The 238,555-nt window shown below is 39.7% G+C and overlaps 8 protein-coding genes across 31 annotated transcripts; 4 read left to right on the plus strand and 4 right to left on the minus strand.

The window, feature by feature from the left end:
- Nucleotides 1-87,472: 87,472 nt before the first annotated feature.
- On the minus strand, nucleotides 87,473-107,200 carry igsf5b (immunoglobulin superfamily, member 5b). 8 transcript variants are annotated; one of them, XM_037776348.1, is made up of 11 exons: nucleotides 107,095-107,200; nucleotides 105,014-105,109; nucleotides 103,376-103,693; nucleotides 97,468-97,595; nucleotides 96,400-96,565; nucleotides 94,179-94,310; nucleotides 91,307-91,331; nucleotides 90,544-90,632; nucleotides 89,301-89,365; nucleotides 87,699-87,852; nucleotides 87,473-87,668 (listed from the first exon to the last, which is right to left on the minus strand). In XM_037776348.1, exons 2-10 carry the CDS (start codon nucleotides 105,060-105,062, stop codon nucleotides 87,739-87,741), a joined length of 1,086 nt encoding a protein of 361 aa, XP_037632276.1. In that variant the 5' UTR covers nucleotides 105,063-105,109; nucleotides 107,095-107,200; the 3' UTR covers nucleotides 87,473-87,668; nucleotides 87,699-87,738. The 8 variants fall into 8 exon arrangements, with proteins under 8 accessions (XP_037632276.1, XP_037632277.1, XP_037632274.1 ...); XM_037776349.1 differs by having other exon boundaries at nucleotides 87,473-87,852; nucleotides 90,559-90,632; XM_037776346.1 differs by having other exon boundaries at nucleotides 87,473-87,852.
- Nucleotides 107,201-109,232: 2,032 nt separating this feature from the next.
- sh3bgr (SH3 domain binding glutamate-rich protein) lies at nucleotides 109,233-124,607 on the minus strand. Of its 12 annotated transcripts, none has more exons than XM_037776354.1 (10): nucleotides 124,426-124,607; nucleotides 122,690-122,875; nucleotides 121,579-121,659; nucleotides 120,458-120,547; nucleotides 118,228-118,434; nucleotides 117,628-117,660; nucleotides 114,861-114,887; nucleotides 111,937-111,969; nucleotides 110,814-110,875; nucleotides 109,233-109,914 (listed from the first exon to the last, which is right to left on the minus strand). In XM_037776354.1, the coding sequence occupies exons 1-9, from the start codon at nucleotides 124,468-124,470 to the stop codon at nucleotides 110,858-110,860; spliced, it is 720 nt and encodes a 239-aa protein (XP_037632282.1). In that variant the 5' UTR covers nucleotides 124,471-124,607; the 3' UTR covers nucleotides 109,233-109,914; nucleotides 110,814-110,857. The 12 variants fall into 12 exon arrangements, 9 of the variants coding, with proteins under 9 accessions (XP_037632282.1, XP_037632283.1, XP_037632285.1 ...); XM_037776355.1 differs by lacking the exon at nucleotides 111,937-111,969 and adding an exon at nucleotides 113,014-113,040 and having other exon boundaries at nucleotides 124,426-124,606; XM_037776357.1 differs by lacking the exons at nucleotides 111,937-111,969; nucleotides 114,861-114,887 and adding an exon at nucleotides 113,014-113,040 and having other exon boundaries at nucleotides 124,426-124,605.
- A 1,778-nt stretch (nucleotides 124,608-126,385) lies between these two features.
- Nucleotides 126,386-132,886, plus strand: LOC119492032 (lebercilin-like protein). 2 transcript variants are annotated; one of them, XM_037776344.1, is made up of 10 exons: nucleotides 126,391-126,532; nucleotides 127,317-127,562; nucleotides 127,668-127,924; nucleotides 129,107-129,349; nucleotides 129,545-129,682; nucleotides 130,138-130,207; nucleotides 130,289-130,416; nucleotides 130,615-130,758; nucleotides 132,175-132,274; nucleotides 132,499-132,886. In XM_037776344.1, exons 2-10 carry the CDS (start codon nucleotides 127,334-127,336, stop codon nucleotides 132,843-132,845), a joined length of 1,656 nt encoding a protein of 551 aa, XP_037632272.1. In that variant the 5' UTR covers nucleotides 126,391-126,532; nucleotides 127,317-127,333; the 3' UTR covers nucleotides 132,846-132,886. The 2 variants fall into 2 exon arrangements, with proteins under 2 accessions (XP_037632273.1, XP_037632272.1); XM_037776345.1 differs by lacking the exon at nucleotides 129,545-129,682 and having other exon boundaries at nucleotides 126,386-126,531; nucleotides 127,316-127,562.
- A 356-nt stretch (nucleotides 132,887-133,242) lies between these two features.
- get1 (guided entry of tail-anchored proteins factor 1) lies at nucleotides 133,243-138,233 on the minus strand. Of its 2 annotated transcripts, none has more exons than XM_037776365.1 (5): nucleotides 138,079-138,233; nucleotides 136,797-136,962; nucleotides 134,660-134,727; nucleotides 133,813-133,927; nucleotides 133,243-133,598 (listed from the first exon to the last, which is right to left on the minus strand). In XM_037776365.1, the coding sequence occupies exons 1-5, from the start codon at nucleotides 138,166-138,168 to the stop codon at nucleotides 133,525-133,527; spliced, it is 513 nt and encodes a 170-aa protein (XP_037632293.1). In that variant the 5' UTR covers nucleotides 138,169-138,233; the 3' UTR covers nucleotides 133,243-133,524. The 2 variants fall into 2 exon arrangements, with proteins under 2 accessions (XP_037632293.1, XP_037632295.1); XM_037776367.1 differs by lacking the exon at nucleotides 138,079-138,233 and adding an exon at nucleotides 137,732-137,862.
- A 2,446-nt stretch (nucleotides 138,234-140,679) lies between these two features.
- On the plus strand, nucleotides 140,680-145,512 carry LOC119492037 (glutamic acid-rich protein-like). 2 transcript variants are annotated; one of them, XM_037776369.1, is made up of 6 exons: nucleotides 140,680-140,930; nucleotides 141,938-141,976; nucleotides 144,029-144,109; nucleotides 144,213-144,242; nucleotides 144,373-144,537; nucleotides 144,651-145,512. In XM_037776369.1, the coding sequence occupies exons 1-6, from the start codon at nucleotides 140,910-140,912 to the stop codon at nucleotides 144,732-144,734; spliced, it is 420 nt and encodes a 139-aa protein (XP_037632297.1). In that variant the 5' UTR covers nucleotides 140,680-140,909; the 3' UTR covers nucleotides 144,735-145,512. The 2 variants fall into 2 exon arrangements, with proteins under 2 accessions (XP_037632297.1, XP_037632296.1); XM_037776368.1 differs by having other exon boundaries at nucleotides 140,696-140,930; nucleotides 144,370-144,537.
- Nucleotides 145,513-149,377: 3,865 nt separating this feature from the next.
- brwd1 (bromodomain and WD repeat domain containing 1) lies at nucleotides 149,378-177,991 on the plus strand. The gene is made up of 44 exons (XM_037775189.1): nucleotides 149,378-149,835; nucleotides 149,942-150,000; nucleotides 150,103-150,132; nucleotides 150,327-150,386; nucleotides 152,593-152,743; nucleotides 152,981-153,079; nucleotides 154,311-154,471; nucleotides 154,880-155,101; nucleotides 155,993-156,093; nucleotides 158,583-158,653; nucleotides 158,795-158,895; nucleotides 159,049-159,089; nucleotides 159,204-159,305; nucleotides 161,155-161,308; nucleotides 161,403-161,537; nucleotides 162,780-162,908; nucleotides 163,192-163,340; nucleotides 163,460-163,536; nucleotides 163,761-163,991; nucleotides 164,137-164,320; nucleotides 164,925-165,015; nucleotides 165,230-165,340; nucleotides 165,465-165,535; nucleotides 165,822-166,062; nucleotides 166,246-166,362; nucleotides 167,353-167,460; nucleotides 167,753-167,877; nucleotides 168,296-168,378; nucleotides 168,669-168,780; nucleotides 169,702-169,763; nucleotides 169,890-170,045; nucleotides 170,669-170,789; nucleotides 170,965-171,090; nucleotides 171,222-171,288; nucleotides 171,962-172,012; nucleotides 172,235-172,360; nucleotides 172,478-172,630; nucleotides 172,836-172,996; nucleotides 173,151-173,323; nucleotides 174,132-174,257; nucleotides 174,397-174,567; nucleotides 174,665-174,991; nucleotides 175,167-175,322; nucleotides 175,427-177,991. Exons 1-44 carry the CDS (start codon nucleotides 149,799-149,801, stop codon nucleotides 176,842-176,844), a joined length of 6,747 nt encoding a protein of 2,248 aa, XP_037631117.1. The 5' UTR covers nucleotides 149,378-149,798; the 3' UTR covers nucleotides 176,845-177,991.
- A 1,282-nt stretch (nucleotides 177,992-179,273) lies between these two features.
- LOC119491838 (mitochondrial intermediate peptidase-like) lies at nucleotides 179,274-213,489 on the plus strand. 3 transcript variants are annotated; one of them, XM_037776077.1, is made up of 20 exons: nucleotides 179,274-179,547; nucleotides 179,641-179,894; nucleotides 180,447-180,620; nucleotides 181,425-181,513; nucleotides 181,706-181,792; nucleotides 181,925-181,988; nucleotides 182,079-182,261; nucleotides 182,799-182,955; nucleotides 183,119-183,167; nucleotides 184,239-184,299; nucleotides 184,811-184,863; nucleotides 187,929-188,082; nucleotides 188,268-188,345; nucleotides 189,068-189,275; nucleotides 190,221-190,330; nucleotides 190,582-190,656; nucleotides 191,897-192,013; nucleotides 196,970-197,091; nucleotides 198,718-198,791; nucleotides 212,819-213,489. In XM_037776077.1, the coding sequence occupies exons 2-20, from the start codon at nucleotides 179,745-179,747 to the stop codon at nucleotides 212,917-212,919; spliced, it is 2,106 nt and encodes a 701-aa protein (XP_037632005.1). In that variant the 5' UTR covers nucleotides 179,274-179,547; nucleotides 179,641-179,744; the 3' UTR covers nucleotides 212,920-213,489. The 3 variants fall into 3 exon arrangements, with proteins under 3 accessions (XP_037632005.1, XP_037632006.1, XP_037632004.1); XM_037776078.1 differs by having other exon boundaries at nucleotides 179,685-179,894; XM_037776076.1 differs by having other exon boundaries at nucleotides 179,274-179,894.
- A 1,213-nt stretch (nucleotides 213,490-214,702) lies between these two features.
- tnfrsf19 (tumor necrosis factor receptor superfamily, member 19) lies at nucleotides 214,703-237,511 on the minus strand. The gene is made up of 10 exons (XM_037776198.1): nucleotides 237,312-237,511; nucleotides 236,229-236,320; nucleotides 235,091-235,204; nucleotides 228,661-228,839; nucleotides 227,984-228,069; nucleotides 220,629-220,793; nucleotides 217,169-217,297; nucleotides 216,912-217,014; nucleotides 215,895-216,166; nucleotides 214,703-215,425 (listed from the first exon to the last, which is right to left on the minus strand). The coding sequence occupies exons 2-10, from the start codon at nucleotides 236,292-236,294 to the stop codon at nucleotides 215,421-215,423; spliced, it is 1,119 nt and encodes a 372-aa protein (XP_037632126.1). The 5' UTR covers nucleotides 236,295-236,320; nucleotides 237,312-237,511; the 3' UTR covers nucleotides 214,703-215,420.
- Between the last annotated feature and the right edge of the window lie 1,044 nt (nucleotides 237,512-238,555).

The raw sequence follows: 238,555 nt of genomic DNA on the forward strand, positions 1-238,555 counted from the left end.
CTTTTCTACCTTGACTGATTATTTTATCTGTCTCTCACAAGTCCTCCAACGCTATGGAAAGGCGATACTACTCTTAACAAAAGAGTATCTGTCATATGGAGATTAAATAAATCTACCTCTATTTACATATACTTTACATTTCCCCCAAGACAAGCTTAGCTTGGAATGCTGTTAATACATTTTAACAATAGTTTCTGTTTATAAAAGCAGACTTGGCTTTAAAGTGGATTCAGCAATAAGCTTTTAAGATTACTTATTTGAAGGTATAATCTTATTTCTTTCAGTGTCAAGTGATTGACAGTAAGTAGAGGAAATGGAATACTTTCATTTTATCAACGTACTATACAAACTGAGCTCAAGCGCACAAATATGTTATTATTATTATTATTATAACACAAACGTGATGTTCACTGAGCAGGATTATCCATGTATATAAGTTGCTTTCATGCATAAATGAATCGCTGCAGATGGAAAGTTAGTGAGAGAAACAGCTGCGTCCACACACTGGTAGGAAGCATATAACGGTGAAGAACAACCTTGGCGTGGAAACAAACATGAACTACCACCCAACATTAAAACAGGTTTGTATTGATGCAGCTGGTTTTGATCAACAGATGGCGCTGTGCAGTCACTGAATTGAGTCCATTTACTGCTTTACAGGGAGTGAGCTGCAGGACTTTTGAGCAGTGGAAAGAGATGGTTCAGCACCAAAAACTATTTGTGACAACCTGGAGAGAGACATCAAGGGCAACCCAGCAGTCTGCTCCGGTGTGTGTGTGTGTGTGTCTGCCATTTGCAGCAGCACACCAGCCTGAACACTGTGAATTATTCATGCCAGCGCTGACACGGGAACCTAGATCAGGTTTACACTGTCACACTGATCCCCACAGTGCCCAGGAATTCGGACGAGACAGCAGAGACAGGGGAAAGATTGCATGTACACAGTCACATATGCATAGAAATACACATGTACCATAATAATCTTTAGGGAAATCAATGCCGCTGATGTAGAATTAAGTATTTCTGTTGCTTAGCAGAAATTGAAAAACATAATCCGTTGTTTTTTCTAGATGGTGATCTGCTGCATGTTTGAATACTGAGCCTGCCGATGCACCAGGAAAACTTCCTGCAGTTACTATAAATGATTCTATAAAAATGGTTACACTAGAGATAAAAATTCACTGTGGGTGAATTACAATAATTGCAGTTTCTGTTTTTATCTGTGCACTCCCCTCACTGGTGTGAGGTAGTATAATGAAGATGGATGGCCCTCCTACACACTGAGAAGAAGACTTTATGACTGTGCAGTTGCCCTCGTACATTAGGAGGAAGCAGGAGTGAGTGTTAGTGTGTGACTCGCTTACTGGCTGCAGGCCATTATCACACCTCCCACCGTGCTCAGCAGAGAGAAACTCTGAGATAAGAAAATGGGAAAAGGAGGTTTCAAATTTAATAAGTTGTAGAACCTTTTTTTGCATGATGTACCCCCACAGCTCTGCCAGATGAACTCAAGTGCCCCTTCATCGACACCACCCATCATGTTCAGAATTTGAGTAATTTTGAGGTGGATGTCATAACACTATTGATTATATAAAAGTCGATTTTCTTATAAACCATTATAAGATAAGATAATTCTTTATTAGTCCCACAGCCGGTAAATTTGCTGTGTTACAGCAGCAAAGGGGACAGTGCAAACAACAAGAGGCATCAGTAAAAAAAAAACAAAAAAAAAAACAGAACAAGATATAATAAATAGTAAGTAAACAATAAAGATATAATAATAAGTAAAATATTACTTATTATTTGTATTATATAAAATACAAATATAGTTGGAAAAATATACCTCTTGGAATGGCAGAAGCTGGACATTTATGTGTTGATTTTAGCTAGTGTTAACTATTTCAACTGTTTGCCTATTGATTTTAGCCAACAATTTCAACCGTTTATCCATTACTTTTAACTAGTTAACTAGCTATGGACGTGTCTAGAAGGTAACCCCAAAGTTGTGAGAACGTCCAAAACTCTCGCGAGACTCAAAGTCAGGTCAATGCATTTGCCCTAATGATCTCGCGAGAGTTTCACAAAGTCGGGGTTACATTCTAGTCAACCGTTTTACTTAGATAGATATTTATATATATCATATATTTTTTGTTTTATATCTATGTTTGCTGTAACCAGGTTGATCACATGCCTAGCCAATCAAATCATATTTTTTTTTCTAGTTTAACCATCAGTTTAACGAATGTGATTTGTTTCCTAGAGATATGATAGATAGATAGATAAATAGATAGATAGATAGATAGATAGATAGTTTAATTTATTGATCCCGAGGGAAATTCAAGTTTCCAGCATCACAGTTCCATAGTGCAAAACCTGTTAGTAAAAAGGCAGTAAAAAAGTTAGTAGTGCAAAGTACAAAAAAATATACAAGATATAAAAATACAAGGAGATGAAGAAAACTGTTGAAACTGAATATAGTGCAGGGTAACAGCTGTGATACAGGACTATTAAAAAAGTGAATATAGTGCAGAAGAGACTGTTAAAAATGAGTATAGTGCAGGGTAACTCCAGTAGCTTAGTCTATGCAAGTGCACTGTATGCATTATGACGTCACTAGTATGTTTTGGCCAATCAGAAGTCTGGGATATGACAGTGGGCGGGGTTGACCTTTAAGGTTGCGCGTAATCAAGTTTGTGTGCGCTACATGGTGGCTGTTGTCAAGTGCATATTGTGGAAATATTCAGATATTAATTAACAATGTCAAAGCAAATATCCGTTAAAATATATTTAAAGAAACCACAGGTTGGAGGAGGAAGAAGAAAAAGGAAGAACAAAAGTGAGGATTTGGCTAGTTTAATTGAAGGTGGCAGGTTAATTGCATTAAAATAATCTCCATATTCAACTCCCAGCTGCTACACCTGCACCTTCATCTCCCAACACAAGCCATTCAAGGTAAGATAAAACTATTGTTATGACCGTCTGTGGCTGTTGAATGATAAAGACTGTGGTCATTCATAATGGATATGATGTCAGTGAAGGTGCACTTATTGAATCTTCAGATTGTTGTATTGTTTGTCATTATTGTGTTGGCTTTGCGTTGAGAGAGGTTAAATCTGTTTATAGGAGGATTTGTAAAACTTGGACTGTAAAACTGCTTGATGGCGTCTGTTTATGTCTGGTTGGTTTTCCTTTGGCCTGAGATGGATGGATAGATGGATAGATGTACTTTATTGATACCAAATTGGGAAATGATTGTGTTACAGCAGCTGGTTATCCAGTCAATGCACCGGAACAATAAGTAAAATGTACATATGAACGCTAGAGAAATATATCCATAGAATACACAATATAAAGAATATTAGAATAAACTATAAATATACCTGACTACTACAACAACTAACATAACAAATATAAAATATAAACATACAACAGAATAACTTACTATATGCATTAGCAAAGTGTGCAATAACATACTATATATTGTACACTTTGCTAATGTACAGTAAGTTATTCTATATTTATAATAACCTACTATATACATTAGCGACGTGTGCAATATATAGTATGTTGTATTATAGTAGTGCTTATCACAGTTAGAATTACGCCTGCCAAGTGCATGGTAGAGCCTATTATTCATGATAAGGTAATAATATTGATAAATAAAAAAAACATTTCAAGATTCTTTTATAGTTTTTTGGTAGTACCTTAGTAGATTTGGGATAGCAGGATGATCATGGACTTTGAAAGCCACTCTGTTTATGCCACTGATTTATCAATTTAGCTTATTCAGCTTATTCATTTACCTTTTACTTTTAGCTAACTATTTTCATCTTTTTCTTTTCACTAACCTTTGGAAGTGTTTATCCTTTACTTTTAGCTATCTGCCACTTAGTTTAGACGTTACTTTCAACTATTTCGACCATTTATCTATGAGGCTACTTTAAGCTGTTCCAGCTATTTGTCCACTATTTACTGTAGATTTTTAATGTATTCAAAACAATTAGACAATTCATTATTTTTAGGTTACTATTTAACCATTTATTAAATACTTTTAGTTATCTATTTAACCTTTTGCCCAACATTTTTAACTATGTGTTTAATCATGTCCTTTAGCTTAACTACCTGCAACACCTACTGTAGGTTCTGCTGTTAGCTACAGCTGATTAAATATGTTAATATATTTCTAAATTCAGTAATTTCCATCTTTTAAATTGGTTGAGCTCCTATCTTTCCACCTACCCTGTCAACCAAGTGCCCGGGGAATCAGTTTCTTTTAGCTGTCCGCCGAGGAAACCATGGCGTGATGTGTAATGTCAGTGTGCAGAAGCAGGTTAGGAATAGACCAGCATCCTCCCAACTGGGTTTCATAATGAGGTGCCTGAAGAGTTGGCAGGAGACGGGGGGGGTAATTTAGAGAGCATGAAACGGAAGGACTTTCCCCTTGTGTTCACACAACACTCCTTAATCATTATTTTTCTTCACTGCTCTGTTTTGACCTCCATCTCCCGTCTGTCTCTGTCTCAGATTACTCTATTGATCCAGTAGCCTGTCTGTCCTTGTCCTCAGTGAAGGACTCGAGGAGCACATGTTGTTTCTGACAAGAAAATTGTTTCCCATGAGGTTCTTTCGTCCGATAGAGCAAACTGACCTGACCAGCTAACTGGTTACCACCAAACCAATCTTTCCTACGGATTAAGGCTGTGGACTTGAGGCTATCCTGCGGTATTTGGCGTTTAAATGCTGTTGCAGAACATTCATTTGCGATTGATGGTCAAGAGAACAAAGTCATTAACAAGGAGGACAGCCTACACTACAGCCTTTTTAAACATTTCTATTTTTATTAAAGCTTCCCTTCCAGGTCAGTTAAGATAAAGTTACCAGTTTATCATTCTGTGAGCTCTCTGCTGTCTGTTGTGCTTGTTAGTCCTGCAAAGACGTCTTGATTTACCGTCAAACACAGATAACAAACACCAAAATATGTGATCATCAGTCTGGTTATTTAAAAACATGCTAATTATTCTGAGTGAAAGTGGAGACGAGGGTTTTTACACATCTCTGGTTATTTTAAGATTCATTTAGTCAACTCTGCTATTGAAATGACATCCTGTAGATTCAAATACATTGTGCACAATCACAGTAAGCAAAAGGTAACGTTTCATCATTGAACTGAAGTAATTGTAATGTAAGACATTATAGATTAGATTACATGTTAAATGTTTGGACAATATTGATGTCTGAAGGACAGATGTGCATGAACAGACATGGTCTTTATTTGTCCCATGTTAATGACTACAATTAAATGGTGGAGAGAGAGAGAGGTCGATGTCTAAAGGGGCCGTTAATCATACTTGTAATTGGTCATGGATAATTGGACACGAACCTAGAGTCCTTTGAATGCATTGTATCACAGAAGGATAACCCATTGTAGCGTGCTACATAATAAGGAGTTAGCTTTTGATCTTTAATAAAGCTGTGTGTGGAGCAGGGCACTAATACAACCAGCGTCCGGGGGTTTGAATCTCACTAGAGCCGCTGTATGGATTCACTCCTGCTATTGTAATGTGCTTTAGATAAGCTTCCACCAACTGCTCACATAACTGATCTGATTTGAGCTCAAGCTGTCAACGGAGGGACTTAGAGAGTGGCCTGTGTAGCTGCTGGTATCTCAAAAAGTGACTTTACAGTAGGACTGTAACACTGGCAGACTCAATAAGAGTAAATCTTTCCAAGTATTGCATCGTATTTCATCAGTCAACAATGATGGATTGCGAGAGAGGCGTGTCTGCTCACAGTGTCTTGAATGAGATAACACAGCGTTACTTCAATGTACCGTCCCTTAGGAAAGTTTTCTTAAAGTGGCCATTAAAACGCAGAAGTCATGCAGTACATAATTACATAATATATAGAGAAAAATAAACACAATCCTCCTTGAAATGGCAACTGTTAAAAATAAACCAAAGACTTATCACTGGGATGGTTTCTTTCAGTTAAACCAAAGAGCATGCTAGTACTGCTAGATGGTGCTGTGGTAGCGCTTTCGCCATTTTGGACTGAAAACGCCATTGAATCCATAGCCATGAATGTATAAAGACATGTATATAAATCAGAGGATCATTATTTTTTTTTAGGTGAATCAACTTCCCAGTACAAACACTTAAATAACCCTCATTCAGTAGGCAACATATTTTTGGCGTCATTGGGCAAAAATTCCTTAATAACCTTTCAGCATATTCAAGTGCTCTGAGAGAAAACTAGGCTTCTGTACCTCCTCATGGCTCTGTTTTCAGGCTTTAAAAAATCTAGCCCTTACTTTTGTACGGCACTTTGTAGGTGGCCTTTTTTTTTATCAGGTAGTCGCTTTCAGTCCAAAATTGCGGAGGCGTAGCTCTGCTGCTGGGCGTTGATGTTGCAATGGAACGAACAATTGACTTTCACTTCTTAGCAATATACATTCTTTGGTTAAACCGACACACATAATTAGCAGGAGTGACATAAAGAGGGTTATGCGTCCAATATCTCTCGTAGTACATTGGTCAAATAGCACTGGCCTGTACCTTTTGCAGTTACTCCTAACCTATTGAGGTTAAGGCTGGGCAATATGATGATATGTATCATCAAAACAATATAAAAATGTCTGTCGTATATATTTTTCATATCATTTCTATTGCGATATAGGTTAGGCCTACATTTATTTATTTTTTCTCTATAATTCACCAAAGCTGTGAGAAAATACTCAGTACCTTTCATTTGTCAAGTATTTAATTAATACAGGAATATGCAGAAATAGGCTTTACCATTTGGTTATTTCATACAGACTATTTATTTATTGAATTACCAGAAAACATGCTATATCATGATATACAACAGTATCCAGATATGAAATAACTTATATCAAGATGTAAGATTTTGGGCATATCGCCCAGCCTTAGTTGAGGTACAGTATTACACCCAGATAGTTGTTAACTGTTAATATAATAACTATTAAATTACACCTGTGATAGATAATGTAGTCTTTTTACTGATTTCCAATATAAAAGGAGAATTTTTGTTTCCATAAAAACAGCAGAGAGGGACGTGGCTTTAAAGCAGATTGTCTTGTCATTTCCAGCTATTTATCTAGACAGATGAAATCGTTTCGAGTCCCGCTGTGACTGTGTATATTATTTTCTGACCAATGATGGAGACAAAAAATGGGAGATTATTTGGAGATTATATTCTGAAACAGATTCTGACCTTCAGGTTAATCCACAGTGTCTGACAAATGTCCTCAAAATGCAGCGCTCCTTCAAATATATATTTATATATTCGTGACATTATAATTTCCCCACAAAAATATGAATTCACCTCCAGAGAGATTTGCAAGAAGAAACAGTAGCAGTACCATCTGCAGGACCCAGTTTTGCATCCAGGCTGTATTTTTTGAGAATATATTGGTCCAGTAGTCAGACTCACCAGATGTAGACTGTGGGTATAAACCTGTCTTTGGCTGTGTATTTCACGTGACATTCTCCTCCCCTTCTGCTATCTGCGTTGTTTTGCGAGGGCAGCGCCACTGCATCCTGTGCTTAGCTTCGCCCAAGACGATTGTGATTGGTTTAAAGAAGTACATGTGTGGAGCCAGATCTTTCTTTATGTGGAAATAGGTCGTCTGACTATGTGGGGCTAGGTCCACAGTGACTCAATAGCATCATGCAGTTGAAGTTCCTGCAATTCTTTAGCCTGAGGTGCTCTGTTGGCTTATGATCTGTGCAGGCCATCGGGGTAGTCACGTGGTCCTGGAGCCATCCTGACATGATGACATGGTGTATTATCCTGCTAGAAGGATAAAGACCAAAAAGGGTAGATTTCCCAGTTTTCAGTCACATGGCTTTGGGATCGATTGACCACTGCTTCTTCTTCATTTTCTTTTTGTCAGCTGACGGAGGTAGGGACTAACCAGCTGCTTTAACCCGTCTGCTTTTAGGTAAAAAAGGTTATGCAGTTAGAAATGCCACACTGAGCTGTTGCAGTATGTGGGGCTCCATCCTCCTCCGACCTTTGTCATGCTATTTTACAATATTGCCACAGGTCTTTGGGTCTGTATGAATCTACATGTAAGATGTGAGTGGACCTGACAGGCCTTGAAAATAGCAACATATAAGCATCATTTCAGTATTTAGTTGATAAGATCACTTTATGAGAACCTCAACAAACAAACAAAGTCTGGTCTGATTAATCACCTTTGAGGGTCTTAGCTTTCATTAAATGTACAAGCGCAAGTATCCTGGTTGACATGTAGTGTAGCCTACCATATTATGTCCCTGTTCTGAATCACTGGGCAACCTCAGCGTCTAAAAAATCTAATAATATAATAGCCAGCAGGGGGCGACTCCTCTGGTTGCAAAAAGAAAGTCTGATTGTATAGAAGTCTATGAGAAAATGACCCTACTTCTCTCTTGATTTATTACCTCAGTAAACGTTGTAAACATGAGTTTATGGTCTCAATCGCTAGTTTAAAGTCTTCTTCAATACAGCATGATGTTCATTTAGTACATTATGGTCCCATTTAGAGTCAAATAGACCATAAAGCAGGGGATGCTTTAGGGCGTGGCTACCTTGTGATTGACAGGTCGCTACGACGGCGTTGTCCGGTCTGGGAGTTGTCCGTGTTTTTGTCTTACAAATTTAACCCTTTCACAGTGTGTTTTCAATTTATGAAAGTTAATTGTATCATTTTGGTCATTTTCAGTGTTCGTTTTTACTAAGCTCCACCTTCTAGTGTCACTTCTGGTTGCAAAAAAACAAGACGGCGATGGCCAAAATGCCAAACTCAGGGCTTCAAAACAGCCAATAGGTGATGTCATGGTGACTATGTCCACTTCTTACTGTAATATAAATAATGATTATAATAATTATTATTATTATGATGATGATGATAATAATAATAATATGTTTATTTAGTATAGCACCTTTCATAGAAAACAATTCACAAAGTGCTTTACAAGAATAGAAAATAAATAAAAACAATAAAACCATAAAACAATCAATAAAACAGTTATTAGAAACAAAATTCAAAACTAGACAGCTCAAAGTCACACAAAGGCCAATTTAAATAAGTGAGTCTTTAGGTCTGAATCCAGCTGAGGACCTTTTGTTGAATGTTGTTTCCTGTCTGTATCTCAGCTGTCTCTATCCAATGAAAGAAAACTACAAAAAACAAATAATAATACAAGAGGTTGGGATCGAATATTAATGGAACCTTTTCAGGTCAGGTTCAAGTTTCTAACGTCAGATGTATGCTTTAATTAGCATCATCATCTACATATATGATATCTGAAAGCCTCGTTATCATATAATGCAGTTAAGATAAAAGAAAGGGACAAATCTTAGGTGAAAGATTATAGTGCATCATGAAAAAGTACAGTATGCAGTCCCATGAAAATATACCGTTAACCAGATAGTCGTCTGAAGAGGGATTTGCAGCTGCGAAGGTGACGTCTCATTAGTGAGGGAGAAAACCAGGTAAAAATAGCACCTGGTTTCTGGGGTTGATTCACAATCACAAGGTCAGTGGAGCAGTAGTACTGCTGGGGGGGGTGAGGTTTCTAGGACATTGTTCACATCTGAAGATAAAATGAGAAAATATACTCCATCGCACATAGAGAGAGTGAGATGACAGATAGAAGGAGGCAAAAAGACAAGTGGGATCATTTTGGGCTGCTTGTTCAGACATAAAAGCAGTTTGCTTTATTTTCTTTATAGCTTTTCATTTATTTTTCAAAGGTGATTGGTTTAATAAAGGATTCCTTCGCCCCTCACGTGATCATCCTGCAGCATAAATGATTAAGTTTACACTATTTCAACATCTTCCTTAAGCACTCAGAATGTGACAGGAAGTTAAAAGTGAACTGGATCACTGTTTTTTATCTGAGATGACATCCTCGTCATCCTGCCTGAGCCACAAAATAGTAGAAACCAGTGACTTCTCATCATCGTCATCTTCCTGTCCTGCAGACTCGGAGACTTTATACAGCTCACTCATTACGTGCTGGAGCGGCTACAGCTGCAGCAACTGTCACCCCTGTATCTAGCTACGCTTAAAGCCACGGGTCATTGGTCATCAGCTGCTTCTGAACGTTAGCTACGCCCTCGAGATATCCTTACTGATGAAAATGCCATGAGCCATTTGCAGAATTATTATTGCTCACTACCTAGCTGAGACAATACCGGTAGATGCATCAGCGATTACTGTTGGGCTCATTTCATACGTTTCACCTAGATTATTCTAGCCTAGTAATCCTTCTAAATAAAGTGGTTTAATTGTAATAAATAAATGCTTTGCTATGAACTATACTGTCAAATGTAACTGTGCTACCTGTATTGAGTTAACGCTATGTAGCCCCATACTGTGCAACCATTAGAACTGTAGGTTTTAATGGAAAACAACATCTTATGCACAGATAAAAATAAAACTGGCAGCTGTGATAACAGTAAATAGTGTTGTAGTCATAAAGTATTAATGTAGCAAACACTGATAACAATGTGTATGCCCATTAGCTTTGGCTATTGATCGTACTACAGTCCTAATAATACCACGTGATTCTTATCATATTGTATTATAAAACATGACTAATATACTGTATTGTATATATTGAATCATGTCTCTGTAGACGTCATCACTCTTGACAGGAACAGCTGATAACGGTGCCCTCTGTTGTTCTGCACCGCTCTACTCTCAGTAGAGCAGCTCAAGCGTGACGCTGCTGTCAGTTCACTGACAATAATAATAATAATGAACTATAAAGTTCAGAGTTGATACTCAGCTGTCAGATGACAAAAAACAAATGTGTTAACCCTACCCTACTGTAGATATACTGTAGTATTCACTATATTTATGGAAATTCTTTATTAGGAATAACCTTGAGATGTGCCATTTCGTTTTCAAGGGGGTCCTCAACAACAGTAATACACAATTTAGACAAAACATTTGACAAAATGAAAAAAATATATAATTAGAAGATATAAATGTGACAAAAATCAAATAATAAGACATGCAAAATCTGGGTTTATACTCCAAGCAGAGCATGAAAATGAATCATTCATTTAAAGGACCAGTGTGTAACAGTTAGGGGGATCTATTGGCTGAAATAAAATATAATATTAATAAGTTTGTTTTCTTTAGTGTAGAATAACCTGATAATAAGAATCATTGTGTTTTCGTTACCTTAGAATGAGCCGTTTATATCTACATAGGGCGCGGGTCCTCCTCACGGAGTCTGCCATGTTGCTCCACCATGTTTCAACTGTAGCCCAGAACGGACAAACCAAACTCTGTTTACTTTTCTTGCTTGGGCTGGAGTCGATAACATTCTCATTCACGTCGCCGCCCCTCTCTCTTGCTTCACCACTCACTTCCCACTCTACGTACTGGCTCAGCTCCAGATGGCTCTAGAGAAGGCCATTCGCGTTTTCGTGTTGGCCACCGTAGCAACACGCTTGGCACACGCGCGAGAGTTCCTTTGGTTGCAATCTCCTCACCTAACCGCTAGATCCCGCCAGATCTTAACCACTGGACCTTTAAAGTTTCTAGATAGTAATGTTTATTGATAAATATGAATTTATCACCTGAGACAAAGTGTGGACCTTATGATGTAGAGATATAAGACAGTTCAATCAAATTAAAATGTATTTTAAACCTGGGTCTAATCTTAATAATTGTGGGCATTCTGACAAATGGATTCTTTTTAAATAATTTTTTTTTTACATAAATCATTTCAAACATGTGTCTCAGAGTTCAACCCAGAAACTGATAAGCTATTGTAGCTAACTGCATTGAGATCTACTTCTGGGGCAACTTGCTGTCTTACCAAACCATAGTTATTTAAGAAAACCTCCAGAGTTTCCCACCATGGTTGCATATACTGTAGTGTGATGTGGTACTTTGAAATTAGAACTTTTTGTTGCCCTGTACATAAAACAGAAAGAAGCTACGTAGATCTGCTGTTGCTTTATGAATGGCTTTTGATCTGTGAACTCTGTTAATAGTTATTATTGGAGACAAGGAGAATGGTGTGCTTCATGTGAACACATTAAAACCAGCTCCTCAGTCACCTGTCTGTGTTTCTGACAACAACGATACAAGGTCTAAGTTTTAATCAGCTTCTATAGTGACAGCAGGATTTTTCTTTCTTCTGCACTGTGAGAAGTTGTGATTTACTTCATTAACACTCAACTTCCTATCACCTCACTGCATGAGGTTTAACGGTGGAAAAACGTTATTGTGCAAATGTCACAGAAATCAAGAGGCAAAATACTGAATGTAGTCAACAGAGAGTGGAGAGATTTGCTGTTTGTAGGTGCTGATAAACTCTTTTTGAAAGCTTTTACACTTTGTATGATGAAGTGAAAGTCTTTTGTTTAATTCCAGTGGAAGCATCAGTCATTTGTACGCACAGTAAGCTGTTGTTTTTGACAGAGAAATTCCTCACACTATGCTCGCAGGCACACACACACACTCACACACACACACACACACACACACACACACGCGCTGATTAGATCAAATTCATGTTACAGTTACTGTGTGACAGGCCACTAATGACTAATGTAAATTTAATGAATCAAACCTAGCAGAATCATCTATCTTCCCGTCTGCAGGGACCGTGAGTCTACAGTGTCAAACAAATCAAATAACGCAGGAAGAATGCATGAGATGGGAGGTTTCCATAGATACACTTATACGCATGAAAAGAACCAATATGAGCAGATTTGTTTTTTTATTTTCAAGGAAATATGTTCAAGTGCATGCACGAGTGAATGAAGGCAGCGGCGTCTGAACCATGAAAATGTCAGTTTTCATAAGATCAAAGATGATTAATTATTACCAATAACCTCATAGTGTGAAACTGATTTCTGTAGCTGTCTGGACATAAGCAAAGGAAACAGTATTACCTTCCTTTGCCTTCAAAACAGTAGTGAAGTAGGGCAAAGATAATTTGATGGACTATATATCACTGTCTTCACATTATATGTTGCTTTTACTGACTCTGAGGGGTAAATAAAATGCCCCATCCACCACCTCTGGAAGATTTATTCTGCTGTCTAGAGGACTGATATTCTTCTATGGGCAGAACAGATGGCATGCAATGAATTTTACTATCTCATTCTCAGTGCATGTGGAAATTTTCACCATTATACAGTTTCAGTGCATTTATCTACATATCATTATCCTCAGAATGGTTGTTTTCTGTCCCAAAAATGGTCTACGGTATATTCCTGCTGTGTTTACTCAGACTGTATGAATGAGTGCTGTTCTGTTGTGTCTCAGGCTACATCCACACTAATACAGTTTTGTTTTAAAATGCGTAACTTTTCCTACGTTTAAGCCTAGCGTCCACACTACTCCGACGTTTTAGACCCCTAAAATGGAGACGTTTGAAATCGCTGCTGACGCCGTTTTAGTTTGAAAACTCTGGATTGCGTTTAATGATATGTGTCTAGGATCTGTCACTTCCATGCTTCCCATTCATTGTTTATGTAAGCAGTCGTGCAATGCATTTTGGTAGCGCAGCAATGCATTTCGGAGACAAACCGTCACGTTGGCCGTTCCTCATTTGCACAAAGTTGAGTTCTAAACTACTTTATGCAAATCAGGGGCATCCGTCGCGATTTGCCGCCTCTGGAAACTCATGTTTTTAACTAACTGTTGTCAATCTAAAATAAAGACAAATTCAGCAACTACATGGCTTATTTCTCGCCTAAAATGTTTTCAGAAACTATTTTCGTAATATACAAGAAAAAAGTTTCCAAACGAGCCGCAAAGTTGGTTCCAGTTTGAAAGCTGGGAGCAGAAGCCCATGAGTGAAAGTGTTTGTCCGATCAGGTGCCTAGTGCCCATTGGCAGCCCATAAGCGTCGAATGCTGGGAAGCGACGTGATCCCTCGCGTCCAAAATCGCCTCTGTGGACACACACGCCTTTTCTGGACAGGCAGAAAATAATGACACAGGCACCCACGTCCGCCTCTTGATAGGATCTTATCAGTCACGATGTGTTCTTCCCTGATTCGTCACGCCCCTATCACATGAAACTTTTCTGGAAGAAAACAAACAACATCAGCCATGATTACCGTGTGAATACCAGTGGTTAATTCAACATGGATAATGAATTACAGGCTTTGCTGATCTTGTTGTCTATGCTAGGGGCTGTTGTGCAGTTAAATTCTGCACTTTATAATGTTACTACTGCCTGCAAGTGCCTTAAGTCGCTGTAAAACAAAAACGTATTTAAAGCTGCAACGATTAATCGATTACTTGTCAATTATTAAATTAATCGGCAACTATTTTGATAAACTATTAATCGGTTTGAGTATTTTTTTAAGAAAAATGTCAAGATTCTCTGATTCCAGCTTCTTAAATGTGAATATTTTCTGGTTTCTTTACTCCTCTATGACAGTAAACTGAATTTGAGTACGTCATCTTGGGCTTTGGGAAACACTGATCAACAATTTTCACCATTGTCTTACATTTTATAGACCAAATGATTAATCGAGAAAATAATTGCCAGATTAATTGACGATGAAAACAATCGTTAGTTGCAGCCCTAAACGTATTCGTGTGGATGTAGTCTAAAGCACAAGGCAAGGTGCCTCTGTTGACTTTAAAACTCCCCTCTAAAACTTCAAAATAGCTCAACTCCGTCTGGAGACCCTGGTGCTGTAATCAGTCTCCAATTTCTAGACAAGACAAGTACACCTTCCAGTCATCCTCCAGGGATGACGTGAGCACCCAGAGGTGATGACATAGAGTTCACTGTCACCCTCCCAATCTGCCTCTCTACATCAGCTAGGAGGAGAGGAGAGGAGAGGAGAGAGGCGTGTCGTTGTGCAAGATCAGAAGAAAAATCACCATATGTTAATATTATGATTTAAATTTTATTAACACACACAAACACAAGGAGGAGACTAGCAGAGCCTCGGGAGGACTGGTATTCTCTGTGGGCCCCTCGGATGACTTGGCAGGATGCTTTTTAGTAGTCATCTGGGTGGAAAATAAAACAAGCAGGCAAACAAACAAGCAACAGCAGTGAGTCTTTTATTTCCATGAGTCAATGACCTTCACTGGGAATATAAAGGTCGCTGTGCTGTCGCTTTTTAGGGAGGAAGACTATGGCAACAAACCTGCTTTGTATTGATTTTTTAGCAGGAAGGTCAGACAAAAGCACAATAGTTATTGCAGATTTTATGGAAATTAAGACTATAATGTAATGGATGCACTTTATTTGACTGTTTTGCACAATAGACCCTCTGGCTGTGGATATCAAGGAATCGAGTGAACTTGTCCTGGCCGTTTAATCCTCCCAGGCTTACAAAGCTGATCTGCTGTGAAGATCAATTCCCTGGGGTGCAAAGGCCATCACTGACCTTGATATAAATACAGTCCAGTGACCCACCCCTGTGAAGTGACTTGATCCTGATTGTGACAGTTTAAATTCCTCTATCTTGTAAAGTGTAAAACCCCTTTTTCTAGATAAAGGATATAGTCACGTATATGTTGTTTAACTGCTGGTTCAAAGTTTTCCTGTGTACAAACCTGAAACATCTCTTTGTTATTAGAAAGGTAACCACCGTTGTAATTGTAATGCAAAGTGGAGCTCCTTATTATTCATAGTCTTTTAAGACAATGCATGCGGCATTATTAATAATCTTGGTATCTATCATTAAATAAAACCTGCAGGTATAAATACGATTTTTAAAAGTTCTTGTGCTGCTGTGGAAACAAGACAAGAGTCTACAGCCATGCTAGCGGCTCTGTGCGGATGTACTATGCTTAAGCACAACTTTTTCCAATTAGCACTAAACACATAGTACAGCTGAGGTTGGTGGGAATGTCGTTAGTTTTGCAGGTATCTGATCATAAATTAATGTGTTGGACAAATTTAAATTTTGACCTGATGATGGCGCTACTATAAAAAGTTATGCAGTGTTTCCCATTAATTACCGAGACTCTGGCGGCAGTTTTATTATGAACCGAAAATATTTTGACACCTTGCAGTCTGCCCGGGGGATTCAACTCGGCAGGTCAGGGATGGTGTGGGAGGATCTCCTCGTGGGACCTGTCCCTGGTGCTGGCTCTAGGTCGGTTTGGAAATGCTGGGGTGAAGGTGGCTCTGGTTGTGAGCTTTGCTGCACCCCTCGCCCCGATCTTGCTGCTACCCCGGCTGTGGATTTTGTGCTTGCTGCGCTCTCTCTCCCTGCGAGAAGGGTGGCCTGCTCTTGGCGCGACTGTCGACTGGGGCAGACTGTCCTCAGTTCGTCACGGGTCTGTGGCGATGTCGGCAACCCACCCGACCTGTCTTGAAACACGGACCCCGTCTCGTTTACCATGCATTGTGGGTGTGGCTTCACCCATTCATATCTATACAACCAATGTGTTTATGATTAAATTGTGTACAAAAGTACATAATTGTTTACAAGAGCACCAAGTTCCTCATAGATCTAGCCTTTTAACTTTGCTCTCAAAGTGCACCAGATTGATGCATTTAACTTTAAAATGTACAATTTTTTCTAGAGATCCTAAAGGGTCCAAGGTCCACCCATCACAGTCTCGAAAAATCCTGTTGGAAACACTTTTAAGGAATGACCGAAGTTATTTCAATTCACTCTGTGAGGGAAATAAATGTCTGAACCAAATTTCATGGCATTCCATTCCATAGCTGTCAAGACATTTCACTCGAAATCACAAATGTCAAACTCACGGAGGCGCAAGTAGAAAGGTCAGACATCACTAATGTCATTAGGATTTACCGTCTGGGATTCATGAATGTCTGTACAAACTTTTCTGCCAATTCATCTAGTCTTTTGACCTGCTGGTGATGCCACAGGAGATGAAAAGTCAGGGGATCACCAGAGTTAAACAGATTCATCCTCCGGGGATTGTGTACAAAATTGAATTGCAATCCATCCAATAGTTGTTGAGACATTTCTGTCTGAACCAAAGCGATGGACCGATGGACAGATTGCACCATCCATAAGGCTACGCCGCTAGCAAATGCATCTGCTGTTCAAAATAGTCCATGAAATCAATATCTTGAAGGAAAAATTGTTTCTATATGTGACATAAGATTATGCTATGCTATTCCTTTGAAATTTAAGACTTCACCTTCAGGCTGTAGCACTACAGGGTGTAGCACTACAGGGTGTTTGCCAGTGTTTGTGTGCTTTCTCATTTTCCCTCATGCAGTCTAATGAGGGAGACCACATAATGTGCCTGAGCAGTATACTGAATAATGATGGAGGCTGTCTGCTGTTCTGTGATAAACTTTGAAAGGAGTAAGGCTTATTTGTGACAGCTGCCTTGCAGCCAAAATCTTGGCCATCCAGTTATTTGCAGAGCAGAAGGAAAGCAAAATAAAGTATGGAGCAGAAGTTGGGCAACTAAGACAAGAAACAAAAGCCAGTGCTCCCTCAACTTAGTTTTTTGTTCTTTTTTACTCAAACTTCTATCAACAGTTCAAGAAAGACAAACATTTTAGGGCTGGGACGATACACCTACTGTACCTCCCGATTCGATACTATCACGATACTTGGGTACTTTGATATGTATTGCAATTTTTAAGTATTGCAATTCTACAAGTATTGCGATTTTATATTGTGATTTTTGGTAATTTTTTTAACACTAAACCATGGGGAAAAGTCTAATCACACACTTTCAGGGACTTTTACTTTGGACAATATCTAAATTGATAGAGTAAAGATGTTTGATTTTCAGCATGTCTGTAGTCAGAGATGTCCTGAAGTCATTGTCAGGAATCATTTATTAATTTTTTCCAGCATCCCAAAAATCAAAAAACCTCACAAATTAGTGGTATTTTCTATTTAATTTATAAGGGACATGTAATGTTTTAAATTACTGGTGAATATAATCCAATCAATCTTATTTCCATATATGTATTTTGTATATACAGTTCCCTTTGTTAACACCTTATTTTGAAAACCGGACGTAGTCACACGTGTATACTTCCGCTAACTTCTCCAAATCTGTCGCTAGCTCTCCCGTCAGCTCCGTTCTCTTTATACATCCATGGTCAGCTCCATCGGGGCCGTTTCAATGCATTTAACATAAATGTCAGTATATTGGTGTTCTACAGTTGTAGCGTCGGCTGATTTGACCACGGAGATGAGAGTGACGGCTGGCTTGACCGCACGTTACCGCAATACGATAACGTTTCCTGTCCATGACAGAGTTAGCATGCAGCTTTAGCCGTGATGTCTAGCTCTGCTTTTCCTGGCAATGTGTGAAACCCAAAGTGTTTCCATACTTAACTGTATGTGTAGTGTTTACCACGTTGGTTTTAACATGTGAGAGTGCAGGTCGTATCCACGAGGACCCTCCGCCGTTTTCTGATTGGTCGTTTTATATATACATAAGTAAATAATTTTTTTTCCCACCCCTAAAAAATTGCCTTTTTAAATCAGTCTGTCAACCTATAATCCTTAAATAAAATATACAATATTGATGTAGGTGTATGTTGGGTGGTTGTTTTAAAGTGCCTAAAGCTGAGAACAGCTCAGTGGGGATCAGTCAATCAGTTAGCCCGGCTCTACATGGAGAAGGTCATCAAGCTGAGAAGGGAATAGATTCAGCTGAGCTCATTCTGAGGAGGTTTCTATTTATAGTTTATCATCAAAATATAAGTCCCACTGCTATTCCTGCAGAGTGTATGTTAATGTAATATATTAGACATGCAGCAACAGCCACTCTTGAGATGTAGGTTTTGGTATTGACATAGACTGTACACCAGTTCCACACAGAATCTCTATTTATTCAATGTACATTGATACACACCTTGATAGTACCATGCGGGTAAGAAAAAATGCCTCTGGGTGAGATATTCTGTTCAGGATGGAAAGCTCCAGGCTACGTTTCCTCAAAACAACCTTCACTCAAACATCAGCTTTTGCTCCATCCTCTCATACATATACAGGTGTTTTTGGGGAACGTAGTCCTAAGCAGTACAGAAAGGGATGTTGCAGGTATAACTACTGAGGCAGGGATAAGTACAAAAACATATTCTAACACAAACACCAGCTAGACTTCATGATACATGGGACAGGACAGAAAACTGAATTTCTTCCTAACTGTTTCTGTTACTTATTTATTGATACAGCAGTCAAATAATAAATTATTATAATAATAGGATAATGAAAATTCACAGACATGTCATATGATAAACAGGCTATTGCATTCTCTCCCCCCCAACCCTATCACAACCCCTGGAGTTCCAACAGGTATGAATTTGTTTACATGCAAATGTCACACCATCGCCACTGTGCCGTCGCTTCCACCCGCCGCCTCTACACACAGTGTTAGATCAACGTGGCGCTCACTAGGACTTCTGAACGTGCTTCTTCTTCTGGAACTTCCTGAACTGGGACTGGATGGCGACAGCCGCCTTCTCGGTCTCCGGGTTTTCCATGTCGATGTCAAAGTCCTCTGGGACGTCCGTCTTGGACACATCTGGAAGGGAAAGGAAATGATGCGTGTGACTCACAGCTGTGTACGCAGACTGGTCTGAGTCACATGGCCAAGTCCCCCCTCACTTGGACAGCATTTTCCAATCATAGCTTAGCAACTGTAATAAGGCACAGCAAGCCCGTTAATCTTTCTCCAAATGCTTAAGTGATGTACACTGTGCTCTAGTAAGTAAATATAGAGTTTGGAGGGTGTCTTTTTTTTTTTAGCCTTTACAAAACCAGAAGCAGAGCAGCCAAAGTGCAGGGAATGGATTAATCCGTGTGTTTGTGTGCTCTAACTTATGCCGCAATTAATTATAATTAAGTGTATAAGTGTATTATAAGTGTAATTATAACCTGCATAGAAGCCGGTCCTGGATGCTACTATATCAGAGTTTTATGTTTGCCAAACACTTCTGTTAGTCCTCATTCTAGAAACTTTTTCTCTTGTCACGTTTAAGGCCGTTACACACTGGCAGTGTTTTTTTTTTGCACGTCAATGTATTTTTCAAACTGTTGTTTTTGTCATGAGTACTTTCACCCAGAACGCAAATATTACACGGCAAAAAAGCAACGTAATTTTTCTCGAAACAAGGTCGATTTTCTGAGTCTTTGCAACACGAATAAAGGCATCAATTAATCATGTTGTGCAGAATGGGTTGAGTTGCATCTATATTTATGAAACAACATCACAGAAGCTCCGTAGTCCAAACCAGGATGATAGAACCCTGATTGCACAAACTCACAAGGTCTCATTTCCTGATACTCTCAGAAAACGAATCTATCTCAGCATCAATACTGTCACAGTAAACCACCAGCTCTTTGTTTGTGTTTGGGAAACGGTAACATAATGTAGTGATACTGTAACAGTAACTAACGTTCCTAAACCCCATCCCTCATTATACTGTAATAATGGAGCAGAGCTCCGATGGGGAGCCTGGGTAGTTGTCTTCCTGGTCAAAGGCCAACGCATGAATTGATCTCCAGTTGTTAATCCTCTCTTGAGCTCAGCCAACACTGACCAAGAGGACACGATCATAATCCCAGTATAAACTGATGCAAGCTGGTTTCAGTAAGTATGAAGAAAGAAGATTGTTTTTATCTACTGGTCAATGAAGTCCTAACGAACGTAGTACAGAAGAATATTGAACGTATTGAGGAAATTGATGTTTTACCGCTCTACCTGGATAAACTGTGATCATATCGTGACTTTACCAAACACCAATCACCTGTGGTGTTCCTTATATTAGTCTTTTACTGACTAAAAATGTGTAATCTACTGTTAATTAGATAAGAGCAACAGAGTGGTAGGCTATAATGAAGCAGGGATATTCAGGACTTTGAAAGGCCAGGACAAGCTAACATTTATCCAAGCAGGTTTTAATGTGGCTCGGACGGCTGTCTGCAACAGCTTACCGTATGTCACCAGGAACAATAATCAGGAAATTCGTGTTTCTGTGGCTCAGTGAAAATGTTGAGCTTTTCACTGCTTTTGCAATATACAGGGTGATTGTGACTGACTTGTGTTGTTTATATATACTGTAGCTAATGTAAGATCAGTCCCTGTTGTCTGCACTGACATTAATGATTCTCATACTGAGATGAAACCTAATCATCAGTTAGCTGGTTTTAACCTTAGTAACTAATTGTTTTTCTACAAAGCTCAGCATGCAGCACTCCTGCAAAGGATTGACCTGCTTGAGTTTGATTAGCAGAACCTCTACTGTAGATAAACACACATGACGGACAGTGAGAGATGGGGGAGAGAGGAGCACCGAAGGCAGGAAAGCAGAGAGGCGACTCGTGTATTGACTGTGCAGCTAATCCTTGGGTTCCCTTGGGGCCGAGCTTCAGTACCCCTCTCTTGCTGTTCAAGGAGGAGACGCTAACTGCTGTGTCAAGCCGAGCTTTGAATCCTGCATTAATTGATATTGAATTTTCCGACGCTCTAATGCCTGCTGCTTTCGCCCCGGCAGCATTAGCTATTGAGCTGTACCCTCTGCCGTGTCAACACCAGACATGTTCGTAATCTTTGTAAGACAAGCTGGTGACATTTTTTTTTTTTTTTAAAGATGTCTAGATTGTCAGAGTGGAGGCACACGCAGGATGAGATACGGTGCTGCCTTCATGTGCTGGAAGGAATATTGTAATGACGACATGCAGAGAACATGTGCGGCTTGACAAAGTAATAAACAAACACCCTGTTTACACTTGGCATTAAAATGCATTTTGGGTGATTGGATTGCAAACAAACATACAAAAGTAAATGAATATTAAATCTTAGTTGAATCAACAATACCTAAAATACAGAATATAAAGAGGAAGTTGGGGTCGTGGAAAGAGCTGCGTCACTGTTGGACATTAGCGTATCTGCAGAGTAATAGTTAGAAATGTTATATACGGTCACGCTGTACACTAGTATTATAACAGTAGTCAGCTGATAGCCTCAACATCATCATACAACGGTTAATATGATATCTCACGAAAAGTTATTCCTCATTTTTTGTGCATTTTCCTATGAATGTCAAGCAACATGTGATGCACTTGTCAATTTCCACTCCAGTCTTTTTTAAATTAACTTCCGTCTTCACAGGAAACAAATTGGTTAGTTTTAAGAAACGAAAATACTTAGGTAGGTTTAGGAAAAGATTGTGGTTTGGGTTACAATAAGGACAGAAGTTACGTGACGAATAAATCAACGTTGACTTCTGGTGTCATACGGGGTACGAACACCGGCCTCCTGGGTTTTTTAATCCACCCATCCACCCCGACCTCCTCCCTATGCAGCGTTTGTTGCTCTTTATACTTACTGGGTCAGGATTACGTGGATTACATAGAAATTGGTTTTGTGGGATATATACGAATTATAGTGCATTACTTTTCGTAGGTATAGCGACGAACAGTGAATGAGAATAGCGACTTTAGTGCTCTGCCTGAGCTAATGCTACTGTGTCTTGTGTGCATGTGAGGAGGGAAAAATTAGGTTTCATCAGCGCAAATGAAAAGTGTTTCTTCTCACAACTTTACATTGTTTCTTTTCAAAATAGTTGTAGTTTTTTGACGCAATTATCTTGTTTCAATCTGACAATGCAGCACTAGTAACAACGTTTGAGAGTGATCACTTTAAAGCAGCATTTCCTCTATGTTGTGTAGCAGTACAACTGTCAGCAAATCCAATTTAGTTCAGTTAGGTATCGTGCTGTACATGTTTTTGTAACCACACAAACTAATCAAGTCCACTTTAATATCTCAGAGGAAACAATCTAAAAGAATCATGGCACCATCTTGAAGAAAGGCTTTCGGTCCTGAGGACAGATTTTCATCAATTTTTATAAGACAGGAGGCAGTGGCTGAATGTGACAATGACGGATCTTTCTCCTCAGTTTAAGGATTCATCTCCTCCTCGGCACACACACACACAACGGATTACAAACCTATTACCTCTGGCAGCACTCTCAGTGTCCCTGTCTTCACCTAATGGGAGTGTTATATCTGCTGTCAGAGTGCCAGTCTGTATCATCTTGACTGTGCTTTAAGCGAGGAGCAGAAAGATGTATTTATTTATTTATGGTGTTGCTGTGTGGCAGCTGCTGAAGTAGAGGCCTACATGCTTCTAGGTTTGAGGCTCAATGGATTTACTTTCTTCAGACATGACTTTCCTGCATGTTTTGCCAACTTTATCTGTAGTTCAGATGGTATGGGTTCATAAGTGACATGATAAGACCATCCTTGGTTGGCTGTCTTTCAAAATGTCTTTTAAAAGCTGCTCTGAAGCCCAGTGAAAGCTGGGACGTCTTATTGATTTCACTGCTTAAAACCAGTTGAGCCATGAGAGGGATTTGTGGAAGCGGAGGACGAGAGGCATTAAAGAAGGACTTTTAGACCTTGAGACAAGAGAGACAGATTGTGGAAAGTAAAGTGAGACTCGGTATTAAAATGTTTTACACAGTGTGTGGACATCTGTTTGGGCTTAAGATGCTGCAGTGCTGCAGTGCTGCAGTGCTGCGTGATGTATTTGGCACTAAAATGTTCATAGTTGCTGCTAGGGGTGTGCGATATCACGATATTAGATCGTGAACGATTAAAATGCCATCAGTGTATGACTGTGTGTGTGAATGGGTAAATGTTGATAGGTAGTGTATAGTACTTTGAGTGGTTGGAAGAATAGAGAGGCGCTATACAAATGCAACATTTACCATTTATATATTAGGCTACATTTACTTTGTTTTATGCTGCATTTGTGTTTTAAATTACTCCATCCCAGGGAGGTTTTGAGAAACCCCTTGAGAACTTTTGATTGCCTTATTTCTTTTTTTATTTTGATTCAGGAATCCAGTAACTCAAGAAATAATATTTCAATCTGTTGTTTGGACTCACAGGTTACCAAACTTAAGTATGTTTCTTTCCCACCAGTGTTAAGAAACTTGTTTTTTATTTTATTTTAATTAGGGCTGTCCTCTACCAAAGAAATTCTTAATCGACTAACACTGATACGATTTTGTCAACTAATCGATTAGTTGATTTAATCGACAGATCTGTGAAACAGAGAGAGAAAAACAAAGAATCACACAAAAGCATCACTTTAAATCTTGTGTTAGAGATATGCTCATAAGTTTCTTAGAAATAAGTCACTCATCATGAAAAAGCATAGAAATTGTAATCCAAACAACCAAAACGACTGATTAGTTGACTAATCAACTAAGAGGGAGCAGCCCTAATAGTAATTCCCATTTATCTTGCCATGTTACTTCTGAAAAAGCAACTGAAGCCGTGTTTATCAGGAGTGAGGCAGTGCTGTTACTCCAGTGGTCATAACATGTAAGAATAAGACATCCACCATTCAAAGCTGACCGATCTGGATACAGAGGCATCTTGCACTGTTTTCAAAAGACATGAAGAGGATTTGAGTGTGTGTGTTTTCCGTGCGTGTGCATGGTGTAAAACTGGTTGTATTTATGTGTGTAGGTGTGTAGGAATGTGTTTTTGTGTGTGTTCATATTGTGCCTGCCAGTGTTTGAAAGTCAGTGTGAAAGTGAAAGGAAAATATCAGCGACCCCTCGGGCCCTGAAACACCACAGGGGCAGCAAAGCGTGAGAGAGACCACAGCGATCAATACACAAATACACATGAAGGACTGGTTCTGTATTGATTGCTACTGTGGGCTCTGCTTTTTCACTGTGTGTCAACTTTTATTTTGCTTTGGCGAGGAAGCGTCTGTGTAACCTACTTAGATGTGGCCGCACATTTGAAGAAAAAAAAACAAACGTGGGATGTTCAAAGAGCTACAGAGGAAATGTGTGGTTTCAGCTCTTTCTAGCACTGAATGCCTTCTGAAACAGAGATACAGTGTGCATTTACTAACAATATCTGACAGAATAAGACAAATTCATTACGGCTATATTTGAGTACAGTAAAGCTAATTAAAAAGTATGTAGAAAATGGGTCGTCTTCACTTTTGAGAGCCTGTCGCTAATTATAAAAGGATGACTTTGATCTCTAAGGTGAGCCAATTTGAAATTACTCCTGAGTCTGTTTGAGATGAGGAGGGAGGTGCTGTTGGCGTAGCAGTTTCCACATTATTCTTTAACAATACTCTGCAAGCTCAACATTTACATAAAGAAATGAAATTCATCTGTGAACAAGCAGATGATTAATTCACATATGATAGCAACCTACCAGAGGATTACCCAGTGCTATCCTTCAATGTTCCTGTCAGTGTGATTTTGTTTGTGCAGTTACAGTATCACGTAAAGCTGTAGTAAGTCCATGCTGCCCAGCTGTTGCAGTGACATGGACAGTCTGTGTTGTTGTGCTTGGATTCATAAGGTCAGTGAACATATGGAGCATATGGCCCAAATACACACAGACATCTGGACCCCAACCATGTCCACCAATGTCACAGAAGACGACTTTTTAGGGGCTGAGTAGTAACAAAGTACATGAACACAACCACTGCATGTAAGTACAATGTGCGTTTCTAGAGTATTTTCATTTTGCTCTCAAATAACCGAATACAGCACAAGTAGACAAAGGATCAATCGATTAAAATATTATTATTATTATTATTATTATTATAATTAATTGTGATTATTCGCAAATTAATCGCACATTTTTTGTCTGTTCAAAATGTACCTTAAAAGGAGATTTGTCAAGTATTTAATACTTAATACATCTCCTCCTGTCCTTTTTGAATCAACATAATTGTGTATTTTTACACTGTAGTATTGCTACTTTTACTAAAGTAAAGGATCTGAATGCTGTTTTAATATTTTTTTTATACAATAAATAAATATCAACAACAACACTGAACGTCCACTGACTCTGAATGTCTGCAGAACAGTTTGTATTTTGTGTCTGGAAGTAAACAGCGTGATGCAGCAAAGCGGAAGAAGTTTCAATTGTATCCACTTGATAAACATTCAATCTTGAGCCGTTATCTTTACGATAAACACCTCCATCCTCCAGCTTCTCTGTTAGTGCTGCTACCAGGTAAACAGCCTTTGCTGCATTACTGAGGTGCGTCACAGTTGCATGTACTTGTTGAAAATGAGTTCCAGTGAATATGAATACATCTGTGTGTGTGGCTGTCCTTGAGCCTGTGAGAGGTTGTCTCTAAAGACTGTGTGTGCTGGGGGTATGCAGAGTGGGCGAGAGTCAATAGCAGCGTTACTCCCTCCTCGCCCACTCTAAGAGCTCTCCCTCTCTCCCAATCTCTCTCTCTCTCTGCATTGAGAGGCACACTTCAGACGCGCTGGGAAAGCAGTTTTTCCAGGCCTCAAATTAATTGTCAAGGTCAGACAACAAAGGCGTGCTTTGTGTGTGTATGTGTGTACTGCAGGCTGTGTACTTTCCTTCACTCTTTTTATTAAGTGAATAGAAAGGTGAACCTGAATCCTACAGGCAGGGAAGAATTAGTCTCCTGCAGCTCGGCGTTTCAACTCAGCCAGAGATAAATTGGTGTTGGTGAATAATGTTGCTGAACGGTGACTCTGTTTAAAAGGGCGATTTTTTTTTTTATTGTTTCAAATGCGTGAGCAGCGTGAGACGGCACTGCGAGCCCTTTCTTTCTATATAGAGTTTGCCTTTCATAACAGCCATTTCATTTCATAAATGTAATTTCTATTTATTTATGTATTCATTCATTAATTATTTTTTTTAAACATAAAGATCAATTTCTGTCAAATGTTATCAATTAATTAATGGCTACATTTAGTTTTAATATTGTTTTTACCACATTTAATTAAATATTTATTTATTTATCGACTAATTTATTATTTATTTTTTTTCTATTATTTATTTTTTTAGTTATTTTAGACAAAAAAAGGTTAAAGGTGTAGGATTTAGTGATATCTAGCGGTGTGGTTGCAGAATTGAAACCTCTCCTGTGCGCCAAGCGTGTAGAAGAACTACGATGGCCGACGCGAAAATGTGAATGGCCCTATCTAGAACCAGTTGTTGTAAGAGTAGCGTAGCGCATTTCAAGAATAGCGGAGTCAGTGTGTAGAGTGTGTGTATACGTGGGAAGTGAGTGTTGAAGCAAGCTTAGTTTCAGTTGATTATACACTAAAGAAAACATACTATCGGCGGATGCCTCTCTCATTCAGCAGCCTTGTTATGTCTGTATAACGTTACACTACGTTGTCTGTCATCCCGTCATCTACCGTTTTTTTCTTTCTCACCGCGGACGGACAGCAGCTCCCGCCGCACCTCGGAGTCTCGCCACACATCCACACACACGTATCTCTCTGCTCTCAAAAGAAGGAAGAAGGCGGGGTCATGCATCATCAATACATCATCAAATACACTGTGCATGTGTCGTAATTCTTTAAAAAAATTCTGAATCTAGATCATGATCCGGATCGCCACCAAATCAAATGGATTATTCATTGTGCTACACTCCACCCCTCCAAAAAAATTTATTCAAATCCATCTCGAACTTTTGGAGTAATCCTGCTAACAGACAGACAGACAGACAGACAAACCAACGCCGGTGAAACCTCCTTCAAGGCCTTTGGCATTGGCGGAGGTAATTACAAAACAATCTTTAGATAATCAAACACATGATGCAAAACATTTTAAGTTTTTAGAGGACTCAATTTAATGCTAGCACTACTCTACTGACTAGTTTTCCTCTTTCCATAAGTCAATGAAGTATACATTCATTGAATAAAGCACAGAGCGAACTATTTTATAATGATAAACATTCTACTTGCTTCCATCTCAAACTGTGAAGTGTTGCTGAGTCAGGGCGACACATCAAATCACTGTCATGATTTAGAGGAGGTGAAAGCAGGGAGGATATTAGTTTTCTCGTTGATGCCTTTATTTGCTTCGCTATGATGGATTTAATGACAGAAAGCTCAACAATAAACATGATTTGCAATGCACTCGGTGCATGGAGCTGATCTTTATTTCCCCCTGGACAGAACTGATACAGGCAGTCTATCTCTGCTCAGGGAGGCAATCATCAGAGAGTTGGATTTACACAAGCTGATGGTCATCTCAGTTTTGTCTCCTGGTGTCTGTATTATTTTACGCTGCTGAGTCAGGATGTTAAACCTGAGACTGATCCTCAGCTTTGTCACAAGATTTAGAAGAAAACTGTAAAGTGGTGCAATATATAACCTCTGTGACACACCAACCTATTAGTGAAGTTGACTTGCTATAAGGCATGATGCATGCTAAAAATCCCTACACTGCTTGGTTTGACTTTTTTTGTTTTGAACAGTGAGTAATTACAAATGAACAGTCATGTAAAAGCTCAGAATAAATGACACAGTTTTAGAGTTCATGCCTTTCTTCATCTCTGTCATGTGATGCCCACATGACAGAGAGGAAGAAAACTGATAAAAAATGACAAATGGACTAATTCAAATTCTTATGAAATGTTCTCCATGTCATGTAAACGATGACATGGCACCCTGAACTCTCATCAGATCATGATGAGATCTGACGGAAAGCCCTGAGGTGTGCGTGCGTGGATTGTGTGTCTGTGCATGCGTGTGTGTGTAGACTCTGATGGCAGCTGTCCTTCAGACCCCGTTACTGTCAATCATGTGACATGTGCCTTTTAAAGCTCATCTTACGTACATGGGCCCACATGTACTGTAAACTGTGGCCCACTTTTCCTCCCTCTCATCCTGTCTTCGCTTCAATCATCCTCTGTCTCTCGTCCTGTCTCCTCTTACATACTGTAAGTCGTGCAGTTGTTGGTTTTATTTTGAAAAATGTTTAAAATGCTTCATTTAGGGGCTGTTAAAATGTGTCTTGAACATCAGCCCGTTCGCACAAAAAAGCGCATGAATGCCACGATAATGCGCAAGGCATTCAGCGTGCAAGAAGAATGCCTTTCTTGATTTCTGCGTGTCATTTGTACACCATATATCCTGTACTGACTGCCATGTCAAACCATCTGTGTATAAATGCTATGGTAAGAGTTAGTGACATAGTATAAAAAGGGAGAAAGACCACTTTTGGTGGACGGGTTGGGAGGTTTATGTGTCCGACAATCACCGGACTTTTAACCAGGAGACTGGTGTTCCGAGACCAGTGTTTTGTAAGTTGCGTTAGTGACGATTGTCATGTTTTTTTAGTGACGTTTGTGACGTGTTTTCAGTCGGTGTGTTACATTGTTTCCGTGCGTATTTTACTTAGTTTACGTACTTATTATAAGCCCAACCATGACGTTTTTTGTTGAAAATAGCACCGCTGCTGTAAATAAAAATGAAAGCGTCTTGAAAATGAATGTGATAATGTACCTCATAATAAATTAAACTAATGAAGCATATTCCAGTATTTTGTACCTTGTGCAGCAGATGTTTTGTTGTTGCCAGCAGCTGCTCCAGATCCTTGTCTCTGCAACGCAAAAACAACAAAACAGAAAAAAATTAATAAGATGGACATTTCTTATCACAGTACATTTTTGTTCAAACTGAAATGACTTCAGCAAAATAATAAACAATTTCCTACAATCCTGTCATCATATCCAAATAAACTGAATGCGCACCACTGCTCTGTGCCCTTTACTAATTAAGCCTTGTCCTCATGATTGTTCTGACATCTACTGGGGGCTAAGCTGCCACCTAATCTGCTAGCACGCTCTCTAAAGCCTCCACTCTGGAGTATTTCAGCCAGTGGGGTCCCCTTGTTATGACCACATGAGCCGGGCAGAGGAGACCCTGCAGGCTGAGGCCCCTGTGACAGTGAAAAGACCTACAGACAATATACAGTATAACAATGCCATAGGTGTTGCTGTTTACTACAGTTGGCACCGTGACACTACAGAGGTCAGAAACATATTAACATGAAACAGAGGAAATGACCTAGTTTCCCTACTGTATTTATGTTTTATTGTGCTCATAGGATTAGGGTTGAATATTTAAGAGGATAATGTACAGCAAGCCGGTCATTGTTGTGAAATAAACCCAGACAAGAAGCAGAGGGGTCTTGCATCGCCCTGGGGTTTATTTCATAACAATGACCCGCTAGCTGTACATTATCACGCTTTTTTACACAGCTATTTACTTAAAAAAATAATATTTCGACACAAAAACGGTCTACCAGAGTCCGACATGGGCCCATAGCAACAGTCTGTTATACATAGTAACAGTCTGCTATAAATAAATAACAGACCACAGAACGCCATGATTGACCAATCAGAATAGAGTATTTAACAAAGCAGTGTAATTATACTAACACTGTATAATCAGTATGATTATATAATATATATATTAATATTTGAGAGTTTTTTTTGCCAAACTGTTGTTTGAGAAAAGAATGCAAATATTACACGGCGAAAAAGCGACCTCCTTTTTTTTCCAAATAGGTTGATTTTCCGAGCTTCCGCACCATGAATAAAGGCATCAACTAATCATAAATTTGCGGAACGACATGAGTTGCTCCTGTATTTATGACACAACAACATGGAGGCTCCGTAATCCCAACCAAAACAGCAAAATTATTACTTCTTTCAACCATGACAAAGGCAGCGCAATGCAGACCCACTCCTTCCATTCTTACATTTCACAATAAAAGCCCTAGACATATAATATTCGCAGGTATGTGTTACGTATTTTTGTGTCGTTTATTCGTCACGCCCCCGGTGTGTAAAGCCCTTAAGGGCCATACTGCTGGATGAACTTCAGCTTTAAATAAAGGCTTAAAATTCAACAAGATGAGGATTTTCACAATAAGATAACAGTCATTTAATAAATCCTAAGGCAGTGATACTTTAATGGAGTGTACAATTTTACATGCCTTTTATTTATGAAAATTTTTATGAAACAGTTCACCCAGTAGCATCAATACACTGTATACTACTACAAATATATTTTACACAATGATTTAATATTCATACATTCTGCATGAAGGGTTTCCTTCAAAAACAGCATATAGTCATTTTAAAGAGAAAGCGCAAGAGAGAGAAAACACAACTCATACTAGCCAACTGTGAGAATTCATACTGATCATACAGTGTTAGTTCTTCTTGGCCATATGGACATAATCACATTCACTCTCTCATTTAAATTCACTCCACACTACAAGATAAAGAAGTGTAAAAAATGTGCAGACTGATGGATGCAAATGAGAAAACCATCTAACCAAAAAGAATCAAACGTTTCTACACATCCAGAAGTTTCACCAGGTATTGTACGCTCAACAAATGACTTTCAGATGTGATGTTGCATAACGGAACAAAGCCACGCTGAGTCGATATAACATAATCATCATACTCTTACATACTAATGCAGTAACATTTATCTAAATGTCAATTTCATTATAATGTAGCCATTTATTTCCCACGCTGTAATACTTCTGTATTCCAAACACGCTCCTCATTTTAAACTGCAAATAGGCTCTGATCTCTAGAGAGATAACACCCAGTGTGGCTGTGTTAATGTACCGTATGTCTCCCCCATTTCTTCTCACGTGATGTGTGAGTTTGTCAATTAAAAATAGAGTTAACGCAAGGGAGCTGAAAGAGGCCTCATAATGAGATGTCTACCATCTGACACTGCTGACATGAATGTTAAATTGATGGTGAAAATGAAAGAAATTGGTCATTTATATATGTTTAGAGATTCATTTAAAAGTTGACATAAGAAAAAAAAGGCTACATAGCATGTTGAAATAAAATCCCTCTACTTCTACGCAGAGGTCTGCAGGGTTCAGGCAGCCGACTGCATTAGTGGCGTGAAAAGGGTAAAGCAGATATTGAGTTAGAGAGGAGTACAGGAGTGATGCTTCATCACAATGAGCAGATTAGGAATAGCTATTATTAGAAGCATATTATAGTCCTGCTTTTAACATGTGGTAGATCACAAGAGAGAGGGGATATCACAGGGAATGATAAAGGAGTCAAAAGAAGTATGATAAAGAAAAGGAGCAAGGATGGATGGAGGAAAGGAAGTAAGGAGGAAGGGGATGTGGTGAGAAGTTACATCATAAGCATCTTATTAATCACAGAGTATTAAGGTGGCACTGAGGTGACATGTTCTGCTGAAACGATGCATTTTTGTGGCGTGTTTCATTCGTTTTCAGTTCATGATGCGCTCGGTATTTAGTAGAAAATGATCCATAAGTCTATGAACTTTCTAATACTGAGCTATAAAAACCTTAAAGTCTAGACTTCTTTAAAAGAATAGTTTGACATTTTGGGAATTACACTTTTGCTCCCTTGCTGAAAGTTAAATGAGAAAATCTATACTACTCACTACTAACAGGGAGGTTTCCTGACGTCGCTCGTAAACCCACTTATTAAAATATGAAGCTAAAGCCCACAGACATTTAGCTTAGCTTCACGTAAAGACTGGAAATAGGGATAAACAGCCCTGCTTTATTGTCTATTTGACTCTAAATGGGACCATAATTTACTAAATGAACATCATGCTGTGTTGAAGAAGATTTGAAACTAGCGATTGAGACCATAAACTCATGTTTACAATGTTTACTGAGTCAATAAATCAAGTGAGAAGCATTTTCTTATTGACTTCTATACAATCTGACTTGTTTTTGCAAGCAGAGGAGTCGCCCCCGGCTGGCTATTAGAAAGAATGCAAGTTTCAGGCACTTCTGCATTAGCTTCACTTTTCAGACTCTGTGGTTGCCCACTGATTATGTCACAGTTGTTTAATTCTTACAAAAACGGAACTGTAATAGTGATGTTTTACGTTACGCCACCTCTATGTTAGTCATTTTACGAGTGGGTTATGTGCTGACACCAGCTGCTGACTGTAGCTTCACATTTACCGTACATACTGCAAGTATTCTCATCAAACTCTTGTAGGAGACGGCAAATAAGCTTATTTTCCCAAAATGTTTCAACTTTTCTTGATACTCCTTCTAGTTTTATGATACAGACACTAATTTTTGAGGGGTTTCACTGCACTTCTTTCAAGTAAATAAGATTTTAGGACTCAGTTATAGACATTAAATTGAGGAGATTTGCTGCAGACCGTTCACCCTAGCGTTCAGTGCTAATGCAGCTAAAAACCTGATAGCATCAGATGATCCTCCTCCGTATCAGCCCGGCATTAGCTCTCCCTACTATAATTGATGTCCCTAGGCCGGTGTTTCGGACTGCCTTGGTGGCCCATTTATCTTCACAGCCACAACCAAAGAGCAGGTGGGATTCAGTGGAGAGAGAAGGAGTGCAAAAAGTCCAAACCCCAGCACTCTGTCACTGCCACAAACCTCCCAAAAACATTCAGTATACATTTAAAAGTGGACACCGTGGAGGAAATGCTCCCCTATGCAAACTCCCAGAAACCGTCCAAACCAGATAGTGAGTTCAAATCGATGTTTTTAATAACGTTTTTTGTCATGTTTATGATTTCTGTCTGAAACGATGGTAGAGGAGGTTGAAGGCTTGAGAGTACCCATGTGTGTTTGTGCAGAAAATAAAATCTCTCTGAAATTATTGCAGGAATTACAGTGTCACTCTCCTTATCATCAAGTTGCACAGTTTATTGCCAGCTGGGAGGCAGGTTGTCAGCTTGTGTTTTCGTATACACAGCCTGGGTGGGAGCTGTTGTGATGTGATTTTTTTTTTCCTTCTGTAGTGAAGAAGGAACGGAGGATGAAGAGAGCAGAGCAGGATCAATACCTCCCTCTGCAGTTAACACGTACTTATACAAACATTGGCACCGGGAAGATAAATGACCAGAATCAACTCTCTGACTGCCTGCCCTTGTTTGGAGGAAAAAAGAAAATAGGGTGAGAGTGGGAGAGTTAGGACTGCAGCAGTTAGGCTTCCCGTCTTTGCAGTCAAATACGTTTCTAGAGCCTGAAAGTGACCAAAAAACAAATCATCATACTTTGAAATGCCTTTCAACTTAAATAGAGAGTGTTAAATGAGAAAAAGAAGACTCATCTATCTTCTCATCTAACTCTTGGAACAAAACTGAATATGCATACTTCTTAAAATGTTGACTTATTCCTTTAATAATCTGCTGTTTGGTACATGGCAACACATGAGAATGAGGAGATAAATGCGTAATTATGAATCCTACTGCATTAGTTGTCAAGACTTGCCCTGCGTTGCTGGTCAATATTTACTCATACAATGGTTCATATGATATCTTATGAAATATGATTCCTCCTTTTCCGTGCGTTTTCCTACGAATGTCCTTCAGTGCGTGACACACGAGTCAATTTCTGCTCAGTACATGCAGTCTTTTCTCTTCCCGGTAAACAACTTGGTTAGTTTTAGGCAATAAAACTATTTATTTAGGTTTAGGAAAAGATCGTGCTTAGGGTGAAAATAACTGCGGAAGTGGTGTGACTTAAGTACGGAAGTTATGTGACAAATAAATCAACATTAACTTCTGGTTTCGCACGAGGTACCAACACCAAAAACCTGGGCAAAATTCCAGTGTTTTTTGACCCACCCATCCACCCAAACCTCCCCCTACACGCTAAATTACGAATCCTGCTACAGCGAAGGCATGGCCCGCCTTCTCTGCCTCTGATTGACTAGTTCTCGCTACCTTCGTTGGTTGGATTGGTTAGGTTTAGGCATGAGGAGTGACATTGGTTAGGGTTAGGGTAAGAATATCATGGTAAGCCAATCAGAGGCAGAGTAAGGCGGGTCATGCCTTCGCTATAGTAGGATTTGTAATATCGCTCCCTACACGTTTGTCGCTCTTTATTCTTCCTGGTTCAGGATTACGTGGATTACATATTAATTGATTTTGTGGGATTTATACAAATTGCAGTGCATTACTTTCCGTAGGTATAGCTGTGAACGGTGTATAAGAACAGCCTGTGATGGTTGAGTCAGAGACGGTTGGTTGAGGTTAAGCATTGACCTTGAGTGGTTAGGGTCAGGATAGCCCATTGGAAAGCGAGATAGACAGATAGAATAGAGATAAAATGGGTTTTGTATATTTTCTCTACCAGGGCTGGAATGGGGACCTTCTGTAACGCTTCCTATACTGTTCATATTTTTACTACCTTGATAAAGCTTTGTGCAAAGCATTTTTGTCAAATCTGTGAAAGGAAATTGGTTGTATTTCAATCAAGCATTCCATGTGTATTGATTTTTTATTCCATCTTGAACAAATTTGAAGACAAAGCACTGGGGAGTTGGCACGGTAACAAAACAGAGCAAGGAAATGGTTTCATTTAGGTAACGTGTATCTGGCTGCCTCCTGGGAGATTTAGCTCCAGCTACTTTCACCGCAACCTTTTCACAGCTATTTCCTCGCTCGTTCAAAGGTTTCCCATTTGGTCATGTCAGAAGGGTTTCCATGCTTTAATAGCCGAGGAGTCGAGAAGGAATCGTGTTATGTGTCCTCTTTTCTGAGCTTCTCTTTCTGCATTATTAATCCAATGCTTTCAATGAATTTCAAACAGCGTGCACTGTGCTTTGATGCTGGGGAGAGGGGATGGGTGGTGAGGGGGTTTCAAGCATCCTCAGAGCACAACACACCCGTGACTTTTGGGAAGAAAAAAGTCTAATTTGAGGCATGTCTTTGATGAAATTCTGAATTTAGTTTATAAAAAAAAACGGGAAGTGATATGGGCATGCAACGCTACAGTTTATGTTTACCTGTCGAGCTAATCAAAATGATACGTGTTCTGTCTCTTTTCACTCGTCTGTTAGGAAAAAACCCGAAGTGAAAAGCTTATCAAATTGCTTTGTGGTGTTTCACATTACAGTCACATAGCTGAGCTCTCTTCCGGCCCCCTGCAGCTCCAAACAAATATCAGAGCCAGATAAGCGCACCGTTTAGTTCTTCCCTGTTTCTAATCCCAGTTCAAAGAGAAGAGCTGAGTCTCTCCGTCAGCCTCTTGTAATGGCCATGAAATGAACCGGTTGGAGCTACTCTAGCTGCTCCTTCACGACACGCTAACTTGGCGGCTCCCAGAAACTACTAAAGCACCAGCTGAGTGAGAGAGAGGAAACCAGTCGGCCCACGCATTACTGTATCAGCGCTCTCCGCAAACAAAACAAGCTCATCTGGTTGAGTTACTCATGTATAATGTTGATGTAACATTGCAGCAGTGTTGCAACAAGATTAATATTGTATTAAAGTGACCAGCTGCAAAGGCTATATAGGCTTTTGCATCATTTAAACGTTCCCATAGGCCTATAAGAAGATTCAAAGGCATGAAAAACCAGCTTGGTCAGTATCTTATAGACCAACGTACTTCATATTCTGTTTCTCGTTGTCTGTAACAAACAATATATTTATTCCCAAAAAATCTAAAAATCCAAATCTCTTTATCCTAAAAAATATATTAAAGGTCCTCTATATGACATTCAGAACATTAATATAGCAGCAAACAACTATTTGCTATGTAAAGATATAAAAAAAGCAGCAAATTCTCACATATTAAAAGCACAAACGTTTTGCATGTTGCATGTTTTTGCACGTTTTTTTTACTAAGTTAGGTATAAAAATAGGTCTATAAAAGCAGTGTTTATAAGGTTAAGCGCTTAAGGACCACCTGTCTGCCTTACTGTCTTTCAGTAAGCGTTTAATTAATCGGAAAGTAACACATTGGATATAATGACTGAGTTGACAACGGCTAACGTTATTGATTCGGTCATCGACACTGATGCTGCAGTATACTCTGTTCAGCTTGAGGATTCTGTGGTTAAGACTAATTTGTTCTTATACTGAACATCTCTAGAGCATGCTTGAAATGATTTCATGAAACCGATGGTTGTAAAGTTTGGTTTCTAACATGACAGCTTCATTAGAAACCTTTGAATCTCTCCTCTGAGGTAACAGCAATGTCAATGTGGGCGCTGCTCGGCCATGATAATCACGATGTAACACTCAGAACAGGCTCTGCGGGGTTCAACTTGGCTTAAATACAAGACGTGACTTGAGGTCAGTTTGTTTATGACGAGAGTGCTCAGCTCAGTGCAGAGGTGATGAGAAACTATAACACTCCCGAGGGCAGCGGCGAGAGGAGGAACCATTACGGCTGAGCAGCTCTGGGGCCGAGCCAAATGTAAACTGCAATAACAGCAGCTCGATGAGAGAGATTACTGAGGGGGGAAAGGGGCTATCCTCGCTCTGCAGATAAACGCTCACCTGAAAACAAACACACTGGCGAACAAATCCACGCATCAGGACTTACACAAGTGCACACTGTGAGAAGCAGAAACAAGTAGATGAGAAACCATTCGAGCAGAATAAAAAACAGTAATTACGTGATGTTGACAAGGGAGATGGAGAGCGGAGAGATACATATTGTTCCTCTCATTAATCATTAACAGACTCAGAGGAACACAAGGTCAACAAACAGTGTTTTCATGTGTGTGTTTTTGTGTGCCTTTAGGCGAACTACACACACACACACACACAAACAGCAGAGCTACTGTAGCCGGCAAACTCCATAGTGGCTACATCAGAATTTGTGCCTCCAGGCTTTCAATTAGGTTACTTCAAGGAGAAAAAATAAACACACACATACATGAATACACGAATACAGGCGCACACACACACTCACAATCATAGGGTAAGTGAAGCAGAATAACAGAAGTGCATCGACTGTAAGCACAGTGCAAATCAGAGAAATGTAAATATGTTGTATCTCTGATTGGGCCCATTCGTTGGGGGGATGGAGAGGAGAGAGAGAGAGAGTTGGTTTTCAGAGGGAATCCTTTAAAAACATCCACCTCCTTTCATTTTGCTGAGGGTGAGCCTTTATTTTCCTCTCTTCAAGCCAAACTCGGTTATCTGCCCTGCAGAATAGGATGCTGGAGGCAAGCGTTTTTAGTTTGTCTGGGGTAAATATGAGTGAAGATGACATTTATTAAACTCCCAGTGTTCAGACTATTTCTCTGTCAATGGATGTCAAGAATAATGTGCATTGAAGCCCAAAAATCAAGCCTGTACTCTCATATTTAATCTTCATGTGGTGACGCCTTAATAAAGCAGATCCACATGGACAACGCCGCTCTTTTACTTGAAAAACAGATATATTTTTACGTATTTCTTTTATTTTTTCATATTTTCTATTGCAATTGCTTCTATTTTATATTATGTCTCTTGAATCTTGCACTGTGTTTTATTGTTATGCACCAAATCACCAAGACAAATGTCTTGTATGTGCAAACCATAGACTGTATGTAAGAAGTGGACATAGTCACCGTGACATCACCCAATAGTTTGTGGACTGCCGTTTTAAAACCTTGAATTCAGCATTTTGTCCATCACCATCTTGTTTTTTTGCAACCAGAAGTGACACAAGAGGGTGGAGCTAAGTACAACCGAACGCTGATTAAGACATTTTTAGGCAACCAAAATGTTACTAAATGTAACTTTCATGAACTGAAAACACACTGTGAAAGGATTAAAGTTGTAAGATGAAAACGTGGACAACACCCAGACCGGGACCATAATTTACTAAATGAACATCATGCTGTATTGAAGAAGACTTGAAACTAGCGATTGAGACCATAAACTCATGTTTACAATGTTTACTGAGGTAATAAATCAAGTGAGATTTATTTGAGGTCATTTTCTCATAGACTTCTATACAATCAGACTTCTTTTTACAACCAGAGGAGTCAACGTCGATTTATTTGTCACATAACTTCCGTACTTAACTTACGCCACTTCCATAGTTATTTTAACCCAAACCATGATCTTTTCCTAAACCTAAGCAAGTGGTTTCCTGTGAAGATGGAAGTTTATTTTGAAAGGACTGTATGCATGTAACGAGCGTAAATTGACACGTCATGTGTTACTGGACATTTGAAGGAAAATGCATGGAAAATGAGGAATAACTTTTTGTAAAATATCATACGAACTGTTCTATGAGGATAGATTGAGTAGATTGATACCACCCTCATGTCTATATGATGAATATGAAGCTACAGCTAGCAGCCAGTTAGCTTTGCTTAGGAAACGGGGAAACAGGTAGCCTGGATCTGTTCAAAGATTTTAAAAATATATATATGTGGCTCTTAAAAATCCACCTACCAACACCTCTTAAACTCTCTAATTAACCGTTAATATCTTTATATTTCAATCTGTACAAAAATTTAAGTGAAAAGGGACAAGTTGTGGTATTTCGGGGGTTATGTGCTCGACTATTTATTGGTGTAGAGTGACTTCCTGGAGTCTCCGCTGGTTTCCTGGGAAACTCAAAACTCAGCAAGACATGTCGTTTTTACACTTTGGTTTGAGTTGAGTTTAAACAGTGATATAATGTGTTTCTGATCTTTAGAGGTGCTGGTAGGCAGATTATATTACCCCGTTTCCATAACAGCGACATGTTGGTATCATTCATGACGGTATGTAACTCTGCTGCTGTCTCTGAGGCGACGTTGAGCGTATGGAGGATGCTGCTCTGCTGAAAGCCTGCCCAGTGAAAACACTGTTTCCCTTTTGATCCTCTAACCTCCCTCTCCTCCTGCCTCTTCAGCTCTTCAGAAATCAGCCTGCTCACCCTCACTGTGCAGGCAGCAGTGGGAGTGTGTGTGTGTCTATGCGTGCTCTTTACTACGAGTGTTTTCATGTGTGTGTGTGTGTGTGCTACAGACCACTCATCTGTATGAGCTCCATTGGCAGTTACATAAACCATACTGTCATAAAGGCTACAGGCCATACTGAAACCCTGCCAAATCAGTGCTGGGTCAATAACTCCCTGCTGCAGATTTTTTGGATATTCTTTCCTTTGTTGGGCAGCCAGTACACATCTGTGTAAAAATGAAGTGGGTTCTTACTGTTGCAGTGCAGCACACAGGTCAGTAATTACCATGAAACATAATTACTGACTTTCTCTGGGACATTTTTTCTCTGAAAAGACAGACAGTAGTTTGACCACAGTAATTAGAACACAAAGAAAACCATTTGAAAGGCAAATAGAAGCATGTGTTAAGGTTGAAATGCATCTAAACTCCCAGTCGAGATATGAACCTCGTACTTAAGCCAAAATCCACCTCTGCATTACAATAACCTTCCGCATGTCATGAGGGCGCATTTATGGCTTTTTGCGTGTCATTTGTACGCCACGCAACAAAACTATGGTAACATCGATAGTTAGGTTTAGGCAACAAAACCAATTAGTTTAGGAAAAACGTCATGGTTGAGCTTAGGGTGTTTTCATTTTAGCTACGATTGATCTGTGCCCGAGTACGATTGCCCCCTTTTCGTTCAGTTTTCACATTAGTAAAGTTGTTCCATACCCGAGTACACTTGCATCATCATCCACGTGTATTTGTTTAGGTTGAGATCAGCTGTTCTAGTGGCGTAGCATCGTAAATCGCTTCATTCAAACTTTGCGGAAACAAAATAAAACTCACCAAAACCTTCGTCGTTAGTCTTTCTAACTATCACCAACTCTGGTTCAGTCGAAATAAACCCTTATTTCACAGGGTTTGATATGAAAATATGCCGACTCTACATGTTGTTTCCCCCGCTGTCTCTCTCTCTCTCTGCTAGCTGAGCAGCTGAGCGGCTCTCGTACTTCGGAGGCAGACCATTAAACTAGCTAAATAAAATAAAACATCGCCCGACCCCATCACCTGCTATTGTTTATATTTAAAGGAACCACTCGCATGGCTTCCTGCTTTATCACCCACAGCCGTGCAGTTCAGAGGATGAGATCGGCGCATGCTGCGCGCATATACAGACATTGATATGAAACAGTTTTATATCTATGTATACAGATCTCGACTGCTGACGTTACTCAAGTTAAATAGCAGTCCACATCTGTGTTTTGGTACAGTTGGCTTTCACACCTGATGCGAACCGTACACGAGTACAAACAATCCATGCCCGAGACCACCTTTTCAAGTGGACTCGGGCACGGATCAACGAACTGTGCCCGAGTACAGTACAGAGCCTTCACACTAATCAAACAAACTGGACTTTGGGGACAAGTGTACTCGGATCCGGGCCCGGATTCCTGATGTGAAAGCACCCTTAGAAAATAAATCAAGTAAAATACGTACGGAAACAACGCAACTTAAGTACGGAAAACATGTGACAAACGTCAGTAAAAAAACTTACAAACTTACAAAATAAAACACCGACCTCCTGGTTGAAACCTGGTTGGACCCCAACTCCCGTTCCGCCCGCCATAAGTGGTCTTTCTGGCTTTTCATTCTACGTCACTAGCTCTGATTGTAGCATATTCACGCAAATGCATTTACATTGCAGTCAGTACAGGACTACACGGTGTACAAATGACACACTAAAAAGCAAGAAAGGCATTCTTATTACACACTAAATGCATATCATGTCATTCATACGCCTTTTTGGTGGGAACGGGCTGAATAATGACACCATTCATGTAGTTAGATTTTTCTCATTAAATCATACTGTGGGTTTTACATTTATAATGCCATTTTTCAACACAAGGGCTCCTGTTAATCCCCATGCAGAGCGTAGGTGTGGGAATGACACCGAGACGAAGGTGGGTTGGTATCTTTTACCATCTATAAGTCAAGTGCGGAGATGGTTTTTCTCCTCAGCCGAGCCTTGGGGGACAAGTATAGCGAGTCAGTGGGGGGAGAAGAAGAGTAGCTGATTTGCTTGCCATAAACATCAGCTGTCTGACTGGCGACGCTGCACCTTGGCGCGGTCTTGCCTGGCGAACCACAAGACACACAAACTCAGCTGCACGTTTCCCATTTCCTCTGTGGCAGCCAGGACTCCTGAGGTGAACAGTTGTCAGGCCGTGACGTTGACGATGATACAAACACTTCTGTTTTCATATTAACTGTATTGTTGCGAAGCAGTTGCAGCTCCTCCGCTGTTCTCTTTCTGCAGCCGTTGTCAAGCCACCTCCACACGATGCACACGCCTGTCAGTGTGCGAGACACGCATTCAGTTGTTTTGCTTCCTTTGTATTCCTCTGAGGTTCAGGCTGAAGAGGTAAAATTATGAGTCTAAGCAAAAAGCAGGCCAGCTGTCATGCAACCAAGAAGCCGTCCCCAGAAAAGCTATGATCAAACCGCTCACAAACTTTCTTTTTTTTAAATCTAACATTTTATTTGGGGGGGATTTTTGCAACACAGCAGTAAACTCCCGACTTGCATAATGCGGTCGACACCAAGCCAGGAAGTACTAATGCCTTCATGCCCCAGAAAAGCCCGAAATCACAAAACTACAAACGACCTCCAGAATAAAAATCGTTTGTTTTCATCTTAATACAGCTGGTGCTGTGGTAAAAAATACTTTGATTCACAGCAATTTCCACTGAGAAAAGCACTGAAGGAAGAAGAGAGAGGAGGGGAGGGGAGGGGGAAGAAACACATTACAGCTCCTCTTCAAATTATTTCTTCAAACCCCCGTCTGTTACACAACTTAATGAGCCCTGAAATTGGCGAGATTACATTTTTCTGCATTTCTTTCATTAGTGTGGGTGTCGTCGATCTCTGGGGATTGGTTTCCTCACTTTGGGATTGTAAAGCGTGCCGCCACGGAGCGCGTCGCACTGATGAAAGGAGCAACAAACTAACCAGCAGGCCAGTAAATAGATGAGGGAGTTCCCTGTGATCAGCCGGGGTTTTGGTTCAATCAGCCGGCTGATTTACAGAAGCTGTGCAGTGGGTTAAAGTGCTCCTCTCTGCAACACGTTTAATCATGTGGCGACGGCGAGAATCTGTTTTTCAATTAAATCACAATGAAAACAATCAGTCCAATGAGTTGAGATAGCACTTGTTTTCACAGCAAGTTCTCAATTGGTTCAAGAACATACAGAAATGAGGTGGACTCAACAGACGTCGAGATTGCAATTGATTTAAAGGAATAGTTCGACATTTGGGGAATTATGCTTATTCCCTTTCTTGCTGAGAGTTAGATGAGAGGCAGCCAGTCAACAGCTGTTAGCTTATCTTAGCAAAAACACTGGAAAACGTTATTTTTTTGTGCGTTTTCCACGCACGTCCAGCAACACCTGACAATTTCTGTTCGTTACATGCATACAGTCTTTTCAAAATAAACGTCCTTCTTCACAGGAAACAACTTGGTTGACCAAAATAGTCATAGATTATGTCATTGTGTTACCTATGGATGGAATAATAGTGAAAATAAATGATTCCCCTTTTTGCTGGTTACCCCTTAGTACCCCCTTGGGGTCCCCGGACCCACTTCCAAAACCACTGGTTTAGGCAACAGTATTACTTTGGCCACTTTCACAAGTCATAGTCCATTTGGCTAGTCTGAATCAGAGTGAAATTGATACTTTTGGTTAATTTTCAATTTGGTCTGGTTTGGTTAAACTCAAATTAAAACGGACCAAATAAAAAAATAAAAAAGGAGCCATCTACGATCTATTGTGCACACAAATCCCTCCTCCAGTTAATCTCCAATGACTTTATAAACGTCACTATTTTTGTGGACTTAATTTAGCATATTCTGAATTTTCTCTTCAGCCCAGATGTCAAGCCAACATCAGACTTCTGCAGAAGATCATTTCTCTGTGTTCATCTCAACAATGGCCCGCATAGGCAGCCTGTGTTTTGGTCGGCACCAGACTACGATTACTGCATTTACAACTGCCCAAACGAACCGCACCAGAGTTTGATTAAAATGGACTAAATGTTGGCTTGTGACAGCGTCCTTAGTTAGGTTTAGGAAAAGATCAGCTTGGTTAGGTTTAGTCAACAAAACTACTTTGTTAGGTTTTAGAAAAGAATGTGGTTTGGGTTGAAATAACTACGGAAGTGGCGTTGCTTAAGTACGCAGGTCACGTGACAAATAAGTCAACGTTGACTTCTGGTTTCACAAGGGATACAAACAACGGTCTCCTGGGCAAAAGTCCAGTGTTTTTAGACCCACCCATCCACCCGACCTCCTCCCTATGCGGCGTTTGTTGCTCTTTATACTTCCTGGTTCATGATTATGTGGATTACATATGAATTGATTTTGTGGGATGTAAACGAATTACAGTGCATTACTTTTCGTAGGCTAGGTATAGCTACGAACGGTGTATGAGACCGGCCTGAATTAACATGTTATATCTTGCTTGTCCAATCTGTTTGAAATAGAAGACTTCTTATAGATATTGTCCAGTGAAAACAAATGAAACTACCTCTATCACCTCTAGTTTTTGTACTAGTACAACTACTAAATCTCTCTCTTCCATGTGCTGCTTCAAAAAAACTCAGTGTTGGTTCTTCTTGCTTGTAAAAAATTATATTTTAATCTGGAAAGAGTTGTTGTCAGATGGCGGTTTCCTGTAGCTTCTTGGCTTAACTCTTTTGCGTGGGACACTGAAGCATTTCGCTATTCACAGCAGATGAGAATGAAAAAATCAATATTGTGTATCCAGAAAGCTTCTTAGTTTGTTAATCTATAATAGCTGATTCATAAGCATGGCTGACATAATGCGATGATTGATGTTTTGGCTTCAGCTACTTCATCTGGCTCAGCAATGCTGACTGTTTTGGGCTTGAGAGGCTAAGACCCGGAGAGACTTGCTTGCTTAGAGGAAGGCCAGCTTGTTGGCGGGCGACTCTGTTGCTCCGATCCAGTGCCAAGCGCCCATCAGCTGCGAGGGGGGTCCATGTGACACAGAGAGCACTCGCTGTACGTAACCAGGCGACCCAGATAACGCTCCAGTCTGCTTTTGTGGGCCAAGCAGCAGGAGAGTAGCTTTGCAAATGAACTGGAAAGAGCAAGGTGTTCAATTTAGACCCTAATTATGAGGAATGAGGAATCTGTCCCTGCTTGTGCCGTCCCATCAGAGACTGTCGAGTAGAAACATCTCATTGAACAACTTCCCAGGGAAGAGATAGCCAGGCATTTGATGTGATAATAATGTGAGGAATCTGAATCAACCATAGTATCTATGCCCAGTGGGTTCCCAAACACCACACAATTTGAAGTGTAGAGTGTAGTAATTTCAATTAAATTAGAAAGGTGGAGGAAAATGAAGGGTGAGGAATTGGGGAAATAATTTAATAATAATGTTCATTCGTTTCTGGGGTTATTTTAAGACTTGGCAGCTTGCAGAGTCCAAGAGTTGCATGCCACACTCAATGGACATTAAGAATTTAAAAAAGCAGAAGTAGGCCACAGACAATTCAAGCAGAAGGAACATAAGGCTTCTTCTTCTTTCTGTTCTTCAAGGGTAGGGCAGAGACAAATGAGGTCTTGAAAGCACCAGCTCAGGATCTTGAGCAGAACATCAACGGTTCACTAAAGGCTGCAGGAAACCATCGGACCGACTGCTCCAAATTTCCTCCACCTCTAACTTTTTGGGACTAATAAAGCCAACTAATGAAACCTTCCAACGCGTTTTCCCTTTACACGTCTCCTCTTGTGTATAAATGTGGTTCTGGGGCACCGTCTTATGAAGCAATTCCTCAAAAGCGGCAGTGAATTTCTAATGACATCTGCAGAGGGCATGTGTTGGCTTCCGGCGTGTTTCTGCTCAGATGAGAGTTTGTGACAGAGTCGCTCTGAGGGAAGACGGTGATAAAAAAAGACATGTAGGACATCACATGAGGGTCCTGTAGAATTTATAAAGGAAGAAAGAGTTTCGCTGATTCCATCTGATACTTTACTCTGAGCGATAACATGTTTAATATTAGCTCAACATCTGTCCAAAAACAGTTAAAGTCATAGACTGTACTGTATATAAGAAGTGGATGTAGTCACTGTGACGTCACCCATTGGTTTGTGGACTCGAGCCTCGAGTTCGGTATTTTGGCCGTCACAATTTTGTTTTTTTGCTGGAGCTAAGTACAGCCGGACACTGAATGAGACATTTTTAGACGACCAAAGAGGTTATACTTTCATAACTCAAAACACACTGTGAAAGGGTTAAAGTTATAAGACGAAAACATAGACAACTCCCAGACTGGACAACGCTGTGGTAGCGACCTGTCAATCACAAGGTAGCCACGCCCTAAAGCATACCCTGCTCTATTGTCTATTTGACTCTAAATGGGACCATAATTTACTAAATGAACATCATGCTGTATTGAAGAACACTTTAAACTAGCGATTGAGACCATAAACTCATGTTTACAATGTTTACTGAGGTAATTAATCAAGTGAGAAGTAGGGTCATTTTCTCATAGACTTCTATACAATCAGATTTCTTTTTGCAACCAGAGGAGTCGCCCCCTGCTGGCTATTAGAAAGAATTAAAGTTAAAGGCACTTCTGCATTGGCTTCACTTTTCAGACATGGAGGTTTCCCACTGGTTAAAGTTCATTAAGGACTAGCAATGAACTAATTTTGTTTTTCACCGTTTGTGTCTTAATGTTTATTAGTAGTGGACCCAGAAGAGGTTTTTGTATTTTGTCATCAATATCCAGGAGCATAAACAGGAGCATACGGATCTACTGGGCACTCAGGAGGCAGGTCAGTCCCAAATTAATTTGTTCGCTGCCAGCTCGTGATTTATGTCCGCTTGTCAAGTAAGTCCATGTTTCACTTCTGTGCCAACGGCTACAAATCTCCGTCCACGTTGCCAGTTTGTCTCATCTTTGTTCGTTTGCTCGAACATCCAAAGAGACCCAATCTTAACTTTGAGCAGCAGGTTTTCTTTTCCACATGAGCTTCTTTAGAAATGAGCACAGCAGTCAGGCTCCATTTAGTCCATAATGGGAAGAGCACAGAATGCCATCAATAAAACTACAGTTTTTCACCCTAACCAGTCCAGCACAGTGCTGCAGAAAGCAGATATGCAACTGTCTTGACTTTCTCTATATAAAGAGACACAGCCCAGTACCTACTGAGGGAAAGACTTGTATTAAAATGTAGTTCAGTAAAGTCAGTAAGCTGACAATATTTATGTTAAAACATTTATTAGTATTACAAATTCGGAAAGTGTGCACACAACCTATTTAAAATGGCACAATAGTACAAATCTGTGCACTCCAGCTCCTTCCTCGTGCAGCTTCTTCTACTGCTGTACCATAATAATCACTGACTGAATAAAGATACAGGACATTAAGCAACACAGTCTACCAGGAGGAACGTTCAAAATGATCTGTGTAGTCAAAGGTAATTTGCTGATTTGACACAACAGCCCTGCAGAAGAACAAAGTCAACTGGAGGAGGTGTAAAATGAAGAATATAGAAGCTGTCATTTAACATTACACAGTATGTGTTGCAGCAAAAAAAACAGCCAAGACGTAAAGCTATAACTGGCTTACATGTTAACATGTTGACTAGCTTCAATTTGTTTGATCATAAGCAAACAATTCATCTGGATATGATCATACAGTATATTACAACCCCATAATGGACCTGGATCCTTAAGAGTAAGAAGCTTGTCATTCTTTATAGTAAGAAACAGGCTTTACACCACATTAACAACAAACAAAAAACAGTTTTCTACTTTCATTCTCCTTCTTGAACACACGCAAATCTAAGTATGAACGCTATATTGTGATTTAAAGTTGGATTATATGCACAAAAGTAGTTTCACCCTCATTTAACGTCTTGCTCTTGCATCTTGTGATTACAGTCTAAATATTCACCAAATCACACAAAAATTAGCAAATTTGTCAATTGGTGTTTTACAAGATATGAAAGAAGCTGAAAGATAACTATTAAAAAAAGGAAAAAGCATATACCAGATCGCATCATGATATCTTAAAGGTGCTAAATGTGAGATTGGGAGCATATCTATTGCCTCCACATGGATTTCGACATGGCGAAGGCTGAGTTGGCGACTCACAGCTAACGGTGCTAATAGTGCTAACGACGGCTACAGAACTAACAGTGTTAACCTGAGGGGGAACTGGAGGGTGGGTGCTACGCTTCCGTGACTTATCAGCTGTAACCACCCTGTGAGTGGTGGCCATGAGATAGCCAGTGGGGCACGCTCACATGCACAAACGTGCACTAAAAGCATGCACGGCCAGTCCGGCGTTGTCAACAAAGCACGGAGAAGCTCGGATTACAACACACACACAGGGAGAGAGACTTCATTTTCTTCTCAGGTAGACATTACTCCACTATATCTTTACATAGCAAATAGTTGTTTGCTGCTATATTAATACTTTGGATATCATATAGAGAACCTTTAACCACTACGGTGGCAACATCTAATACCATTTGTAAAATCCTATTTAACCAAAGCTAATAATCTAATTTAGAGCCTGAGGGAGTGGATGGGGAGGGCAAAGTTACACATATTTATTCCTTTTATAATTGAGGTTTCATTGCTCAAGAGCACATTGATTGTGATGACTGAGGGAATAAAACACATTCATGAGATTTTCCATTGGTCCAGATATCTAAACTGGGGACCCTGCAGTCACAAACCTGTTTCTGTAATCTCCTTACTTATTAGATTGGCCTGCAGACCCCTGCAGTCCCTGAAGTGTTATTTTCAGTCTCAAATCAGTTTGAGTGTGATGCTGTAATGATTTTGTGGGAGGTAAATTTGCAGCGTGCAGCAGTAATGTCGCTCTGCTAATTCAGCCCTTCCCCACCCGCGCCACTCGTAAGGTGAATGACTGAAAAATACACACCGGCACGCACACACACGATGCACTGTTGCTGACATTGCTGAAATGCATGATTTTCATGGCTGCGGAGCACGCACGGACCAGACAGATGAAGCCTATTACCATACATTAACACATTTTATGGTTGTCAAACTGTCCATTCACATCCCAATCTGTTGTGTTACAATTTTGATGCGGATGTAGAATATTAATGTTCAACAACAGCGTGCAATGTTTGATCATTTTTCTTTTTTTTCTGTTTTAAATAGTTATAATTTTTGCACACATGTAGTTTAAACTGACAGCAACTCATCCATCAGCCACAGGATGAAAAGAGCTCGGTAAACATCTTCCAAAGCACTTCACTGAAGCAATAGGCTTAATAAAGATGTCAATTTCTTTTATTGATTCACTTTACATTGCAACCCGTGAAACTGAGGAACAGGAGCCCGTCAGCCTTGTGTACACAGCTTGAGAATTTATGGCTGCATAATAACCAGACAACAGCCACACATGCATTACTAAAACAGTTTTCATCCCAGCCATTTAACCACCCAGTGTGTAATAGTTTCACTGTGCGTTCGGCAGCAATCCAAGTGATTTATGGTGCTGCGGTTGAGTAAACTGCCATTCATATCTTCTTCGCTGTTGATAAAGATCGTGTTGGTTGATGGAGTGTTTGTTGATTAGACTCACGAGAGAAACCTGATATCAATCAACATGAAGATAATAAATGCGCTAATAGTATTAGATTGTTGATGTAATTGTTTAATAAAGGAAATAATATAATTATTTTAACCATTTAAAGATAAATAAAAAATAATAAAACACCTCCTTTGGAAAGTGATGGCTATACCAGTGATCTTTAAATGCTTACAAAATTGTGATGTGATGTTGCAACAACACTTTTTAGAAAAAGATGAGAGCTTGACATTATGAGAAAGTACTTTTTAAAGTTTTAATTACTTTCTCTGAATGTTTTTTAAAGGAACAGTGTGTAACATTTTGGGAGGCTCTATTGGCTTGTGAAACTGAATGCAAAACCGTTGTATCACCCGCCGTTGCTCCTAAAGTAGTATTATTATGTTAATGATGGCCTTTGAGCGAAGTGAACGGTGTTAACACGGTTTTGCACTCGGTGGCTCACGTTACCGCAGTCTTGGAAAGGGAGGAGTGAGCGGAGGGGTACTTGGTTGAAATCTGCAACCACACCACTAGATCCTGCACAATCCTACTCTACACTACATCCCTTACTATAACTTAGTGTTCTTCTAAACAAGACCAAGAGTCTACAGGTTAGTTGAATGTTAACATCAACAGGTATTATGTTTACTATGTTCACCATCTTAGTTTAACGTGTTAACATAATAACATTTGCTAACTAGCACTGAACACAAAGTACAGCTGATGCTGGCACTCTAGGAAGGGTTAAGGGAGTCACTAAGGTTATTATAATCATCCTGACGGGGACATGAATGTGTGAACTAGCTGGCGGAAAAGTCAGGAGATCACCAGAGTCAGTAGGATTCATCCTCTGGGCACCATGAATGTCAACAAAGTGTCATGGCAGTCCATCCAGTAGTTGTTGCGATATTTTAGTGGTGGAGCATCCAAACAGATGTAACTGTCCATCACATTAAAACTGCTTTTACAGGACAAACATCTGTAGAGGCAAAATGCCATCAAAATGCTTTCACTGCTAGAGCAGACAGATAACAGCAGCAGTGACAGATTGACAGCAATAAATCACAACTGGGTGAGTATTTATTTCTGCAAGTTTGAGTCCATTTACAAAGCCAAGCCAATTTAACCCCGTGTACCATTAGGATGAAAAACAATCCCTCCAAGTGAGGTCCATCTGCCTGTTGGACAGCTAACAAGAATCTGGCCGACAACATTGGAGGCCGCGACACAGCAGATCTACACAATCCACAAAAGTCCACTAATCCAGCAGTACATGCTCTAAAGCTGCTTAATATTTAATTTGAATGTAGGGACAGACCACTTCCTGTTGTAGGTTTACCAATCTGGAGAGACTAGGACAGATTTATCTTTGGGCTTTTGCAGCGTAAATGCTGATTTCTACCATCAGTATGGCGTACAGTTCAAGGATTGAGCACCTCACGCTACTCGTGGTAAAACCTGCTGATGTTAAATGGAGATGGAGAACAAATGATGATGAAAAGTGTTGAGGATAAAAATAATTCCTCACATCTACCCCAGATAATGACCTCAAATGAAAATGGATGCCATTACTCCCACTGCTTTATTTAACACGATGCATCAAACTGCAGTGGAAAATGCATCCAATTTGTCTGGAGGCATTAAAATGGTGGATTTACTACAAATCCTTATGCAGTTCCTACCTAGTCTCACATAGCCTGACCTCTCTCCACAGCGCTGTTCCAGTGCTAAAGAAAGGTCTGGCTCCACACATTATCATTGTGGTATAAGGTAGGGATGTCACGGTACCAGATATTTAGTAGTCAATACAAATACCTGTGAAATTCCACGATTCTCGATACCCAATTCGATACCATGATAAAAAACAAAACAGTAAATCCCATGTACTTCAACATACACTCCTTTATTACCATTTGCATACTGTTTTTTGCGAATTTATTATTAATCCTGATGATTCGCCTCAAGTTTCTCGCCAAAAACAAAATTTTATAATTTACTTTCGCCCAATACTCATTTTTACTGAATGACTTGAATGTAATAATCATAATGTAGTTCAATGCAACCTCCGTACGTTAGCTGTTAGCTCCGTTATTTAGCCAAGCAGGACTGCGCTGCCCACCGGCTGCTAACAGCTAACGTTACTAGTTCTCCTCCGGACGATTTCAACACAGATTTGTTGTTCACAATGTAGAACTATCAGGGAAATTTGACACGGTACATCACTTTTTCAGAATTTTGGCATCGACTTGGTAGGCTATTTAAGTATCTTGTTGTTTTCTTGGGGGAAAAACGCTCTGGCTTGTTTGTATTTCTTTAAACCAATCACAATCCTCTTGGGCGGTGCTAAGCACAGGATGCCCTGGCAAAATAGATAGCGCTGATAGCGGGAGGGGAGGAAAAAAGCCGGCTTATATAGGCGGCCAATGGCAGGCTTATACCCACAGTCTAGATCCGGTGAGTCTGACTAGTTCCTACCCAAAGCTTAGTGTTGAGTAGCATAAAACAATCAAAGTCGCCCCCTGCTGGCTATTAGAAGGAATGCAAGTTTAAGGCACTACTGGATTGGCGTCACTTTTCAGTGGTTGCCCAATGCTCAAAACATGTGATATGAACATGTGGTAATTATTCAAAGTCTTGTGTGAGGAGAAAATGATTTGGTCAAGAACAACAAAGCTAAAGGATCTACTGTAGACAAGTGCAGGAAGTGAAATTCAAACCTCTCTATTAAACTACCTTATATAGTGCAGTGCAGTACAATAGACTCGCTTTGCTAAGTAAGCAAAGGTCTTAAGAAGCTATTCAGAGTTGCCTGATTTGTGCTGACTGTTAATGTGATGACCTCATCGTTACATCCCCGGTCGGGGTTATTTCAGTCTAAGTACTTAGAGAAATTTCAATCTCTGCTTAAAGTGGATTAACAGCTTTTTCTGTCAAATTTATGTTTCCTGTCCACGGGCTGTTGAGTTTCAAAGTAAGGCAGGGCTAATATTCAGAGTATAGCTTGAATACTGCTGCGTATGATTTCTCTCTGCAGTCCCCGACATAACCGAAGGCTTTTTTAAAAATTGTCCTTAAAAAGTCTCCAAAGAAGCTGGTACTTGTAGTGATGATCTGGCAGCCAATCGAGGCTAAGTTTATGCAAATTTTTTAATCAATCTAATTAGCATTCCCAGCTGGGCAGACCTGTTCAAAAATGTTGCAGGTCATAAAAATTAATGGTGGGGGAAAAAAAAACTCCGATCAGTTCTCAAATGCACACACACATACATCCAACTTTCCTTATACTTGCTTATACACACCCACCACATCTGTGTTGGTGCTTTAAGTTACAGCAGTGCGTAACAACGCTGCTTTGATGTTAATTAGCACAGAGCAGGATAAGGATGGGAGGTGTTTCGAGTTAAGATCAATAAGATCTAAGAATATCTTTGAATTAATTTAGACGTCGTCTTCAAAGTCTGAACTGCCTCTCCTCGCACTCACCAACAATGACGGAGCTGATGTGACAGTGACTGAGAAACTAATTCTTACAGGAAGCTGCAGAAACTAGATTGGTTGCTGTCATATGAGCTTTTTTGGCCTGAAAGACGGCTTAGTTATGAGTCAGTGACTGCAGGAAAATAACAGCCAAGTGCAATTTTGTAGTCCGAAAATACCTGTGAGTCAACATGAGTTCAAGCATCCTTGGAAAATGTTCCATAAAATGTGCAGTAACTCTTGGCAGCGGCTTTTTCAGTGCAAAGTTAACTTTAGAAACTAACTTCTAATGATTTGTGGATGTCTCCTTGTTAACTGGAAAACTGAATCCTGCCATCTTTGCACTCAGTTTTAATGTTTTGGACAAATGACTGAATATTGCTTTGTTGCATAAGGTTGATGTTTCTGTGAGGTTTGCTTTAGGTTTGATTTAAATAGATTTTTTTCTGAGCGCAATGCACCTTTTTAACAGCAGAGATAGCAATAGAAGCAAAGGAGAAATCAATATGGTTTATTATGGCTGCATTACATTCAGGTGGGCCACTTTTGTGGCTGGCTCACTGTTCAGACTCATGCTGCGTTCATGTCACATCGTTTAGACTGTAATTATGAGCATCTGAGTCAGAGAAAACGCTCACATAAGCCTCTGAGCTGGAAATGAGATATCGACAATTTCTAACAGCGACAATATCTCCTACTTGGTGAAAAGAACTACAGGAAGGGTCAACAAACGATTGGCAAAATGGCTGCAGAGCCACCATCGCTGGCGGTTACATTATGTGTAAATAATATTAACACTATTACAGTTTATAAGCTAAATTAAAAGTAGCTATACACAGTTTTTATCTGGTTTCACGTTAAAGGTAGTGGGCAACCTCCAGGTCTGAAAAGTTAAGTCAATGCGGAAGTGCCTTAAACTTGCATTCTTTCTAACAGCCAGCAGGGGGCGACTCCTCTGGTTGCATAAAGAAGTCTGATTGTATAGAAGTCTATGAGAAAATGAGCCTACTTCTCACTTGATTTATTACCTCAGTAAACATTGTAAACATGAGTTTATGGTCTCAATCGCTAGTTTCAAGTCTTCTTCAATACAGCATGATGTTCATTTAGTAAATTATGGTCCCATTTAGAGTAAATAGACCATAAAGCAGGGTATGCTTTAGGATGGGGCTACCTTGCCATTGACAGGTCGCTACCACGGCGATGTTTACCGTGTTCACGAGAAGAGTCCATTTGAACGCCCCCCTCTTGTCGTATTCACAACCTCGTAAGTGGAAAAGTTTCTGAAAGCTCCGACTTCACGAGTTGTGACGTGTTTGTTAACGTTGTCAGAAATGGCGGAGGCCATGGAAGTTAATTTGTCGGTGCATAATAAGTTAATATATTGTAATTTTAGTCGTATATTGTTTTTCTTTGTAATTTTATAATATTTCTGAGGAAAATGTTGATATTCCCAACGGCCTCATCTTGTTCCTCTGTCATTATGCCTTTGCATTTCCTACATTATGTTACCCACTTGCTAGTGTGCTAACTTGTTAGCCTCTCTGGCTTGTAGACGCCGACAGTAACGTTAATATTGCTTAGCAGCGGTGTTCTTACGACTTAACCACTTCAACGCCGAGCATATTGTGTACATGACTTCCCATGTCGTAAACACAAGCTCACGAGTTTCATTTTAAAGCACCAGATGTCAAACTGTCTGCTGTGAAAAGGTCTATTCTGGGAGGGTTTGTAATCTTGGGGAATCAAAAATCAAATATGTGAACGCAACACCACAGAAAAGGAGCAAAGACAAACGGCAAGCTACATATAAGATCTCACAAAGCTGAAGACGGACTGTTGTGATGGTTAGTAATCGTGTCAGTGGCTTAAACTCTACTGAGTATTACAACAGAGTATTAAAGAATCAGCCATTTTCCACCATCTGGAGCACCTGACAGTTTTCAGTCTCTCTTGACCTCTCGTTCATTCCTCCTTGACATGAACACACTGACAGAAGTCAGAAGACTTCGAGACTTTGATTGTTCTGTTCGATTTTTAAAGCTTTGGTTCGAAGGAGCAAAAGGTAAAAATCTAAGATGTAGGGGTAAAACTGTGAAACAGTATTACCTCAGAGTATTGTACTTGTTCTGGGCAGTTTTGTGTAGATAAGAGGGGAGAAAGAGGGAGGTGGAGAGAACAAGGGCAGAGTGTGGTGGGGATGAGGTGGGGGGAGCGCTGCAGTGCTGCTGACCACTGCGAGACTCATCCATCCAGAACATGCTGAGCTGCTCTGCTTCGCTTACTGGCTTCAAGTCAAGTTTGGCGTCCGAAAACTTTGATTGAGAACAACCACAAAACATAAACTAAGCAGAAAAATCGTTTCACATCCCCTCCCTCATCACATTTGCTGTGGGGCCATGTTCTCTTTAAAATTACACCTCTTTTAATCAACAGGAGATGGCAGCTTATCTTTACTCTGAACATTATTACCAAACAAGGGGCTCAGGTGATTTTCGCTGGTGGCGAGGCATTCAATTATTTAAAAGCTGTTATAGCTCCTGTTGTGTGTGTGCACCCTGAATTCATCTTTTATTGAGGCGGCCGGCGAATGACTTGTTATAAACAGCTCGCAGGGAAGTGCGCTGATGTCTGCCACCGATCCATTTGAGGGAATGACAGACTGCACCTCCACCAGACTGCAGGATTGAATTCAAATAACTCTGCCTTCTTAACCTTAAGGCAATTGGACATATTTTATACCTGGGTAACTTTGAGTTTGAAGTGGCCAGGTCTGAGGAGGTTTACTGCTGCTGTCACAAACTCTGTGGAGCTAAATAACATCTTCCAACTTATCCATTGTGCATATATACATTTACACCTGTGTTTTCCCAACTTCAACAAATATGCACAGGGATATACAAACATAAATTTGCATGTAAGCACACACTTTTAAAAAAGTAAATATATACTCACATATATGTGCGCAAACAAGAATACTCCTCACAAGTACAACTGCATTTAACTGCATCCTATATGCAGCAGAATACACTATATGAACTGCTTGTTAATGAAGCGTCAAAGCAGAATTTCAGAGCAGAATTGCAAGACAAATTCATTAGGGCTGCAACTAAGGATTATTTCATTGTTGATTAATGTGTTGATTATTTTCTCGATTAATTGATTAGTTGTTTGGTCTATAAAATGTCGGAAAATGGTGAAAAATGTCGATCAGTGTGCTCCAAAGCCCAAGATGACGTCCTCAAATGTCTTGTTTTGTTCACAACTCAAAGATATTTACAGTTATTATATATATTATTATTATATATTTACAGTTAACTGTCATAGAGGAGTAAAGAAACCAGAAAATATTCACATTTAAGAAGCTGGAATCAGAGAATTTTGATTTTTTTTTTTTCTTAAAAAAATATTCAGATAGTTAAACCGATTAATCGATTAATCATCGCAGCTCTAAAAGTCAGTCATGTTCAATCTCCCCTCTTTTCAAATGTCACAACAATGAGCCGCAGCAGTGAGAAGCACAATTCAGCAAATAGATTAAATTGCGGTAAGTCAGCCTTCCATTTGGTATTATTTTCATTCATACTATAACATTAATAGGGATCGGATGTGGACTGAATTGTGATTCACAACTTGCATTGACTGAACTGGAATGTGACTTCTTCCCACCACTGCTGCTGCTGCTGCTGCGTACAACTGAGAGGTGTTTGCTGAACATCTTTGGCATCCCACAATCTGCTGACGGGTTCAGAATATTTCAAAACACTGACAACTAGATGTCACTTGGGTGCAGATAAGTCTTATGACAGTGTCACTCAACTGACAAGCAAACAAAAATGTAACGAGTATGAGCTCTTTATAAGACATAATCCGCTTTTTGGGTACTCATGTCAATGCTGCATTACTATCATGATATTTAGTAAAATATGCGCTCTACTGACATTTTAAAACATGCATGATATTTCCCAAATTAGTACCCCCCAAAAAAACCTAGTAGTGACATTAGCAAATACCTCCAGGGTATTGAACTTTAGAGCTTCTGCAGAATAAAAACTATCCATTAAAAAGAGCTATTAATATCCTCCTCCCTCCACTTTCTAATGCATGGAGCAGGAACATCTGGGACTGTGGAGTCAGAGGGGAGCGGGCTGTGGGAAAAACCTTACAGCAGTTTTCCATTGCAAGCTGTAGGCTAACCCCCCCTGTGATCTCTGATGCTATCTGTTTATACTGAAAGATAAACCCACTGTAAAATACAGTATAGTTGGTGTGTGCACTACCACAGTGTAGCCTACTATCATCCACTAGAAGGTTCATTGTATCCTCACAAGACTTTACAAAGTAAAAACTGTTAGAAATAGGCTTCTAAACGTGTTCACATTGCGCTCAATTTTCGCCACATAGTTTCGTCAAACCACGCAGAATGAAATCCTGACTGAACGTGAAGTAGGTCTGAACAATCGTAGTGTAAAAATAAACAGTTATCTATTGTAAATCCACTATATAGTCGCTCCAGAGGGAGCAGCCAGCAGTGCTCTTCAGTACTAAGCATAAATACAAACGTGTTTCTAAAATCTATGCCTTATAGATTACCTGGTTATTATAACTAACATACATACTTAAAATCATCCAAGACATTTTTTCATTAGGTACAAAATAGGCTGTTTCATCGTTAACTGTGACCATTACTGTTAACAGTTGGAAATCTGATGCATTATTAAACAAACCATTCTGCAGCGTAACTTCTCAAATCCTGAGTGAGATCGAGTTGAAAACAAAATATCGGGGCTATGATTTCTCTTTAAAGCCACTTTTTTATTTTGACTATGGGCTTCATGTCTTGTAGCTGCTTTAGCAAAAGATCAGCACCGTCTGAAAAACCTTTTATCCATGACTATCTTGACATTGCCCACTGATTTGAGATTAAGGGGGATTTCTGAAGTCTACTAGACTTCCACAGCTTCTGAATTCATCCGTCATTTTACTTTTCATTGCAGATTTCTGTCTGAGAGTTAGTTGTCTTTTGGACGGCAGGTTCAGCACTAGATTTGTCATTTAATTTGCGTTTGGAAAAGTCCCTATACACTGTTAAGAATTCCCCAGTAAAATAACAGTAAAGAACTGGCAGCAGGGTTGCCTTCATGTTACTGTAAAATTAACATTATTATACTGTTGCTGAAAATTACAGCTTTGTACTGTTAATGAAAAATACAGTTTGAACAGTATTTTACAGTTAATTTACTGTTTAAAGATACATTATATCACTGTTTTTCACCTCTCTTTTACATTATCTTACTGATTTGTTTTAATGCACTATTTAGATTGTATTTTTTACATACAACATAATTTTTTGCCTAGATGAATAGACTCAGCAGGTTACAGACATAGGAATAGTCACACTAAATACAATTAAAGGCACTTGTTAGGAAAAAGGCTATAATAGACTTGTTGACACTTTTCCCAAAATGAATGTCTATAGCTGACTACAAGCACAGAATGCAAACCATAACAACATGTGAGTGAAGAACAGAGCTAATTCACTGATTTTACAATCATGTACAATGTACAAGCCTCACATGTACAGATCAGGTCCCAGAATTAAAAAAATACTGCATGAAGCTGTTACTGATGATACTTTAGACAGTTGATCAGCAGTAAAGTGCTGTTTTTTTAAGAATGCATTATAGTTCAGTTAAAGTAATTTAACAGGTTTTCTTTTGTATTAACAGTAAAGCACTGCTTTTTTTAGCAATAACAGGTTATACTGTTGAAATCCTGCTGTAAATTAACAGCAATTGTTTACAGTGTTGGATGAAGCAGCTGTGCAGCATCTGACACTCTTTGTGATGAATCTGCAACACGAAATAAATGTCGGATCAGAAAATCTCATCAGTTAAAAGAGAAATCCGTCGACAACAGCAGCTCAACATGGCTGTGAAATCTCATAAACGCTGTTTCTCTCCGCGCATTATTACGCAAACCGTGCGTAATTGGGTTAAAACACATAAAATAGTCCCTACCTCGCTCATGATGGACGGTAACGTCGAGGTTTTCTCGGCTGCTTCCAGTACAGTGAAGTTTCAGCAACAGTGGTGTTTAAAAGAGTGGCTCGCTGCAGACAGAGAAGCTTTTATAAAGTGTGTTAAGCCCAACTCCTCCGTGTCATCACGTCACCAATAAACCAATAGGAGCGCCAATGGGCAAATGTGTCTCCCAAGTCACCACCCAACTCCTTCAAATATTCATACGCTGCATGTGTAAGCCCTTTTCATAGGAATCAGCCAAACGGAGCTTCTCTCTTCATGTTGATGGACGTAAAATGTGAGCTCTTGGGAGGCACACTGTAAAAAACAAAAGCATTTTTTTGACATTTTTTTTCAAGAAATTTTACATTTTTTGTCTGTATTTCAAAATGACAGAAAGAAAAATGTAAAAATGACATGTTTCATTTGTGATTTATATGTAAATAGTCTTAGATTTACAGTATTTTTTGTAATTACAATCGTAATTATCTGTATTTAAAGGGACTGTTTGTAACTTTTTAAGCGTATAAATCTACCGGGTCGGGACACATGCGCGCTCGCGTGTGGCTGAAGTCTCTGCTCCTCTGCCTGCCTGCCTTCACTATCACAACGCGCACGTTCTCGCTGTTTCGCTCCACCTCTAGACGTGAACGCGCGCTCACTACACCCTGCAGGAGAGTTAGTTTAGCTCTGAGAATATCTAGTGAACGTACAGTGGATGTTTGTGCAGTAATAAATGCTGCAGCTCCTCCAGACCAACAGAGGTTTTCCGTGTCTTGTGAAGTGACGGGGCTCCGCAGCGAGAAACGTTATCGTCTCCGACCAAAACTCCGGTGTCTCCCTCCGGGCGCAGTCGGGAGGCGATAACGTTTCTCTTCCTGCTTCAGCGCCGGCACCGACTCGCTTTTCCTGCTTCGAAAAGCCAACACTAGGATCAGCATTGATTCATGGAGAGACCTTCGTCTGGTCAGCTAACATTACTGCCAAGCAGGTGAAATATAGAGTGATATTGTGGTTTTAGCTGACGTGTGTCGCCTCACTGTGTTGAGCGATGCTCGTTCATGTCTATGTAGAGCGAGCAAGCGCGAGCCCGACGCTGACTTTCGTTGACTTAATGGCCACAGGTGTCACTGTTAACGAGCATTTCTGAAAGTTACAAAAAGTCCCTTTAAGCTTTTCTTGATAATTTTTAAAGATAATTATTCTGTTTTTTAGAGGTTTATGACTCTATTTTAACAATTCATTTATGTTAGAAGAAAAGGATTTCATGGAATTCTAAAAATATTTCTTGTAAAAATACAGATTTTTTTTGCAAAACTTCTGAGTTAATGTAATATTGGGTTCTTGCAACGTAAAATTATATGTTTCATTTGTGATTTATATGTAAATGGTCTTAGATTTACGGTGTATAACTCTATTCTAACAATAAATATATGTTAAAAGTAAAACATTTTTTGTAAAATTACAGTAATAAAGGCTAATTATATAAAGATAATTACTGTTTATTTTTTATTTTTTACAGTTTATGTTAATTAACAGACAGTATTTTTCTGTTTTTTAACAGATATTTTCTGGCGGCCCTGCTGCCGGAAAATTTCCGTTATTTTACACTTTTTTTTTTACAGTGCATTTCATGCACCAGTCATCATGTCATCAATAGAAACTGATGACATGATGTGAGGAGCTGCAGCTCTATCAGCATTTTCAAAACAAACTTAAAACGTCTGTTGAAAGCTGCTCAGCTCTACTCACTGATCTTTATTCCATGGTCTTCATGACTCGCTTTTACTTGACAAGCATACTTTGTGATGTGCTATTGTGTGTAGCTGTGTATTGTGCGTTTTGTATGTTCTTTCTTGTATGACTGTAGTATGTTCCTTTGTTTTGACCTGCACAAGGGACTACAGATGTGAATTAGCTTAAAGCTATAATCTGGTACGGTGCATCAAATGGTGACATTTATGTTTGAAACTGTACATGGTCCCTTTTAAATAAAATAAAATAATAAAATAATAAAACATTGTTATTCCATTAAATGTACCATTGTGACTCCCACCTGAGAGTGTGTGTGTGTGTGTGCACTAGTGCGTGGGTGTGAGCTTCATAACAAAAGCCCTACAGTAAAATTATGTTTTACCTTTGTCTTTCAAAAACAGGGATTTACCCCCCGGTGCTTTACTGTAACATAATGTGCTTCTTTCAATCCACTATAATGTTTATATAATGTCTCTACATTATGTTTTATAGTTATTTTATTTTTTAAGATGTACTCCCCCTGACCATTTATTGTACTGTATAGGATTAATTATATCTAGTAAGGGTTTACTGTGGTGTAATAAGCTAATTAGATTTCCTCCGGTGAATTCACAAACAACAGCATGTTAAATTTATTGCATCAGAGAGGCCGAGCTTTGCGTTTTAATTTTATTAAATTTCTTAGTCGAAAGAAAAAGTGGTTTCCCAGAAGGAATGGTGCCTATTTCCAGCAGGCTTGTTTAATCCTTTTACATCAATCCAAATGCATCCAGCTTTATCCATTCCCCCCTTTTCATTCCCTTCAACATCAATTTCCCAAATTGAGGTAATTAATTATCGTTTGTCCTAAATCCATACATTAATTTGTAAAATTCAATACAGGCGGTGTTTCTCAAATTGAGCTAGCAAGCAGCACCTTCAATCCAAGAATCCAGAGTGACCTCCATCTGGTTCCTGCACATCTAATGGAAATAGTTTCAGACAAAGAGAGGCAGGACCGATATTCACAAAGCACTGATGTGGATGCGACGTGAAGGCTGTTCAGCTTCCTTATGGAGCGTCACTGGAGCACCAGTGAAGTCCCAACGGAGTCTTGATGGATGGGTGTAGAGGAAAGCGATTACAAATGAAGCCTAACATCTCTGCTGCTCTGACCTGACCTGTGTGCCTCTGGGTAACCGTCAATGCGCCTGACAAGCTGGAGCGGAGTTGCACCGAATAATGGCTTTGGGGTCCTCGTTCTGCAAAAATAGTCCTCATATTCCTCTGCTTGAGATAGCTGGAGGGAAGGAAGTTGTGTTGTTTTTGTGGAAGCTTAGGAAGTTAGCGCAGAACAGCACTATATGTGATGCCTGCAGTGTAGCGTTATAGCTGAGCTAATGTTGTCCTTCACAGTGTACGGGACACCTACAGTCCATTAACTGCAGAGAAGTTCGAGACGCTGGTCAGATCAAACGTGAGGAAGTGACTTGAAGTCCTTTAGTGCCTCGATAGTGTGGCTTTGTTATTTTACCAGCATGTGGCTGGTGGCTGGTGCTAATTTCCAACCCTGGTTCAGACATGTGGACAGAGTGGGGAAACCTCTATGAATTAGGAACTTCTATAGTTGAATGATATTGTGCACTGGCTGAGAGAATAGATTAGGTGTGATTAGTCCATCCTGAGGAGAAATCAGTGAGTGGTGAGTATCCTTACCGACACTCATAAAGGTGTAGCTTCAGGATGTACATCAAGTCCCCGTTGAGACAATATGCTTGGCAACATAACACCAAATGTTAAAGTGTCGAACAGCAGCAACTAAAAGGAAAATGATCAGAGTTGAGGAGATGATAAAGAACTGGTTTTGTCCACGGGGTAGACGGCAGTGGAACATTTGTAGAGACAGCTGGTCGTCCCACAGGAGACAGTGAACACCACCTGAAGGCAAGACGTGATGTTGAAGTCAGAGGAACAAAGGATTGCATATTGTGTGTATAGAGGGGGGATGTAAAGGGAAATGTATGCTGGCAGTGTGTGTGTGTGTATCCTACATGGTTAGAATACCTGAATAAAACAGACCCTGATGAGATGACTGTAATGTAAACTAGCAGAGCTCTGGCTCCACGATTGATAACCACGACTCTGCAGTCACTCATGTCAGCTTTGTACAGTATATCATTCATATGACACCTGCATTGATTGTTCAGGGCTCAGTGGATTGTTACATTGCAGTCTCTATAGTGGTAAATGTTGAACTTGTTTATGTACATAATAATGGCAGATGAAGGTTTAGAGTGTTTATGTTGGGATAACATAGTTCTGATATTATTTAAGTTTTCTCCACAGTTGTTGTATAGTGTGAATAGCGACCATGTAGGATTATGTTGTTTACCATTTTCTTGTTATAAAGTGCTAGAATAGACATTTTATTAATCATAGCAGGTTATAGTGCCGTAAGGCAGTTTTTCAGTACGAATGGCCAAAAAAAAGATTTGGATTGTGGTTTTTGGAAGGTGCTGTGATGTCTCTGTTATATAGCGTGTTATAGCCTTATGTATAGTAGGGCTGTCGCAATAACCACAATATTGCAATACCGCACCATTGACATGCCAACCGCAGGGGATGGCAAGGAACTGCCACAACTGCTATATTCACTTTTTTTCTTATTCTTTGCAATGGGAATGCCACATTTTTACACTTTGCTACAAACAGCAGCAGCGTGACGAGGCACTGAGCGTCTATTCCACATGTTTTTTTTTCTGGTTGAATTGAAAAATGTTCAACTTTGGGTAAAACTCTGCACTTGTCACTGTCACTTTTTTACCCAGCCGTCCGATCACAACAGAGATCACATAGACAAGCAGGTCCGTCCTCTCTCCCTACGTGCTTCAGCCTTCCCTTCATCCAGAGCAAGTACTCTTGTGCTGACATTTTTACTCCTGCAAATACTGCGTATCATAGCAACCAGACACAACCAAAGTGTCTCAGCTTACAAAAATGCTGCGCCTCATTGCCCTTCTGTTTTCTGCTTTAAATAATTAACAAGTATTTCATTAGTTTTATAACTGTTATCTTTGTCAGTTAAAAAACAAGAATATACCTAATCATAGCCTAACAATAAAGCTTATTTATATAGAAATAAAATCAGGATAATTTAAGTAATTTGCAAAACAAAAAGCAATAATACTGCATATTGCTCCAATCATTATCACCGCAGGGGAAATTCCTTCACCACGACAGCCCTAGTGTATAGTGATAGTGTGAAAACATTTATTAACGTATTGGAACATCAAGTCGTAGTGGACCAGGCGAGATGTAACTTGGATGGAAATCACCTTCATGTTTCCCTGGCTCCTGTGAGTACGTTGGGTCTTCACAAAAAGGTTTGAAATTAATTGGAACACGAGTCCGAACTCGGATACCTTTCAGACTAAGTGGCCTAGGAATTTTGAGTATCGTAAAACAGCCACTATTACTTTTGTTGAACTCGGTTCCAGTGGATTTCTCCTTTAAGGTGCAGGTTATCTGTATGTGCATTTATCCCCATCAGTGCTTTTACAGTCTTCAAAAAAGACTCAACATGCTGTACGATGCAGACTGTAGTTCTTACTCCTTGTGAAGTTACAACCAAACTGCATCCACGATGCGTAAATACATAGTGACTGAAAGCTGAAGTCGTTTTTAACTTGATTGATTATATCATGTTGCTCACTGCTCCTTTGAACCCTCAGTTAGGTCTTTTCTGCCTGTACCGTATTTATCACATTCCACGGTCATGCCGTTCTGTTGTAATCCATCAGGGTTTTGACTCATGAATTATTCTGACGTAACACCTTTATTCTGCTTTGTTGCGTTGAAGATCCTCCTCCCTCAGAGAGTTGCACAACATCTATTTTTATTATACTCCTCATTGCATGTGTGTGTGTGTGTGTTGTGTATGTAAATGTATGTTAACCAGGCCTTTTGGAGACATTTGCATAGATTTCTCAAAGATTTAAATTATTAAGCTGTTTTGTCTGGAATCTTCTAAAAGTGAGGCCATGCCGTCCGTCATTTTAAATGTCACTATAAAAATATCCCCAAATTGCCAGGTGCCATATGTAATATTATATTGCTTGATATTGCTTCCGCTGTTTATGCTCAACTAACGCCTGGAGCCAAAAGTGCTTCTTTGGCCTGTTATGCTTATTAAAGAAATGGAAAAGGATGGGGGCAGCTATGCTACTTTTAGTGCATAAGGGTGAGGCAGGTTTTTCTATAATTTGGCTTTCATAGAGCATAAAGCCTATCAAAAGTTTTGCACAAGAATTCAAAATAAATTAAATGAACTATGAAGCAAGGAATCTCTGTCTGCATGTATGAGTGTGGGTATGTCATTCGCATGTCTCGAGAACTGTTCATCCAATCTGCGTTCAATATTAATAAATGTTAAACAGCGTTTTGTGCAGCGGCGAGGCTTCAGGGCTCCGCGGACTGAGTCGAGCATGTCATCCGCAGCGGGCCTTTACATGGTTGCTGGATAACTAACGTTACGGATGATGGATACTGGCTGAGCTCTCCTTCACTTCTCTGGAGTCGGCGAGTACAAGTGAATCTATTTCACTGTGTTTCTGACTACGAGCACACCACCAATTTGGCTTTGCTTTATCGACTCTATTTGTCAGCTATAATTTCATTATTTGAATGATAAATAATAATATATTTCCCATTATCGGCCGATAATTTATCAGATCGATATATGTCCTGCATCCCTACTTCAAACTGTACTGAATAAAATGTAACCAGTACAAAAGTGGTGATGTTGATCATTAAGTTCCTGGTATTTTTATGCTTCATAATTATGAAACAATCTAATTTTTTCCATCTAAAAAAATGCAGTAGTGGATAACATTTGATCTGCTCGAAAATAAGCTGTTGGTGTCTGGTTTTGTTTTGTGATCAGTTTTCCATTTTGGCGTAATAACGTGAGAGGAGAGAGTGAGACAGATCCAGAAAGTGTGTGATCTTACAGCCAAAACATGAAAGTTAACAAACAACCTCACTCATCCACATCTCCTCCACAAAGGAGAAACAAAGAGCATTCGGACCGCAGACAGTTTTTCCTTTCATCTCTCCGTCTGTCTGAAGAAGCCAACCTCAGCCCAGCAGGTTGATATACGCAGGAACACAGAGTGACCTCGGTGCCCTTCTTACTGCTGGGCAATGTGGATAAAAATACAAGCCTTCACAGACCCAGCTGAAACTCTATAAGTATGAAGGATATACTGTACATATCCACAATAATACAAAAGTATATATATCACTATCATCATTACTTCTATCATGACCATAATTGTACAAGCTACTGTTTCAAAATGTAAAGTCAATAAGGTAGTGAATACTGTAGCTGAGCGTTTTGGAAAAAATATCTTAAAGAGTGTGTCATTTAGGTTATTTAGCTATCAAACCTGTTAAAGGGCCCGTGTATTTCGGAGGATCTATTAGCAGAAATGGAATATGATATTAATAACTATGTTTTCATTAGTGTATAATCACCTCAAACTAAGAAACGTTGTGTTTTCGTTAGCTTAGAATGAGCCCTTCATATCTACATAGGTAACGGGTCCTCGTCACGGAGTCCACCGTGTTACTCCGCCATGTTTCTACAGTAGCCCAGAACGGACAAACCAATCACTGGCTCTAGAGAGATCCTTTCACATTACCTGAAGGCCACTGTAGTTCTCTGACACACTTGCGAATCTTCGGTAACATGGGCCACAGAGTGCTAAACTGTGGTACCGCCAGCCGCCGTCTGGTTTCCATTGCTCCTAAAGTAGTGTCATTATGGTAAGGATGGCCTCTGAGCAAGGCAAATGGGTTACCATGGGTTTGCTCAGGAGTGTGCGGAGGGGTACTCAGTTGGTTGGTAATACTCCTGCAGTAAATACAACATGGATGCAGCTTGTTATTTAGGCAGTTCCAGAAATGTATTATAATTGCAGTTTTACAACATGAAAAATGTGATTGGCATACAATATCTGACTATTTAATTTATCCTGATGTAGTAAACTCCACACATTGAATACTTGGTGCAGTTAAAAAGGACCTATTATGCTTTAGTGTGTTATATAGTTTTTTTGTGCATGTAAAAGCTCTGCAAAGGGAGTTCCTCTCCCCCACAGAAACACTGCTCCTGAACTGCCTGAGCTCAAACAGAGCGTTTCAGACAGAGGGTGAAAAGAGGTGCAGCAGCACAGCCAGTATAAGAAAAATAAAGCGTTTTTGAACATTAAAGCATGTAAACCTGCTCTAGAAGAAAGCCAAAATACAAGTATGAATCTGAAAATTAGCTTAATAGGTCCTCTTTAAACAGCTGCAAAGTGATTATGTCTTAATTTTTCACAATTTCAAGAATAAGGTTGGCAGTTTTCTGTATTTTTCTTTCTGTCAACAAATCCCACAGCAAGACAGAAACCAACGGTGAATTGATTCTATGAAGTGTTGTTTGTGTAGAAGTACAGCTTATTCCTCAGTGCCATAGAGCTCCATTGTTGTCCAAAAACTAATAAGAAACAGAAACAACCCCTCACTGGGTGACATGTTCTTTCATTACCATGAGTGTGGATAATGTGTTTTATTTTGAATCAATCCACGTACACAGTCCTGCTGCTCCCTAGAGCACCAAATATGTATTAGTCCGCAGTTGAAAATAGTCCCCAACTAATTTACTGCTGGTACTAATTTACTTGGTCTTTATGGGATTTGTTGACAAAAAGAAAAATGTAGAATACCACGTTATCCTTTAAAGCACAACACAAGACAAACCACATATACAGAATTAACTACAATAGTCTGATATGGTCACATATGATCTCAAGCTAGAGGCAGACTGGGATCCTTTCATATAGCTATACTATACGTACATAGACTGTATGTAAGAAGTGGACGTAGTCACCGTGACGTCACCCATTAGATTGTGGACTTGTGGAGTTTGGCATTTTGGTTTCTGGCCATCGTCATCTTGTTTTTTTGCAACTAGAAGTGACACGAGAGGGAGGAGCTAAGTACAACCAAATGCTGAATAAGACATTTTTAGGCGACCAAAAATGTTATAAGTAAATTTCATAACACACTGTGAAAGGGTTAAAGTTGTAAGACAAAAACGCGGACGCCATGGTAGCGACCTGTCAATCGCAAGGTAGCCACGCCCTAAAGCATACCCTGCTATGTGGTTTATTTGACTCTAAATAGGACCATAATTTACTAAATGAACATCATGATGTATTGAAGAAGACTTGAAACTAGCGATTGAGACCATAAACTCATGTTTACAATGTTTACTGAGGTAATAAATCAAGTGAGATGTAGGGTCATTTTCTCATAAACTTCTATACAATCAGACTTCTTTTTGCAACCAGAGGAGTCGAATGTAAGTTTAAGGCACTTCGCTTTACTTTTCAGACCCAGAGGTTGCCCGCTGATACTATAAAATACAGACTGCAGCAACTGGCCTTATAAGAAGTAATTTTTTAAGTCAGTTTTCATTAGATTAATCCAAATTTTATGAAATAGTTGGACTGTTTTGGAACCTGTTTTTATATTGTTCACATACAGCAGGATTCATAGCCCCTTGAACCACAGAGTACAGTAGAAGCACACAGATTTGTCTTGGTGTCACTGGTGCAGACTCTGTGACAGTTTACAGTACACACAGTTTGAACAAAATGAGCTAAATGTGCAGTATAATTCACAGTCACTGTGCACTGCCAGGGACAGATATAGGATACACTTCCAGCCTGCAGCATTATATAGCACTATGTGTTCCTCTCACGCAGTGTACCATGCAATATGATTGTATCTGCAGAGGGAAGTGATTTATCTTTATCATTATGTTATTTCAGACTCCACAGAAGGAAGCTGAGCTGCAATTGCAGACTGCAGTTAACCTGACCCCAGATATGTATCACTAGCACCATGAAGAAGAACATGCCCGTGGCTTTCAATTACACTCCGATACTGTTAGCTTTGACTGGCAACAATAAATAATATCCTTCCACATTAGCTCTATATGTACTGGACGTTCTTTTCCAGGAATTAGCCAGATATGATCCTGGGAGCCTGGTGTGACAAGGATTTAATTTGTGCAGTTAATTAAATGGTGAATAAATAAAATTAATAAATCTGCAAAAAGACATTCAGGACCATCAGACGGTGCTATATCATGTTTATGAAAACATTAAGAAGGAGAAAAGCTAAAAGAAGAGAACAAATGGGGCAAACAAGATCATACTGAATGCAGTGAGATGTAAAGGAAACCAGCTCCCTCCAGGAAAGTCTCAGACGGAGGAGAACAACCGGATCAGAGCTGTCTGGAAGAAGAAGGGTGAGAGGATCAAAGAAGTCCAGGTAGACGAGGACAGCTGGAGATGGAAGATACTACTGAGCTATAGATTATACAAAAAAAAAAGGACAGAAGAAAGTGAATATGAGATCTAGAGGAGTCATGCAGGCTATGAAAAATGTGAGACTTGTGCAAAGGAGCATGCACAGGTCTTGGTCAAACTGAGAATGAAGGAAGGAAAGGGACTTGGACAAGAGAATGAAAGAGGTGTAGAAAGAGAATAGCAAACTGGAGATGATGAGGAAAGTGAAGAGGTGAGCACAGCCTCAGCTGATCATCTTGCTTTGGAGTTATGGTTCTACATATGGACTCAAACAACAACTTCCAATTGCTTCAGAACAAGTATTGACATGAAATAAAAAATATTGTCTTTCGCTGTTGAAAAGCAAAAACTTCTGGAGCTCTTTCTGTTGAAAGATAAAGAGCAACAGTGACTATGTTTACATGTACAAAATATTCCGGCTTTGGCCCTTATTCCGAAGAAGACAATAGTCCTGCTAAGCTGTTTACATGGCTAATGAAAATAAATCTTCCACTAATACTCCAATTTACATTTAGCCGTGCATACTCCGATTAACGTAACCGGTAGAAGACTTGTTCGACCGTGTGAACACAGCCTCGGTGTTGCGATATTTATATATATCTAAAGACCTTTTGATATCCAAAAATGTACTGTAAGTACTGTATGTATGTGTGTTTCTCCTTCCGACCAGAAATGTGGGCTTCTCTTTTGGGCATGCATTTCTGCAAACTGTCAGCTTGGCTGTAAACAGGCAAGAGGCAGTGTGTCGCAAGCTGCCGTGAAAACCCTAATTGAGACGCATATTGTGAATGCGCTGTATACTTGTCCAAAGAATGCTCCTAAAGCCTGAGTAATATCAGCATATCCCACATGTCTTAATCAAAAAAATGCTCCATTTGGAATAAGGCCTAATTCTGAATATCCCCAAAAATATGCTGTTTACATGATCCATATCAAATTCAGAATATGGTCATATTCAAAATGATAGTGGAATATTAGTGTGCACAGTAGTCAGTGGTGGGTGTAGGAGGCTGCTTCTTATGTAGCTCAGGCTGAACAACAGAAGATCATCCTTCCCACAAACACCAGCCCAGCGTCTCTAGGAATCACGGACATTTTGGGCAATTGTGTGCCAACGTTCAGTGCCAATGCTGGAAGTAGTGTGTCGTCCTATATGTAGTCAGGCTGATAGTAAAGGTGTGGAGTTCAGGGTGGTGGATCGGTGGAGACTGGTGTTTGCTTCCCGTCACAGATGTGAGATAAATGTACATGCTTTTATTATTAACGCTAACCACAATCTTACCTTACCTTACCTGAACCATAATGTATTTTCCATCATTTCCTCACCTTATTGATAAGATAAGATAAGATAAGATAAGATAAGATAACCTTTATTAGTCCCACAGTGGGGACATTTGCAATGTTACAGCAGCAAAGGGGACAGTGCAAACAAGAGGCATCAGTAAAGAACGGGACAAGATATAATGAATAGTAAGTAAACAATAAAGATATAATAATAAATAAACAGTAAAAAAGCAAAATATAAAATATGTACAGATATAGTAGTAAAAATATAGTAGTAGACAGACATTATTGCACATGAAATATGAAATGTTGATATTGTACAGGATATAGATATTGTACAGTTGTATACATTGATATTGCACATGAATGAGTGAATGAATGAATTGTCAGTTTTTTGGTGTGTGTGTGTGTAGTCTATTGGGAGCAGTGTTGATTGTAGAGCAAACACATAATCTGGAGTTTTGAAGAATCAACAATAGTTTGTAGAGAATCAAAGTCCAGATCCCACTTCCAGGTTCTGTTTCATTAGCGTTTCCTCCACAACGTATTTTCTCATACAGAGTTTAATTCATCACTTAGAGTAATATAGAGTACCACGTCAGTTTCCTAACTTTCAGTCTGTTAATTTGTGGGCCGGGGGCCAAGTCCCACTACAAAGCTAGCAGATACAGAAGGGAGGCAGTCTCATTCCTCTTGTATCCGGTTGTTCTGTTTGTAAGCTTCGAGCCATTGAATCGCTCACATCACTCAACACGTTTGATTAAAGTACAACCCCACGGCCGGCTCATTCCGATGCAGCTCTTATAATTCTGGTCAGGGATGCTGGGATGTGTGAGTGCAATGTTAAAATTGTGCTGCTTCTGCTGGAATAGCAGCGAGCGATTCGGCTCGTAACTAACATACATATTCCTTAGAATTAATGTACAGAGCAGTCAAGGCATAAGTATGCCCTCGTTATTATTAAATAATGTGTCAAACAGTGCTTCTCCATGTTCTTTTAACTTGAATAACAAATGCTTGCAACATTGGAATTTCAAATGGGCAAATCTGCAATTGTTTTCAATAATTCATCTGGATCAGTATATCGATTCAATGATCATCGATGCAAAGTAAAAACATTGATACATATCGTCCTCTTTAAGATATGCCTTTATTTCTTAACTCATCAAAAACATTTGCACTTAAACATGAGAAGTGTGGCTCTTTATAGTGAACAACAGGAGGTCTATTTTTATTCTTTTTATTAAAACATTAGATTCACATTCATACACCGATTGTGGCGGAGTTGCTATGCGGCGCTGGCCTCCCCAGCGGGAGCAACTTGAAGTTCAATTTCGTGCTCAAGGACACTCTGACATGCAGACAGAAGGTTAACCTTTTCGCCCTTTCAGCTTCCTCCTCTGTACATGCTTTTCTACCTACTGTAGCTCTTATATGTGGCCAACCATCACTGACTATGTGTGTGTGTCCTCACACTCGGTAAACAAACACTGTGTCATAAAGCCCAGGGACATCCTCCTTGTTTTCATGACTGAGGTTGGCAACTTAATCTAATCCTGTGAGCACGGCCACCTCTGGAGAGCCAGAGACAGCCGCGTAATGAAATCTCACACAGGAAAGACCTGACAGCTCCGCCTGCCTGCGATCCTCTTCTTCATGATTTAAAGCCATTCTCTCTCTCCCTCCTTCTTCTTTTGTCTTCCTCTTTATGTCTTTGCTTTATAATCCCCTCCTCTGCGGGGCTCCCAACTGCTGTCACACTCCTCATCACTGTCCCTCCCCGTGATGCTCCGCGTCCCTGCGAAGCGTCGTCTGCTGAGGCCGGGTCCCCGCGTGCGTGCGTACGTGCGTGAAAAGCTGCTCCTCATCAGAGTGTGCCGAGCAATTTTTATAATAAGTGCTAGCTGCTGGGCACTGAAAGCCACAGAGCCAATCAGCCTCTATACACTCAGCTCACTGAAGACCAAGTAGGCTAGAGCTAATGAGATGCATACTGTGGGTTTGTGAGAGCAGAAGGAAAATACAGATACAATAGATCAGTGCTTGAAGGGACCAAAGGTTGTCCTGATACAGTAGATAACAACATTATTTTATTCCTTATTTTCAACATCAGAAAGAAAGTTTGACTATTGAGTTATTTTTTTTACCATTAAATGCGAAAGAAAAGAGCTGGATGAGAAGATTGATACTGCTCTCGCTGCTTCCTCCGTTTTCAGTCTTTATGCTAAGCTGAGCTTCATATTTACCTCCCTGCAAGAAAGCAAATAAAAAAAAGTGTATTTCCCAAAATGTTGAACTATTCCTTAAAAGGTGTAATAGTAAAAATAATGCTGGATTTTATTTAAAGATTCCCTCTCAGTCATCATTTATGACCCACTAGAAGTGTGTGGTGGTGTGTATATCTACAGAGACCCTGCAGCCCTCGGCCTGTATTTTCTCTTTTCTTCTTATTTTACTATGTTCTGGACATTTCTGTGCTTCAGCAATAACATTTTATTTCTCTGATTGACGGCTTTATTCTCACTAACACCGCTCCCTCTCTTCATTCACTGTATATAGCTCGCTCGACCATCGTTGCTCTCTCTCTCTCTCTCCCTCGCTTGTTCGTTAAGCTGAGGAGGCGGGGGCCAACTTTGAATGCCATGTGTTTAGAAACAGACAACTGTTACATAAATATCTTTAAAAGTTGTCCAATATGCTTTTAGAAAAATAGGAAAAAGCACTTTCTGATTATGAAAGTCTATTCTTATCTGACCCTACAACGTGGATGCTCAGCCGAAGTCATGTGAATATAAAAAAAAGATGAATGTGACGATGTGCAAACATGCTGCTCATCTTGTTCCCTCCACACACACACACACACACACACACATACATCCACCTTCCTCACCCTCTACACATGCATTTTCCCGACTGTGCAGCGCTCCAGCTGCCATGCCCGGTGGGGATCTCCAGCAGAGCACAGACAGTTCATTTCATGTCTCAGCTCTGCACACTGCAGTTATTAGTGCCTAATTACTGGGACTGTTGCCAGTCAAAGGAAAGTGATGATAGGCTGTCTTCATGTCAGGCGCCGGTTGAATGTCTGCCTCACTGACAGAGACAGTGAATGAACTGGAACCCACCGACTTGACATCCTGAGAGTGAATTTAGCATTTCTTTGCGTGCCGGTGAGGTCTGGATTCAATTTGTCTTACCTTGTCTGTGCTCCTGATCAATACCAACTGTATTACAAGGGCAGCGGGGCCAAACCAATGTGCACTGTCAGCACCTGCACACAGATGGATCGGTCTGGGAATATTGGCATTACCACTTTTTATTCATATCAGGGAGAACACGTTGATAGTAATTGAATCCATCTTAAACCAATCCTTCTCATCATGTATATCAATAGTAAATTAAGGATATTTGTATTGCCATTTGGTCGCAAAGTCAATGTGAGGATCGCAGGGAGCTTTGTGTGTCATGACAACTGTACTATAGGGAATAAAGAAGCTGTGTGTGAAGGAATATAACATTAAAATACACAAAGCACTGAAGCTCAAAACAATGCAAAAACTCAGCTCCTTAAAGGAAAAGGTCTGTGTGGATTAGTGACTCCGGCAAGTTTATTAAGCTAACAAGACATTATGTGTTAATTAGGGAGCTTTAGATATGCTGGTAGGCTGATTGTGTTTACCTTTGGACGGAGCCAGGCTAGCTGTTTCCCCCTGTTTCCACTCTTTATGCTAAGCTAACCATACCATCTCATGTAGCTTCATAATTAACATACACATATAATGGGTGATATTGATCTTCTCATCTAACTGTCAGCAAGAAATTGAACAAACATATTTCTCAAAATGTCAAACTATTCCTTTAATTACCCGTAACCTTTAATAAAATGTTCTATCATCAATCAATCAAACTTTATTTATATAGCACCTTTCATACAGTTTAGCTCAGTTTAAAGTCACAGATGACTGAGAAGCACGAAAATAAGTGCGGACTGTGAAAACAACAGAAAAGACAAAACAATTCAGCAATTTAACAAGCCTGTCGGAGAACTACGGTGGCCTTCAGTTAACGTAAAAACACGAAAGGCTCTCTCTAGAGCCAGTGTTTGGTTTGCTACTGTAGAAACATGACGGACTCCGTGAAGAGGACCCGCTCCATATGTAGATATGAAGGGCTCATTCTAAGCTAACAAAAACACAACGATTCTTAGTTTCAGGTGATTACACACTAATGAAAACATAGTTATGAATATTGTATTCCATTTCTGCTAATAGATCCCCCGAAATGTTACACACTGTTCCTTTAATATATTAATTAATTTGACTATTTCCATCTATCTTGACCAGAATGCTACTTCACCTGTTTCCGACTGTATCTGCAGCATGTAAATGTGCCACAAATACACAATTAAGAATTATCTAACATATTTCAAACGACCACATAAACCTGTCTATATTTGATATGTGTTGCCGTTCTCAGTTTTGGCTCTTGTCCTGTTTCCATGGCTGTTTAATATATATATTAATATAACAGCAGTGTAGTTTAGTAGTTGGCACAAAGTGAGATGGAAGAAGAGCCTGGAGGCTTTTAGAAGAGACAAGAGAAGCTTGAAGGTTATTGCCGTGTTTACGCCATCATCCTGTACAAAAATTACATAAAAATATCAAAGAGAGATTTGTGTCACAGTATAGAGCTGTAACAATGTCAATTTGTACAAAATACGAAATTATTTGTGGAGCACTTTCATGCCAGGAACGTTTAAATGCCTTTTACATTACCAGGGCCACATTTATGGAGCTGTTAAAAGCAGCTGTTCCATTATGCTAAAGTGTTTTTATCACCTCGTCATGCTGCACACAACACTGCAGCTCTCTAAAACCAAAACAGTACAACCAGAAACAGGCAGACAATCTGTACCGGAATAGTTACATAATACAAACTCAAAGCTGTGACTCTGAAAATGTCAGGTTAAATCAGAAAGTATAGAGACACATCAGAGAGTTTCATTTGGAGGTAAACAAACACTCTGTTTGGTTTAGTGCAGCTTTTATGCTGCTTGAGAGGACAGAGAAAACAGTGTGCTGGTTCAGTGTTCCTTGGATAAAGGGTGATTCTCTGTTGACTTTCATTTCCTCAACAGAAATCAAGCATGCACAAAAATTCCACACTGGAGGAGGTGTGCAATTATGGTGTTTCACACTGTCCTCGGCTCAGCTGGGAAAGACAGAAGCTGTAGATTCTCTCATTAACTCAATAACGACGTATTTTAGCCAAAGAGCAGAGCGCCGTCCTGAAAGAGAGAAGCAGTCAACTCAGCAGCAGCCATGATGAGTCAGTGCTTAATTACTACACAGCCAGAAGACCTCGGTTTCCTCCAACTTCCCAATGACATTATTGGAAACTGGTTCTAAAGATTACTTCAAGCTGTATTTTATGAGACATGAAATTGCTGAACGAAGCAAAAGACCTCTTGAACAGGAGCACAAAAGGCTCTGGCAGAGCGTGAGGGTACATTACCGATGGCCTATCAATAATACCCATTAGTTTGGAAACCTATTAATCATTCCTCATTCACACAACTGCTCCGGAGGAAAGAAGAAGACGGAGACGCACAGAGGGACCAAGATCCATGTCGGATGCAAGAACATGTGGAGACATTTTTAACACTCTTACATATGACAAAGGGGTTCTGTTAAATGGATGTTAACTGGTAGGAAACCATATAAACAACAAGGATTTTATTGGTTTCTTCTGCAGCATAGATACAATTAGTGCAAAGAGATCCAAAACCCAGATCTGCCTCTGTGGTAGGATAGCGTTAATAAGGGAGAAATGTATTTTGGGACAAAATAGTAAAATATATAATATACAAGTACAGATATATCAAAGAGAAGAAGGCATGGCTCTTTAGCAGAATATATTTCTCAGGTCTCTGAACTTTGGATTTTAGATGTTTGAACTAAAATGTCATGAGTGTATCATTTCCCAGAATTTACAGCTAAACTTACCACCGTCCAGGTTGTCAAATGGTCCGTCCCTCATATGGTCCCTTTTTTCACCCAATTCTTTCAGGCGATGTTTGTCCAGGTCTCTGATTTAGCTGCAAATGCACATATTATAGGGAGACGCCACCGCAGTAATGGCCACTTGTTTACTCCCGGTACTTCCCCCTTCTAAGGAATCCATTGGTACCAAACATGTCATACTAGCCTGTCGAGTAGGAGGATAAATAATGCTCCAAAGTTACGCATAAATTTGGTGAGGAAAAACTGTCCTCTGATCTCAAGATATGTGAATGAAAATGGGTTCTATGGGTACCCACGAGTCTCCCCTTTACAGACATGCCCACTTTATGATAATCACATGCAGTTTGGGGCAAGTCATAGTCAAGTCAGCACACTGATACACTGACAGCTGTTGTTGCCTGTTGGGCTGCAGTTTGCCATGTTATGATTGGAGCATATTTTGTATGCTAAATGCAGTACCTGTGAGGGTTTCTGGACAATGTTTGTCATAGTTTTGTGTTGTCAATTAATTTACAATAATAAATATATAAATACATTTGCATAAAGCAAGCATATTTGTCCATTCCCATGTTGATAAGAGTATTAAATACGGGACAAATCTCCCTTTAAGGTACATTTCTCATGACACTCTATGGAGTGTCATGAAGAATAATAACATAATAAATTGTTTTCCTCGTGTAGCTTTATGGTTAAGGAAATAAAGTCTGCATGTAAAGAGGAAAATGACTAAAACTGGTATGCCACATTGAGTACATAAACCTAAAATACAATATCCAATGAGAGCAGTTTATTAACGAAAGAACGGAGTTCGGCCTCCAGCAAACGCTTTCCAGATTTCAGCAAGTTTGTCAAACAAGTGTAAGACGCGTGTCAAAAGCTGTTAGAGTGAAAAATTAGCTGAGTTTAAACAAATAGGGCTGCCGTTTGCAATATTCCACACTGCCATCAGTTATGCGGTGAATACATTTGTCATGTAGCTGCCATTGATTGGTGTGTTTCAGTTAAATAGAGGGAACTGCTCAATTGCCTCCTAATAGCCCAGAGGACATGGTAGTCAATGCACGATTTGATTTAATCATTTAAGAGAAACAAGAATACCACTTTAATGCAGAGAAGAGAGGAGGGAAAGAAAAATGTCTCCTTGATTTCTATAGAAAGAAAAAATATGAGTTTATTCATCAGGCACTGTGGTGCCATTGGTCAGTGTTATTAGATAACAACAAATCCAAAGGTGATTCTTCACGTCTTTGGTATAAAAACAAGATTTGCCTGCTATAAGAAAATGAGAATGTCAGAGGTGAGAATAAAATGGATTAAAAACTATGAACAAATGCAATGCAATTCTATTAAATTGCTTTTCAAATTGCATACACATTTTCAATGCCAAATTCAGTTTTATGGCTTACTATACTATAGGTTCCAGTCCTCACACAGTGGAAAAATGCAAAGCACTACAGGAACTCAACAACTATAAGTCTGTGGGTGTTTAGAAACAGTTTAAATTTATCTGCGGGTTGCGGAAACATTGAATTTTAGGACGTGGTGTCCGGGCAGAGGGCATACAAGGGGATCATCCAGAAATGACAGCTGTGCCATTTGATAAAATGCTGCAGTGGACTAAGCTGTACTAGCATGTTGTGATGAACTGAAAGCCTCTTACACGACCAAACTACATTCTCCACTTGCACTTTTTCACCTGACACAGCAATTCAGGAGCCAGACATACAACAGATTAGAGCAACAAACTTCAGCTCCATCCTCATACTGTAAATATGTAGAAGACAATTGCATGATTTTACTAAATCACTTACAGGAATTATGCTTCATTCACATGGAATCAGGCAGACGTCAGACGGACAACACCGTCTGGACGGGATGTGAAAAACAAACAAGCGGTTTGACGAAATAGCAGGCTGGCAAATATTTAAAAAAAAAAAAAAAACACGCATGACAATATGTTGCTTTGGGGATGTAGGTTGCGAGCGACGCAGCACTGTGCAGCACGCCGTTTTGAGCTAGACTTTTGTCGGATGCTGTTTCTATTTACTCCTGTTGCTCGCTTTGAAAGTTAGCAATAGATGAGAAACGGCTGATTTGTGAAGTTGAAATGAGGAGTTATCTACACGATATCTCCTCCTCCTAAATAAGGATGCAACTGGCTGGAGGCAGATCACCAGGTAGCTGGTTTGTTTACATGACGTAACGCTTGGTGTTAGGACACAGTGTCTCTCTCTGCCATCGTTTTACGAGCGAAGCGGTGAAAGAACATTCAATTCCGATTGTGAAACAAATTTGCTTCTTTGCATTCGCGTTGAGTTTAACTTTGGTGAACTTTCAGTTCGAATACCCCCTCGGCAGGCGATGGACACTCACCTGCTTTGGGGCATGTGTGACCGTGCCTTCAATATTTTAACTTTAGAAAGCAATGACATCCGTTACCGTTGCAGGTGTTCTCTGCCAGCCTCATTTAATTTTACCGTCCTGCTCTCGTCCACTAAAATGATATCCAGTGTGCCTTCAATGAATGATTAAAACCTTTATTGCCCCTAGGGGAATTTGCTTTGCTAGAAAACTTCAACAACTATATATGACAGCACATAATAATTTATAACGAACAGCATGAGCATCATCAAAAGATCATTAAAAAAGCATTATTTGGGACATCAATGAAGGACAAGTTCAAAAAAAGTGCAGAGTTCCCACCATGTGATCAGAGCTTGTTAAGCAGCTGAATGCTGCGTGGTACAAAGGATGGGATGCCTCTTTAGTCCACATCCTGGTCAGACTCTACCTGCGTCCTGAAGATAAAAGTACATATTCAGGCCTTAGAGGGTGCAGTGGATCTGCTATGATCTAATGAGCTAAATTCAGTCTGTCACGGCCACCTGATTCCATGTGAATGCAGCATTATTGCTAAATTCATGGCGTAGAAACACAAACTCACCCTTGAACCTCTTTCCCATACTAAATCCAACACACACAACCTTCTTGCAAGATGCCGTGTTGTTGTTGTCGTGTGCATCTGTGTTACTAATTCTTCGTAAATATGTGATGGCCGCTGATCAGTTACATCCATCATCATGTTGCTCTCAACTGAATATTTGAAGGAAAAATCTGCCTGTACTTCCTATGTGTGTATGTGTGTATGTGTGCGTGTGTGTGTGTGTGTGTGTGTGTGTGTGTGTAAGACACTATTGATTTTTTTCATCCTACTATTTTTAGGTGCAAGGCAGATGAAGTGTGGGCGGCTTTCCTCCATGAGCCTGAGGTGAATTTCTCTCATACGGAGTAGTAAAATATCCTTCATCTTCCTCCACCCTCCCTAAGATCCCGTCAAGCGATCGAAGCTACATCTAACATAAAGATAAAATGAAAGTTGAACGACAGAGATGGGGAGGTAGATAGAGAGAGAGAGAAAGACATGCTGGATGCCTTGAAACAAGGAGGAAGATGGATATCTAATTGGCCTTTGGAAGAAGTTTTTTGAATATTTAAGAAGCTCTTCAATTTATTCTTAATGCTCTGAAGTGGGTTGCAGGCAAGGATCAGTAATAAACTGTTTTTTATCTCTGTATAATTAACCGTATTATCATATTTAGCAGTTTTCATTAGTCAGCTGATTGTGGGAGGGATGCCCTGTATATGGCAGAGAAGACTTGCTGTGGGAATTGCTTCACCAGCCAACTGTACAGGTTGTCAGATTGAGCAACGAGTCAGTGCTGGATTTTACGAGAAGTGCTTTCTATTAAGAGAGAGTTGGTGCGTAAGTCTTTTTGGGTGCCCATTCAGTGACAGCGGGATATCATTTATCAGGACAGCACTATCAGCTAGGGGATGTGGTCTGCAGAAGCGCTGACATGCTGAACTGCTACCGCCTCACTGCCAACGTTGTTGCCACCCGAGCCCGGCCATGACAGATGGGCAGGTCGGGACACCTGAAAAAAAATGTGCCAGAGGAGTTTCAGCAGTCCCTGTCCCTTTGGGAGACACTCGAGGACTCTGTGTCCATTAGGAGTATGAGCTTGATCAGTACTGATCAGGACTGTTATCAGTTCACCTTGCCACCTTGCTAGAATCATCATTTATTTAGCACAACCTCCAACAGTTTAACTATTAGCAGGTATATCAAACTGCAGGTTTGAGATAAGCTAACTGTTACTGCTGTAATCGACTTAACCGAGGGTTAAAATGACAACAAACTAACTTTTAACACAGGTTCTCATTTTACCTGTAGTAAGTAGCCATAGTAAAAGTGCAATAATGCACTCTGAGGTGTGGTAATATCAGGCAGCTACCTCTGGGTCTGAAAAGTGAAGCCAATGCGGAAGTGCCTTAAACTTGCATTATTTCTAACAGCCAGCAGGGGGCGACTCCTCTGGTTGCAAAAAGTAGTCTGATTGTATAGAAGTCTATGAGAAAATGAGCCTACTTCTCACTTGATTTATTACCTCAGTAAACATTGTAAACATGAGTTTATGGTCTCAATCGTTAGTTTCAAGTCTTCTTCAATACAGCATGATGTTCATTTAGTACATTATGGTCCCATTTAGAGTAAATAGACCATAAAGCAGGAGATGCTTTGGGGCGTGGCTACTTTGTGATTGGCAGGTCGCTTCCACGGCGTTGTCCGGTCTGGGAGTTGTCCGTGTTTTCGTCTTACAACTTTAACCCTTTCACAGTGTGATTTCAGTTCATGAAAGTTAATTATAACCTTTTTGGTTGCCTAAAAATGTCTTATTCAGTGATCGGTTGTACTTAACTCTACCCTCTCGTGTCACTTCTGGTTGCAATAAGCCAAGATGATGACGGCCAATATGCTGAACTTGCGGCTTCAAAACCGTAGCTCACAAACCAATGGGTGACGTCACGTTGACTAAGTCCACTTCTTATATACAGCCTATGTTTAATATAGACTTGTCAACAAGTCGAGACTGTCAGCAATAGATCAGAGAAGTACTCAGCATTATTTTACAATTTACATATTCAATAACTTGAGGGCAAACATTTTCATATAGTGACAAACACCAGCAGAGTACGCAGTAGAGCACATACCTCTGCCAATGCTATGAAACTTTTGAGACATGCCAGTTCAACCTGCTCAGGTTTCACCAAATATTCATTTTAAAAATCAATAATAAGTTGTTTAACATTTTAATGGATGTGATGAACCTGAAAAGGGAGTCGAGACCTACCTTTTCAAATTCAAGCCACTTTGAAACATTTTAGGAGAACATCATGGCAACACTAATCATTTCCATATTTGTTCAGTGGCCATTTAGCCAGCAAAATCTGTTGTGGGTCAGCAAACTAAAACATTTTTTGTGGCAAATATGACAGGCTGAATGAGATCGGACATAACACAGTGAGTCACAGTCACAGAGTTGATGGAGAGAGACTGGATGGGATTAGAAATACCTCCGAGGCAGAGGGATCGCTCTACTCAGCCACGCTGCAGACTGCGGCCACCACTGACACCCGCTGCACTGCCCACCAAGACCAGTTAACCTACCACAGGAACCCCAAGCACAAGACAAGAAGGTCTATTATTTTCTATTTTTCTTTTATATACTGACCACTGAATAGCTCTCTGTGCACTCTGGTGATTAGCCTGCAAAATACTTGCTGAGTTGCATTAAACAGCTAATAAAGAGACCCTATGCTAACAAGGTCGTGTCAAGGATTTTCGCCTCAATTGCCGTTAATGGCCCTCGACACATAATACAGTGGCACAGAGTTACTTTTGAAGGCCTTTAATTTAGCAGGAGCCCCGTGGAACGATGCTCTTGAACGCATCAGCTTTCAATAATGAGAGGACGTGTTAAGTTATTCATCAGTGGTGCTCCACCAGCGTTGGCCCTCGAGAGCCCAAACAAAGCACAGACCTCTTAATTTGCCCTGACCAGTGCCAAGAGGGCCCATTTAATTCAAGACAATCAACGCAGTGGCGTTCTGAAGCAGCTGAGCTTTTACGTGTCACTGGGGTCCGATGTGCATGAATACATATTTATAAAGCTGACGATGAAGTGCTCTCTTATGTTTAATTATCCTATTCATGTTGGAGGGGGAACTGTGAAGTCCTTGTGGCCCTGTGTATTCAAAGATCAATGATAAGGGATGATTGTGACTCCACCTTTGTGTTGGCTCACTGGAGGTGATGAGTCTTAAACTAACGAGGTAAGCATTGTTTGTCTTCACCCATCACAAATTTGAGCTTATTTTTGTCACGCACTTATTTAAAGTTCCCCTCCAGACACGTTTTAAAGTATGTAAAAATACTCTGCTATGATTTAATGTTTTTATTTAACCGTGTTGTTACCGCGTTACCACCGCGTTGTTACCACCACCGCCTTGTTACCACCGCCGCCTTGTTACCACCCACCGCCTTGTTACCACCGCCGCCTTGTTACCACCCACCGCCTTGTTACCACCGCGTTACTACCGTTTTTGTAGATAGTGGAATGAAGCTCCAGGGTCCAGTTTACATCCAAAAACTGCACATTCTCATGTTTGCTGTTAAAACTTTCACTATGCTATTGCAAACTCTCGCTCTCTGTTCTGACAAGTCCGCTCTGCACAGGAGGTTTCAGGTTTCTTTGCCGAAGACTGTCTGTTGTGTCAAAGACTGTCTCCATGTCGATATGTGTCAGGATTTGAGTATGAGACAGAGATTGGCTTTTGAATTATGTGACATACCAAATCTACCTCACATGGGGTACGTTTCAATCTCAGATTTCGTGAGTGCACAGACATTTCTCCCTTCAATATAGAGGAATGTGGAAACACAACTCTCATAACAAACTTTGCCCAGATACAAATCAATATAGTCAAGGTCAGGCACTTTAGGGGACATAAACATAAAAAAATAATTTTTTGAATGGAGGGGATCTTTACAGGATTAGTCTGGTGTTATTCTATATCTTTCTTGCTGTCAACAAACCCCATGAAGAGACTAAAGTTAACAATGAATTGATTTTACAAACAAGTATTGTCTGTGCCATGGAGCTCCGTCCAATATACTGTTACACTGGTTGTCATGTTCCTTTATTCCGATGCATATCATCGGTGTATTTATCATACACTGTCCTGCTGCTATAAATACACATGAATGTACCAAATGGGTATCAATCCTCATCTGAAAATAGTCCCCAACAAATGCACTATTTATTCCTGTTTGAGTAATGTTTGCTAACAACTACAGTGCCCATCTGTTTAAGGAAACAACTTATTTGTGAGCCATTTTAAGCGTTTACATCTTCAATAGGAACCAATGGGCTTAGAGCTATGAGCAACAGTCAAGCTAGTGAAGTATAGAGAGACGTTTTGGTCTTTTCATGGCTTTTGTTGACAATAACGAAAATATTGCCGTTAGCCTTATGCTTTAAAATTGCCAGACAAAGAATGAATCACTAAGAGGAGGCAATGCTAAGATATTTGTATGGTTTTAATGTCCTTTCTCTGCTGTCCTCTTCAGCAGTTCAGTGACTGGACCGCTAATGGACCCTAACGAACAGGAAGTGGAAAGCAGAATATAATAAGCCACTGGAGACAACACGCTGTACTCCAGAGGGCCATTAGCCAAAGTTTCCATTTATTTATCCATACACCAAAAAAAGAGCGCAGTGGCTTCTTGCTAATTGCCAACAGAAAACTGTAGAGGAAGCTGGGGAGCTGCAGCCGAGCTGCCGACTCCTCCCGCGTTGTCCCCAATGGTTGTGTTCCACTCTGTAATTTTCTGTGATGCATGCGGGGGGGAAGGAGATACCCGCTGTACTGACAGCTGGTCCCTTGCAGACCGAAGAAGTTTGTGCACGTTGACGTAAGAGTCTGGGAGACAGGGCGGCGCTGCAGACTGAGCATGTGCGGTGTAACTGTAGTGTCACGCGATGACGTGAGGAGGAGATCAGCTTGTGACAGACAGCGACTGAGTGACAGGGACGCCACAAGATGGCTACAGCTATGAATGGTGAAAGTGAGGGAGGTTGTTACGGCCTCACTGTTAGAAAGGCAGACACTGACCGTCCCTCCTGGCTTTCTGAGCTTTAGACGCCTCCAAACGATACGATCGCACCATTTTGTGTAGCGTAACTGACACCCATGGAGCGCCCTTACTAAGTAAGCCCCAGGGAAGGGTAAGGTTAAGCTGGAAAACAAAACACTAAAGCAGGTCATGTAATAGGCCTCTCATTTTGCGCCTGTCTTTGTCCGGCCCACTGGAGGAAAGCTAATTTATTTAATAGCCCGCCGCTTCAATGCCAGGCGTTTGGTGCGAGAAAACAGAAGGCAGCAGCGATGAAAGCGTGGTGGGAGAGAGAGAGGACAAACACTTTCCTCGCGTTCACTGGCGAGATGTGATTTCCAAAGTGAAGATCTGTGTCAGCCATCTGGTGATAGCAGGAAACCATGTCAGCATGCTATTTTCAATAATGCAAGCATGCATGCTGTCACTACATAACTGACAATTCACGGAAAGGTTTCTGTGAAATGCTTTCTATTCGCTCCCTATAAATCTATTTCTCCGTTATTCTTCTCTCGCCGTAAAATGCTGGAAAGCAAAGATAGAACTGGCTTCAACACAATGTCAGAACAAAACAGAGCTTCGCATTTGAAGGGTGCTGTGGTAAATATGCAGTGTTAAATCCCTGTGAACAGCAGTGTGGAGGTTTGTGACGCACTTAAGTGTCTTTTGGCACATCAGGTTTGAGCCTGGTTTGCAGCGTAGCTCTATAGCATCTATTGATCCACCACTTTGGTCCTGAATGAGATATCTCAACAACTATTGGATGGATTGCCATATTTTTTTTTGAGTGAATTGTAGGGCTGCAACTAATGATTATTTTTATTGTTGATTAATCTGTTGATTATTTTCTTGATTAATCGATTAGTTGTTTGGTCTATAAAATGTTAGAAAATGTTTAAAAATGTTGATCAGTGTTCTTCAAAGCCCTAGATGACGTCCTCAAATGTCTTGTTTTGTCCACAACTCAAATATATTCAGTTTACGGTCATTGAGGAGTAAAGAAACCAGAAAAATATTCACATTTAAGACTTAAAGATTTAACATTAATCAATCTAGTGAAATGTTTCAACAAGTATTGGATGAATCTAAATGAAATTTGATTGAAATTTGAGCCGGATGTGAAGCATGAGTTCAGGGGATGGCTGGGGTCATATGCTTTGCGTGTGATGGCAGACAGTGTCAGTGAGGGCTGGGAGGTTAGGAGAAGGAAGACCAATGATTTTAAAAGCATTGTGTGTGATTTGGAGGACTTTGTTACCAGCCACGACAGGAACGCTGATATTATTTTCACCTTATGAGTCTGTGTGTGTCATCGGGGGAAATTGTGGTCCTGGAGACACCTACTGTATCAGGAAGTACCACACAAGAGGTTTTGAGTACTTTGCTAATTGTTTATATGTCTGTCTGTCTGTCCGTGGACAGGTTTTGTCATTACGATAGCCTCGTAACTGTGCAAGATGCAGTCACGATTTGGCGTCAATTTGGTCTCTCGTTTCTGTTAAAAAGATTAAAAATATTGTGTATTAAAAACTGTAGAATTATAATCTATAACAGCAGCAGTGAATATTTTGTTGTGTGGAGATTTATTGACAGTGTATGACTGATCAGAGTTATACAATGAAAGATATACAACTTTACAAATGACTCCACTGCAAATAACTGCATTTGTTTTCAGTAGCATTTGTATTTGCTGAGATTTAGCCACCATGCCATTCTCTTATGGAGTTGGAGTCATATTTAGCTAATCAAGGTTGCCAGCAGAGATACAGTAAATCAAAGCTAAAAGGTCCAATCGGAATGTGCACTGGCTTTCAGTGAAATGAAAGAGAGCATTTCCCATTCAACAAAACCGATTGCGTGATTTGCCATTTCTTTCAAAGCCTATGCAGTTGTGGGAGGTGACAAATGATACAAAAATAGTAAAAGAGTCACAGTATTATCCAGAAAAAACTTGTTTTTTGTCAGAAATTGTGACATTTAACAATGATAATAACCCCATGTTGTGAATAATTTGCATGGGTATTAATAGGAAATTTTAATGCAGCAGTAAATTAAATTCCTGAGATGTTTTTAGGACATATTTTTTCCTGGACACCAGCAATAGGCATGTCATCTTTTTAATGCATGCCAACTCCTTTAACCGCAGCAATGCTGGTGAAACTATAGAGTGTCAGGCAGATTCATATACCTCCATCTCCACCACTCGACTCGCCTCCATCCTTTACTATTATAAAATGCAAATGTTATGTCACCCACTTCACACAGAGATAAATCTGTTATTGCATGCATTACTGCAGAGAGCCTCACCACCACATCGTTCTCATTGCAGCACCAGTCACATAACGTTAATTTACACTCCAGTCTTTCCATTGATACTTTATTTTATAACCGTTTTATGTCCATGACTGGGAGATTAATTGAGTTTGAGATGCTAGCACATATGAAATAGAAAAAGAGGCATACAGTATCTTGGATTATGGCTTTCCTGAAAGCAGGATTAGATTTAAATGATGGAACAGGCGACTCTGATGATGTTCTGTATGACGAAGTATTGTTGGAGGAGAAATTATTTTTTGGATCAAATTATCATCATTTTCTTCCAGTTCAGACACACAGCTACAGGTAACAGGAAAAATAATGTAGTGTCATCTACTTCAGCACACAAGTTGTCAGCAAATACTGAAGGAAGTCACATCAACCTCACCAAGGCACAGTAGCATCAACGGAAACACTAGTAACCACAGACTGTATATAAGAAGTGGACGTAGTCACCGTGACGTCACCCATTGGTTTGAGGACTGCCATTTTGAAGCCTTGAGTTCAGCATTTTTGCCGTTGCCATCTTGGTCTTTGGCCGTCGCCAACTTGTTTTTTTGCAACCAGAAGTGACACGAGAGGAGGGAGCTAAGTATAACCGAGAAATAAGACATTTTTAGGCGACCAAAATGTTATAATAATGTTTCATGAACTGAAAACACTCTGTGAAAGGGTTAAAGTTGTAAGACGAAAACACGGACAACTCCCAGACCGAACAACACCGTGGTAGCGACCTGTCAATCACGAAGTAGCCACGCCCTAAAGCTTGACTCTAAATGAGACCAGAATTTACTAAATGAACATCATGCTGTATTGAAGAAGACTTGAAACTAGCGATTGAGACCATAAACTCATGTTTACAATGTTTACTGAGGTAATAAAACAAGTGAGAAGTAGGGTCATTTTCTCATAGACTTCTATACAATCAGACTTCTTTTTGCAACCAGAGGAGTCGCCCCCTGCTGGCTATTAGTAAGAATGCACGTTTGAGGCACTTCAACATTGGCTTCACTTTTCAGAACCTGAGGTTGAAAGTATATACTGCCGTTTGTATCCTGTTTTGGTCCAAATTAATATGGCCCGCTTAAACTATAGAAATATAAGCCAAGAACATAAAGGAACACAAAAATAGAATTTATTGAAAATTGTTAAAAAATGCGTTTTTGTGTATATAAACAAAAGAGTTGACATTTTACAAAATAATTGTGCTGTACACATTTAGCTAAAGATCAAAGAACATTAGCGTCTAGCTTTACAAAAATTACATTATACCGTACAAACACTGGTGAGTGGCCCACCTGTAAATGCTGTACTGTACACTGTGGTGTACATCATTAATGTCATATGTTTTATATTAAATAATATCATAATACACATGTTTAAACTGTGGTAATCCTCCTGACATTCTTGGAGCTTTCCTCTGGTACACACACCTGGACTGCAGGGCTCTCATTGTGTAGAGAAAGGTTGCTGGAATACACCACATCAGGGACCTGCAGGGGCACAACATCAAATTTAGGTTTTAATGACAAAAATGCACACAGCAGGTAATTATCTGCAGCACTGTAGATTGACAGCAATCACAGAGATTCCTGTCTCTTACATGAGTGCAGTAGTGACACTGTGGAGGATTTTGTGTTTTGTAGTTGACAGTCCAGTGTACAATCACCCGCAGACCAGAAGACAACTATTGCTTTAAAGGCCTCAAAGTGACTGTCTTCAACCTTTGGTATCTCCAAATAAGGTAATCCTATTACCAAACTCATTACTTAGACCGTGAATCAGAACTGATCCTGTGAGCTCACATCACGTCCTGGTCCATTGAGGCGATTTCAAGGTGAGCGACAGAAATAAATAGAAACAGCTGGGCGTCTGACAAAAGTTCAACTCAAAACGGCGTGCCACGTCGAACTGCATCGCTCACGGCCAGGACATTCCAATAAAAGAGGACATGGTTATTAAGCAGTGCTGTTAATGACTTTGCGGAGCACAAGATCTGTAGGATAAACTTCTAATGGGTGAGTACTGGTTTATTATTATGGAGTGGGATCAGGGATTTAAATCTATAGCACTGTAATGGTTACGTCTCATATGTTGGAAAATATGCACCTACTGAAATCTGTGTCTGTGATAGCATTTTGCCTGCTGAGTTCAAGGCAGGCTGTTGAATTAGCGTTGATAAATTTGGCACTTCGTCTACTCTCCGTGGTGCTGATCTAAGGCTAGTTTGCAGTATGTGAGATTCATGGTGATCCTCTCCATGGTGGCATAGCAATTGTCTGATTTGCAATTGTTTGGAGTGGTTGAGCGTGTTTGTGCGCACGAGTGTGTGTTGAGTTTGGGGCGAGGGCCCAAGAAAGAAAATTGCACCGGGGCCAATCACAATTATGTTATACTGCTGGTTACATCAGTCACGTTAGTCACATGTTTTTCAGTGACGCTTGTGACGTGTTTTTCGTACTTGTGTTATGTTGTCTCCATACGTATTGTACTTAGTTTACGTACTTATTTTAAGGCCAAGCATGACGTTTTTCCTAAACCTAACTAAGTGGTTTGTTTTCTAAACCCAAGTGAGTGTTTTTGTTGCCCCCTGCTGGTACTGCACTTCATATGCATGCAGGCAAAACGTGACACACTATCAACTGGTAGGCATTTAGGTCTATTACCCGCTTTGGTGTGATGATGATGATGATGATGGAGCCACTTAAGTTCCCTGTAAGTTAAGTATAGTGCTGATGGCTTTTTGTGGAGCCGTGCCAAAAAGCATGTTATTCCACATTCCTGTCTGACGTCAAGCTGTCTGATGGGAGGCATGCGGAGGTGAAACAGTATAGAGGAGGAAGAAACTCCAGCTGCAGAATGAATGGCTGCATTATTCAGCTCCGGTCGACCTCTCTCTCTCTGTCTCTCTGTCCTCCCACCTTCTCTTTCTCTATCTTACCTTGTGAAAGCCGACAAATTCCTCCTGCCTACGAGTTTCCATGATTAGCTCATTGTAAACTGCATCTGCAGGGTGAAAAACAGCGATTTAGCCTGATCTAACCTCGCAGCCCCTCTGACCAGCTACAGCCCACTTTGGACTTAAAGCTGACCTCAGAAAAATAGTAGAAATTGGGCGATTTAGTGGCTCAGAGGTCTGATATGTGTACCAAGTAAACACAGTATTGTTGTGAGTTTAAACCCATCATTTGTTTCTGTCTGAATTAGAAAAATATGAATATGATTTGTTGATTTTGAAACCTGCATATTATGTGGTTTGTGGCTGCTCAACTGGTCGTTTGCAAGTACCTCACCCAGCTATGGCTTAAAGATTTGACTTGCTCAGTTATCCTTGAAGTACTATGTCACTAATTACTGTGGCAATATACTGTAAGTGATAAAGCAATAAGTAAAATAACCATAACAGTGTTTTTTGTATCCCATTTGCTATAAGTCATGTATACTTTACATTACACGTAACCATTTTGCAAGCCATGTTGCAGGTTTTAAGGAATTTAAATGGATGATTTTTCTACTCTTCCAGACATCCATTGTCTTCCTTTCATTTCTATACAATATGGATATTGATTAGCAGACTCTTGAATCATCTTAACATTGTGTAATCCATCACAGTGGACATCAAGTCTGAGTTACTTTTTGTCAAAGTGACGTTATTGTTGTGGAGAATCCATCTGCAGTAAAACTTCATTACAGAGCAATCATAGCCTAACTTTGACAAAACAATTAAAACAGACTTTATGTAAAATGTGATGAATTACACAATTTGTGCAAGTTTTAAAAGTTGACTGATTGATTTTCATATTGCATGCAAATGAATGAAAACCAATACATTCCTGAAACGGCATGAAAAACATCCAAAAGTCTAAAAATGTGTAGCATGCATTCAAAAACGGTTGGTACAAATGTAAACGTATGTAATTTGTAGTTAAAGCTGAAGTCGGTAACTTTGAGCAAATATAACAAAAAACATTTTTTTTATAAAACTGTCACTATATCCTAATAACTATCGATTAATTGAGAAAATAATCCTTAGTTGCAGCTCCAGTTATCGGTTTGTAAAAATCTGACTTACCTGTGCAGTTAATACAGTTAATGTAAAGCCACAGTTTGTCAACAGTGTTATTGTGATTAAACAGGTGTAGTTGAGGGTTACAAATATCCTGGTGAACTACTCACTCTCTCACCTGTGGGGCCCTCACCAGAGTATCCCATGTTGACCTTCCCACCAGTCGCCTCAGCAACCGAGCTTCTCCCGCTCACCGATTGGTCGAACCTGCGAATGCCCAAATGAACGGTCCAATGGAAAAGATAACCTTTAGCTGAGATACGGTGGAGCCACTTTGTCAGAGGCTATGCTGTTGTGAACAGACAATTTTCTCTCCTCACAAAGCTGCAGTATATCAGCGGCCTCTGCATTGTTTTCATCATAAAGTGCTTTGACAGATAAGAAATGAACATCATCATTTTTCAGCGCATTTTATTAGACTCAACTCTCACTTCAACGTGCTCAATGGGAAAGCTATAAAATGTGTTTCAGCTGCGTGGAAAATGCTGACAAATATATCTGCTTCTTAAACGAGCTAACGACAATTTGAATCTTAATTAAGTTGTTACAGAATGTAATGACTATTTAATGCATCCTTCAATTTTCTTTTATAATGAGGAACAATAAAAGCCCATTCATTCTCAGAAATAAGTACGTATTAACTGTGTTTGCTGAGTCTTCATATTTGCTTATGCAATATATAAATGGAGCTCAATACAGCCAGGACATCTGCTTCTTCACAGATTATTGGCAGATAATTTCTCCTCAAGTCAATTCACTCCACAGTTGATCTTAAAATATTTTTTGTTAGTTTAGAAATTAAAGAAAATCCAATGTTTTCATTGTTTGAAAATAGCCTCATAAAGCAAAAGGTGTCCAGAAAAAGAGCTCTTAAATCTTACCTTATTGCCTCCTGTGGGCTCGGTTCTGAAAGAAAATGAGGCATTAAGTTTACAGAATTATTATGAGCTGTCAGCCGTTAACTTTATTATTCTCACGGCATTGACCACAGAACTATTGTGTTTGCTCGCTGCTTCTACAGCTGTAAATGTTCCGCGGTTTATTAGTTTTGGGTTCTGCACTAATATCATGGCCTGCAGTCAGTTTGCAATTCAACAGTGAAAGCTGGAGCTGAGTGTTAATGAGTTTTGCAACACGGCTTCGTGGTTGTCTTTGCCAAAGGTCCTCCTGGCCACCGAGAAAACACAACAGTATAACAGTGGTGCAGATGGCGCTTGCCTCAGGAGACGTATAAACTGCTCCTTCTGCAGGGAGAGAAATTGCCTTCGTCATTATATTTTAAATCCCTGCTGTCATGCTGGCCAAAGTCTTTGAGGGTGACTATATTAGATCCCTTCTACTTTCCCAATAATTACAAAGCATACATTACTCCCCGTTCAAAGAGGAGCTTAGTGGCTTGGAAGCATGCCATATCCTCTAACATGTGAAACATCCTCAGGAAGTTAATTTAACTCGCTCGGGGATGTTACATTAAAGCTGTAGGTGACGGAGGTATCAGACGTTTCAGGTACAGAATCAGCTGCCGGAGGAGAAAGGTCACACCTGCTTTATGATAATCCCTTAGCTCTAAACCATAGCCGTGATTTGCATTGGTCCAGAATCAGTCACGGGGATTACACTGACTTCTAAATGTGTGATTTAGGGCCACTTTTGTTATCGCGCACAAACAGGCCTCCTCCGCCTCCTTGTGCTATTAGCAAAGCGATCCCCTCGGAGATGGCACTCCAGAAACATCTCTGCAACATCCCTCTTTCCTGGCCTGACTTTTTACAACAGCACACCACTTTACTTGCCAAGGCATCGACCTCTCTGTTTGGAGAGGTGACGACGTAGTGCGGGCACATCACAAATATTCTGGGTCAGGTTATGAGCTCTGAAAGAGTTGCAGTAAAACTGTCTCACTGTGTGGTGGTTTTAAACCCTTATTACTGTAATGGGCTTTGTACTGTAGAATTTCCTGAGCCATGCAATTTGGTACTGCCTTACGGCCTTTACACACCGGGGGCGTGACGAATAAATGACACAAAAATGTGGAATACTTGGCTGCGAATATTTGGCATCAAAACTATTCTTACCGGCAGCGATGCAAATTAACCACAGTTGCAGCAATTTTTCAATAAAAGGTTTGAATAGATTCACGCAGACAGAGGACCAACTACCATTGTTTTTACGTTGTGAAAGTGAAACTTAAAACCAACACGTTAGGCAATAACAAATTTTAAATTACATGAAACGTTACGTTTTGAAAACAAACAAAACAGCTTCTTTAGGTTTAGGCAACAAAACCATTTAGTTAAATTTAGGGAAAAAGATTGTGTTTTGGCTGAAAATAGCTACGTTTCAAAACTGAAAGTGAAACTTAACGCTTGAACACAAAGACAACTTTGCGTTGTTGGTTTCACATGGGACACGAACCCTGGTCTCCTGTGTTTCTTTCACGCCATCTACAGCGCCTCACTTTTGATACTTTCATAATTACTATGGTCGCTACATCGCTGTCGCTTTTTTTTATACCTTCTTTTGGTGATCGACAATGACCACGACCAATACTATTGGATGTAGCAGGGCCCTACTGACCCACATCTATGGGGGTTATAACCACTGATAACACAGATTTAATGGCCTGATAAGTCTAATCTGCTTAGACAAGAGAGTGGTATCGATCTTCTCATCTAACTATCCGCAAAAAAGCAATTAAGTGTGTTTCCCAAATTATGTAACAATTCCTTTAAATCTACAGAAGAAGCTATGTCCAAAAGCTTAACTGTGTTACAGTCAAACATCCTGAGTCATCCGGCAGGGACCAGGTGTGAGTCAGGACCTCATGTTCCCCAAGGTAAAATTCCTGCCAGTGTACCAACAGCTGTAATCCTTTGAGCCAACAGGTTGATAGCCTGGCCAAGGTCGCCACATTCCCAGCAAACAACTGTCAACTCATCTACACGTCTGACAGGGTTTAGATATAAAGCCAGGACCAGGAAATGGGCCGACTATTTATCTAAGGGAGACTCACTATCATTGCTTATTTTTTTAACCTATTTCCTCTATGGCTGGGACAATTCACCTATCTCCCAATTCGATACTATCACGATTGGGTGCCGATTCGATTCCGATTTGACCAAAGAGATGAGAGTGACGGCTGGCTTGACCGCACGTTACCGCAATACGATAACGTTTCTTGCCTATGAAAGAGTTAGCATGCAGCTTTAGCCGTGATGTCTAGCTCTGCTTTTCCTGGCAATGTGTGAAACCCAAAGCGTTTCCATACTTTACTGTATGTGTAGTGTTTACCATGTTGGATTTAATATGTGAGGGTGCAGGTCGTATTCACACGGACCCTCCGCCGTTTTGTAGTTCCTCGCTGCGGCCAGCTGCTTTTAGTTGTGTTTTTTTCCACCCCTAATTTTCTCTGGTGAGATGTCTTGCTCAGGGGCATCTCTGTAGTTTCAAATCTGTTTGATTTGTCCCAGTTTGTCTGGGATTCAAACCTCCAACCCTGCAGTCACACACACTTCGCTAACGTTTGTGCTGTTTCCTGCGGAAGGAACGCTTTGTGCTGACAACTAATGTTCTGCCTTTGTCAGAAAATATATTGCGTGCCCTTGGTGAAGGCCAGTTTGGGGCAATGCCGAGTCACAGCGTGTAACCGCCCATCTTCTTCATTATACTTTAATCACAGTTTCTGTACTGGAAAAGTATGGGGGGGGGGGGGGATTTCACCTAGAGCAATTCAAGTAAGACAAAAGTGCATACTTGCTTGTCTCCTGTGTCGGTACAAGAGGAGGGAGCAGACGCAGAGCAGGAGGAGCAGCAGAAAGACAGAGAGGGAGGCCGTTACTGCCAGAGGGACTGTGCAGTCTCCTTCCTCCTGCACCACCTCTGCAACTGAGCACAGAAGGTCACATCAGTGTTTCGGTAAAGAAATGCTGAAGCAGTGTTGTTACTTTGCAATTCAATTACAGATTTGCAGACATAGTGTAAAGAAAGCTGTGTTCAATCTCCTGTTTTAATTTGCAGTAGTATGCATGAGGGTGTTTGCCGAGGGAGTGGATTTAAATCAAATGTTACAACTGCAAATGGAACATTACTAAGATTATAATGCAGTGTTTGTATTTTGGGCCTTGGAGAGGTTTGTTCTGTGATGCAAACTCATGCAGTGTTGATCTGGCAGCTCTTTTCTTTTCCACTCTCCTCTTCACTATTAATGCTCAGTGATGATTCACAGGCTTCCCAAAAGAGAAAGGGACAGAAAAAGAGGAAAGAACAAAGTGAAACACACAAAGAGAGACAGATTAAAAAAGAGAGAAGGAATGTAGAGACAGAAAGCTAAACTAGGACGGAACAAAGAGAGATTCACTGTGCATATATGTTATTTAAAGAGATAGTTTGGGTGCTTTGAAGTGGGGTTGTATGAGGTACTTATCCATAGTCAGTGCATTATCTACAGTAGATGATGGTTGGCACGCCCCCAGCTTGGAGAAGCAGACAGAAGTTACCGCACAGAACCAAATGTACTGCTGTGGACGGGGCCGGCAGCAAAACGTATTTTAGAAACCTAAAAGAAAGACTCCCCTAAAAAAAAATCAATATCAGTTTAAGTGTACGCTATATTTAGAAAATTTTCTCCGCTTTACCTTGCCGTGAGGCAGCTATACAGTCTATGTTTCCAACAGGGAACTAAAGCTGTTATCTATGCTCTCGCCAAAGCAACCAGACTCCATTGAAAATAACAGTAATTTACCTCGCAGAACACGGGGGTTGCTGGTCTACCACTGCCTCGATCGGTTAGTTTGTATGTGCTATAGAGAGGTGAAGTCCCGCCGCTTCCGATGGACCACCGTGGGACAATGGCGAGAGACAAATATTTTTTTTATCTGTTTGATTTGCGCCATGAATCACACATATGATGTTTGTCAATTTAAAAGATGTTTTGCAAGTCAAGAAAGTTGCAGTTGTAAAACTGTTGAAGTATAAGACTGTGAAAATACGTAAATTAGAAAGACTACACACCCAAAAGTCACGTAAGTGATGCTCTCTCACTAAAGCTACGATGCCTGTGTGTTTCGTACTGGGATGTACTCACACGAGCAACGGATCTTGCTCGTTCTTTCTCTTCCCGGGTGATAAAAAGAGCAGGAGTTGCTGGATAAAACACATCAGGTAAGATAACGTTTTATTTGATCGTGGTTATAGCTAAGTTAGCTAGCTAGCTAGTGTTGGTGACGTATATTGTGCGAGACGAGAGATGTAGTTCACTGAGCGGTTTCACACAAAACTAAATGATATTACAACAAACTCTTTCTTGACTTGCAAAATTATGTTTTAAATTGACAAACAACATATGTGTGATTTATGGCGCAATTTGTGTGATTTTTTGTCTCTAGCCGTCGACTACCGTACATATTTTTTCCGATATAAGGTCCCATGGTGGTCCACCGTAAGTGGCGGGACTTCGCCTCTCTATCTTCGCCTCTCTATTGTGCGACTGTGGTGAATCCGAACTAACCAAAGTCACACAATACCACATACAATCTAACTGATCAAGGCAGCGGTAGAACAGCAACCCCTTTGTTCTGTGAGGTAAAATTACATATTATTTTTTCAATGGAGTCTGGTGGCTTTGTATGAATTTGGCGAGAGCATAGATGGAACAGCTTCAGTTCCCCGTCGTAAAGGGCTGTCTGATGGAAAGGTAAAGCAGTGAAATATAGCGTACATTTAAACTGATATTGATTTTTTTAGGTGAGCCTTTCTTTTAGGTGTCTAAAATACGTTTTGCTGCCGTCCCCATCCACAGCAGTACATTGATTTGGTTCTGTGTCGGTAACTCTTGTCTGTTTCTCCAAACTGGGGGCTGCCGACCGTAATCTACTGTAGGTAATACACTGACTATGGATAAGTACCTCATACAACCCCACTTCAAAACACCCGAACTATCCCTTTAATGTAAAACACGATGGCCGTGTTCTCTTACCGACTGTCAGACGGACGCCGCTCTTCAGCGGTGTGGGGAGGGCAGACACAGAGGCCAGACAATCCACTTGAGAACTCTTCGTTGCCGTAACATTGAGGTTGCTGGTCACAGTGAAGAGGCTCTTACCCGACTCTTCACTGCTGATGTTGTATTCACCCTGGCTCACCTCCATGCCAATCCCCAGAGAGAGAGAGAATTAGTATTATTTATATTCTGCTTACTAAGTGGGACGCTTACAATCAGTTATTCTGTAAATACTCAAAACAGAACTGTATTTAAAGGAACAGTACAAATGTTTGTTTTTTAATTCCTAAGCTTTAAGACAGCTGAGCTCTTTGGAGATGACAGATATGTTTTAAATTTGTTCAGCCAATGCAACGCTCCATTCAGCAACATGATGATCCTTAATCTTTTGCGCTTCTCACCATGACAAACTGACCGTTTCCGAAAGTGTCTGTAAGAGTCTTGAAACTACTTTCTCCCAACAGAAAGCCTAAAAATAATAATTCACCTGCATTTGCACCTTCTCTGCACAGGCACAGCATTAGAGCCTGTGCTGGGTTTTTTTTCAGAGATACTTGAAAATAAAGTGCTTTTGAGTTCAAATGTTCACAAAGAGGTCTGTGAATTTGTGAGAAACAAAAAAGCCCTTTTTGCCTCTTGTAATGCTGTAAATCAAATGCAATAGAGAGCATTACAGCTGATAAAACAGGGTTGTTTCTTTGGTTTTCAGGAGGCCAATCACTTCATTTATTTAGGTTTCTGGACAATATTTGTCATTGTTTTGTGTTGTTAATTGATTTCCAGTAAATATACACATACATTTGCATAAAGCAAGCATATTTGCCCACTCCGATGTTGATAAGAGTATTAAATACTTGACAAATCTCCCTTAAAGGTACATTTTGATCAGATAAAAAATGTGCGATTCATTTGCTATTAATCACGATGAACTATGGACAGTCATGCGATTATTCACGATTAAATATTTTAATTGATCGACAGCCCTAATAAAATCCTTTGCTAAGTTCTCAAAATGACAATAGTGAGGAGGATGTATGTACTTACCTTTTTGTTATTCACCTGCCATTGCAAAGTGGGTTGAGGGAACCATCCGGCTGCTTGACATTCAAACAGGACCAACTGACCCTTAAAAGCCAACTTGTCGTCCCCAACGACTTTCACGCTGCCCTTTTCTGCAACCAGAAGAAAGCCTGTTCACAAACCAGATTTTTTTTTTCATATTTAAGTGCATACATGCATGTATACAGTATGCACTTCTGTTAATGCATGAGGATGTATAGGTTTATGAATACCGACACCGGGAATGAATGTATTAATTTCTTTTGAAATGCACGTTGTTGCATGCACACATCTGTGCGCATCACCTCTCCAGTCGGCCTGTTCACTTACAAAAGACGGATTTCATTCGTCCCGGGTGATTGATCGCGTGTCTCAAAGTCTCAATTGCCTGACGAATGCTTCTCCTCTTTTCCCCTTCATCTCCTTCCCTGCCAGCCAAATAAGCCACTTAAGGCCCTGGGAGATACAGTATCTCATATGTGAAGTCTATTGTCTGGCAGAATGAAAGGCGCTGGATGCAACAGACAATTGAAACGGACAGAAAGATAATTACAGAAGCTTCGCTGCTTTGTCTAAGCGAATGACATGTCTGTGCTGATTTAGGTTCAAATCCTCAGCTGTTTTGTGCACATTATTGGCTGTCCCTTTTCTCCCAGGGGCTTTTATTTGATGCCTGACTTGGTGTCATAAACATCGTACCATCCAATTCTAAAAAAGGGGTGGACTCCGGCTGCTCTTAGAGAATCTCTGCACCGTTGAATAAAGGTTGGCGAGGAACCAGCAGCCTCATTTGCACTGACTGATGAGGGGCTCTGGGCGATCATGGCAGATTGATACATCTGAATAGAGAAAGGAACGACATCAGCACTCTTTCCCAACGCTCCAATTTAAGTGATCCCTGAAATAAGGTTTCATAAGGTTGGTTAATCACTGTAGGGAAACTCTGACGACTTTGAGCTGCTGTGGCGGGCTGTGTGAGGCGGGGAGCCCTCAGATAACTCTAATTCCAGTGATTTTTCAGCAGGGGTCCTCAGAGGGGAAATTGCTGCATTGAGGGCAGCAATTAAAGACTTTTATAGGCAGGATTGGTGTGTATGTGCTAGGGCTGCACAATTATGGTCAAAATGATAATCACGATTATTTTGATCAATATCCAGATCATAATTATTCATTGATTTTAGGGACAAACATATTTTTATTGCACTTTCACATTTAAATAAACAGAGTGCTGCTTTCACTTCCATGTTGTGCTACATTCCTGCTAATATACAACTCTTTGCATCAAAATAAGACTGGTCCTTATTCACAGTGCATCTCCTAGAAGCAAGATGAAATTGTACCAAAAACTTTGGGTTTGGGAGTTGAACTTTAACCCTTTCACACTGTGTTTCAGTTCATCAAAGTTCATTATAACATTCTGGTCTCCTAAAAATGTATTATCCAGCAGTCAGATGTGCTTAGCTCCACCCTCTCCTGTCACCTCTTGTTGCAAAAAAAAACAAGGTGGAGACGGCAAATTCCAATATGGAGACGACCAAGATGGAGACAACCAAGATGGTGACGGCCAAAAACCAAGATGGAGACGACCAAAAACCAAGATGGGGACGGCCAAAAACCAAGATGGAGACAACCAAAAACCAAGATGGTGACGGCCAAAAACCAAGATGGTGACGGACAAAAACCAAGATGGCGACAACCAAAAACCAAGATGGCGACAACCAAAAACCAAGATTGAGACAACCAAAAACCAAGATTGAGACAACCAAAAACCAAGATGGCGACGGCCAAAAACCAAGATGGCGACAACCAAAAACCAAGATGGCGACGGCCAAAAACCAAGATGGCGACAACCAAAAACCAAGATGGAGACAACCAAAAACCAAGATGGTGACGGCCAAAAATCAAGATGGAGACGACCAAAAACCAAGATGGGGACGGCCAAAAACCAAGATGGCGACAACCAAAAACCAAGATGGAGACAACAAAAACCAAGATGGAGACAACCAAAAACCAAGATGGAGACAACAAAAACCAAGATGGAGACAACCAAAAACCAAGATGGTGACGGCCAAAAACCAAGATGGCGACAACCAAAAACCAAGATGATGACAGTCAAAAACCAAGATGGCGACAACCAAAAACCAAGATGGCGACAGCCAAAAACCAAGATGGCGCCAACCAACCCCAAGATGGTGACGGCCAAAAACCAAGATGGAGACAACCAAAAACCAAGATGGAGACAACCAAAAACCAAGATGGTGACGGCCAAAAACCAAGATGGAAACAACCAAAAACCAAGATGGAGACAACCAAAAACCAAGATGGTGACGGCCAAAAACCAAGATGGAGACGACCAAAAACCAAGATGGTGATGGCCAAAAACCAAGATGGCGACGGCCAAAAACCAAGATTGAGACAACCAAAAACCAAGATTGAGACAACCAAAAACCAAGATGGCGACGGCCAAAAACCATGATGGCGACGGCCAAAAACCAACATGGCGCCAACCAACCCCAAGATGGTGACGGCCAAAAACCAAGATGGAGACGGCCAAGATGGAGACGGACAAAAACCAAGATGGAGACAACCAAAAATCAAGATGGAGAAAACCAAAAACCAAGATGGCGACGACCAAAAACCAAGATGGCGACAGCCAAAAACCAAGATGGCGCCAACCAACCCCAAGATGGTGGCGGCCAAAAACCAAGATGGCGACAACCAACTCCAAGATGGAGACAACCAAAAACCAAGATGGAGACAACCAAAAACCAAGATGGAGACAACCAAAAACCAAGATGGAGACGATATTCGATTACTTGTGCAGCCCTAGTATGTGGATGCATTTTGTCTTGCTTGAAAAGTGTATAACACATTCACTGTATGTGTGGGTGTGAATTTATTCCAATGAGGGCATTATGTTCACTTCTCTCTGATTTAAATAGAAGAATTCTCTTTTCTGCAGCTCTAGCCTTCACTGCAGACCCTGTTCATACTCAGCAGCGCATGCAACCATATTGATTTGCTCAAATGAAATGTGTGTGTGTTTGTGTGCGTAAGTAAGAGAAGGAGCAGCGAGAGGAAGCAGGAGTGTGTTGTCATATTTACATCATCTTCATATTGGACAATTAAAGCAGGGAGTGCGGATGATAGCATAGAGAGTCATCCGGCCCGCGGTGGATTTGTGGCTCCGTTCCAACAGTATATTTGAAGCTGCAGTACACAAATCACGAGCAGAGTTGCTGACTGTTAACTGGGCGTGCCAGGATGCACAATTAATTCAAAGTCTGTGTCAGGCCACAGTGATCCTCTGCATCCAGACCGGAGGGCCTGATTCACCATGCACTACTGTTAATGGCCACATATGTCAGTGGGGATTTGCGGCACTGGCAGCGATGGAGGCTCTCTCAGTAATATATTGGAGGCGATGGGTCATTGGTTTTGTTTCCTCTCGCTTTTTTGCAGAGGGGATGTTTCCATGCAGGTTTTTTTTTTTAGCTGAGTTGAGTTTGTACATACTGCAGATGCAAATGAGCTGAATGATAAGGTCAAGAGAAGCACAGGTCCAAGGAAGTCTTGAAGCATATCCGTAATAAGTTGTCATCTAGTTTGAGGCATGATGCCACCTCTGTTTCCAGACTGTTGCCCCTTATTCTGTTTTCTAAAATATACAAATTCTGAATTTCGAAAAATAAATTGATTATACAAGCAGAAGAAGAAGATGTCTGGAAATTTGAGTCTCAAAAAGTATGTCATTTTGAAATGGAAAAAGTGTAGGAACCCCGATAATTAGTTATCTGCTCTAGAGCCATTGACCCATGGTGGTCCATCGGAAGGGGCAGGACTTCACCTCTCTATAGCACATACAAACTAACCGATCGAGGCAGCGGTACACCAGCAACCCCCGTGTTCTGTGAGTCTGGTTGCTTAGGCGAGAGCATAGATAACAGCTTTAGTTCCCTGTTGGAAACATAGCCGCAACAATTCCAGCTTCTTAAATGTGAATATTTTCTGGTTTCTTTACTACAAAACAAGACATTTGAGGACGACATCTTGGGCTTTGGGAAACACTGATCGACATTTTTCACCATTTCCTGACATTTCACAGACCAAACAACTACAATTAATCGAGAAAATAATCAACAGATTAATCAACAATGAAAATAATTGTTAGTTGCGGCCCTAATCTGCTCAAATACAGTCTCTAATTTGTGAAAAGAAATTGCTCTGACTTGCTTGTTTAGAAGTCTCGCTTGTTAAAATGCTGCAGTGCTCTCAGCTTGAGATATCAACACCATCAGAACTGCAGAGAACTACTGATTCTTATCAAGTCCTGACTCTAATGTGCCACCCAGTCCTCACATCGCAGCATACTCCCTTATGCAGGGGACACACTACACGAGAATCAAGCCCATTTTGGGCCCGATTCCCCCTTCCCAACAATTCCCAGCAATTGTTTTGATGATTCTAAAGATTATCTTTCCAGATATTCCTGTGGTGTGAGGTACATTAAGAGGGGTTTTTACATTCCCCGATCTGCTCAGAAGTCCATCCCGGCTGCACCGATTTCAAATCGTAAATATTACATATATTCAATATTTACGATCAGATATCCTGTTGTGTGAGGGGGAAGAACGATTGAGAATTGATTGAGAATCAAACTGACCGAAGAAGAAAGGGCACCACCGCCGTCATGCCGGTCGCGGCTAATGTATGAGGTAATCCAAAACGCGAAGCATACAGTAGTAGTAAGATGTACTGACTCAAAACACTCCAGTGTTTATTTAACGCGTGACTTTTAACATCGCTAATTCTTTCTGCCCATCGCCCACCATGTTAGTTTACATTAAAGTCACGTGTGATTGCAAGAGATTATGCAACACTCCCATTTTTTTTAGTTGTGCCTCTTGTTCATGAATGGAATGTGTTAGTGTGTGGTGTGCTGTTTTGGCCAAATCGTTGCTCACCACACACTATAGGAACAAAACTGTTAAATTTAACATAGCATGTCATTAAGTGTGGAGTCTCACGTTTTCAAAATCTGTTAAAATGTGAAAAATCTTTTAGTGTGGGCCATCCTTTAGACACTAGGAGAGGAGAGGAGAGGAGAGGAGAGAGGAGAGGAGATTGCAGCTGCAGCCTGTAAATCCTTCTCTGCTGCCTGGTCTGACTGGCATGGAGTCCAGCTCTTTCCACCTGGTATTTATATCTGAGGCCCAATCAATTCCTGTCCCAGAAACCACCCACACTGTCATTAACAATGTCACAGAAGCCATCAAACATGCCGGGGCAACTGTCCTCCACCACACAGTCCCAAATGATTTCCACCCCTTGACATACACCGTGACGGATCACTCGGGCGCTTGTTCAGCTGCTTTTACAGAAAACTTTCATTCTTGAATCCTCACGTCAAATAAATTAAAACAAAGGCAGTATGGCTTGAATGCTGAGGCAAAATACAACATTTTTTTGTCTCTGACTCTTTCTGTTCTTCATTTTTTTGTTGAGTAGAGACGACAGTGTGTGGGTGGGCAGAATGAAAGCAGCTACACGACTTTTGCTTAGTCCCTTCATTTACCTCTTTTTTTTTTTTAGATGCTGCTTTTTGCCTTGTCAAGGTTAAATTCAGTGTGTTTCTGCACTCTCTCACGCTGCAATAGTTGCAGTTGAGACTTGCCATCTGCTTCGTTCCCTTCACTGCTTTGCGTTTGTGTGTGCAGACATAAAGTGAGTATCCCTGAGAGGAGCTGGCTGCACAAAAAGCCTTTGAAATTCTTTGCAGCAGGAATAAACAGTTCCTTGCTGCTTTCCTGCTACAGTGAATCAAGGTAACACACACACATAGTACCTCCTGTGAGTCTCTCACACACACAAACACACACATGGACATACAGACCTTGTACAAACAGGCTTGCTGTTTTCTCTTCAATGCTCATGAGGATACAGGTCACTTGTCCCTGGTTGTGCCTCTCTGTGTTCTTCAGGACCAACACCCAGCTGTCTCCCTGTGAGACGGGGCTTGTCTCGGCCGTCACATTAGGGTTGATGGAGGGCAGGACACCAGTCTCCTTGGAGATGGTGACAACCGGTGTACTATTCAGCTGCCATATCATAACGGTCCACTTGGGGTTGGAGGTGCTGCAGGTAAATCGGGCCTCCTCCCCTCGCAGGACGGTTAGTGTTTCAGGTGACAGCTTCATCTGAGCTCCAACTACTAAAAGTCCAAAGAGAGACAAACATTAAACACATCCTAATCCTTCCATGAAAACAAATCACCAGAGCACCACACACTGCTGTTAAAGGAATATGTTGGCATTTTGGGAAATGTGCGTATTCGCGTCCTTGTTGAGAGTTAGATAAACAGATTGATAACCACTCTCATGTCTGTACATTAAATATGTCATCTTATCCTCATACAACGGTTCGTATGATATCTTACGAAAAGTTATTTCTCATTTTTCATGCGTTTTCCTACGAATGTCCAGCAACACATGTTAATATCAGCTTGTGCATACAGTCTATTCAAAGTTAATTTCACAGGAACAACTTGGTTAGATTTAGGATACAAAACTACTTAGTTAGGTTCAACGCCGATAGCCGCTTTGATTGAGTTTGTTGCAAGTTTAAATATCCTCAATCATATGTTATCAGAATTGTTTTTCTCTGCGTGAGAAATAGAGTGGCATGAGAGCATGTGAAAAGTGTTGATTGCATAAAGGTTGGCAGCCCTGGTTAAATCAAAGAATTTTATTTTATGAAAACAAATGACCCCCTCGCAATTTTTCACAGCCCCCTCACTCAGTCACTTCATCCCGGCACCTGGCCTGATTGTCGGACTAAAAAAGGATTCTGTAACTACTCAATATGTCTGTTTCAATGCATATGCTTCCCACCCTCTCCTTATTATTGACAACCCAAATGCACTAACTGTTAGGACCTACTCTTCAGACAAACAACACAGAGACATATCAATGCACACACCCCCAGTTGAATTCCAGCGTATCTTTGTGGCTTTCTATCGCTGACAAATGAAGGAGAAAAGGAATTAATATCAATGTCAAACCGTGAAATATGAAATAAGAGGTTTACACCACAGTACTCGGGGTGATGTATAACTTGTTTATGTGAAGAGCTAACTGCGTTACTTTCCACAGCCAGCATCATAAATTATGCATTTAGGATATTAGGCCTGAGAAATATGTAGGACAGCCTATATGGCTATTTCTTTTCATTGCAATCAGAGAATGGCAGTCTAATGAGCATAATTTGTGCGTGCTCCTATTGGGACCATGAACCGTTGACTCTGAAGTCCCCTGACCACTGGCTACATCTTACTGTTAACTAGGTAGACAGCCATTTTGAAGGAAATGAATTATAAAGTGCAGCTAGATCATTAGGCTCTGTAATTAGATGGTGGGTTTAATCTGCAGGATGCTGCTACACCACGGCACTGAATGAGGCCGATAGCACAAATACATTACTGGTCTCCAATCCAACAAGCTGCTGTTTGTTTTGAGCTGGACTGAACTCTCACCTTGAATCCTGCATGAAAGAAGCAGCAGCAACAGAGAAAAGATGTCCATGTTTAATCAGTTGATCCAGTCAATCCATCGTTCAAGGCTGAATGGACCTGAAACAAAAATAATTGAGGAGCACGGTTGATCATAATCTCAAGTCTTGCTAGCAACGAGGCTCTAGGGATGACTATGTCTTTCTGTTAGTCCACCACTTTGATCCAAAGTAGAATATCTCAACAACTACTGGATGGATTGTCATGAATCCTCAGCTGTGCTTTCTGTTTAGTGCTAATTAGAAAATATTAGCATGCTACACTAAGATGGCGAACATGGTGAACAATAGAGCTGCAACAATTAATAGATTAATTGTCAACTATTAAATTAATTAACAACTATTTTGATAATTGATTAATTGGTTTGGGTATTTTTTTTTAAGAAAAAAGTCAAATTTATTTGATTCCAGCTTCTTAAATGTGAATATTTTCTGGTTTATTTACTCCTCTGTGACAGTAAACTGAATATCTTTGAGTTGTGGACAAAACAAGACGTTTGAGGATGTAATCTTGGGCTCTGGGAAACATTGACCGACATTTTTCACCATTTACTGACATTTTAGAGACCAAAGAACTAATCAATTAATCGAGAAAATAATCGACAGATTAATTAACAATGAAAATAATAGTTAGTTGCTGCCCTAGTAAACACAATACCTGCTAAACATCAGCGTGTTAGCTTTGTCATTGTGAGCACGTTAGCATGTGAATGTTAGACTAGCTCAAAGCACCATCGTGCCTAAGTGTACAGCATCTCAGAGCTGCTAGCATAAAAACATATATAATATATAAAACATATATCCATATCCTACATTTTCTATAAAAGACAACCGGACCTTTCCATTGCAATCTAATCTTTTAAGTTTACCTGGTAATAAAATCACTTGTTGGTAAAGTTTGTTTGTTTTTTTCAAAAGAAAAGAAAAACAGGTCAGAAAAATTAATGAAGCTTTTATTTTGTTAGATTTAAAATATTTGTTATTTAATAATTCGGAGCTTAACTCGTCCTTTCAGGTCATTTCAAACAACATTAAGCTTGATATTTGCTGACTACAAAATGTAGCAATGCGATTCCCCTATCTCCTACTGTATGCATAACACAGTTATGTGTTACATATTGTTTTTTCTGTTTTAAACGCAAAAGGTTAAATAAAAATTATAACTATATAAAAAAAGTAATAGAAATTGAATACATTTTTATATGCAACATGATCATCTGTTTACGACTTTCTTATTTCTATGTCCATTAATAATAATAATAATAAACTTTATTTATAGAGCACTTTTCAAAACAAAGTTACAAAGTGCGTTAGATGGTTGAATCAGGATTAAACATTTCAGGATTGGGCTGATGTGATCTTGTCTTCTTGTTAAAAGCAAAGCAGCTGCATTTTGTTCTAGCTGAAGGCATGAAATAGTTTTTATGGCTTAACTTTAAATACAGTGAATTGTAACCACGATGACATAAAAGCATGAATGACCTTCCCAAGATCAGGTCGAAAGAGAAAAGCTCATTTTTGAGATGCTCCCCGACTGATAAAAACGCGATTGAGGGACTTTTATAACTTGTTTTTCAAATGAAAGGTCACTGTCACTGTCACAGGTTTGACATTTGTAGACAGGGAGCCAAGATATTTTTGTAAAATTGGGATAGACTTTGGAGGACCAAAAAGAACGAGTTGTTTCATTTAGCTGGAGAACATTTTGTGACATCCAGCACTTTATTTCTGACGACCAAGATAATAACAGTTACTCCAGAGTTGGAAGAAACTTTCTGATCACTTTACCATAAAAGGTATTTTACTCAAAGTGGAACAGTTTCAGTTCAATTTAGTTCAGGTCATAGAATGATTACTTGTTAGGGATACTAAGCTACGCAGTAAAGTCACTGAGATCTTGTGTATAAAAAACTTGCAGCACTGCACACCTGCCTCTCAATCATTTCTTTCACACGCAGCAAAAAGCAGCTTCTCCTCAATAAAGTTGAAGCCTAAGTTAAGTGAACAATAAATAACCATAAATACCGCTGTGGTCGTCAGACTCACCTCAGTCTGGTGTCTCTCTGGATCAGCAGCGGTGGACACATGTCAATGATGATGCTCCTTTCTCATGCTGGGTGCTCAACCATGTTACCCAAAACTGTCCCGTTAAATATTACCAAACTCAGAGGGAACTTTGCCCCGTGCTGCACTCAGATGTAAATATAGAGTGACTCAGACTGCAAACAATACCCCATTTGTGAGTTCCCAGGAGGGCCATAAGTAGACCTCCGCCCTCTTCAACACACTGGATGATGTATGATAAGCATGACAGATGTGCAGTATGATTTACAGCAGAAGGATGACATGTTTTTATATCTTTTAGCCACGCTAGCGGTATGGCATTAGATGGCAATGTCAGTCTGTCTGTCGGTTTGTCAACCACTTTGGTCCAGACTGAAATATCTCAACATCCAGAGGATGAATCCTAATGGCATTATTGCCTCTAATGCCACCATGAGTTGACAGTTTTTGTCTTTAAGTGAAATGTCTCAACAATATTTGGACTGCCAAGAAATTCGGTACAGACCTTTATAGTTCCCAGACAATGTATTCATATGACTTTGGTCCCTGACTCTATCGCCACCATGAGGTTGACATTTGTAGTTTTGATTGAAATGTTTCAGCAACTACAGATTACCATACAATTTGGTGTAGACAATATGTTGCCCATGGGATGAACTGTAATTACTGATCTCCTGACTTTTCATCTAGCACCATGGTCAAAATTTCAGTTTGTCCTTTACTTTGGTATATGACCAACGTCCTGCAATAAAGACATTCCCATCAGTCCGCTGGATATACAATGGTATACTGTACTGTATCATATTTGGTTTGTGGTGCTGATGGCATTACCATGGGGATATTTGTAATATTTATTTATTATGTATAATATTCTTTTATGCGTTAAGATTGTTGGCTGTGATCATTTTATGTTTTACCAACTCTTTTAAGTCTCGGTGAGTGTAATTAATGTTTGAGCTCACCAAAGCAAATTCATATTGTATAAGTATTGAATCTTGAATGTGAATCTTAAAGGAACAGTGTGAAACATTTCGGGGGATCTATTAGCAGAAATGGAATATAATATTCATAACTAAGTTTTAGGTGATTATACACTAAAGAAAACAAAGAATTGTTGTGTTTTCGTTAGCTTAGAATGAGCCCTTCATATCTACATAGGGAGCGGGTCCTCTTCACGTAGTCCGCCATGTTGCTCCGCCATGTTTCTACAGTAGCCCAGCCAAACACTGGTTCCAGCGAGAGCCTTTCACGTTTTCACGTTACTTTAAAACCACCATCGTTCTCCAACACGCTTGTGAATCTGCAATAACGTGAGCCACAGAGTGCAAAACTGTGGTACCGTCTGACCTCTGTTGCTCCTAAAGTAGTGTTATCATGGTAGGATGGCAACTGAGCGAGGCGAACGGCGTTACCACGGTATTGCACTTGGCGGCTCACGTTACCGCAGTCTTGGAAAGAGAAGAGTGAGCGGAGGGGTACTCAGTTGGTTGCAATCTGCAACCACACTAGATGTCGCCAAATCCTACACACTGTACCTTTAAGCCTCAGCTACCTTGAGGTTAGTGCTAATTAGTTAATGTTAGCATGTTAACATGCAGAAATAAGATGGTGGACATGGTAAACATTATACCTACTACACATCAGCATGTTAGCATGCTGCCGTTTAGCATGGCTGTAGAGTCTTATTCTTGTTTTAAGAACTTTTGGCTGTTAAGACCTTTCATTGTGTTTTATTCATTTTGGAAATGAGGAACAGTGATTTTGTAAATGCCAGTAAGCTGAATGTCACATTTTATTTCTGTTCAGTGACTCATTTTAAACAAAGAGTAAATTCCTTCTTGGTAACTGTTCGGCAGTGGTTCTGTATAGATGACAGCCTATTGTATACTAAATATGTTAACAACATGAACATGGTTTTGTGAAGTGCTTACAATGCCTTGCCAAAATATATTTCTATGGTAATGCAAGTCCCCCTCCTCCTTTCCCCAGGATCACTTGGGACGAGGCATTTTCTGTGTTTTCCTGTTTGTTCCTGTGCTGCTCACACTGCACAATGGTCCACTGATCTATAAATATGCCAACAAAAGAGTTTAAAATAAAACAAAATAGAACCACTGAAGTTTCTTGTTTTTTACCAGTCTACTTTATTGCATTTTCCATTGCATCCAAGTCGTAGTTTCACTCTTCATTCAACAAAGTGCATTTATTAGACAGCAGTATTGGCAGAAGTAATAGTAGTGGTGGTGGAGTAGTTTGTGCTTTTGCAGTATGTGCGTATTTTTGTCCTCATGGGGCCCTCAGAAGTCTTAGTTTGCATTTATACATTCACTTGATAGAGGGAGTCATCAAGGCAACGACATACTGATAAAAGAGCAGAACACACAAGAGAGTGAGTTAGAGGGTAGGGTGCCAAGGTAATAGTTTTTGAAAAGGTCACTTCCTCTTTGTGTTAGAAAACTAGAATTCCTAAAAGTAAAACATGACAAATATGTTTGAGTTTAACAAAATAACTGTTTTGCATTTTACAAAAGCTACTCATTAAAAACAAACTGACACCACTAGGCTACTCTGCGCATTTTCATTAAAGTCTCTAAACGGCAAAATATAAAAATTAAGTCAACATTGCAGTCAAAAGGGAAGGGGGGGATGGGGGGCAAATGTGGGGTAGGACTTTTCAGTTTGGATGGTGCCTTCGAGCACATGACCGACAGTTTCCAGTGGAGTCCAGTGTGGCCTTGGGGAGGGGTGGAGGGGGTCAAGCGTCAGGGGTCAGGGAGAGACGTAACGGGAGGCTCCTTCAGGCTGAAACACAGGAAACAAAAAAAAAAACGAGGTCACACATTTTTCAGTCGGACAGTATGTGGTGGCGGAGGCAGCCACCACCACCGCTACGCCTGTGCCACCCAGCGTGCCCGCTACTCCGGAGGCACATCTGAAGCTCACTTAGCAGCTTCCTCTAACAAGGCGTGACAGGGGCTCGCAGGGGTTGGGAGGCAGCTACGGGAAGAGAGGGGTGAGCATTCCTTCAAAGCTTGCTCTGTGGCTCTTAATGCAGTGGGTCATAGATGTCTGACATGCAGAGAAGGACTAAAAGACATGCTTTGAAGATCAGGATTATTATTATTATCATCATCACCATCATCACTGCCTCAGAGGAACAAAAAAAAAAGATTGTGGGATGTTTTCGTTATGGCTCCAGATGATCCCCAGGCATACTGTGTGCTCACTGAAGCTGTTTGCAGATGGAGCCAGTAGTGGCAGTCCCTTGTAAATAGGCTGCTGCATTATTTTGTTTCCTCTGACTGAACACCTCAGAGCGCAACAGAAAACAACTCTATGCAAACACCAAGGTGAAGCTAAGGAGAGTACCAGCGTTAGTATGTGAGATTTATGCACTTTATATGTAAAGGCAAGGACATTACATTGCAGTGAATGCTCTAAAGCTGCTTCATAGGTGCAGTATACAACGTAGATAAAGCAGAGGGGTTGATGAATTGTCTGTTATTATTCGGAGCCCTTTGATTTGATAGCAGGGTCAAAGAGGCACACAAAACGAAAACAGTTTAATTAATCTGGTTACATAAACGGCGAATATAAAAGCAACACCAAGGGGACCTATTCATGATGTGGTAATGTTTTACTGCCCTCCAGTGGTATAAAGCAAAAGCACTGAAAGCAGTGGAGAAAGTGTGGTGTATTACCTGGATAGTAGCAAGTCAACATCAGTGACGTCACCTGGCTTTAACTACTCGGCCTCTTCCTCCTGTTAAAAGAAATAATCATGTGTTAACAACAAATACTTATAATGAAAGATGTCAGAATGTGTTAAAATCTGTGTTTTGAGTTGCTTTCTGTGGAATAGTTAAGGGATTATAGCATCTTAAAGGAACAGTGTGTAACATTTTGGGGGATCTAGTAGCAGAAATGGTATATAATATTCATAACTATGTTTTCATTAGTGTATAATCACCTGAAACTAAGAATCATTGTGTTTTCGTTAGCTTAGAATGAGCCCTTCATATCTACACGGGGAGCGGGTCCTCTTGTCCGCCATGTTTCTACAGTAGCCCAGAACGGACAAACCAAACATTGGCTCTAGAGAAAGACTTTCACCCCCTCACTCACATTATCTGAAGGCCACCGTAGTTCTCCGACACGCTTGTGAAACTGCGTTAACGTGAGCTGCAGAGTTAAAAACCGTGGGACCGCCAGCCACCGTCTTACTTCCGTTAACCCTAAAGCAGTGTTATTATGGTAAGGATGGCCTCTGCGTAAGGTAAACAGTGTTACGACAGTTTTGTACTCGGCAGCTCACATTACTGCAGTCTTGGAAAAGGAGGAGTGAGCGGAGGGGTACTCAGTTGGTTGCAATCTGCAACCACACCACTATATGCTACCAAATCCTATACACTGCACCTTTAAGTTTTAGAAAAATCTAATAATTCAGTACAAATGCTGCTTGTTGTTTCAGCCCCTCCGTCTCAGTGACCCGGGTTAGATCCATTGGGCGGGTGAGGCTTTAAGCTTAGTGGATTTAAGAAAAAAGATTACACTTGGATCTGCTTAGTTTGTTGCACAAATAAAAGCAATGATGATTCCTCCGACAGATGGTAAAGCTTTCCTCTCTTTTTTAAAAACAACTGTCTTGTCTCCTAATTCCAATAAAATCAGTGATTACTGGGTCTGAGTTATCAAGATGCTCTATTAGAGAGCGAGATCCATCCTCTCTTAATGAGAGCGAAACAAGATTCTCTGCAGGCATGTCAAGCACAGGCAGCAAGTCAGACGTGACAAAATGGATTTTAGTCGTTGCTGTAATACTACCTGTGTTTCTTCCAAATCTTCTTCTTCTTCTTCTTCCTTTGACACGTTAAAAAAGAAAGAGAAAAGAAGGGGTTGTGTGAGGTCGTGGTCCGGATCACAGGAAGGTGAGAGGGCTTCACGTGTAAGTGTTTGTAGTGAGGGTGGGTTAAAAATGGAGAAGAAGTAACCCGAGAGAGGTGACAGCAGGGACGAGAGGGAACTAATGAAATCCGTATATCCTAAGATGACTTAATGAAACAAGAGCGGTGCTTAAGACGGTGCACCATACAAGATAAGTCATTCTGTGTTTTGTTTAAGTGTAATCACTCAGCTGCAGTGAGAGCTGCTCCTTGTTGGTACAGTTCTCTTGAAGTAAACAACACACTCACCAAGGGACAAAGGGAGTTGACATCATTATCTATAATTAGATTCATCCTCTCGTATGAATTAAGATAGTAAGTACAAACAGATCTGCACGATCTGGAAACAAATTAGGCAGCAGCTCATAATCCAGTGGGTCATCTGATGTAACTCAATATTTCTATGTGTTTTTTTCCTCCTAGTTTTGCACAATAACAAGAAGTGCTCCATCTCATCCATCCTTGTTGGAACTTGTCGCATCCGCTTTGTTTCAAAGTGCTCTCGGCAAAAAGCAACAAAGGGTATGACTTCTTAAAAAAAAAAAGAAATGAAAAAGACAAGTCCCCCTGTCAGGTCAGTGTCCTCTCTCCTTGCAACAAAACCAAACATGTCCAAGTTATGCTCTTGTGCACACACACACAGAGGTGAACAACACAACAAAACTTTCCACCTGTTCTCAAGGCATCAAAACAAAAATAGTGAAGATGTGTTGGCAGACTCAGAGAAAATGTCTGAACAAATGTTCTTGAATGCAACACTGAACTAGCAACAAACATTGTGTGGTCAGGTGCCATCTTTGAAGTAATGCCCATCAGTGAAAATCAATCACATTCCCACAATGTGCACTGGACGGAGACAGTAGAAATGTTTGCATACACCTGTACAAACAGTCTTTGTATGCAATCAGATCGTGCATAAAAATCCCAATATGATTCACACCGTGCAAATCAAATATACCTCTTGTGCTTCAGCCTCTTCTTCCTCCTAAGATGAAAGCATGTGGTGTTTAGTATGTAAATATCACAAAGAAGGAAACGTAGTCTGTAATTCGGTACATGTGGTCCCGGATTTATGTTACCACACTAAATCCACCTAAGGTTTGATTAAAATGTTGTCATATTTATCATGCTGCACACCATCAGGCATCTACATGGAAAAAAATCAACAAGTCCATGCAGCACACAGAGAGAGACAAAAGAAAGACGAAGGACAGTGGAAACCTCTAAAGTCTATACAGCCTAAAAAAAATACAAGACGCCACAAACCACAGAAACTCACTGCCTTGTTTGTCTTGCTCCTGCAAGAGAGGTACGACAACAACAGCAACACCACAATAGATGGAAAGGTAGAGAGGAAAGAAGGCAAAGCAAAGCAGTGAAGCATTCGTGATAGAAGATCAGGCAGAGGCTGGAATGTCTCAAAGAAGCAGAGCTCTTTTCACACAGCACTTAAAACACTTTTTTAAATAAGTCATGGGCCACTTAAGTCATGGGCCAGTTGCATAAACTTAGTTTAAAACTAGTCTTGGCCTTAGACTGGTTTGAGATTGTGTGATTGATTAGACTAGTCTAGTTAAGCCTTTCTGTTGCATAAATATCAAGACTGACTTAATTTGTGATCGGAAAGTTAGCCACCTCTCCCCCTGGCTAAATTACTTTTTTCTCTTCTGTGAAGTGTCTTATTTCACCCATAATGCATTGCACAACAGGCTATCTAAGCAAAGAACGTATATTGATAAGAAGTCAGAAAGTAAAGTTGTTTGTTCCATTACAACATGAGCGCCCAGCAGCAAAGCTACGCTTCCGCCATTTTGGACTGAAATCGAACACCTGACGCCAGTAAAACCAAAGGATCTAAGTCAGTCTTACATTAATCACTCATAGGGAAGCTTTATGCAACATGTAAATTTAAGTGTCTATAGTGAGTCTGGCTTAAAAATATATTTAAGATAAAGACTAAGTCTATTTCTATGCAACTGGCCCCTGAACTGTCAACTGAAGTTAACCCAGACTTAAAAGCAATGCTGTGAGAGAAGTTGCTGAGTTGATCACAAACGGGTCTTAACCAAGAAACTTGCGACCCTTAATGTGCAGTGTGAGAAACAATGTGTGAGCAAGTGCAGAGGTTTGGTTTTAGATGTGGGCGGACACTGTAATAATTGAAAGCTACCCAGATGAGTGGATCAATATTCTCTCATCTGGAAAGTACGAGGACGCTGTTTAGAGAGATTTTTGTGAGTGAATCAAAACGAAACTGTAAGAGTGCGTGGGTCAATAACAAGATTTTTAAAAAGTGAGAGGGATGCGTTACCCCCACCCCCAGTGGAAATGACATGCCTGTGTGTGAGTACATGTTCAGATGTATGTTTGAGCTTATGTGAATGCAAACAGGGATGCAGAAGAGGTTAAGCCCTTGAGAACATATTGTAAATGAATTGCATACTAGAATACAGTATCAAACTACACTTTACATTATTCAGTATATTACATTATTACCTCTCTATTCTTATATTGGCAATGTCCTTATGACAAGCACTGGAGGTCATACTTTAAATCATCACTGCATCACTGTGAGAGAATAGAGACAATGCACACTTGAGGTTGCAAGCAAAACCTCTTGGTATGGCCAACAGTGTTGTCCTTAATCTTCCACTTTATTCTGACTCTTGTCTTCTTCAAAGTCTACTAGTTGAACTAGTGAAAGAGACAATTTGAAGAAATGCTTGAAAGACTGGGAGGTAGCAAGGAAGCAAGAAAGGAATGTAAGGAAAGCAGGTTAAAAAAGAAAATATCACATGAATCTACCTCAAGCTGTCGTAGCTCTTCTTCCTCCTAGAAGTAAATCACAGATAGCAGGTCAGCAGGCTGTGTGGGGAGCAAAAGAGCACCACAGGCATGCGCTATAGAAAAGTCTCCTGATTTAAAATGGAAACTATAAGGGGATGGTTGAGGTTGTCAGGAAGCAGCTACAGAAACTGGGAAGAAATGAGGAACATGATGTTAGCAGAAAAAGAGGGGGGAAATGGAGTAGAGTGATGAAGAAAGAGGTGAAGTGAGCAAATTAAAGAGTATCTAGATGAGTGGGAACAGCAGACCAAGACCCCCCGCTCCACCCCGACCCAACCAGAGCAGCCTTCCCTGATCGCTGCACCATCAAACCCACACTGCTGACGACTATACGGAGGAGCCGCAGAAAGAGACGATCACCGACGCACAGTTACCTCTGACTGCAAATCCTCTTCCTCCTGGAGGGAGCAAACCAAGAGATGACAAAAGGGCAGAGGAGGGGTCAAATGCCGTACGGTGCGTGCACGAGGAACAAGACTGGTGTGAAGACCAGTAGCAGGACCTCTGAAACTGATGCATCTAAGTGAAGTGAGGCGATTTCAATGGACTGGAACATGAACTGAGGAAACATGCCAATTCTTACATGCAGCTACCTGAAGTAGAAGGTGGAAACTGTGTGAAAAGAACTCAATAAACTCCACATTACCAGGGTATATAAATGTGTAACGGTAAAAGCTAGGTGCCAAACCCTTCAGGTAAAAGTGGAATATAGCATTTCTAAAATGCGTATATTGCATAATAGTAAGAAAATCACTGCCAAAATGTCCCTGTTTATATATTTTTCTCGGTGGTGAAGAGGCTGTTAGATTTGTCTGATGATCATGACATGCATTCCCACCACAAGAGTCTGCAAACAGGGGCAGAACGGACGATATTTACACGCTACAAAATGGGGAAAAAAAGAGGTTTCAAGCATTCAAATGCTTTTGACCAGTCAAAGGGATGCACAAATAAAAAAAATCATCCACTTCCCTTGAACAGAGAGTGGGAGAGGTTACACTAAAACCTGAGTGTTGTAGACTGTTTCAATGGAATTGCGTTGCTATGCAACAGCTTGGGTCCATGTTTACTTCCTGTTAGCTTATGTCATTCACATGGTGCCTTCAAATGAAACTCGTGAGCTTGTGCTTACAACATGGGAAGTTGTGTACACGATATGCTTGGCGTTCAAGTGGTTAAGTCGTGAGAACACCGCTGCTAAGCATCGACAATATTAACATTACTGTCGGCGTCTAGAAACCACAGAGGCTAACAATTTAGCAAGCTAGCAAGCGGGTAACATAATGCAGTAAATGCAAAGGAATAATAACAGAGGAAAAAGATGAGGCCGTTGGGAATATTGGCATTTTCCTCAGACCTATTATAAAATTACAAAGAATTATAATATACGACCAAAATTACAATATATTCACTTATTATGTTCCGAAACATGAACTTCCATGGCTCCGCAATTTCTGACAACGTCAACAAACACGTCACAAGTTTTGAACTCTGAGCTTTCAGAAACTTTCCACTTATCAGGTCGTGAATACCACAAGAGGGGGGCGTTCATATGGACTCTTTTCATAAACACGGTAAACACGACCCCATTTGAAGGCACCAATATACACTGCAACAGGAAATAAACTGAGACCCATTTGGAATGTTTGTTTACAACTATGAAATGGTCTATATATCGCAAATACAGTAGACAGTAATTTACAGTCAGAGTGGGTTTGTACCTCTGAATATGGCCAATCATCTTCTGACTGGACATTAGAGGTTAGCATTTGATCAACCGTGACTAACTCACTACATTATTAGGAAAAGAGAATTATATATTTCAACAAATTTCACATGGATATTGATTAAAAACAACATTAGTGTTAGAGTAAATAAGTTATATGTGAAATAATACTACTCATTTAAAAGGGGAAGAGAAACTCTCACTAATAGAAATTCTTCTTGAGGCTCTTAAAGCGGTATAAACGGTGGACAACGGCAAACAGCCTAACTTCTACTTTGCCAGCTAATGAGACTGATATCAAGTCATTAAATGGGGCATTATCAGTGATTATAAGCCTCATAGATGTGGGTCAGTAGGGCCCTGCTACATCCACTAGTAGGTTTTGTCATCTAGTCACATGGTAAATCACCGAAAGAAGGAATAAAAGAAGATGAGTATAGACAGACTAGTATAGACAGCATGAAACTCGATGAGGGCGATGGATGACTTTTGAAACTTAGTTATTTTAAGCCTAAACACAATGTTTCCCCCGAAACTTAACTAAGTGGTTTTGTTGCCTAAACCTAAAGAAGTTGCAATTTTGTTGCCTTAACTTAAAGACATTGTAGTTTTGTTGCCTAAACCTAAAGAAGCATTTTGTTTGTGTTCAAAACTTGACGTTTAATTCAGATTTACGTTAGAACATGTTGCTTTTAAGTTCCGCTTTCAGTTTTACAACGTAGCAGACGTAGTAGGCCCCTACTGACCCACATCTATGATGCTTATAGTGAGCGTTAACGCCCTTTTAATGGCCTGATATCAAACAGCACCTTAAGAAAATGCTTTTTTCTTTTACATTGTTATTAATCCAGATATCAGGTGAGGATTAAAACGAATTAATCTGACAGTTAATCGACACCCTACAAGTGCAGCTCATGTTAGTAATCATTATTTTAGACAACATTTTCAAATCACTGGCAAGCAGACATCAGTGTGTCCGTAAACTTTTGATAAACCTACCTGTTCTTCTTCTTCCTCCTCTGCATGGGCCTGCTAACAGAAGAGATAAGATAGTATTAGAGATATCAGACTGTGCATACAGTACAAATACATAACCTATACTGTATAGTCATACTGAAACACAACAGCACCCACAGATCAGGCTTATTGAACCAGACAAAGTGGGGTGTTTATGGGATTGGATATGCAGTGAAATGCGGGATGGAAGACAAGTGGTCATCAGCAAAAATACACAGACACATTGAGGGAAAAAGAAAAACAGACAAAACCCATAAAAAGTTGCAGAAATACAACAGTGAAGAGGTTAAGTGTCCAATGGTGCTGAATAAACGGTGAACAGGAACAGTGAAGAGGAACGTTGCACATTTTTGGTAAATAAATAACTCTGAAAGAGACTTGACGACGAGGAGATGCAGTACGAGGACGACAGGCACTTCAAAAGGAGGCAAGAGAAGGACATTAAAGGGACAGTGAAGGAAGGAAAACCAGAGCATTCCAGGAATGATGGGAAGGAGGAGAAGACAATCAATTCAAAACATTCAAGGGATGGAGGGAGAGGCAAAACTACAGGAGGTCGGATTGTAGTCGAGTGGCAATTACTGTGTCTCCTGTGACCTCGTCTGTTTCTTCCTCCTCCTCCTCGTCTGCGGGGGCCTCGTCTCCTGCTGTTTCTCCTTCCGTGGCTTCATCATCTGCTACCTCCTCCTCCTCCTCGCCACCCTCACCTTCCTCCTCCTCATCAGCTGCCTGCTCCTCCTCCTCCTCCTCTCCGTGTGCATTCCCGTTGCGCTCCTCCACTGGAACCTCCTTATTGTGAGGTGAAAACAACAACTGGTGATCAAGGAAAACAAATGATGTGATAAAAAAAAAAGAGAATATTAATGGGATAGATGTTCAGGCACTGCTTCAACAGCACAAAGACGGTCAGCTCATCAGTTGGAGAGGTTCAAAAACTTAAATAGGTGTTAGACAATCCTGGGAACAAAGTGGAGGAGGGGTAGAAGTAGTAGCAGTTAAAAGGATGGAGACATGTCAGTACTTCCTTTATGAAAATCAAAAGTTTGGAATGATGCATCATGGATTGAAGACACAGGGGAGAATCAGTCATGTGCCAGATTATTACAGATAAAACAAACACGATATAACATGTTAATTAGAGAGCTTTAGAGGTGCTGGTAGGTCAGGTTTTGTTATCTTTGGACAGAGCCAGACTAGCTGTTTCCACTCATTTTCAGTCTTTGTGCTAAGCTAAACTAACCAGTTGCTGGCTGTAGCTTCTCATTTACCTTACAGACATTAAAGTGGTGCATCATTATTTATTTATTTCATCTCTCAGCGTATGAGTGTATTTCCCAAAACGTTGAGCAGTAAAAGCACGGGGGCAACTGAACTCCAGCTGGAAAGAAAATGAACTCAGTTTGCACTTGCTCATGCAGCACTGCATTGTAGCCTGTGGGCAAAAGACAGATCACAGGTTCGGCTGAGCAGAACTCTTCAGTGGTGTTTTTAGCTAAATTACTTTAAATCCTAAAGTAGAAAATCCATGGATTAAAATCTTGCTTATGAGGAATGTTTGCTTATATCCTGGACTAACCTTACTTCAATATTATTCCATTTTAAAGATGGTTAATGCAGAATTTCCAAACTTTGAATTAGGGCTGTCAATCGATTAAAATATTAATCGCATGATTGTCCATGATTAATTGCAAATTAATCACACATTTTTTATCTGTTGAGTGGACAAATATGCTTGCTTTATACAAATGTATGCATATATTTATTATTGGAAATCAATTGCCAACACAAAACAATGACAAATATTGTCCAGAAACCCTCACAGGTACTGCATTTAGCATAAAACAATATGCTCAAATCATAACATGGCAAACTGCAGCCCAACAGGCAACAACAGCTGTCAGTGTGTCAGTGTGCTGACTTGACTATGACTTGCCCCAAAACTGCATGTGATTATCATAAAGTGGGCATGTCTGTAAAGGAGAGACTCGTGGGTACTCATAGAACCCATTTTCATCCACTTATCTTAAGGTCAGAGGTCAAAGGACCCCTTTGAAAATGTCCTTTTTTTTCCTCGCCAAAATTTTGCGTAAGTTTGGAGCATTATTTAGTCTCCTTTCTAACAAACTGACATTACATAGTTGGTATTAATGGATTCCTTAAGTTTTCTAGTTTCATATGATGCCAGTATTTTCACTCTAGCTTTAAAACTGAGCTCGCTACAACCTAAAAATGGCAAGTTGTGTTTAGGCGTTTTTGTGGTGTTAAAAACGAATTTGCGTCAACGGGTTATTATCACGTTTATTTTGACAGCCCTAATTTAAATGTAGAAAGTGAATGTGTTCTTTGTTATCTTGTAATCTAATCTGCATTGTAGTGAAACTGAGGACCCGCAGGGATTTTCATTTGGGAGGAAAATTGTTAGAAAGTCACTGGAATCAAGAAGTATAAAAGATACAAAATGCTTCTTTAAAAATATGCATTGAACAAAACCACAAAACGTTGAATTTAACAATGCAAATACTCCTCTTTGTAAATAACTAATTGTAGACAGGATTATGGGAACATGATGCTTGGCAGTCCCAACACAGTGTTATTATGATAACTCAGTATATTGTGTTAATGTGAACTGAAACTTCATGCAGAACACAAAGAGATTAGTCAATGTGATGACCGGGACAGAGGGGAGGAGAGGAAATTAAGAGTCGGCTCAAGTCGACAGGTATGGACAGAAGTTACACTGGGTGGAAAGGAAAAGTTAAGACAAGGTTAAAAGAAAACATGAGGGGAAAAATGAAAGTATCGACGGCATTACTATTGAGTCATCAACGTTCCCCTCTGCATTAGTTTCCTCAGCATGGGTCCCGTTCTCAACAATGTGCGCCTTATCGTCCTTTCCTGCTTCCTGTTTCAATGAAATGATCAGATTTAATATAAGCACATCACACAGAATCAGGGCTTGAAATGAACCATTTAGATCACCAGCCAATATGTCCTCTACGTTTTGAAGTTACAACCACTCTGAATATTGTCAAATCAAAATGGTTTTGTTTTGTTTTTTCAAATGGAAACTCACTCAGTCGGAACTGAAATGGTTAGTTCAGATTTGTTTAAGTTAAGTTGAGTTGTATGTATACTCCTGTGTTCTGCGAGGTAAAATGACTGCTTTTGTGAATGTGGTCTGGTCGCTTTGAAGAGAGCGATTTAACGGCGTCAACCTTTCCGACGGGGAACTGAAGCCGTCTCCATCTTCAAAACCACCAGACTCCATTAAAAAAAAAGTAATTTTACCGATCGGTGAGGTAGTTTGTGTTATGGTGTGACTTTTGCACATTTTGACGCTAAAACATACATACTTTGACCAAAATTTGAACGTTCGGATTTTAATACATAAGGAACACCACTGGGCACCACTGGTATTGCTTGAAAATGCTTGTGCAGCATTCTGGATCTGGTTTAAATTAGTTTTGCTGTCTTGTAAGCCCATGTGGGCTGTATGCGAGATGTATGCATGACACAGTAATAAAAATGTCATCTTCATATATTTGTCAGGTGTTCTCTTCAAGTGCTGTGCAGGGCTTTAAAATTGTTTATGATTGCTTGATTAATTCTGATGATTGCACAGCTTTAATGGTTCTAGTGAGATTTTTGCCTACGTTGTTGTATTGTTCTAGTACTTAAAATCCTAAAGGAATATCTTATCTGACTGATGTTATTCACTACAAACAGCTCAAGGATGTGATTTAGTGCAGAAAGTCAAACCATAATGTATTCTACTAAGTTTTAAACATGCTAAAGGACAATATATTTTAGCTCTTTGAATAAACATAAAAACACAATCGATTCACAGTCTGGAATAGGGATGAAAGAAATTAGATTATTTTGTTTAGAAGTTGTTGTTTTTGTCCACAGTAGAAGACAGAAAATAGTTCCAACCTTTGAGCCAGGAGGAGGAGGCAGCCCCAGGAAGGCGTACACCATGTTGTCCTCCTTGGCATCAAAGAATGTTTCGTAGTCCTGCATGAAAACAAAAGAAAAAAACGTTCTCCAACAATTCATCACATCTTCTATTCCTACTGACTCATCATGTGTGGAGCAGGTCTGAACAGTGTAGTAATTGCATATACTGTAAATTCTATGTGTTTTAACCAGAACAGAGGATAATCAATAACAGGTCCTCTGATAATAGCACTTTACTCTTTTCTTTACTGTACACCTGCCCGTATTAAAGTAAAGGGATAGTTTGGGTGTTTTGAAGTGGGGTTGTATGAGGTACTTATCCATAGTCAGTGTATAACCTACAGTAGATAACGGTCGGCAGACAGGACTTAAAGCATTAAAGCAAAGCAATGTGCTGCTGTGAATGGGGCCGGCAGCAAAACGTATTTTAACAACCTAAAAGAAAGACCTACCTAAAAAAAATCAATATCAGTTTAAGTGTACGCTATATTTAGAATATTTTCACCGGTTCATCTTGCCTTCAGACAGCTATACAGTTTATGTTTCCAACGAGGAACTGAAGCCGTTATCTTTGCTCTCGCCAAAGCAACCAGACTCCGTTGAAAAAAAACAGTAATGTTACCTCGCAGGACACGGGAGTTGCTGGTCACCAATCGAGGCAGCGGTAGACCAGCAACCCCCGTGTTCTGCGAGGTAAAATTACAGTTTTTTTTCAATGGAGTCTGGTGGCTTTGGCGAGAGCATGGATGGATACAACGGCTTCAGTTCCCCGTCGGAAAGGGCTGTCTGACAGGAAGATAAAGCGGTGGAAATACTCTGAATATACCATAAATTTAAACTGATTTTTTTAGGTGAGCCTTTCTTTAGGTAACTAAAATACGTTTTGCTGCCGGCCCCGTCCACAGCAGTACATTGCTTTGGTTCCGTGCGGTAACTGCTGTTTCTCCGAACTGGGGGCATGCTGACCGTCATCTACTCTAGGTAATACACTGACTATGGATAGGTACCTCGTACAACCCACTTCAAAACACCTGAACTATCCCTTTAATGACGAGTCTTTGCTGTGAGAATGTTTCTGTGTATGTACCCCACAGTAGCCCTCTTCATTGAAGATCTGAGGGGGCAGGGGGATGCCGTTGGCGGGCTTCTTCTCCTCAGGGACGTTCTTCCTCATCCACATGCGGTTGTCCTCGTTGCAGGCGATGTCCAGCTGAGTGTAGTCCACTTTAAGAGCCTCCAGGAAGCCGACCACATCTTGCTGCTTCTTCTTGATCTGGGAGGCAGAAAAATAAATAACATAAGAAAATCAACACAGGTTGCACAGCGTAATATTTTTAATTTCAAAGATTGAAAATTGCGGTGTTCTTGTGTTTCTCCCAGAATAATAAGTGTCATTTATAATATATAATAACACCGTGGGCTGTGTCACATCCTTTGTCGGTCCCCTGTCCTACCAAATAAACATATAAACCCGATGCTCAAACAATTACAAAATATTAAATTAGTCATTGAAGTCATTTATCAAGCACAAATGCCCGGATATATATCACTGTATATAATATATCACTGCAAATGGAATATCTTTGTGTTTTGGACTGTTGTAGGACTGCAACTAACCATGTTTTCATTGTCGATTAATCTGTTGATTATTTTCTCGATTAATCGATTAGTTGTTTGATCTATAAAATGTCAGGAAATGGAGTAAATGAAGCCCAAATTTTTTGTTTTGTCCACAACTCAAAGATATTCAGTTTACTGTCATAGAGGAGTAAATAAACCAGAAACTATTCACATTTAAGAAGCTGGAATCAGAGAATTTACTTTTTTTTAATCTTAAAAAAATTATTCAAACTGATTAATTGATTATCAAAATAGTTGGTGAATAATTAAATAGTTGACAACTAATCAATTAATCGTTCTCGTAATATTTCAACTTTTTTCTCGTAAACTTCTGAGTTTTTTCTCATAGTATTATGACTTTATTCTCGTAATATTACAACTTTTTTTCTCGTTAAGTTATGACTTCATTCTCGTAATATTACGACTTTTTTCTCGTAAGTTTCTGACTTTATTCTCGTAAACTTCTGAGTTTTTTCTCATAATATTATGACTTTATTCTCATAATATTACAACTTTTTTTCTCGTTAAGTTATGACTTCATTCTTGTAATATTAAGATTTTTTGTCTTGTAAACTTCTGACTTTATTCTCGAAATCTCAGATTTGTTTTCCCTCAATGTGGCCCTAATACTCCATAGTACATTTGCTCTTTGGCCCTCACTGCATCAGACTTATATACTATATACTTAGACTGTAAACTGTGTTACCTTCATCACACACAGCTGTGAGACAACACTGCTAGCCAACTGGGCCACCATGCCACCTCCAGGACTGGCTCAAACTGCTTATTTAGCTTTTACTAAAAGTAGATCTAAGGAGATGAATTCACACCTAACATGCTGTGGTTATCACCCCACCTAGTGTTTAAACACTTATATCTGGTCACAAGTAGTCTGAAAAGTGTTTATTATAGGGGCAAAATCTCCACTAACACCGGGTATGTGGTCTCTATATCGGGGTCTGTGTCATGCAAAGCTTTGTGGAGCTCCTGTTCTAGAAAGATCTGCATCGACTTCTTGTGAGATATAAAGTATTGAAGCACAGCTGCAGCATCAATCTGAGCACACATCAAGTCATAAACATGCCAATATGCGTTACGTATGCGAAATCACAGGCATGCATTTTGTTGTTTAGCGCTGTTGAATCAGAGTTAGTGAAAGTTTAAGGAGTAAACTACTGATAGTAAATGAGTCTGGATGCTTACCGCAGTGGATCCCGATGAGGTGGCAAGATATACTTTGATAACCATTTTTGTTTCAATATATTTAGTGGAGTATAGGCTGTGCAACAAGTAGAGGCTCTTAAAGGAGCAGGCGGCCTCCTCTATTATTAGAGAGACATAGCACTGAGATCACACACACACACACACACACTGCTGCAGGGTCTATTTGTGTCTCCAGGCTCCATTAGTGCAGGATAGGCTGGTTGGCCCTCTAGAGGCGCAGCAACATCACAGACTGATTGGCAACTTCAGCTGTCTGTCGGCTGCAGGGGACAGTGAAGTTCAGCTCCGGCTCTCTGCTGAGTGCATATATGGACAGAAATAGCACTGACCAGCACTATAGGCTGTCAGCCTTTGGTTTCCAAAAGCAACAACTCTACTCGGGCCCGTTTAGGGTCCTTGAATAGCAGACAATTAAAGATCCCATATTATTAAAAAAAAGTGAGATTTTCATGTTTCTTTTTATTATAAAGCAGGTTTAAAGGGACTGTTTGTAAGAATCAGAATTGCTTGTTAACAGCGACACCTGTGGCCGTTAAGTCAACGAAAGTTGGGCTCGCGCTTGCTCGCTCTACATAGCAATGAACGAGCATCGCTCAAAACAGTGAGGCGACACACGTCAGATAAAACCACAATATCACTCTATATTTCACCTGCTTGGCAGTAATGTTAGCTGACCAGACGAAGGTCTCTCCATGAATCAATGCTGATCTTGGTGTTGGCTTTTCCCCCCAACAGCACCCGATCGGAGACGATAAGGTTTCTCGCTGCGGAGCCCCGTCACTTCAGAAGACACAGAAAACCTCTGTTGGTCTGGAGGAGCTGCAGCATTTATTTCTGCACAAACGTCCACTGTACGTTCACTAGGTATTCTCAGAGCTAAACTAACTCTTCTGCAGTGTGCGCGCATGCACGTGAGGTGGAGCGAGCTGAGTGAAGGCAAGCAGGCAGAGGAGCAGAGGAGCAGAGACTCCGGCCCTGGAGACCAAAGCTACGGTCTCCTCCGCGTACTACGACCGCGGCCAACACTGTTTTGCAAGACGGGCTTCACTATACAATTCTGTTGCAATTCCGTCAAAATGCGCTAAAACTGAGTTTTTCAGACAGAGGGTAAATACAGGCATGTTCAGGCTGACAGTATGAGGAAGATAAAGTTTTTTTTTAACATTACAGCATGTAAACATGTCTTAGTGGAAACACAAAATACAAGTATGAATCTGAAAATGGGCATAATATGGGACCTTTAAGGTCTATATATTTTTTATATATATATATACATTGAATATTGCAACTTTTTTATAGACCTTTTTCAAACTTGACAACATAAACATATTAAATGGTTTGAATTTCCAGTTCCAATGTTTGTTGATGCAGTAGCTGACAGGAAATAAACTTGGACCGAAGCTGTTGCCCTATAATATATTTTTTATATAAATATTTTGAATATTGCAACTTTTCTATAGACCTTTCCAAACTTGACAACATAAACATATTAAAAATGGTAAAATAAAAAAATTCCAGTGCCAATGTTTGTCGATGCAGTCTTACAGGAAGTAAACTTGGACGAAGCTGTTGCCCATATATATATATATATATATATTGAATATTGCAACTTTCCTATAGACCTTTTCAAGCTTGACAACATAACAGTTTAAATGGTTTTGTATTTCCAGTTCCAATGTGTGTTGATGCAGTAGCTGACAGGAAGTAAACTTGGACCGAAGCTGTTACCCTAGCAACAGAACGGCAATTAAATAGTCAGTCATGCTTTGGTTAACAAACGCAGACACTCGGGCCGTTTAGGGTCATTATATATATATATATATATATATATATATATTTTTTTTTTTTTTTTTTAATATATTTTTAATATAATTTTATATTGCAACTTTTCTATAAGAAGTGTTTCCCTTTGAGGGTTTTTTGCAGTTGTCCCGCTGGTTACCGTGACAACGTCTTTACAAGAAGGCCCCTAGCAACCAATGGAAGATTAATTTATCGTTATAGCCTCTATCTAGCTAAATATTTACAACCTGTACCTTCAGTAGTGTGAACCAGGAGAGAAAGAGCAAGGTTATTTGCAAGAAAAAGGTATGATGCTCTTATAGTTCCTTACCATAAGTTTATTCAAGTGTGCTATTAGTATACTTCTTCTTAACTTAAAATAAGAGACTTTCAGTTGACTTTTTATGTAGCTACTTATCAGACATATGCCTAACAAAAGTATACAAAAGTATACTTGGCTCATACTTACAAGTATACAGAAATGGTTAAGTATACTTGGTTTATTGGCCTACTTGTACTTAATCTTTTGATTGAGATATACTTATTCATTTATTTTTTTGTTATATTGTATAGTCTTAAATTGTGCAAAATACATAAACATAAACATTAAAGTGTGGCTACATTAATTAAATTGTGAAAGAACAATATTCCTAAAGTTAATAGTGGAGGAGGCTATTTTATTCGCCTCAGATTAGTTTATAGGAACCAAAGAGAAAAGTTTTTGTTATCAAACTAATCAGGGATTATGCATACAGGCATACAGTTTTATTTACCTCAGAAAAGCACTTTATGTTGGTTTATTAACCTCTAAAGCTTTGTATATTGTTTTAACTTGTAACTTATCTCCTCCTTAATTTTTTACTTTGTGTAAGTTCACTGTTTTTCTTAAATTGTTCTTCTTTACTCAGAGAGGAGAAGCCTATTAACCCTGTAAAGCCCAAAGTAATCCTCAACCTATTTACACATTAAACTAAATTCACACAATACTGTCTGGCTATAGCCTATTGGGATCTCTACTTATCATACTAAAGGGACAATAGGACCCACTGACTATGTAAATGTTGTCTTTGTGTAATGTTGCCACTGTAGGCCTTACGGGGACGTGATGTGTGAGAGGCAGCAGAGGCTGATGCAGCAGGCCTTTGCTCTCAAGGAGGGTGATGGTGATGCTTGGAGTTCCACTGACACCTCACCGTGGTCCACTCCCTCCAGTCTGCACCGTGGCTTTAATAGTCCATACTACTCATCTGATTTTGAAGACCAGGCGGACTCACTTACAGTAGTCAAGACATCAGACAAGTCGCGGGGATCAAACACAAGTGGAAGAAAAAAAGGCATTTTATTTAACATGATTTACTATCTGTGTAGTTGGACTTGTGTTGTTTATATGTAAACATATTGGATGCAGTTCACACTTCATGAGTTTTATATTCTTCAAGGGCCCCACAAGCAGAAGACAAACCACACTGCAAACCTCCAAGTCCCGAAGTTGCCTGCGATCAAGCCCCTGCAGGTTTCAAAGCCGGGGATCCAGTCTGCCAACGTGAACTGCGTCAGGGTGCTGAAGAGCCAGGTGTGGGATCTGCAGCAGCAGCTGAGCAAAGCCAGGACTGAGAACAAGCTGCTGAAGACGGTCCAGCATCGCCACACGGTGGCACTGCAGCACTTCCAAGACTCTGAGGGCAGCCTCTCACAGGTTGGTTGGTTTTGTCCCTTTGCTATCACTGCTCAGATTTGAATCATTGCCACAAATGTTGTAAGGGCTTTTAAAGCTAGAGAGAAGATACTGGTATCATATGAAACTAGAAAATCTAAGGAATCCATTTATACCAACCATGGCATACTAGCTTGTCGCAAAGGAGGTTAAATAACGCTCCAAACATACACAATATAAATTTTGGCGAGGAAAAACTGGCACGGCCATTTTCAAAGGGGTCCCTTGACCTCTGACCTCAAGATATGCGAATGAAAATGGGTTCTATTAGTATCCACGAGTCTCCCCTTTACAGACATGCCCACTTTATGATAATCACATGCAGTTTGGGGCAAGTCATAGTCAAGTCAGCACACTGACACACTGACAGCTGTTGTTGCCTGTTGGACTTGAGTTTTCCATGTTATGATTTGATCATATTATTTGTGCTAAATGCAGTACCTGTGAGGGTTTCTGTACAATATTTGTCATTGTTTTGTGCTGTTAATTGATTTCCAACAATAAATATATACATACATTTGCATAAAGCAGCATATTTGCCCACTCACAGGTTGATAAGAGTATAAAATACTCGTCAAATCGCCCTTTAAGGTTCATTTTGAACAAATAAAAAATATGCGATTAACTATGGACAATCATGCAATTAATCGCGATTAAACATTTTAATTGACAGCCCTAGTTAAAATATACCAGAGTGAGCAAAATATACAAAATAGAAAACATATGCAAAATAGTAAATTTAAACATATAGAAGACAGTAAATATGGTTAAAATTGAGGTAAAAAGTAAAGAGTGTAGATAAAGTGGCAACAGTATATAACAGTAAATAAATGGCAGTATTTCTGGTATATATACATAGGTGAATGTACTTGAGAATATTGTCCTTAAAGGGGTTTATTGTTCATTGTTCAAGGCTCTTCCTGTGGGAAGAAACTCTTCCTCAGTCTTTCAGTGTGTGATTTGGGGAGTGGGGGGGATTTTTGCCTTTATTTGACAGTGTAGAGACATAGAGACTGGGTAGGGGGAAAAGAGAGGGGTCCCAAGGCTGGAATTGAACCTGTGACCTAGCGGTGATGTGGCATGCGCTGTAATCAATTGGTTACGAAGGTGCTCCAATAACAGCAATTTTCTAATCATTCCTCTTGATGCCATCCCTATCCCCAGATCATCACCAAGCACAGCAACGAGACCCGAGCCCTGCGGAGGTTGCTCCGTGAGACCCGCGCCTGTCGTGACAATCTGGCGAGCCAGCTACAAACCACAGAAAATAAGTTGTTAAGCACAAAGGCCAGCCTCCGGCGCCTACAGCTACTCAGCCAGAACAAGAGCCTGCTGGAGAGGGAGGAACTCACCGTCAGGCTGACCAGGGCCTCTCCAGAGCTGGAGGACAAGGACAAGAAGATACTGGTATGGACTGGAGGGGAGCAGGAGGGTGGGATGGTGGTGGGTGAGACTGTTCAGAGTAAGTGTGTGGGAGCAGCACCCGTGGTCACAGCCTAAAAATGGAGATTATATTTTACACCACTACACTGTAGATATAAATGGGAACGTGATTTTTTATGATTTCCTTTGTTCGCTTTCCACTGTAACGCTGTATTCTAGGACTTGGAGAAGCATCTTGAGTTGTGCCAAGCCTCATTCAATCGCCAAATAGTCACTGAGCAAAGAAAGATCAAAGAGGCGAGAAAGATATCCTGCTCTCTGCTAGAGCAAATATGTCAGCTAAATGAGGAAATTAAAGTAAGTTGAAAAGAACTGTTTCTTTACAGCATTAGCCATGTCCTAGTCCTTGTTAACATACAGCATTGTTTATTGTGCAAGCTTCTGTCTTGAGGGATGGTAGCACTTCCACAGGGGTTTGTATCCCATAATGACAATGTTTCGCATATCCCATTTGCCGTCAGACTAAGCATTTGTTAGAGAATTTGGTTAAGATGTTTGGATCAATATTTTCCACACACGATTGCCCATTAGTGAACCATACTGAGGGCTTAATACTTGTGTTTGATGGTGTAATGTGCTCTCCAATGACACTGAGAAAAACACAAGTTCTATGCAAGCATTTTCCAGGTGTAGATTTCAAAATATCTTAACATTTAAATGATATTTTAAACTGTCACATGGTTGCATTAGCTGCACATGTAAGAGAGATATCAGACTATGCATACAGTGCATCTTTTGTTTCCCCTTTACAGGATAGAGACAGAGAATTGGAAAAACACAATATTTACTACCACAGATTCCTAAAAGGATCTTCCAAAAAAGGTATACAAATATGACTCTACCTCAGTTTGGCTGTATCTAATTTGTTGTGGGTTTTGTCTGAACGTCTTTTCTGATTTACAGGCAGTGAAAACAAAATGGTTCAAACAGACGCATTTGTCCTTCTCCCCACTGAGGCGGCAAATCTTTTGGAGTTTGGATATACAGAGACTGAGGAGAGGCTGGAAAAGCAGGAGAGCTCCGTGAACTGGGTATGATTCAAATAGTGTGTGGTGTATTTTCAGGGTTTTTTGTACCTGTTTTTCCACTCGTTTGCCTACATTTACCTGAATTTAATTGTTGGAAAAGAACCTTTGCCAACAATTACAGCGTTACAGAAGAAGCGAACAAAGGAAATCATAAAAATCACGTTCCCATTTATTGGTGTAAAATATAATCTCCATTTTTAGGCTGTGACCATGGATGTTGCTCCCGCACACTTATTCCGAACAGTCTCACCCACCATCATCCCACCCTCCTGCTCCCCTCCAGTCCATACCAGTATCCTCTTGTCCTCATCCTCCAGCTCTGCAGAGTCCCTGGTCAGCCTGACGGTGAGTTCCTCCCTCTCCAATTTTTCAGACAAAAAAACATACATGCTTTTGTATCATCAAACCTGGACTACTATATCTCTCTTTTTACCTGTTTAAAATCCCACAGCCAGATTATTACCTGAATCTAGGAGGTCCTGTCATATCACTCCAGTTTTAGCATCACTGCACTGGTTGCCCATTACGTTTAGAATACATTTTAAAACTTTATTTATTACCTACAAGGCCATCCATGGTCTGGCACCAGATTATATCAAAGAATGTTATGCCTCCTTAAGCCTCACTTTTACTAGATGGCCTACACTTAACAATGTTTTCTCTTTTCACTATCGCATCACTTCACATTTCCTCTTTATATTACTATTTTATGGTGTTCTATTTCAACTTTGTTATTGCATATTTAAATGTTGCTTGTTTCCGTATTTTTATATGCACTTCCATATATTTTGCACTTGTATCTGTTTTGAACTCAAGACTTTGTTCTTTTATTGGCATTCTTTCTGCTTTATATGAGATCACTTCTGATATTTGCATCTTATTTGTTTATATACTGTATGTCGTTATTTCCTTTTCTTAAAGGACCACTGTGTAACAATTAGGGGGATCAATTGTCAGAAATGGAATGGAATATTAATAAGTATGTTTTCTTTAGTGTAGTGTGTTTTCGTTAGCTTGGAATGAGCCGTTTATATCTACACAGGGAGCGGGTCCTCTTCACGGAGTCCGCCATGTTGCACAGCTATGTTTCAAATGTAGCCCAGAACAGACAAACTAAACTCTGTTAACGTTTCCTGCGTGGGCCGGAGTCGATAACGTTACTCGCTCGCCTCACCACCGTCGCTTTCTCTCTCTTGCTTTACCACTCATTTCCCACGTACACACACACTCTACGCACTGGCTCTGCTCCAGATGGCTCTAGAGAGGGCTATTCGCGTTTTTGCATCGGCCACTGAAGCTTTCCAACGCGCTTGTCACACGGTGGAAGTTTCAGTTGGTTGCAATCTCCTCACCTCACCGCTAGATACCACTAGATCCTACACACTGGACCTTTAAATTTCACCTGCTTTATATGAGCTTATTTCTCTTATCCACATCTTACTCAATTATATATGAACTTATTTTTTTTTATTTTGCACTTGCACCTCCAACTGTTATGGGCATACATGGTGGGGGCTAAGTAGGTTTCTGATTTTTGTATTCTGTAAATCTTTTTATCTGGAAAGCACTGTGTGCTTAAGCTTGAAAAGTGCTATATAAATAATATTATTTCTGCTGAATGTAGTCGTGACGATAGGACTTTTGAAGACATTTCCTTACTTCTGGAAACTTGATATTTTTTTGTAATTTCTGAATTTGTTTTACTATCCAAATAGTTTAAGATTTTGCTCTCATACTAATAAAGCCTGTATATCATTTCAGTGTTCAGTGGAGTCTTTGGTAATAGAAAATCCAGAGACAGAGGTTTCTGCAAATGTCCCTTTAGAAGAGAATCACCAAGAGGATACTGAGACATGTGCAGGTGAGCAGTTCATTAATGTTACATTTACAGTATAATAACACACTACAAGCAATGCACACATACAGACTTGTTGAAAGACAAAATACCATAATCCACCAACAAATCTCTCACACGAGACAACAAACACCACAACATTAAGAGCAAACTTGAGAATGGGGTCTTATTGTAGTTGAGCTTAACGTGTGTGTAGCGACTACTATCAATTGAAAAATATTTGTTTTTAGATACCAGTGAGCAGAGTAGTTGTTCAGAAGAGAGCCCAGAATATCAAACTGAGGGAGATTGTGAGGAAGTAAAAGAGGCCCCACAGGTGTTAGAAGAAGAGCGGAAAACAGAGGAACAAGATAGCGAGACGTCCTACATTTCAGAAAAGTCTCTGAACCCAACTGAACCCGAGAGAAAAGGATCCAAGCTCCCCAAAATCAGACGCAATTACGCCGTTAAACAAACTATTGAGAACCTGCACAGTGGAAGGCCTGCCTTTAAACAAATTATTGAGAACCTGCACAGTGGAAGGCCTGTCTACACTGAAGAGCCCGATCAAGGTGGAGACCATCAGCAGTTTTTCTGAAATATTTCTCTGAATAAATGATTGTTTGACCAAAAGCTCCACACAGTCCATTGTGATCTATCTACTTTGTTTTAATCTTTTACAATTTGACTTCAAGGAAAACTACTCGGTTTGTTTTTGCTTGTGAATTCCCAATTTATAACATTACAATAATTCTTTATTTGTGCATATAATAAAACAAAGGAGAAGAGATAAATAACATAAATAAATGCACAGGTGGGTTGAAAAAAAAAAACCTGAGGGCTTGTAAAAGGAACCCACCTAACATTGAAATTAAAGACAGCTGTAATACAATTTACAAACAAACATAAATATTTTTTAAAAAGATCTAAAATAATGAAAAGAATACTATTTCCAAACAAGAAATGCTAGAGATAAAAAGACAGGAAGGGATCAATAATTGAAAGCTTTCTTTTGTTTTATTTCTTAAAAAGGCATGTCAACATTTACAACCCATTATGTTTTGAAATAATACAGCCAAAACATCCTCACAATAACTTAAAACAAAATCATAGAAACAAAAAGAACTAAATTAAACATCACCAAAATACTGTGAAACAGCCAACGCCAAAATGCACTGCATTTACATGTTGACCTGAAGCAGCTGACAAAAAAATTACATGAGCTAAATTTTGAGCAATTAGTTCGAGAATCAGCGTATTTAACTCAGCTGCCATCTCTAGCTGACGGCATGGAGACCCAGCGAAACCACTTTGTTGCAAACCACCAGCCAGCATGTGATTCCAACTCCACCTGAAGGGAAAGAACAGCTCTGTCAGTGAATGAATAAAGTAGGGAAAGTACAGCACACTGAAATTTACATATATACAGATCAGCACTGTGTTTGAATCAGTACAAAAAAAAACATCTAAACGAAAGGTTTTATTATCAATGTATTACAAAGAACGATTTCCTATCTGTATTATATAGTTATAGATTTCTGTGTTTATAAATTGTCTTTTATTACCTGCAACTCCTGTTGGGAAGGCCACAAGGCGCTCCACAGGGGCAATCCATTTACTGGGAACCACCGTCACTGGATCAGCGTAATACTTCCATATCAAGGAGATCATCAGAGCAGCCTTACAAATAAAAGAAAACAAATATTAATGCCTAATGGCTATTTTATTAGCTTCTCTTTATGCTAGCAATATCAACCTTTCCATTATATTTCTAAAATTGTCAGAATACTTTACAGTAATGGTGCCTTTAAATGACACTTGTCACTGTCGTGTACATAATATGCTTGGCGTTCAAGTGGTTAAGTTGTGAGATCACTGCTGCTAAGCAACGGCATTATTAACGTTACTGACGGCGTCTAGAAGCCACAGAGGCTAACAATTTAGCAAGTGATGCAGTAAATGAAAAGGCACAATGACAGAGGAAAACGATGAGGCTGTTGGGAATATCAACATTTTCCTCAGACATATAAAATTATGAAGAAAAACAATATACGACTAAAATTACAATATATTAACTTATTATGCTCCAAAAATTAATTTCCATGACCTCCTCCATTTCTGACATAGTCAACAAAACGCGTCACAGCTTGTGAACTCTGAGCTTTCAGAAACTTTCCCCTTAAGAGGTCATGAATACCACAAGAGGGGGGCGTTCATATGGACTCTTCTTATGAACACGGTAAACACAACCCCGTTTGAAGGCACCATAAATAACATTAACTGGAGGTTTTCTATCAAATAGATGGTCCGTGCGTACATGTTTGGTACTAAAGTAGCTCTCTGTGTGTCTCATAGCTGCATTAGAATCTACAACTAAATGCATGTGTGCTCCTACTTGCAGTTTCCACCTACCTGCAGTATATAAAAGACGATGTTCACAACCCATTTCATTTTGGCTTGTTGCGCTGTTCTTGATTTCACTGCAAAAGTGAGGAAATACACAATCGTTAGACTCAATAATACACTGATTTTTGTAGTGATGCAGCCTTTTTTAACACTAACCCAGTCAGTGCCTTTTCGCCTGCTGCTAATCAGATTGAACAACCAGGTCGTTTTACTTCATTGTTTGAATGACTGAAATAAATCAGAGATGTTGGCAGCGATTCAGAGGTCAGAGCACCTATTTTTGTACATTCACAATGAATGTGATCCACCCAGTTACAGGGTAGCATGGCAAGTATCACAAGAGTCCGTTCTTTGTAAGGTCTTGTATCATAACAAAACAGTTTCCTGGAGCATAACGACATCCAAAATGACGGATGGAATTACAAACTGACCTGACTGCTAATAAGGCTGTATTTTATTTTTATATGTGTGTGTTAGTTGCAATGTTCTGTACCTAAATTTGAGGAAAAACATTTTTATCTCTTTGTTTAATTCACTGTATTATTTTTAAATTGTCTTTGTGTATTACTGCCATTTCTGCGCAACAGTAACTTCTGTGTTGAGAGAAACTATTTAACATTGACTAACAGATTCTTTATGTAAGTATCCTGATTTAATTGTCTGCCTTTCTATCTCTGTGTTGGCAGAAGTTAATTAACATTGATTAACAAATCTCTGAGTGAAACCTTTGCTGTAGTATGAAGATACCAGTCCTGTGAGAAGTCACACCTTAACTAATTCAATGCTGATAGTTTCGATGTCCTTTCTTCTTCCTGAGAAGATTAGTTCAACCCAGCTCACACCTTTTGTTTAACCTGTTATTTCCAGTAACCTTGTATATAATCCTGGCCAGAAAATCTACAGCTTTGTGGTGAACTTCTGTCTCCACTGCACAGGGAATAAAACTCATTTGAACCAGCTACAGAATTGAACCTGAAAGATTGTTTCCTGTTTAGATTATGTTTGTTTGTCGATGTTATTCATCTTATTGTCCTCTTCCTTGTAAAAGACAATGAAGATATAAGTGGAGAGTTCCCCTTGATGAACACAAGTAGAGTTTGGGAGCCCATAGAAAATGAAAGTGATTGTTGGTATTTATTGAAGTCATATAGAGTACGACATGGGCTGTTTTAGCTTGGTCATGGGAGATTTAACACTGTCAGTGTGCAGTTAAGAGAAAGAAAGTATAAAATCGGAAACATTCTTTGCTCTGCTGTGCATGTGTATCATACTGAAATTCTGATTTAAGCCACTTCCTGTCTGCGCACAAGATAATCCTGAGGCTGAGGGCTGAAGGACAGTAACAGGCAGCAGCTGTTCCCACTGAACACTCAGTATGTGTTATCCAAAACCTCCTGCCACTTGCTGCGGTTGGTGGTTTTAATGTGTGAATCTGCCGTAGCAGACATGCACAGGTGTGGAAGTCACAATGTGTGCCTTTGACAGTAAAAACGACAGTGTATCACCACATATTTCCAAAAGAAAAGAAGCTGTGAACATACAGGGTGGACTAAATAACAGGAATACAAAACATTAGCCCGCAATAAATGCTCACTTTCTAGAGTTTATGCTCAATTATGTTCATATTTTGTAGTGTTGCTGTATGTAGATGTTACGGATGTTGTGAATTCAATGCAGCATAACAACAAAGTTGTAGTGCGTTGTAATTGAAGTAGGGCTGTCCCGAATACCATTTTTTGGGCTTAGAAGCTTGGGTGAGAAATATTTGAAGGTATTCGAAGCTTTGCGGCGCAGCAGGCTGTCATGTTTTTCTGTCGGTCTGTCTCCATCTCTCACGTTTCAGTGCCCGGGACAGTGCCGCTGCCGCAATACCGCACAAACACGCACCTCAACACACAACAAACAGTGATATCCGTCTGCGAATAACTAAGAATAATTATACATCAATAAAACAAACCAAAACTTTAATTTGGAGGTCGATTTCCATGGTAATGGTCGAAGTTTCAAAGCATTCGGGTCAGCCCTAAATTGGAACATCTCAAGGACAGTCTGACACTATTGTATTGGGACTTCATTTTGGGGGCTCCAATCACATTGTGTGTATACTATGTATGTCATGTCATGGTGACTAAATGTCCCTCACCGTGAGTTTTCAGCTTGTCTGTCATCTTGTTGATTTTGCGCTCCAACCTGGCATATCTCGCAAACTCATCCATCATGCTAATGGAGGCCTGCTCCTTCTTCATCTCCTGGACTTCAGACCTCATCTCACTCTCCTGCTCAGCATCTTTCTGCACCATCTTTGAGAGCTTTAAAAGAAGGGGAAAAAAGAAATTTAACTGTAGGCTAATTGTTTATGGATGCAGAGACTCTTAACTTTTCCTGCTAGACAATAAAAAGGTGGTTATTATTATTATCACCTATGAATGCTTTGTGCCTAGAATACAATAGAATAGAGTAGAAAGCTTTATTGTCACTGTATTAAATACAACGAGATTCACAATTGCCACTTCTGGTCAGTGCTTTAAAACAAATACTTGACAAGACTAAACGAGGCAGATAAAACATATAACAGGTAAAACACACACAGTTATAAAGCAAATTAAACAGGTAAAGTAGATGTAATAAATAAAGTGTTACACTAGAAGTATAAAATATAAAAATAGATGTAATGTAAACAGAAGTAATTGCAATTGTAAAATAGGTAGGGTAGATGTAATAAATAAAATATAAACATAAGTGTTACACGAGAAGTATAAAATATAAATATAGATGTACTGTAAACAGAGGCATTTGCACTTGTAAATAGGTAGGGTAGATGTAATAAATAAAATGCAAACAAAGGTAGTTGCACTTGAGGTGTATATTGCATCAAGGATATATTGCACAGACAAATGTCTTTCACAAACAGTGTATTAATATTGCAGATTTATTGTTTATTCAGTGTCCGTATGAGTTTTAAGACTAGCCTACAGATTTTGCAGCTATATTTAGCAATTACACAACTGCAAACCTGCTCTTTACATTTGTACAATGATACAGCACAAAATGTTCCCCCCTTATGTGTACTAACTTTACCAGGATCTCTGCTAAACCCCACCCTCTGACTGTAGCAGAGCAGTTCTTTCAAGCTAGATAGCATGACAAAGAGGGTGGAAAAAGGAGTGGACATGCGTCATACACAACACATGCGCGGTCTGCACTCGCCGCAGCTATATCTCTACTGCGCATGCGTCACACTCAAACTCAAGACACGTGTCTCATCCTCTTTCATTCAGCCTTGCTAAGCATGTAGCTTGAAGCTAAGCTAGTCAACAATAGTCTGCAATAATAGCCTACAATAACACCCATAATATATATATATATAGCTATAGCATGTACCTTCACGGGCACACACCTATATATATTCAAAAAACATTACTTACAAAAGAGGATATAGTCGGCAGGAGTGTTTTCATGAGATTGCACAGAAAAACTGAGCACAGCACAAGAAACCACGCGTAGCCTGACGCCATGTTTGTTCCTCCTTCTTCTTCTGCTCAGTGGTTCAACATCCTCCTTGTTGATGAGAGAGAGCTGCTAGCTTCCAGTGAAGTTACATAATAATTACAGGTTATTCTGGTTTTTGTTTTATAAAACCGCCTCGTCTTTACAACAACAATGAACTAATTTATTTATAATGTCATCTTGGTGTGTGTGCGTCTTTTATAACACGTTTTGCAAGGCGTTTAATCATAAAAAAAACAAGGATATACAGATACAGGTTTATTTATCCCCTCAATGGCATTTCAGTTTCTGCAGTCAGTCCACCGAGACATATACACATTCATACTGCACAATCATCAATGCACTATATTCATTTTTAACAGTCTCTTCTGCACTTTTTAATAGTCGTGTATCACAGCTGTTACGCTGCACTATATTCAGTTTTAACAGTTTTTCTTCATCTCCTTGTCTTTTTATATCTGGTATATTTTTTTTGTAATTTGTACTTTGCACTACTTACTGTTTTACTGCCTTTTTACTAACATGTTTTGCATTATGGAACTGTGATGCTGGAAACTTGAATTTCCCTCGGGATCAATAAAGTTACTATCTATCTATCTATCTATCTATCTATCAATGACAGAGGGAACACAAGTAGGTGGCATATGGGGAGGTGCAAGATCAATAAAATGTACAAGAATAAAAAAATATACCAAAACCTCCTGCCACTTGCTGTGGTTGGTGGTTTTAATGAGTGAATATGCCGTAGCAGACATGCATAGGTGTGGAAGCCACAATGTGTGCCTTTGACAGTAGAAAATGACAGTGAATCACCACATATTTCGAAAAAGAAAAGAAGCTGTGAACATACAGGGTGGACTAAATAACAGGATTACCAATACAAAACAATGGCCCTGCAAAAAATGCTCACTTTCTAGAGTTTGAAATAAAAAGCAATAAATACAAGAATTAAAAACAAGACGAGATAAAAGAATAAAGGAAAAAATAAAGTGTATTGCACATTACAAATTACATTCCACTAATGTACCCTAATTGCAAACACGGACAACCATTATATGGTTAGTGCAAAATAACATAAATATACATATCACACGCTCTTTAGATCTCATGTTAATGCATGTACAGCCTTTCTGTTTTAGCTTATAGGAAGATCTACTAAGATTTAGTGCATGGAGACTTTGGTCACGAGTGGGTATTATGAGTTTTATTTGTCACATAGGTCTAACAATCTGTCAAAATGGAAAAATAAAGGGGGACTTCAACTTTAAGAGGTTTCTTTAATCATGCACATTTTTGTCATAAGTGTGTTGAGTATTCAGCTTCATGCCAAGGGGACAATTTCCCAAAAACAAGTCAACAACAACAAGCACCTCACAACAAGAGTATGCTCAGACGTGCCAACAACATCTCTTCTGATCCCTTACATGTTTTAAATGGGGAATATCAACTTCTGCCCTCCAAGAGGCGATTCAGAGTCCCTACATTTAACCGCATCAGGCTAAAGAACGCTTTTGTCCATCAGTCCATCTTGTTGCTATATAATAATTAATGTGCTGCTAAAGACATGTAAATCCAGAGGACAGATGGTCATTTTGTAATGGCTTATGTATGAATAATTGTGATGTGTTTTTTTTTTTTTGTCTGATGGGTCTTACTTGTCTGTCTGTCTATGGTAACAGTATGTCTGTTGTATGTGTACACTGTTAAGAATTTCCCAGTAAAATAACAGTAAAGAACTGGCAGCAGGGTTGCCTTTATATTACTGAAAAATTAACATTATTATACTGTCGCTGAAAAATGTACAGCTTTGTACTGTTAATGAAAAATACAGTTTGAACTGAAAAAGGCTATACTAGACTTGTTGACACTTTTCCCAAAATGTCTGTCTCTAGCTGGCTACAAGCACAGAATGCAAACCAGAACAACCTGTCAGTGAAGAACATCACAGAGCTTATTCATTGATTTTCCAATCATGTACAATGTACAAGCCTCACATGTGCAGATCAGGTCCCAGAATTAAAAAAAATACAGCTTGAAACTGTTACTGATGATACTTTAGACAGTTGATCAGCAGTAAAGTGTTGTTTTTTAAGAATGCATTATAGTTCAGCTAAAGTAATTTAACAGGTTTTCTTTTGTATGAACAGTAAAGCATTGTTTTTAGCAATAACAGGTTAATACTGTTGAAATCCTGCTGTAAATTAACAGCAATTGTTTACAGTGTACTTTTTCTCAAACTGAGCTGCCTATGGATGCAGAATGAATTTCAGTGCAAACTGACAATAAAGCTGTATCGTATCGTATCTTGATGCCTCATATAACATTTCCTTGCATACACACACACACACACACCCTGGGAACAAGTATGTGATTAAATAAATGAGAGTTAGCTGACTGATTGGCACACAGTCCTGCCCAGACAGGTAAAGATGTTATGGTTCAAAAATGTGCTGCCTGGTCCTCCAAGCCAATCAGTGTGCAGCTCGTGGGCGGGGGATCACTCTCCCTGCTCTGCGAGGGTTTGGTAGGATAAGGGATAAAATATACATAGAGAGGGGGGATCCAATCCGGTTCCAGCTAGTTCTTAGTACTGCTCGGACGTTTAATGTGAAGTTATACAGACGGCTTGTGAAGGTGTAGACTGTAGAGGTGTACCGGCTGGCTGACCCACATATCTCATTTATCTTCCCTCCACGACACTGTGAAAGGCTCTTTATTCTCTTTATTATCTCTGAAAACCTGAGCAACAATGGGAAGGAAAGGAGCAAAAGTAAGTTTAAAATAAAAACACGTGTGCATATATGTGAAATATCTATTTAGTAACATTTGTTTTTATTTTGCTTAAATGTATCTTTTTGTTGCAACTTGCATGCGCTGTAATGTAGCCTTATAATAAAATGTGTCCATGTGCGTAATGTCCGCCTCAGCTCTGTCGTTTTGATAACAGGGAAGTGGCGCCTTTTTACTTAGAGTGCGGTGCAACCATGCTTCTTCTTCATCCCAACAACACGTTTTGCATAGTCTCATCTAATGCAAACTTCTTGTTTTGCCCAACCGTGTGTATCTGGATGGTGGATTTAATAAGAATAATATTAATTTGTCGTCACCGTGTGCTGTGAGATCAGACAAAGGGGTGTAACCACCACCACCGTCGACGAACAGGTTGCCATTTCAAGGAAATATATTGCGTAGTTGCCCATGTTTTATATTCAAGGAGTTATTTGCACTGTCGATTTGTGTGCTTTAATTCTTGTTTTACCTCTGTGTGGCTGTGCGCACTGCAAAAATGGTGCGCGTCAGACCTTGGTGAGGTGTTTTAGTCTTTTTCTTTTTGTGGAGTGTCATGGCAGCTGATAATATCCTCCATAAAGATAAAGACAGCGACACATCTGGTCGTTATGGAACAATTGGAGACATTGCATTGATGTATGTGAAGAAGAAGCGCGTTTGGAGGTGGAGGTTTTGGGGGGTGGCCACCTCTTCCCGCTTCTCTTCCCTATAATAAAGTAGCTCCAGCACCATGCTTACTGCACAAAAACATGTCTGATGCACAGCAGTGCTTGGCGGGAAGATACTAGAACTGGTTAAACCTCTTTTAAGTCAACGTGTTGGACTCCCCTCCCCACTTTAAAGGTTGCATAATGTCTTTGTAACTTCAGAGGAGGGAGAGGTGCCCATCCCCCCTCTACATGCCTTACACACCCACATTAGCTCAGCCGTGAATGGTGGCTCTTCCTAGCTTTTTAATTTATCTCTTTCTCTTTCTTTCTTTCAAAGGAAGCAAAAACCACGGACCCAAGCGAGCCAAGCGCAAAGGTTAGTATTCAAGTATTAACTCACCACAAACTAACCCAGACTGTGTTCTCTGACACTACCAACAACTTGCACCCAAATGAACATTTTGTTCTTCTTTCTGCCAAGACAAAGAAAAAGGTCTTGATCGAGACGGGATGTTTCTTTTTAATAGAATTAATGCAGCCATGTTTTAATCGTGCAAGTGATAAAACTGAGGTTCTAATGATGATAACGTCAATTAGTTGGTTTAAATGTTCATGTTGTGATCTAAACCTGGTTGGTTTTATAGGGTTAGAGGAACTGCACCGCCTCTAGGGGGCGCTGGTTATTATGCAGCCAGTCTCTTATTTGCTGTTTTGCCCCTCTCTTTTTTTTATAATATGTTTATTGGGTTTTCTTATTTTCACAAATGCAACAATAAGAATAAAAAACAACAACAAACAAACAAACACTGGTACAGCTCAGATCAAAAAAATATATATCCTCCTGGGAACTGAGTAAAAAGTGTCATCCAATTTCTTTTTTTTTGTGATTTCCTTCCTTTTTAGGGTTAGAAGTAAATCTTACAATTTAGGCTTTAAAAAAATGAATTTAGAAGATACAAAAAATTAACACATTATGGCTTTAGAGTGATATTAAACCAAGAATACATTCAACTTGATTGATATCACTGGAAAGCCCAGGGTGCCCTCTTTACAATATACCAGGGTTTGATGAAGTAGGTCAAAAAAGTAAAAGGATATGCATGTGGACAAAATGTCCACTACAGAGGACACATGTCAATGGGCTGGGTCTCAGGAGGATACAGGGGGTCATAGGAAATAGTCCATAGTGCAGGGAAGTCACAGGATATGAGTTCATGTTCAGGAGACTCCTTGTAAGATAATGGGTAGATCAGGTCCAATATAATTCAGATAGGGCTGCCAAATATTGTAGAACTGATCTGCTTTGGCATGTAGAATATTTATAAGATATTCCAAAGGGACCATCTCAAATATGACTTTACGCCAGCCTTGAACAGAGGGTTTCTTATCACTAATCCACTGTAGTAATATATTTTTTCTAGCAGCAAATGTAAGAATGTTACATATCCTTTTGTTGGCTGCAGTAGTTGTATTTGTACTTGGGATTCCTAAAATCAAAGACATTGGATTCATTTCTAAATCCTTATGAAATATCTTTTCCATTTCCCATAATATTTCAGACCAGTACTTCTGTAATTTATGACACAACCAAAGGCAATGGGTTAAGGTACCTAGTTCGGTTTTACATTTGAAACAAATCTTTGCCCCTTTTTAATGAGTGCCCTGATTCTTAAGTTACGTACGTGATGCCCTAAAATCTCACCATTTTCAGTATATGTATGGGTACTGTGTGTTAAGTTAGCATCACATAGGTTTAGTTATTTGTTTAAATAGCTGAGGAAGTCACACTTAAACTGCATTTAGTGTGATTTAGTCAAGTCAATTTTATTTATACAGCCCAATATCATAAATTTGCCTCAATCTATACAAGATTCGACACCCTCTGTCCTTTACAGTATAACAGTCTCATTGGACGAGGAAAAATGACACCAAAAAACTTTTAACAAGGAAAAAAAACAAACACCATTTTGCTACAAATCACACATTAAGCCCCCAAGATGAAAGTATAAGGTACAGTTATGCAGCATTACTTGTCAATGGTGATGATATCTCAGCATAAGAAATCTGAGTTTACTATTGAGTTCCCTGTTGAGTACCTATTATGTAGAGATATGTGAATGACTGCACACAGAAGCAGTTAAACTGTTACAAATAATACAATTTTGATGTACATAAAATGTACCAGTATTTAAATTTTCATTCTGATAAGGACACAACATTTTGAATTTGAAGGAGTTGGAAGAATTATTTAACAAAACTAATAAATAAATGGTTTTATTTATTTATTTTCCCCCATATTCGCAGTCATAGCACCCTCCAAACATTTGTCTCATCATAAATTTTTATGGAGGAAAATGTTTTGTGGACTTGTGATTCTGTATCATGTGTATCAATACTTTAAAATGACTGAACTAACATCTCATTATAGGTTGCAAAGGTGGTGGAGAAGGTGGAGAAGATGGAGAAGGGCCCAGAGAAACAAAGGAGAATTTCTGAGCGGTTGAAAAAGGTAAGTTGTGCATAGACCATGACGTTTAAATAAAAAAATGGTGCATATCGTACTATTACTATGCTTGTTTAACACATAATTGTATGTTGTGTCTGTGTTACAGCAGGCACAGCCAGAACCACAGGTGAAGACGGTAAGTGGAGAAATCTAGTGTGATCAGTGAAATAGAGCACTGAATCCATTCAAAATGCACTGTTTTATTTCTCCGTTGTGAGCATTTGACTGTGCATTTCAAGCTGCTTGTTTTGTTTTTGATATAGAAGGAACCTGCCAAGGCCAAAAAGCCAGCCAAAGCCGCAGCAAAGGCCAAGCCAGTGGCAAAGAAAGTTGTAGAAGAAGAGGAGGAGGAGGAGGAGGAAGAAGAAGAAGAACCCGCGGTTGAGAAAGAAGAGGCTCCTGCAGAAAACGGAGATGGCAAAGCTGAAGAGGTATATTACAAGCTGGCCTCTTCATGACTCTTGCCATGTGAAATTTGCACTGTAATATACAATATTCAAAGAGAACCAAACTGATAAAGCATGTTTTCTCTGTCCTTCATCAGGCTGCAGCAGCAGATGAGGAGGAGGAGGAGGCGGAGGAGGCAGAAGACAAGGCTGAGGAGGAAGATGATAAAACAGCAGAGTAGTAGTGACACCTCTAGACTCATGTGCCAGGGCTCCCTGTACCTCGTTTCTTGTACAATGCAGAGAATATTTTTATCTACTATTTTCATAAGACAGTAATGTTTTTAGGCAGACGTGCATTTTTAAAAAACAATACTACAATCTCCATTCAGTTTCATGGCCTCTCGGTCAGGTTGTGTTGGTTTGTTTTTCTGTCTTGTCTCTTTGGCTTCTTATTTTGCCTTTTAGGTTGTAGTTTTCTGCATGACATGAAGTCGTGCCTATATCAGGAATTTGATGTTCAACTCCGGGAGAGTTTACCCGAGACATTCCCGAGGCGTCTTGAGGGACTTTGTAACCTGTACTGTTTTGGAATTTAATACATCGTAATACTATGTGTTTGATAGGGAATAGGATGATTGAAAGTTGTGATCTATGCTAAAGAAAAGTCTCGTTCACAACATTCACTTTAATCATGTTCACTAGTACTGGACTTGTGTTTTTTATGCTGTCATTTGATGGTACATTTCAGGATGGTTAGTCTAATCCATACTCAGCTGTGCTCAAAACAATGCATTACAGAGCTAATCATACTGGTTTATCCTTTTAGGATTACTGTATTTTCACCTCAGTCTACAAAATGTATATGCCACATATTTGTGGATATATCCATTGCGGTTTGGGGATTTCTCTTCCAATGTACAGTTTCCTCCGTTTTTTATAAAAAGGAAAAATAAAATAAAAATGTTTTCTTTGTTATGAATGGTATAAAATGCCAAATAAAGTGGGAATTCCTCTAAAGTGTCTTTTTCGTTTCAATTATTTACGTGATCGAGTTAAAAGTATTGGTTTCAGATTTTTTTTTTTTATTAACTGAAATTAATTGTTATAGTTATTTCAACCACTTCAGTGAGAAGTAGCTAATAATGGGCAGAACTGCACCGTCTCAGGTTCAATTCCTCTCCCCCAATTTTGAGTCTGTCTCTACACTGTCAAATAACAGCAAAAAAAAGGAAATACTTATGTCTGGAACTAAGTTTAATTTCAATTTCAAACCCATTTTCCAGTATAAATTATAATAGGATTAGTGGAGACTTTTGGATATTAGGTTTATATATGTGAATTCAAAAAATCTTGGACATAAACCTAAAATAGGTGGACTGATTTGCTAAATGCTCAATCTGTACTTAGTTGCATCATACAGTACACATTCATATAAATACAGTTACTGATCCACAATTGACCTCACTGTGGAGCCACGGACTTTATTCAAATCAGTATATTTATGGAAATGTAAATTATTATGAGAAACTGGAGAAATCCAGGTGAGCTGTCTTTTCAGGAATGGTTCACAGAAGTGGCATCATACGTCATAAATTGGGAGACTATTAGGAATACATTTTTAATCTGGACAGATGTTGAATTAAAGCACATACCATCACACAATGATCGCACATACACACTATGTTTCTGAGAATTAATTGGTTGCTTGTCAATTAGATTAGATCATGGCGCAGATTAATGTAAGAATATATATTTGATTTGTTTCTTTTGTTTTTTGTTTTGATTTTGTAGATATTTTATATTTATATCATTATTTTGCATATAGGGGAAATTTGATTTCCTGACCAAAATGTGACAAAGTAAAAAATCAATAAAATACGAATTACAAAAAAATCAATAAAATACTAATTACAAAAAAATAAAAAATAATACAGTGTTACTGGTGAGTAAAGTAGTAATGTTCAAAATTCAAAATAATGGCTGTTTAACTTCATTGTTTACAAATGTAGCACAGGGCTTTACTAGTTGGGTTAAAAACAAGGTGTTACATTCACAGTCATGCAGTTATACCAGACAATATACAAAATACTGAATGTTGGTAAAAATCTTATTTTTAGCTTTATATTTAACAATACTTGCTCTGGTTGTTTCATTTTCATCATTTTGATATAGGAATGATAACTATACTTGCCATGTAAACTAATATTACGCTGACAGGTGAGTGATAGATAATACCAATGCTTACCCTGTGTGTGTGTGTGTGTGTATATACAGTATATATATATATGTAGAGAATTCTATGTCTTTTTTAATTCTGCACGCCACCAACAGCTCTACTCTGCACATTTATAGACTGGTTTTTACTGTATTATACCAATAATGTAAAGCATTATTTTGCACTTTAGTCTATTTTTAAAAAACCTCTCTACCTTAGTTCTCATCCCACATCATATTCCATATTTGACATTTCTTAATCCCCTGGTCTCTACTGTATATCTCCTATATTTTATTATTCAGCACTATATCACTTTTTGCACTATATTCACATTTTTAATAGTCCTGTATCTCAGTTGTTACCCTGCACTATATTCAGTTTTAACAGTTTTTCTTCATCTCCTTTTAATTTTATATCTGGTATATTTTTATCTATCTATCTATCTATCTATCTATCTATCTATCTGTTAGGGATCTAAGTCTGATTCAAGATTCAAGATTCAAGATGTTTATTGTCATGCCGGTTATACAAGTACAATCATGTGAAATGCTTTTTGCTGAAAAGCTCCATTAAAAATAATAAGTTATATTACAATTATAAAAGGAAATACTTTGTACAAGGCATATTAAGAACATATACATATCAGGAAGTATAAATGTACATATATAAGAAATACTTTGTACAAGGCATATTAAGAACATATACAGTATATACAGTATAAGATATATGATTTAAGTACTTTTTGTGTGAGGTGTTGTATGAATTATCTATCGATGTTTAGTTCTTGTGGCCACTGTGTGTTGGTGTATTGTTGGTTTTGTCTGTGTTTAAATGCATAATAAAAAATATTGTTGAAAAAAAGAAATTGATAAAGCAAATTTATCAATCAAGAGATTGGTAAAGCAAATTGGCAACAATTACTTATGACGTCATGCGCAGAACTCACAACCTTGGTTAGAAAAAAAGGGGGCGGCCGTTAGATCACTGCGCCGTGTGTAATTAATTTTATTATTTTTATTTAAATGTTTTTATTTTTACTCGTGGATTTGGAAATTGTGTCAACACTTGACTTCCATAAAATAATGCAAATGTTGACTTAGACTAAGCTACTTTTTAAATTCTGCACACCACCAACAGCTCTACTCTGCACATTTATAGACTGTTTTTTACTGTATTATACCATTACCAACATGTTTTGCACTATGGAACTGTGACGCTGGAAAATTTAATTTCATTCGGGATCAATAAAGTTACTATCTATCTATCTATATATCTATCTATCTCTGTGTTAGGGATCTAAGTCTGATGTTTAGTTTGTGTGGCCACTGTGTGTTGGTGTATTGTTGTATTTTGTCTGTGTTTGTTGTTTAAATGCATAATAAAAAATATTGTTGAAAAAAGAAATTGATAAAGCAAATTTATTATTTACTTAATCTATGTTAATACACAACATTTTGTAGACATTTTAAGTTTACCTATATGTTGTATTAATAATCTGAATCTGCAAAGTAACTACTTAGGCTATCTGTGGAGTAGAAGTATAAAGTAGCATAAAATGGTATTCAAGTAAAGTACAAGTACCTCAAAATTGTACTTAAGTGTACAGTTACACTCAACCACTGCCAAAAAAACTAGGACTTGGGCACTATAAACTCACCTCTTTGTACTACAAATAAATAAAGTCACTCATGATATTACTGTGTACAATTTTACAAAATTGATAAAGATTGGTAAAGCAAATAATTGGCAACCATTACTGATGACGTCATGCGCAGAACTCACGACCTTGGTTCGAAAAAAAAAAAAAGGGGGCGGCCGTTAGATCACTGCGCCGTGTGTAAATTAATTTTATTATTTTTATTTAAATGTTTTTTATTTTTAATCGCGACTTTGGAAATCGTGTCAAAACTCGACTTCCATAAAATAATGCAAATGTTGCTAACCAACAGGCTAACGTACACTCTCATATTAGTAATATTATGCAATATGATGCATACTCTTACGTTAAGTAATATTATTGTGTCTTTCCCCCCCTTGAAGACTGGATTGATGATTTTACAAAATTGATAAAGCATATTTGAGCAAATACCAATGGAATATCTAGCATGTAGATTTAAATGTAAAATGGGTGATTTCTTCGACATCCTATTTCAAATATGCTGGTAAAAGACTTACAAATATTGTACTAAAGGGTCTGATAGATTGCAATATTGAAAATTCGCAAAGTGATATTTTTGGGACATAAGGCGAGATATTGTCGATTTACTATTATTATTATTATTTATTATCGAGTTACTCACTTATTTATTTTGTTTTTTTATTTCTCTTAAAATGTTATTGTTGCATCACTGTCTATTGTAATCAACTGTAACTGAGTGCTTCCTTATCCTTATAAATATACATACATTGATACTATGATATTTTCTACTACATATTTATGTGATTGTACTATTTATCATCTAAGTCTGATGTTTAGTTCTTGTGGCCACTGTGTGTTGGTGTATTGTTGGTTTTGTCTGTGTTTTAAATACATAATAAAAAAGAAATTGATAAAGCAGATTTACCAATCAAGAGATTAAAGTAAAACAAATAATTGGCAACCATTACTGATGACGTCATGCGCAGAACTCACGACCTTGGTTCGAAAAAAAAACAAGGGGGCGGCCGTTAGATCACTGCGCCTTGTGTAAATTAATTTTATTATTTTTATTTAAATGTTTTTTATTTTTACTCGCGACTTTGGAAATCGTGTCAACACTCGACTTCCATAAAATAATATCAACGTTGTTAACCAAACAGGGCTTAAACGTACCAACTCTTTTGTTGTCGCTCCTCCCCCACCCCGACCCCCTTGTTCCTGTGTTCCTCCGCTGTGGGCGGAAGTAAGTCGTATCGCTTGTGCTAGCTAGGGCCTCATCCTTCCAATGGCGACTGCAAACAGGCTGAATAGAAAGCGGGAGCAGCAACCGTGGAGGGGGTCAAGAAGAGAGCTGTGTAACTGAAATTAAATAAATATATCCGGTAGCCATAAAGTTAGCCTAACATTTTCTTTTCAACCTCTTCCAAAAATCACAAGGCTGATTATTCAATGGCCAAAAATCGGAACATTTCGCTCCTTGAGTCGGGTAAGAAGCCGCAGAAAGTAATCCCTAACTGATCATTTAAACTACTAACTGATAATCCCAACTGCTGTTTTTCTAACGGTCACTAACTGTCCAAATTTGTTTTCAGAGCTCTATTACTTGATCTCTCGTTTCCTAACAACGGGTCCATGTCGGAGAGCGGCTGAGGTGAGAGCTGCTTTTTTTACACTAGTAATGTATTTAAAACAATAGCTAGTTTATAATAGAGTTAATAGTCTAATCTGAATTACCTCTTTTAATCCACTGCAGGTCCTGGCGAGCGAACTAGAGGAATATCAGGTGTGTATATCTGCTGCTAACTGTTGTTAACGGCTGCTAACTGTTGTTAACGGCTGCTAACCGTCGAGTCTGGGGCTTCAAACTTGTGTCAGTTACTCGACTTTTTTTAATGACATCACACGTTTGACATCAGCCGGCTTTATTTACTATTTTAATGTGGTGTTTTCTTACCAAGCTGTTGTTTTTTTTAACAGCTTTTACCTGGGAGATTGGACTGGCTTGGCAACGAGCACCCGAGAACATATGAAGACGTGGTGAGATTTAATATTATGTTATTATTAAGGGTTGTTTTTGTCTTGTGTGACACTGATGGGACTCTGTGTGCATGCTTCTTGTTTACGCTCTTTGTTCTTGTTTCCTGCTGGATATAATGTTGGATTCTCTTAAATTAGGGTTATTTACGATGTCTTAAATCGTTCCCCGCTGATTTAATTTGTCAAGATTGAACTGGTCGCTCAGATAAACTAGTATTTTTGGATAGAGAGGGGGTTTAATATTATTTACTGGACTGACTCTGTTGTACTGCAGAAAAGGGTGGGTTAGTTCGGCTTCTTTGCTTACGTCGAGACGTTCTCTCCGCTCGGCCAATCAGAAGCCGAGATGCACTGTCGCTGCGTTACTTAGCATGTGACCTGCGCTGTGATTGGTCCATAAAAAAAAAATGAAGAGACATATTTGCATAATAAGCCACGCCTCTCAGAAAAAGGAGTTGAGAAGCACACATGAAACTAACCCTCTGTCAGACATTTATTCTTACAAAACTGTTGAGGGCAGTTTCTGGAATGTTACATACAACTAAAGACCTCACTATGTCATTAATATACGTACCTATATGCATAAGTGTCAAATGAAGAGATATGCAACATAAATGTGGTGTTTTTTTGGTTACAAGTTTTCAAATGAAGTTTTTTTGGCATTGTTGTCTTACTAAAACATCTGCATTAGGGCAACTAACAGCTATTTTAATTTTTGATAAATCTGTTGATTATTTATAAAAATATCAGAAAGCAGTGAAATATGTCGATCACAAGTTCTGACAGCCCAAGGTGACATCAATCAAATTGCTTATCTTGTTTGAATTTACAAGAGAGCAGCAAATCCTTACAAGTCTCCTTATGGATTATCAAAATTGTTGTTTGATTGACCAATTGTTTCAGCAGTGATCTCATGTCACTACTCTGTCTTTGTTGTCTGGAATATTGCTTACAACTAAAGACCTCACTATGTCATAAATATAGTTACCTATATACATAAGTCTCAAATGAAGAACAATGCAACATAAATGTCGTGTTTTTTGGTTACAAGTTTTCAAATGAAGCAGACTTTACCAGACTGACCAGACTAGTCTCCTACATTACATAAAATCCTACAAAAACCCAAATATATTAGGACAACTGACAACTATTTTTAGCAATTCCTTGCATTTAAGAAGGTTATTTGGCATTGTTGTTGTCTTACAAAAACATCTGCATTAGGGCAACTAAGGTGTCATCTTCAATCAAATTGCTTTCCATATCTTGTTTGAATTTACAAGAGAGCAGCAAATCCTTACATTTACGAAGGCAGTTTGGTATTTTAGTCTCCTTATGGGTTATCAAAATTGTTGATGATCGACCAATTGTTTCAGTAGTGATCTCATATCACTACTCTGTCTTTGTTGTCTAGAATATTACTTACAGCTAAAGCCCACACGATGTCATAAATATAGTTACCTATATATATGTCTCAAATCAAGAAATATGCAACATAAATGTTGTGTTTTTTTGGATACTAGTTTTCATATGAAGCAAACTTTACCAGACTGACCAGACCAGAATCTTACATTACATAAAATCTTACAAAAAAACATCTGCATTAGGGCAACTAACTATTTTAATTTTTTATAAATCTGTTGATTATTTCAAAGAAAATATCAGAAAGTAGTGAAATATGTCGATCACAAGTTCTGACAGCCCACGGTGACATTTTCAATCAAATTGCTTATGTTTGAATTGATAAGAGATCAGCAAATCCTTGAATTTAAGAAGGTTGTTTGGTGTTTTAGTCTCCTAATCGAATATCAAAATTGTTGTTGGCGGAGCAGCGAGGCACAGCGTAGCAAGCTGACATGTTCTTCTGTCTGTCTGTCTCCATCTCCTGTGCTGCTGCTGCACTACTGTACACACACGCACCTCTACACACAACAAACAGCAGTATCTGTCTGAGAATAACTAATAAGAATTCATGTTGAATATGAATAATGAATAATGTTGTGGGATTATTTCTTATTTCATGTGCTATTTGGGGATTTATATTTTATTATAACATACTTATATATGTATATCAAAAAAATACTTTCAAAACAAAGCATTCGAATAGTGATTTGAAAGTTGAATACCATGGCAACGGTCAAAGCTTCGAAGCATTCGGATCAGCCCGAGTCATATCACAATTCTGTTTACTCTTTGTTTGCCCTGACAGGTTGCAGCCAACAGACATATTGCACCAGACCATTTGCTACAGATATGTAAGCAGATTGGACCAATTCTTGACAAAGAAGTGCCATCATGTGTCCCAGGTGTATACTCTCTCCTGGGGTCTGGAAAGCAGTCAATGCTAAGGACCGCAAAAGGTACACTATCTTCAAGGCACCTCTAAGTATTTTTTGCGGGCCAAATTTATAATGAGCTCCATACTCTCTATGTATTGGGAATTCTACATGCCTCTGATAAATATTGAGTTTTACATAATATAAAGATTTGAACAGTTTTTTTGGTTTGTGCAGTCGCCAGAACTGATACTATCCTCTTCCCACGTGCAGCTGGTAATCAGCTGAATCATTCTGTGAACTATTGGTTTTGTTTTTCAGACTGCGACAGTGTGCGGTTCAATGCTTCATCATATGCAGCCCTTCACCGGGGCAGACCACCAGAGAGGCCTTTCAACTGCAAGAAACCTCCACACCTAGGTAAGTCTGGCCTCACTCAATATTCCTCTGGTGTGTGTGTTTTTAAAAAACTGAAATGGACAAATGGATATGCTGAGAATGTACTAGGCATGGAATGGCTTGGCAGTGTTTTTTCAACTAACCCTGCAAGTTATGTGTTTGCTGACAAGTCATGTGCACATTAAAAAGTGTGAAGAATTAAAATCCTCATTCAATCCTATAGGACTGATGTTATACATTGTACACACGGTGTAAATCACTGTGTATTTCTTTTCCCTGACTGTCCGAATTTTAGTAGAAGGCATTTTGTCAGGCTATTGTTGTCAAATAACAGTTTGGTGCGCTGCCATGTCTTAGCCAGATTGGTCGCCTTGATGCAGTCTGTCACATCGCAGTGCTAGTTGTTATTAACGTGTCAGTTATATTGATCATAAGCCATCATTTCATCAAGACGTTTGCAAGGAATTATTAGTCTTTTTTCAATGCTTCACCCACTTGATTCTTCAGGATTTCCAGCGATTCCTGTTTGTTGAGGCATTTATCTCCTACACACTGCTGCAAAGATTCTTGTTCCGCCTGTTTTCTATTTAAAATCAGTCTTTCCTCAGGGAAAATAACACACATGCTGGCCTTTTGGATTTTTTCTTTATCTAAAGAAAGGCCTTTGAAGTTGCTCAACTGTTGATTAAGCCACCTTTCAGAAGACATGCATTACAAAAAGGCCTCATGAAATGCTTAAAACAACTTTATTTTGAAGCAGTGAGAACTTAAAGCAGATGAAAACATTATGGATGGTCTTGTTTCTCTGATATTTTTTCGTTTCCCATAGCAACAGATACAAACCAGATGCGTCAGACTTCAGAGCAGCAGTGATATTGTATTGTATTGTTTAGAGATGGGGATGGCAGTTTTGTTTCATGCTGTTGGTGTTTAAATCAAATTTATGTAACTGACACAATACGTGTAAAAAGAGAGATAAAGCAGGTTAGTGTGAGGGACAAACTAAACTTAAAACCTGCTCTATGTATCAGCACAGGGTTTATTGGAAGAAGATGCACTTACTGTACATGCTTGGTTAAGCCCAAGAATAACCGCTTCTTTTATTTACATATATTTAATTTCATCCCGTGATGATAATGCCCCGCAACTCCTGATCACATTAGAGTGAATGTATCCCACGCCCACCTTATTTGTGTTGCAGTCCTGTAATTTCACCACTATATTCTGATCATTGGTGCCTTGTCATCAACAGTGAAGGTCCATCGAGGGAGAGAGCTGACGGGAGCGCAGCGCTTCAGCTCCATCAATCCCGTCAGCAACTATGAGCACATGCGGCTGCATAGGCGGATCCTCGGGCATCTGTCTGCAGTGTACTGTATCGCATTTGATCGCACGGGTCTCAGAATCTTCACAGTAAGATGGAACTTGTCAACATATCCCCCTACTCAAAAATAAACCCCTACTTAGTGTGCAGTGATGACAGTTTAGCTTTTGCTCTTCTGGAACACTGATTAGCACAGTGGGAAACACACAATTTGTAATAATGCACATTTATTAATTTAATACTCAGCTGACTATGACTGTACATACTTGATGTTGTTATGATCAGATCCAAGTTGCCTATGTCAAGTGCTAATCCTCTAATGTATAGACCTAGGGCAACAGCTTTGGGCCAGGTTTACTTCCTGTCAGCTACTGCATTAACAAACCTTGCAACAGGAAATACAAAGGCGCCTATTTAGTATGCTTATGTTGTCAAGTTTGAAAATGTCTATGCTGAAGTAGAATATTAAAGTAGATGTTTGTATTTTTCTTCGTCAGGGCTCAGATGACTGTTTGGTGAAGATTTGGTCTTCGTTTGATGGAAGGCTTCATTCTACGTTGCGAGGACACTCTGCAGAGATCACAGACTTGGCGGTTAATTACGAGAACACACTTATTGCCGCGGGAAGCTGTGACAAGACCATCCGTGTGTGGTGCCTTCGTACCTGTGCCCCTGTGGCTGTGCTTCAGGGTCACAGTGGATCCATTACCTCCCTACAGGTAAGAACTGGCATTTTAAGAATGGGGCTGCCCTGTGTTTTTAATTAGAAGAGGTTCCTTTTTCTATACAAATGTAATTTGTCATTAATTGAATGAGATTAGAATCACCCCCTTACTGTGGGCATGCTAAATTGTCTGATGACCTCAGCAAAAATCAAGCAATTGTAGATGTATTACTGCTATCAAAGCAAAGGAGTAAGATTCATGAATACCTTTTTATATTTGGAGTATTTGCAGCCATACCAGCTCTCATAATTCCACTGTGATATATATTTTTATTGTACTGAACCTCATTATGCAATACTTAAATATTTCTGGGATGTAGATCTCACAAGGTATCGTATGCTCACATTGAAGTCTGCAAAGTTTTACTGCGATGTTAACGCAAAGTGGTGTCCGTTTCCATCAACTACTGCCCTGTAAATATTTTTAAAAGGGCCAAAATATTGTATAATTAAGAGTGTCCATAATTTTGGTAAATTGTGCATCTCTCCCTGTTTCCACTTTCACACAGAATTTGTAGTTTTTAATTAATTAATTTTATATACCGCACCATTCTTTTGTAATTAGATTAAAGTTTTGGTGGTAGTATATGTTGTTGCTGCATTGACACTGCCTGAAGTAAAACAAGAAGAGGAGATGGTAGCAGGTCTGGCAAAGTATTGTTTTATACTAAAAATATTTTCCATCGGCCTTTTATTGCATCCTCTCTTTATCGCTATGACAACTTATGTGTAAAAACATTTTTGCAATATGCACATGATGCTGGGTGGATGGAAACATACTTACTGTTACCTCTGTTGTCTCTGCTCTGGTCTGGTTGTCTGTGTCTTGATTGTAATATATTTGAGTAATTCAGATGGCTGATCTGTGAATGTTTTGTGTTTTCAGTTCTCGCCATTTGCCAAGGGCTCAAAACGTTACATGCTGTCCACTGGAACTGATGCTACTGTCTGCTTCTGGCAGTGGGACGTCAACAACATCAACTTTAGGTGAGTGCTGCTGTTTTAAATGTGTTTTAAATGGTGACATTCACAGATATTCAGTTCTAGTACTTAAACAAATAAATACCAGAAATAATTAGCAGTGTCACGACTTCGATTCTAAATCGGAAATCGATCAAAATTGGCTTCCGATCTCGATCATCGAAATCAAAAGCAGGATCGATGATTTTTTTTTTTTCTCTGCCAACGCCTGCCTTCGGCAAAAATACAGCTGTATTCAAGAAATGTAACAGCCTACTCACTCAAAAATCACTATTTCCAACATAAGCCACCATATTCTGAACAGACACATTACATTACAAACACTAACAAAAGTAACATTTGCAAACTGGAACTACTCAGTCCAGCACTCGGGACTAGACATGCATGATGGGAAATGTGGGCCTTTCCTGTTGCTACGGTACTCGGGGTACTTCCTGCATGCCTGTGGCATTTTACACTGCATGAATAAGCCTAGCGGCTAGCGGACTTTGGTTAGTTAGTTAGTTATTTTTCCTTTCTCATCATAGCTCTCTTAGGACCAAGTACCAAGCTCTCCTTGTCAAACCTTGGTTTAACATTAAGTTACTGCATCTTCCTACAGAACAACGCCACAGTTGAATTTCAGCCTATATATATTTTAAAGAAGAATTTGAAAGTGTAAATGACAGTTGTCAGGGCATAAAACCAATGATCTGCTGATCTTTACGAATCAAGACTCCATAGTCTAATGGTGCCATGTTTAAATCGAAAATCACATCGAATCGTGACACCCCTAGAAATAATACTATTTATATGTGTTTATGTGTATGTTTCTCACGTGTTTCATGTGGTCAGTTAGGAGGAAATGTCATTTTGAAAAGCTCTTTTAAAGGAGCAAAGATTGTATTTGTATCGGTGTGTAATGGATTAAAGGAAATGTTGACATCTCTGTTTGTCAACATCAAACAGGTTTGCTAATTAGCAAAGTGTTTAACATGGTGAACTGTAGGCTGTTATGTAAATGGTAGCTGGATGTGGCAGTTCTTTTCATGGAAATCAGCAACAGGCCTACAGCAAACCCTGGAAAGCGAATCAAACTGGGTTGACAGACTTTTTCTGTCCCATCACTGGCTTCTATATCGTTATATAGCCCCTTTATAAAGTGCTACAGGGAAGAAGTTGTTTTTTTTAGGCCAACTCTGAAGTTAGCATTGCCCTGGTTCCCTCGACAGAAAGCCAATGGGATTTTTCCGTTGGGTTTTGGATTATTGCAGAAAATAAACTCTGTGGCAAACAAACATTTATGATACTTTTACGTTTTGTTCAGCAAGAAAATCTTCACAAATGAACACCAGTTTTATGATTTTTGAAGTGTGAATGCAATCGGCAGAAAAGCTAACGTTAGGCTATAAACAAACTACACCACAGTCGCATGAACGCGAGTATACACAACGAGGCTGTGAAGGCGGACGAGTTGGCATGATGACGTTTAGAAGTCTAATTTAGCTACTTGTTAGCAACCGCCTTTAAGACTTATAAAAGCTTCAAAATTCACGAGTGGGGTATTTACTGATGTATCTTAGATTGTAGAACAAAACTTTAAAATCTCTTCAGCTTGTGTTAACCAAAGACCTTATTTCACATATCTAACCAAAAACCCATTTAAAAAAAGCATTGACTTTCAGACGAGGGAACCGGAAGTGCTAAAATGTTAACTCATTTTCGGGTTTTAGGACTCATTCCTGCACCACTCTTTATAGCTGCATCCAAAGAGCCTGCTTTACTTTGACTTGCAAGCATCTAGATGTATAGAAACCAACCAGGAAAAAGTATAAAACAAGTATGTTGATGAGTCTCATCTGACAAAGGAATGTTAGACCGGCATCTTACCTGACTGTCACATCTGTCATCCTAAAGTTAAAATGCCGGTTAGATTAGATGAAACTTTAATTGACTTTTTTGTTGAAGGATGGGCCAACGAGTACACACTAGATACTGTATAAAGGTCAGGATTGGTGCTACTCTATATGAATTAAACTGATGGTTGTCAATGGGCATGTATAGTAGGACTGCCCCCTATTAGTCGACTAATCAGTCGTTTTGGTTTTAGTTGACTAAGATTTCTTCAGTTGATTAGTAGTTTTTTATGCTTTTTCATGCTGAATGACTTATTTCTAAGAAACTTATGTTCACATCTCTGTAAACACAAGATTTAAAGGGGTGCTATTGTGTGATTCTTTGTGGAGAAACTACAGATCTTTCTATTAAGTTAACTAATCGATAAGTCGACAAAATCATTAGTATTATAAGAATAAGAATTTCTTTGGTCGAGGACAGGCAAATGATGTGGTCAAACGGTCAAGACAATTCTTTAAATCCTTTCATAGGCCCCCCGGAACCAAATATTATGGGTTTCTGACTATATATTTCACTATGTATTTTAGTTTGTCAGTAAAATATAGTAATTTGTTCTGTTCTGTATAAAATCTGTAACATTTTCTCTTCTATCTTTCAAGTGATCGGCCACACAAATTTACGGAGCGGCCGAGGCCAGGAGTTCAGACCGTGTGTTCCTCATTCAGTCCAGGTAATGCGTTATTTTAGGTGTTTTGTTCAGTGTTGATACTGTTTGTGTTGAACAAACCTGTATGTATGCTACTTTGTGTTTAAGCATCTAGCTAGCATAAAATTATTACAGACATAAAACTTCTGATTCTTTTTTTGACAGGTGGGATGTTCTTAGCAACAGGAAGTACTGATGATGTCATCAGGATATATTACTTGGGAGGCGGGAGTCCAGAAAAGGTATCGGAGCTCCATGAGCACACGGTGAGAACCCCCTCAAAAGCCAAACTCTGATGTGAAGCATGTTGCATATACAGAGAACATATTGACATAAAGCTGCATTATCTTGTTCAACATATTAAACATTCAACAATTACATACTAATGATTACTCTTCATATTTCTGTTCTCTGTTCAGGACAAAGTTGATAGCATCCAATTTTGCCACTCAGGTGAAAGGTATAGTAGAATCATTGTACTTACTCGCTATTGCTTTCATAGTAGCTAATACTGAATTAAATATAATGGAGTATACAGTGATGGTGCAAGGTGTTTGTTGCTGTCCTTTCTCAGGTTTGTGAGTGGAAGTCGAGATGGAACAGCACGGATCTGGAAGCTCCACCTGCGGCAGCAGTGGAGGTGCATCCTGCTCAACATGTCTGCCACTATTCCAGGGTAAGGAGCACTTTGCTGCTGTGGATTCTTTGAGTAGATTCCTCTGATGTGTTGTCAGTATTTGTGTCTCTCTCAAGAGGAATTAGTGAGACAAGGATGTACACTGTATAAGTAACATAATATGCATGAACAAGATTCTCATTTGCTGTAAAAAGTATCTGGAAGATTTGCCCAATTAAGCGCAATCATTTGCTCCACTGGCCACAAACGTCGACCTGGACTCAAAGATTAACTGATTAGATTTTGTTGGTCAAAGGTCACTGTGACCTCACATCCGTCCCATTCTTGTGAAAGCGATATTTGAATTGTATTACATCTGGCACAAACATCCACTTGGACTCAAGGATGAACTGATTAGAATTTGGTGGTCAAAGGTCCCTGTGACCTCACAAATCACATTTTTGGCCACAACTCAAGAATTCATATGCTAATTATGATCAATCAGTCAATTTCACATAAATGTTTAGTGATGACATTTTGGACAGACACAGATGTAACTTTAGGTTAGGACTGGTTGGCGGAGACATTCAATCACGAGGCGGTAATTCCAGTTTGTTCAGTAACTGATTCCAGATTGTAAACGTTGTAGCATGGTCTTCTCACCTGTTTGTAAAGCAGTTGTTAACAGATTGTGAAGACATCTCTCAGCTAAGGACTGAAAAATGTTGGATTTTTACCTGCAACATCATTATTTCTGGATGAGGAATTATGATTGCTGAAAACCTTTTGTAAAATGCTACATTTCTCTACCAATTTTGCTGTGACTTTTACAAATACATTAATCACCCATTGAAATTGACTTTTAAATCTATGATTAGAATTAAGTACCCTGGCTTTATATTTGTTTATTCTGACAAGATGTGTCGACCTCCGTAGACCTTGTTGCTGAATTGTAGGTTAATAATGAGCGGTGTGATCTTTCTGCTAAAACATGAGACTAGCTACAGTACTTTTATTCTGAGGAGGGTGACATTACTGGGGAGTAACAAAAGGAACTCCCTGTTCACCACCAGACAGTCATGTTTTGTGGACAATATCATCTGATTTGGGGTCCTCTACATTGTAGCTTTCTAGCGAAGCATTTTTCTGAACAGTTTGTTCAGGCTCAAACTTGGCATTACTCCAAACATTCAGGCTTTATTCCACTGTCAGTCATACAGAGTCCGTACCTACAGAATGTATATGTGCCAATACAGTACGGCACTGAAAGATAGATATCAGTCTACCCATACTTTCAGCTACCTTCATTGTTGAAAAGCAAGTAGCAAGTAGACAAAATAGTATTTACCACCCACAGCTTGTCTGTTTGCCCTGAGAGGAACTATAAAGGAGCCTCACTGGCAGTTTCTACAATTAGCTCGTCTGCCAAAAGCATTTTCACACATTTAATGACCAAAGTACAATAACGTTTTCTCACCATTCTCAGTAAATGTATTCAATTTGGTACTATGTGTAAAGTTAGCATCACAGAGGTTTAGTTATTTGTTTATATAGTTGAGGAAGTCACACTTAGATCACACTAAATGCACCTAGTCTGTTCAAGTCAAATCAATTTTATTTATATAGCTCAATATCACAAATTTGCCTCAGGGGGCTTTATAATCTGTACAGCATATGACACCCTCTGTCCTTTATGACCCTCTTTTTGAATGAAGGAAAAACTCCCCAAACATACCTTTTAGGGAGAATGAAACAAACACAGAGAGGGTGAGAGAGAAAGAGGCTAAATCTCATTGATCCAGTTCATTTGTGTCCAGTAATTAAACTGTATCACTATTAGATAGTATGTTTTGAGAGGTGCAACATGTAGTGTGTGTATTTTCTAATTTGATGTGTTTTTCTCTCTCAGTGTTGAACCAATGAGTGAAGAGGAAAGCTACTTCAAACCCAAAGTCACCATGGTAGCGTGGGATCGCCATGATAATACAGTCATCACGGCTGTTAACAACCATCTCCTCAAAGTGTGGAACTCCTACACAGGACAGCTGCTACATATCCTTAAAGTAATTGTGCACAATGCTGTGTTTCTCTCACAACCACCTGATTTAACCTCCACAAATAAACCAAGTTTACAACTAACTTGAACGTTGTTTTCAGGGCCATGAGGCTGAGGTGTTTGTCCTGGAGCCGCACCCTTTTGACCCCAGGATCATCCTGTCTGCCGGCCATGACGGGAATGTCTTCATATGGGATCTGCTGCGAGGGACAAACACACAGCACTACTTCAACATGGTACACTTAGCACTATCAGAACATGGCGTTTACATGATGGCAAACACCACAGTTACACAACAAACAATACTCATTTAGAGATACACCATGATACACAACATGATAAGACAGCAATAAGCAACACAGTAGTATTTAGCCCCGTTTCCACCGCAGGAACTTTCCCCCAGAACTAAGAACCTTTTGAGGAACTCATTGCGTTTCGACCGCAGGGACCGGGGTCTAAATTAAGTTCTGGGGACATTTTACCCCCCAAAAAGGCCCTGTTCAGGGGTTAGTCATTTCTAAAATGACTGTAACTTTCGGGGTGGAGTTTGCAGGGATGACAGTCGCTGATTGGTGAAACACACACACAGAGCCGCTGCTTCAGCGGCTTCAACTCGTGTACTGCCTCATTCATAAACAAGGAAGTACTTTATTATCGATTTGGGGCCATTTTAGGACGTTATCAAACATTTCTTTGTTTGATAACATTAAAAGTAATGTTAGGCTCTGCTGTCTGCTTCCCGACTCATCAAAAAAGAAAGATCGAGTGAAAAAGAGAGAGATCGTGCGAGCGAGCTGAGAGGGTGAGCGGTAGAAGATGGAGAGACGTAGTGCAGTGGTGCTGTGAATGAGAGAAAGGATAGTAATTTTCTGTTTTGTTGTTTCACAGCGGTTACGTTCCAAAGCACAAATTAATACCCCTCAAACACTCAACAGGTGATTTACTGTGGAAACAGATGCTCTTAGTTTCAGTGTCCTCCTCTGCATTTCATTCATTACATCCAGTGTGCATCAGTTATTATGTGCAGCAGTAAATATCGCATTTTCCAGATTGTTTTTAGATAAAACATGCAGACACACTGAACTGCAGGGTGCGTTTACTACTGTCTACTACCGTTTACTACCCTCGTCTCATGTCATATTACTTTATCATACGTCAGCGGACTAGTTTGCCTAATCTTCGCAAGTCTTTAGACCGTGGTGGAAACGCAGACAACAGTGGGCTGATGGAAGCTTTTGGTTCCTTGAAAACTTTTGGTGGTAACCCAGCTTTAGTCATCAGTTTACCTCAGTGTCACACAGTGTACCTTGAAGTGTTTTCCATCCTGTAACTGTCTTTCATATCTCCTGCTACTTCATTATTATTTTTTTAAAGTTGAGGTCCTCCAGGATCTCAAAAGAAAAAAAATCATGCAAGAAAGTTTGTCTCCCAAGTTAATGAGTTTCTGTACCTGTGGTGATTTTGTGCTTCTCATCCAGATTGAGGGCCAGGGTCATGGAGCCGTTTTTGACTGCAAATTCACCCCTGATGGCCATCGTTTCGCCTGCACAGACTCCCATGGCCATCTGCTCATCTTTGGCTTTGGCAGTTCCAAGCCGTATGAGAAGGCAAGGATAAATCTCTTTTAAATCTTTACACAAAAATTCATCATTGCAGACTTAATCCACAGTAATGCCATTTTTAAGGATGCTTGTTTTCGCTTGATAAATAGCATTTTCCAGATTAAGAAATCATTATAGCTCTTGAATTTGAACACTTTCAAAGTTTACTGTATAGTATGAAATGTAACATTGGGCGTGTGTCTGAATAATCCAACATCACCTGAATATAACATTAAACGCATAGTGAAGCCATATCTTAAACTTCCTCTTTCTCCTGGTCTCCACACAGCTTCCAGACCAGGTGTTCTTCCACACAGACTACCGACCGCTGATCCGGGACACCAACGGCTTTGTGCTGGATGAACAGACACAGCAGGCGCCCCATCTCATGCCCCCACCCTTCTTGGTGGATGTGGATGGAAACCCCCATCCACCAAGGTAGACATGACCTTCTTGCAGTTATACAGCAGCCGTACAGTCTTCAGTCAGGGTAATCCATCTAAAATGTTTGACTTAAGGCTTTAAACATTTTTAAAATGTCTTTACTTGATTTTCAGGTACCAGCGTCTTGTCCCAGGCCGAGAGAACATCGCTGCTGAACACCTGGTTCCTCAGCTGGGATACGTAGCTACCAGTAAGAATGGAACCAACCACACACAGGCCTTAATTTGACAATAATTAGCTAGTTTACACAGGAAAATGTACTTTTTGATTTATAAATCACATATCCATTTTCACTGCTTTGTCAGACAACTAGATTTAAGAACATCTGAACGATACCTTAAGTGTTTGACCAGTGTGGACATCTGCTACCATCCCACTCATCCTCTTGGTCTCCCTGTTTGATGACATCTTCAGGTGATGGCGAGGTTGTGGAGCAGGTGATCAGCCAGCAGACTTCAGAGCATGATGAGGTTGCGATAAGACGCAGCAGCCTTTTGGACGAGGCCATCCGTAATCTCCAGCAGCAGCAAGACCGGCAGGGCCAGCCTGGGACAGAGGCAGGGCCGGGGGCTGGAGCAGGTCCAGAAGGGATAGCTGAGGCACAGGGCCCAGCCTTGGCACCAGCACCAAGCACACCCCGCAGAGGTATCAATACACCACCAGTGATTTAGTGTTTTTCTTTAGCTGGCACATTGATCCAGTGAGCTGCTGGAGGCTAGCTGTGTGATTTTCGAAAGCAGCACATTCATTTACTGAAGGGTAATATTTGTTCTTTTGTCTTTCATTACAGTGTCTGTGAATGATCGAGCAGACGTGCAGTCCCCCCCTAATGTGGGTCTGCGCCGCAGCGGACAGGTGGAGGGTGTCCGGCAGATGCACCAGAATGCTCCTCGCAGCCAGATGGCCACAGAGAGAGACCTGCAGGCCTGGAGACGCAGGGTGGTGGTGCCCGAGGTGACACCCAGTGGCTACAGGTACCTGAGATAGCAATGTTAGCTTTACCATCCACAGCTGAAGACATGGGATGCGTGTGACTGGAAATGTCTGTATTCTTTGTGGTGTTTTATATTAGATCATGTTTCTAAGTGAAAATTTTAGATCACATCAATATGTAAATAATACCTTCAACATTTTACGAATTCATGTAAAAAAAAAAGCTTATATCTAAACGAGCACATCAAATGGTTTACATACTTTTTTTTTACTTTTTATTTATTGACTTAATTAAATCATACATGAATATTATTCTCCGAGAACTGAATTGTTTCATCATACAAAATCAACATGCCATAAGTTAATCATATATCCAAAAGCAATATTTTTTTGTGAGGGGAATGAGAAAAAAAAGAAGAAAAGGACAAATAGATAAATAATAAAATAAAAAGTAAAATAAAAGCAAGGAGAACCAACCAAACAAATTGACAAAATAATAATAATATTTATAATAAAAATAATAGCAAGTAAGTGAGTAGAAAATAAATTGAAATTCGTTATAATAATCATTATCATAAAAAAAAGGAAATGCATAGAATTCAAATAAGATAACTGCTAACAAACATCATGGAAATTGTTTTTCAGGGAGCAGGAGGACATTCGAGCAGCCAGAGGGGATGAGGAGGTGGTTCTGTACAATGCAAAGAAGAGACGCATTATCTACAGCAGCTGTCGAGTAGGTTTCTTTTTCCTTTGCTTCAACGTAGGAAGTCTTAAATGGCAATTTGAGTATCTTCACTATGCCCTTTGTAGGATTGTTTATTTATTTATGTATAATCAAAGGTTGAAATAACTGCCAGCATTGTTCTGTTTTTTTTTTTTCTCCGTTCACAACTATTTCTGTACAAATCTTTGCACTGGTGTTGAGTCAGCCCCATCTGTCCCCTCAGGATGATTCAGATGATGATCCTCCCACTGCGAAGCGAACACACGGCCGCAGTGACACGCTGGAATTCATGGATTTGTCATGTGAGGAGGGAGAGGAGACTGCAAGCTCAGAGGTACACACCGAGGCATCACATTCTCCGCTCTCCTATGACTTTGGTAAAAGTGTCACTTGGAAGCACCTGTGGTCTATTTTTGGGGATTTTAAGCCATATCCTGTTTTTATTTTAATCTGTTCAGGACAATGAATTGGATGGCAGTGAAATGGATTCCTCCAATGATGAGGAAGAGTGGAATAGTGACAGCTCAAGGTATAAAGTTTTATAGACAAAGGTCACTGTACTATTGAGGAGTCATCCTTAGATTTTGTTTGAACTTGTTTAGTGTACCAGATAAAAGGGTTTTCCTGAATCAGAAAATGTATGATATAGACAGAAAAGTATTGACATTCATGTTAAATCTTTGTGTTACTCCTTTGTGTTGCAATCCCCACCCATCTGGTACCCCAAGCAGGTTAAAACAAATATTTTAACTAAGTTATTTGTAATGTTCATATGTAACTTAAAATTGTAATCATAACTGCTTTTGATTGGACAGCCACACGTCTAGCGAGTACTCGGACTGGACGGCAGACGCTGGTATCAACCTGCAGCCCTCCACCCCCTTGTCGTCACGGAAACGAGTGCAGCGCAGAATCAGCAGCTCTGAAGAGGAGGAGGAAGAGAATGAGAATGAGAATGAGGAAGAGGAGGAGAAGCAGCAGCAGAGTGAAGAGGAGGAAAAAGCTGGCAAGAAAAGCAAAGAGAAGTCCAGGAAAGCAAAGAACAAGACACCCAGGGTGAGTTCTTAAACAGTGTCTTACCTAATCCTGATGTGTCGCTGGCTGAATCCTAACTGGTTAAGCATTGCCCAGATTCTGCTTCTGTCAGGGAGGAAATATAAAGATGAATTTTGTTTCAAATATGATAAAACAGGTTCATATTTACTCGCTTAATGTTTTGCATCTTGGTGCTCCAATCAGCGTCCAAAGGTCAGACCATCCATCAACAGAGAAGTGTCCAATGAGTTCAGACCCTCACCATGGATCACTGATGTCATTCCCAGGATAGCTCCTTATGTTCCCCAAATGGGCGATGAGGTATGTACATTAGACATTAAAGGGTAACTTCAGTATTTTTCAACCTGGACCCTATTTTCCCACGTTTTTATATGTAACTGACTAATGGGGACAACAGTTTCTGAAATTGGTCCAGTATTATAGATGGCAGCTGCTCAACGGCTGCAATATGGTGCTATTGGGGCAAGCTACTAAATGTGCTTGTTTTTGCCATGACAGGCTCTGATTGTTATTATAAGTGTCTGATATTATGGAAAGAGTCTCACTCAAGGAGAAGTCTCATTCTGGAGTCTGGTGAGGTGATGTGTTGCTGGAAGACAATGGTGGAATAGTGGAATACATCCATGGTGGAAATGCGAGTTTGTTGTATTGGAGTACAGAAAGTGTAGCTTATTGTTATCTAAAACAGTGGTTCCCAAACTTTTTCCCATCAAGGACCCCTAAACTGACACAAATTAGACCATGGATGCCCATTTGATAAGATTTTGTCCCAGGGTCTCCCATCTGATAGGATCTTTGCTTTTATGGCCCAGACACACCAACCTGACATCAAAGAACTAGCGGCGACGAAGGCCACCAGTTGTGTCCCCTCATGTTGCCTTTGTCTTGGCCAAAAAGTTGCACACGAACACACCGCAAAGACTACAGCCAATGGTCAACTACCACGTACGTTTAGCCCCTGCGCAAGATGAAATAACTCTCTACACCAGCAGGTGGGAGTAGTCTGTATTTGTCATTAAAAAAGGGAAACCAGAAGACCGAGGACTGCTGATATACTAGCCGTTGTTATGATACGTTCATGAAACAAAGCAGCATTTGCCAACCATTAGCTTCATTCCAGATGGGCATGTCGCTGTTAAAATATGTTCTGTGTTTTTCGCTTTGACATTACTTGTTGGCTTGTTTCCTGACTTTCTTTTGGTGGTTTAACAGGGCGTCACGATCGCCATCCTGTTTCTCATCATGTAGAAAAGTTACTGTCTAAACTCTGAATCTCTTGGTGTCTGTCAGGTGATCTACTTTCGGCAGGGACACGAGGCCTACGTTGAGGCAGTGAACCGGACTGAACTGTACCCCATCAACTTAGACAAACAGCCCTGGAAGAAAATGGAGCTACGGGTAAGACAAATACAAAGATAATAAAATGTTCTTGGTAGAAGAGTTTGGAAAGAGACAGAATTCGGAAGAACAAAATTTACAAAATCTTCACCGACATCATGAAAAACACTGAGAATCAAAGGGATTTACATCATCAGAAGAAATCTTGGATACAAAATTCCTGTTTGTTTTTGTGCAATTACAATGTAGGCACTATTTCCCCTCCCCAAACTGAACCCATTATTTTGAGTTTGTTTTTCAAATGTGTTAATCAAATGCAGATTAAATGCAAATGCTGCTGTATATTTTCTAGGACCAAGAGTTTGTGAAGATAACTGGGATCAAATATGAAGTCTGCCCTCCAACACTTTGCTGTCTGAAGCTGACTCTTATTGACAATGGCACTGGCAAAATATCAGACAAGTCATTTTCTGTCAAGTAAGCAGCTCAGTTTCATTCACCGTTTCCCTATTAAGAAACACATTACATATTGTTGCATTTCTTATTCCAATTACCTTTTTAAACTGCATGTATATATGGAGGTTATGATTCCAAAATGTAGTATAGTGAATGTCTATATTTCGGTGTTGTGTCTGTGTTATGATTAGGATAATAAGGTCTCTGCTTACAACATTTTGAGGATAAAAATCTGTTTTTGGCTTTGACATACTGGCTGAATTTCTGGTACTGTACTGTTTATTTTATGAAATCAGTATAATTTTATGAAATCAGTATAATTCAGCATCGGTTTCACAAAGACAAAGTCTTGAATATTTGTTAATTTTAGTGATTCTCAAAATAAATTGAGAACCTCTGGTTTACTCCCCCATTAAAGTGATGCTGATTTCCCCTACAGGTATCACGACATGCCAGATGTGATCGATTTCCTCGTGTTGAGGCAAAGTTATGACGAGGCGCTCCGCAGAAACTGGCAACCAAGTAAGTTTGTGCACCTTGTTAGAGATGTTAAATCTTAGCTCTGAGGTCAAATAGGCATTTATCACTATCAAAAGAAATTGTTTCCCCAGTAGTGAATTAAATAACTTTGTCAGCATTTCAAACTATCTTTGGGAAGCACTATTCCACTGTGAGGATTCTGCTTAATTTCTGCGCTGATACATGTACACATAAATCCTGTTTCAAGTGATTCATCACTGCAGCCTCTTACACTAAATAGATGCTTTTGATTTTTCCTCCTCCTAAACTGGTTAACATCTTCTCCTGTGCAGACGACCGGTTCCGCTCAGTGATAGACGAAGCCTGGTGGTTTGGGACCATCGTCTGTCAGGAGCCCTACCAGCCTGAATACCCCGACAGCCTCTTCCAGTGCTTCAAAGTCAGGTGGGTACACGCATGTTGTCATGAGAGGGTCGCTGGAGATATGGTGGTTGTGGTGCCAGCATCAATACCAAATATCAGCTAGTTTCTAGGACATACTGCTTTTGAAAATACTGTCACTATGTTGAATCAAAGCTTGGACACTGTATGCCTCGCCAGACAGCAGTGAGGGAAATTTATGGCTGACACTTTTGGATTGTCTGCCTCTACAATAAATACAGTGGATTTCTTTCCCAAAACTGTATTTGATGTTAGATGTTGCATCTTTATTTTTTTAGTATATTTAGATGTACTTTTACAGTCAACAGTAGGTCTAATTGGTCAGTCTAGGACTAGTCTGTCTGCCCCCTCGTGGTTACTAAGAGGCATGACAGTGTTGTGTCTATAACACTGTGTGTTTTTGAAATGACGGTAACAGATGTGTTAGAGCAACCTACGATTATTTATTTTAATTGTCAATTAATCTGTTGATTATTTTCTCGATTAATAGATTAGTTGTTTTGTCTATAAAATGTCAGACAATGGTGAAAAATGTTGATCAGTGTTTCCTAAAGGCCAAGATGACGCCCTCAAATGTCTTGTTTTGTCCACAACTCAATGATATTCAGTTTACTGTCATAGAGGAGTAAAGAAACCAGAAAATAATCAAATTAAAGAAGCTGGAATCAGAGAATCTTGACATTTTTCTTAAAAAAATACTCAAACCGATTAATCGATTATCAAAATACAGTAGTTGGCGAATAATTTAATAGTTGACAACTAATCAATTAATCGTTGCAGCTTTATTATGTATTAGTAGTTGAAACAAAACAAAAAACATATTTAAATGTCCATTTCCTATTAATCTGAACTAAAACAAAAAAAATGCAGCACTCAGTGTTGTTGCAAGTGTGATAGTTTACTTTGGTTTTGTGTTTTCACCAGATGGGACAACGGGGAAACAGAGAAACTGAGTCCTTGGGATGTGGAACCTATTCCAGATGATGGTAATTAAGACTTTTTACTTACTTATTGCTGTCACTTCCACACAAACACTGTACTGGTGTCTGTCCACAAAGCAGGGTTAATGGGGTTTCAGTGCATATTGAACACGTCTTGTCTGTGCTGTGCAGCCCAGCAGCCAGAGACGGAAGGATGTGGTATCCCCGTGACTGCTGATGAGATGAGTGCGCTGATGTACAAGCCTCTACCTGAGGAATGGGGGGAGAGGAGCAGGGACATCGAGTGTGAACGCATCGCCGCCGGCATCGAACAGCTCATCACAGTCGGTGTGTATGCATAAACAGTAGGACTGCATGATTATGGCCAAAATGCAAATTATTTTGAATAATATTGAGGTCACAATTATATATCACTATTATTCATTGATTTTAGGGACAAAATATTTGTATTGCACTTTCACATTTAACTAAACGGAGCACTGCTCTCACTTACAAGTTGTGCTACATTCCTGCTAATGTACAACTCTGTGCATCAAAATAAGACTCAAATTACAGTTCCTCTTCAACTGAATTCAGTGCATTTCCTTTTGCCAGTCCGTTCTCTAAAACAAGTAATATATACAGTATGTTACTCTTCTACTCTTTCAGGAAAAGTTTTTCACGGGCTGCCGCTCTATGGTGTGCAAGCGCAGCGGTATGAAAGCTCCCCAAAAGTAAAGCCAAAACATCTTGATCGCCCCCTGGTGGCTGGCGGTTAGTTTAGGAAGCACTTGATTTGATATGCAGACTGCGATTAATATTTGATTAATTTTGCAACCCTAATAAACAGGCTCTCTGTTTTTTGCTCTCAATCACACACTCCCTCTTTCACATGTCTGGTCCCAATTCACTCACATCAGGGTATCTATGGGTCCCTTTAACTAACCCACCTTCCACTGTTTCTGCTACAGAGATTACAGCTCCCTTCTCTGGTCCTGTGGACTTAGTCCAGTATCCCACCTACTGCACTGTGATTGCCTATCCCACTGACCTGGGCACCATCAGACTGCGACTCATGAACAGATTCTACAGGTGAGTCTTTCCTCCTTCCACCTATCTGATAATACAAGCAGGTCAAACCAAAGGCATGGAAGTATTTGCACTCTGTCTGTCCTTGAAATGTTTTCAGGTGTTGAAAATCAAATAATTAATATTATTTACTGTTTGTGAAGTCGCTGTGTATTTACTCACCTCTGGTGATCCACAGGCACCTCTCAGCATTAATTTGGGACGCCAGGTATATTGCACATAACGCCCGCACTTTCAACGAGCCAAGAAGCAAGATTGCCCACTCTGCAAAGATCATCTCAAATGTCCTCCAGAAGTTTGTCAAGTATGTTTTACTTATTCTTCTTGACTGGTGTTTTTGCTAAAGATAATCTAGATTAGATCATGTGATGATACCCAATTTTTTGGCACAGTATATCAAACAAATAAATTGACACATTTTTCCTTCTTTCCCAGTAATCCCAACTGCACAGATATCATGGAGATTTACAATGCTGTTGAGGAAATGGATGATGATGATGAGGTAAGTCTGGCTGAATTACAACAGCTTTCGTCATTAGTGTTACATTTGATATATCATGCACTGCTGTCAATTAATATAAATTAGTTTGACTAGAAAATATGTAGGGATGCATGATATATATCGGGCCTGATAAATTATCGGCTAATAATACAAAGCCAAATTACTTTCATTGATTAAACAAGTGTAGCATCCACACACTCCGATACAGGTATAGGTGGCAATATGCACCTCTAAAGTTGGCCTGCAATCCGCCAATAAACACAGAGGAGAAGAAGAAGAACAAGCTCAGCATGCTGACTAGAGAGCCAAACATGTTGTCACCGGTGTGGATGTTTTTCACAGTTTCAGAGGAAGACGACACGATTGCAATTTGCAATACAAGTTTTTTTTATGTACTTTACTACTTTATAAAAAACAAAAGTGTGAAATTATTGGTTATCTTATCGGCTGAAAAAACTCCAGGTTGTGCATCCCTACAAATATATACAAATAGGATGTATAATAAGGAAAGGGGATAAGATAAAGGAAACCTAAGTTGCCCATAAACAGTTACAATTGATTGTTAAGAAGTTTGTTTTCCCTTCTTAGTAATTTATCTATGGTCACCTTTTCCTTTGAAGAAGTAATTGTCATCTGGTTAATAACCAAATCCAAATTTGATTACTGCCTACAGGAAGAGGATACAGAATTACCAGGAACATCCTCTGGACACAGACTGCGTCAGGTAAATAGATGCATTAGAATAGATAACTTGCAAAAACAAGACAACCCAAATAAAGAATGACCAAACATCGGTTGTTTCAACTGTGTATTAGATCATCAGTCTGAAACATATGATTATTTTGGTAGAATTTGGTAGCAGATTGAGTGTTAATGATTCAATAGCAGCAGATGGCATGCGTTACACGTCATAACGATTTCCTCTCTCTCTCCTCGATATTCGCAGCGCTCTGTAGAGGTGGTGCCTGACAGAGACGCCTGGAAGGAGCAGTGCAAGTCTCTGCTCACCTACATATTTGAGTGTGAGGACTCCGAACCCTTCAGACAGCCTGTGGATCCTCAGAACTATCCAGTAAGTTAACACAACAAACCAAGGGCAGGCGGTCAACAAAATAACATCAGCAGGTTATGGTTTGTTTTTGAGTGTTTTTGATGAAGTCTAAATCCTGTTTTGTGTGCTTATTATCAGGACTACCATAACATCATTGATACACCAATGGACCTTGAAACAGTGAAAAGGACCCTGTTCGAAGACCGCTATGAAAACCCTGTAGAGCTTTGCAAAGACACCCGGCTAATATTTGCTAACGCTAAAGCCTACACACCCAATAAACGCTCCAAGGTAAGCAGGGGTAATTCAAGCTTGTGAAAGAAATGTCAGGATAACGGTTCTCCAGTGCAAGACATAATCAATAAATGTAATGGTTGTAGTTCTTCTAATGAAATCATCTTTGGGTACATATTTTGGAATGACGTTTTAAGTCATTTAACATACATTTTGACTTCTGTCTGAGCTTATCTGACTCACCTTTTCTGTTCTCTTCTAGATTTACAGTATGACCTTGCGGATCTCTGCCTTCTTTGAGGAGCAAATCCGAACAATCACATCTGAGTACAAAACTGCCATCAAGAGCAGCGATAGGCTCCGTCGCAGTCAGAGGTTCCGCAAGAAAATGCAGCAGCAGGATCAGTCCAACGCCACAACCAGGTCTGTTTGAGTTGTGCACAATTTGAGAACAAATGCTTAACAATAATGTGATGGGAAAAAATTAAGGTGCAAGTAGTCAGAGCAGGCAACAACATATATGGTTTCCTGTTCATATCCATGTCTGATGAAAAGTTGCATTGTTCTTTTTCTCAAGTCAAAAGAGACCTGCTCAAAAAACTCAGGAAAAAGTAGAGCCGACGTCAATGACCAAATCTACCTCAGCCAAAGTGTCTGTTCCTGAGAGACCCAGGAGGAGTCGAAGAAGGGGCTCAGGTCACAACTCCTCGGACGACGACTCCGGCTCCAAAGCTGCTTCATCAACACCAGGTACAAAAGAAAGTTTTCCTCTTAGTAGGTTCTTTAACAGTAGTCTCATCGTGGCTTTTTTTTTTTAACAATGTGTTAGCTTCTCCAAGTTAGATGTTGTTCAGTAAGAACATTTTAGAGAATTGTTTCTCAAAGTGCAATAACTTGTGAAGTTTGATACTGTAGCAAGTGAAGTTGTTTGACTTGTCACTGAATTGTGTTGTGATAAATAGAGCCTGTGGTGTCATTGTGTTGTCATTCTCTGTTCTGGCCCCACAGCGGTGGAATGAACTACTCACTGAAGTCAGGACAGCACAGTCACTACATTTTTCATCAATTGCAATGTAGTAAAAAATGTTTTCCCTGTTGCCATAAAATATCTTAAACAGTAAGGACAGCTACTTTTTTAAAGCCAGCTTGCTACCTCAGCACACAACATTTTATATTGATTTATTTCACCTTAATTCAGTCTTCACCATTGAGTACCTAGTGCTCATTTTAATGTAGCTTCTATTGTGTATTGTGTTTTTATGTGTCCTGTTTGGATGTCATATGTTTTGTTTTAATATACCCTCTTTAATAGCAGATTTGACTCATGCAAACCAAAGACAAATTTCTGCCGTTTGCACACAAAAATAAGCAATAAAGTATTTTCCATTCTATAGTTCTCTAACACGCTTTCAGCAGTTTATTTGGGAGGGTCGCGTTTACAATTCTCTGGCTCTGGTTGCTTTTGAGTTTGAAATCACTTACTGTAAGTCGCTTAGGACAAAGGTGCCTGTCAAATTAATGTAATGTATAAAATGTAATTTATTTATTTTTATTTCAGAGTCTGACAGTGAGAGCGAGCTGAGTGAGTCTGAGGAGGAGAAACGTCCTGGTTCCTCAAGGCGCCATAAACTCAGACAGAAAGCAAGAGTTACAAGAAACAACCGTGCCAAGCGAAGGAAAAAAGGTCAGGAGTCAAGTATTCATGTTAAAATCTAGTTTTCAATCACGCCTCATTAAACTCAGGGGTTGTCATCAGGATCAGAGAAAAAAGCACAATGATTTTAGTGTGACATTCTTAAATTGTGTATTGTTATTGTTGCCAGTTGCAGAGAGCGATAGTGAAGAAGAGGAGGAGGAGGACAGTGAAGGTGAAGACGGAGAGGATGGAGAGATGTCCTCTCAGTCTTCACGTCGTCGTTACCCCAGCAGGAGTAAGAACAGCAGGAGCACACGGCTGACCAGAAACAGTGCTGGTGCAGACAGGAAGCGCACAGGTAAACATTACAACAACCGTCTTTAGCCTCGCTCTCGCCGAACCACAAAACCCTTCAGCTAATATGTTAAACATCCCTCTGCATGGCATGTTTTCAGAGGGCCGAGCAGAGATGAACGGTCACAGCAACAGGTCGTCTCGCAGGGAGAGACGTCCCCACCGGGACTCTAACAGAGCCACATCTCAGGGCTCTGACAGGAACGAGGAAGTCACGGTTCGCAGGTCACTCAAGAGAAAGACGGCGAGGGCAGCTGTTAATAAGATGAAACTTCTCGAAGCGTTAGATGAGGAATATGAGGAGGAAGAGGAAGAGGAGGAGCAGCCGAGAAGGAGCAGCAGCCGCCTTTCCTACACAGTCAGGACCAGCAAACGCACCGCAGTGATCCAGAGCAGCTCAGATTCTGATGAAAAGCCATCAAGACGGGGTAGGCAGATGCTGTTCTTAGTACTTTTATCATACAATACTAGATTGTAATCATTACATGCTCTTAGATCTTGTAAACAGTCCTTTAAATACATGTAAAACATGTTTGTATTTTTACATTTTAGGCAGCTTACGGGATAGATTTTGCTGAATTCTACCCTTCTTTCTCTTTCTAGCCTCTCGTAAAGCAAAGAAATCAGGTGATGAATCCAAGGACGAGGAGGATGGCAATGACAGTGATGCTTCATCCTCCTCCCAGAATCAGCAGAATGGAGACACGAGGTCCAACAAACAGGGGACATCAAGACAAGCTGTTAAGACTAAGGGAAATGGTGAGAAATGTCGTCATCGGTCATTATTAGTTTTGGATTTCTTGCTTTGAATTGTGACGAAAGTTTCTCTAATCGGTTCAACTTTTTTCTCCTTTCCTCTGCAGATACTTTGACCCACTTGAACGGACACAGTGCAAAACATCACAAGTCTGACAGCAACTCTGAGCAAGAGGATGCCGCAGAGGAGAGTTCTGGAGAAGATGAAATTTCTTCATCTCAGAAACCCTCTAGAAGCACAGCAACCAGGAAAAAGAGGATTACAAGTGAGGAGGATGAAGAGGAGGAGGAGGAGGACACACCACGCAGGACCACACGACACAAACTTCCTGTCAGCTCAGATGAAGAGGACAAAGACCACAGATCTCAGAAACACCCACACCAAAATGGAAGAAATGTGGAGGAAGCAATCCACAAGGACTCCAAGAAAAAGTGTAAAGTTTCACCGTCAAAAAGCCAAGACAAACAAAAATCTGCCTCAACTAATAAACTGGATGGTGCTGAATCAGAGGAACTCAGTGATTCCCCAAAGAGATCCAGCCTACGCAAGAAAAGACTGAAAAAAGATGAAGAACGCAAAGTAGAAAGCAATCACTCCAGTGAGGAATCTGAGGTTGAAACCAAGTCAAAGAGGCCAACAAGAAACAAATCTAAACGGCCTCTTGGCGACACCTCCGCTTCAGAGAGCTCTGAGCAGGAATACAAACCCAAGAGGAAGTCGAGGAGGAAACGCTCCACTGGCTCATCAGACGAAGAGTCGGATAATTCAGACAACACATCAAAAAGACGGCTAAGTCTCCGAGCCCTACCAAAAAAGAAATACATCAGTGACAACTCCCTCTCCGAGGAAGACTCTGTGTCTGCGAGCCAGCGTAAACAGGGAAACGGTAACAAAACAGCCACAGCGTCGAGGGAAGACAGGTATAATAAGAGAGAGGGTAACAGAACCTCTCCCAATGAAGCCAGGAATCAGATGTCTTCCAGCAGAAAACGCATTTACACCTCAGACTCTGAAGATGCAGAGAAGGACGGAGAGAAGGAGTCCAAGAACAATAAAAACAGCAAGTCAAGCTCCTCAAAGCGCCCCAGAAGGGAATCCAAACAAGAGGAAAGTAACCACAACGAGGAAGACACCTCTTCCCAGGCTGATTCCAGCGAAGAGGCGGAGGAGGAAGATGCCGGTCGTTCAAGGAGCAAGAAGAAGGAAGCGAGGCGGCCAAAACACAAACGAAAGGAGAGCCACAGCAACAGCAATCACAGTTCTGACGCAGAAAGCAAGCAGCCGTCTTCAGCCTCTGAAAACTCGTTTGCCAGCTCAGGGTCCCGCAGCAGTCCAAAGAGGAAAAGTCACAAACGGGCTGAGGTTGGTGTAAGGACTGCCAGCCGCCAGCTAAGGCAGCGCCGCCAACGCTCCTCCTCAGAGGAGGAGAACAGCGAGGGGTCGGGCAGCAAACTGCAGCGAAAGACGCGCGTGAACACCCGTAACCGGGGGAAGCGGACAGTGAATTATCACGACAGCGAGTAAAGGACGTACAACTGTAGAGGAAGGACGGACATTAACTGGAGACCTGTAAAGACACTTGACGGCCACGTTATGGTAGTAGCACTGGAGTCCTCGAGAGAAAATGCTGTGAATCTGTTTCATTCAGGGATATTTATATTTTCTATGAAAAACATGTTTATAGATGTTATACAAATTCAAGCATTTGAACTGCTGGTTTTCACAAGGATAAAGAGCAAATCACCACCTCCCATACTGCTTGTTGTGATTGGGCCAGCAGAGTAACCATTCTGGGGAATCTTGTCAGCTTGGGTGCTATCTAATATACCTCTGTTTAATGGCTTGCACTAAGATACACTGTAATGAGGTATTTCATACACTAGTTTTGCATTAGAAACTCAGGGGTCAAATAAGTTTACTGTAGTCTCAGACATGCAGTTGTTTTTTGAGCTAAGGTAAGGACAAGAAACAATTCCAGGTCGGCAGATGTCCAAGCACACTCACTGGGACAAAACAAATCCATGTTCAGACTTTTGACTACAGCACTCCTTTGTAAATCCACACACTTAATGCTTGACTGTATTATGAGTTGATATGAGCCAAATGAACGAATATGAGTTCTTTCCCCCATACCATTTCATTTCTTTTTTATTAGTTTTGTGTTGTATTCTAGTGAATAGATGTAAATATGTGATTGAGAATGACATCGTCTGAGAGGTTTGTCAATCAGTCAGTAGCAAAACGTTTATTTAAATTTGAGCTTTTTTATTTTTCTTTCTTTCTTTCTTTCTTTTTTTTTTACATTTAACTACATTGTCTTGCCATATGTCACAAATTGGTACCCTTTTGCCAAGTACGAGTAACCAAAAGTACTTACTGCAAAATACTGTGATTTTCTCATATTGGGAAGACCTTTTTATTGTTGTCCTGTGTTCTCCTTTCAGTATTAAATTCTTTTTCAGAGTTGACTTAAAACATTTTGCCAGTCACATGGTTTAGTTTTGTTTATGGGGAGGTTTCTAAATACAGTCGCTTTATGACATTTTGCTTAATGTTTTTCGTACTACACCTTTAATAAATCGATTTCACAGGAAAACTATTAACGCAATGTGGTTGTGGAGTGCAATGAATGAGTTATTCCTCATATTAATAAAGACATCATTTCAAGGTGTATTCTGTGTTTGACTTAAATCTTATCCGTTGACATCATGATTCTACAGTAGTTAGATTGCATCTGTCTTGCTCAGTTTATCCTTTGCAGGTATAAACAACAGACAGTAAGAAATGCAATTATAGATATGCATTATTTGTGAAAGGGGCTTTATTCTGGCTCTGACATTATAATCTAAGCTCAGGACAAAGAGATTATATTTCTGCCTCCAAGGAATTTATGTCAAAATTCAAAGGAATAGTTCACTATTTTGGGAAATATGCTTAAAGGAAGTAAGCTAGTTCCAAATATGTTCATCAAATCATTTATATTACATTTACTACTGTATTTTCAAGTCTATATTTTAAGACTTAAATTTATCTAGATGGTAATAATTGGATTGAATATAGAGACAATCAGGGTGCATGTAGTTTTGGTACTGAATGTTTCCATTAAATGTTTTGAGTCGATCCCGCAGGACAAAATAATTGATTTCTTGATAAATCATTTATCAGCTTCCAGATGAAATAACAACTAAAACCGATTACACTTTGCTTCCTTTGTTGTCTTTATTTAAGTGTAAAATGATATTGCACAGTGAGAATGAATGAATGAATGAAATTCCACCTGAAAATATCAGATTATTGTCAGTTTTTACATACATATAATTATATATTATATAATAATTATTATAATATAATTTAAAATGAAAGAGACTTAGACATGATATCAGATATTTTATTAACAGACTGACTATTCCTAGATAACAGCTTTATAGATGATAAGTAGCTTTTGCATTCACTTTTGAAACAACTTAAGGAGAGTTTATTGTTTTCCCATTTGCATTTATGAATATGATATTTATCCAGAATAATAATTATGTTTACCATATCCAACACATTCTTTGAGACACCATCCAAATAAGGCAAGGCAAGGCAAGTTTATTTATATAGCACATTTCATGCACAAAGGCAATTCAAAGTGCCTTCACGTTTATAAAAGCAAGATAAAAGAGCACAAATTGCATCAAATAAAAGAATATAAAAGTATAAGTTAAAAGAAAAAAATTAAAAGGATAATAAAAAACAATCAAAAGACAGTAAAGTGAATATAAATCAAAACATGAAATAAATCAAATGAAGGATTGCCAGTTGCGATATTTAAGCAGCTGTAAAGATCCTGCCAAAACTGATAAAAAAATGTGACTGAAAAAGAGTGTTTGTTTTTTTGGTGCACGACATTTGACCTGCTTTTATTATGAAGGGGCTTCAAAAACAAGTACCATCCGACGCTTCTCCGTGACGTCATCACGTAACGTTAGCTTGCCGCACTTTCGACACATGTGACTTCTACAGTTTTTAGTTATTGTTATTTAGCGATATTAGATTAGAAAATGCAGCACCTTTCCGAATAATATACATCGTTTCGTTATCATCTATTTGGCATGAAGATATTTTATTAAATAGGTATTTAAATAAGTTATTTTTTAACGAAACTACCGCGTGCTACAGTCATTTAGATATACTTAGATAGCCAGTGAGCTAACATGTGAGCAGTTGTTTGTGTTGGCTTGACAGGTACGCACTTAACACATGACAACTAAACAGTTAGCGTTTCATATTCCCTGATGCTAAAGGTTTAGAGTATATTAACGTTGTTTTGATTTCCAGCTTTTGCAAACATTGAAGCTAAGGTTTAGCATGTCCTCTGTCAGCCTCTGAGCACCACCAGCTTCACCACACATCATCAGAGAGGACAGCAGATTAACTACAACATGTCTGGGTGTACAAGGTTACTTTACTTTGTGAAGCACAGAAGTTTATGGACGCATGTTGTTAGAAATGTGACAACATGGTCTCCAGTTGGAGCTGCTTTCAACACCAAACCTCACAGGAGACCTGTGAACCTGCTGGAGAAAAACCTGGTCTGTATTTTATTGTCTTAAAATGTGTCAACTCTGCTACATGAATTATCAAAGAGCTCGTTATCCTTAGAACATTTTAAAAGGAAATCATCATCACATTTAATTAATGATGTGTAATTATCTTTTGATATGTTTAGATATATTTTATTTTCTTCTGTACTGTTTTTTTATTATGTATTTCATTGTTTTTATTTGATTGTTTTCCATTGTTTGGTTTGGTTTTTCTGCACATTTTGTGTATTTTTTTGTTGTTTAACTTTTGTTGTATTTTTAAAATTATGTTAGTTTAGATCTTCCTTTTTGGTTATTGTTTTTTTTTTTCTCCTGGGGAGCCTGTGGCATTTGACCTCTCCTTACACATTTCTTGTTTTCTTTTCATTGACTGGATTTTGTGCAGTTTTATATATGTGCAAATAAATAAAATGAATGCATGCATGTTTCTCAATGAAATAATGTAAATAGAGATTGCATCAGTTGGTGGTAAAAAAATGTCATGACATTCCCAGTCTGTCTGTATATGTGTCTGAATGTTTGTTTGACCTCTGTTTGCAGGGTTTGTTTGGAGTGCCAGAGCTCAGCTGTCCTGCAGGCTTCCAGGCAGCCACAGAAACAGCTCTGAAGAACACACAGCATCTGGTGGACAAAGTGTGTTCTTGTCCTCCAGGGGTTGAGACAGTCGAGTCTTTTGACCAGCTCTCAGATGGGTTGTGTAAAGTGGCTGATCTGGTGAGTTCAGCACCCTCCAAATGTGCTAAAACGTTGCATTATAAACTGGCCTCTGCGTTTCTTACCTTAGCATTTAACACTTCTGAAACTTCTGTTGTCAGGTCCAGTTTCGTCCAACTCAGAACCAGCTCCAAAATTAGGCATCTCGTATCATCTTCTGATCTAGAAAGAATCATATCATCCAGGCTGGACTTACCCCTAACTAGGCATTTCTCAGGCTACCATTTCCTGCGAGAAATAGGCATTACAGTAACAGAATATTGATTCATATTTGATCAGCTCTGCCTAGTTAGACCGTTTGATCGGAGTTCCCGAGTGATTGACAGCTGCCTCCGTTGAATGAACAGCCAATAGGAACGCTCTCTCTCTGAAATGACCTGTGATTGGCCAAAGTCTCCTGTCATGGCTAGATTGACTCATGAGCCATGAGGAGGTGCAGAAGTCTAGTTCTCTCTCAGAGCGCTTGAATTACAATATGCTGAAAGGTTATTATGGAAATTTTGCCCAATGATGCCAAAAATATTCTACCTACTGCAGGTTTAATTTTGTTTAACATGTTTTTAAATTGGGTTTAATCTTGTTTCTATTTTAATGTTATTCTATTTCCACGTATATGCACATATGCTTATATGTGTAGGTATATATTTCTGTCTGTGTGACGCACTCCGGTGCAAAATTGTTTGCTTTTTAAAGTGCTATATACAGGCATATGAGATAAACTTGAAACTGTGCTGCTACCTACGACTCATGTATTGTGCATTGAGTTGAGTTGTAAGCCAACTGTCATTTTTCTTCCTATTGCAGGCAGACTTTGTTAAAGTAGCACATCCAGATCCAGCGTTTCGCGAGGCTGCAGAGAAGACCTGCATAGAGATTGGCACGGTTGTGGAGAAGTAAGAGGCATCTTTACGAAAATCTTTCAAAGCTGCACACTGCAAATAAACACCACAGCACATTTAGCTTATGATCAAAAAGAAAACTTGTGCAGTAATAATAAACAGTAATAATGCTGGTCATTAAAATATTTTTTTCTGCAAGCTTCAGTGGAGACAGATTTTGAGTTGCACTGTGGTTGTGTGTTTCAGGCTGAACACCAACGTTGAGCTATGCAAGAGCCTAAAAACATTGCTGGACAACCCAAACATTGTGGCTCAGCTGGACCCTGATTCAAGGTAATTTTACTGTCATCTTATTTAGTATATGGATATAGGATTTATTGTGTATCTTTTCCCATAATTATATCAATATATAATGATAATCTGTCCAATGATGGTAAGTTATTGATGTATTTCTGCCTTTTCTAGACGAGTGGCAGAGTTGTTCATGTTCGACTTTGAGATCAGTGGAATTCATCTGGATGACAAACTGGTGAGATAAAGACAAGTTATCAATAATACATAAACCTCTCCCCTGTACAGTGTAACAGATTTACTGAACTTGCTGCTCTTCTCTCTGCAGAGGAAAGAGGCAGTCGCACTTCACGTGAAGCTGTTGGATCTAAACAACGAGTTTCTGGTCGGCTCTCACCTGCCAAACAGAATTGCCAGGTCTGCGATTCCTGAGCATCTACACCTGCACTTTGCAGCTGAAGGAAGCTTCATCCAAGTCGGGGGATTACATGCAGATTCCTCCGATGACTTGGTATGTTCTTTATTTGGTCTATCACTGGAACATTTCTCCTTCTTGCTCAGCAGGTGGCGCCATTACCATATGTCAGATTATGGGACTGGATGTAAGGGCAGGTTTAAAATGATAGTAGCCTATTCTGTCCTGATGAGTCATACAATTCTCTTCCAAAATGCTAAGAGAAGTTTTGTGTGCATTTTTATTAATTAAATATTGGCTCCAGCCTCGAGTCAGCATTTGCTGAGCAGGGTGCCGTTCTGGTAGCTATAAAAGTATTCTCTCTCAAAGTTAATAACTTTAATTTTAATGTTTTTAATATTTCTGACACTTTAAGATCTTTATGTTATACACAGTTACAAGAACTTTATTTAATGCCAATGTTTCTCCTGAGGGAGGCTAAAAGCACCATCCAGACAGACGGTATATTGTGACACCCATAAACTCTTAATTAGCAGATTGTATTTTTCTTCTTCTACACTTTTGTGGATATGTTGCTTTTTCAAATATGATGTTGTATCATGAATTTTGCTCCGTCCTATCTTTCACTTGTAGGTGCGAGAAATTGCGTACAGGATTTACCTTTATCCAAATGCAGATTTGATGGAGTGTCTGGAAGAGCTGCTGAAATGCAGATACAAACTGGCCAAACTGGTGGGCTACGAGTCCTACGGACACAGAGCCCTGAAGGGAACCATGGCCAAAACACCAGGTTAATAAGAAGTCTCTTTGCTTCAGCATCAATACAGTTATCAATAGTCAGTTCTGTAACTGTATGGTTGTAATTGATGTTTCAGTATTTGCTATAGGATAATTGGTTACTAGTCTCAGATTGTTTCGCATGCTGCATACTTAATTTTTGTTACCCTTTGCAGAGACGGTGATGAGCTTTCTTCAGTTGTTAACAGACAAGCTGTCAGACAGGTACAGTCTACTCTTAAAATGTTCTGTTAAAGATGTGAAAAAATATTAAGCATCCAATGTTCTCTTAGATCAGTAGTTCTCAAACTGTGGGGTGCAGAGGCATGACAGGTGGGGCGTGCGTGACCGGGGGAAAATGTGATGCGCAATTAATGTTTTGACGTCAAATTGGCTCTTTATACATCAGACAGGTAGTCTGTAGGTTTACAGAATGGACAGATATTTAACAGGCACAAAAAGAAAAACAGACGATGCTTTGGAGACGAACAAGACAACGTGCTCATCTGACGGTAATCAAAAGAAAATATGACAAAGTAGGGCTGCACCGAGTAGTTTGAAGCTTCATTCATAAATTTGACTTTCTAATTGTTATTAAACTTACAGAAACATTAGCCTACCTTCCACCTTCACTTCCCTCCTCTCTCTCAAACACACACACACACACTGTGGGTATGTTACTTTAGTTAAGTGCTTATACTCCAGTTTGTTTGCATTTGGTAGCTGGAAATTTGTAAAGTCAGAGCCACCTTGTTGGGACACTTGAAGAACTTTGGTGCTCATTTAGAGATCAACCTTTTAATGTGTAGCTACTTTGGGTCAGGGGTTGAATTTCATGTCATATTGACCATACAACTGTCCTATGTTTGTCACTTTCCTGTGTTCCTGCAAAAAAACACCTGCAATATAACACTTTTGGATACTGATCACAAGTGTTCAGAAACGGTCTCATCCCATGCACTGACTGACTCCCTTTTGGTTATTCCTTTCATTGCTGATCCACCCACTCCATTGTTTGTCTTGTGTTAATCTTAGTTGAATGAATTGTTTCCTTGTGTGGACTCTCTCCTCGTCACATTCCCTGAGTCACCTTTTAACATCTGGATTCCTCAAACAGCCCAAAAATATACAAGTCAGGTGCAGCTGAGTCTTTAAATGACTTACAGGTATGAATGTGAGCCTGTCAAGGCTCTGGCCCCTTGACCCTGAGTAAAGATGGGTGGGTTCAGACTGGAACGAATGCCTCAAGTCAATTAGCTCATAACTTGTTTTTCTTTTTCTTTTTTTATCTCACAGAACCGCCAAAGACTTTAAGATGATGAAGAACATGAAGGAAAGACTCAACCCTCGTAATTCTGTGAGTGATTTCTTTATTTTTTTTGGTTCACAGTAGGGCTTTCACAATATCAGATTGTCACGACATGATTATCGTGGCCAAAAGAATTCACAATATCGATATTATTGCGATATCTATAGAAGATTTGAAAGAAATAACAATCAAAGTCATCTTTAACTGTGTTTATTGTGGATTTAGTCTCTTTTTTTTGGAAAGTTAATTACACTCAAAATGAGTGAACCGAGGTAGAGATTTAAGAGGCTTGTTTGTTTACACAATATTATCAAATGTGTATTATTAACATTGTATCAATATTTAATTTTTAAATATCACAGTTATCGTCAATACCGGTATATCGCGACACTCCTAGTTAACAACACATTCTTTACAGGTTTAAAGTGATGTTTGTTTTTTACATTAATTACTTTCATTCCATTTTAGATTCACTATAATTCAGTTTTGTTTATTTTTTTAGTGTCATTTGTTTGATATCACAAGTAAATAAAATACTCCTGGTGTTGTTGTTTTATAGGAGCTCATGCCGTGGGATCATCCGTACCTCAGTGGCGTCTTGCGTGCTGAAAGGTGAGTCGTTGATATCTCCTCATTTTTCCAGCCCGCTGTCATTTGATAAAGTCATCTTGATCAGTATCTTTGTTTTGGTTTTTAGATGTTTGTAATTTCATATTCCAGCGAGGTAGAAGTTGTTATTGGGTCTCCGCTCATCCTCAGGTGTCAGATGTTATAAAAGGTGTTAAGGGAGAAGCATGGGAGTTGTCTTAGTGTTCTAACCAACTCCTTTCTAATCCAGGACAATACGATCTGGTGTAATCTTCTACTTCAGTCTGTTGGTTTCATTTTTTAGTGTTTGTAGCTGTGGCAGGTTTATGTTTAGGCTCTGAATCCCAGTATTTGTTTTAGGCCCAGCATTACTTGTTGCTCCGTACAGCATTGCCATTTACTTCCAGTGCATTTTGCAGCTCCTTAAACATTTAACACAACATTATTGTGGTCAAGTTGTTACTCCTAAACATGAGGACTACACATTTTTTTCTCGTCTCTTGCTCTAGGGCTGCAACTAACGATTCATTTGATGTTGTTTCTTGATTAATCAATTAGTTGTTTGGTCTATAAAATGTCAGAAAATGGTGAAAAATGTCGATCAGTGTTTCCCAAAGCCCAAGATGACGTCCTCAAACATCTTGTTTTGTCCACAACTCAAAGATATTAATTTTACTGTCATAGAGGAGTAAAGAAACCAGAAAATATTCACATTTAAGAAGCTGGAATCAGAGAATATTTACTTTTTTGTCTTAAAAAATAACTCAAACCGATTAATCGATTATCAAAATAGTTGCCGATTAATTCAATAGTTGACAACTAATCAATTAATCATTGCAGCTTTATCTTGCTCTTTGCCTAATTTGACCTTGACAAACTATGCGGCATATGATTAGCGATGAGATTTCACTTTTTAACCCTATCAATTTGAAGAATCTTTTTCAATGTAGTAGTCACAGTAGTAATTGGTGAATAAAAATAGCATGTATTTTTCCCCTTAAAACCTGTATTTATGTGTCATTATCATATATTAATGTGACAAACTTTGGCAAAAATGCATCCTAGAGATGTATTTTGCAACCCAAACATTCACAGTTTCCAGCTTCCCCAAATGAATTTTATAACTCTGTAAATGGAAGATCTTTTGGTGTTGGACTGAAAGAATGGAAGACATCTGGAAATTGAATACAAAATTGTTAGTCACCGCCGCCCTTAACCAACAGCTGCTTCTATGTTGTAATAGTTGTTTTGATCTTGTTACTTGTTTTAATGCCTTTTATTAGATAGATCCAGCAGAGAGATAGCAGGAGATGAGGGAAGGGAGAGATGGGAAACAACATGCATCAGAGATCCTGTTACTGAAACTAGTTTCTCATTTCAAACTCCTTTTAAACGGTGATCATCTTTGGCAATCAGCAACTCAATCTTAAAAATTCAAGCTGCCATATTCATACGATTAGCTGTTATTAGTCCCATTGAGTGTCTTCAACATTTGACAGATATCTCCGTTCTTAATGAACTGCACTTTTCCCTCCCAGCGCTCACCAGAGTCTAATAAATAACATGACGGGCCAAACGTTCCAGAGAAGTTTTAAATAAAAATCTTTATTGCAGATATTATGAATCCCTCATGTGTCCTTTTGGATTTAAGCGGCCAGCAGATCGTGTGCGTAAACCATGTGTTGTTGGTGATTGTTCCCAGAGTCGATCTGCTGGCTTGACTTCCTCTCTGTCAGGCGGCCACACATTTCTAGTCTTCTCCTGTTTGTGGCTTTGGGCTCTGCTAGTTGGCAGGACATTTCTGAAGAGATTGAGGATGATTTCATTATAAAGCGGTTTCCTCTCTGAGCTGCTTCTGTTTTCTGCTACACACGCACGCACGCACGCACGCACGCACGCACGCACGCACGCACGCACGCACGCACGCACGCACGCACGCACACACACACACACACACACACAGACCCAACAGCTGTTAATCTCTCACAAAAAAATTCTATGTTGTGCTTTTTCTCTCTCCATCACTCACTCTTCTCGTTATCTCTGCTTATCCATCAGTAACCATTTGACCTGGAAAATGTTCAAGTCGTATAGAAATGAGGCACAGATTGTGTGTGTGTGGTAAACAGAGTTGTGCTCAGCAGCAGCAGCAGTCTGCTTTTCATCACTGATAATACACTAGATGTGGTGTTCAAGCTAAGCAAGTGCTTTGGTTTGGTGGTCTCTATCTAAAGTGCCTCATAGCAGCATGAATGCATCCATTTTAAGCATGGGTGCCCCCCCGCCCCCCCATGCCCTCCCCCTCGCCCTGAGCTAGGCCAGTCTTGTGGCTTTGTACCTCCAGTTGATATCACACATGTGTAATGGTCAGGGGAGTTTTAGCCAGACTGCAAGGAGACAAACATAGAAATGGTGCCACTGCCCCACCATCCTGAGATGTTCTGGGATTCAACATCTATGATGGATGGCTCCCAGCTAAAGACCCTGCAGCTGGTACCCTGGCGCTGGCGAAGTTGCAACAGGCAGAAATGCCTTGCAGGAACGCAAACCTGTCTCTAAGCTGGAAAAAATATAAATAAAATTATAAAATAAAAAAATAAAAAAATAAAAAATTATCATAAATTAAAAAAGTTTAAATTGATAATAATAAATAAATAAATAAATAAATAAAATTATAAAATAAACAAAAAAAATAGAATAAATTCAAATAATTTAAATTGATAATAATAAATAAATAAATAAATAAATACATGAATACATAAATAAATTAATAAATAAATTAATAAAATAAATTCACACACCAGATTCACAACATCTACTTATATCCCTGTGGTCCCGCCCCTACTTTAATTCACCCGCACAGGACAAATACAGAGTACATACTGTGTGTTTCAGTCACGTTTACAAAAGAGTAAATAAATAGAGTATGAAAATAAATATGTAATATGAATACAATAAAATAAAATGAATTAAATTAAGGCTGCAACAAAACAATTCAGGAGACAATATTTTCCAGACACTGTAATAATCTTCAGTCATATAAGACTTTTTAATAATAGAATCCTTTTGTTCTGTTTTGTTCATGGCAGGTACAACATAGAGCCCAGTCTGTACAGTCCGTATTTTTCTCTTGGTGCCTGTATGGAGGGTTTGAATAACCTCTTCACTCAGCTGTACGGTGTGTCCCTCATGTCCGAACACCCCAATGCTGGAGAGGTCTGGAGCGAGGACGTCCGCAAACTGGTAAATCTAACTAATAGTGCAAAAGGGATCAATGCCTTTTTGTATAATAATGTTGTTGTTTGAAGTCTGTTTTATGTCCCACATTAAACCAAATACAGTTTTCTACCATGTAAAGGTCTTTATTTCAAAGATCAAAGTTTTAAATACTGTGTTTACTGTGTCTTTATGTCTGTGTGTGTTCCCAGGCTGTGGTACATGAGACAGAGGGATTATTGGGATATATCTACTGTGACTTTTTCCACCGGCAGGATAAACCTCATCAGGTGTGCATACACACATCTACATAGTCTTTACAGGTTCATGTTAGTTTCTCCTCTGAAAATAGGGCTCTCCATATTTTAAAGTATCAGTGTGTGTAACATTTCGGGGGATCTATTAGCAGAAATGGAATATAATATTGATAACTATGTTTTCTTGAGTGTATGAACACCTGAAACGTTGTTGTGTTTTTGTTACCTTAGAATGAGCCGTTAATATCTAAACACGGAGCGGGTCCTCTTCATGGAGCCAACTCCCGTGATTCTACAGTAGCCCAGAACGGACAAACCAAACACTGGCTCTAAATAGGGCCTTTGTAGGGATGCACCGATACCGATACTGGACTGGATATCGGGGACAATGGGGCCGATCTATTCAATCAAATTCTATGTTTATATACTATGTACTATGTACATTATATACTGGAATTTAACTTCCTGTTTATGTTTTGTCCAATTTGTTGCTCATTCTAAACTAACGAAAACACGATTCTTAGTTTAATTTGATTATACCCAAACATAACACTGCAATGCCAATATCTGGTGTAATACAATATGCTGTGAAATAATCATCATTAGATGCCAGAAAATAAAAGGCACATTTAGAATCAGTGACATGCTCTTATGTTATTTTCTTAATTAAATCAGTGATTAGATATGCATCTACATTATCAATCTCACCTTCCCTGCCCACCACCACCCCCACCACCTCCTCTTCCTCCTCCCAGGACTGTCACTTCACCATCCGCGGTGGCCGCTTGTGCCAGGAAACGGGTGAGTACCAACTTCCAGTTGTGGTGTTGATGCTGAGTCTGCCCCACCCGACCAAGAGCGCCCCCACCCTGCTCACCCCGGGCATGATGGAGAACCTCTTCCACGAGATGGGACACGCCATGCACTCCATGCTGGGACGCACTCGCTACCAACATGTGACAGGTGAGGTGTTACGTCTACATAGAAACCACAAATAACCAAGTCAGACATGATGGAGGATTGTACACGTGTCATTCAGTAGGTGTTGTTCAAACAGAGGGTTTAGCAAATGTTTGACATTTTATGAGCTCTGTATCTTAAGATGATGGCTATGCAGTTCTCAAATGTCAAAAGCTAGACTTATATAGTTAGATATGGAGCTATAGGTTTTTCATTACAGTGTGGCGAATTGAAAATAGAGGTTAAATCCGATAATGTGAGCCCTGAGGAGAGCTTTAGATTATCCCTGGCTACCGAAGCTGTCATTCAATACTGTTTCACTTGTCAGGTAAAGCTGATGGATATCTTCTCCAGTAATTCAAGATCAAAAGTATTTATTTGACACTAATAACAGTATCTATTAACTCAACTTGAGGCTGTTTCCCTGGACTGGTAGACACCATGTTTACAGCTGTTAAGACATGCTACTTTAATTACATTTGTGTCTAAAAGCTCACAACAGTTGCATTACCTGTAACTTAATGCTATCTTTTTTTACTTCTCTTAATGTCTCTTTATATCAGATGTTGTGTTTGATATTCCATTTAAACCTCTGTGGATGGTTTAAATGACGTAGAGTACTGAGTAGGGCTGCAACTAACGATTATTTTCATTCTCGATTAATCTGCCGATTATTCTTTCGATTAATCGATTAGTCGTTTCGTATAAAATGTCAGAAAATAGTGAGGTCCATGGTCTTAAAATGTCTTGTTTTGTCGGTCCAAAACCCCAAGATATTCAGCTTAATGTGATATAAAACAGAGATAAGGAAGAAATCTGAGCTTAAAGCTGAAAACAGCATTTTCTGCCATTCAACGTTGATACGATTATCAAAATAATTTGCGATTATTGTTCAGTTCTGGTCCTTTGTTGTGTTCTTATATTTATGCTCTGACATCTGTCCTCTAGGAACCAGATGTGCGACTGACTTTGCTGAAGTCCCGTCCATCCTCATGGAGTACTTTGCCACCGATTATAGAGTCATCAGCCAGTTTGCACGCCATTATGAAACTGGACAGGTACGCCCAAACCCTCAGAATAAAGACCAATGTGAAGCACTATTAAACGTTACTCAATGGTTGTAGAGAGATATTTCCCAATACATCATAATTATAGTAATTGACATTTTAGCTTTGATGTTGTGAACTAAGATTGAGTCACATCGGTTGTTATCATGCCGACCTTTAAACTTGACTGAAACGGTTGGACTTGGATGATATGATGATGTCTTACTGTCTGGTTTCTTCTGTCTGTGTCATTGTCTACTCAGCGTCTGCCTGAGACTATGGTGGCTCGCCTGTGTGAGTCGAAGAAGGTGTGCGGAGCCGCAGACACCCAGCTGCAGGTACAATGTCCCAACCTCACACACATCAATTACCATTATATCTAAAAGTATGTTCCACTTTTACAAGAACACACAACTGCAGAAAGACGGTTTGTTGTGTGATGAACAATCCTTCAAGTACAAAAGCCTCCAGTCCTTTAATGTGACTTTATATTTATTGACTTGATTAAACCATACATGGACTTTCTTCTCCAAGATACAAAATCATTGCATTATATGATATCAATGAATAAGACAAAGAAAATGCAGTAACATAATAATCATATGTAAATCCAAAAGCAATATTCTTATGAGGGAAAAAAATACATAAATAAAATAATTTAAAAAAAAGAAGAAAAAAAAAAAGATAAAGGCAATTTATTATTATTATTATTATTATTATTATTTTGTCATCTGTTTGTTTGTTTGTTTCTCCTTGCTTTTATCATAAACATTTAACAGCATCTTGTGGTTGAGGCTTGTTTTCTCGACGAGGTGTTCATGAAACCGATACTGAGTGTGTCAGATACTGTAGGTTAAATTACTAGACCATATTACCTTTTTTTTCCTCTTTGTTGAAGGCTGCTGATTTTGGTCTTTTCTGTCTTTTAGCTGGTTTTAACAAACAGGGATTACATAGTCATGAACTGCTTTAAAGGGTCAGTGTGGAATATATATTATTCATAACTGTATTTTCATTAGTGTATAAATCACCTGAAACTAAGAATTGTTGTGTTTTTGTTAGCTTAGAATGAGCCCTTCATATCTACATAGGGAGCGGGTCCTCTTCACGCAGTCCACCATGTTGCTCCGCCATGTTTCTACAGTAGCCCAGAACGAACAAACCAAACACTGGATCTAGAAAGAGCCTTTCACGTTTTTATGTTTCCTGAAGGCCACCGTAGTTCTCCAGAGTGCAAAAACCGTGACTTCCGTTGCTCCTAAAGTAGAGTTATTATAGTAAGGATGGCCTCTGAGCGAGGCGAACGGCGTTACCACGGTTTTGCACTTGGCGGGGACGGCAGTCTTGGAAAGGGAGGAGTGAGCGGAGGAGTACTCGGTTGGTTGCAATCTGCAACCACACCACTAAATGCTGCCAAATCCTACACACTGTACCTTTTAAATGTATTATTGATGGCCAATATAGAATTTGTTTGCCCCTATTCCTATGGAGAATTCTGCCACTGCAGAGCAGTACACTGCAGTGCACACTATTTATTTCTATTTTAATAATAATATGAAATCTTTTTTTCCTGGGCAGATTTTCTATGCTGTCTTGGACCAGATCTACCACGGCCAACCTCAGAACCGCTCCACCACAGAAATCCTGAAGGAAATGCAGCAGAAATTCTACGGCTTGCCTTATACGGACAATACGGTACACCCTCAGCTGTCTTTGTGCTATTTAGCAAACTATCTTTGACTTCTTTCGAGTATCCTATCTCTTTAATACTGAGTCTTTAGATCCATTACAGTCTGTGAGGTTTGATAATTTGGGGAAAGTTCTGAGCTTGATTCCCTAAAGAGACTCTCCTCTCACCGCTCAGTTGATCACAGAAACAACACAAACGTGACTGAGTCCTTTTAGCTTCCTACTCCTTCTCCTTCCTCTCCTGGTTTTATATCTTTTACCCAGGCGCAGCAGCGTTTAAGGGATTAAAGCCTTTTTGAAGCCCTGCTAAAATAACAAAGCGGAGGTATACTTTGAATGAGCCCTCCCCGGGGGAAATATTTGAAACTCTTCCTCCCGGTCCTTTAATGAAAAAAGCTCTCTATTTCCCTCACTTTTGCAGCTGTGCGCGAGTGGGTGAGGCCAGGAGGGAGAGGGGAATCAAACACGGTCATAATTTAGCCCGGAATGGCCTTCATTGAGCATTTACTCTGGGCTATAATTATGTGGGGTGCCATCAGGCATAGAGATTACAGAACTGCTGTATTTTCTCCCAAACGTCAGTGTCCAGGCCAGCGTTTACTCCTCAAAGGAGTCCTCCCACTCTTCTGCTTTGTAGCTCCGTCTCCAGAGACGGTGGTTTATGTCATATAGTTTCCCACTGTCGCAGTCGTTCCTCTTCAACTTTTCAAACCTCACTGAAAGCTCTAACAGACACTTCGCCTCCGTACGCACAGCTAACCGCAGCAGGATCGTTTTCCTCATTTGAACTCAGAAACTGAGTGATTGCAGCGCTTTAAGTTTCATGAATTGGCTCATCTTTGGATCAGAGCAAAGCAAGTGAAAACAGATTTGTTTAGATCCTTCAATGACGGACTCTCCTTGAACTTGTTTCTTTTTTAAAATTCGCCCTCCGTGTCTCTCTCCTTTTGCCTGTCCTCATGGAAACACGGCTCAGGAAAAGTTTCCACAGCAAAGCGAACATTTGAGTGGCTAATAGGTTAGGGAGAGCCGCAGATTATAAACATTAGGGTGATGCTGACATGTGTATAGTTTATGAAGCAGGGCTATCATTTCCCGCTGTGTGCAGAGAGAGAGAGAGGATCAGCTGTGAGTAACACAGACCACATGCTCACCCTTGAGCCGAAGATAATATTTGGAATCAAATGGCAGAAAGCAAGATGTTCTGCTCGCTGTGTTGACATTTCTTAAATCTGCAATTCTTGGCTTGAATGCTTCAGGGCCAAGCGGTCACTCCTCTTTTTATGGAGCAGTGTTTCTAATGCTCGCTAAAGCACATATAATCCACTCTCTCCTGTAAAAATGTGGAAATGCACCACACAAGTTTAGAAAGAACAAAAAGTGTCTTTTATCTCCCGTACAAGAGGAACAAGAGTAAAAAAGCCTGTGCTGACTTTGTCTCCTTTTGTAAGTGAGGATCAAAGGGATATCTCGCTTACATGTCGTCCGCTCTCACAAGACTTGACATTAATCATTTGATGTGAGGCAAAGGAAACAAAGAGGAGCTTGGAAGTCTGAATCATTTTCGTGGCACGTTTTGACAAAAGTGTTTAGAGCGTGTTGTCACACCAAACAGCTCTTCAACAGCTGCTTATTTGTTTCCAGAATCTGAGCTTGAACTTGAACAACAAAAAAGCACAAAACAGCTTTTTTTTCAAATATATGAATTTAGTTTTTATGCATCAGAAGAATTTATGAACAGAGTTTTTGTGTCAGTGTGAAACAGCTAAAACAGACTTCTAACCTAACATGACCGAAGGCACTGTATCACCGCTGCGTTCAGCTGACAAAGCAAACTCATTCAACTTGAGCTTGCCCATGGCTTTCCGAGCCAGAACTCCTCTCAGGAGTGCTATTTACTCTTATTAAAGTCACCGCGGCCCAGAGGAGTCTCGTCAAGTCAACACTTTGGAGCTTAAGCATTTTTAACGCTGTTGGATCGCCTGGACCACATCAGACCACAGAGCTCTTTCCCAACACGGTGAGCAGCCCCCAGTTTAAGCTCTCAAACAGCTGTTTTTAACGTTTATTACACTTTGAAGTCCAGTAACACAGTGGATCTCAACCTTATTTTTGTGTCAAGGACCCCTAAAGTGATACTCATTAAGTCATAAACCCCCATTTCTTTCGCTTCGGGATCGTAATAATCACTCTTTAAGTCTCTTACTCACATTGGGCTCACCTCTATAGTGAATTAAATAGTGAGAATAAACTATTCCCCATTTTTGGGGACCCCCTGGAACTCCCTCAAGGACCCCTGGGGGTCCCCGGACCCCTGGTTGAGAACCACTGCAGTAACATGGTTTTGAAGATATTTATTCATCATGAAAGTAGGTGGTGTAGTGGAGGGTATACTCAGGTGCACGGGGTTTACCAACCTCTTTTTCTGGCAGTTTACTTTATACCCACTAATCAGCCAAAAAGGAATATATAGAAGAGTAAACCCACTTCCTCCTCGGAAACTTACTACCTACCCTACCTGCCCATCTACCCAGTAGTACACCCACCTCATTAACGACCACTACAGCACTGATGAAAGTGTAATATACTGTGTTTTTTTAAGGTGTTTTTGGCAGGTGGTGATGGTGGTTTTTAGATTAGTTGTCCACTTTGTGGTATTTTAATTTAGACAGTGTTTCATTACAAGGACTTTAAACTGCTTTATAAACATAACAAGGCAAATAAATCTTTCTTAGAATTATAGCATAATAATCCATTTTTAACTCCTTGCTATACCTTCTACCTCTGACGTATGTTATATAATAAAGTATAGATGCAGAGGTGACAAGGTGATTTATGATTTCAGATATGACTTCACAGTACTAACCTGTCTATTAGGGCTGGGTGATATGGCCAAAATCTTCCATCAAAATATAGGTAATTTAATTTCTCTAATGATATATATCACAATATAGCATGTTTTCTGGTAATTCAATAAAGAAATTGTCTATTTTAAATAATCACATACTCCTTTGTCAGTTAAATACTTTTTAAGTATTAAATACTTATTTAAAAAAAAAAATTAAGTATTGAGTATTTTCTCATTTTAAGAACTTGAGTGCAAAATGAACATTAGTTTTAAGAGAAATTATAGTGAAAAAAATGTATAAATATAGGCCTAGCCTATAACACGATAGAAACAATATCAAAAATATATATAACAATTGACATTTTTATATTGTTTTGACAATGTATATCGTCATATTGCCCAGCCCTACTGTCAGTATAATCCCAAACTGATGAAACAGACTTTTGATATATTTATAATGAATTAATAGCATTTCTTACAAAGTATACAATGCCTTATAAAGAGAATTAGATCTCAATGAGACTTGTCAGATTAAAGCTGCTATAGTCAGTATTTTTATATTATTATATTATATTATTTATATTAATAATAGATTACATGTGTAAATTGAAAGGAGTCTGTTCCCTTTAGCTCTTTAGAGCTTTTTAGCTTCTTTTAATTCATTGTTTTGGTTTTATGGCCCACAACTTTCTACTGTTACAGAGCCAGATATTTCCCTCTGGAGATTAGTTAAAGGATATATGTAAAGGTGATAATATGTGAATGTTTTGTTTACTAAATGGCCAAAAAATCTGTTTAAATTCAGGATTGCAGGAAATACAGTATACTGCTTTATAAGGCGTTTTCATCATTAAAAGGTTTAGTTTTGGGGCTGCAGTGATTAAAGGACCAGTGTGTAGGATTTGGCGGCATCTAGCGGAGAGGTAGCAGATTGAAACCAACTGAGATTCTCCCGTGTGCTAAGCGTGTAGGAGAACTATGCTGGCCGAGGCGAAAACGCTAATGGCCCGTGTCGTGTGTAGATATAAACAACTCATTCTAAGCTTACGAAAACACGATTCTTATTATCAGGTGATTATACACTAAAGAAAACATACTTATTAATATTATATTCCATTTTTGCCGATAGATCCCCCTAAATGCTACACACTGGTCCTTTTAAAGCCACTTTAATTACCAAAGAAAATGAATGTACCAGGATGTTCTCTGGCAGGTAGATCATTTGTGTACAAACATAAGTTGTCTACATCCTTTCAGATATTTATTTCACTTCCAGTTTGTGTATAAATCATAAAGTTGTTTAAATTGGAGGTGGAGGGAGGCGTCTGCAGTCTGTTATGGTTTGTTAACTGTGGCAGCTGCTGTCTTTTCTAAATGGCTGAATGTTTGAGTGTTTGCCAGCTGAATTCCCCCCAGAGTCCCCGTTTGGAAAGATCATAAAAGGGCTTGTCTTTATAGATATGGAGAGGGGCCGCCTCAGGCTACAGCAGGGAGAACAGAAGAGAGGAGAGGGGGCTTTCTACCATTTAGGAATTTCCATGTAATGTCCCTTTTAAAGAAAGAGATGGCAGGTTGTGATTTAGTGTTATGTTATAGAGGTAAAGGTGTATTTATTCCACACATGTAATGACATCAATAAAGAGAATAGAGGGAGCTTAAAAGATGAAAAAGTGTTTGACGTATGTGTCAGCAGATATTTAATAGTTTAGGATTTATTTTTCATTAATATCCACAGTTTAGTTGCTGTGCCAAAACTAAAACTAAAGGTGGACTTTCACAATTTTGAGACTTTTAGTTTAGTTTAGTATAGAGATGTTTTTTTTTTTTTTTATCCCTAGTTGAAGTTTAATTGTTTAACATCTTCAGCCTCACTTTTTACTGGAATAGTTCGCTGCGGTCATGAAACAGCTTCCCTCAACAGGTTTTTACGAGCAGAAACATTTAAGCCTTTTAAGGCTGTGATGTCCTCCTCCGCCACGCTGCTCCCTCACTGTATCCAACAAACTCATTTAACTTTGTCAAGATGCCCCGTCTTTTCACTCAGGTGAAGGTGATAATGTGGCTTCATTTTTTATTTTTTTTAATTTTTTTTATTTCCTCTATTTCCTCCACAGGCGTGGCAGCTGAGATTCAGCCACCTGATTGGCTACGGGGCCAAGTACTACTCCTACCTCATGTCCCGCGCCGTAGCCTCGATGGTGTGGAAACAGTGCTTCATTCAGGATCCATTAAACAGGTGAGACAGCTGCTCAAGTTTGAAATATCACACTGAGCACGCAGAAATTTGAGGCAAAATGTTCAACTTACTTTCGCATTTTCTCGCAAAACTTGTTCATTTAGGGAAAGACTGCGATACCAGTACCCGAAGTGATACCGATACCGATACCAATAGAGTACTTAATTTGATACCTTTTTTTTTTTTCTACGTCATTCGATACCCATCATGTGAATGGAAGGACTCAGTTGTGTAAAATGCCACCAGGCGTGTAGTATAGCCATGTTTTCAAATGTTTTGGTGGCATCTCGGCACGCTGAGCTATTGCTCGACTTCACCACACTACAGACTTTATGGGTTGTAGCTTCTGCCGTAGTGGACCAATCACATGTTGCCTTAAATCAAATAACGCGGATTGGCTGCAAGCAAAACTATACAAATCGTAATTTTTTCTCGATCTGGGTAAAAAAAAAGGATCGATTGCAGGTATAGTTTGACTGGAGAAGTTTTGATACTACTTGGTACTGGGTTATTTCGGTCGATACCTTAAAGGTATGGAGTACCAATACCCAGCCCTAGATATGGGGCACTGAATTTGATGAATTTATTGTTTATCAAACCAAAAATCAGACAACTAGCTAACGCACCCTGCAGCCCCTCGGCCTCACTTTGCTGAAAGGAGAGCGGACGGCAGCTCCGGAGGCGGCGGGCAGTGAGGCGGAGGAACCATGGGGGGTGCGCTAGCTAGCTAATTCTTGTCTCATCTGTGGTCTGATAACAGTAAATTCATCAAATACATTGCCGTTATCACTATATTCCAAGCTACTACTAGCTGTCACAGGGACTCTAAATGGAAAAGTTTTGCGAGAGAACGCAAAAGTTTCTCGGGAGAAATCTCGAAGCTGCTGATTTAGCATTGATGATTTTTAGATGAAGCGTTATGGAATTGATTTTTAATAATTTGCCATATTTGAATTGATTTGATTTTCATCACAGTGATGGTCTTCAGTTTCCACAGACGTATGTTTTAATTAACCGACAGTCTTCACTTTATTTTTAGTCACTCGTAACCTTTGGTTCTAGTAAGAGAGGCACGCAAATGATTTAAAAGCACAGCTTGAACCTGTTTTACATTTAGAGCGTTTAGACCGATGCCTCCTGACAGGCCACCTTCCCCTGTATACTGTTAAAGTCTCGGCCGCCTGATATTGAACATGACATTAATATGAAACTCACGCCGACTTGTCAGATGTCTTCTGTAGTTCACAGACACTCACCAGCATCCAGAGCCTCCCTGATCACAAGTGTTTGCCTCTGGACAAAGTGTGAAAGCTTTGTTTTGAAAAAAGAGGCCTCTTCCATATCTCCATCTCCATCGCCCTGCAGCGCTTTCAACCTGCCTCTCGTCTTTTTCTTTTTGCTTTCTCTCTGTCTTCCTGTCTTCCCTCGCCCTCTGAGATTGTTTTAGTTCCACCTGCAGTTGTCAGATCTCTGTTTCCTGTCACCTGTGTGTTGTGAACAGGCAGCTTAGGAGACTTGGCCCTGGGCTCCGTGTGACAGTGGTGGAGGGGTTTTACAGGGGAGCATACAGGTGTCTGTAACCTGATCTCTTTTCTCTTCTGTGTTTGTCTTTGCTCTCTTTCTCAGGGACATGGGTGAGCGTTACCGTCGGGAGATGCTGGCCCATGGAGGAGCCAAGGAGCCCATGCTGATGGTTGAAGGTAACTTACCATATCCACCCGTTTTTTCCCCCAAAATGCTGACAGAGTCTTTTCATATTCACCCATAACATTCAACGAAGAGCTTTATTTTATTACCAGTTCATCTGAACATGCTTGGGTTGCATCAGACTTAGGAATTGCACTTCTAGGCCTCAGTTCTCCTCTATTTTTGGGCTCTCAGCTGACCTTTTGACCCCACGGCCTTCAGGCAACAGTCATGCCATCTTGTACAGGACATTCCCCAGAGCAGATTTAGCTGTTTTGTACCATAGTTCATCTCCAGGTTTCCTTCAGTTTAGGAATGAAGTGTCAGTCCATTAGCTTCCAGTAGCACCAGTAAAATAGGTTTTGCATAATTACTGTAACGTAATACTGTTGAATTTGTTTTGACAGCCTGAAGGGTCAACTGCTCTTGAAAGTTGTTTTTTTTCAGCAGTCTCCCCTCATGTCAGGCAGAAAAACGTCCTTGAAAAAACATACTAATTACTAGTTACAATGTGTGTCAGCGGGAAAGTGGGCTACCTCCTGGTCTGAAAGCCAATGAGGAAGTGTCTTAAACTTGCATTCTTTCTAATAGCCAGCAGGGGGCGACTCCTCTATTTGCAAAAAAAGCCTTTTTTTGGTGTACTAGTACTTTGATTTGTTACCGCTTTTGCACATTTGAGAAGGTTTCTTTTTTCAACACTGGCCAGTGAACAATAATCTAGATTACAGAGGAAGAAGAAATAAAGAAATTGCATGATAAATACATGAAAACGGTAAACATTGTTGTATATTACAAATACCATAAGACAACTCTGAACCCAATTTCTCCCAAGGAAAGATCATGAATCAATAGCAATGTGCCAAATAGGTGTCCATTACAGTCCTTTAACCTCCTCTAAGTCCCCTGAGTGGAAATTTAGATCGAGTTTGTCATCAGACAGAAGCAGCTGTGAGTCCATTAGTCAGGTGTTAGTTTTTTCAGGTGTCTGCAGCTGCTGCTGTTGTGGTTTGGCTTGCTGTGGTTTGGCTTGCTCTGGTAAATTGGTGCCGTTGTGGGAGCTCAATCACAATTTAACACACCTCCCAAAGTTTCTTATCTTTGTTTACAAGAGCAACCAAAGAGACACAGCTAGTCCTACTGTGTTATAAACTGTTGAGTACACTATTCATGCTAGTCCAACCCTTTTCTGAGGTCAGTTATTTGATCTGCTTTAAAAAACAAAAACTTTACTTAAAGACATTATGCTGCTTTTTTTTTTTTTAGCACAGACAAAATAGTGAAGGCAGGAAAGACGGACATGGATGATTATAGGTTTGAGCCCTCAAAACTGCTGATTCTGCAGGACTGAAATCAGTCTGGTACGTTCCACTTTGTGTTTAACCAACATTTTTCAGCCATGCTAGCAGCGTGGCTCTAGCAGAGATGGCAGTGTCGGTCAGTTGGTCCTCCACTTTGGTCCAGACTGAAATACCTCAACAAATATATTGGATGGATCGCAATGAAATTGAATATGTCCTCCCTGAATTTTAATAACTTCGGTGATCCTCTGACTTTTCAACTAGTGACATCATCAGGTTGACTTTGTTCAATAATTTGATTTATGATCAAATACCTGCAGAACTAATGACATTCCCATCAGCCTCAGCTGTACTTTGTTAGCATGCTAACACACTAAACTAAGATGGTAAACAATATACCTGCAAAACCAATTATTCCCAAAGACTGGGTCACAGGAGATTTCATTAGGGTCGCCAAAAACATTTGCAGAATTTCTTCCATAGTCCATATCTGCAGTACTCCTTTGAGCCACGTGAGGGAGCCTGAATGTTCGTATTGTTCTGATAATTGTAGCCTAATTATGACATTGAATCTAATATGAAAGGCTAGTGTACATTTGGTAGGTTTTACTGAGGAGAGGGAAAAAAACAAAGCCTGTTAACTCCACCTAAACGCATTTAATTGGTCTCCTTTATAGAGTATTTAACTAGGGATGCACCGACTTATCGGACGAACATCAATATTGGATGATATTCATCCAATAATTTTGCATTTCACTGCGCATTTGCATTTCACTGCGCATCCTGCATGAGTACGTAACAAATAAAACTCTTGAATCTTGAATCTATTCGCCTTGTTGACTGCCATCGGCCTATCGGTAAATATGGCAGATGGCAGTGGCAGATGTTTATCTGTTGCATTGCATCAATGTTGCACCGGCTAAATATTGAGTTGGTTATAAAGTTTTTTAAAAAAAATCTTTTTCATGTGAAAGAAGGTTATATTAACAGTTGTTTCATACATTTGTATGACTGAATTTGTTCTCATTCAAAGACAGTGTAATGAAATGCTTAATGACTTTGAAACAGCTCTGTTTTTTTTAATAATGAAGACGTCTTTATCGGTATCATCACAGAATTTCACAATCAGTTTATCCCTATATTTAACATGTGTATATGTTTTCAGTAACACACATAAAACAAAGTTGTAATTTGTCAAACGTATATCTCTTCGAAATGGCTGCTTCACCTATTTAAGATAATATAAGATGATGTGGAAATGGCGGTAAAAATGGTCAGGAACATTCATTTACGCACAAATTTGCTCTTCTAACGATTTATAGATAAAAACATTGTGTTATAATTGTCATTATGAGCATGTTAGCATTCAGCTCAAAGCACTGCTGTGTCTAAGTGCACCTTCACAGAGCTGCTAGCATGGCTTTAAACTCTTGTTTGACTTTCTGTTTGTAACCATCAAACTGTAGTTAATCAGGTTATATCATTTTAGTAGAAGCTGTAGTTTATCTTCATATAGGCATGACAGGCATAACAAACTACTTCCTCCTGTTGCCCTCCTCCCTTCATCCTCCCATCACTTCCTCCTCCCCTCCTTGAGCAGCCACTGTGGCGTGTCTGGACAGGACAACAGAGGAGAAGGTGAGGAGAGGGATTAGTAATATCAGGTGACATTTGGGAGTGTACTGTAAATCTCTCCCTCAGGGTCACCTCCTCCCTCCTCCATCAGATTGTCCCTCTGACAGCTCCAGCCAGGGCTGCGCCCAGACCTCTGAAATTACAACCACCGACAGATCAGATCCTTGTTATTAGATCTACTGGCCAATTAACTGTTGTTGAACTGACAATATTTGCTTTTATGGCTCCCTTTGAAGTGAATGCTACTCTAATTATAGGCCAAGTGTGCAGAATAGTTATCAGGGTCATAGTGATCCCTGTGGCTGTCTTTCCCAGCCATAAGTCATTGTGCAAGGCTGTAAAAATGTCCGCTTGAGGGATAATACGTAGCCAAAATAGTTTTATAACAGAAAATGTAGATCAAATTAAAAGAGCCTTGAAATGGTTAGATGTTCGTTCCAGTTTCACATTTTTTCACATCTTTTTGGTCCACTCTGTGCCCCTGCGTTTATGATAATCATCTTACACCCGTTTCTTTCTTCTGTTTTATTTTATCATAATAAAATCTATCCGTGTCTGGAGAAACGCTCAAACTAAGATAAAAAGCTGCCACATTTTTAGTGAGACTCATCCAGACGCCTCCCCATTTTGATGGCTACATATGTCCTCATAATTTACTTTAACATCATGAAAGTCAGAGTTATAAAAGTACATCAGTGCATGTGCTGAAACATTTAGCTTTTCACCACTATTCGCTGTGGGGTTGAGCGGTTCACGGCAACCATCTTGAATTCCTATCGGGGAATGGAAAAGGATTTTATAAGAAGGGGTCTTTTATATCAAAAGCAGTATTTAGAGCAGAAGACTAGAGGAACGGACACAGAATCCAGATCCAACCCGTCACACAAAATCCTTTCAAACAAAGACCCTTGTAAACGGAGGTGTGTAACATTTCCCTGCTATCCCCTTCGGCAAGGTGGTAGAGGGGGCACAAGGGCACCGAGGGAACCGGAGCAGGCCCAGCAAGGCTAATCAGAGGCCAGTCTTTATCTGCAGGGCTCCCTCCCCGCCACTGGATGTTTCCCAGGAAAGACGGTGTTGAAATGTAAACCGGGGCATTAAATCCAGACTAGCAGCAGGAGCAGCAACAGGACTGAAATGAGTCAGAGAAAAAGTGAGAGTAAGAGGGAAGAGAAAGGGAAGGAGAGAGTGAAAGGTGATCGACTGACTGAACTGAACCTCGGCTCCCGCCACAGAGAAGGCTTTCATGGCCCAGACTGTTCCCATAGCCCCGACCGCCGAGCACAGAAAATGGATCTACTACGGCTCGGTAGCCGAGTCCTTTGTCTGGAGGCAGCGTGGCTGAATAGATTTTATGACTGCTCGCATAGTCGCTAATAAACCCCAAGAGCACGGTGGTCTGCACAGTCCCACAGCATTTTTTGTGACAGTGATGTATAGTTCAGTTTGAACCGGAGGAGAGGAACTTCACAGCTAAGATGTAAACATAATTTATAGCCCTTACTTAAAAACAGACATGATTTGTGGTGAAAATTATCTTCAGTGCTCCACACAGTGCAGGTACCGAGGGAAGTGTCTCATCCTTGATTTACTGATGGTAGTTTGCCTTTTGATGACCACAGCGCTGTGAGAAAAAAGTCATTAAAAAGTCCTGAAAAGTTTGAATTTATGAATTTGTGTTCGTCTTGGGGCAGTTTTCAAAAGGAAATTCTTTAAAAAGAGACTACAGCCGTGCTAGCAGCACTGTGAGTTTACTTTGCCACCTGCAGCGCTTTGAGCTAAATGCTAACATGCTCACAATAGGGGTGGGCGATATGGCCAATATCCTCTATCACTGTACATATCATTTTATATCCCAGCAACGGTTTATATCAAAATACAGTAATTGTTCTGTAAATTCAATTAAGAAATTTAAAATAATAACCATACTGTACTTCATCGCATTTGATTATTATTATTTTTTTTTTGGAACTTCCATACAAATAAAAACAGCTGCCTCGCATGAGACACTTGAGTTAATAACAAAAGACTCAAAATGTAAAACCACGGTGGAAACAGTACTGCCAAATCTCTACTGGTGGGCACATTTCTACCATTGCACGGTATATATACCGTCACATCGCTCAACCCTATCTCACAATTACAATGCTAACATGCTGTGCTGATGTTTGCAGGTATATATCATGTTCATTTAGTTTATTATTTAGCATGCATTTGTTAATTAGCACTGAACACAAAGTACAGCTGAGACTGGTGGGAATGTCATCGGTGTTGCAGGTATTTAGCAGTGGGTAACCTCCAGGTCTGAAAAGTGAAGGCCAATATAGAAGTGCCTTAAACTTGCATTCTTTCTAACAGCCAGCAGGGGGCGACTCCTCTGGTTGCAAAAAGAAGTCTGATTGTATAGAAGTCTATGAGAAAATGACTTCTCACTTGATTTATTACCTCAGTAAACATTGTAAAATTACCTATAGGTACAATGTGTTTAATTTTAATGTGTTTTGTAAACTGTTCCAAGTTCTTGCAGCGCAAACACCAAAAGCAGTTTCCCCAAATTTAGTGTTTGCACGCAGGACTTAAACCTTTAGTCACTTGAACGAGTAGAAAGAGCATAAATCTGATTGTGCATTTTAATACAGATTAATTTCATGTTTAAATAATGAAACTTTTCTTACATTAAGAGGTTTTTGTAGGGTTTATCCTCAATAACATTGCAGGTTTTTCTTCTTTTGTGAAGGCATTTACTCAGCAGAGAGCCTCCCCGTGCACTGTTTGTCATCACCCTTGTCTTGCTTGCTTTCTGGGCCTGGTTTAAGTGTTTGTAGAAAAAGCTTCCTGAACTTCAAAGGAATAATTACAGAGGCAGTGAGCCAAAGTTTCGCCTCCAGGTTTGACAGAGGTAACTGCTTTTCACACCTCGACATGTTTTGAATGGTTAAAAGCAGCAGCTGAACGGCTTCTGAAGCAGCCAGAAATGTGTTTTGAAATGTGCGATCATAAACTCTTAAGTGACTAAGAGCTCCGTGCGCTAGTCCGTATACGAGTATAGTTTCATACATATACAGGGAATGTAACACTATAAAGGCTCAAGTTACTGCACGCTCCAGTTCGTTCCCATTTTAAATGTACGTATGTGGCGTACTGCTGCTCCCTCCAACCTTTAATTATCGTATAAAAGCAACCAATTAAATCTTGAAAGAACTGAACACCGCTGAGCCCAAAGGACTGGGATCAATAGCTCTTATAAAACAGCTCTGATTTGTTAAAGACAGTTTCCAATAGTGCTGATTAATGCTCCAAAAGCAGAATACAGGATTTTTAACCTGCATTCTGCTATTGGAGCACTAAAAGTGTGAAAGTGCTTGCTACGCTTACTTTCAGGGAGCCAAGAAAGAAATATATGTTTTTTTGTAGAAAAGCTGCACAACTCTATATCTTTAATGTTCTCACTATGAAAAAAGAAATGGAATAAATTTCTCTTTTTTTTTTTTTTTTTTTAACAGACCGTACATTTTTTAACCAAACAGTGGAGATGGCAAAAGGGAAAATACAAACCATGTACAGTTATTATGCTAGCAATAGTTTAATTTACCAACATACGGTATGTCAATTTGTTACCATGACATTAATAGTATTAATAGTCCTAGTATTATTTCAATGTATTTATTCTAGATTTTTACCATATTTACAATAAACTACTTTGAAACATGTCAGAAATGTTGAAAAATCAGTGAATGTCCATAAGTTTGTTTTTATTTCATTAAAAATTGTAAATTTATTATCTTAGCATCACTACTTTTACCAAACTCAACCGTTTGGTAGAGCATGTATTAGACAGTAAAAAAATCATAATTAAATTATTTTAGCATATACAGTATATAATGGAATGACATTAAATGCACCATATTAACAACAATGAATAATAATTTTTTTTTATTTAGTAGAAAATAGTAAATTTTAATTACATCATTAGTTTTACTACCTTCACCAACTGAACTGTTTTTTTAGAGCATGGTTTTAAAAAATGATTTGCCCCTTTTATTAGACTCCAAGTCACATAATTCTTGTCAGTAAGGCCTCTGAAACGATAATATATCGATAAAATATTCCTGTGAAAATTAGACCAAAGAAAAGCCTCATGTCTGGAGTGAGTTTTTTGTTGCTACCTTCCTGTAAGGAGGGGAACTGAAAGTTCAACCCATATTTCAATAAGATATAGTGACTCAAAATGTGCTCTACCAAACAGTCGAGCAGAACGTTTTTATGGGCTAGAGATTGTTCTTGACTGTTCTTGAAAATGCATATTTGACTAATGATCAATTTTAAAATGAAACCCATATTAAAAATGTCCTCAACCAAAAAATGGGAATATATATAGATGTATCTGTTCTTTGAAGAATTTAGGTCATCAGACACTTTACTCCCATTTTCAGAAAAATTCTTGCTAGGCGGTAACTCAGATGTTTGATAAATTCAACCAGCAGTAACTGCAGGCTGGGCAGCGATTATGAAACATAAGTTCTTGTCCCTAGAGCTGTCATTACCGAGGCTCAGAGCTGTTAGCCTGCCACACAGGTCTTCATTTGACTGATACCCATCGTCCACCACCCTTTAAGTAAATAAATGATTCTGTACATGCTGCTGAGATAAAGCTCTGTTTACTTGTAACAGAGTGCAAAACCGTGGTCCCGCCAGCGACCGTCTGATTTGAAGTAATACAGTATTATAGTAAGGAGGTAAAGAAGAGGGTCTGTGATTTGAACGTTCCCACACCAGCTTGGAAAGATTGGGTAGGGATAGAGAATGAGTAGTGCACTTTACTTCCCCAACAATACTCTTGAAGTACCCTTGAGCAAGGTACTCAACTTCCAATAGCACCAGTGGGGCTGTTCAGTGACCAAATTGCAAAGCAGGGTTTGGCTTAAAATGTGCATTCTTAGTCAGCAGTGTGCAGTCGTTAAGAGAGATCCTCTGTTATTTGAAATACTTTGTTCGTTATGTGTCTTAACACCTGCGCAAACTCTGTTTACCAAGTTGGCCAACACTCCAGGTCCTGAGATGACTGTAACGGCGGGTAGAAGCCGTGTTCCTCAATGAACGTGTCGGTGCCATTATGAGTGGAAATGGAAACTCTTTAATACGAGATGACTCACACGGCAAAGCCTCTGTCCTAAGGCTCTCCTAACAATGGACACAAAGCACAGCCTATGTTTAGTTTGGCTCTGCGTTTCCTCTGTGCCTCGCCAAGAGTGAGTGTATCGGTCTGCCCACTGTAATGTTGTCAACTCGTACAGTATCTGCACTGTGGAGGCACTGCTGTTGTAAACCATAAGTGACTTGGCTCCAGTGAGGTCTGTGGATGATCCAGTGTGTAGGGACACTTTCTGGAAACAAAAAACGCTGTTGAATTATTTCATGTAATTTTTCAAGGCTATGAGCACAGAAAATAAAAAAAGGCCCAGAAACACCAACCCGACATCAAAGAGCTAGCGGCGACAAAGGCCAACCTTTGAGTCATCTCACGTCGCCTTTGTCTTGGCCAAAAAGTTGCACTTTAACACACCGCAAAGACTACAGCTGACGGCCAACTACAACATACGTTCTGCGCCTTTTTTGAGAAGAAATAACTCTCCACAAGAGGCGGCGGTAGTCTGTATTCATCATTTAAAAAAGGAAATCGGAAGGCCGAGGGTGGCGGATATACAAGCCGTTGTTATGATACATGAAACAAAGCAACGTTTGCTGACCATTTTCACACCACTCTCACTCACCTCTTAGCTTCATTCCAGATAGCCATGTGGTTGTGAAAATATCCGTGTATTGGGATGATCGGATGAGAGTCTTCTGTGTTTTTCCTCTTGATTTTACTCATTGGCTTGCTTTCCTCACTTCCGTTTCTCTTCTCGTGCTCTGATTTGTATGAGCGGAAAAGCCAATCAGAGTGATCTCTTTCACCATTGGGCGTTGCCGCTGCCGATTGAACATGCTGGATCGGATGGAAAAACCTCCGACACTGGCAGACAAGAGCCAACGGAGTGGGACACATTGCAAAAACTAGGCTGACAGACGCTCACCAACAGCCCCAAACTGTCGACAGCTGACCGTCGGCTTGGTGTGTCAGGGCTTTCAGGGTGGAGGCAGAAATCTCAAAACCTCGACTAAAAAACAAACTATTTCCACGGATGAATATCGATGAAATTTGGGACCCTTTTTAAAGGATCAGTGTGTAACATTTTGGGGGATCTATTAGCAGAAATGGAATATAATATTCATACCTATGTTTTCATTAGTGTATAATCACCTGAAACTAAGAATCGTTGTGTTTTTGTTAGCTTTGAATGAGCCCTTCATATCTACATAGGGAGATGGTCCTCTTCACAGATTCCACCATGTTGCTCTGCCATGTTTCTACAGTAGCCCAGAATGGACAAACCAAACACTGGCTCTAGTCAGAGCCTTTCATGTTTTTACGTTACCCGAAGGCCACTGTAGTTCTTCGACACGCTTGTGAAACTGTGGTAACTGTGAGCCGCCGTCTGACTTCCATTGCTCCTGAAGTTGTGTTATTATGGTATGGGTGGCCTCTGAGCGAGGTGAAGTTGGTTGTTATTTGCAACCACACCATTAGATGCCAACAACTCCTACACACTGTACCTTTTAAATGCAAATGAAAAATAATGTAATACAGTCCAGAACAAAAAACAATGTTCTAGGTTTTTATTGTTGTAGCAGTTTGAGGGGTTTCTTCACATACCGCTGTGATTCATACTGTAGTTTACCCTCTGCAGCTCCACCATTAACCTCTGCAGTGCATCCATTTTCTTTAGCTTTAGAGCTCAGCTTTTTACAGTGTGCTGCCGGTCTGTTTCGTGTGACTCAGCCCCACCTCCTTGTGTGTATCTATAAAAGCAGCTCCTCAGATCAGATACTCCTCCACAGTGTTGTTATGACTTTGGGGTTATCTGTGCATTCCTCTCAAACTCTCCCAGGGATGTGGGCTGAGAACAGTCTCACTCCTCACTGCTCATTGTTGTACCTCTCTTCATCTACTGCCGGTCGCCGTATGAGACCCAGGTGCTGACACCCCAAGCTGTTGGTGATGAGAAGCCAGCGAGGGCGCCATTATCTACCTGACTAACCTCTTTCATGGTCACGCCTCCCTTTCCATCTCTAACTTTCTCTCTCTCTCTCTTTCTCTCTCCCCTTCCTCCTCCTCCTCTGCCTCTCTCATCACTCTTGTCATGTTAGCTTTGCTTGTTAAACACACTAACCTGTGGCATGCGAGGCTCCAGACATCAGATCCCCCTGTGGACACACAGTCAGGAAATTACATCTATTAGAGAAAGTGCTGGTGATGCCGCAGACAGTGTACGGAGAGTTCAAATTAGTAGCTGAGCCCACAGCTGTCTGCTCACGTGCTGTGAAAATCAACCAAGTAAACAAGTGTTATGTCAGAACATGTGTGAACCTGTGCGCTTGTTGTTTTTGTGCTGCACACTGGCGAAGAGATGACTGGGAAGATGAGTACCATTCAGTCCTTGACGCTTTCCTTTGAGCTTCAAGGGTGCTGTTCTGTAACTGACCTTTTGTGTGGCAACTTAAAAGGATATTCATGCAAGGATTAGTAGAATATCTCCTCGACATGTAATTATTCTCATTATTCTCTTGACCAATCATGACCCTGATCACAAAGCCTTTTGGATTAAAGCTGCACTATCAATATTTCTATGCCCCTCGCAGCGGCAACAGCCCGCCAATATTTTTTTGGGTTGTCCATACATACATACGTACGTATGTTCTTGTGAACGTGATATCTCAGGAACGCCTTGAGAGAATTTCTTCAAATTTGGCACAAACTAGTGCAGTGCACGTTTGGATCAGGCCGATTGCTTGGCTCCCGGTAGCCTCCCGGTACTGCTGCTTGTAGCGTTGTCGGGGGCTCGTGCCCATTTGGAGCGCGTGGCCGTTCAGAGCAGGCTGATTGCCCGGCCCCAAGGAAGTGCTGCGTACAGCGTTGTCAAGACCCCCTCAGTGCTTGTTGACTACAGGGAAATGAAGAAGACTTTGGTTCTAACGTTAGTATATCCAGCATCCAGCAGCAAAAAACTGAAATGCACTCAATGAGCCGACGACATGATCGTCTCCGTCTGCAGAGCTCTGAAGCCACGCCCCCGCTGCTGCACAGAGCGCCGTTCGCTTGTCTATTCAAAGTTTATTAATATTGAATGTGTCGTGTGTCCAAATTGCACCAAATTGGAGAAAGCACTCCATGTGGTCCCCAGTAATTAACCCGCCAAGTGTGAAGTAGATCGGATTAACGGTTCTCGAGATATGCGAAGGACATACGGAACGATAGAGATTCCTCGCTTTATAGTTAGTTTGACTTTGGTAGTCAAAGGTCACTGCGATCTCAGACAACACGTTTTTGTCCATAACTCAAGAATTCATCTGCTAATTACCTGTGTGACAATTTCACACAAATGTCTAACAGGATAAAATGATGAAGTGATGACATTTTGACATCATGATAACTGCAACCTGACTGGTTGGCGGAGGCATACAACCGCAAGGCGGTAATTCTAGTTTTTTATTAGCAAATCAGATAACTGTGTAATATGAAAGAGTCACTCATAATTACAAACCCACAGAGAATTATCACCTGACTTAGCAGTTCCCCTCTTTCTTTCATCTCGCCGTTCTGGTTTTATTGCACGCAACTTTGCTGTTAGCGACAAGCTGGAGAACATAGTGGAGCATTTAATTAGAAAATGAGGAAAGATGGAAAACGATGCCTTGTAATGCATCTGATTCAAATAATGGTGGGTTTAATGACGTTTATGGCACACTTCTTTATGATATACTATACTATGATTTTTTTATGGCATACTATACTATGACATTTTTACAGACAACCCGAAAACGACACCTGCAGCCACGTCTGTCGCCGGCACAAAGACATTATGTTTTCATAAAAACGATATCGCCTTGAGGAAATTTCTTCAGATTTGGCACAAACATCCACTTTTTATATTACCTTTTTTTTCTGACATGACATACTATACTACGACCTTTTTTTCTGACATACATTTTTTCTGGCATGCTATACCATGACGAGGTGCAGTGGTCTCAGCAAAAACATCCTGCAGCCCTCTAATTAGGACTATCGTTTATGGTTTGAAATCATCACTTTCATGTGGCTGCCTTGTTCCCAGAGATCCAGGGGCCTTGCTGTCGTGGTGCATTAGGGACCCCTCTATGCCGGTATCATCTTGTAGCCAAAGGGTAGGGAGCGACCGGTGGGTAAGAGGAGATGATAATCCCTTCTATAGTGCTCTCATGCAAGGCGATTCACCGCAGGTCGGGCCAAACCTGCGTTCAGTTTCTACCCGCTGAGCCAGTTTCAGGATGGCAGCAACGTAGACTCCGCAGTGTGTGTGTGTGTTTGACTGTCCTTATCTCGCTGTGTGTCCATGTGTTTAGGATCGCTTTGTGAAACTCTTTGCGTCTCCATTCATGCATGCCTGTGCAGACATGCTTGTGTTTGAGTGAGTGTGTGTGTGTGTGTGTGTGTGTGTGCGTTGGAGGTGACCCATGCAGGAAAGAGGGGGAGGGGGAGAGCGCCTATTTACATTGGCAGCTACACAAGGGGAAATGAACTGACTTCAAAGCGGGCGTGCAGCTGAATTGTAAAGCAAGCAAGGGAGTCCTCCACGCATGAGCTGGCAGACAGGCTCTCAAAACACAGACAGACATTCCCAGGGCTCGCTCGCTCGCTGGCTGCACAGTCATATTTGCTCTACGCCACTAGTCACAGTCTGGTGTAACGGGAGTGAGAGGGCTCAGTATCGCCCCTATAAGGCACTATAAAGGCTGAAATTGAAGATGTTGAGAACTTTATAGCTGTGTTTTACTACAGTACATGCAGTCTGTTGGATCATCATATCACCATCTGAAGCCTGTTAAAGGTATCCACAAAGCTTGTTTCTCTGAGTTCCTGTGCCTGTTTACACTTCTTCTCAGTATAGGGAGAGTGTGTGAGAAAAAAAACCAAAAAGTACTGCATACTGTCTTTAATGATAGTATATAATATTATACGTTCACTTTGCACTGATTACACATCAGATATCAAGATCCAGATGTTAAAAATAGGGATGTCAAAGTTAAACGCAATAGTCTTCCAGAGGTTGTAGCGGGTTCAGTTTTAAAGCTAGAGTAAAGATGCTGCTATCATATGAAACCAGAAAACCTAAAGAATCATTGGTACCATGTTATAATAGCTTGTCGGGAAGGAGGTTAGATAACGCTCCAAACTTGCACTAAATTAGGCGAGGAAAAACTGTCATGACCATTTTCAAAAGGGTCCCTTGACCTCTGACCTCAAGATATGTGAATAAAAATAGGTTCTATGGGTATCCACGAGTCTCCCCTTTACAGACATGCCCACTTTATGATAATCACATGCAGTTTGGGGCAAGTCATAATCAAGTCAGCACACTGACACACTGACAGCTGTTGTTGCCTGTTGGGCTTCAGTTTGCCATGTTATGATTTGAGCATATATTATTAATGCTAAATGTAGTACCTGTGACGTTTTCTGGACAATATCTGTCATTGTTTTGTGTTAATTGATTTCCAATAATAAATATATACATACATTTGCATAAAGCAAACATATTTGCCCACTCCCATGTTAATAAGAGTATTAAATACTTGACAAATCTCCCATTAAGGTACATTTTGAACAGATGAAAAATGTGTGATTAATTTGCGATTAATCATGGACAATCATGTGATTATACACAAATTGATTGTCAGCCCGAGTTAAAAATAAAACCATCCTTAAAATACATTATACTTGTGATGATGACATTGCCGAACTGGAATTATCTTAGAGTGCTGTGTTTAGTAAAACCGCTGCAGCTTAAATGTTCCAGAAAGCTGACCATTTTCCTGTCCGAATGAGGTGAGATGATGGAAAATAGAAAACCAGTTCTTCCTAGTGCCCAACCAGAGCTTTTCCCTTCCCAGAGACAGATGTGCACTGAACACACACACACACACACACACACACACCCTAAAACCAGCTGCTTTGTGTTTTTGTGTGACAGGGATGCTGCAGAGACAGCCCACCATGGAGGACTTTGTGGAAGCGTTGGTGTCTGAGCTCAACCTGAACTTTGAGACCTTCATCATGGACTCTGAATGCTGAAAGATGCCAACGGCGCCATGGAAACTGACTTGAACCTTTACAAGGCAAAGAGATGATGCACACAGATGCCGGGCTACAAGGTGAAAGATGTGACCGCAGGGTGCACGCTCATTCTTACTAAGCATCTTTTCTTCGTCCGTAAATTAATTGTTAGCATTTTATATATTGCTGGTCTCTCTTAAAGTCACATTGACTGAAAAGTCCTGATAATCATTGAATATTGATTAATGCAGATTATAGTAAACTGTGTCCCATTCACAGACAATTTCCAAATGCTGTGGACACCCTTGTGTTACCATTAATGGTATTTCAACAAACTCAACAGTAACTTGTGCCAGGTCAGATACTGTTTGTTTAATATCATTAAATGATTTTGAGTTTGTACATACGTTTTTTCACCTTTTTGTACTGAACGTAGTTAAAAATGAACAGATAATAATGTACTCTATAATGTAACCTACCACTACAAATTTCACTGTGTTCCTATTTTTGTGATTATCAATTAATCTGTCTTTTATTCTCATTAATCCCACAACAAGTATCCCCTCATTAAATATCCATTTTCAACTCGCATACTAGCAGGATATTGTTTTTTCCTGATCAAATCAGCATGAGGAAGACTACTTAATCTGCTCTTCCTGTCATGTGGTCATTGTTTAGACTTTAAATTTATACCGCTCCATCTGTTTTGTCACGAGGAGGAGTGCTTGGTGCGCTGGAGGTCAGAGAGAGAAATTCAGTACTTTGTGTTATGAATTTTCAGTCAGAAATTGGAAAGTGTTGGTCAATTCTGATCTGGATTGTCGCAGCTGTTGCAACATACTAGACTTACGACTTTTTCATAACTTACAATACTATGACTTTTTTCGAGATACCAACTATGATCTTTTCTCACTTCTTCGACATACTACTATGACTTTTTATGACTTTATTCAACATACTATGCTATGACTTTTTTTTGACAAACTATACTCTGACCTTTTTATGACTTTTTTAGAAATACTGTAATATGACTTTTTTCGACATACTATACTATGACTTTCGAATAATTTTTTGGACATACTCTACTATGGCTATTTCCTGCATACTATACTATGACTTTTTTGGACATACAATACTATAACTTTTTTTTCGACATAGTAAAATATAACTTTTTTTTCCAGATAACATACGATGCCTTTGTACATTGTTTCCACATTCTATACTATGATTTTTTTTTAAATACTATACTATTACATACATTTTTTCGACATACTATACTATGACTTTTTTACGTGAAACTTTTCGACATACTATACTGTGACTTTTTTTTTTTTTCCGACGGATTATATTATGACTTTTTTTTTCGACAGACTATACTATGTTTTTTTTATGTGAACATTTTTGACATACTATACTATGACTTTAATTTTTTCTCGTCGGACTATACTATGACTTATTTTTTTCCCCGACATACTATGACTTTTTTTTTTGACATGCAATACTATGACTTTAAAAAAAAAAAAAATTCTTCATACTATACTCTGACCTTTTTTTGACATCCTATACTGACTTAATTTTTTCAACATATTATACTAAAAAATAGGGGAAAATACCACTATCGGTTTCTGTTTATCGACTAATTGTTTCAGCTCTAGAGCTGTATCATGGGAAGTGTAGGATTCAGCATTTTTTAGGTTTAAACAAACTAGAGACAAAGTCAGGACATGTCACCTTCTGGGGCCCCTCATTGTGAAACGTCTTTCATAATCGGTCTTACAAGAATTCACTAAACTCTTGAGAATTTGTTGGTATGTAAACTTGTTCAAGTGGTTTATTTACTAAAACAATATGTGGAAGTGACCAATCACAACCATCAACACTATAACTGGGAGAAGTAAAGCAATCATATTTTCATGTCTATGTTACAAAAATATTGACCTATTTAATATTTTACAATATCTACAACACATTTATCACTTAAACATAACTTGTTCCATATTATCAAGATTGTCTTCAATGTGCAACATAATCACTTTTGACAATTTTCTTCACAACTCAAACGTGTTACCTTTACACACAAAAGCTTCATAACACCAGCTACTATGTCAGTGGTACAGTTTGTTCTCCTACACATGAATATGCAAGACATTCTCGAGGCCGAGCAGAGGCTCACTTTGCTCCACGGTAATAAGTCAATCCTCCTCGATGTTTGAACTTCATTCGATTGCACCTCCTGAACCAGCAAGTTCACATTCTGCGTGTGTATCTCTATCCTTTTGCCCTCGTGCTTTGCTTTTCCTCAGCAGTGCTTTTGTTTGCATGTATGTACATATTCTGTTTGAACCCTTTGACGAGGGGCTCTGAGGTCAGCGGCAGGCATTTCAAAGAGGCGGTGCGACCACACTTGGCTGCTGCTTGTCTGTACAGGGTGGACTAGTGAGTAATCTGATCCGGAAACTGGCTGTGGCTGTTGAGTCCAGGGTGGTTCAAGGGTGGAACATGAGCAAAATAGATCCATGTCATCCTGGAAAGAGGAACACAGACGCAGTGATTAGTAACGCTTCTACCCAGAGCCAGCCAGGGCCCGAATTAAAACAGGATGGATGCAAAAGTTGTCATATGTCTTATTTCTGTGATCAGCTAGTTTTGAAGTTACAGTGTGACGAAAGAAGTAAAAAGAAAAAGTAGGGTATGTCGAAAAAATAGTCATAGTATAGTATGTCAAACTTTTTTTAAAAAGTCAAAGTATAGTATGTCAAAAAAAAAAAAAAGTCATAGTATAGTATGTCGAAAAAATTATAACAAAAAAGTCATAGTAGTGTGTCAAAAAAATAAAAAAAAGTCATCGTATAGTATGCTGAAAAAAAGTCATAGTATAGTATGTCGTAAAATAAAAAAGCAAACCAGAGATGACTCAGTAGAAAAGTGTGTGCAGTTTTGTATCTAGAAAAATAGAAATCAATCTTTTGCATGAGAGAAATATGTCACCTCACCTTCCTGACTTGATGAGTGCAGTCTGGGAAGAAGTGCATCTGTCACAGCTTCACTGTAGCTCTGTCTGGTCCTCTCCGGTGGATTCTCCCTTGACCTGCACCCTTCCTCTTCATCCCCATCCCCATCATCTTCTTCCACTTCCAGTCTCCCTGCAGGTTCAGCGTTGCACTGAGGCTCTAAACTCCCTCTCACCCCTCCAGCCTCTTTGCAGACCGACTCAGGATGTCCTCCTACGTGAACCGGGGTGCTCTCTTCATCCTGATGTGTATTTCTGGGAAGGGTAATAAAGAGAGTTATGGTTATCATCATGAATCTCTGTTCACAGCCGCACCCAGTGGCGCTACACTTTTATGAAAGATGCCCTCGGTTTGTTCTCGGCGCTTCAAAGAATGTAATTAACCCCATTAAATTATAACTACAGCACCTCAAATAGCAACAGAAATGAGAATGCCGTTACTGTAGGCATAGCAAAGTTCTTTTATTCTCAGTGTATGAAGACAGGTATGCTCCCTACTTTACATGCTTTATTGAACACAGTACAATATTCTACGCAGTTGGGACCAGCTAAGCTACAGTCATCATCTTCTATATGTTGAGCCATATGTCCCCCGTGATTCATTTATCTTGCAAAGGCATGAAATCTTGTTTGTTGGTCGGTTAATGTTGAGTTTGCCTATCAACTAGTTGTAAAAGGTTCAGCTCAGTCAGCAGAGCGTGGTGCAAACATTGCAGGGTTTTTGTAGTAATTTCCCTCCAGGCTGAAAATGGTTGACGGTTGTCAGGCAGTTTAGATAAAGGCGTCACCCAACACTGTGTTATGTTCAGTAGTAATGTAGTGCATGTAATATGGGGTTTATTAACTGCAGCTATTCAGTTGGAGTTAGTGATTATGTTCTTTGTCTTCATCCTATTCTACCACCCACTATTCTTTATAAAGGGAAGAAAAAAATTATTACAACTTTAAAATTTCTGTCACATTTTTGTTTCATCTTCATGAGCATACACATTTTCCTCACCCGTCACTGAGGCTTGTCTGGGACTGGAAGGGACTGTTGTCCAGGCTGCGGCCCAGACTGCAGCTCTCATCACAGCACAGAGATGGGATCAGGTGGACTGGACCTGAACATCGCACACACACATATACAACATCACCTCCTAGTCTAAAGTCACAATGAGGCCACTTTACAGTCTACCACTGAAGTTACAATACAATGCTTTCCTTTAGTCATCAGTTGTTTGATCGGCTACGGCTTTAGTCTGAACCACAACCTACCACAGGTTTGTCCGGGGCCCAGGTGACACTGGCAGCAGGGTCTCTGGGGAAAGTCATGGAGCCAACGTGGGTCCAAGCAGGACAGCTCTGCTCCACTGTAGGGACAATCCTGGGACCTCAGAGAGGCCGCTGAGGAAACATGGTGGAGACCGTCAACCACTGAGGCATACAACAACCCATGTCCCAGTACAGCAGAGATCTTCTACTGGTAACACTTTAATAATAATGTGGTGTCCTCTATGAAAGCTTTACAAATGCTGCATTAATGGTTAAGGAACTGTTTACTAAAGCTTTATAGATCAGTTGCAAGCAGTGTTGGAAGAAGTACTCAGATCCTTTACTTCAGTAATAGTGGAAATACCACCGTCTAAAAATACTCCATTACAAGTAAAAGTCCTGCAGCAAAATATACTTAAAGTACCATAGGTAAAGTTACTCATTATGCAGAATAATATCATTAAGAGAATATTATATTCTGTTTTTATCACTAGCGAGTACATGTAAGAGTATTTTAATGTTATAGTTTGTCAATGTGGAGCCAAGATACTTAGTATACTACGGTGTAGATTAGTAATAATAACTTTATAAAGCACTTTTCAAAAGTTACAAAGTGCTTTACAATAAAAACAATAAAAGTAATTAAGATCCAGAACTTACGATATAAACAAGATAAAATCATTTAAATAGTTACAATATACCACCTGTTCAGAAAAAGCCATGAGATTATAGTGAGTCTTAAGAAGAGATTTAAAAAAAGATACTGAGTTTACCTGATGAAGATGGTTTCCTAATAGTACCACATCATTTCAAGTAAGTATATGTTTTTTTAATGTAAAAAGTAACTAGTAACTATAAGTTTAAATAAATGTAGTGGAGTAAAAAGTGCAATATTTCCTCTGAAATGTAGCAAAATGGAAATACTCAAGTAAAGTATACGTATGTCAAAAGTGTCCTTAAGTATAGTATTTGAGTAGAAGTAGTTACATTCCACCACTGGTTACAAACCATTGAAAAGAACAACTTTTGTGTTGCCAGATTGTGAAAAATCTCCTTGACTGTCTCGACTGGCATTGGACCAAAATGTATTATTAACAACCTTTTACGTGTTTACTAATCGATTACCAGCATTCATAACTGCATTATTATCAAGCAGAAGGGATAAATAAAAAACAGCCAAAGAAGTTTTTCACAACCTGGCAACCCAAAATGTAGCCCTTTATAAAGTATGCCTTATTAGAAGTTGGCACCCTTTTTACTTTTATAGAAGAAATGCTTCACTCTTATTAATAATAACAGAAACCAGTCTGGATTTTTTATGTAATTGCCGCTGTCAGGTGAAATGTGTTGGGAAATGCTTCACAACCCTCAGGTCCATGAGGCCGATTAAAATTCTTTTCTATAATTTGAAAAGCAACTGTGTTAGCGTTTTGCAGCAGCACGGGTGAAGGGTGGGGTGCATGTTTGGACTGAGTGAAAAATATTTAACTCGTGCATTCACCTTACAGCATTACAGTGAGAAAAACACACAACGGGTAACGCCTTGGTAGCTTCTACCACACTCTTTGTTTCAGGCAAAACATGATGTCATTAATTCTTTGCCCCGGGACGTTTCACATACTCAAAACGCTTTTGGCCTCAAGAATGCTGCTCATTATACAAGTTCCCACAAATATGCAACATCAGGGTTTAATAAGGATTAGCACTGGAGATCACAGCTGACAGATGAGCTGGCACTCTGTTTTTGTAGTTCACAAAAGAGCGATGAAATCATGCTCATCTTTATTTACCTTATTAAGGGCTCTATAAGTGCCACTCGTATTTTCACATGCATGTATTTGGCTCTTGCACAACCGTTGATCCCTGCAGTGCACTAAGTAATAAAAAGAACAAAGATTTTGCTTCAAGCTACAACTTCCACACAACTGCCTGCTCGGTACATCTCAAAGCACAGAAGCAAACTTGTTATCACTATGTATATCTATTTTGTTTGGTCTTTTTAAGAGCTGAATACATTTTGGAATAAAGTATGAGCTTTTTCTCCTTTTTAGTAACTCCAAGAACAAATTGTTCTGGAGATTCATTGGCCGTGCATTGAAATGCCAGCAGCACCTGGGGAAGGGGGGTCAAAGTTAAATTTTCGCTGCACAGAACCACATGCAACCCTGGCTCGTGAAAAATGCACTTCCTCCTTAGAGAGCAGCTGCAGTGGTGATGAAAAGTCTTTATAGTGATAAAATTAGGGACGCACCGATATCGGATCGGATGTCAGGCCGATACTGACTTGAAGGGACTGTTTGTAAGAATCAGAAATGCTTGTTAACAGCAACACCTGTGGCCGTTAAATCAACAAAAGTCAGCGTCGGGCTCATGCTTGTGCTCGCTCTACATAGACATGAACGAGCATCGCTCAAAACAGTGAGGCGACACACGTCAGCTAAAACCACAATATCACTCTATATTTCACCTGCTTGGCAGTAATGTTAGCTGACCAGACGAAGGTCTCTCCATGAATCACTGCTGATCCTAGTGTTGGCTTTTCCTGCCTCAGCCTCCCGACCGCGGCCGGAGACAACAGGGGAGACACCGGAGTTTTGGTCGGAGACGATAACGTTACTTGCTACGGAGCCCCGTCACTTCACAAGACACGGGAAACCTCTGTTGGTCTGGAGGAGCTGCAGCATTTATTTCTGCACAAACGTCAGCTGTTCATTTACTAGATATTCTCAGAGCTAAACTAACTCTTCTGCAGTGTGTAGTGTGCGCGCATGCACGTGAGGTGGAGCGAGGCTGTGAGTGAAGGCAAGCAGGCAGTCAGAGTACAGCAGAGACTCCGGCCCTGGAGACCAAAGCTACGGTCTCCCCTGCGTTCTCCGACCGCGGCCAACACTGTTTAGCAAGACGGGCTTCACTAGATATAACTTTGCATTTTTGGTGCTTCCATGTAGTTTGTGTTGGAGTCTGAGTCTGAACAGCGTAGCGACACGCGAGCGCGCATGGGACACCGACCCGGATTGATTTATACGTGTAAGAAGTTACAAACAGTCCCTTTAAGTTAAGAAAGCAATGTTTAATTCCAGCCTGATGTTGCCTTACACATAAAAGAATGATCCTAGTCACTTCCACACAGTGAGGCATACAGCTTATTAATGAAACACTGGTATCGGATCGGTACTCGATATCGGATCGGTACCCAAAGCCCAGTTATCGCTATCAGTATCGGGACTGAAAAAGTCATATCGGTGCATCCATAGATAAAATGTGAACCTAGCTTTAGGCCTCTGCATAAATTTTGTCAAAGCACCACTCATTAATATATTGTTTTAAAGAATCCCCTTAAGCTCCAGCTATTCTTGGCATCTATTAAAACACACCTGTCCTGATATCTGAAACATTTTTTTCACAGATACACTTTTTTGACACAAGAAAACGTGAACAAGCGTGTGCAGACGTTATGACTCACCGCTGGGCTTCTTCTCCAGCAGCTGTCTCTTGCAGTAGATAACACACAGGACCAGTAGGGCCAGCAGCACGGTGGCCAGAGCGCTGCAGATGACTGCGGCCAGGGCCATGTCCCGCGGGCTGGTCACCACCGAGGGCAGCGGCACCAGGTTCACACGCCCGCTGCCTGTGAAGAAGAGAGAGGGAGATGAGTGTGAAATACAGCTGAACAGCAAGGTGTGAAATGGTGACTGATTCTCAGATTGACAACATGATAGCGGACCTATTTCAAGGTGATGAGTGGCATTAATGTGAAACCAGAATGAACACACAACAAATCTCATGAATAGCAGCTATGGGGGAACGCATGACGAGGAGCAGCTACTTCATACTATCCGACACTCCTCAACCAATCAGAGTCGGGTAACGTGAGACAAATTATTCCTTTGAGCCTCGAGCCAGTCATGTCTTTGCTAAAAGTCTAATGAAATACGCAGAGGAGTTCAAAGAGAAAACGCCTGTGGTGGATTCTCCCTTTATCTGCCTCTGTCTCGCTCCCCACAGAAGATGATTTACAGACATTTCTTCCCCTTCCGCCCCCAGGCTCCTTCACATGCTAGTCACACAAATCAAGAGGCAGACAAGCTGGTCAGGCTTTTGAACTAGGTCAGATATTAGTGTGTAGGTGTTTTTTACACTTCTGTGTGTCATTGTGTCTGTGGTGGTGAGTTGTGTGCACATGCACTGATTTCAAGCTGCTGTTAAAAAGTTCCCATTCTGCCCGAGGGGGAAACGTGACGTCAAGGTTTGCCCAACCCTCAGGACCCTTCACACACACTCATAAAAAAGACTTTTGGCTCATTATACAAGTTCCCACAAATACACATCATCAGGGTTTAATACGGCTTAAAGCTAGATATCAACGCAAGACAGATGAACTGGCAGTCTTGTTTTAAAAAACTGGCATCTGCTACATGTAATTATCCTTTCAAGCACTCGTCAGAGATAAAGGCACAAAATGTCATCCGAATGTAAATTAAAGAGTAGCAATATTAAAAACAGCAGAAACTTTCAATCATTCTCAAAATGAATGGCATTTTTAATTTTACAAAAAGGGATGAACACAACTTATTGTAAGTTATTGGCATTTTCTGATATTGTTTAAAGCTGCATTACTTGATTTTGACTTGGGCTGAAGCAGCCAATGTGGTATATACGTATAGTATACTGTACATTTATGGATATAAACAGCTCATTCTAAGGTAACGGAAACACAACGATTCTTATTTTTAAGTGACACGAAAAAATGTACGTATTCCATTTCTGCCAATAGATCCCCCCAAATGTTACACACTGTCCTTTTAAGTTAGTTGTATGAATTTAGATCAAACCAAAGAGGAATGGATGGGAGAATAAGATCGCAATAATCTGGTGATTCATACTCTGAGGGGTAAAAAATACCACTCAAATTAATCCCTCACATTCCAGTCGAGGAGACATCACTCTGAAGGCTCCAAGAAATCTGGGATCTTACCAGGGATAAGCGATTGCAGGTTGAGACTGAACCATGACACAAATCAACGTCCTGGATTCACTTGGACAACTGGGTTATGAAAAATCCTAAACCAGCCGTATCTGCAGCAGCACGTTTACTGTTAATCAAACAGAGGTTGTCTACAAAGAAACAGTAGTCTGTGCATTTTCAGACATGCTGTGCATCAGGGAGCAGTGTGACATCAGCATGTGAGCCGCATGTCCAGCATGACAACCTCAGCTCTGGTTTGTAGCTTTAAGAGGGAGTTGAAGAAGAAAACAGTAGCACACCTGAATTCTCAAGTTGAGTGACATTTCTCTCTGAAACCATGTACATATTAAACAGCTTAACATGATTGTCTCTGATCATTATCAGTAATCAAATATAATTTTCCTGATCAATGTATGTATGATAGGAAGGGTGTGGGTTATTGCAGAGCAAATATTAAAAGTATGCTGTGAAACAAACAGACTAGCTCGGGGAAAAAAGAAATTGTGAGCGATTGTTGATAAATATGGCAAATATAATGAATGACTTTTTGTTTGAGAAAGTCTTTTTCAGTGAGCCCTGCTGTTTGCTTTTCAGTACATTAATCATAAAGGGAACTGGTTTCAACCCTTTCACATCCAAGAGCTCTTTGTTACGCACTGTAAACATTACTTTAGCTTTGGGCAGTTTTTTTATTCAGCCTGATAGGGGATAAGGGTATTTTAACATTCCTCCTCAGGGAAGAAAGAAAAAAACTCAAAGCAGTGCTCCACAACTTCCTTTTACCCCGAGGGCTCAATAATGGAGCATTGATATAAGCACTGAGAAGTACATAATGTCAGAAACATGATTTATTACTTATTAAAAGATATAGCCACAATCTAGATCTTAAAAACTGTTACAGCAGCTAAAATCCATTGACAGACCATTATTTAATGGATAGGGGCCCCTCGGCCTGAGCCTCTGTTTTAAGTTACTGCTAACACTTCTTGTTGGGAAGTCACAAAGAGACGCAAAACTACAAAAAAAGAGACGCAAAACTACCCAAAGCAAAACTACCACAAAGAGATACAAAACGTCTATAAAGAGATTCAAAATGACCAAAGAGAGATGCAAAACTACCACAAAGAGACACAAATCTTCGCCAAAGAGATCAAAAACTACCAAAAAGAGATTCAATACTACCAAAAAGAGATGGAAAAAAATACAAAAAAGAGAAGCAAAACTACCAAAAAAGACACAAAACTACCACAAAGACACACAAAACATCTACAAAGACATCCAAAATGACCAAACAGAGATGCAAAACTATCAAAAAGAGATGCAAAACTACCAAGAGACACAAAATGTCTACAAAGAGATCCAAAATGACCAAACAGAGATGCAAAACTATCAAAAAGAGATGCAAAACTACCAAGAGACACAAAATGTCTACAAAGAGATCCAAAATGACCAAACAGAGATGCAAAACTACAAAAAAAGAGACACTAAACATCTACAAAGAGATCCAAAATGACCAGAGATGCAAAACTACCACAAAGAGATGTAAAACTTTACCAAAAAGAGACACAAAACGACCACGAAGAGACACAAAAGAGGTGCAAAGTATCACCTGTTGAGATATAAATGAACATCACAGTGTAATCAAATGTTCAGTTTGAGACTCATAATGAGTTGTCATAGCTGAGATTATTATAATAACTGTCATATACAAAGACACTGTATTGTATTGGTAATCCATGAATAACATCTGACCATCATGTTAACATTTGGTCTTCACTGTCGAGGTCAAATTCAACTCATCCAAGGTGAGCATCATCTGGCCCACAACACAAAGGCAGCCTGTTATCAGACGCCCTGCAGCTGCAGCAAACACAGATAAACACTGGTCCATTGAAGAGACCTCACCTGCTGATATTATCTCCACACAAACCAGACCAGTAAACCACAGCCTTTCATACACTCCCTGCCTGTTGACTTTATGGGATGCCACATACTCCAAATAAAAGAAGTACTTCTTTACACCTCAGAGGGATCTTTGACTTTTGTCTGTACAAACTCTTTTAAGAGGTTCTTTAGGAGAACACAGCGCCGTTTTATGCAGAACTCTGAATAACAGAAAAGAGGAAATAAAAATGTTTCCGACTGCAGTCCTCTTTGGTGGAAAATATACAGTTTAAGAGCTGTGAAAACACTGTTTTGTATTTTATGTGAAGACATTTATAATGGTTCAAACCCAGAACTTGGATCACTTTGACTCAAGTGTTATATATAAGTTATGGACTATAGTCATCACTATAAATGACTATACATTAAGAAGCCATGATATACTAGACCATTACCCTGGTGAGTAGCTTAAAGTAGCTCCTAAGATTTGGTTGTCCACTTTGCTCTGGCTTTCAGAGATTTGGAAATATAACAGCTTTGCTTGATTTGATGCTATTTCAAACAGAATATGAAATGTACGAGTTTAGTTCAAAGAGTTGTGCAGCTTATCATCTGTTATTCCCTTACATTTTTGATCATGAATTCAGTTTCTTCTACTAGTTAGAGAGCATTCACGTGGATTTCTGTTTTAGATTAGCTTCTCTAGATGCAAATATATTCTGCACAAAAACACTTTTAAAAGGACCTCTTTTTTAAACTTTTACTGCCTTTTACAGTGCATTTCTAGTAGTATTATAAAAGGTGCTATAAATGCGAGATTGGGAGCATTTCTATTGCCTCCCCACGGCTCTCAACATCGCTCACATGCAAGAACATGCACTGAAAACACGTGCGGCCAGCCCGGCGATGTCAACAAAGCAAGAAGAAGCTCAACACACACAGAAGGAGAGTGACTTCATTCTCTGCTCAGGTAGACATTTCTCCTCTTTATCTTTACATAGTTGTTTGTTGCCATATTAATACTTTGGATATCGTACAGAGCACCTTTGAAAGGATGTGCAACAGACAACATATTAAGTCACCATTTTAAAGCGAATCTGGATATGTCTGCTTGAATGATTTATAACGTTCAATAGCCTGACATCCAAAGTGTTTGTGGTAAAACATTTTACAATCATCACTTCTTGTAATGTGACAACACATTACTGTTGTGAGGTTGTGGTTTCATAATTGCATGATAACTTGATTAGGACAGCGGCGAGGATAAACTGATCTGCAATCAGCAGAGATCATCGTTCCAGCTGCAGAGTATGGGAAAACTAAAAGGCTCTGGTTTGAATTGCTTGCAGGCATTTGTAGTTAGGAATGTTTCCCGTACCTTGCCAGCCTGATATGTTTTTGTGCCATCTGTGGTGAGAACTGGTTGCATAAACCTTTGAAGTTAGCAAGCATGCCGCAAGAGCGCATACAGATTATGTCACAAGACAGACCATTGAGGTTATCAGGAGGGACAGAGGTTTATCGGATCATGTTTCATTTGGCTCTTCACAAGCTCTTTTAGTAGCAAGTAAAAAGGATTAATGGCAAATAAAAGAATTTGCCCCGTTTCTTGAAAGTATTTAATTTGAGGAAGAAGGGATATCCTGCCTAAAATATCAAACAACTGATGTTTCTTGGCTGCATTTCACACCCACACCATTGTTTCTCTTTATACTAAACAAAGAAAGATAAAATGTCCATCTGACTTTGTAAATCCAGAAACATTGTGGTAAAAAGGACAAACTAAGCTGCAAAGAACAGGAAGGATTCTTTCTACTTGTGTGCATGTATCTGTCTGCATGCCTGTGTGTGTTAGTCTCTCTGAGGTCTACCGTGACACTGAAAAACTCCAGCAGATGAAACACATTAAACAGGCTGAAGGAATCCATAAAACACAATCTCGTTTTTTTTACTCGGCTCCAAAAAGCCACTGGGGGAAAGGGAGGAGAAGAAAGGAGGGGTGGGGTGTGGGGGTGGTTTAAGATTTACAGTCCCCCCCAGACGGCGACTGCCTCCCCTGCACAGATGCACCGTTGCCCCGGGCCAGTGTGGCCTATAAGAATGATCTGCCCTTCAAGTTTTCACCACCCTCCTCAAGATAACACTGGAGGGAGGGAGCAAGACTTTCAAACATTTGGATATGCTCCACTGAGAGTCCTTGTAGGAGCTAACTACCAGCTATTATCTCAGACACAATGGCCATTTTGTTTCGCAGGCCTGCTCCAGTATCAAAACGGGAAGCTGCACAGATGGACAAATGAACAGACGGAGGGGGGCCAGTTGTCTCAAGGCCGGCGTTCATCACACAACACTGCAACAATATAAAAAAAATCTAGACAGAAAAACCAAACAAATCTTTACATTTGGGGCTTGTCAGCAAACCATCCGATATCCCAGAGCTGTCTCCATTTATTTAACACGGGGGTGCTAACCCTGGCTGGGACTGCGCTGATGCTCGTGCTGCCAAAAAGTCTCCTCAGAAACAGCTGCAGCCTCCTCTACCGACAGGAAGTCACACTCAATTACCAAAGGTATAAGTTCACTCGCCTGTTGGTTTTATGTGGAAACCTGAAATCATAAGGTTGTACTTAACTACTTCTAATGGCCGGAAGACGGACGTTAATTGGATCTGTAGCCTACTGGAATGTGAGTCCTGCTTTGTGAACATACTGTAACACACCTCCTGTCTCCTTTTTGCATAATGGATCTGCACAAAAGGTAATAAATTGTTGCAGCTCCTCTTTGGTCTGTGGGGAAGTATGTTTATATTATTAAGTAGAATAAGGGGAATTATTATGATGACATCCACTATAGCCCCTGACCCTCCTTCCAGTACTGTCTCGCAATCAGCTTTCATCTACCTATTTATTTGTTAGTATTTATTTTATTATAATACTATGCATTTCCTTTTTTTCTGATCATTATCATTATTATTATTATTAACTCAATGAATTTCAATTTATTTTCCACTCACATAATTACTATTATTTTTATTATTATATAACAATTATTATTATTATTATTATTATTATTATTATTATTATTATTATGTCTGTTTTGCTGTTTCTCCCAGCTTTTATATTTATTTTATGTATTTATTCCTTTTATTTTATTTATTTTATTATTCTTTTTTTCTTTCCTCTCACATAAAATATTTCTTTTGGATTTATGATTAGGCTATGGTATGTTCTCTAGCTTATTCAGTGATATTATATGATATGTATGTATATGTATATGTATGATATAAGTGAGTCAATACATAAAGAGACAAGTAAATAAATTGTGCTGCTTGAACCAGTGCACTCCCTGTTGTGTTTACTCTGGTGCTGAAACAAAAACATGTAAACAGTGCAGTCTTTTTTAGTTTTTTCTTTATGCTATTGAGACATGTTTTGTCTAGAAATATCAATGGAGAATTTGTTCAAGGAAGTTTGCTCATTTAATCCAAATTGAGTGCTGAAAATGAGTGACATTCAGAGCTAACATAATCCAGTGTTGGCAAATCCAGCATTATGTTAGTGGTATCCATTTCAGCTTTTCAACTGCTCAGCTTGTAAATCCAAGCATTTATTTGCACATATAGCACATTGCTGCTTTACCCAGAGAGACTTAGTGAATGAACTATAACTCGCTCCACCCTTTAAAGTCTGTAGTTCTGGTTACACTAAAAACCTTGTGCAGGCATGTTGTGTGAGTGCAGGCTTTGTTGTGGCACTGCAGCCCGAGTTTTGGTTCTGGCTAGGAGTTTAATAGTGTTTTGTAGCTGGTAATGTTTGCTTTTAGACTATTGTGTGCCTGTTGTTTCATCTTAAAACATCACCTATTGTGGGCTGGGATGAATAGACTGTATTCATTGGAACATTTAACAAAAGGTCCCACTGATGTTAGGCCAACTGTTAGAAGAGGTAAAAGAAAGGAGAGGTGCTTACAGTGAGGCTCGTATGGAGGCGGAGGGTCTCCACACGGTATACACTCCATGTCCTGGAAACCACTTAATTTTGTCTTCCTGTAATATCTGTTGAAGACACAAAATTACATGTTTTAACATTAAAAAGGTGTCATGAACACAGGAGCAACAAACACAGTTCATAATGTTACATATCAATGTATCCTCATACAACCGTCTGTGTGATATCTAATAAAAAATCATTCCTCATTTTCATGCCTTTTTTCCTACAAATGTCCTGCAACATGTGACATGCTGGCCAATTTCCGCTCTAATCTTTTCAAAATAAACTTCTGTCTTCACATGAAACAACTTGAACAGGATTAGGCAACAAAACTACTTAGTTAGGTTTAGGAAAAGATCGTGGTTTGGGTTAATATAGCTCTGGAAGTTACTTAACAAATAAATCAACGTTGACTTCTGGTTTCACACGTGGTACGAACAAGAGTCTCCTAGGAGAGTCTGGTGTTTTTTGACTGACCCACCCCCATTACTCTTTGCAGGTAAAGCAACGAACGGTGTATGAGAACAGCCTGTACATATTAAAAATACTGGTGTGTTGTAACATGTTTCTCTTCTTTGTGAGACTATCATTGTGAAATTGTGAATCGTTCTTATTAATAACACAACTGTCTGGTGGAGATGTGTGTGTCCTCTCACCCCGGCAGACAGTCTCCACACACAGCGTTGCTGGTGGTGGAACAGTTGCCCTTCTGGAAGCGGTTGATGAGTCCACAGTCCAGGCAGGGCTTGCACTTCTGCAGGCTCCGGTCCTCCTTGAAGCGACTGCTCCGGCAGGGCACGCACCGGGCATCCTCTCCATAACCAAAGCCACATTCCTGGGGGGATTAACGGGAGAAATACACCGGGTAAGAGGTGGGGTCGGTGGTTTGGGGAGATGTGCAGCTGGTGAAAAGAGGGCTTGAATGTGGACTACCGGGGGTCTGGAATTAAAGAATGATCTTGGCTCGCGGGATCAGAGGAGAACAATGGCCTGCCTCTTTTGAGAGTCCATCTTACACTGGCAATAATCTCCCTGACTCTCTCAGTATGAATGAGCGGCCTTCCGCTGCAAGACCCAGAAAGGCCAGGCATTTGAATGATAAAGGCCCTAGGGGACACCCACTGTTGTATTATTGCAAGTTTATTGCTGCGTTTTTGTGTGACTCCCTCTCCAAGCAGACTCTGTGAGTGTCCCGTTGATTGAGAGGCCAGCAAGCAAAGGAAACGCTTCAGGAAGGGGGCAAGGATTACGGAGAGGTATACGGAGAAAATAAGATGAATACTCTTTTTGTCTTCAACAATTGAAAGTGCACTTTAAAAGCACAGCTTCCTACTACCGTGTGACTGATCTAATGCTGAACCACCTTTTGAGGATTTGTTCACCTGAAGCAAAAACTAAGTTATGAAAGATATTTTTTCTTCCACAAATTTACATTACTTACCTTATATTTATTTATGTTTATATTTAAGCCCTATATTTTAACTTAGAATCTGAGACCCAAGATTTTCATTGCCAACGACTACTTGCTGTAATTGTTGTGCATATGATAAAGAAACTTGTATTGATTTCTATGACCAAAATATATATAGTCTGGACAGATGATCAAATATGCATTGTGTTTGGTTGTATGAGTTACAGGAATTTCAAAGTCAGATGAACTCTTTCACATTTCACTTTGTTTTCATGTTATATACAGCAACTGGCAATGTAGAAATATGGACGTCTGGTATAGTTAAGAAGTAAATTTATGGTGAGAGGAACCCAATCTCTAGGGATGGGAATCACCAGAGGCCCCACAATACAATATTATCACGATACTTAAGCCTTTCAGCAAAATGGGATTGTCGGTCAAGCAGACTGACCAACACTGTCATAAAAACATAAATGTTGCATCATGCACCCCACAAACTGAACTGTTGTATTACAGTCTACATTGTATTTGCAATAGTAATAGTTTATATAATCGATTACCACGCAAAATATCGCAATACCAATCTCAACACTAAATTAACTCCAAATTACCTGTATTTATTATTCCTGCTGCTCATTTCCACCTGCCAATGTTCGTCTTGTTTTGTCTCTTTCCTAATTGGTTCTCACGTCCCTAAACATTATGTTAAAAGACTGGTGACCTCAATGACAAACTGACATTTACATGACAGCTGATATTACTGTACACCACACTGAGTGAAGAGACCCTGCAGGGGTGACATCATACATTGATCATTCATTATCAGCGCCGTAGCAGCTGCCCTCCTGTTGTCCAGTGTTGCCACACTGCAATCCAAAGCCAGGAGGATAGACAGGAGGGGTGGGGGGGGGGGTACTCATATATCATTAAAGTGAAGGCCAGCTTCAAACAGGGCTTCTCTCTTCTCTTCTCTCATCGCCCGTGTCCCATTTCACTGCCCGGGCATGCAGTCCTGCTGGAATGTGGGCACAAGAGTCTGATATGGGGGTTGGGTTTGGGGAAGCAGGCTGGCAAGAAATTAAAAGGGACGTTAGCGGCAGAGATGCGATCGTGTGATGGCACCGTAGAGTCGGGACAGAAGATGAGAATTTCAGTACTTCCAGCCAAACACATGTGAGCCTGACATTGAACCCTTGGGCCAGGCCTGGCCCGAGGTGGACCAGCTAGGGCTGGACTATTGCAGCTGTTGTTATGAACTCTCCATATAAGGCCTTGCTCTCCAGCAGGGCAGGGAAGGGAAAAGTGGAGGTGGGGGGGAACAGAGGGAGGGAAGAGACAGAGAAAGAGTGAGAAACAGAGAGGGGGTGGCTGATGAGTGATAAAGAGGGGAAAGGCGGAATAAAGAGGACTCGGCCGCCCACTGTTGCAAGCCGTGGTCTGGCCTGTCTGATGGGAATGAAGCTCAGACTGAGCCAGGGGAGGCTGGAAAACTACCATGGCACTCAACCCTGATACTGGTCCTTAAGAAAGCGCTGTAGGCCCAGCCACGTCAGGGTACCTCACAGTGGTTCTGTGACCCACTTCCACATGAAGGAAGGGGCCCGGCGATGATTCGTCTCCCCTACGTCCAGCACTGGCACAAGCTCTGCCTGTGGGGCACCTAATGGCAGGATGGGGGCTGATGCCACGTAGACGCGAGCAGGTCAGAGCACTGAAACAAAAGGAAAACGGAGCCAACTTCTGCCCCTCTGATCCAGGCAGCACAGATCATCAAGGAGTGATTTCTTTCTTCTTTTATCCCTGCTAACAAAGCTCCACAGAGCTCACATCCTGCACTGACAGACTAGTTTAGCAGCTGAAAGAAAGACTGTGATGTTGAAGTTATTGTATGAAAAGGTGAGAACACAATGTATACACCTTTTCCAACGCAACTACAACGAAACAGCCACCAATATCAACAAAAGAACACATATCCAGTCTGTTTAACCTCCCTGCAACGCCAATATTTCCAGCAAAAATACCACAAAACACTCGACTACAGACACCTGCTAGCAGTTATGGGACAATATTTTATGTTGCTCTTCAGTTAGATTATCTGCATATTGTCCAATTTGGATCAGATGAAACTAAACATCTGGAGAGAAAACTACAAGGGAAGTTGTCAAGAAAAAGTCCCTCCTTTTCCATATGTACTTTAAGGTGATATCACGTCACAAAGCCGTCCAAAAAAAGCAGATGCTTAACATCCCATTTCCCTGTCCTATCTCCTGATCTAGTTTGGCTGAGACTGCCAAGCATAACAGCAGTGCGGAGGGGAGAGGAGCGGCGAGAGAGAGAGAGAGAGAGAGAGAGAGAGAGAGAGAGAGAGAGAGAGAGAAAGAGAGAGAGAGAGAGCTGGCTGGGACGTGAAGCATGTTCAGACGCAGAGATATTTCTGAGATTAGGAGGGAATCACAAGGGGGGCGGCCAGTCATCTGATCTGGTAATGAAACAACGCTGAAAACAATGCATGTTAGTTAAAGCAGCGTTCTGTCTGAGACAAAACATACTCTTATTCCTTTTGTTGTCCTCTATTACACTTTTTAAAGCTTTTTTTCTGCCTTCTTTAGACACAAGAATAGTGCAGCTAATGTCTGGCCACTCTGATTTTGCTTATGCACTCCTTTCTTTCTCTCTTTAGCCAGTACCATCCAGAAGTCCTTTGCCCTGGGAGTGTGGCTAACGGAAATGTTACACTCTTGCGACATATACTACAAGATGTTGACACATCAAAGTTGTGTTCCTGCCTTTTTTTTTCTTTCTTTTTTTTGCCACTGGCAGTTTTCCAGCATGCTCTGGAAAGCAATTCACCCCTTCCCCTTCATGCTTGACACAACACAAGAGACTTACTATGAATGAAACCTAGAATGAAATATGTCTGAAAAAGAATAAGTGGTTTTAATGGACATTCCCTCTGTGTGGGTGGTTCCTTTAGCTACAGTTAGTGTGAAGAGGCTAATTGATGTTTGTCAGCTCGCCTAAGAGCGGCTTCCAGAGGCAAACTTCCAGAGCAAACTGGGGCACATTCCTCTGGGATCTCTATGGCAGCTGCACAGAGTGACTCCAAAAGTCTGCTTCCCTCCCAAACGGCCAGCCGTGCCTTTCAGAATATGGACAGATTGTCTTGGTTACGCAGAGCTCAGATCAGAAGTTGTTTCTCTGGGAAACTTTCTCTGAGTGCAGGCCCGGGTCGCCACTGTGAGCCGGCATCCCGCTACCTTCAGAGAAAGAATGAGGCAGCCAATTATTAACCAGGACCCCGGGGTGGCTCGCAGCATTCATGCCTGTTGAGCTGGCAGAGGAACACGAGGACTACTGAAGCGTATTACCAACCACAGAGTGCATGTCTGTGTGCACTGAGATTAAAGGCAACTGGGCTTAAATGCATGTGTGCAACAGATGTCAAGGGTGATACACACCAGTACTCAAAGATGTAGTAGAGTGTAAACCCACCTAAAGTCAGTTTACCAACCTTTTTATTAGCAGAATACTTAAAGCTGCCTTTAATTTGTATCATGTAAACACATACCTTACTATATAGTGTAATTACCTGAAATTAGGTTATGAGGGCAAAAGTCTCCTTCTGAAGCTACTGAGCTATTGTTTTTTTAGGCCCATCAGTATCTTTTGACTATATAAATAGCAGGTATATTCTCATATGCATTCAGTTTATCAGGTAAACCTAGCAAGTCTAATACAACAGCCCTGCAATAAATCAAACACTCATGAAGGTTAAAATGTTCAGCTTTTGTTTAAACTGTTTTGATTCAACTTCATGGTCGTTTTATGGGCTGCTGAATTGTATTGCATAATACCGAGTTAAGCGGCAACGATTAATCAATTAGTTGTCAACTATTAAATTAATCGCCAACTATTCTGATAATCGATTAATTGGTTGGAGTAATTCTCCAATTTCAGCTTCTTAAATGTGAATATTTTCTGGTTTCTTTACTCCTCTATGACAGTAAACTGAATATCGTTGAGTTGTGGACAAAACAAGACATTTGAGGACGTCATCTTGGGCTTTGGGAAACACTGATCTACATTTTTCACCATTGTCTGACATATTGTAGACCAAACAGCTAATCAACTAATCGAGAAAATAATCAACAGATTATTCGACAATGAAAACAATCATTAGTTGCAGCCCTAATCACAGAGGTGTCTCAATTAGTCCACCATTGTCAATATAAATGGGGTGGGGGGGTATAGTGTTTTTTTAGTCTGTGTATTACTTTAAAAGTATTTAAAGACCTGTCAATCACTTTGGGAGTAACAACAGGTTCCAATCAGATTACATTTTAGTGAATTTTTTGTGCCTTTAAACTATAAAACAAAGAAATGAAATCTGTCAAATGGGTTGAAACTGTTTTAACTTACCACCAGGATAATAAGGGTTGCAACTAACGATTGTTTTCATTGTCGATCAATCTGTTGATTATTTTCTTGATTAATCGATTAGTTGTTTGGTCTATAAAATGTCAGAAAATGTTGATCAGTGTTTCCCAAAGCCCAAAATGACGTCCTCAAATGTCTTGTTTTGTCCGCAACTCAAAGATATTCAGTTTACTGTAATAGAGGAGTAAAGAAACCAGAAAATATCCACATTTAAGAAGCTGGAAACAGAGTTTTGACCTGTTTTTTCTTAAAGAATTACTCAATCCGATCGATTATCAAAGTAGTTGGCAATTAATTTAATAGTTGACAACTAATCGATTAATCGATGCAGCTCCAAATATAATTGAACTTGTCTTTTTTTGATACTGCAGCAGCAATCTGTCTTTTACTGTCCTAACCTTTAACCTTTTGTACCAACCTTTTAAAATATTGAAACAGGGTAAACTGCACAGGTGACATTTTGCAAAGCAGCGCATGATACAAAAGACGACTTGTTAAGATTGAGAGGTTTTGACGTGTACCATTATTTACTGTAATATAAATCAAAAAAGTGAAATGGTTTCTTAATGTTTGCCTGCCACAAACTGATTCAGTGATTATACTTCATTCACCTTTACATCACTGCCTACACTTGCAAAAGTAGCTGCTGCCAGAGAGGAAAGCCTCTAAGCTGACACTATAGAGGCCTGTTTGTACAAAGCACACAAAAACCTGTGGCTAAGGTGGTGGAAAAAACTGTATTCCCAGTCGAAAGAGAGCAGCAAGCTTAGGCATGGCTTGCTTCAAACAGTGAAGACAATAAGTTGGACAGGGTGCAATGGGGAGAAACAATGGAAGCCATTCAGCTGCAGAAGGTCAAAAGTGTGGGTGTGACTGATTAAAGAGGGGTCGGTGTTCTACAAAAGCTAATAACAGCTTGGCTGTTCTCTGCATGAAAGAGAGGAAGTAATAAATAATGTTGGTTCCCTGGATAAGATACACTTGAACCCAACGGTTTCGCGTTTTTTTGTGGAGATTTTTTTTTCACCACAGGAATAATCCATCCCACTTGTTTTCAGTTTAAGGAAGTTGATTCAACTGACTTGTTATGGATCCCTTGTGTTACTACATTTTCCTTTTCCTGAATAAACAAGGGACTATTTTTTCCTTTTAGCGGCTCTACGGAAAATGCTCCTTGAGTGAATACTTCAGACAGATCTTTTCTTTTAAACTCAAGTCCAAAACTGTTTTGTACCAACCTTTGATAGCTCCTGTCCTGCATCACACTGCTTGCAGGGTTTACAGTTCCCAAACCGGTCCTTGTACTCCTGTTCTCTGCATTCCCTGCTCTCCTCCTCGGCCCCCACAGGAATCTGAGAGGGACAGTCATTTGGTGAAAGTTAGAAATTCCTGTATTTCATCACCACTTTCATCCATAACAGAAAACTGAATCCACAGCTATGCATCATAATCTCTCCCATAATAGTTTAAGAGGATCAACCCCCGCCTTGGACTCCTCTTGAAAACAAGTCTGATACTGTTGGGATGAGATAAGATGAAACTTTAATGAGCCCTGTGGGAAATAGTTGCAGCTGCAGAAATCTAAGTCACACAAGCAAACAATACAGGGATCGCCAAAACCAGAGACTAGATAGCGAATACAATCAGGACAGTGCAGTAGACAAAGGTAAAACGATACTCAGCATTGTCAGAGTGTTACCAGCAAGGACTTTACAGATCCCACAGTGTGAGCAGTTCAAGTTCATGGGTGCAGTTTGTGCAAAGACTTAAGAGTTTGCAGCCTCTGCAAGCTCACTTTTGGAGAAGTTGGGGTTTGCCTAGTTATCATGGAGAGTGCGTGAAATGCAGTTGAAAGCTTAAATGGAGCAGATAATGTAGCGTAACTGTAGGTGCAGTTAGAGCTGGGCGATACGGCCCAAATCTTCCATCACGATATAAATCATTTCATATCACGATAACGATCTATATCGTGATATAGAATGTTTTCTTGTGGTTCAATAAATAAATAAATATTCTATATGAAATAAGGTAAAGCCTATTTTTCTGTACTCCTGTGTGCATAGCCTATATCATGATAGAAACAATATAGCAAAATATATACGATAGACATTTTTTATCGTTTTTATGATATACTGTATATCGTATACAGTATATCATGATGATATACTGTATATCGTATACAGTATATCATATGTCATATTGCCCAGCCCTAGGTGCAGTGTAGCTTTCTTTGTTAATGTTTACAGGACTACAAGAGACAAACTATACACACACAATAACACGTTTTCGGGTGATTATAGGTTGTGAGCAAATCAAAAACACTAGATTCTCTTGCTTTCTTGTGTTCAAAATGAGAAAATGTGATGAAACGCTTACCAGAGTTGAATATATGACGTGCACAGTGAGTAGAAGTGAGAAGGTGTGCTGAAGGATCCGGACCATTTTGATGAACCACTTGTTGCCTGCGGCTGAAAAAAAATGACAACATAGAAGACTGAGATTAAGTATGTTATCATATTGTCTCTTCTCAATAACTTATCAAGAATACAAATTATATTTGGTTGGCTTAGATTTTCTGAATCTAAATATAAAATTGAATCCTGTGGGTGTGAATAAAGATTGGCTACACAGCAAGTTAGTCAGTCATTGGGGTTTAAGAGGTTAAACAAACCTGAACTTGCCTGTATTGGTGGTAATGATCAAAATAAAATATGTATTGTTTTACGATATTTATATTTTATATTAAGTCGAGATTGTGAGAGTTTCCAAATGAACCCCTGAATTTTTGGGGAAATTTGTATAAAATGATGCACAACACACCTAAACATTTTCAATGTCATAAAAACATTGAGTTGTAAACATCAATATAGCTCCAATGATGCAATATAACAAGAATATACAAAATACACATAATACTGATGCTGACTATAATAGTCATTCTGTGTGAAATAAGCTGAAACTTCCAACCTTAAAGTTACAGAAGGTAGTTATAAAGTGGGAAACTGGATGTCGAGGGTGTTGAAACACATTTAAAAACATATTTTTCTGCAATAAAGCAGCAAAACAAACACACACACACACACACACGTGCAAATTGCAGCAGAGTTAATTGAAGCAGTTTGATTAAAGTCCCATCAGCAGCTGCGACTTAGACAGCTTTCACAGATTTGCATGAGCAAGACTTTCTCATATAAGGACATTACATAAAAAAATGTCTTTAAAAACACATAATATTGTCACCATGCATGTACCAAACATCCATAACTAGAAATCAAACAAAACAATAGACTGATAGTATCTGTTATTTAATTATCTTGCAGTGTCTCTATAATAAAACTCCTTATAATATAAATTTAGAGACTTATAGGTGCATGTTTTGTCTTCTGAAATCAACCAAACGCTTGTTGCATATCGTTTAGAGTTAAGTGCATTCAAAAACTAATAACAAGCTCTTCTTACCTGCTATAAAGGGAGCGTGTAGATCAGAGTCTCGGTGGTTATTAGTCGCCAGCAGCCCGGTGAGAGGTGTGGTGGTGTGTTTCCCGCACCGGTCCTCTCACCATGTCAGCCTGCTGCTGCTGCTGCTGCTCTGGGTTTGTGTTGAGCAGCAGCAGCAGCTCCAGGACGTTCAGAGAGCAGATCAAAGGCAGAGAGAGAGAGCGAGAGAGAGAGAGGAGGGGTGGCTTATGGATCTGAAGAGTGTGTATCTGATCTGTGATCAGCCTGCAGACATCAAAGACCTCCTGTCCCCACAGAGAGACAGACACACAGAGAGGGCTGAGCTCAGTTAAAGCAACAGAGTGATCAATAATAAAGAGCCTCATTGTTTAGTATGAATCGATGCAGTATAGGTTAGAATAAATGTCGAATCAGAAGAATACTATACTTTCTATTTCTATGTGGTTTATTTTTAATGGCTGTTTTCAGTCTTCTGGATTTTGAGCACCAGCCAAGCGACTCCCAAACTGTGGTCCGCGGACCCTCTAATGGTCCTTCAGTGTCCCTGCTGATCCCCCAACAGGGTTATTATAGTAAACTAAAAAAAAAAAATTAAGCAGTGAAAAATATTTTTAGTGAACTGAAACTAAATTAAAAAAAAAAATCATTTAAGAAAAAAAACTAAACTAAAATTATATTTATTTTTTATTATATATATTTTTTAAAAGTATGCATGTCTGTATTCTTTTATCTATTTTTTTATTTATTATTTATTTATTTTTTAAATTCTGCATGTCTGTATTCTTTTATTTCTTTTTTAAATTTATTTATTATTTTTTTTTTTAAATTCTGCATGTCTGTATTCTTTTATTTCTTTTTTTATTTATTATTATTTCTTTTTTTAAAATTCTGCATGTCTGTATTCTTTTATTTCTTTTTTTAAGTTATTATTATTATTGTTTTTAATTCTGCATGTCTGTATTCTTTTATTTATTTATTTATTTTATTTTTTAATTCTGCACGTCTGTATTCTTTTATTTATTTATTTTTTCTCTTTTTCTTATACATACATGTACACACACATAACATGACGATACCAAGAAGGAAAGGAAAAATAAATAACTAAATAAAAAGATAAGGAAAAAAAAAGGGGGCAGGGAGTGCAGAGCAATCACGGGTTACAACAAACATTTGAACTTATATTACCGACTGACAGCAGTCGCACAAAAATATCCATTTCACATTGCATGTCATTTCAGCATAAA

This window comes from Sebastes umbrosus, chromosome 7 (genome assembly GCF_015220745.1).
Source record: "Sebastes umbrosus isolate fSebUmb1 chromosome 7, fSebUmb1.pri, whole genome shotgun sequence".
In the NCBI taxonomy this organism is placed as follows: domain Eukaryota; kingdom Metazoa; phylum Chordata; class Actinopteri; order Perciformes; family Sebastidae; genus Sebastes; species Sebastes umbrosus.

Bases quoted from the DNA above. Each gene is read 5' to 3' on its own strand.
- igsf5b (XM_037776348.1), bottom strand. From the start codon at position 105,062: ATGGACATCTTTTCTCTGTTGCTGCTGCTTCTTTCATGCAGGATTCAA. The intron at 103,694-105,013 runs GTGAGAGTTCAG...TTGGACTTTTAG, and splicing joins TCTTTCATGCAGGATTCAAG to TAGTTGGAGCTCAGATGAAG. The intron at 96,566-97,467 runs GTAAGTACATAC...ATTGGCATGGAG, and splicing joins GGCAGGTGAATAACAAAAAG to GTGAGCCAGGGTGAATACAA.
- sh3bgr (XM_037776354.1), bottom strand. From the start codon at position 124,470: ATGGTTATCAAAGTATATCTTGCCACCTCATCGGGATCCACTGCG. The intron at 122,876-124,425 runs GTAAGCATCCAG...TCTGCCTCCCAG, and splicing joins CCTCATCGGGATCCACTGCG to ATCAAGAAGAAGCAGCAAGA. The intron at 121,660-122,689 runs GTACATACACAG...GTTTTCATGCAG, and splicing joins ATGAAGAGGGCTACTGTGGG to GACTACGAAACATTCTTTGA.
- LOC119492032 (XM_037776344.1), top strand. From the start codon at position 127,334: ATGTGTGAGAGGCAGCAGAGGCTGATGCAGCAGGCCTTTGCTCTCAAG. The intron at 130,759-132,174 runs GTGAGTTCCTCC...ATATCATTTCAG, and splicing joins AGTCCCTGGTCAGCCTGACG to TGTTCAGTGGAGTCTTTGGT. The intron at 132,275-132,498 runs GTGAGCAGTTCA...ATTTGTTTTTAG, and splicing joins GGATACTGAGACATGTGCAG to ATACCAGTGAGCAGAGTAGT.
- get1 (XM_037776365.1), bottom strand. From the start codon at position 138,168: ATGGCGTCAGGCTACGCGTGGTTTCTTGTGCTGTGCTCAGTTTTTCTG. The intron at 136,963-138,078 runs GTAAGTAATGTT...CTTCTTTTAAAG, and splicing joins TGCCGACTATATCCTCTTTT to CTCTCAAAGATGGTGCAGAA. The intron at 133,599-133,812 runs GTAATAAAAGAC...CTTTCCCTTCAG, and splicing joins CTTCCCAACAGGAGTTGCAG to GTGGAGTTGGAATCACATGC.
- LOC119492037 (XM_037776368.1), top strand. From the start codon at position 140,910: ATGGGAAGGAAAGGAGCAAAA. The intron at 141,977-144,028 runs GTTAGTATTCAA...ATCTCATTATAG, and splicing joins CAAGCGAGCCAAGCGCAAAG to GTTGCAAAGGTGGTGGAGAA. The intron at 144,243-144,369 runs GTAAGTGGAGAA...TTTTTGATATAG, and splicing joins CAGAACCACAGGTGAAGACG to AAGGAACCTGCCAAGGCCAA.
- brwd1 (XM_037775189.1), top strand. From the start codon at position 149,799: ATGGCCAAAAATCGGAACATTTCGCTCCTTGAGTCGG. The intron at 171,091-171,221 runs GTATGTTTTACT...CTTCTTTCCCAG, and splicing joins GTCCTCCAGAAGTTTGTCAA to TAATCCCAACTGCACAGATA. The intron at 174,992-175,166 runs GTAGGCAGATGC...TTCTCTTTCTAG, and splicing joins TGAAAAGCCATCAAGACGGG to CCTCTCGTAAAGCAAAGAAA.
- LOC119491838 (XM_037776076.1), top strand. From the start codon at position 179,745: ATGTCTGGGTGTACAAGGTTACTTTACTTTGTGAAGCACAGAAGTTTA. The intron at 182,956-183,118 runs GTTAATAAGAAG...TACCCTTTGCAG, and splicing joins AACCATGGCCAAAACACCAG to AGACGGTGATGAGCTTTCTT. The intron at 197,092-198,717 runs GTGAGACAGCTG...TCTCTTTCTCAG, and splicing joins ATTCAGGATCCATTAAACAG to GGACATGGGTGAGCGTTACC.
- tnfrsf19 (XM_037776198.1), bottom strand. From the start codon at position 236,294: ATGGTCCGGATCCTTCAGCACACCTTCTCACTTCTACTCACTGTGCAC. The intron at 217,298-220,628 runs GTGAGTCATAAC...ATGTTTCCTCAG, and splicing joins GCTGGAGAAGAAGCCCAGCG to CGGCCTCTCTGAGGTCCCAG. The intron at 216,167-216,911 runs GTGAGGAAAATG...TACCCTTCCCAG, and splicing joins CAGACAAGCCTCAGTGACGG to AAATACACATCAGGATGAAG.